The sequence below is a fragment of the Acinonyx jubatus genome, chromosome B1 (assembly GCF_027475565.1).
Source record: "Acinonyx jubatus isolate Ajub_Pintada_27869175 chromosome B1, VMU_Ajub_asm_v1.0, whole genome shotgun sequence".
Taxonomy (NCBI): domain Eukaryota; kingdom Metazoa; phylum Chordata; class Mammalia; order Carnivora; family Felidae; genus Acinonyx; species Acinonyx jubatus.
The window spans coordinates 67,818,297-68,106,654 of NC_069382.1; the positions used below are offsets into that span (position 1 = coordinate 67,818,297).

The window sequence follows — 288,358 nt, forward strand, 5'->3', positions numbered from 1 at the left end:
TGAACACCCAAAAAATCGAAGTAGAGAACAAAGATGCAGGTCTACAAAAAATGACCCATGGAAGTTAGGAACTGTAGAGAATTGATCTGTGGGAGAAAAGAGCTGTAGGTGCTTCAGTGAGGAGGGAGCCTGACTTCAGAGAGATGAGCTAGAGAGAAAGAGAGAGAAAGAGTGGGGGGAAAATGAAAACATGTGCAAAGGATTGCCCAAGAAAACTTTTCCTCAAAACCATTTACAGGGAAAAAGGAAAGGGTTTCAATATTGTCAGTTTTTTTTTTAATAAACAGAGGACAGAGTCTGAATTTTTTGAGATAAGCATCTGGCAGTGCTCTGGTGAGGAAGCAGGACAGGGTCCCAGAAAAGGACAGCTCAGTGTGAGGATTCCCTGAGTCACATGGGGAGAAATGTATTTTGTAGAGGCGATAGGGCCTCTCCACAGGTAAAGGACCCAGCAGGCACCATAGAGCTGCCCCATTCACTGGTATAGGAACAAAGATGCCAGCTGAGGGCAGTAAACCCTCACACCAGGTTGCAATTTACCATAAACCCTGAGTCTTTGCATGGTCACTCAACTGTTTTCTGGGACAATCCGGCACTAGCCACAGTTCAGCAACCCCTCAGTGTGGGTCCAAGCCGCAGGAATCTCTGAAGTATGGGGTTTTGAAACATAACCATACCTGGGATAAAACCCAGGAGGGTAGTGCTGCCTAGTCAGGTGAACAATTTGGTCAAGTACAGGGTGAAAGTGGGGATCCGATAGTAGTTGGGTCACAGGAGGGGTGATTGTTTTGTGCATCTGTGAGGGTGCAAACTTTTTGTTCTGGAGATTAGAAAGTGGGGCAAAACCACTTTCATCCCTAACCCACCAGCAAAAATCACCTCAGTGAGCTAAACAGTGCCACCAACTGGAGAATGGAGCCATTACACCGAGCCCTGCACTGCTGCGCCCTACAGGCACATCTCCATTAAGGCATATCCACCTGAGAATCAGAGCAGCAGGTTCTTCCCCCAGAGGATCAGCACAAACCCCTTTCATTCACTAAGTCTACTGATCATAGAGTGCTACAAAGCTTCAGCCCTAGGGAAAACAGGAACTAGCTTCCTTTGGGTTTTTTGTTTGTTTTATTTTGTTTCTTTCTGTTGTTGCTTTTGTTTTTTCTTAGATCCAGAAAAGGAAAACTTTAGTTTATTTTATTATGTTTTTAATTTTTTTCTTTTTTCTCTCGATCTTCTCTTAACAAGCATACCAAAACATACCTGAGATCTAAAATTTTTATTTTATTATTATTATTTTTCCTCCAAAATGGCAAGATGGAGGAATTCACCCCAAAAAAGAACAGGAAGAAATGATAGCCAGGGATTTAATCAATAAAAATATAAGTAAGATGTCTGAACTAGAATTTAAAACAATTATAAAAATTCTAGATAGGCTTGAAAAAAGCATAGAAGACACTAGAGAATCCCTTACTGCAGAGATAAAAGAGCTAAAATCTAATCAGGGCAAAATAAAAAATGCTGTAACTGAGATGCAAACCTGAATGGAGGCCATAACAGCAAGGATGGATGAATCAGTGATTTAAAGATAAATAATGGAGGCGTCCCTGGGTGGCTCAGTCAGTAAGTGTCTGACTTCAGCTCAGGTCATGATCTTGCAGTCTGTGAGTTCAAGCCCTGTGTTGGGCTCTGGGCTGACAGCTCAGAGCCTGGAGCTGCTTTGGATTCTTTGTCTCCCTCTCTCTCTGCCCCTCCCCAACTTGTGCTCTGTCTCTCTCAAAAATAAATAAACATTAAAAACATAAAAAAAGAGTTAAGATAATGGAAAATAATGAGGCTGAAGAGGGAAACAAAGGTAATGGATCGTGAAAGTAGGTTGGGGATCTCATCCACTTATTAAAATGGAAAAACATTTGTATCATAGGAATCCGAGAAGATAAAGAGAGAGAAAGAGGGGCAGAAGGCTTATTAAAAAAATTATAGCTGAAAACTTTGTTAATCTGGGGAAGGACAGACATCAAAACCCAAGAAGCACAGAGAACTCCCACTCAACAAATCCAACCATCTCCAAGGCATATCAAATCACAAAATACTCAGACAAGGAAAGAATTCACAAATTCACAAAATACTCAGATAAGGAAAGAATTCTGAAAGCTGCAAGAGAGAAAAAGTCCTTAACCTACAAGGGAAGACAGATCAGGTTTGCAGCAGATCTGTCCATAGAAACTTGGCAGGCTAGAAGAGAGTGGCAGGATATATTCAATGTGCTGAGTGGGAATATATGGAGCCAAGGTGATTTTATCCAGCAAGGCTGTTGTTCAGAATAGAAGGAGAGACAGAGTTTCCCAGGCAAAAACAAAAACAAAAACAAAAACAAAAAACTAAAGAAATTCATGACAACTAAATCAGGTCTATGAGAAATACTAAGGGGGACTCTTTGCATGGGGGGAGAAAAGACCAAAAGTCACAAAGACTGGAAAGGAACAGAGAACATCACCAGAAACACCAACTTTACAGATTAACATAATGGTATTAAACTCATATCTTTCAATAATCACCCTGATTGTAAATAGACTAAATCCTCCAATCAAAAGATATGTTATCAAAATAGATTAAAAAAAATAAGACCCATTTATATGCTGCACACAGGAAACTCATTTTAGACCTAAAGATATGGAGAGATTGAAAGTAAGGAGATGTAGAAGCATCTATCATGCTAATGGACATCAAAAGAAAGCCAGAGTAGCCATACTTATATCAGACAAACTAGATTTTAAACCAAAGACTGTAAAAAGAGATGAAAAGGGCACTGTATCATAATTAAGGGGTCTACCCATCAAGAAGATCTAACAATTATAAATACTTATGTATCTAACTTGAAAGCACCAAAAAACATAAATCAATTAATAACAAACATAAAGAAAGTCACTGATAATAATACAATAATAGTAGGGGGCTTTAACATCCCACTTATAGCAATGGACAGATCATCTAAGCAGAAAATCAACAAGAAAACAATGGCTTTGAAGGACACCATAGACCACATGGACTTAACAAATATATTCAGAACATTTCGTCCTAAAGCAGTAGAATTCCATGTGGACATTCTTTTCGAGTGCACATGGAACATTCTCCAGAATAGATCACATTCTGGGTCATAAACCAGACCTCAACAAGCACACAAAAAGATTGTGATCATACCATGCATATTTTCAGACCACAACACTTTAAAAGTTGAAGTCAACCACAAGAAATATGTTGAAAGACCACAAATACATGGAGGTTAAAGAACATCCTACTAAAGTATCCAGTGACATGCAGAAGAATGATCCTGGACCACTTTCTTACAACATACACAAATATAAGCTCAAAATGGTGAAAGACCTAAATGTAAGACAGGAAGCCATCAAAATCCTCGAGGAGAAAGCAGGCAACTACCTCTTTGACTTCAGTGGCAGCAATGTCTTACTTGATATGTCTCTGGAGGCAAGGGAAACAAAAGCACAAATAAACTATTGGGACTTCATCAAGATAAAAGCTTTTGCACTGTGAAGGAAACAATTAACAAAACTAAACGGTAACTGACAGAATGGCAGAAGATATTTGCAAATGACATATCTGATAAAGGGTTAGTATCCAAAAATCTATAAGGAGATTATCAAACTCAACATCCCCCCCCCCCCACACACACACAAACAAATAATTCAGTGATGAAATGGGCAGAAGACATGAATGGATATTTTTCCAAAGAATACATCCAGATAGCAAAGAAAGATATGAAAGGATGCTGAATGTCACACATCATCAGGGAATAAAAATCAAAACCACAATGAGATACTACCTCACGCCTGTCAGAATGGTTAAAATTAACAACTTGGGCAACAACAGATGTTTTCAGGGATTCAGAGAAATGAGAACCCTCTTGCACTGTTGGTAGAAATGCAAACTGGTACAGCCACTCTGGACAACAGAATGGAGGCTTCCTCAAAAAAAAAAAAAATAGAACTATCCTATGACCCAACAAATGCACTATTAGGTATTTATCCAAAGGATACAAAAAATACTGATTTGAAGGGCACATGCACCCCAATGTTTATAGCAGCACTATAAACAGTAGATAAAGTTTGGACAGAGCCCAAATGTCCATCAATTGATGAATGGACAAAGAAGATGTGGTATATGTATATACAATGGAATATCACTTTGCAATAAAAAAGAATGAACTATTACCATTTGCAACAATGTGGATGGAACCAGAGTGTACTATGCTAAGTGAAATAGGTCAGTCAGAGAAAGACAAATTTCATATGATTTCATTCATATGTGGAATTTAAGAAACCAAATAGATGAACACGGGGGAAGGGAAGCAACAATAAGATAAAAACAGAGAGGGAGAAAAACCATAATAGACTTTTAAATATAGAGAACAAACTGAGGGTTGCTGGTGAGGTGTTGAGTGGGGGGATGGGCTAACTGGGCAATGGGCATTAAGGAGGGCACTTGTTGGGATGAACACTCTATTTTATATGTAAGTGATGAATCACTAAATTCTATTCCTGAAATCATTATTACACTAGATGTTAATTAATTTGGATTTAAAGAAAAACATAACTAGAAAAAGAAGATCCTACTAAAGAATGAATGGGTTAACCAGGAATTAAAGATGAAATAAAAAAAAGTACATGGAAGCAAATGAAAATGAAAACACAGCAGTCCAAAACCTTTGGGATACAGCAAGGCAGTCCTAAGAGGGAAGTATATAGCAATACAGGCCTACTTCAAGAAGCAATAAATGTCAAATATGCGACTTAACCTTACACCTAAAGGATCTAGAAAAGAAACAGCAACTAAAGCCTAAAACCAGCAGAAGAAGGTAAATAATAAAGATTATAGCAGAAAGAAACAATACAGAAACAAAAAAACCCAATGGAACAGATCAACAAAACTAAGATCTGGTTCCTTGAAAGGATTAATAAAATTGATAAACCATTAGACAGACTTATCAAGAAGAAAAGAGGAAAGAAGCCAAATAAATAAAATCATGAATGAAAGGGGAGAGATCACAACCAATACCACAGAAATACAAAGAACTATGAGAGAATATTATGAAAAATTTTATGCCAACTAACTGGGAAATATGGAAGAAATGGCTAAGTTCCTAGAAATACACAAATTACCAAAACTGAAATAGAAAGAAGTAGAATATTTGAATAGACCCATAACCAGCAAAGAAATTGAATCAGTAAACAAAAGTCCAGGGTCAGATGGCTTCCCAGGGAAATTCAACCAGACATTTAAAGAAGAGTTAATAATTATTCTTCTCAAAGTGTTTAAAAAAAAAATGGAAGGAAACTTCCAAACTCATTCTATGAAGTGAGCCTTACTTTGATTCCAAAACCAGATGAGGACCCCACTGAAAAAGAGAATTAGAGGCCAATATCCCTGATGAACATGGGTGCAAAAATTCTCAACAAGATACTAGCAAATTGAATTCAAGAGTACACTAAAAGAATTATTCACCACAATCAAGTGGAATTTATTCCTGAGATGCAGGGATAGTTCAATATTTGCAAATCTATCAATGTGAAACACCACACTAATAAAAGAAAGGATAAGAACCAAATGATCATCTCAATAGAGGCAGAAAAAGCATTTGACAAAATAGAGCATCTGTTCTTGATAAAAACCCTCAACAAAGTAAGAATAGATTGAACATATCTCAATGTCATAAAGTCCAGATAGGAAAGACTCACAGGAACAAGATAAGGATGTCTACTTTTACCATTGCCATTTAACATAGTACTGGAAGTCTTAGCTTCAGCAATAAGACAACAAAAAGAGACAAAAGCATCCAAATTGGCAAGTAAGAAGTCAAATTTCACTATTTTCAGAGGACATAATAATCTATGTAGACAACCTGAAAGACTCCACCAAAAAAAAAATGCTAGAACTAATACATGAATTCAGCAAAGTCACAGGATATAAAATCAATATACAGAAATCTGTCCATTTCTATACACCAATAATGAAGCAGCAGAAAGAGAAATCAGAAATTGATCCCATTTTAAACTGTACTAAAAACAATTAGATGCTTAGGAATAAACCTAACCAAAGATCTAAAAGATCTGTACTCTGAAAACTATAGAGCACTTATGAAAGGAATTGAAGAGGACACAAAGAAATGGAAAAAAAAAACATTCCGTTTTTATGGATTGGAAGGACGAACATTGTTAAAATGTGTATGCTACCCAAAGCAACCTACACATTTAATGCAATCCTCATCAAACTACCACTAGAAGTTTTCACAGAGCTAGAACAAATGATCCTAAAATTTGTATGGAACCACAAAAGATGCCAAATAGCCAAACCAATCCTGAAAAAGAAAAACAAAACTAGAGGCATCACAGTTCTGGACTTCAAACTATGTTACAAAGCTATAGTCATCAATACAGTATGGTAACGGCACAAACACAGACACATAGACCAATGGACAGAATAGAAAACTGAGAAATAGAACCACAACTATATGGTCAACTCAACTTCAACAAACAGGAAAAAAATATCTATGGGAAAAAAGATAGTCTCTACAACAAATGGTGTTGGGAAAACTGGATGATGACATGCAGAACAATGAAACTGGATACCTTTCTTACACCTTACAACAAAATAAATTCAAAATGGATGAAAGACCTAAAAATGAGACAGGAAACCATAAAAATCCTAGAGGAGACCACAGGCAGCAACCTCTTTGCCCTCAGTCGTACCAACTTCTAACACTTCACCAGAGGCAAGGGAAACAAAAGCAAACATGAACTATTGGGACTTCATCAAGATAAAAAAGTTCTGCACAGTGAAGGAAACAATTAACAAAATCAAAAGGAAACTGACAGAATGAGAAAAGATATTTGTGAATGACATATCAAATAAAGAATTAATATCCAAAATCTATAAAGAACTTTTCAAACTCAACACCCAAAAACCAAATAATCCAGTTAAGAAATGGGCAGAAGAATAATTTTTCCAGAGAAGACATCCAGAGGCTAACAGACACATGAAAAGATGCTCAACACCACTCATCATCACAGAAATACAAATCAAAACTATAATTAGATAACATCTCATACCTGTCAGAATGACTAAAATTAACAACACAAGAAACAATTGTTCATGAAGATGTGGAGAAAAGGGAACAGTCTTACACTGTTGGTGGGAATGCAAACTGGTGCAGCCACTCTGGAAAACAGTATGGTATGGAGTTTCCTCAAAGTTAAAAATAGAACTACACTATAATCCAGCAATTTCAGTATTAGGTATTTATTGAAAGGATACAAAAAATGATTTGAACTGATTTGAAGGGGTATATGCACCCCATGTTTATAGCAGAATTATCGACAATAGCCAAACTATGGACAGATCCCAAATGTTCATTGACTGATGAACACATACAATGAACAGGTTCATGAATAAACAAGGTGGAATATTACTCAGGCATCAAAAAGAATGAAATATTGCCATTTGCAATGGCATGGATGGAGCTAGAGTGTATTATGCTAAGTGAAATCAGTCAGAGAAAGACAAATACCATATGATTTCACTCATATGTGGAATTTAAGTAACAAAACAGATGATCATATGGGAGGGGGAAAAAGAGGTGGAAACAAACCTTAAGAGACTCTTAAAGATAAGTTTGATGGAGGGATGTGGGAGGGGTATGGATGATGGGTACTAAGGAGGGCTCTTGTTATGATGAGCACCGGGTATTGTATGTAAGGGATGAGTCACTGAATTCTGCTCCCGAAACCAATATTGCACTGTATGTTAACTAACTAGAATTTAAATAAAAATTTGAAAATAAAAAAAACAAGAAACGAACAAAAAAAAAGTAAAAAACCATATCCTTCAGCCCTAAAATTGCCTACATACCATTGTAATTCCACCCTTCAATTGGACCCCTTCTTCAGACAACCACTGATCTATTTTCTAACGATCAATGGGCATTTTCTAGAATTTTATAAAAATGGCATCACACAACATGCATTCTGTTTGACTTGAGTTTTTACTCCATATAAATACTTTGTTATTCACCTATGTTGTGCATGTCAATAATTCTTCTTTTTTGTCTTAGTTCAGGGTGATATAACAAAATATGACAGACTAGGTAGGTTATAAGCAATATACATTTACTTCTCATAGCTCTGGAGGCTGTAAGTCTGAGATCAGGGTGCCAGAATGTTCAGGTTCTGGTGGGAGCCCTCTTCTAGGTTACAGGTTGCCAACTTCTTGTTGTATCTTTACATGGTTGTAGGCGTTAGGCAGCTCTGTAGGCTCTCTTTTCCAAGAGCACTATTCCCACTCATTCCCACTATTCCCACTCATGTGGGCTCCACACTCATGACCTAAGCACACCCAAGGGCCCCATCTCCTAATACCATCACACTGTGCATTAGGACTTTAACAAATGAATGGGTGGGGCCAAGCACTCAGACCATAGGATTTTTATTTCTGAATGGTATTCCATTATACAGATCAGGACTGGCTTTTACACTTCCATGTAAAATTTGGTATCAACTTGTGAATTTCTACCAAAAACGTCTAATAGGATTTTGATAGGGACCATGTTTATTATATAGATCAATTTGGGGATAACTGCAATCTTGACAATATTGAGACTTATGACCTATAAACATGAAATGTCTCTTCATTTATTTAGCTCTTTATTTTCTATCAATAGTGTTTATAGTTTTCAGTGTACAAGACTTGCTCTTCTTTAGTAACATTTACTCCTTTTTTGTTTTTGATGCTACTGAGAATGTAATTTTCTTAATTTCATTTTTGTTTCTTTCTCTCCGTTACATATAAATAAGTTGCTTTGGTATATTGATCTTATATCCACCAATCTTGCTAAACTTGTTTAATTTAGTTCTGTCTCCCTACCACCCCGCCTTCACACTTGGGATTGTCCATACATAGGATCATCTATAAATAAAGTTTTACTTTTCCTGTCCCATGTGGATGCTTAATTTCTTTCTTCCTCCCCCCCATTTTTTTTTCTTACCTTACTTGACAGGCTAGAACAACCAGAATGTTGAAGAGAAGTGAGGAAAGCAAACATCATTGCCTTGTTTCCAATCTTAGGGTGAAAACATGTAGTCTTTCACCAAGTGTGATGTTAGCTGTCATATTTATTTCCTTCATCATGTTCCCTTCTATTCCTACTTGGAGAGTTTTTTTTCTTCCTCACAAGGGTTGGATTGTGCCAAACACTTTTTCTGCACCTGCAAAATAGTCACTTTCTGATGGGAAAAGAGAATAACAGCTAATTTTGATGGAAGTTCTTTGACAGAAATTGGTACAATAAACAGACAGCCACCACTTGATAGAGCAACAAATATTTCCACAATGGAAGGATCCAAGGTAAGAGGTGAATCCAGAAGCAAAAACATTTTCTTGTGTAATTTCAAAAAGTACCTGGAAATGTTGAATGTTTCAAATTATACATTCACGAGGGACTCTGACAATCTTAGTTATCACTGCAGTGGCTGACGTATGGAGAACATAGGGCAAGCAATGCTTTGAACTGTTCTGACTTTTCTTCATTGCTGTTCTCAGAATTTGTGCTGTTTGCCATTTTTTTTTCTTGTTCATATTTCTGCTTTCTTTCATTTAGCATCAAGCCCACTTCAATGTTTTTCCAGTTAAGTCTGAAGAGTACAGGTCATTATGTTCTGCAAGCATATCATGTTCAGTAATGTTTCATAGGAAGATTTGTATTTATTAATTTGCCGTTTTTTTCAATGAGAATATAGCTTAGATTACATTTTTTCATAAGATGAGTTGATAATTCTGGTGGTGAGTCTGGACCAATAGGAACATACACAGCAGGGACTTGGAGAACGTATTCTTTTGTTTTTTTTTTGTCCTTGTATCATGGTATGATTACTAAACTGCATTCCAGACAACAGAGCCACAGCAGAAACAAACGCCTATAGCAATTGTTAGTAAACCTGTTAGCCCACTGGAATCATCTGGAAATCTTTAAAACATACCAATCCCTGGGCCTTGTACCTAGTTATTTGAATTTAACTTATCTGGGTTGAGGTCCTGGTATCAACATTTTGAAAAAGCCCTCTTTGAGATCTAATGTTAAGTCATGTCAGAGATCCACTGGTCTAAAGCCACAGAGATAATGAGAGGGAATCCAAGCCAGGAATGACAGCTGTATAGGCCAAGGCAAACAGGTAGGAGAAAACATGGATCAAAAACCAGGCAGATATCCTCAGAGGCAGATACTTCATCAACCCTGACCGGTATCCTTAAGCAGCTAGCCTCCTATGCTTGGTTATGAATCTGAGTCATGAAGGTCTGTGGATTTCTTACCACTTAGCAAGTAGATATCAAATTTTTTCTTCTAGCTTTTTTTTTTTAAAAGGAATGAAAGCACATTGATTTACTTAAAATGTACTTCTTTTTTTTAATATTAAATTTATTGTCAAATTGGTTTCCATACAACACCCAGTGCTCATCCCAACAGGTGCCCTCCTCAATACCCCTCACCCACCCTTCCCTCACTCCCACCCCCCATCAGCCCTCAGTTTGTTCTCAGTTTTTAAGAGTCTCTTATGTTTTGGATCTCTCCCTCTCTAACATTTTTTTTCTTCCCCTCCCCCATGGTCTTCTGTTAAGTTTCTCAGGATCCACAAAAGAGTGAAAACATATGGTATCTGTCTTTCTCTGTATGGCTTATTTCACTTAACATGACACTCTCCAGTTCCATCCATGTTCCTACATAAGGCCATTTCATTCTTTCTCATTGCCAGGTATTATTCTATTGTGTATATGAACCACAACTTCTTTATCCATTCATCAGTTGATGGACATTTAGGCTCTTTCCATAATTTGGATATTGTTGATAGTGCTGCTATAAACATTGGGGTACAAGTGCCCCTATGCATCAGTACTCCTGTATCCCTTGGGTAAATCCTAGTAGTGCTATTGCTGGGTCATAGGGTAGACCTATTTTTAATTTTTTGAGGAACCTCCACACAGTTTTCCAGAGCGGCTGCACCAGTTTGCATTCCCACCAATAGTTCAAGAGGGTTTCCATTTCTCCACATCCTCGCCAGTATCTATAGTCTCCTGATTTGTTCATTTTAGCCACTCTGACCGGAGTGAGGTGATATCTCAGTGTGGCTTTGATTTGTATTTACCTGATGAGGAGTGACGTTGAACATCTTTTCATGTGCCTGTTGGCCATCCGGATGTCTTCTTTAGAGCAGTGTCTATTCATGTTTTCTGCCCATTTCTTCACTGGATTATTTGTTTTTTGGGTGTGGAGTTTGGTGAGCTTTTTATAGATTTTGGATACTAACCGTTTGTCTGATGTGTTATTTGCAAATATCTTTTCCCATTCCATTGGTTGCCTTTTAGTTTTGTTGATTGTTTCCTTTGCTGTGCAGAAGCTTTTTATCTTCATGAGGTCCCAATAGTTCATTTTTGCTTTTAATTCCCTTGCCTTTGGGTAAATGTCAAGTAAGAAATTGCTGTGGCTGAGGTCAGAGAGGTTTTTACCTGCTTTCTCCTCTAGGGTTTTAATGGTTTCCTGTCTCACATTCAGGTCCTTTATCCATTTTGAGTTTATTTTTGTGAATGGTATGAGAAAGTGGTCTAGTTTCATTCTTCTGCATGTTGCCGTCCAGTTCTCCCAGCACCATTTGTTAAAGAGACTGTCTTTTTTCCATTGGATGTTCTTTCCTGCTTTGTCAAAGATTAGTTGGCCATACTTTTGCTGGTCTAATTCTGGGGTTTCATTTCTATTCCATTGGTCTATGTGTCTGTTTTTGTGCCAATACTGTGCTGTCTTGATGATGACCACTTTGTACTAGAGGCTAAAGTCTGGGATTGTGATGCCTCCTGCTTTGGTCTTCTTCTTCAAAATTACTTTGGCTATTCAGGGTCTTTTGTAGTTCCATACAAATTTTAGGATTGCTTGTTCTAGCTTTGAGAAGAACGCTGGTGCTATTTTGATTGGGATTGCATTGAATGTGTAGATAGCTTTGGGTAGTGTTGACATTTTAACAATAGTCATTCTTCCAATCCATGAGCATGGAATGTTTTTCCATTTGTTTATATCTTCTTCAATTTCCTTCATAAGCTTACTATACTTTTCAGCATATAGATCTTTTACATCTTTGGTTAGGTTCATTCCTAGGTATGTTATGGTTCTTGGTGCAATTGTGAATGGGATCAGTTTCTTTATTTGTCTTTCTGTTGCTTCATTATTAGTGTATAAGAATACAACTGATTACTGTATATTGATTTGTATCCTGCGACTTTGCTGAATTCATGTATCAGTTCTAGCAGAATTTTGGTGGAGTCTATTGGGTTTTTCATGTATAATATGTCATCTGCAAAAAGTGAAAACTTGACTTCATCTTTGCCACTTTTGATGCCTTTGATTTCTTTTGTTGTCTGATTGCTGATGCTAGCACTTCCAACACTATGTTAAATAACAGGGGTGCGAGTGGACATCTCTGTCATGTTCCTGATCTCAGGGGGAAAGCTCTCAGTTTTTCCCCACTGAGGATATTAGCTGTGGGCTTTTCATAAATGGCTTTTATGATGTTTAGGTATATTCCTTCTATCCCGACTTTCTCGAGAGTTTTTATTAAGAAAGGATGCTGAATTTTGTCAAATGCTTTTTCTGCATCAACCATATGACAGGATCATATGGTTCTTGTCTTTTCTTTTATTAATGTGATGTATCACATTGATTGATTGCGAATGTTGAACCAGCCCTGCAGCCCAGGAATGAATCCCACTTGATCATGGTGAATAATTCTTTTTATATGCTGTTGAATTCGATTTGCTAGTATCTTATTGAGAATTTTTGCACCCATATTCATCAGGGATATTGGCCTGTAGTTCTCTTTTTTTGCTGGATCTGTGTCTGGTTTAGGAATCAAAGTAATGCTGGGTTCATAGAATGAGTCTTAAAGTTTTCCTCCCCTTTCTATTTCTTGGAACAGCTTGAAGAGGATAGGTATTATCTTTGCTTTAAATGTCTGGTAGAATTCCCTAGGGAAGCCATCTGGTCTTGGACTCTTATTTGTTGGGAGATTTTTGATAACTGTTTCAATTTCTTTGCTGGTTATGGGTCTATTCAAGTTTTCTATTTCTTCCTGTTTGAGTTTTGGAAGTGTGTGGGTGCTTAGGAATTTTGTCCATTTCTTCCAGGTTGTTCAGTTGGTTGGCATATAATCTTTCATAGTATTCACTGATAATTGCTTGTATTTCTAAGGGATTAATTGTAATAATTCCATTTTCATTCATGATTTTATCTATTTGGGTCATCTTCCTTTTCTTTTTGAGAAGCCTGGCTAGAGGTTTATCAATTTTGTTTATTTTTCAAAAAACCAACTCTTGGTTTCATTGATCTGCTCTACACATTTTTTAGATTCTATATTGTTTATTTCTGCTCTGAACTTTATTATTTCTCTTCTTCTGCTGGGTTTGGGGTATCTTTGCTGTTCTGCTTCTATTTCCTTTAGGTATGCTGTTAGATTTTGTATTAGGATTTTTCTTGTTCCTTGAGATAGGCTTGGATTGCAATGTATTTTCCTCTCAGGACTGCCTTTGCTGCATCCCAAAGCATTTGGATTGTTGTATTTTTATTTTCATTTGTTTCCATATATTTTTAAATTTCTTCTCTAATTGCCTGGTTGGCCCATTCATTCTTTAGTAGGGTATTCTTTAACCTCCATGCTTTTGGAGGTTTTCCAGACTTTTTCCTGTGGTTGATTTCAAGCTTTATAGCATTGTGGTCTGAAAGTGTACACGGTATGATCTCAATTCTTGTATACTTATGAAGGGCTGTTTTGTGACCCAGTATGTGATCTATCTTGGAGAATGTTCCATGTGCACTTGAGAAGAAAGTATATTCTGTTGCTTTGGGATGCAGAGTTCTAAATATATCTGTCAAGTCCATCTGATCCAATGTATCATTCAGGGCCCTTGTTTCTTTATTGATCCTGTGTCTAGATGATCTATCCATTGTTGTAAGTGGAGTATTAAAGTCCCCTGCAATTACCACAGTCTTATCAATAAGGTTGCTTATGTTTGTGAGTAATTGTTTTATATATTTGGGGGCTCCCATATTTGACGCATAGACATTTATAATTGTTAGCTCTTCCTGATGGATAGACCCTGTGATTATTATATAATGCCCTTCTTCATCTATTGTTACAGCCTTTAATTTAAAGTCTAGTTTGTCTGATATAAGTATGGCTACTCCAGCTTTCTTTTGACTTCTAGTAGCATGATAGATAGTTCTCCATCCCCTCACTCTCAATCTGAAGGTGTCCTCAGGTCTAAAATGAGTCTCTTGTAGACAGCAAATAGATGGGTCTTGTTCTTTCATCCATTCTGATACCTGTGTCTTTTGGTTGGAGCATTTAGTCCATTTATGTTCAGTGTTATTATGGAAACATATGGGTTTAGAGTCATTGTGATGTCTGTAGGTTTCATGCTTGTAGTGATGTCTCTGGTACTTTGTGGTCCTTGCAATATTTCACTCACAGAATCCCCCTTAGGACCTCTTGTAGGGCTGGTTTAGTGGTGATGAATTCCTTCAGTTTTTGTTTGTTTGGGAAGACCTTTATCTCTCCTTCTATTCTAAATGACAGATTTGCTGGATAGAGGATTCTCAGCTGCATATTTTTTCTGTGCATCACATTGAAGATTTCCTGCCATTCCTTTCTGGCCTGCCAAGTTTCAGTAGATAGGTCTGCCACTAGTCTTATGGGTCTCCCTTTATAAGTTAGAGCGTGTTTATCCCTAGCTGCTTTCAGAATTTTCTCTTTATCCTCGTATTTTGTCAGTTTCACTATGATATGTTGTGGAGAAGATCGATTCAAGTTACCTCTAAAGGGAGTCCTCGCCTCTTGGATTTCAATTTTTTCCTTTTTCCTTCCCCAGATGAGGGAAGTTCTCAACTATGATTTGTTCAAGTACACCTTCAGCCCCTCTCTCTCTCTCTTCCTCTTCTGGAATTCCTATTATACAGATATTGTTCCGTTTGATTGCATCACTTAGTTCTCTAATTCTCCCCTCATACTCCTGGATTTTTTTTATCTCTCTTTTTCTCAGCTTCCTCTTTTTCCATAATTTTATCTTCGAATTCACCTAGTCTCTCCTCTGCCTCTTCAATCTGAGCTGTGGTCGCCTCTATTTTATTTTGCACCTCATTTATAGCATTTTTTTTTAGCTCCTCGTGACTGTTTCTTAGTCCCTTGATCTCCATAGCAATAGATTCTCTGCTGTCCTCTATACTTTTTTCAAGTCCAGCAATTAATTTTATTACTATTATTCTAAATTCTTGTTCTGTTATATTGCTTAAATTGTTTTTGATCAATTCATTGTCTGTCACTACTTCCTGTAGTTTCTTTTTAGGACAGTTCTTCCGTTTTGTCATTTTGGGTAGTCCCTGTGGTGGCGCAGAACTGCAGGGCACTTCTCCTGTGCTGTCTGGAGTAACTTGTGTTCATGGGTGGGGCCGCAGTCAGACCCAATGTCTGTCTCCAGCCCACTGCTGGGGCCACAATCAGACTGGTATGTACCTTATCTTCCCCTCTCCCAGGGTCAGGACTCACTGTGGAGTGGTGTGGCCCCTGTCTGGGCTACTTTCACACTGCCAGCCTTGTGGTGCTGCTTGGATGGGATCTGGTGTATTAGCTGGGGTAGATCCTCTTCTGTGGGCCTCTTGTCCACACTTGGCTCTGGAGAGTCCATTCTGCTAGTCTTCTGGCTGTTTTCTGGGTTATTTAGGCAGGTATGGGTAGAATCTAAGTGATCAGATGGACGAGGTGAGCCCAGCACCCTCCTATGCTGCCATCTTCCCGTGAATCTCTTAAAATGTACTTCAAATGGGTAATGGGCATTAAGGAGAGCACTTGTCAGGATGAATCTTGGGGGTTATATGTAAGTGATGAATCACTAAATTCTACTTACTCCTGAAATCATTATTACACTATATGTTAACTTGGATTTAAATAAAAAGAAAAAAAGAAAAAAAGGGGGGGAAAAGTACCTAATTATCATTAGTTAAATCAAACTTAAGTTCTGGGTTTTTAAAAAGATAATACAGTATTTTTTTCCTTTGGGTTCCTTAAACTTAAACATTAAAAAAATAATGCATGTTCATTACTTATAATAAAAGTTTATATTAAAAAAGAAAGGGATGGCCCTTGGCCTAACACTCTCTGTCCTCAGTCCTGGTCTCCCAAGGCAGCAATTGTCAACTCTTCTAGCTGTTTCTTCTGGTGTTTACTTTCATATTTCTCAATGACATGTTCCTACAGTTACTTTTATTGATGAACATTAGACCATCTCTTCAACTTCCTGTTTTTGTAGATGAAGATTCAGCTCTTCCTGATATAGTTATATCAGTACATCTTTGTCTCCATTTCCAGGAACTCTGCTCTTTCACCACTGCAATCCCAGGATCCCAGATGCTTTGGGTACTGGTCAGAGCTGACATAAGTATCTGCGCCTCAGGAATCCAGCAACAAGCTCCCTTTCTTACATCCACAGGGATCATTAGGAACAAGAAGCTTTTTCTCATAAACACTTCAAATGAACAAATAAAAAGTTTGAATAACCTCCCTTTTACTGCACAATGGGACTATTAAACATTTTCTTAAAAGATACTCTCCTCAACCTTTCATTTTTGGACACACCGCCCATTCAGAACGGGGTTACCTTTTATGTCTCAGAAGTGACTTCCTGTTCTTGGCATTAGCCTCCAATTACTCTAAGTTGCCCACTACCCTTTGGGTTGGGGCTACCTCCAGTGATTCCCAAGAGAATATCTGACATGTGTCAAGCCTGAGAAGAGAACAAGACAAAAATAGAACCCCAAATTTTATTTGTAGCAGGGAATCTCACCATAATGATAAATGATTTTCCTGGGTGATTATTAAAAGAGAATCCTTCATTACAACTGCAGTTTCAGACAGGTATGTCTAAAAACGAATTTCATTGCTTTATAGAAATGCCTGTATATACTCTAGACACAGGCATGTGGGAGTGCAGAGCTGAGCAATAGTTAATGAAGGTGATCAAACAAGAAAAGATTTAACATGTTTAACTTTAAGAAATGTGAATGTTGGGGCGCCTGGGTGGCTCAGTCAGTTGAGCATCCGACTTTAGCTCAGGTTATGATCTAGAAGTTGGTGAGTTTGAGCTCTGCATTGGGCTCTGTGCTGACAGCTCAGAGTCTGGAGCCTGCTTTAGATTCTGTGTCTCCCTCTCTCTCTGCCCTTTCCCCGCTCATGCTCTCTCTCTCTCAAAAATAAACATTAAAAAAAAGAAATGTGAATGTTTTAATTTTAAATTTCTCTCTCTAGTGAAGAGCTTGATTTTTTTCTCTGCTTGGACTACAGCTGCCTCCTCTTCCAGAACTTTTTCTTCTTCAATAGTATAAATCTATATGTCATATTCTGGGTGTGTGACCCCTGGCTTTCCTTAGGAGTATAGCCAACAGCACTCAGGGACTCTACAGGGTTGCCACCTGGACCAGGAGGGAGATCGGTGGTTTCTTGGACATGGCTGTTTCTGGTTTGTTTTACTCCCTTTTGGTATTGTCAATTCAAATAGCTTTCTTAATCTTCACCATGATAAGTATGTGAGTTGTAATTAATTTGAGTAAGGCTAATTCTCCCTTTTATGCCAGACAACACACATTCCTCTTTTGCAAGGTGTGTGAGAATCCTGGATAATGTCGTACTCTCTGGCCTTTGTCCTCATACTCCCCTCTGCCTTCTTCATTTTTCACATGGCAACAGCTTCCTCGTTGGCCCCTCCTGGAGGGCTGGTATGGTGGTGTCTTTCTAAGTCCTTCCAAGCAGAGTTACTTTTCCATTCTTTTTTGTGTTCATAACATTTTGTCCATATCTCTGTAGTAGTTCTTTTTAATAACACACTGTAATTTACTTCCTTTTCTGCAATTCCTCTATCTGTTTGAGGGAAAGGCCCATCTTACATGATTTGGTGTCATCATACCTAACTCAGTGCCAGAGTCAAAAAGAGGTGAAGTAAGTGTTTATTGAACAAGTTAATGAAAGAATTCTAAGATGGAGGCATCAGGAATATCTTATGATTTATGCTTCTTTTTTCCACAAGAATATACTGCCAGACTTATATTATACTTAAGGAGAAAGTGACACTTGTGACCCCAAATTGGCATAGACTGTGAGAGAACTCAACTAAAACTATTCAGGTAAAATTTTGAGGGTTATTGTTCTTCCAAGGGCCCAAGGTCTTTCTTCTGCAATTCAGAGACAGAGAACAGAATAGTTGTCTAGGTATCTGCTCCTCTTTTGCACTGGGTAACACAAGAAACATCCTTTTTTTTGAGTTGCCAATGACATTCATCAGAGATCTGCAGGAAATATGCTTTCCAAATTTGCCCTTGGCAATTAACTTAGTGGAACTATTTTTTTTTTTTTGAGATAAAGCAAAAGGGAACAATCTGGTAGATAAGGCATGCTATAATAAGAAGATAAGAGGATATTTTCCAAGGAGTTTTTAAAATTTAGGAGATCATGCCAGCCATCTAGCTTGAAAATTGAATACTATTGAAAGTATTGATGTACAAATTTGTATAAGTGAAACTGCAGGTAGAAACGAGAAAATGCGGTACTTTTTAAAATTAGTTTTCAGATCCTTTGCAGCCAATATTTGTCTATTACTTAACTATTTTTATTAGTTTCCTAGGGCTGCTCTAACAAATTACCACAAATTTAGTGGCTTAAACAACAAAAAAAAGTTATTCTCTCACAATTCTGGAGGCCAGAACTCCAAAATCAAGGTATGGGCAGGACTAGTTTATCTGGAGGCTCTGAAGTAGAATCTGTTCTCTGCCTCTCTCTTAGCTTCTGGTGGCTGTTGGGAACACTTGGTATCTTTTGGTGTGTAGACTTATCATAGTCATTTCTGTTCCATCTTCAACTTACCTTCCTTGTGTGTCAGTGTCTCAAATCTAACTCTTCTTTTTCCTGTAAGGACACCAGTCATTATATATAGGGCTCACTCGAATCTACAATGATCTCATGTCAAAATCCTTAATTTTAGGAGTGCCTGGATGGCTCAGTCAGTTGAGCACTTGACTCTTGATTTTGGCTCAGGTCATGATCCCAGGGTCATGGGATTGAGCCCTGCATCTGGTTCTGTGCTGGGCATGGGAGCTGCTTGGGATTCACTCTCTCTCTCCCTTTGCTCCTTTCCCCCACTTCCACTCTCTCTCTTAAAAAAAAAATCCTTAATTTTATTAAATCTGCAAAGACTGTATTTCCAAATAAGGTCACGTTCATAGATACCAGGATTAATATCTGGACACGTCTTCTGGGGGGATAACATTCAACCCACTAAACCATCTATGGTTTTCAAAAATTTCTGCACTATGTAAAAAACATGAGTACAATTTTGTATACATTAAGGATATGATGACAGAAGCAAAGTAAAGTGAAAAGTTGAGGTAATTGTGTGGAAAATTCCAGGAAACCTATCAACTTAGATTGATATGGCTGAATATTTTAGGCCAAGCATACTTGAAAATTTGTATGATACTCTGGTGAGATTCTCTTAGCCTTAAGAGATATGGAGTTGAGAAAAAGATAAGGCAATAGCTGGGGGGGGGGGGAGGCATCAGTAGAGAACAGAAATGCAAGTTTTTTCAGGCTCAAAAACATTCTGAAAGTCTGGTGACTTGTAAAAATGACTTGCAACACTGCAAAATTGCTTGACCATGGGTGTTTTTTTTTATTAAAAACATTTTTTTTATTTCTTACAGTCTAGAATTTATGCTTTGGTCTGTAATTCTGCAACTTAAGAAATTAATTGGAGAAAGTAAGTTGGTTAATGTTTATTGAACTCTAGATGTTCAATTATGAGAGAATCGATAGACATATTTAGTTCTTCTTTTCTAGCTTCCATTGGTCAGTGATGTGTACATGATTGGATAAGGTTTTGATTGCTTTAATCTCAATTCCTCTTAACAGTTTATTTGGCCTGTGACAGATCAGTGTAGTGAATTTTCGATAGCAATGGAGAAGTGGATTTACATTTTCTTTTCTTTTTTCAATGTTTGTTTATTTTTGAGAGAGAAAGAGACAGAGCACCAGCAGGGGAGGGGCAGAGAAAGAGGGAGACACAGAACCCGAAGCAGGCTCCAGGCTATGAACTGTCAGCACAGAGCCTGATGTGGGGCTCAAACTCATAAACTGTGAGATCATGACCTGAGCCTAAGGTGGATGCTTAACTGACTGAGCCACCCAGGCACCCCTGGATTTACATTTTCTTAAACTTAGCACTCTAATTTATAAAACTTCTTCCATACATTGAATGCTTTGATGAATTCTTCTAAAACATGCTTTGCTTGGTTATAGAATAAATAAAACATGTTTAACATAATGCATAGTTGAGTTCTTATGAATAAAAAAAGAATAAATCATAATTGTTAGTTAATGAAATTGTACTACAATGAGTCATTGTTTGAATAATTTGTTTTTATGAAAGTGGTGAATGAGAAACCTTTTAAAATATTAAAGACCAAGGCAGTAAAAAAGATCATGTTAGCCACATTGGGCTCGTTTCATTAACCAGAACACATGGAATATTTACTGCACTGTAAAGGAATTCTTGGTGCGTTTAATATTGTGGGTTTCTTGACGCATCTGGTTAATGTTGAATCAGAAAATATGAGAAAGGGTGAAATCAGAGTAAGTGGAGTTGGAACAAATTTGGTAGAGAAAGAAAATAGAATCATTGGGGTGAGTGTAAACAGTCATCAGAAAGATGGGTGTGGGAAATGGATCATTTAATTGATTGTTGACTAGAGGAAAAATAGAAATATCCTACCTTCTTACTGCTTCATTTTTCTCCTCTCCAGCTTTTTAACACATTCTAAAAAGTGTTCATATTAATTATTGAAAGCAAGATGTATGTGATTGGACTGAATTAAGAGTTGTAATCATATGGTCAGACAATATAGTATGTTTCAACTTTAGTAGAAGAAAAGAAACCTCTCTCATTACTTTTACATATCCAGCTTAGAGATGGAGACACTGGGAAAACACAGTCTACCCTATCAGGTGGGCTGGAGTAAGGGATGTGGAAAATGTTATCTGCCTAGTAGTTCTTTACTGCATGTGGGAAAGGGATGTGTACCGAAGGGAATGCACTTGTCATCTTTGTGCTCTCACCTGTGCTTTTTCTCCAGTAAGCAAGAAAAAGTCCAAATAACTCCTGGTTAGGTTTCCAAACAAGAGGCAAGACATAAAAATAAAGGTTTGTTAAGAAGTAGAATAAAAAGAACATAATCCTTTATCATTAGCATGGTGATTTATGAATATAGAAACCAATGAACCCTAGGTTAAACCAGTGTGAGAAAGTGGAAAGGATTAGGAGGTTGGGCTCCAGCCCAAGAACCACTTCCCCTAATTATATGGGTGGATGCTAGTAAACCAGCACCCTTTTCTCATCCTCAATTACAGACTCAGTAAAATGAGGGTATGGTGTAGAATGAGAATATCATGGTGTGTGGCTGAACAAAAAAGCACTAATGAAGTCAAAGCCGCACACGTAATTTGATCTTTGGGTAGAACAGTGATATTATGGTCACTAAAGTCATTAGCTTTTTTTTGAGATATTATTCATTATTTATAATAATGCCTGGGCAAGAGATGATGAGTTATCCAAAATGCATCACCATTATTAGGAAAACAGCTAAAACTTCATGGCTCTCTCATTTAAGAAAGGATTGATATATTTGACTATGTAAAAACAATTGCATGGTAAATCACCATAAACAAATCAAAAGAAAAATCACACACTGTGAAGAAAATATTTGCATTTTATATTTCTAAGAAACAAAGAAGTTACTAAAAATAGGCAAAGGAAAACTAATAGAGATAGAAAATGGGTGAAAGATATGACATACAGGAAGTGAAAATTGAGTTTATGATCTTTAAAAATATTTAAAGCAAATCAATCTCACTCATAATAGAAGAAAGGCAAATTAAAACTGTATTGAGGTACTATTTATCACCTATCAGACTGGTAACAATCCATATGTTTAGCAGCATATTCTGTTGGTAGGGTTGTTATGAAACAGGTACTCATATAGTATGGGCAGGAATGCAAAATTGTTAAATCCCTATCAAAAGAAATTGGCATTATTTTTCCAAGGTATATTTTCATTTACTCTTTGATCCAACATTCCAGCTCCTAGGAATATAATCTAAGAACACACTGGTATAAATGGAAATGACATCAGCAAAAGATTATTCATTGTGTTATTTTCTGTATGAAATAGGTGTTAAGTATGTATCATATAAAGAATTACATATATAATTATATATAAATGTACAAAAGTGTAATTACATATGTATGTAGTAATAGTAAAGAAAAATAAAACACAAGCCAGATGGCATGGTATATCTCACACATTTTACGTATATGTACATATGTATTATTATTATATTGTATACTATATTATATATTATATATCATAAATAATATTATGTAGTTTCACTGCTTTAATAATTCTCTGTGCTCCATCTATTTATCCTTCACTTCCCACACACTAACCCTTCTCAACTAACAATCTTTTTTACTGTCATTATAGTTTTGTCTTTTCCAGAATGTCGTATAGTTGGAATCATACAGTATGCATATATGTATGTTTAAAGACTTGTGTCTAGATTGAACATAATAGGTTGCACATAATACATGAAGAGAAAATAAATAAATAGAGAACTATAACATTAATGAAGAAAAAGGACCATTGTGAATTTTTGGAAGTACATGTTACAAATACAAAGCAGAGACATGTATATGCAACATCAGAGATATAGTACATGAGGCAGAGAAAGACATTCTTTTTTTAAGTTTATTTATTTTGACAGAGAGAGAGTGAGAGAGAGGGAGAGAGAGAATCTCAAGCAGGCTTCATGCTGTTGATGTGGGCCGCTTCTTGGCTTGAGCCCCAAACATGGGCCTGACCTCATGAACTATGAGATCATGACCCGAGCCAAAATCAAGAGTTCTTTGCTTAACTGACTGAGCCACCCAGGAGCCCCATAGAAAGATATTCTTTATTAAAAAATATTTATTTATCTTTGAGAGAAGGAGAGCAAGCAGACTAGAGGCAGGGAAAGGGGGGGAGGATCCAAAGCAAGTTCTGTGCTGATGGCAGCAAGCCCAATGTGGGGCTCAAACTCATGAACTGTGAGATCATGACCTGAGCTGAAGTTTGAGGCTCAACTGACTGAGCCACCAAGGTATACCCCAGAGAAAGATATTGTTTTTAATATTATTTTTTATTTTTAAAAATTTACATCCAAATTAGTTAGCATATAGTGAAACAATGATTTCAGGAGTAGATTCCTTAGTGCCCCTTACCCATTTAGCCCATCCTCCCTCCCACAACTCCTCCAGCAACCTTCGGTTTGTTCTCCATATTTATGAATCTCTTATGTTTTGTCCCCCTCCCTGTTTTTATATTATTTTTGTTTCCCTTCCCTTATGTTCATCTGTTTTGTCTCTTAAAGTCCTCATATGAGTGAAGTCATAGGATTTTTGTCGTTCTCTGACTGACTAATTTCCGGCTTTCTTTTGTTGACCATTAGCGTGATAAATGGCTCTCCATCCCCTTATTTTCAATCTGAAGCTGTCTTTAGGTCTAAAGTGGGTCTCTTGTAAACAGCATATAGATGGATCTTGTTTTCCTATCCATTCTGTTACCCTATGTCTTTTGATCGGAGCATTGAGTCTGTTGACGTTTAAAGTGAGTACTTAAAGATATCAATTTATTGCCATTATGATGCTTGTAGAGTTGGAGTTTCTGGTGGTGTTCTGGTCCTTTCTAATCTTTTGTTCCTTTTGATATATATATATATATATATATATATATATATATATATATATATTCATCTTTTCTCCCCTCAGAGAGTCCCCCTTAAAATTTCTTGCAGGCTGGTTAAGTGGTCACAAACTCCTTTAATTTTTGTTTGTCTGGGAAACTCTTTGTCTCTCCTTCTATTTTGAATGACAGCCTTGCTGGATAAAGAATTCTTGGCTGCATATTTTTTCTGATTCAGCACGTTGAATATATCCTGCCACTCCCTTCTGGCCTGCCAAGTTTCTGTGGATAGGTCCGTTGCAAACCTGATCTGTCTTCCCTTGTAGGTTAGGGACTTTTTTTCCCTTGCTGCTTTCATGATTCTCTCCTTGCCTGAGTATTTTGTGAATTTGACTATGATATGCCTTGTTGATGGTCGACTTTTGTTGAATCTAATGGGGGTCCTCTGTGCTTCCTGGATTTTGATGTCTGTGTCTTTCCCCAGGTTAGGAAAGTTTTCTGCTATGATTTGCTCACATACCCTTCTACCCCTATTTCTCTCTCTTCCTCTTCTGGGACCCCATGATTCTGATATTTTTTCTTTTCAATGAGTCACTGATTTCTCTAATTCTTAAATCATGCTCTTTTGCCTTCATCTACCTCTTTTTTTCTGCTTCGTTATTCTCTATAATTTGTCCTCTATATCGCTGATTCTCTGTTCTGCCTCATCCATTCTTTCCACAGCTGCATCCATCCGTGATTGCAGCTCAGTTATAGCATTTTTAATTTCATTGTGGCTTTTTTTTAACTTTTTTTTTATGTCTGCAGAAAGGGATTCTAATCTATTTTCAACTCCAGCTAGTATTCTTATTATTGTGATTATAAATTCTTGTTCAGACATCTTGCTTTATCTGTGTTGGTTAAATTCCTGGCTGTCATTTCTTTGTGCTCTTTCTTTTGGGGTGAATTCCTTTGTTTTGTCATTTTGAAGGGAGAAAAGGAATTAATGAGGTAGAAAAATTGAAATAAAAATTAAAATTAAAAAATATTGAAATTAAAAATTAAAAACTCTCTCACACACACACAGACAAATCAAATAGATGATGCTAGATCCTAGACGTATTTTGGTCTGGGTGTTGAAAGTGGTTTAAGAGATGAGAGAAAAAAAGGGGGGGATTAAAAAAAAGGAAATCATTTGAGAATTTGAAAAAATGAATACACTGAAGTAGAGTAAAATGAGATGATGGGGGTAAAATGGAATTTGAAAAAATACACACAGAGTAAAGAATATAAAAAAAATTATACGAAAATATTTTTAATAAAAATGAAAAATAAATGAATTTTTTCATTTTCTGTATTTAAGATAAAAGAAATGAAAAAGAGAAAAAAGATAAAAAAAGAAAAAAAAGAAAAAAATCATTTGAAAATTTGAAAAAGGAATACACTATAGTAGACTAAAATAAAATGATGGAAGTAAAATACAATTTGAAAAAATTTACATAAAAGCAAAAAATATAGTAATGAAAATTAAATAAGAATATTTTTAATAGAGATTGAAAATAAAAATCAAGTTGTTCTCTTTCTGAATTCAAGAAAAAGAAAAGAAATGAAAAAGAGAAAAAAGAATAAAAAAGGAAATTGTTTGAAAACGTGAAAGGATGAATACCCTGAATTAGACTAAAATAAAATGATGGAAGTAAAGTAGACTTTGACAAAATTTACACAAAAGTAAAAAAAATATAGTAATAAAAATTAAGAAAGATATTTTTAATAAAAATTGAAAAAAACGATTTTTTTCTCTTTCTGTATTCAAGAAAAAGAATTGTAAAAGAGAAAAAGAAAAAAAAAAGAAAATTGAATAGATGAACCTGCTAACAGATTGAAGTAAGACTGAAATTGCTTCGTTTTCCCCTAGAAGTCAGTCTATGTAGCTCTTTATAGTCCATTAATTAAGCTGGTGGTGAGACTTGTGTTCTTTAAGAGTGAAGTTGGTCCAGTTGGGCGGTGCTCAGCATAACATCTCTGCTCTTCACTAGATGGCGCTGCTAGCCAACTGAGGTGGAGTGTTGCGGTGCTCGTAGGTGCCTATGTGCATGCGCAGAGTGGTGAAAATGGTGCACCCAGATACCCAGTTTGTTCTCCCAGATCAGCAATCGTGCACCCATCCTCTGTCTTCAGCTTTCATCTGCTCCCTGCTTTTTCACTCTTTGTGACCAGGCCCCAGGCAGTACCTCTCTCCCGAGTTTTGTCTCAGATGTGGCTCTTTTCCCTGTCCCCTTAGTTCCAAAGGACTGCGGCTTTGACCCACTCCGCCCATCTGCGGGAGGGTCTCACCGAGCAATGGCCGAATGAGCAATGGCCGAGTATCGTCTGCACACAGGAATCCCACTGGACCCTGTTGTTGCCGGTGCCCTGAGACTGTGGCCAGGTGCCAGCCTGGCCCAGAAAATGTTTGCGAGACAGTGTAGCAGCAGCGTTTCAAAGATTATGGAAAATCACAACACACATCTGGCACCAAGCTTCACCCTTAACGACCTTGCCCTAGCACCAACGAATGTGGCCATTTTCTGGGGTCTGCTAGGACCAGGTGGCTTCAACAGTCTCTACTAAATGTCCTTCCAGCAGTGGAACTGCTTTTCCCCGTGTGGCCCGAGAACCTCCCAGACCCCACTCTGTTCCTGGGGATTCGCCCTTCCCACCAGAGTACCACCAGGTATCGAGCTGCGGAGTTGGAGACTTTGCGCTCCCCTTGTTTACAGTCTTAATGGAATTTAAACCCTCTCCTTCCTCCTTTCTGCCTTTTTAGTTTAGTCCCTGTGGCTGTTTCCAATTTTCCACTTTCTCTCCAGCTGCTTTTGGGGAGGGGTGTTTTTCCCATATTCTTCCCCATTCTCCAGTCTCCATCCTCTCTCTGCCCACAAAAGCAGTTCCCTACCTTCCGCAGCTTCTCACTCCCCAAGTTCACCTCTCTGTGCCACATACCTGCTGAATTCTGTGGTTCAGGTTGTGCATATTGTTGTGTTATTCCTCCAATCAGTTTTCTAGGTGTGTAAGATGGTTTAGTGTTGATCTGGCTGTATTCATGGACGCGAGACACACAAAAAACTTTCATGCTGTTCCTCCTCTTGGCTTCTTTCCCAGAGAAAGATATTCTTAAGAGCACCTACATTGAAAGACATGAGAAAAAGTAAGAAATACCATATTCCTTAAAAAGTACTTAAATATTTACTTTTGTGACAAGTGTCTAAAATTCCTATATGTAAAATGCATCTTTTTTGGCTTAGTTTTCAAAGAGCTCTTTATAATTTCCCCAAACAGTAATAATCTGACAGCATTTGCACCTAACTTGACTAGATTACTTGCTGACAACTATGTGGGAATAATTGTTCCTATTGAATCTTTGGAGATTAAATTTATGCAGGTGGACCATTTTAATTATTTTGATTTGAAATTTGGACGGAAAGGTTAAAACCTTTAGATAGTCAAATATCAGAGCCCCACTATATTTTAAGATACGAAATCAAGGGAAGAGAGCCCTGAAAACAAATAAGGAAAAGTCATATACTTTTCTTCTTACATAAAACAGCAAGTAATTTAACATAAAATCAGTGTCGAATATACTTCTATAGTTATAGAATTGCCTTCAGTCTACTTATCAGAATTTCTTGCAATTGAGCCTTCTGCTTTCACTCATGTAGCATGGGCTTTTCTTCCAGAATACACCAGTGAAATCAAATGCACCAACTCATTGTTTTGAGTGGAATCACACAAGAGAAAAATCTATACCTAAACTCCTGGTCTACAGGGCCCTTCATTACCTGTCCCTTATGTATCTCTCGAGTCTCATTCCCTTTCAACTCTTCAAATACATGAAAATCTCTTCTGCCAGTAGGTACTTGGATGTTTTCTCTGTGTGGAGTACTTCCCACCTCTCCTAGCTAACTCCTACATAGCACTTTGGCTCCCGGCTCAATTGTCAACTTGCTCAGAAAAGTATTCTTTGCCCCTTTGGACTAAATCAGGGCTCCTTGTTATATGTTCTCAAAATTTCTATTAAGTGTTCTTTCAAAACACTTGTCACAATTTTTAATTACATATTTTATGATTTTTTTTCTACCTCCTCTTTTAGACCGCATGGTCCATGAAGGCAAGGACCTTTATATTTTCTGCACTTAATATAGTACCTGGGACATGTCTGTGTAGTTATATCCTTGATTTCACTTACCTTGCTGCCTTGATTCTGTATTTCTGTATTCCTTGCTGCTTTGGACTCACAGATACATCCACAAACTAAATAAGGCAGGTCTCACACCATAATCTAAGTAGGTTTTATGAATGAGTCTCACCTCAGATCAATCAAAATCAGAATCTCTAGGGTAGTGGTTCTGCAAGTGTGTGATGCTGTTGACCAGCACATCAGCATCACCTGGGAATTTATTAGAAATGCAAAATCCTGTTCCCTCCCTGTACCCGCTGAACCAGAAGTTGTGGATAGAGACTGACAATCTGTATCTAACAAGCACTCCAACTCATTCTGGTACATGCTAAAGTTTGAGAATGAAACCACAGTTCTAGCAAACATTAGAGTCATCTAGAGAGCTAAATAAAATACAGAATGCCAGGTCCTGCCTCCAGAGTTTCTGAGTCAGTAGGTCTGGGTAGACCTAAGAATTTACATACTTAACAAGTGTCCAGGTAATGCCGATGCTACTGGTCACATTTTGAGAACCACTGCTCTAGGGCTGGGGTCAATACAGTCAATGTATTTGTGTGTGTGTGTGTGTGCGCACACATACGATGGCAAGATGGCAAATATTTTAGGCTTTGTGAGTCACATGGTTTCGTGACAGCTCCTCAACTCTGCCACTGTGGTGGGGAAAGAAGCTATAGACAACATGTAAACAAATGGGTTTCTGGGCCCTGAGCATTTGGCCTAATGGGTTGCAGTGTGCCAGCTCTTGTTCTACAGGTTGGGACCCAGGTATTTTCTCAGATGGTGGTTCTGAACTTTGTATGTACCATGTTAAAATCACTGGATGAGATTTTAAATAATCTCAACTCTCCAGACCATCATCAGTATCTCCAAAGATAGGGCCCAGGCATTAGTGTTTTTAAAGCTCCAAATTATTTCTGGCATGCAGCCAGGTTTGGGAATTACTGGTTTGAAACCTTAGCTAATCCTCTCTCTGATTTCTGATTCTGGCTTGTTCTTGAACTGGATTCATTGGAATCTCTGATCCTTGACTTTTTGTTAACCTTGACTCTCTTAGGGGATATTAACCAAATATAAACCATGTTAGGCAGGAAGATTGTAAAAAGACATAGAAACAACATGAAGCATGTAACCTTGAACCTTTAGAATGAGCTTCATTGGCAAAAATATGTAGTTCATCAACAAAGATATAAATCATGAAGGAGTAAGATTTGGTGGTTTGGAGACTGTCCAGCTGATCCCTATTATCTCAGGGTAGAATTACTATGGGTCAGTTCTCCAAAGGCTCATCTCACTTCTTAAAGTATGTCAAATAGTTTGGAACCAAAGGAAACTAAAGTAGTTTTTGGAGAGTAAAAAATGATTGGAACAATGAAGACATGGGACACAGTATAGTTCTAATTATCATGATTCCTTTGGAAATCAGTCTGTTCTTTTATATTTGGAAAAAGGGATTTTGTGTATGTGTGTTTGCATATATGTGCATGTGCACATGTGTGCCCTTGTAGTTTATAATTGTTTTGGGAGGCAAGAATATCTGGAAATGGTGATGGTGGATATTTTCTTTTACCTGCATTCTTGGTTCTAGAATCACTTAACTGAAGCCTGTTAGAGGTGGGAATGCTGCAGAGGTGTGGATTTCCTTATGAGATGCTTCAGGCTTCTGAGATTTAGTGGGCTTCCTCCAGAAGGAAGGTGTCTATGTGCCTGTGTGTGCATGTGGTGTAACATTAGTCCAGTGCTGTTCAATAGAACTATCTATGACGATCCAGTGCAGTAGCTCCTGGCCACATGTGGCAAGTGAACACTTGACATATGGCTGGTGTGAAAAAAGAATAATTTTTAAATTAAATTAAAATTGCCTCATATAAGAAGTGACTATTGTTTCGGACACTATGGCTTTCATCAGTTAGAGTGCACATCTTGGCGTATGACTTTCACATTGCTCCTACTTAACATATAGCCCCTCAGGCTGGGCATCACCAGAGATGGTCGTGGAATACAAATGCATCTGTGCGTGGGATGGGAAGAGTACTTACCCTTGGCAGAGTGATGCCTATCTTATTTTAATGCCCATTGTAAAAAAAAGGAGGGATAACTATGATGCCCCACCAGCCACATGATGATTAGGTAGGAAAAAGGTAACAAACACCTTTCTGAGATGTACTAATTACTTTTTTTGAGGTAACTAGTTGGTGACCTGATCCAACAGATTGGAAATCTCAGAGGTAAGAAAAAACAATGTGTGCAGATGCAAGGACCCCAGAATAAACTTCAGTTTGTTGAACCCAGAGTTTCTCAAACTTAACTGCCCCCAGAGCTCATCTGTGCAAGTGCACGTGTACTATCTACTAGCAACCACAGAGCTGGTGCTCCAGGTAGCACACTTTGGGAAAGAATGCTCTATAAAATGGTTGGTTGTTGTTCCTGCTATAAATCGTATTTCCAATAGTTCCATTCGTGCATTTTTCTGCTCCTTTATTTTTTGCCTTCTGCCTTCTTATGTGGCTGGGACTCTTTCAAGAGCATCCTAGGGCCTTGGCAAGAGGGATTGTGCCATAGGAATCAGAGCCATGATTCATACCACTGACTTGTGCCTTCAGTTCCCATTAGAGCCCCTTCTAACACATGCAGTCCCCACTTGGTGATGGTTGGTGCTAGGCACACCCAGTTTATGGCTCAGCGGGTCATATAGCACTTGGTTCATGATGGGCATCTCATGATGGGCAGAACTTGGTGTCTTAATAGAAATTTTGAAGTTCGAGGATTTCTAATGATAATTCATTTCCCTTAAAAAGCTAAATGGAGAAAGAGCAAATATGCTTTTTGAATGTACAACTCCAAAGATGCCTGCAAAGTCTATTTCTCTAGTTTGTAATCATTTTATTGTTTCAGAGCATATTTAACTAAATGGAAAATAGTTTTTCATATGTAGCTTTTCTATTAATATCTACCATACCGTCCTATTAGTCTATGCACTTAGTTTATCTGCATACGTGCAGAGTGGTTTCTTTTTCACAGTTGCTCAGCCAAGCAAGAGAAAGGACTATAATTATAGAGAAATGTAACCTTTTTTAGAGTCAAAACATTCCTTGCATAATTTTTTTTTTTGGTTCAGAAAATAGATAACTGCAAAGCAAGCCACATTTACTTTCATCTTTGTCAAATTATTTACAAATTTCAAAGGCTATGCTGGCCCAAAGAAATGTGAAAATGAACTTGATTTCTTGTTAAATATTTTGCTTATGCCTAAAATAGACAGATACAATTTATTGAATTGGATAAGATATTAGTACAAGTAAAATATGTTTTTAAAAGCTGAGATTAGAGCTGAATACTCATATATTTTTATATCTCATTATACTTATTGCCAGGACTCCCAGAACAGATTAGGCAATTGTGTTTGCTTATTTATTACTTTTTTACTGAGCACCAGTATCTCAAACAAAGGACATCCTTGGCAGAGCCAGCAGTAAGAGTTCCAGTTCTACCTATGTGCAGATTATCCAGTTGTTTTTATTCTTCTAACTTTATTTTGTTTCTTACATGATAAGATGGTAAGGTAATAGGTCAGAATTCATGTTTTCTTGCCATAAGAGTCATAAGAGATTTTGGATCACCTTATTATTAGAGAGCTGAGTTTTTGTTTACCACCAGTCTTGAACATGGACACATTGTGTGAGTTAGAATTTTTCTGAAAAGTTAATCTAAATATACCATGTCTGCCTTATTTTATGGGAATTTGAATGATGTAAATAGACAACTAAATAACATAAAATATTAATGGAATCTTTTTTTATGAAAAATGTGAAATGATGTGTGTTGTCCATAGCATATAAAAAATAAAATAGATGAACATAAGGGAAGGGAAATAAGAATAATATAAAAATAGGGAGGGGACAAAACAGAAGAGACTCATAAATATGGAGAACAAACTGAGGGTTACTGGAGGGGTTGTGGGAGGGAGGATGGGCTAAATGGGTAAGGGGCATTAAGGAATCTACTCCTGAAATCATTGTTTCACTATATGCTAACTAATTTGGATGTAAATTAAAAAAATAAATAAATAAAGACGATATAACAAAAAAATAAAAATAAAATAATGAATAATGTTGAGTGATACCTGGGTGGCTCAGTCGGTTGAGTGTCAGATTCTTGATTTTGGCTCAGGTCATGATCTCATGGGCCTGAGATCAAGCACAGCCCTGGACTTGGCGATGGATGTAGAGCCTGCTGTAGAGCGGCTCTTGGCAATGGATGTAGAGCCTGTAGAGAGAGATTCCCTCTCTCTCTCTGCCCACCCACCACCTTGGGTGTGCTCTCTCTCCTTTCTCCACCGCCACCCCCTCCCCTCCCCCCTCCCATAATAATTTCAAGTTTGATCTAGTAAGTGACTTGCAAACTGTTTACACTACTGCCACATGGTGGTGCCCCTTCCAGCCAATAGATAAAAATGTTCATCATTACTGCAGCATACTGGGAACCCAGCTATTGCTTATGGGAATTGGGTCTTTTTCTGGAGGAATGCGGTGATTGCTAAGCTGTTATTTCACCATTCACTATTATTATGATTTAAAATATTTTTAGATCACATAAAAAGGCATCCGAATATTATTTAAGTGATGGTACTTCTTTTAGTGCTGAAAAACAAGCTTTAAAATCTGTAATTTTGGAATGCAAGTTAGAGGTGATGAAACGTGATGAAGAATTTCTCATAATTGTCATTATATATTATACATATTTTTGGAGAACGCTGCAAAACATCAGACATGATATTGCAAAAATTAAAATGAGACATTAGAGCAAAAAAAAATGCATGTTTTTGTAAATTACTCATTCTAGGCAGGCATTTCCCATCATATACTCAACTTGGGAAAATGAGGCTTGAATTATCAAGGTTTTGAAATGTGCTGTGTTCAGCAACCCAGTGCTTTGCTACATTCTGCTTCTCCAATTCCAGAAGAGCTTCATATTTTTATTCAAGAGTAAGGAAGTTAGTTCCCTTAAAGGTGGAGGTTGGGGGATAGGAAAGTGAGAAGGGAAAGATAGATGATGGTTTGAGCAAACCTGTTCTAATAGCCTCCTGTCTTCACAACTATCCTGTTTATTTTTCCATTTCTAATATTTGCTGTCATAAAAAAATGGACTCAGGGAATAGGTTAGTGGACAAGAAAAGAGAGAGAAACCGAGGACAGCAAATAAGAAGTCTACCAGTTGCTGTTTGCCACTGGGGTTTAATTTTGGGCGGAACACTTTGAGAAACTATACGGAACACTCCTGTCCCTCTGGAAGGCAGGAAGTTTGGGGCATTTATCCACCAGCTCTCATCCCCTGTTGTTTCAAGATGGCCCTGTGGTCTTAATTCTTCACCCTTCAGTACCTGCTGGTCTTAAAGGGTTGAAAACAACCTCAAGCATAGAAGAGAAACAGACCCTTGACATGGGAAGTTAGCTTGCCAGGTACTTTGTACCTCAGTTTCACGTGCACTCAGGTGGGCAGGGGAAAGGGGAAAGAATCAACATGACCTGCTGCAGGCATACTGAGTGAAGAAATACTGAGTGGAGTATAAACTCCGCGATAAGTGGAGTTTATTCACATTTACATTACTGAAAACAGTCTCATCCATTTGGCTTGCATAGATTTTCTTTTCAACTGATTGTTCCCCCTGCCAGCTCTGCCTCAAGTGCATATAATGACTTCTCAAGGCATTTCTCAATATTTTTAAAGTGCTTTAGGCTAAGAATTTTTCTTTAGGGAGTTTCCAAAACATATGCAGCAATAGGTCCTAAAAATATAAAATAGCAAGTGTTATTACTACAATACAATAGAGTGAATTTCTAAAGAATCTTTATTTTGTTAAAGTTTATTCATTTTTGAAAGAGAGAGAGAGAGAGTGAGAGAGAGCGAGCGAGAGAGGCAGGCAGAGAGACAGGGAGAGAGAGAATCCCAAGTAGGTTCTGCACTATTAGCATGGAGCCCGTCATGACCTGAGCCAAAATCATGAGTCAGAGGCTTAACTGACTGAGCCACCCAGGTGCCACTGTAAAGAATCCTTAAAAGAAAAGATAGGTGACAAAGTCAATTTTATGAAGCTAACAACTCCTTTAGACATGCATATAATATAAAAGAGAAAATATTTCAGAATATATTTATTTTTGACAGCTGGATTACTAAAGTTTGGCTTAATCTTATTTAATGTGTGATGTGCCAATTTGATGAATCAAAATGTACATTGTTAAGGAAAGAGCAGAATATGAAAGTGAATGGAAAATTGGTACTTTATTATCTTTTTTTTTAATGTTTATTTTTGAGAGAGACAGAGACAGAATGAGAGTGGGTTGGGGCAGAGAGAGAGGGAGACACAGAATCGGAAGCAGGCTCCAGGCTCTGAGCTGTCAGCACAGAGCCTGATGCGGGGCTTGAACTCACGAGCTGTGAGATCATGACTTGAGCCGAAGCCGGACGCTCAACTGACTGAGCCACCCAGATGCCCCGGTACTTTATTATCTTAATGCAATACCATCTTTATACAGCAAAGACTTTTCTTGAGTCTGATTCGTTTAACAGAAAGGTAACCTTTGTGAAATGACTTAGCTACTAAAGATTTGGAGTTACTTATTATGGATAATAACACAAATTAACATTTTAGATTTTGTTTTGCTTTTATGTTCCTTTCCATAAAAATGGAAAAAAAAAGTGCATTCTTGATTGTCTTCTCTGGTATAATGAATAATTAGTGGACAGTGTCAAAAGATTTCCTCTCACATTTATTCCATCTCTACAACAAAATACTAAAAGTACTTGTTACACACAGAGCCTAGATATCCCTCTTCCCACAGTGCACTATTTCTGAAGCTATTACTTGGCTGAACAGCCTATTTTTTCCATTCCTATTCATATGTATTATATAAATAGCAATATATGATATGTGAATATTAATATATGATGTATATGATTAATTATCAATTGCTAGATTACATTTCTTAAACTGGTTTATATCATGTTATCACAAAATTTAAGAAAATGAATAATACATCAACACTAAACTCCTTTGCCAGGCTCTACATGATCTATATCATTTAAATATGTTTTTTAAAATGTTTATTTATTTTTGAGAGACAGAGAGACATAAGTGGGGGAGGAGTAGAGAGAGAGAGAGAGAGAGAGAGAGAGAGAGAAAGAGACAGGATCTGAAGCAGCCTTTGGCTGTCAGCGTGCAGAGCCCAATGCAGGGCTCAAACTCATGAACTGTGAGATCATGATCTGAACTGAAATTGGTTGCTTAACCAACTGAGCCACTGAGGCACCCCATGACCTATATCATTTTAGCTTGCTTATCCAATATTAACCACTACAATCACCCACTCTATGTCCTATATAAGATTCTGGCCACTATCTTTTCAAACTTTTCTCGTAAAAGATTTATTATATCTTCTCTTTGCTTGCTATTATTGTGCTTCTAAAATCTACAGGGAGAATTTTCTTCTTTTGTCCTTAAGTTTCAGCTTTGTTGATAACTTCTGATAGCAGCCCATGCATATTTTTCCTCCTTTAATTCCCTTCTTGTTTATTGTGAACTGTGTATATACTATAAGAAGTATCTTGTATTTTTCATATTTGCTAAAAGTTGAAATCAAAAACATCAGAAAAATTGTCTCAAATTATAATATACATGAGAATTACTTGGGAAACTTGTTAAAAATGCTTATTCTAGAGTCCCTTCTGATGATTCTGATGAAGACAAGCGTGGACTATACCCTTACAAATACTGTTTTAATTTCTTTTACACGTAAAACTACAATTTACTAATTCTTTACAGGCTACATAAAATATTACATTAGCTTCCCATTTTCCCTGAGTTGATTAGTTGATAAAGACCTATCCTGACCACTGCTGGGCCAATAGCTAAGCTTTGACACTGAGGTGGTTTTAGAATGTCATAGACAATGATAAGGAGTGAAAACTGCTAGTTGCCAGATAAATTAGATGTCACTCTGGATTATAGGCAATGATGCCATTTTTGAGTTAACTAGATCCACTGCCAAATAGCTTTCAACAGATTTGTTGAAATGTTTCATACTTTCCTGTAATATGTTATCACCCTCTCTAGATGACAGTAGAATTTTCCAGTCCTAGATGGGAGTAAATGCTTCTGAGGCAAGATGGTGCCCATCTTGTTGGCTCATGATTCCATTTCATAAAAATAGCCCTCCAGCGAGATAGCCATAAGTAGTTTTGAAGGAAAATAATAAAATTTAAGAATAAATCTTTAAAATTCAAAGAGCAGTAAGGTAAAATAAAAGCTTTTATAAAACTAGGCTTATTTCCCACTTAATCGACTCCAAGTAAACCTTGAATTTTTGCCTAACTTCTTGTCTATTTGTTTCTGATTTCTATTATAAAAACTTGGTTAAAATATGCTACAGAATATTTCTTTAAAATAGCTATTTCAGATGATCTGTTCTTCAGGTTTGTCTATATATGCTAATCCTTCATGTCAGCAAATCAGGAAATGCATAGAACCATCCTTTAGTCTTTTTTCTTCTGATTCTCAATTCAGAATTCACAATTTAAGGTTTTCATGCTGAAAGTTAAAAAATTTTATATAAAAATTTCCAATTTCCTTTGTTCTCTGCTATTAAAAAATAGTGCCATTGCTTAATGACTCGTTTTACTTTTTTTCATTTCTAATGTTACATGTATTATATAGATTACATTGGTCTCCCTAACTAAGTCGTTTAAAAAATTTTAACTTATAAAGAGGTATCATTTCTATCCAAATGAGAGAAAGGAGCCAGTGATCCACTTTAAGATGGAATTTGTTTAAGGAAAGCAAAACACTAACGTTCTAATCACTTAAAATATGAGTAAACCTGCTACACATATAAGTTTGGAGTGAGGGAAAGGAAAAAATTTTATGATGTTTGTTTTAGGTATTGAATGCATATGTGGGAGAAATGGGTTCAGTTCTAAGTTCTTGAATATTGGGGTATGCTGAATAGGACAGTCTGATAATAAACAGTTATTAAGTCACCTATTCATGATATAGGAACTATTTGGGGGTGGAAGAAAAGGAACGAGTGAGAATGTGACTATTAGTGTCAGACTACACGAAAGGACAGTTGACAATAAGATTCGTATAAAGAAACTCTATATCAGGTCCTTAAGGGAAAGAGAAGTTAAGATGAGAAATAGAATAAGATCAAAAGGGAATTAAAAATATAAACCCATTTAGCAAGTATACCAAAGATCAAAGGAATGTTGATTTGGGAGTTTGCTAAGAGTGTCTAAACAGATGTTATTTAATCATTGTGAAGTAATATAAAATTTTAAATGACATTATTGTTAACATTTATTAATATTGGCATGACTTTAGCAGGGCTATCGTACATTGCATGCTTTTATTAAAAGTTAAAGATAATGCTTGATTTTTCTCATTATAGGTTTATATCAGTTCAGTTCAACAAAAATGACAGAATTACTGTTGGGTTCCAGGTACAGCAATGGCATTAGAAATACAAAACATTGTTGAGAAAAATTACGGAAGACCTCAATAAATGGAGCGATATACTATGTTTATGGATCAGAGATTTACTATTGTTAAGATGTCACTCCTCCCTTTCTCTCACAATGGTCAATAGGTTCAAAGTAATTTCAATCAAAATCCCAGGGGCACCTGGGTGGCTCAGTTGGTTAAGCGTCCGACTTCAGCTCAGGTCATGATCTCGCGGTCAGTGAGTTCGAGCCTGGCGTCGGGCTCTGGGCTGACAGCTCAGAGCCTGGAGCTTGCTTCCCATTCTGTGTCTCCCTCTCTCTCTGCCCCTCCCCCATTCATGCTCTGTCTCTCTCTGTCTCAAAAATAAATAAATGTTAATTTTTTTTTTTTAAATCCCAGCAGACATTTTTGTAGAATTTGCAAGCTAATTCTAAAATTTGTATTGAAATGCAAAAGGCTAGACTAGGTCAAACAATGTTGGAAAGAATAATAAAATTGGAAGACACACAGTACATGACTTCAGGACTTGTTGTAAATCTATAGTAATCAATACACTGTACTAATTGTGTAAATACAGATATATTATGGGACATAATAAAGAGTCCAGAAATATGGATAGTTGAGTTTTAAGAAAAGTGTCATGGCAATTTTGGTGTAGAAAAAAAATAGTCTTCTGAACAAATAGTATTGGAACAATTGAATATCTACATACAAATAAATGAAATTTGATTCACACTGGTATGGTGTACAAAAATTAACTCAACATGAATTATAAACTTAAACATAAAACTTAAATATACAAAATTTCTAGGAGAAAATTTTGTGATCTTGGATTTATTGGATATGACATCAAAGACAATGACCAAAATTTCTTAGGTACAACAACAGAAGTACCATTCATAAAAGAACAAATTGATAAATTGGATGTAATCAAAAGTAAGACTTCTGTTTTCCAAAATATACCATTAGTGGAATGAAAATAATTCATACACTAGGAAAAATATTTGCAATACACATATCTAATAAAGTGCTTCTCAGAATATTAAAAAATGTCCAACACAATAACAAGAAAACAACCCAAGAGATATCGTCATAACATTTAACAGACTTCACCAAAGATTTATGGATGGCAAGTAAACACAGAAAAGATGCTTACTATCATGTAAATTAAAACCACATTGAGATACAATTCTACATCCACTAGACTTGCTATTATTAAAGACTGCCCCTATCATCTGTGTGCAACAATTTGGAACTTTCATAAACTCCTTGTGGGAATGGAAAATAGTACAAATGTATAGGAGAATGGTTAGGCAATTTTTTAAGAAGTTAAACATACACTTACCTTACAATCAAGCCATTCCATTCCTAGGTATTTATGTTAGAGTGATGAAAGCTTATGTTCATATAAATATGTGAACACAGACATTCATAGCAGCTTTATTTCTCATAGCTGAAAACTGGAAGCAGCTCAAATGTTCATCAACAGAAGACTGTATAAATAAATGTTGCATATCTGTACAATAGGATAATACTCAGCAATAAGAAGGTAAGAACAACTGGTACATGCAACAAATGGATGAATCTGGAGGTCATTATTCCGAATGAAGGAATCCATACAAAAAAGATAACCTATTTCATGATTGTATTTATATAAAATTATAGTAAATACAAACTAATTTAAGTCAGAAAGTGGATCACTATTTAAGGATAGAGGAGAAACCCATGGAGTGACACAAGAGGGTGGGGTTACCAATGGCACACTGGAAACCTTTTGGGAGTGATGGGTATATTCTTATGTGTTTATAGCGGTGATGCTAAGACATATGAACTGTACACTTTACCTTCATAAAGCTGATTTAAAACAAAGAATATTAGAATTCTCTTTGATGTAAACCTATTGTTTCTCAAATTATAAATAAGTAAATTATAGTCATCTATGTTATTTAATAAAAAACCTGTTAAAGGAACCTCCCTCTCTCTTTTATGTAAATGTTAGTATAGTCACCAAAATTATTATTTTTTAATTTTTTTAATGTTTATTTATTTTTGAGAGAGAGAGAGAGAGAGACAGAGTACAAGCAGGGGAGGGGCAGAGGAAGAGGAGACACAGAATCCGAAGCAGGCTCCAGGCTCTGACCTGTCAGCATGGATCCCGATGTGGGGCTCAAACTCACGAACCGTGAGATCATGACCTGAGCTGGAGTCAGATGCTTAACCGACTGAGCCACCCAGGCGCCCCAGTATAGTCACCAGATTTAATTTCTTGTTAAGGAAATATCTAGTTCTAGTTTTAAAGTTCTTTACCCAGATATGTTTCACAAGGAAAAAAAAACTTCCCTTTGCTTTTTGGAGAACGACAAATGATTTCATAGGGGCAAAGAGGCCTGGGTAGTGCTTTTATTCTGGGTGCTCACCAAAACTGGCCAAATCTAGCAGAAGAAATTTAAAGATGTTTTCTATTGTGACATTCAGAATCTAGTCAATATGTAGCTCTGACTCTTTTTGAGTCTCTGAGTAACTTAAAGGAACATACAGACCATTTAGTGGAAGACTCTAAAAGACTTTATTTGTCTTGTGAGAGCCTCATAGCATGGGAACCTGGCCAAGTCCTAGTCCAATTCTGACTCAGAGAGAGCGAGACAGAGAGAGAGAGAATCTTTCTCAATCATCTTAAAAACTTCAAAAATAAAAAAGTCCCCCCATTGCACATCTAAACACAAACATCTGGGGTAGGAGTGGGGTGGGGAATAGTTCTTAAAAGAGAACTGCAAAGCTAAGTCCTAGTGTCACAATCAGGTTTGCTGTGGCAACTTAACCTGCAAATCCCATGTTATTCAATTTTAACATAATGGAGCAAAGAGATTCTGCAGACAAAAACGTGGGGTGCCAGCAAGGATACTCGAAAATAATTAGCTTGAAAAATTGAAGAAACAGAGGAGATCAAATGCAAAGAGGTTTGGCATTCTAGCCAAGGGGAACAGGAACAAGGGTGCCCGTCTTAAGCTTATAGATGATTAATATCAGTAAATGATGGCAAGATCCCTAAATAAATACAAATACAGCATCACTCAATGTTTGAACAGATCTCCTGTGGAAACAAGCTGGTTTATCTGTTATATTACACTCATCGTGAAATATTTTCCTTACTTTTAATGCCCTATGATGCATGCTCTGATTGGCAGGTTGCTGTTGTCATACATTGGGATGATTTGAACCATCCCTTAGCCTTCTGGCAAGTTATGATCTAGGGTGAGGTGCATTAAGAGTATGTACAGAATACTTAGAGAAGAGGCAAAGGAAAAAGATGCAGAGGAGAGAGAAATTAACACACAAATAATGACTATAATGCATCAGTTAGAACAGCATTGGTCTGTGTGATAGGCTAAGCAGGTGTGGAAAGCATTTTGCGAAGGGTCCTCAACAGAATGATCTGGTAATCTAGAAAGAAGCTGTGTGTGTGTGTGTGTGTGTGTGTGTGTGTGAATTTCTTCATACATGTGTTTCATTTAATTTTTGAAATAATTTTTTTCTTAGTGTTATTTTTATTTTGAGCTGCATATGGTAAAACATTGTCCTTCAAGTGTTTATGTTTTCTAAAGTTCTTAAACTTTCTTGTTAGAAGCTTATCCTTGTAGGAGCTAATGGAATAGGAACAAAGAAAGAAAAATTGATTGAACTTAAAGTAATAAAGTTAAAGTTGTTTTGCAGGGACTATAGGAAGGGGTGGGGGGGAGAAAAATTTATATGGTTGATAGAACCAACAGCAATAAAGTTGATGGTTGTAGAAGTCATTGGGACTTTTTGGCTCTGTAGTAGCTAATGACCTCAGTATTTCCAGCACCATTAAGATCTTATGCTTGGCTTAAATTTAATTAACTGAACTTGATTTATATTTTATCAAATAGTGTATTTTGTTTAAAAAGGAATATGCATAATGAGCACAAAGAGAATAGAGTGAAAAGTTAATACTCCATTCTTTCTAGGCTCTCAGTTCCCTGCCCCTCAGACAAACACTGGAAGCTCTTTCTTTGTGTAGCTTGGAAACTTTTACCTTTTTTTTTTTTTTTGCTTGAATCTAAATATTTTGACTATTAGCAGATTTCTTTGTGATTGTTTTCACAAAGAGTGTAAATCAAATCATTGGTCATGGCGACCCTGCATATGTGACATTTATGCACACTTTATTTTCTGTTTCATAGCAACAGGTGATGGAGGCAATAAAAATTAAGTTGGGTAAAATGTTTTGTGGTGAATAACAGTTCATTTTTATGTGGACCGTATCCTGCCATGGATGTAAGCATTTTAGAATGAAGCCTGTGTTTTTTTTCCTTTGAAACAAATTGAGAAACAGTATTTTCCAAGATCTTTGTCTAGCTTGGAGAAGTGCATTTTTGGAGTTGTCTTCTTAGTAGCACACATGCAAAGAATACTGTTTGTGTACTTCACACATATTTTTAATAGAGCCCTTTGTGCCATGCCACTTTGTTAAAAAATCATGACATTTTTAAGAAGAATTAAACCTGAAGAATTTGTAAATCCACCAAAATTTTTATGCTCAATTAAACCAAACAATTGCCAAGTTACCAATTCTTGGACTTCTTCCTAGGCTCCAAATATCATCCACACCACGATGAATCTGAAATTTATACCTCTATTCTCAAACTTTCCAGAATTTTTATATATAACTGTCTACACACCATCTCTAGTTAGATGTCTAATGAGCACTTAAAAACAAACATGCCTCCAAATGACTCAAGTTTCCCCCCTAAAATTTTCCCCATTTCAATTTGTGGCAACTTGTCCACCCAGATGCTTAAATCACAAACATCAGAATCAACCTTGGCTCCTTTTTCTTTTTCCTCATATTAAAAAGTCAACCCAGAAACAAAACCGAGCCTTTTGAACATATCTTGAGTCTGCCCACTTTTCACTACTTGCAGTGCAGTGTTCTAGTTGTGTCCCCCTCAACCCTTGTCTTCCGTTCAGACTCTTGCAATAGCTTAATGGGCTTCCCCACTTCCACCCTTGGTCTCACAGTCTGCTCTTCATACAGCATCCCAGTCATAGCCAATGATCACAATCTCAGGTTTCCCATTTATCTCAGATTGCTTCCAGGTCCTGTAAGATCTGCCTTTCACAGCTTTACGGCCTCATGTCTACATCTCTTTGCTATTTCATGTCAGTCTCTTTGCTGTCTCTTGAATGTGCTCAACATATTTCTGTAAGGGACCATTGCACTCACTGTTTCTTTTGCCTAGAAAGTTCTCCTGCACACAGCTGCATGGATTGCTGCCACCTTTCTTTATACTCAAATGTCACTTTGTCAGAGCCTCCCTGAACACTCTATAAAATGTTAACTTCTCCTCACTGTTCTTCTCTATCTCACACACACTGCTTGATGTTCAACAGAGCATTACCACCTGACATGATTTTAAATCCCTATGTTGTTTGTCTCTCCCTTCTAGGTTGTAAGATGACTGAGACAAAGGAGGGTCTTTCCTTTTTGTACACAACATGTTGGAGCCTAAGTCACTCACTCTGCTTGACCAACAGCTACCAGTTGGATTCAGCTACCCACTTATGCTTATGGGACCAGATAAGCCATCATGGCACAGACTCAGTCAGCTTTGCAAGACACACATAGGAGATGTTGGGAAGACAGTGTGTCATCAGTAGGAGTTTCCACAGTGGCCCAGTTTTTCAAGTGGAAACTCAGGTTTAAGGAGACCGCATTGGTGGGTGCAGGTACCACCACCCTTGCTTAGACGGCCCATGTCCCATAACATTTGTTTTATTTAATCCATGAGAGTATTTTCTAGTGACCCACAAGAAAAAGATCACCCATTATAAGAGAAATAATGTCAGGGAAGCCCTAAAGCCATTTCTTTCCATTAGATATTTTTTGTTTGCTCTTGTCCTCCCAGGCATCATTTTGGCCATAAGTAATGGTTACTAGTGACATAGTTAGCATTTTCTATTTCCAGGAAACAGTGTTAACCCAAGGTGATTTACCTTGAAGAAAGGTTTATTTTTTATTGTACTGTGACTCATAATAGGCATTCAACACATATTTGCTGAATGAATGAATGAACGAATGATCAATCAGTCCATCAATGAAATAATGAATTAGAGAGCATTATACCAGAGGGGAAAATTTCAAGATGTGGTTAAGAAAATTGAAGGTCAAACTACAGCCTGGGAAAATTTTTTTGCAAAACATATATTTGAAAAAGGATTTATATTCAGAATATATAAACAGCTTTTACAACTCAGTAATAATAAGCCCCCAAACCCAATTTAAAAAATGGCTAAGGATTTGAACAGATACTTTATCAAAGAAGATAAACAAATGGCAAATAATCACATGAAAAGATGTTCAATATCATTAGCCATGCAAATTTAAACCACACTGAGATAATTCCACACATTCACTAAAATGGTAAAATTTTAAAAGCCTGGCAATTCTAAAAATTTTAGCAAGTATGTGAAGAAATTTACTCCTATACATAGGAATTCAAAACAGCACAGCCATTTTGCATTACATTTTGGCAGTTCCTTATAAAGGTAAGATACATTTACCATATGACCCAAAAAGCTCACTCTTTGATGTTTACTTAAACATGAAAATATTTGTCTTTGCAAACATTTATATGCAAATGTTCATAGCAACTTTATTCATAATATTCATTATAATAGCTCCAAGTTGGAAACTTTCCAAATGTCTATTTGCTGGTGACTGAATAAACAAATGTGTTAAATTCCTATAATGGAATACTACTCGGCAATAAAAAGGAACCAACTATTGATACATTTAACAACTTGCACAAATCTCAAAGATATTATGCTAAGTGAAAAAGTCAGACACAGGAGACTATATACTCTGTGATTTTGTTGATAAGATTTTGGGAAAGGCACCACTGTAGTGATAGAAAGCAGACCAGTAGTTACTGGGTTTAGGGTAGTGGAAGGGAATTGACTATAAAGAGGCTCAAGAGAATTCTTTGTGGTGAATAAAATTCATGGTATGTTCACTTACCACTGCAAAACAGACATTAAAAAGGAATAGAGGGTAAGATAAGAAAGCGTGCTCCTTTAGAAAGGTCTTAATTTGTGTAGCAGATAATATTAAAAGGTAAATAATAATAAACTTTATATAAAAATTTTAATACTCTGGTCATAAGAATTTTGTCACAATTAATAATTTTGTTAAACAACTGCTTTCACGGCTTACTGTCCAACTGTTCATCATAGATATGAACTTTTGCATAGTGTAAAGAAATAAGAGGATTTAGATTCTTTGCACTTCAGTTTTGTGATGATCAAATAATCACTTAATTACTTCAAAGAGAAAACACTTATTTTTTTCCTATGAATTAAGAACTTAGGAATATACTCTCCCACAATTCCCTTTAATTTTAAAATATTTTTGAGTACAGTTTATGTCATTTGTGGGTCCTAAATTTATACAGTATAAGGAGTTTTAATTTAATGATATATATTTTCAAAAGGAAGGCATTCAAATATATATTCAATAATCACAGTGGAATTAAGATTTTCCCTCTCCATAAATTTAATTTTAGTTTTATTTAATTTATTCTGACTGACTTCTGGTTTCTCACAAAGGAGATGCAATAAAAAAAATTTATCCCTTCCATCTTGAGCATATGGTTTTCATACTCAAAAGCAAAAATTTACTGTACAATAATATAGTAAAGAAAGGAAATGAAAGATGGGGGAAGCTTTGTTAGGCATAAGCATTTGCATTGATAACTATACTATACCAAATATGTTAGTTTGCCTAGTAAACGTACACTTAAACTTTTCCATCTAAATAATCATATTATTTCTTAATTATTAAATGTAGAAGTGTATTCTTAATCAAAGTAAATGTCCATAAAATTTTAAAAAATCATTGAAGGATACCATAATAGAAGAAAGCACACCAATCACAAGTGTATGGGTGGATAAATTTTCAGAAACAAAATGTGCTTGTAACCAGCACTAAGATCAAGAAATATTACACTACTGGTACCCAGAAACTCCCTCCTCCAAAGCCCTCCAGTCACTACACACCTCCAGAGGGAAATTATGTTTCTAGCTTCTTGCAGCATAGATTAGTTTTCCTGATTTTGAACTTTACATGAATGGAATATACACTCTTTTTTTAAATATGTATTCTTTCACTCAATATTGTATTTTTAAGATTCATTTTTTGTGTTCAGCTATAGTTTTCTCCTTCTCATTGTGTTTGTATTCTACTATGGAAAAATGGCACAACTTATTTGTTCATTATGCTATTAATGGTCATTTGAGTAGTTTTTAGTCTCATTGTAATTATGAATAGCTCTATGAAGAATATTCTTATCCATGTCTTTTGGTGAATAGGCGCATGAAGTTTTGTTGGGTATGTGTAGAATTGCTAGATCATAAGGTAGGCATACATTCGGTTTTAGTAAATACTGCGAAAGAGTTCTCAAAGTGATTTATATTACTACCAGCAGTGTATAGAAATTCTGGTTGCTCCATAGCCTTATTAATACTTTGTTATTTTCTGCCTCCAAAAGTTTAGACATTCTAGGAGAAGGGCTTTATGGAATTGTGGTTATAATGTGTAATTTCCTATGTTTAATAAAGTTGAGTACATGTTTATATGCTAACCGATCATTTGGATATCCTTATTCAGGAGATATATGTTCAAATTTTTTGTTCATTTTATTTTGGGGTTTGTTTCCTAATCTCCCTTTTCTAAATTGATTTTAGGAGTTCTGAATATGAGACATTTGTTGTATACAGGTACTACAAATATCCTACTTTCTATAAGATTTTATGTAGCAAAGAATTTTCAGAAAACTTTCTCATGTATTAGAGATGAGATTAGAGATGTATATAGAGATTATTAGAATACCACAAGTTAAACAGCTCATTACTTAGTTTATAGTTTAGCTCTGATATTGCAATACAAAAGCAGCTGAAAACAATATGTAAACAAATGAGTATAGCCAGAGTTGGCCTAGAGCTGGCCAGACTTAGCCAACAGGCCAAGGCAAGATAGGACAAAAAGAGGAGTAAGAGGGTAGATATAATCTCAAGTATTTTAGTATTACATTAAATGTAAATGGAATAAATGTTCTAATTAAAATTCTTTATTCTAGGGAAAACACACTAGAAGTAAGATTGTCAGATTGTATAAAAATGAAACTAACAAGAATTACCAGGAAACGTAAAAGCAAAAGGATAAAAAAGGATAAAAAGTCATTCTATGCAAATACCAACAAAGAGAAGGCTTGCAGGACTATACTAGTAACAGACAAAGTAGACTTTGTAGCAAAAATTATTGCTAAAAATAATTACACTCCTAATTTGTATAAATAGTCTCCAAACATGGAAAACAAACTGACAGAATAAAAAAAGTAGACTAAACCAGGATCATAGAAGAGTTAAAATAACTGTATCAGTAACTCATACAATAAACAGAATAATCAGTAGATAACAAAATTTAGAACATGATTAATTTTACTATGTGTGTGTGTATGTGTGCATGTGTGATCTAACATACTGCTAGATCATAGCACTTAACATCTATATTATACATATTCTATTCAAGTTCACATGGAGCACTTACCAAAATTATATACCCATATTTGGACTGCAGAGGAAGTCACAACTTTTCCAAGTATGTTCTTTGATCATAGTAGAGTTAGGTTACAAATGAATAACACAAATACAGTGAGGAAATCCCTAAGTGATTAGAAAATGAGCAATGCATTTCTTTCTTTTTTCTTAGAAACTTCTTTTTCCTCCATGACCCTTATTTCCATTTTCTGTTTAAGAATTTGTAAAGATAGAAATACCATATGATCCAATAATTCCACTACTAGTTATTTACAAAAATGAAAACATTAATTCAAAAATATATATGCATGCATATTTATTGCAACATTATTTACAATAGCCAAGATATGGAAGCAATCTAAGTGTTCATCAATAGACAAATGAATAAGGAACATGTGGTATATACACACAATGGAATATTATGCAGCATAAAAAGAATGAAATCTTGCTATTTTCAACAACATGAAGGACCTAGAAGGTATTGTGCTAAGTGAAGTAAGTCAGACTGAGAAAGGCAAATACTATATGATTTCACTCATATATGGACTCTAAAAAAACAAGACAAATGAATAAACAAACAAAAAGCAGAATCAGAGGAAAAACATAGATTCTAGAGGGAAGAGAGGATGAAGAGATGGACAAAATGGGTGAGAGGAGCAGGAAATACAGGCTTCCAGTTATGGATGAATAAATCCTGGGGATAAAAGGTCCAGTGTAAGAGATATAGTCAATGATATTGTACTAGTATTGTATGGTGACAGATGGTACCTCCACTTGTGGTGAGCATAGCATAATGTATAGACTTGATGAGTCACTATGTTGTACACCTGAAACTAATGTAACATATCAACTATACTTCAATATAAAAAAAAGACAAAAAAAAAGAATTTGTAAAAGAACAGCTCAAGACCACTCAATGGTTGCTCCTACCCATCAGCCTCAGACCAGTCTTCAGTGGCAGGCTGAGTGTTCAGTCTTTACTAGGGAACTGCTGAATAGGCACACCAGACATCTGCAGACATTTAGACTAGGCTGCACCTTTGGGTTGTATAGCAGTAAATTTGGGAGCTGGAGCAGTCTGTTCATCCCAAAGTTCTTCCATGGTCACGGGCTTTCCAGCAGCAGCCTGCTGGAAAAAGCAGCAATGCATTTCTAAATTACCCGTGTGTCAAAGGTGAAATCACAATAAAAACTTAAAAAATATTTAAAAAATAAGAGATAATAAAAATATGACATCAAAATATAGGATTCAGCTGATGCAGTGCTAAGAGGGAAATTTATTGTCTTAAGTGTATATATTAGAAGAAAAGAAAGTCTGAAATTTTATTATATAGGCATCCATATAAATTAGATTAAAACAAGCACATTTAAGTCAACATAGAAGAAAGGAAATATATTACAAAAAAATAGAGATTAATGAAATTGAGAACAAATGCCAGAGAAAATCAATACTACTAATATTGATAAATATCTATTTAGCAATACTGATCAAGAAAAAAAAACTAAGGGAGATAAAAATCATCAATATCAAGATCCCACAGACATTAAAAAATTATATCGTGTACAACTGTATGCCAATAAATTTTAAAATTTACGTGAAATATATAGACTGAAACAGGAGAAAATAAGAAACCTGAATAGTCTATTTTCTGTTAAAGAAATTTAAACTGTAATGAAACAGGAACAACAAAAGCCTCTCTACAAAGAAAATTGCATGCCCAGAAGGACTCACTAAAAAAATATACCAAGCATTGAGGTAAGACTCATTAATATCTTAAACAAAATCTTTCCTAGAATAGGGAAACAAAGAAAACATCTAACTCCTTTTACAAGGCCAGCGTTAACTCTGATACCAAACCCTGTCCAGGGCATTTCAAAAAAGAAAACTTCAAGTCCACTTTGTCACATATGCATAGATGCAGAAATCCTCAAGGAAATAACCCAACACATTTAGAGTTATTTTGGAAAGGAGTGCAGTGTTGCTTTAACATATAGAAAATAATTCATCACATTGTTAGCAAAAAGAGGAAAAAATACAGTAATTTTGATAGATGCGGAAAAACCGTTGGACAAGATCCAATACCTATTTTTGACTTAAAAATAAATCCCTTGGGAAACTAGGGAAAAATTAAGGGAATGATAAACACAAAGTTTAGGATAGTGACTAGAGTTGATCTGGACAGGAGGTAGGGAAAGAGAATGAGGGGAAGTACATGAGTACAGACAAATATTTTATTTCTTGGTCACAGTGTTTATTATATTATTGTTTCATAACGTGTATACTTTATACATATATCCTCTTTCTGTATACCAAGTCTGCATACCAAACAACAAAGTTCTTTATTACAAATGATAGTAAGTCGGGGAAAAAAGACTTGCTGTGGTGAGGATTCCCTTACTGTGGAGTGCAGAGGCCCCTACTTTCCCTGGATACTCAGATGCTATGTCTTATTTTACTTAATAGATGAGAGTCATCTAAAATGCTTCAAACTTACCAGTGGCTGCTTCTGACTTTTGCAGGTAATACAAAGGCACGTCCCAAAAGAAAAACTTTCAAGACTTGGTTGAGCCCTTGGCAGACTTATCATCAGATTACCTCATAGACTACTGGCTACCCTATGGATGGACTTCTTTTGGGTAAGACATCCAGTGAGCTATGCTTGGGTCACATGCGATGAGCTGAAGTCTGTGGATGTGGCAGGCATTCTGTGGCTTCTCTAAAAGAGAGAACACAATCGGCTAACAGCTTGTTTGGTCCATCCAGAACTTGGAATGAGCTCATCTAACAAATATTAAGGCACAAAGTTCTAAACAGAGTGCCCTTTTCACCAGAGGGCAATTTGAAACTCAAAATGATGTTTCTTGAATTTTAGAGCTTCCACTTACTTTCAAAACATTTCTTGTAAATATAAAAGTTTTCTGGCCTTAAAATTTTATAGTATTCTGAAAGCTAGGGTTCGCTGATGTAATCTTTGTGTTTTTCCTCAGACTGTTCTGGATAGTTTAATTCACAGCTGCAACTGGTACCTTGCCTTAGTCAAGATTCTAAAACGTTGTCTTTAGGATAAAATTGCTCAGATGTGACTAAATACCCTTGAGTCTAAACAGTCATTTATTTAAAATTTAAGAGAATTTACTTTTTTGTAGAAAAAGCAATTTAGGAGATTGATTTGGCGTTGCTTTTGCTTAGCAAATTATCTATTGTGCTCTGATTTTGCAAGGGCGGGAGAAAAACCTTCAAAACGGATAAAGGAAGAAAAGATTATTTTTATTATATTTTAATTTTCTTCTTTATTATATGTTCTACATATTCTAGGGTTTGCAGGTTAGTAAAAGCATTGTAGCTATTCAAAGAAAAAGCAGGTGGCTCAAATAAATCACTTGTTTCTGAGAGTCTATATGTTCCATTATTACAGTGTGCCTAAGAATAAATAAAAAGTCACACAATGGTTAAAAATGTCCTGGATAGAATTGAAAGTTTGGGAATTTAAAATATCAAGCTTCAGGGCACCTGAGTGGCTCAATCAGTTAGGCATCCGACTTTGGCTCAGGTCATGATCCTACAATCCGTGAGTTCAAGCCGCGCATCAAGCTCTGTGCTGACAGCTCAGAGCCTGGAGCCTGCTTCGAATTCTGTGTCTCCCTCTTTCTCTGTTCTTCCCTGCTCACACTGTTTCTCAAAAAAGGAATAGATGTCAATAAATAAATAAATAAATAAATAAATAAACAAACAAATAAAATATCAAGCTTCTAGTTCACTGGTGATTAGAATTAGTTTATACCTATCACTTGGCAAAATATTTAATCTCAACTGGCTTTACCCAATGATATTACACAATATTGCAGATGACTTGAAATCTGTAGTACAGATCACTGCTGAAAGTTGTAATTGTTTGAAAACTTTATTGATGATGTGACTTTTGGCTTTTACCTGTAAAAGCGTTATAGTCTCCCTTAGAAGAAACACATGGTTTATAAATATAATGTTAAACCATGACCAGCGATGCAAACAGTTAAACTTTTCACCTCGGGCATGTAGTATAGCTTCGGTTTAGAATAAAGCAAATTATTGGCCATGTAATACAAACTCTGAAGTGTGAAACATGACTCGGGATGGGGGTAATAGAACCATGGATCTTAACAAGGGTCTCCTCAAGGATGCTTTAGGCTATTCTGTAGTGTTTGTAAGGGAAAAGAGGAAACTGACTTCTGTACGTAACCGCACTGTGTTCAGGACCAAGGCAGGGTTATGGCCTCAAGATACATTAGGACAGAATAAAAACAATTGTCTTGATCCTGTGAAATTTTTGTGTGAAAGTTCAGGTCTTTTGAGTTCTTTTTTGGTTTCAATTTGTGACTTTGTGAAATTAGCCAGGGCATAAAGATCTTTGACTTTTAGACTGGATCAGCATTGACAATAACATCTGCTTCATTAAAATTTATACAAATTTAGGTGACAGGATTGGCCTGAGTTTTTGTCTCAACTGCTAAGGAGATCTGTTAGTGACATTATGACCAGTCCAGATACATTTATCTATATTGCCCTTTATGACCACAAACAGAAGTCAGGTTCGTCCCAGGGATCCCTGTGTATCTCCCAGCAATGAAGCCTGGCGATAAGCCTGAGATGTTGCTATGTATTGTGCAATCTGAACACACACGCATGTGAATGGACTCATACTTACTAGAACCAGACTGAAGCAATGTGCCAGGAATTATTTACCAGGTTTTAAAAATCCCAATAAAGCACAGTAAATAATAGATCAAAGGCATTCAAAAATCTGGTAGCTGTTGATAAATTGGACCAAGTTGCTTAGGGACTTCTTAACTAAAATGTTTATGTATTACAAAAAAGGTTATTTAATGATGTCCTCATCAAGGTATAAGGAAAATGACAAGAGCTGCAAAAATTAATAAAGTCACCTTGAATGAAATCTCTGGCAGAGCAAACCCATTCATCTCTAATGAGGTATGATGGAATAGCAGATTAATAGCAGATAATCCTGGGGGTATATTTAATAGTAAGAAAAAAAAAGCAGTAAGAATTATCTTCTGTTAGCTTACATTTAAATGGAATTATAGTGAAAGACCCAATGAGGAAGTTGAGCCTGTGCTTCCTTTTAGAACTTATCCAACAACACCATGAAAAGCCATCTTCCTGTTTGTAGGATGATGCTATTTGATAAGTACAAAAGGGCAAGAATAAGCTTGACTTTCTCACCATTCATATTCCCACCCTTGTCAGTTCCCTGTTGCTTTTGAATGCGAGAAAGCTGGTGTCCTTTGAGAGCAGGGAACAAGACAAAAGCTAACTGGCTCCTGTGGGTTCTAATTCATGAAATAAACTCCAAATGATACCCCAAATAAGTGACTGCTGCCTTGGTAAAGCAAGGTTGAATTTCTATTGAATTGCTTCCCTAGGCAGTTGAGTGGAGTGGAGCAAAGTAGTATGAACATGTTCTATGTGAGTATTTGGTAATTATAAGGAGTGAAGGAGAACAAATCTAATATGTGCTGAGAACCTTGGCATTTTTTTTCCTCCATCCTATAATGTAGCTAATAATACTCTCATTTTTATTAATGAGGAAATTAAAACATAGAGAGTCAAAGTCATTTGCCAAAGGTTATCTTGTGACCAATGACAAAGCTGCGATTTGACCTTGCATCTGTCTGTCTCCAAATATTTACATTATTCTAGACTAAGACCACCCACTAGAATCTCCTTTGGAGATTAAAAAAAAAAAAAAACATCCATATCCTTTATGGGTTTGAAAAGAGAGGGAGGAAACAATTGATAAAATTTAAATGTGGACTATGGATTAGATAACAGTGATCTATCAATATTAAATTTTCTAATTTTGGTAATTGTACTGTGGCTGTATAAAATAATGCCCTTGGTTTTAGGAAATACACACTTATATATATGTCTCTCTAGATAGATAGATACATAGATAGATAGATACATAGATAGATAGATAGATAGATATTCTATACCTATATCTATGTGGAGATACATGAATAAATCAATAGGTAGAGATAATGATAAAGCAAATGGTGCAAAATATAAACAATTGGTGGTTATGGGTGGGAAACACTGTATTTTGCAAAAATACAATAGTACCTTTTATCCCATAGTTCTTTCACTAATATGAGTGGTTTATTTTCCCCCTTTGAATTTGGGTGGGCATGTTTGTGGAAGAAGTGATGCGAGTGGTACCTGGGTGACTCAGTTGGTTGGGCATCCGACTTGGGCTCAGGTCATGATCTCACAGTTCATGGGTTTGAGCCCTGCATCACACTCTGCACTGACAGCTCAGAGCCTGGAGCCTGCTTCACATTCTGTGGCTCCCTCTCTCTCTGTCCCCCCTCCGCTCATGATCTGTGTCTCTTTTTCTCAAAAATAAACATATATAAAAAAAGGAAGTGATGCTATATGACTTTCCAGGCTAGATAATAAAAGGCAATATCGCTGCTGCCTGCTTCTCTTGCACGCCCACTCCTGGAACCCAGCTGCCATGCTCAGGAGAAGCTCATGCAGCCCAGATGGAAGCCTATGTGGAGAGGCCCACATGGAAAGGAAGTGAGTCTAGATCATATTCAAGAGATGTTTCAAATTTTGAAATTTATATGGCTTCGTGCCAATATCCAAGTGGTTGGACTTCTTGAGTATACCACGATTGTCCTAAACAAGTCATAAGGAGAAGCAAAGTTTGTATCATTTTGCATCAACGCAGGACTTTCACACAATGACTGAGATAGAGAAATGAAGTCCTTTGCCCAAGAAACATGTCAAGACCTCAGACAAGCAGACTGAAGCAGGCATCTAGGGTTGACCTGGAACTAGAGGAAAAACCTGAAGCAGGTGTAGGAGCCCTTTCATATTGACCAGGAAAACACATGAGAGTTGGGCCAGGTGGCCATGGCCTTAGTGGGTATGTTCACGCCAAGCACTATGCATTTCACACTCCACTCATCAGTAGAGAATGGGATCTTAATATACTGTCAGATTTGTTTATCTTTGGTGTAGGGGCCTCTACTATTTCGTCTCTTTATGAATGGCATCAACCCAGTACTTCAAGCCAAAATTGGAGAGAAAAACCTAGATTTCTCTTCTATCCTTAACTTCTAGATCAAATTTCCAAGTCGTTTGGTCTCACCTCAAAACACTTATTGTTTACCTCTGCTAATCTTCATTCCCACCCCCTGATGCTCTAGTTCAGGCCCTCATGGTCTATCACAAGTACTGCAGTAGTTCCTAATTGGTCTCCTGACCGAAAGTATTGATACCTTCTAATTCACCCATCTCTCTTTCCTGCCTGTGACATGTGATACATATAAACCATTACATATTACTTTTGGTCAAAGCTTTTTACTGTTTTCCATCATGTGCAGATTCAATTTCAAGTCTTTTTTAAGAATTATGGTGCCCTTCCCAATGTGGCTCTTGCCTATCTTTCTAATTTCATCTCTCACCACTCTTTCTTTTGAATGTAATGCTTTATGCCTACAAACCTACCTATATTCCTGCATATACTATGCTCTCTCATACTCTTGTGCCCTTGGGCAAACTCTTCTCTGCCAAGAATATCCTTTCTGTATTTGCATCCTGCTTATCTGGCAATTTCTTACTAATGCTTCAAGTCTCAATCCAAATGCCATCTTCTGGGTGCAGTTATTAGTATTACCTCCATTATAGCAATGATCAAATTCAGTCAACATCCAACACACATTTATTGAGCAGATACTGAATGCCTGTCCATTTTTAGCCATTGGGGATAGAGAATGAAATAAAAATATAAAAAGTTTCTGCACTTGAGGAAATAAGTTATATGACAATGATTAATTTATACTCTGTCTCCTCACTAGTTAATATACAACTTGAGAGCAGGCATTCATTTTAATTATCCGTGTATCTTCTGCACCAAGCATAGCATCTGCCCCATAGCAGGAGTTGAAAACCATTTTATGATTATTTAATGAATAACCTCATACTAGTTTCCAAAAGACAAGTTGAATCAAGAAGAAAAGTAGTAGATGTCAGAGGACAGACTCCTTTTCAAAGTCCTTGTTTCAAAATTTCCTTTTAATATGAAAGGAATGAAATAGTCTAGTGATCTTGTGACCCAAATCTATCTCTATATGATGTTTTATTCTTTCTTTCTTTGCATCTATATTGCTTTATCTCCTGAGCAGCCCAGGTATCATGCTGTTGCTATTTCTAGGAAGAGTAAATGCTTTATTTTTAAAATTTTATTTATTTTGAGAGAGAGAGAGAGAGAGAGAGAGAGAGTAAGCGTGACTGGGGGAGGGGCAGAGAAAGAGGGAGAGAGAGAATCCCAAGCAGGCTCCATGCTGTCAGTGCAGAGCCGGAATCAGGGCTCAGTCTCACAAACCATGAGATCATGACCTGAGCCGAAACCTAGAGTCCAATGCTCAACTGACTGAGCCACCCAGGCACCCTTAGGAAGGGTAACTCCTAAGCAGAGATGATCCCAGGAAAGTCATGAAGGAATGAAGATTCTGTCTCCCCTCTCCTCAAACTTTCCTTTATCGCAGGCAGATGCTCCTTTAGGGACTCAGTATACCCACTTCCTCCATAGCTAAACTTCTTTTCAGGGAAGGCTCTGATGTTGTGATATCAGGTAATTATTAACCATTCAGGGAGACTATGTGAATATAGGAAAGTATATCACCTCTTCCACTGAATTTTTCTTGATTCTAGTGGATAAATAGGAAGTTGTGATTCTAAGAGAGTTTCAAATAATAAGATATGTTTTGATGATAAGAATTCTCCCTGCCCCCCTGAAGCCACAAAAGATAAATTATTATGTACATATTCTTATGACCTTCCTGTTACTTGTTTTTGGGTGGTCACCCTTGGCAAATTCAAAAAGAGCTGGTGGTACTTATAGAGTAAGGGACTGAAAAAGCATGTCATCCCAACCCTGAAACACACACACACACACACACACACACACACACACACACGTAAATTGTAGGTCTGGCTGGAGTCAGCAGGTAGCCCCTGGAGGAGGGAGGCCAGGCAGTGGCCCTGGAAATGGTTATGATAATGCTCTCTTTCTAGGGAGGCATACACAGGTTTGATTCATTGGAACAATTTTTAAATATCTTTAGAGCAGAAAGATTCTCTCCTTGAATAGAACTACTGTGGGTTTATTGTCTCAGTTTTAGGCTGTAATGGTTCTATCCAGGGCAGAATTACTTGAAAGAAACAGCCGTAAAAACCTTTTAGTTCTGCCCTTTGCTAATGCAGTTTGAGACCGTTCAATCCATCAAACTGCAGCTTACAACAGAAACCATTACAGAACTCCTACTATATAAAACAATAGCTATTGAAATTTGACATATGGAGCTCCTGATGCTGTTTTCTTTCTGTATTGAGAATATTTTTTATTCTTTGGGATCTCTATGCTTTATTAGAAACAAGTACACTGACTTCAGTTATTAAAAAACATATTTGGCTCAGTGGATACAATCGTGCTAAGAAAAGTTGGGATAATGCCTGGAACTGATTCACCTGGTGCAACAATCTTATTAGTTACTACATGGAGAGGATTATCTCAGTAGTCTATAACTTAAAAGGCATTGTAATAAATATTAAAAAAATTTTTTGATGTTTATTTATATTTTGAGGGGGGGAGGGGCAGAGAGATGGAGACAAAATCAGAAGCAGGTTCCAGGCTCTAAACTGTCAGCAGAGAGCCCGATGCAGGGCTTGAACTCATGAGCCGTGAGATGATGACCTGAGCCGAAGTTGGACACTTAACTGACGGAGCCACCCAGGCGCCCCTGTAATAAACATTTAATATTCAGTAATTCATTCAACCAGCATATATTGTCTGTTAGCATCTACATATTCAATGGTAAACAAAGTAATGTCTTCCCTCAGAGTTTGCAAAGAGAAGGCAGAATAAAACAAAAAAAAAAGATGACAAACACAAACAGATAAACACAAGTTGTAATAATTGCTAGGAAGTAGACATAAGCCAAAAGATTACAGTTGATTCTAATTTATATTGGAGTCATAAAAATACAATCAAAGTATTTTACTTAAAATCCCCAAACGACTTCCTGTCACATTTAAAATCAAGTTCAAGGGGCTGACTGACACATGTAAGGCCCTGCATGGTTTTGTTATAGCCCGCCTACCTAATTTCCATTTGTAACCACCTTCTCCCTTGTTCACATAATTTACTCACATTGGTCTTCTTTCTATTGCTCGCTATTTTGAGCTTGATTCTGCTTCAGGGCCTATGCTCCTGTGCTTCTCTTTCCTTGGAATTCTTTCCCTTGGATTTTCTCATGGCTGGCCTTTTCCTGATAGGCTTTAGCACAATAGCACCTCTTCAGAAAGTCTTTCCCTGATTATCCAATTCAGATAGCCCCTTACTTCCACCTACCTTTCACCATCACATTAGCTTAGACTATTGATCTTAAAGTTATTTGACATTCTTCTGTGTGTGTGTGTGTGTGTGTGTGTGTGTTCATTTGTTTACTTGTATATTTTTCTGTCTCACTGGATGGTAAGCTTGGTGAGAGCAGTGAGACCAGTAAGACCACAACACTAATCCCAGAACTTAGAATTTGGCATGTGGAAGTTTTTATTACTCTATCTAAAACCACCTCTGAGTCATCCATGTTAAATGAAGCCAAATCCAGTCCAGTGTTTTCTAGATGTTTGCTGTCCAGCTTAAATCAATAATAAGGTAGGAGATTCAGCTTCTCATTGGTATCTATTTAGAAAATCTTGGCCAATCACATACACACATTTTAAGGAGGTGAAATTTATTATAGAGTCACAGGACAGTTAAATCCACTTGCAAGTAAAAAATCTCCAAAACAATCAGCAGATTTATAGCTTGGTTGAGACATATTTTCAAATTGCATTTTTCAAAGAGTACATATATTCACTCTAAAATACCTGCAAATGGCCCACTTTCAAGTTCTAGTGTGTTTTACCCAGAAGAAAGAAAGCAGTTACTTCAAAGTTCAATCTTAAGATACAGAAAAATATTTTATAGAAAAAAACTGTGGGAGAAGCCAAGATGGCAGAACAGCATGGAAGTTTTTTTGTGTCTCACGTCCATGAAATATAGCCAGATCAACAGTAAACCATCCTGCAGACCTAGAAAACTGATTTGAGGATTAACAAAACAATCTGCACAACCTGAACTACAGAACTCACTGGTACATGATGTGAAGAGGTGAACTGGGGGAGAGAGAAGCTGAGGAAGGCAGGGAGCTGTTTCTGCATGTGGAGAGAGGACAGAAATGGGGGGGGCGAATATGGGAAAAGCACCCTCCCCCCCAAAAGCAGCTGGAGAGGAAGTGGAAAAGTGGAAATAGCCACAGGGACTGAACTAAAAAGGTAGAAAGGAGAAAGGAGAGAGTTTAAATTCCATTGAGACTCTATAAACAGGGGGAGCACAGAGTCTGAAACTCCACAGCTCGATACCTGCTGGTGCTCTGGTGAGAAGGTTGAATCCTCAGGAGCAGAGTGAAGTCCGGAGGTCTTTGGGCCACATGGGGAGAGTCAGTTCCCCTGCTGGGAGGACACCTGGTAGAGTCTGTAGGACTCCCCCACAGGCAAAGGCCCCAGTGGACCCAGGAGAACAACCACATTCGCTGGTGCTGGAACAAGGTCATTGGGGATGAAGCCTGGTGCCAGACGTGTATTGTGATTTTCCATAATCCCTGAAATGGTGCTGCTACACGATTGCGTGTATTTTTTCTGGGGCAGGCTGGCACCCAGCTGCAGTCTCTGGGCATCAGCAGCAGCACTGTCCCGTGAATGTTCCTGGGTGCAGTCAGCACCTGGCAATTGCTCGGTGACTCCCCTCCCACAGAGGGGCAGAATGGGTCAAAGCCACAGTCCTTCAAGAGTAAGGGGTTGGGAAGAAGAGCTGCATCTGAGATAAAACTCAGGAAGGAGGTGCTGCCTGGGGCTTGGTCACAGACAGTGTAAAAGTGGGGAGTGGACAGAAGCTGAAGACAAAGGACAGGTGCAAGGTTGCTGATCAGGGAGAACCGAGTTCCAATACTAGAGACTGGATAGCTGGGTGACTGCCATTTTCACCCCTCCCGCACATGCGCATAATACACCTACAAGCATCACAGAAATCCTCCCCAGTAAGCTAAGAAGAACCATCTAGTGGAAAATGGAGCCATTATACTAAGCCCCGCCCAACTGGGCCAACCTCACTCTGTAGGAACACAAATCTCACCGCCTGCTTAGTTTATGGATGATAAAGCACTTCATAGTTTGACTTCTAGGGAAAGCAATGTCAATTGTATTTCAGTCTGTTCACTGGTACATCTATGCAATTTTTTTTTCTCTTTTTTGTTTCTTTTCTTTTTCTTGAATACAGAAAGAGAACAATTTATTTTTATTTTCAATTTTTATTAAAAATATTTTTCTTTAAAATATTTTACTACATTTTTTACTTTTGTATAATTTTTTTCAAATTCTATTTTTATTCCATCATTTCATTTTATTCTTTTTCAGTGTATTCATTTTTTTCAAATTTTCAAATGATTTCCTTTTTTCTTTCTTACTCCTTTTTTCTCTAATCTATCAAACACCCAGACCAAAACACACCTAGGATCTAGCATCATTTATTTGATTTGTGTGTGTGTGTGTGTGTTGTTTTTAAGTTGTTCATTTTAATTTTTTTAACTTTAATTTTTTTAATTTTATTTTTTTACTTCATTAATTCCTTTTTTCCCTTTAAAATGATGAAATGAAGGAATTCACCCCAAAAGAAAGAGCAGGAAGAAACGACAGCCAGGGATTTAACCAACACAGATACAAGCAAGATGTCTGAACCAGAATTTAGAATCATGATAATAAGAATACTAGCTGGAGTTGAAAATAGATTAGAATCCCTTTCTGTGGATAAAAGAAGTAAAAGCTAGTCAGGATGAAAAAAGTGCTATAACTGAGCTGCAATCTCAAATGGATGCCACAGCAGCAAAGATGGATGAGGCAGAGCAGAGAATCAACGAGATAGAGGACAAACTTATGGAGACTAATAAGGCAGAAAAAAAGAGGCAGACTAAGGCAAAAGAGCATGATTTAAGAATTAGAGAAATCAGTGACTCATTAAAAACGAACAATATCAGATTCATAGGGGTCCCAGAAGAGGACGAGAGAGAACAAGGGGTAAAAGGGTAATGTGAGCAAATCATAGCAGAAAACTTTCCTAACCTGGGGTAAGACATAACATCAAAACCCAGGAAGCACAGAGGACTCCCTTTAGATTCAACAAAAACAGATTATCAACCAGGCATATCATAGTCAAATTCACAAAATATTCAGGCAAGGAGAGAATCATGAAAGCCACAAGGGAAAAAAAGTCCTTAACCTACAAGGGAAGACAGATCAGGTTTACAACAGACCTATCCACATAAACTTGGAAGGCCAGAAAGGAGAGGCAGGATATATTCAACGTGCTGAATCAGAAAAGAAATATGCAGCCAAGAATTCTTTATCCAGCAAGGCTGTCATTCAAAATAGAAGGAGAGATAAAAAGTTTCCCAGACAAACAAAAATTAAAAGAGTTTGTGACCACTAAACCAGCCCTGTAAGAAATTTTAAGGGGGGGGCTCTCTGAAAGAAGAAAAGAGGAAAATAAATAAATAAAGACCCAAAGCAACAACTAGAAAGGACCAGAGAAACCACCAGAAGCTCCAACTCTATGAGGAACATAATGACTATAAATTCCAATAAATTCCATTAGAGTACTCACTCTAAACGACAATGGACTAAATGCTCCAATCAAAAGACATAGGTTAACATAATGGATAAGAAAACAAGATCCATCTATATGCTGTTTACAAGACACCCACTTTAGACCTAAAGACATTTTTAGATTGAAAATAAGAGGATGGAGAACAATCTATCATGCTAATGGTCAACAAAAGAAAACTGGCATACTTATAACAGACAATCTAGACTTTAAAATAAAGACTAACAAGAGATGAAGAAGTGCATTATATCATAATTAAGGGGTCTATCCACCAAGAAGACCTAACAATTATAAACATTTATGATCCAAATGTGTAAGCACCCAAATACATAAATCAATTAATCACAAAAATAAAGAAACTCATTGATAATAATACCATAATAGTAAGGGACTTCAACACCTCACTCACAGCAATGGGCAGATCATGTAATCAGAAAATCAACAAGGAAACAATGGCTTTGAATGACACACTGGACCAGATGGACTTAACAGATATATTCAGAACATTTTATCCTAAAGCAGTGGAATATACATTCTTCTCCAGTGCATATGGAATGTTCTCCAGAATAGACCACATACTGGAACACAAATCAGCCCTCAAGAAGTACAAAAAGATTGAGATCATACCATGCATATTTTCAGACCACAATGCTATGAAACTCAAATCAACCACAAGAAAAAAATTTGGAAAGGTAACAAACACTTGGAGACTAAAGAGCATCCTACTAAAGAATGAATGGGCTAACCAAGAAGTTAAGAGCAAGTTAAAAAGTACATGGAAGCCAATGAAAATGAGAACACCACAGCCCAAAACCTCTGGGATACAGTAAAGGCGGTCATAACAGGAAAGTATATAACAATCCAGGTCTTCCTAAAGAAGGAAGAAATGTCTCAGATACACGACATAACCTTACACCTTAAAGAGCTGGAAAAAGAACAGGTCATAAAACCCAAACCAGCAGAAGACAGGAAATAATAAAGATTAGAGCAGAAATTAATGCTATCAAAACCAAAAAAAAAAAAAAAAAAAAACCAACAACAACAAAAAAACCCAGTGGAACAGATCAATGAATCCAGAAGCTGGTTCTTTGAAAGAATTAACAAAATTGATAAACCACTAGCCAGTGATCAAGAAGAAAAAGGAAAGGACCCAAATAAATAAAATGAAGAATGAAAGAGGAGAGATTACAATCAACACAGCAGAAATAAAAGCAATAATAAGAGAATATTATGAGCAATTATACGGCAATAAAATGGGCAATCTGGGAGAAATGGACAAATTCCTAGAAACATATACACTACCAAAACTGAAACAGGAAGAAATAGAAAATTTGAACAGACCCATAACCAGTAAGGAAATTGAATTAGTAATAAAAAATCTGCCAAAAAACCAGAGTCCAGCGCCAGATGGTTTTCCAGGGAATTCTACCAAACATTTAAGGAAGAGTTAACACCTATTCTCTTGAAGCTGTTCCAAAAAATAGAAACAGAAGGAAAACTTCCAAACTCTTTCTATGAAGCCAGCCTTACCTTGATTCCAAAACCAAACAGAGACCCCACTAAAAAGGACAACTATAGACCAATTTCCCTGATAAACATTAATGCAAAAATCCTCAACAAGATATTAGCCAGCCAGATCGAACAATACATTAAAAAAATTATTCATCACGACCAGGTGGGATTTATACCTGGTATGCAGGGCTGGTTCAATATCCGCAAAACAATGTGATTCATCACATCAGTAAAAGAAAGGACAAGAACCATAAGATCCTCTTGATAGTGCAGAGAAAGCATTTGACAAAATATGGCAACCTTTCTTGATAAAAACCCTCAGGAAAGTAGGGATAGAAGGATCATACCTCGAGATCCTAAAAGCCATATATGAAAGACCCAACACTAATATCATCCTCAATGGGGAAAAACTGAGAGCTTTCCCCCTAAAGTCAGGAACAACACAGGGATGCCCACTCTCACCACTGTTATTCAATATAGTATTGGAAGTCTTAGCCTCTGCAATCAGACAACACAAAGAAATAAAAGGCATCCAAATTGGCCAGGAGGAGGTCAAACTTTCACTCTTCACAGATAACATGGTACTCTATATGGAAAACCCAAAAGATTCCACCAAAAAACTGCTAGAACTGATTCATGGATTCAACAAAGTCGCAGGATATAAAGTCAAGGTACAGAAATTAGTTGCATTCCTATACACCAACAATGAAGCAACAGAAAGAGAAATCAAAGAATCGATCCCATTTACAGTTGCACAAAAAAACATAAAATACCTAGGAATAAATCTAACCAAAGAGGTGAAAAATCTATACACTGAAAACTATAGAAAGCTTATGAAAGAAATTGAAGAAGACACAAAAAAAAAAATGGAAAAAGATTCCATGCTCCTGGATAGGAAGAACAAATATTGTTAAAATATCAATACTACCCCAAACAATCTACATATTCAATGCAATCCCTATCAAAGTAACACCAGCATTCTTCACAGAGCTAGAGCAAACAATCCTACAATTTGTATGGAACCAGAAAAGACCCTGAATAGCCAAAGCAATCTTAAAAAAGAAAACCAAAGCAGGAGGCATCACAATCCTGGACTTCAAGCTATACTATAAAGCTGTAATCATCTGGACAGTATGGTACTGGCACAAAAACAGACACTCAGATCAATGGAACAGAATAGAGAACCCCAGAAATGGACCCACAAACATATGGCCAACTAATCTTTGACAAAGCAGGAAAGAATATCCAATGGAATAAAGACAGTCTCTTCAGCATGTGATGCTGGGAAAACTGGACGGCGACATGCAGAAGAATGAACCTGGGCCACTTTCTTACACCACACCCAAAAATAAACTCAAAATGGATGAAAGACCTCAATGTAAGACAGGAAGCCATCAAAATCCTTGAGGAGAAAGCAGGCAAAAACCTCTTTGATCTTGGCTGCAGCAACTCTTTATTCAATACGTCTCTGGAGGCAAGGGAAACAAAAGCAAAAATGAACTATTGGGGCCTCATCAAAATAAAAGCTTCTGTACAGCAAAAGAAACAATCAACAAAACTAAAAGGCAATCGTTGGAATGGGAGAAGATATTTGCAACCGACAGATAAAGGGTTAGTATCCAAAATCTATAAAGAACTTCTCAAACTCAACACCCAAAAACCAAATAATCCAGTGAAGAAATGGGCATAAGACATGAATAGACACTTCTCTAAAGAAGACATCTAGATGACCAACTGACACATGAAAAATGCTCAACATGACTCATCATCAGGGAAATACAAATCAAAACCACACTGAGATACCAACTCACACCTGTCAGAATGGCTAACATTAATGACTCAGGCATCAACAGATGTTGGTGAGGATTCAGAGAAAGAGGATCTCTTTTGCACTGCTGGTGGGAATGCAAACTGGTGCAGCCACTCTGGAAAACAGTATGGAGGTTCCTCAAAAAATTGAAAAAGAACTAGCCTATGACCCAGCAATTTCACTATGAGGTATTCATCCAAGGGACACAAGGTATGCTTTTCGAAGGGACACATGCACCCCCATGTTTATAGCAGCACTATCAACAATAGCCAAAGTATGGAAAGAGCCCAAATGTCCATTGCCATTCACAACTATGTGGGTATTATATGACAAATATCATATGACTTCACTCATATGAAGACTTTAATATACAAAACAGATGAACAGAAGGCAAGGGAAGCAAAAAATAATATAAAAACAGCAAGCAGGACAAAACATAAGAGACTCTTAGATACAGAGACAAATGGAGGATTACTGGAGGGGTTGTGGGAGGGGGAATGGGTTAAATGGGTAAGGGGCATTAAGGAATCTACCCGTGAAATCATTGTTGCACTATATGCTAACTAACCTGAATGTAAATTAAAAAAATAAAAAATAAAATTAATAGTGAAATTAAAAAATGGTTTTTAAAAATCAAAATAATAATATATTATGGCATGGTAGAAAAATCTATAAATTCACATTTACTATTCATAAATAAAGTTTTTTTGGAACACAGCCATGCTTATTCATTTACCTGTTGAGTATAGCTACTTTTGTACTACAACAGCAAAATTGATTAGTTGTGATTCAAGTTTTCCAGTCAAAAAGCTTTAATTTTTATGTAATCAAATTTATCAATAATTTTATAATTTTGAGTCATGGTGAAAAAGGTTTTTCTCTGGTAAGAAAGGAATTTAACCCCTGGAAGCGGGGGGGGGGGCGGCAAACTGTGGTGTTCCATTCTCAATCAGGACAATTTCATCTAAAAGAACTCCTTAATTCTTTATGTAGTGGCTGATATTGACAACAACAATAACAACAACAGCAACAACAACAAATGTTTTATTTTAACTGCAAAGGCATTTGTGTTAATGGTGGCTTCCTTAATTTAGTATTATGTAAAGGTAGCTAAACTATACTTGCTAACATTTTTCTGCAATGTCAGCACATCTGTAGTGAATCTATAATTGATTGAAGTCAAAACAAAGAAACTGATTTAAAAACTGTTTAAAGTTTGAGTACAGCTGACACACAATATTACGTTAGTTCTCAGGTGTACAAACATAGTGATTCAACTTCTCCATATGTTATACCTTGCTCACCACAAGTGTACCTACCATCTATCACCATACAACACAATTACAATACCATTAGCTAAATTCCCTGTGCTGTGTTTTTTATTTCCATGACTTATTCATTCCATAACTGGAAGTCTATATCTCACTCTCCCCTACACCCCTTTTGCCCATCCCCCTATGCCCTTCCCCTCTGGCAACCATCAGTTTGTTCTCTGTATTTATAGGTCTGATTCTGCTCTTTGTTTGCTTGAAGAAAGTAATTTTGGAAGCATAATCTCCAGTTTCCTTGTGTACCCTTACTGTTTTATTTGATCCTAGCATTTTTAGAAGACGAAAGGAGAGCTAGTGAGTTAACTTCTACCAAGAATGAAAACAACAGCATTAAAACCAAATCAGAATAGAAAATGAAGGAGAAAAAAACCCTTTAGAGTTCAAAGGTTTTTTTTTTTTTTTTTTTTTTTTTTTTTTTGCTGTACACATAGATGATTAGCTGGTAGAAGGGACTCTTGGGTCCATGGGAATCTTAACTTATTGACTCTTCCCTCTTAAAAAAATTTTTTTTTACATTTATTTATTTTTGAGAAACAAGTGAGACAAAGCGTGAGTGGGGGAGGGGCAGAGAGAGAAGGAGACACAGAATTTGAAGCAGGCTCCAGGCTCTGAGCAAGCGGTCAGCACAGAGCCTGATGCAGGGCTCAAACCCACGAGCTGTGAGATCATGACCTGAGCTAAAGTCTGATGCTCAACCAACTGAGCCACCCAGGCACCCCTGACTCTTCCCTCTTTTTAAAGCGGAAACAATAATGCCCACTTGATGTCATGTGGAGGGAGAGCTCCCATTGATCCTTTTCGTTAGTTTTGGATACCACAGAGAAGTCTATGCTCAGCAGATATGGCTGTATGTCTCAGCTTCAGACAAGTTTTAAGTTGTCCACTGCCAGAGGAGCATCTCAATGCAGTTGTATGAGGCAAGCCAGCGGCCCCTGCAATTAGCACCCTGAGTCATTATGCACTATGGGTGCCTGCTTTGTCCTGATCAGCTGTCATTCTGGGGCAGGGTTGACTAGGCTCTGTGAAGATGAAGCAGCTTTATGGTGTCTTTTGTCTTGACTGGGGAGGGCGGAAGAAGCACAGGTGAAATGATGAAGTGTGACAGGATGCCGAAAGGATTCTTCCTGTGAGAAATATATTTTCAATTTATTAGAAAATTCCAGCAACTGGGCTTATTCTTATTAATTTTTGTTTATCAAAGACCTTGGTTATATAATAAAAAGAAATTAGTTTCTTTACCATAAGATAGTATATAACATCTGCATTTTAACTGCAAGTGTGTTTGGCATAAACAGACTTTTTATTTCTACCCCTCAAATAAGATTTGAAATAAGATTTTACCAGTAACAGCTGAGGGTGTGGTAAGGGAAAATAAGCTAATAATAGGTATCCTTTTATTTCCCCAGGTACTATCCATCTCCTACCTACAAATAGACAAATTATTATCAACGAAAGAATGTGTCTTATTGCTTGCTAGTTAAATAAGTTAGCATATTGCTTGTTAATTCTGCTTCGCCAAGTTGCCAGAGGGTTGCCAACGCTGCCCTTTTATTTTCTTCCTAGGTATTGGGAGACAAACAAGTCATTGGCCGGATAATTTAGATTGCTATGACATCCTAAGCAGTTATGGGAAATCCTTCTCAAGTTTCGATATATAAAAATTACAAATAAAATATAAAAACAGCAAAAACTAAAAACCCTTAAATATATGCTTGAGCTCCAAAGAAAGGGGACTTCTCAGGTAAATGAATGAAGAGGGAATTGAAACTCAGGTCGGTGGGTTAGCTGTCACATGAGGGCCTGACAAAGGAATCGGGACTAGAAGTGGGATCTGTGGAGCTGAACTCCCCACTGGACTCAGGCAAGAGAAAAAAATGCACACAGAGTTGGTCCTAAACATGTAAGACCCACAGGGTTCAAAATTCAAAATTGCCTAGTAGGATTCTTCCATAACCCAGGGAACATTGGCTAATAAATTTCTCCTCCCATCTAGCTAAAAATGATAAGCAACGAGCAGAAATAAATGCCATGAAGAGTCAGAGAAGGCAGTAAATGGGAGAGTTTGCTTGCACAAATACTGTAGACATAAAATATCTGAGAGACCGTAGGGGCAATAGGTAGGCAATATATAAAATAGGTATCTTTGGAAACAGGCCAGAAAAGAATATGGAGGAAAAGTAAAATTTACAGAAACTGAGGTTTGAAATGTACAGCTAATTAAGTGAACAGTGCAATCATTGAATGGAAATAGTTAATGGAAAGACTGATTAAAAAATGGAGAAAAATTAAGCATAGAGAGATAAAGAGATGAAAAAATGTGAAAGCGATGCTAAGATCTGTAGAGGATAAAATAAAAAGATCCATCAATGTATGCTGATAAAATTCCAGGAAAAAAAAAGAATAAGAGAACAGGGCAGAAGGTGGTATTAAAAGAGATAATGGCTCAGAGTTTCTTAGAATTGAAGACAGTTCTCAGGTTGAAGAAGTACACCAAGATCCAACAGGGAAGGGAAAAATAAATTACACTCAGAAAAACCACAGCAAACTGCAGAATATCAAGAAGAGAAAAACTTCGTTTATCAGGGAGAAAAGCCAGCCAACTTATAAAGGAACAATGATTAAATTGGCAACTGATTTCTCAGCAGCTGCAATTAGAGCTACAAAACAGTGAAATAATAGTTTCAGTGTTCTGACGTAAAATCATTGTCAACCTAGACTTTATACAGCGAAATGATGACCTGAGAGTAAAGGCAAAATTAAGATATTTTAAGCCATGTAAAGAGGGAGAAGACATGTTTCCCAGGGACAGGCGCCAGCCTGTTGTTGGTACTGAAGCTCTTCTTTAAAAGTTTAGGTATGTTGAGATAGATGCTGAGTCATAAGCATGGATGGTCATGGATTTGGTGGGTTGGTAGGCTGGTGGGCTAACCACCCATTACTCTCCCCTTTTAGGGTGTCTTCCAGGATGAGGAAGCTAAAGTGGCATTCTTATACATAATTCTCTATGTTCCCCAGGCTCCTTGCAATTAGATTCCAGTAGTGATTTATGCTGAGTCCAATGTACTCACACGGGATTTGCATTTGCTCTTGGTGCTGCTTCTGTTGGCAAGCAGAGTTATGACGCTTTCATCCCTGTGCCGGAGAGCCAGCAGAGGCCCCAGGGACCACGAGGTACCTTTCTGACCACAGAGAGGAAGTGTGGAGAAGATCCGTTTCTTCTGGATGTTGTTGGAGAAGTTTGGCCAGGATCTTGAGACCTATAGGGATTTTGTGAGTTGCAGGGATTTTTGTGTTTGTGGTGGCTGCTTATGTGTAGTCTTTTCCTCACTGAAGTGAAAGACTGTGGTTGGGAAAGGACAGTTCTGAATGAAGCGATTGTATGTGGAAGAGGTAGCAAGTCTTAGTAACCCCATTCTGAAGTGTGGCCATGGTGTATGCTGTGCCTTGCACCGTGTCCTCTTTACTCACTAACACACCCATGCCCTGGCAGCTGTGAGTGTTGGCTACTAACACTCATAGCTGTCCTTCTCTAAAGAAATGCCCGAGATGATGATATCCAGATTACCTGAAAATTTATGCATCATCCTCCAGGGGAAGTCCTCAGCCAATCCCTGAATGGCAACAGGGTACAAAAGGCCAGTCTTCTTATTGCAGGGGTGACCAGCTCTATGGTGATTTGTGCTCTGGAGCTTTCCCGTGAGTTCAGGCTAAAATGAGCCTCCCCCTGAAGCTACATTTTCTCTTAGCCTTCCCACCCTTCCCTAGCCTACCTTTTGTCCTCTTCTGAGAATTCACTCGGTAAATCTTGAACAAGAATCCTTATTAGGGTCTGCTTCTAGGGAAACACATCCAAGGCAGTTGGTGCTAGGAGTGGGCCTTCGAAACAGACCTTGAGGATAGGATTTGCTTAGTCTCAAATGGGATGCAAAAAGGATCTTGTTATTGGTGGTGAGTGGAATGCTGATAGCTTCTAGAATGCAGAGACTTTCCCCTGTGGTGAATTGGGATCAGATACAGAGGAAAGAGGGTACACTAGGTAGTGTAGTTTCTTGAGCATTTGAAAGGGCTGGGGGGATTAGATACTGTAAGGACTGTGGAATTGGAGGTCTGCTGCTAACTGCAAATCATTTATTGCCAGGAAGAAATGGGAGGTTTAGATATGTTAATTAATAACTTCAAGTTCAGTGTGATGCTCAAAGAACCTTTTTTTTGACAATATTTCAAGAGACTTTCATCTTCTGCAACCAGAGGGCCACATAAACCATGATTTGGACATAGGACTGAATTGTCCAGCTGGAGAAGACTTTAGAGGGGGGTGAATTTTCAGCTCAGGTAAGTCTCCTATGTCAAAGTCAGGGCTGTGCTATGGGAGCCGTGGGACCCCAGGAGTTGAGATGGGTATACCTGTACTTGAGAACTTTGAATCCACAGGTTCCCTTGAGCCCTTTGCAGGAGTGGCCCATTTCCTCATATGTGAGGAAAAAGATCACAAACACAGAGCTTGCTCTGAGCATTGGCCCTTATTTCTGGTCCTGACCTCCAAAACCACTAGAGTCAAATCCCAGCATAGCTTGGAGAGAGAAGTGTTGGGCCTGCCTGAGAGGCAAAGAATATGGACCACATGAACTGCAGAACTTGTTTAGCTTATATTGGCAGGAACCAGGAGAATATGAAGCATGTCTTGGAGACCCCTGATAGACAAGCAAGAGTTTGTCAATATGGGGCATTCTTCTCTGGCACAGGTTTCAACACTTGACATGAGCAGTTGTAATACCTTATAGATTGGCACCAGAAGCCTGGAAAGCTATGACCTGCGCTAAAAGAAGTAAAAGGGCAGAGCTGCTGTGGCAGACTGGGAGTGGTTGTGGCGGACAGGTTCAGAGAATTAGGAATGCTAATATTTATCCTCAGGAAGACCTGGAGAATACTGTGCTCACTAAGTTAATAGGAAGTTCCCTGATGAAGGGGACACCAGCTTCACTGGGATCAGTGGTGCTTGTTTTCTCCAGGTTAGTGCTTATGGTAGTAGCATTATAGACTAGGCTTCTTAGTTTCAATGGGAATAGTAGAATCTCAGAATAGCTGAGGTAAGGCATAGCATTAAATCATCAGACGTGACACGGAGCACCTGAAATATATTTGGCCATTCCCTTGGTAACTTCTAAGTACAGTATAAAAACGGAAAATCACAAGTCAGACTTTCCTATCAATTAAGATACAAAAATTTAAACATATTAGTGAAGTGAATCTAGCAATGTATGAGACATTGGTATGTGTCTATATAAATATATATTTATATTTAGAACCAAATTAAGTTTATCTCCCAAATAAAAGAAATTACCACACTACAAGAATAAAGGAGTAAGATCACATTATTGTTTTTGCTAAAGAAAAAAGAATTGGTAAAATACAAAAACTATTCATGATTAAAAAGCAAACAGAAAACCTCAAACAAATTATGTATAAAGTAACATTCCTTTATCTGATCAGGGTAGTTGCAAAAAAGAAAAATAATGGTGACATACAGAAATCATTCCTTTCAGTAGAAGGAACAAGACAACATGTACCTACCATCAGCACTTCATTCAGCATTGCATTGGAATTCCTACTGGATAAAATAAATAAAAAAGAATAATAACAAAAATAAGGACTGGAAAGAAAGAATGCAAATTGCCATTATTTACTTATGATATGACTGTGTAGTTAGAAAATCAGAAGAATTTATAGCTATATTTTAGAATGAATAAGAGAGTTAATACATTTTCCTGGGTGTGAAATAAATGTACTAAGAGCGATTGCATTTCTGTATAGCAGCAACACACAGATGATAAGATAAAAGATTTGGCTCCACAGTAGGAAGAAAGTGCAGGCAATCACAGAGAGGTCTGAAAATTCTGCATACGGTCCTCAGGGGCCTTTCTCAGTGTAATCCATTTCATCTTCAGATTATGGGTCACCAAAGTACATATGGGTCCCCTTAGTTCTTGGGGAGTCCAGGAATAAGATTACAGAGACACCTGTACATAGCCCTGGGCACAGCTAAAGCTGGCTAAAGCCAGGCTGTGTATTGGTTAAACCAGGGGCAAACCATCTCTACATAGCCTTAAACAAATGAGGAAAGTTCGTACCTCCAGGAGAGTTTCAGATCATTGGGATAGATGGAATACATCTCACCATCATAAAGGCAATATACAAAAGACCTGCAGCTAATATCATCTTCAATGGGAAAAAACTCAGAGCTTGTCCTCAATGGTCAGGAACAAGATGACTCTCACCATTACTATTTAACATAGTAGTCCTAGCCTCAGCAATCAGACAATAAAAATAAATAAAAGGCCCCCAAGTCAGAAAGGAAGAAGTAAAATTTTCGCTATTTGCAAATGACTTGATACTCTATGTAGATTTTAACCAGCACAATGTAAATCACCAGCTAGAAAACCTGGTCATGTTTGGGCCAAAAGTCAAGCCAGACTTCCATGTTGCCCCAGGCCAGCTGCAAGATAAACTTATTGTTATACAAGTATATAAAAATATCTGAATCAAAAGTCTTATACAGTATTAATCTTTGCTAATTCTGTGTATTAGGTAGATGACTATGCATTACAATATTCTCCAACCTTGTCTGTATTTTTTAAACTTTTCAAAGTAAAGAAGTGATTGGCAGGAGTTAATTGTGGTTGCTATTTGTGTGTGTTGAGGTTTATCTTTTTTATAGAAACAAATGTTTGTCTATTTTATATTTATAAAATGTGATCACTATAAATAAATTATAAACTTGGTCATTTTTTGACCTTTTAATTATAGGCCAAGTACAATTAAGTTGATAGCCTCCTCAAAGATTCCCTAGCTTGTATTTATTCCTCTTAATACATCTATTTTTCAATATATAATATCTTAGCAGGGGTCAGAGTTACTGCCAAGATTTTTGTTATAATTTAGACTGGCCAGTTACCTGAAAAGGTAAAAATATCTTGATAAGGCTGTTGAGATTGGCAATAGTTTCTTTTTCCAGGAATATTTAAACTTCTTTCAAATAAATTAAAATTTTTCTCAAAAGTTGTTGTATTTTCATCATTTTAAGAAATTACAATAATAATTACTATTGTTTATTCTCATTCATTGCTTTATAAAAATGTAACTGAATAGTCTTTGGCTTAGATATTTGACTTTGTATCTCAAGAGAAATAAATTACGTAATTCTTAACAAAATTTTACAGATGGTCTCAAACTTAAGACATCACCTCAGTTTAGTCAAATCTATATTTTCAAATATACTGAATGTCCTGTTTTTTAAAACTATCAATGAAGTGTCTTTGGAAAGAAAATTTTCCATAAAGTTTCAAATAAATCCTTTTCAAGGCATGTTCCTAGTGGTCCCTAAGGAAATTACCTTTCATAATACTAGATTAGGAGAATTCTGTTAGTGGAACAATTCAAAGAGAACTTGTATCTTTCCTCAGGAAATTAGAGTTATATTTGGGGCACTTGCTGCAGTAATGTACTACTATTATTTTTTTAAGGTAATGAAAAAAGTAAGTGAAGCAAAGTGATCTGACCTGGTCCACTGGGAGGCAGCGAGACACTGCCTGGGCTCACAGTACCACTTAGGCCCTGGGACACACTGTTGCTTGTCTCCCAAGTACAGGGTGGGGATGTTGTATCCCATAACCAGCGACACAGTGCCTTTTACGGGGTGAATAATCAACACTTGTGCTTTCCATTTAATACAGAGAAATGTTCAGGAGTGACATTGATCTCCAGGTCAATGTAGCTGACCATTTATGTCTGGGACTTCATTTCATTTTATGCCAAGAATGCAGTAACATTGTGAAAATAAAGTATTGTTTGCAATGTCTGGTTTGATTTGTGTATTTTAATCAGTTTTTAAAGCCATTGCCTTTTCTCTGTGTGGACAAGGTTTCAGAGTTTGCCATGCACGAAGTTTCCTCTAAAAGCTGAACATAATTTTAGACTTTAATAATTTCAACATATGGAAATAAATTATGTATCTTTAATACATTTGTGAAACCTAACTAAATTCACATCTAAATTGGTACAGTGTTTTGACATCTTTCTCCTTCTTGATTGAATCAGAACTATTTATTATTAAGCCTAAAAAACCTGGGAGACTGGAAGTAGTGAATATGTGCAATGGCTCCATAGGTCCCGATTATAACGTGTTTATTACCTAATAATTACCTTAAAATACAATAATGTGGAAATCTGAGTATGTGATAGAATATGAGGAACTTCACCAAAATGTTTACATTTACTATTAGTACATCACAGTAAGTGCTGCTCTGAAAGTCAGCAAGAGCCCTCCTTCTCTGAAAACCATACCACCACCACCACTGCCAAGGTGACAGAAAGCAAACCATTTACCCTTGCTCCTCTCACTATACCAGAGGAACCTGGAAGCATGATATACTTTAAACTACCTTTCTAATGTTTTTGTTCCCTGAAAATTATCAGGATGGTTTTTGTAAGTTGTGTTCCAGAAATTTTGGGAATCTGTGAGACAAGAACTGACTTCCTTGTTTGAAAAAAAAAAAAAACACAAACAAAAACTAAAACAAGAACATTCTTTTCTGAAAGGATTATTTCATGCAGAATCTTCAACATATAGTATATTTCTTTAAATCCGACTCTAGATTGAAAACAAAACTCATATACTCCCCTTTTTGAAAAGGCCACAAACACCATTCCAGAAGGAAGACCTTAAAATGTTTCTACTTTATGAAACTTAGGACGCTTGAACTTTTTAAATTAAAATGTTTAATTTCCATGATATCTATCAAAGCTACAAAAAGTAGAAACTTAGAGTAGCTGCAATACATTCACTCCACTGGTTTTACCATGAAAACTAAAAACCAACTTGGCCTTCCTTTACCAAACCATTTCTATTTATCATAGGATTATTCCACTTAAGAATTTACTATTAAGTATAAAAGCAATCGATATAGAGCAAACATATCTATTGATTCACACACACCCACCCACCTCCCTCCCCCACCACACATACATTTCTTTAGAGGTAGAGATAAAAGGCCACACCATACCTCAACTACTTGGCCAGTGGCTGCAGGTGTCCAGCGTACAAATGTTTTCTTCCTCAGCAGCGAAGTATGCTATCACCATGGTTGGATCTGGAAGGGGGCTGAGAAACTGTAGGCAGAAGTGTATCAGGGTCTAATCCCACAGTTCCAGCCCTCGGCACAGAGGAGTGGAGGGACATGCTGTGCCTCTTTATTGGGATAAAATACCTTATGCAAATTTTATAGATTTGCAAACTAGGCAAAGCTAATGAGTTGAAGCTAATGAGATGCCCAGGCCAATATATCCCTGGAAACTGCAGTGTTTTTGTAAAGACTGTACCGTCTTGTTATCTTAAGAAAATTTGGACACTGGTCCCAGGTAGTTTTAACTATCAGGCTTCAATAACAGTTTTGTGCATACTGGTCTTCCATTAGGGAATTTGGCTCAAACTCCAGCTCCGCCATTAACAGTTCATTACGAGTTAGATACCAAATTTCTCTGAACCTCTGTTTCCTATCTGCAAAATGAGGGGTTTAGAGTAGACTAGATGATTTCTAAAGCTGCTTCTGGCTCCATTTCACATTTTCTCACTGCATATCAGCAGCCCACCGTGATCCATGATTTTGCCTGAACCACACCGAACACATATCATCTTCCTTCCTACTTTACTCTTTCCTCCCCATGAACTCCATGGTCCCAAACTTTACTTGTTTTCCTTGATGCCTCTTTTCCTTCTCTATCTCATTCACTCCTTTTTCTTTTCTAACCCTTCAGATTTTGGCATTTTTCTACAATTCATGCTCTTATCCTTCTTTCTTACTCTATAGCTACTCTCCCTGTGTGGTCTCATAAACATTAGGTGATCACAAGCTATGTGCTGTGGACGCTTCTGATTTTGGAGTCTTTACCTAACTGCTTTCTGTGCATTTTCTTACTTCATGTCTCAGATCAGCACGTCCAAAACAAATTCAATGTCACCCTTGTTCACCTAAGTCATTCCTGTATTGAGTTTTGATTCTTCCCTTTCCTTCACCATTTCCAACGAATCAGTTAACTCTTGAGCATTTCACTTTCTCACTGTCCTCCTGCAGGATCTCTCAAGTGAGGAGACACCACACCCACCTTCCCCTCTCCTTGTCTAGGGTCTTGCTCTACCAGGCCATTCTTCTGGCCAGCTCTCTCTTGGGTTTGAAAGCCTTCATTGACTTTTCATGAGCTGTAGTGTGGTACTTGGTTTGTGGCCTCAGGAATATTTTGAAATTTTGGTTAATGTTTGCAAATCTATACTGGCAGCAGTCTTTGATTATAGGCCAAACAAATCATATTTCGTAACATATACGTGACAATTTTTCGAAAGCATATAGGTATAGGTTATGATTACTAATATAAATAATAAATTCCTAAATTTTAGTGAATTTGTAACTTACTGATACTGTGTATTTTTAAATGTATGTGAATAATAAAAGTGAAGTGATGATCATGTGGAAGCCCTAAATTCATCCATGTGGAAAAGGGGTACTGACATTTGAAAAAGTTGGTAACCTTTGACTAAGCGCCAAGCTTCTCAAAAGTGACTCACAGCAACATGACCAGACCTCTATGGCTCTTAGCTGCCTCTCCTGCTCATTTTATAACTACCTACCTAGTATTTTACAATCCAGGCACATTTAACTCTTTGTGGTCCCCATTACACAACATGCTATTTTTCTTTTATGTGCCTTTGCCGCTGTAAACCTTTACTGCTTGACTTTTCACTGGTAAATCTTATTTTTTCTTGAAGACCCAAATAGAAGGTTACTTTATCCAGGAAGTTTTCCTTTATTCTACGAACCTTCTTACTCCCAGTTCTATATGCATATCTCTGTCTTTATACCCATCAAGTTGTATTGTACTTAAATACTTAAGCATTTATTTCCCCCACTGGACCATAGTTCCTTCACATCTCTACCTTTTCAGGTTCTACTTGGTATGCCCAGGTCTCTTGCACTTTATGTGCCATCAATAAGCATTCAGTGCCGAGCCCTTTTAGACTTTCTTGAAACATTATTAGTTGTCTCCAAATACCATGATGTTTACAGGGCTATTGAAAAAAATGACTTTAGAGGGAAATCCTGTATTACAAACTGATTTAAGCCAATTTGGCCATTCAAAATTGTGACAATATTTTGGTAGATATCAGTAACCTCCAGAAATCAATGGTCACTGAGGCTTATAGCTGCTGCTTACAGGTGAGGTTAACCCCTGTTGTCTCAACCAAATTCTGTCACATGCATAAATATTTATTAACAAAAAGGTATTTATTAACAAAAAAGCAAAGAGTCTGTAAGCTTGAAGTTCCAGCTTGCGGTCATTCTAGGCATTCTGTCAAGCACCATGAATAAAAGGTTCATAAGGCAGTTGAAACAATATGCCGGAAGCTTCATTGAGCTAAACTTCAAGTCATATCAAGTGACAAGATCTTTCAGAAAAGTGTATACAAAAGACTCAGAAAAGTCCTTAGGCCTAGGGAATGACTCTTGAAGATATTGGCTGTTAGCCTTGCTAAATACTTTGCTTCTTTCTCAAGAGTTGAGGTACTGGTATTATTTCTAGTTGACTTACATCTTGAACACCACTTATTTCACCAATGGGGGAAAAAGTCCTATATTTCTTTTGTTAAATAATAAATCCTTCAGTATTGGAGAAAATGAGAGCTGAAACACTTGAAGTATCTATCTCTGCAGTGTGGGCTTCTGATTACAGTTTTTCAAATGCTAACAAACTACCCTGAGTCAAAATTAAAACATACATGAGGCGCCTGGGTGGCTCAGTTGTTAGGCATCTGACTTCTGCTCTGGTCATGATCTCATGGTTTGTGAGTTCGATCCCTGCATCGGGCTCTGTGCTGACAATGCAGAGCCTGCTTGGGATTCTCTCTTTTCTCTTTCTCTGCCCCTCTCCCACTAGTGCACACACACACTCTCTCCCAAAATGAATAAATAAGCTTAAAAATAAATTAAAACATACTTGCTCACATATTTATATCACACTGTCTATGCGTAGATATTTTTAAAGTTTCACCCAATAAAAATCCTTCCAATAGATTATGAATGGCAACTACCAAAATCAGAAGTCATTTTACCTTTTAGTAAGCAAGGTAGAAAGTAATTTAATGAAACACTATCCTTGTAGTTAATGTTATTTTAATACAGAGTAGAAGTGCATGTGTTGGTTTGGTTTATAAAATAGACTGAAATGTCATTTTTAAAAATTTTGATGTCAACAGTTATTTTTAATGCCAGACATAATTTCCAGGTTCATAATAAAATTCACTTTGTATTATAACAATGAAAACCAGAGTTCAATCTTTGTGATCTCAAGATTGTGTCTGATGACTCTGAACCTACGTTCGATAGTTGGTCTTATGAAATAAACTGACAACAGGTAGATTAACAGGAGAAAATGTATAGAAATGTATTAATTTTTAATATTACATGCTTGGGATATCAAAGGAAAACAAAAGTGAATTAGCAAAAATCAGTGAGATTTCGGAGCTTACCTATATCTTAATGGGGACGGGGGGAGGGGAGAGTGTAGGCCACTGAGGGAGAGTAAATGAATTTTAGGAAAGATGTAGGGCCCTTCATGGAATAGATGTATGAAATATTATCAGCTCAGTTTATTTTTTTATTAAGCTTTTTATTTTAATTCCAGTATAGTTAACATACGGTGTTATAGTAGTTTCAGGTGTACACATAGTGATTCAATAATTTTATACATTACTCAGTGCTTGTCATGATAAATGATAAGTGTACTCCTCATCCCCTTCACCTATTTCACCCTTTCCCCCATCCACCTCCCCTCTGATAGCCACTAGTTTGTTCTCTATAGCTAAGAGTGTGTTGGTGAAATTCCCAGGGAGGGGTTTATGACAATAGAATTCCTAGGGAGGGTCTGTCTTTAGGCAGTTAGAAGGAGTTCAGAGAAATCTCTCTGCATTCTCTGGAGTGCAGAGAAATTGAGCCTTCAGCTCAAAGTAATCAGTATATCAAAGTGGCATATTTCGGGCTGGCATGTCCTGAACATCTTCACATGCTGTGGATATACATGAAAAAAAGTCTATCAATAAATGGTATGTTTTGTCAGGAGGGATTTAGATACAGTATAGTCCAGTTTCCTCACATTGTAGATATAGTGAAGGGGCAGCTTTGTTATGCAACTCACCAACTCTTAATTTCTTTTTGGTAAAGTGTAAAGTAACCCCTAACTTCAAAATCAAGGTGTTACTGCCTTCTCTGAAACCTGTTGATTTATGGTGTAACATTTCATCACGTAAGTTAACATTTTCTTCTCTTCCATTGTTCCTCTCTGTTCGCTTCTCTTTTAATCAATTTCAATGACATTAATCTCAATGGCATTCTTACTAATTGCTTGCCAATAATTTCAGTTTTTTTCTGCATTTTGGAATTTTGCTTTATTCTATTATTCTTTATTATAATTTTTTATGCTACTTCAATCTTTTAAACTTTTTGGAACTTAAGAAGCATTGTGGGGAGGAGAGTTTAAGCTTCACTTTCTTGCTTTCTTGATTGGTTGCAAATGAAACAATGTATAGGTTAATTAACAAGTTTTAATTAGAGTAATTGCAATTCAACACATAAAATCTCTGAAGACAATGTGCCCACCTTTAAAAAAACTAAACTGATACCAACACCATTCTTCACAGAACTAGAACAATAATCCTAAAATTTGTATGGAACCACAAAAGACCCTGAATAGCCAAAACAAACTTGAAAAAGAAAAACAAAGCTGGAGGTATTACAATCCCAGATTTCAAGTTATACTAAAAGGTGTAGTAGTCAAAACAATATTGTACTAGCACAAGAATAGATATAGAGAACAGTAGAACAGGATATGCAGTGGGGAAAAGACATTCTCTTCAACATATGGTGTTGGGAAAACTGGACAGCTAAATGCAAAAGAGTGAAACTGGACCACTTTCTTACAACACACACAAACATAAACTGAAAATGGATTAAGGACCTAAATGTGAGACATGAAACTGTAGAAATTCTAGAAGAGAGCTGAGACAGTTATTTCTTTGACATCAGCTGTAGCAACATTTTTCTAGATATATCTACTGAGGTAAGAAAAATAAAAGCAAAAATAGACTGCTGGGACTACATCAAAATAAAAATCTTCTGCACAGTAAAGGAAACAGTCAACCAAAGTAAAAAAAAACCTACTGAATGGGAAAAGATATTTGCAAATGGCATATCTGATAAAGGGCTAGTATCCAAAATCTATAAAGAACTTATCAAACTCAATACCCAAAAAACAAATAATCCAGTTAATAAATGGATAGAAGACATGGGTACACATTTTCCCAAAGAAAACATACAGATGGACGGCAGATACATTAAAAGATGCTCAACATCATTCATCATCAGGGAAATGTAAGTCAAAGCCACAATGAGATATCACTCACATCTGTCAGAATGGCAAAAATAAAAAAGAACAACAAGTGTTGGTGAGGATGTGGAGATAAAGGAACCCTGGTGCACTATTGTGGGAATGCAAACTGGTGCAGCCACTCTGGAAAGCAGTATGGGGGTTCCTCAAAAGATTAAAAATGGAACTATCCTATAATCCAGTAATTGCTCTACTGGGTAAACCCAAAGAGTACAAAAAGACTAATTCAAAAGGATATATGCACCCTTATGTTTATAGCAGCATTATTATAATAGCCAAATTATGGAAGCAGTTCAAGTGTCTGTTGATAGATGAATGGAAAAAGGAGATGTGGGATTTATAGTAGTTATAAATATATCCATATATATACGGATAGTCTATTAGTCTATATATCCATATATATATATATATGGATAGTCTATTAGTCTCTCTCTCTCTCTATATATATATATATTCAAAACCAATAGACTATATATATAATGGAATATTACTATGCCATAAAAACGAGATCTTACCATTTGCAACAACATGGATGTAGAGAGTATAATGCTGAATGAAATAAGTCAGAAAAACAAATACCAAGTGATTTCACTCATATGTGGAATTTAAGAAACAAAGCAAAGGAACAAAGGGAAAAAAAGAAATAAATCAAAAAACACACTCTTAGCTATAGAGAACAAACTAGTGGCTATCAGAGGGGAGGTACATGGGGAAGGGTGAAATAGGTGAAGGGGATGAGGAGTACATTTATCATTTATCATGACGAGCACTGAGTAATGTATAAAATTATTGAATCATTATAGTGTACACCTGAAACTACTATAACACCGTATGTTAACTATACTGGAATTAAAATAAAAAGCTTAATAAAAGAAAAAACTGAGCTGAACAGAACATTCTGGTAGCTGTCAACTACTGTTTTTGAAAATCTGGTGGAAACTAAAATAAATCACATATGTTTTGTTCTTTCAAATACCTCTTTTAATCTCAGTAACTCAGATCATACTGAATAAATCAAAATTGATGGAAATAAAACAATTGGTGAAAATGTTTAAAATGAAAATGTAGCAGTTATACATACCATTATTGACAAAACATTTTAAAATGTCACGTTGTTACTGAGGCAATGCAAAGGATTTTTCATAAATTTGGTCTTAGAATAATGAAAAGGAGTGACATACGTTATTCTCATATCCAAACCTTCAGCAGGATTTTAAAGGAAATTTTTTTGGCATTAAAGTTTAAAATGTAGTCTTCCTTTTAGCCTTATTTATATTCATTATGAATATAATGGTGCACAACTAATTATCTATAATGTATTCCATTTTGGGGGAAGTGGTCCTACACTGTGGACTGACAGCTCTGAAGCCCGTCTAAATGTTGACGTACAACTTGCTTTTTTTTCAAACTACTGAGAACATTTTTTTACAACTATCAGACGTCATTCCACATAATGATGTCTTTTCCAACATTCCGCAACCATTAGAGCTACTTCCGTGAACGGTTTAGTATTTATCATCAGAGATGTTTTGCAGAAACTAACTTACTTGGGTTGGTTATAAGCATACAAAGTTAAAAGGAAAATAACCTTTCACACCATGCTAAAAGAATCATATGTTCTGCTGCCATGAGCACTACATATCATGATGAATTATAGATTAGTAGGCCATATCTCCTGAAAAATACAGAGAAGTACAGGAACATATTCTACAAGGAGTATTGGGTAATAGCCTCATCAATGTCTAAGTCACCCCTAATGAGAATTATATTAATTTTTTCAGGCCAATGCAGTGGTCTGAATCAGGATTCAGCAATTGGTGGCTCTGAACTTCAGAGGAAAGATGTTTTCTATTATCAACCGTCAAGACTCAGGGAAAGAGAGAAAAAAAGACGACACACGGGGCTATAATCATGAAGTATGTGGTGGAGGTAAGAAAAAAAAGAGTATAGAACCTAGAGGAGGTGGTTAGAGTGATCCTGAAATTGCCTAAGTTGCTACAGAGTGCACAAATGGTATTGACTTCTTGTCTGTAAATTAATTTGTACTTTTCTTATTTGCAAAGATTAACGTGTTTTCCTATGTGTTCAACAGTGTCTCAGAGTATGTTTGCCAAAGGTAAACATACAAATGCTAAAAAAATCTTCATTTACACTTTTAAATGTTTATTTTATTATGATTATTATTTTGAAAGAGAGAACATGAGTAGGGGAGGGGCAGAGAGAGTGGGGGTACAGAGGATCTGAAGCAGTGAGCTGGATGTAGAAGGGGGGGTAGGACTCAAACTCGATTGCTCAAACGACTGAGCTACCCAGGCGCTCCTCTTTTACACTTTCCAAAAATCAACAAATGTTTATTAAATATCTGTTATATTCTGGTGATTTAAAAAAAAAAAAAACCTAAGAAAGATGGCCCCTATCCTGAAAGGCTTCTAAATGTCTAGAAGGCTATCATCTTTGCATGTAACTAGTCTGTACTGTGAGGTAAGTATTAGATTAGTGGGTGAATCAAATATTACTGAGACAGAAATGAATTCCTCTGTAGTGTCTGGGGAAAGTTTTCTTCAGGAAAAATATTTCCACTCGAAATTATCCTTGAAGACTGAATTGAGTTATGCTAAATTCAAATCATTTAAAAATTTAATTCAGGGCACCTGAGTGGCTCAGTTGGATGAGCATCTCACTTTGGCTCAGGTCGTGATCTCGTGGTTTGTGAGTTCAAGCCCCATGTCAGGTTCTCTGCTGTCAGTGTGGGGCCCACTTTAGATCCTCTAACCCCTTTCTCTTCCCCTCCCCCACTTATACTCTTTCTCTCAAAAATAAATAAATATGTTAAAAAATTTAATTCAATTATACATTGGGGAAAAAAATTATAGCCCTATCATAAATGGAAAACCACATCACCTGTTATAAGTAGTAACAGTAAAAATAAACATAATGAAACAAAAGCAACTTAAGTATATTTTATATTTAAATAAAATAGACTATAAGTAATGCTAAATCTAATCAATTCATAAAATACATATTAGAATTAAAATGGACTTATTTAAACTGTCGCTAATAAGATGACATTCAGGTTAATGTTTCTTTTTCAAAAAATTTTTTTCAATGTTTATTTTTTGAGAGAGTGTGTGCATTTTTTGAGAGAGAGACAGAGACAGAGACAGAGCATGAGTGCAGGAGGGGCAGAGAGAAAGGGAGACAGAACCTGAAGCAGGGTCCAGGCTCTGAGCTGTCAGCACAGAGCCTGATGTGGGGCTGGAACTCATGAACTGTGAGATCATGATCTGAGCTCAAGTTAGCTGCTTAACCTACTGAGCCACCCAGGCCCCCGGGTACTGTTTTCTATATCATATGCTACCTTTGAAGAGTCATGGCAAGTTCAGTTACCGAAAATTGCACATGTTCACATAACATGAATAAGGATATATTACCATTTTATATATTTATATCTAGGTCTATATTATCTGGCTGTCTCTTCAACTGGATTAACATGATATGCTTTTAATTTCTATATTTATCTATGTTGTGCATTTCTGGATCAAGCTAGATTATTATCACTTAGAACAGTAACTACCCACTTCCCTTTGCATCAGTTCTTTCCCTTTCTGTAGCAACATGAGGAGGACCCCATGAACAGACCTGTGTGTGCAAAGAGGTGTTTGTTATTACAGGAAGGGAACCTCAAATTAGGAATCTAGGAGCTTAGATATGAGAAGTACAGTCTCTGGAGAGACCAAAAGAAGCCCAATTTCTCTAATGTAAAACAAATTCTACTTGGAAAGAAAAAGAAAGGAGTTTGGGTTCTTGCCCAAAGAAATCTAAATAAATGTCTCCAGAGGGGAGATGAGCATTTCAGAGTTTATACTCCAGGGCTTTAGATTTATAAATAACCAAATGAAAATTCGACCTCTTTTTATTTTTCCAGAGAATCGTGAAATGTTAAATGAGGTGTTTAGAAATTACCCTTGCTTACAAGCAGCCTCAAAGGTGTTGCCCTCATAGGGAGAGCGATGTCTAGTCATGCTTCGTAATGAGTATCTCTAGTGACTGCACGAGGAAGGACTTCATACTTCTGTAGGTGGGAGATAGTTTCCTCTCTGCTGATTCCCATTTGTTTGGGTCCACTAAAGTCACCTATTTTGTCACCCACCACTAGTGTCGTTGATTCAAACCGTGCAGATTTGGACAGAATTCATCTGTCCTCTGCACCCTGGCCTGATGTCGTCTGGCAACTGCCTGAGCCATTTGCACCTTAAGTATTTGCATGGGAGGCTGAAGCCCTACTCAGTCGTGAATTCTCCCAGCTACTCTTAAAGGTCTTGCTTCTTTTTTTGAGGCTTATTCCTCTGTTGATAAGTCAGGTGTCCTCTGTTCAAGGAGTTTCTTACCTCTATACCAGCCATTGGATTTCTACTTAGTTAATTAATACATCACAGGCTAAAAAAAGAAAATGTTCTCACTTAGAAGACTGAAAAAGTTGAAAGGCATGGTTTGTGTGTAGGAGCAAGTGGCAAAGGTGGTAGAGAAGCTGTACAAGTGGGTGGAAATTGTGATGGAGACCATTATTAGTCACCATGAGGGAGAATGTTTCCAGAGGAAAATAGTAAGTATTTTTCACCTGTGACTTTGAAAGTTTAAAAATGCCTTTCTCTTTGTGCCTCATCTTTTTCACGCTCCACTTTCCTTTTCTCTTTTTAATATAAGTGATGAAGGAGAAGAAACAAACTATTAAACAAATGCTGTAAGTATGGGTGCTCTTGATTTCTTTCCTGCTTTTCCTCTAAAACAAAACTCCTTTGAAAATACTCTTCTCCACATTCCTAATCCTATCATCAGTGAAACTACAGGTATCCCTGCTTTAAAAAAAATTAAATCCAACTTAGTTAACATATAGTGCAGTATTGGTTTCAGTGCTAGAATTTAGTGATTCGTCACTTACATACAACAGCCAGTGCCCATCCCAACAAGTGCCCTCCTTAATGCCCATCACCCATTTACTCCAGCCCCCCACCCAACACCCCTCCAGCAACCCTCAGTTTGTTCTCTCTACTTAAGAGTCTCTTATGGTTTGTCTTCCTCCCTGTTTTTATATTATTTTTGCTTCCCTTCCCCCATGTCCATTTGTTTTGTTTCTTAAATTCCACATACGAGTGAAATCATATTTGTCTTTCTCTGCCTGACTTATTTCACTTAGCATAATACATTCTAGTTCCATCCACATTGTTACAAATGACAAGATTTCATTATTTTCTGAAAGTAGTATTCCACTGTATATATATACCACGTCTTCTTTATCCATTTGTCAATTGATAGACATTTGGGCTCTTTCCATAATTTGACTATTGTTGATAGCGCTGCTATAAACATTGGGGTGCATGTGCTTCTCGGAATCAGCATTTTTGTATCCTTGGGTAAAAACCTAATAGTGCATTTGCTGGGTCGTAGGGTAGCTCTATTTTTGATTTTTTGAGGAACCTCCATACTGTTTTCCAGAGTGGCTACACCAGTTTATTCCTGCCTGTTTGGAATGTCATGTTTCACCACTTCCTTTTTACAAAGGGCTTATATTACTAACCTGCTTTTGCTAACTAAAAGAAATCTGAAGAGGATTTTCAGATTATACAGAGGAATGACAAAAAGGGAAATTAAGTTCAGTGTTGGTTTTGCAGCAAGCTGTATAGAGGCAGCACACACTTGGGGCAGCAAGAACAGCCCCGCCAAGCTCCTTCCTCGGGATCTACACTCAGCATCTCAGCATCAAGCCACCAGAGCTTTGAAATGTGTCTGTGGGCATGTGTTTGTGTATTTCTTGGCGAGACATGTCCTAAGGTATCAGAAAAGCCAAAGAAAGTTTATTTTTTGGGTCTAAGAATGCTCAAAAAATTTTCATACACATTAATGGTAATTTCTTCTTCACCTTATGCCATTTTGGCTTATGGAAGTTTGCATAGGAACATTCTATATTCAAATAGTAGGAGAGACCTGCATTTTACTATGCTTGCAGCCCTGAGGAGGTTTGTCTGATAGGTTGACTGAGTAGCAGCTGTGAAGCACTTCAGGTAGTTTTGGTTTTAACTAACAGCATTCAAGAGAATATAATGAGATGATAGACAAATAAGATTGCAGACAAAATCTGACTTTATTTCTTGGACATAGAGTGTGGTTATAAATGAAGATAAGCACATGAGGAGGAAAAAAAAAAACCCTAGCATTTATCAAATACTTACTAGATACCAGGTAATATGATGTAGATATTTGAGTCAATGCTTGACCCTGAACTAAGGAATGTACAAAAAACTATGAAGGGAGAGAAATACGACTGCCTTTTGAGGCCTTATCTACAAAATCAGAAAAATTATCCTAAAAGGAAAGAAGAATTATAGGCCCAGAAGATTCAATTATAAAATAACTGAAGGTTAATATCCCTTTCTTCATTTACTGTGCCAATCAAAAGGGAAGCTGATTATTAATGGACACTTAGAGAAAAAACAAAAAATAGAGGCAAATACTGACAATTCCCAGCTATGTATGAATCAGGAGACCTCCACACTGGAATATTATGACATGGCAAATATAGCTGTCGAGGAGGAAAGACTTTTCCTAGACCCTCTTATGTTCTGCGTCTGAGCCTGATAATTAAACTGACAAAAGACAGATTAGTAGGAGAAAAGCATACACATTTTATTTGATATCAATATTTGTACATGTACACAGAGCTTTCACGTATAAGAAACGAAGACTCAACAAAATGGATGGGTCTGAGAGCGTACATACCATTTTAATAAGGAACAATAGCTTTTGGAGATGCTACAGGTAAAAGCTATGTGTGCTAGGGCGGTAAACTGTAGGAAAGTGACTGGCAAATATAAGAGGGAAACTAATGGAAGGTAAGGGTTATTTTGGTAGGTTTGGTCATACTGATGTTCATCTTGGTGTCAGCTCTCCATCTCCAGTGATAAAAACTGATAAGAATATTCTCTTCTGGGAAAGGGAATATTTCCCACAGGAAATTTATGCCCCACTTTTAGGTAGAAAGGGGAGATTGGAGACCCTTTTTGCATCTGCTTTTCTTCAATTGCCTTAGGCTCAAAATAATCAATTTACCAAAGTGGCATTTTGGGGGGGGGGAGGTATGTTTGATCCCTTTTGTGGACATATGGTGGGGAAAGATAAACTGGTTATATATATGCCCAAATTGAATAACCCACTTTCCTCATTCTGATTCCTCATTCTGCAAGAACATTTCTATTCAGTTGGCTTTCCATGTAGCTCACTTCTGGGGACAGGATGCCACAGGGAGGTACACATGGCAGAGAGCTCTCATTAAAAATAAAGTACTAACGTACAACAACGTATACTTGTCTCTTCTGTCTTTTGATAGGTTAACAGAATTACTGAGGCCAGTCTCTCTAGGGTCCCTATGACTTTAAGTTTTTGTACTTTCAGGACTGAAATACAGAATCTAACTGTTGTAGAATCACTGAGACCAATGTCATTTCTGGACACCTACAAAGTGGGGACGCTAGTGAGCATTGATCGGGTGATCATCTCTTTCTTTTATTTCATTCATTCTTTGAACTTCTATAGGGATTATTTTCTCCATTTTACAAATGAAGAAGAAACTGAATCTTAAAAGGTATAATATACCAAAATTTACCCAGAAGACAGGGGGCAGTGTTGGAGTTTAACCTAGGTCTACAACGTGTTAGAGCCTACCCTTACCGGTCACTACATTTACACCTTTCCAGAAACAGTACTGAGGTATGTAGAAACAATAAGCAGCTAAAAGTCACTATAAATTATTAGTCTATATTCAACTTTGTCATACATTATTGTTGACCTTTGATCTCATATAAGGAAGGCTCGGTTGCTATATACTATAAAAATAAACAAATAGAAGTAAATGTCCATCTGAGAAAATAGAATATGTAAATATCCTAAACAACATACACATAAGTGCATGATTTCACGTCTTAATCCTGTTTCACTTATGCAGCAGAGATACTCTTAGAGTAACTATTAATTTGATGACTACTTACATTTATATTTTCTAAGATAATGATGTCAGTGAAGCCTTTCTCTTAAGTATACTTGATTAGAGCAATGAGAACCATAATAATGAGCTCTTAATCTTACAGCATGGTAGTTTACATAATAATGCTTTCATTTGCATTATTTCCCTTTTCTCCAAATAACCATGTGCTAGGCAGGGCTGATACTTAAAATTTTTATTTTGTATGATGAAAACTGAGTTTTATGTTGTCAGAAATGTTTCTCAGACCCTCTAAAAAGTCCTGGATGTGGAATGTGGCACAAGGCAATCAGTAAAAAATTGTTTTGAGTTCTGACAGGTACACTATCTTTCTTCTATTGTGACTTTGACGTGCATCTGACATTACCACATCATCCTAGCTGTTTATGCTTTTTGCTTTGTCCCTTGCAACCTACTAAACCAATTTGGGATTTGGACTTTTTCCAAATTCATCTTTGTTCTAGTGACTGCTGATACCACCTTGTCTTCCAGGCTTAAGTGTTCATTTCACTACCTCTTTGTGTGACAAATGTCTGGAACTTTGCTGTTCCCACTTCTGTGCTCTTCAGCAGTCTGACAAGTAGAGTGTCTTCATAACAGATAAAGAAACCAGGGCTTGGAGCAGTTAGCTGAATTTTCTAGAACCACCCCTACTAGTAGATAGCAGGATTGGGATTTTAACATCTGTCTCTCTGATGTCAAGCTGTATGTTCTTCCTGTTAGTTATTAATTTTAATGCAAATTCTAACATAAAATTCCAATACAAAGTTCTGTTTCCAGAGTTCAAGCACAACCTCCACTGTAACTTGTCCACGTCTTTGAGAACCGTGGAGTTTAGCAAATCTTCGGAGCAATGTTATAAATCTGGTCTGAAGATCATTTGCATTCTCATTAGCTGTCCCTCATCAACTAGTCATTCCATCAACTAGAAGCTGGGGCATCATCACAGCATGGGCTATTTTCAAGTTCTGCCTGGCACAGTTGTTTGCACAGGCGTATGGCATGGGCACTCCTGCCACTGAAGGAATATCTGATCACAGTGAAACAAGCTGCTTGCAAATCAGTGATATTAATTTCCTCTGACACTATAATTTTTTCTTCTTTTTGCAAATCTTTTAAATTTTTAAAACATTGGCAGTACCACTTTTGGAATTATGTATTAAAGAAAAGTAGACATCTCTTCAAATAATTGCTCCACTCAAAGAAGTGTGGTCTCCATTTGAAAACGTTGATTCCCTTTGTGGTTGGGTTCATGTTGAGCCAATTTAAGGTAGATTAATTTTGTGCTTTGGAAAGCTGCAGATAAAGAGTCAGTTGATACATTATTCTAATCACTAAACACACATTTCACATGAGAAAGGACATAACCTTAATAAAACAATTCCCTGAGAGCAAAGCTTTTAAATGAGTAACAAATACAGCTTTCATAAATCATGCAGAGCAAAATTCTTGAGCAGGACAAATAATACAAAACACTGCTTCTACTTGGCTCACCTAGTCGCAGCAAAACAAGGCCATTCTTTGCCCAAGCTGTGAAGTCTTTTAGATTTGTCTCCTGTGAAGACAAATACTTTAGGAAATGATTTGACAGCCAGTTTGGTTCTCATATGGGCTTACTGCCTTTCTTGTAGTGAGTTTTTTCAACCCCAAACGGTTCTTGCTTTTAGTCAGGGATTTGATCATAAGCGTGTTAACTCTAAGTTGTGAAATAAAAGGTTCACCTCTCATTAGAGGCATTTCAGGCAATAGCATACTTGATTTCATTAAGTACAATACATACTATGTAGCCCTGGTGATTCTCTACCAACAGACAATATAAGACAGTGGGCGGATTAAAAGCATAGATTCTTGAGTCAGACTAGCTGAGCTTGAACTCTGGCTCTGGCACTTAATTAGCTCTATGTTTCTAGAGCTTGTGCTTCAGTTTGTGCTTCAGTTATGTAGTCTGTAACATGGAGAAAGATTGATAGTAGCTATATTATAGACTTAGTGTGAGGATTACGTATTAAGATGTGAAAGACTGGTCCAAGGCAAGCACCATAAGATGACTACGCTAGGCTAAAAAGGTCATTTTAATTGAAAAACCCAGGGAAATGCATGAGTATTAACTATATATACTGAGCTTACCTCATACTGTGCAGTTTGCCCCTCGATCTTGTTTTTTCCCCTCTTCCTTTTGGACTTAGTAGGCTAAGTATGAAGCTGAGGCTGACCCATTCCCTGAGATGGGTAAATAATTTAGGACTGTGGTGTCAAATATGACATCATTAGCCACACGAGGCTATTAAAATTAAAATTATATTAATCTAAATAGAACAAAATTAACAAATTCAGTTCCTTAGTCATGCTAACCACATTTTAAGGGCTCAATAGTCATGTGTGGCTAGTGGCTGCCATGCTGGATAGGGCAGATACGGAACATTTCCAACTCTGCAAAAAGTTCTGTCGGATAGTGCTGACAGAAGGTTTGATCGTGTGTTATCTTTCTTGTTCCATTCTAACATAAAGCTAAAATAAATAGCTTCTTACTTACAAATGAGACGTATTCCATAAGCTAATTTGCAAGTTGGTTGGAACTTTGAATACAACTGCCTATGGACCAATTACATTAAGATTATGGCAAAAGAAAGCATCTGAAGAGAAAACGGCTAACAAATATAAGAAAATGTTCAAGCTTATTAGGAAAGGAAATTGCAACAATGAGTTTAGTTTTGATTATACGACTGGAAAGATTAAAATAGTGGTCAGGTAAAATGCTGGTAAGTGTGTAGTGAGGCTGTTTTGGTAAAACTTATCTTTAAAATAATTTAGCAATACATATTAAAAGTCTTAGAATTGTTTATTAAATTTGGCCCTGTACTTCATCTTCTAAGGCTTTAACATAAGAAAATAGAGATGCTTACAAGATTCAGTACAAAGGTGCTCATAACAGCATTAATTATAGTAATAATTGAGAACAACCAATCGGGAGAGGGTTAGGTCAGTTATGGCTTTCACATATTAGAATGTTGTATATTAATCAAAATGTTTTTATAGCTTATTTTACAATGTAGGGAATGCTCATGTATAAATAAATGAGAAAATGATATTTAATACTGCATAATATGATCAAATAACTAAAATATCCTTGGGAAGCACTGAAACATAATTAAAATATCAACAGTGATGACCCAAGTTTTATGGGATGGTGTGTGATTTCTTCTTTATACTCTATATTTTCAAGTTGTCTACAGGGTGCATGTATTTCTTCTTTCAGAAAAAAATACAAGAGTATATCAAAACTATTTAGTGTAGATTATTGATAGTGAGTCTAATAGCGCTATAAACACAACTAATCAGGGCACCTGGGTGGCTCAGTCGGTTGAGCGACTGACTTCGGCTCAGGTCATGATCTCATGGTTTGTGAGTTCGAGCCCTGCGTTGGGCTCTGTGCTGACCACTCAGAGCCTGGAGCTTGCTTCTGATTCTGTGTCTCCCTCTCTCTCTGCCCCTCCCCCACTCATGCTCGCTTTCTGTCTTAGAAATAAATAAACATTTAAAAAAATTTAAACACAACTAACCACACAAAAACAGTCAATAACTACTAGACACATCATCTGTACTATGTCCTGTGTGAGATGCTTAGGTTAACACATAGAGCCAAACAATGAATAAAATTGATGAAGCATGAATAATGAATCTGATTAGGGTTTTCACACGAGATACAGACATATCCTACTAGGTTACGCTGTGGAAACAAATTCACCCCAAATCACAGCTACTTACAACGAAGATTTATCTCTGTTCATGTTAAATATCCCTTTTAGGGTGGCTGTAGCTGTGACCCATGTCCTCTTTATTTGAGGACCAATGCTTAAGAAGCAGCCCCTGCTTGGAACGTTACTGATCTTCTTGGCCTAGGGAAAAAAAGAGAAGGTGGATGCACTAAGGGATCTTAAAACTTCTTTTATGAAAGAGCTTCACTCCATTTACATTTCTCACCTTTCTCTCTGCCATGAGAACAGAATGTTCCAGAAAGAAGCTGCTCCTTCAGCCTTGATTCTGGAACGAGGAGGATGTAGAACACCAGACCTCAAAGCAAGACAGGGACCCTGTTGAGTAAGCCACTGTGATGGGTTGGATTAGTGGATGCTGTAACATCTGAAATCGCTATGACAATCCCAAGATGTCCTGTCTGGGCCAGAGGTACTGCCATGGTAAGAGCTGACCTGTAGTGGATACATGCTATTTTTGCTTGATGTGCCCCTTCCCTCCTTTGTGATGGATGTGATCTTTCTTTCTCTTCATTCATTTTCTATTGGGGTGCCACTCGCAAATTCCTCCCTCCTCACGTGGGAGTCTACAGTCCACACATTCATGGTAGTCCATTACCCCAGGTTAGTGATTGCTCCAAGGGTAAGCATGTGGCTGAAGTTCTCTTCTAGCTGACGTAGGAGGTGCTTTTCTAAAGAGATGTTGGAGCTAGAACAGTAGGTGGCTAGAGCTGCTTGTAAAGTCTCACTACCATGTGGAGATAGCCTATATGAGAATAAGGAGAGTAAAAGCAAGCAAGGATATGTAGGGCTGAGAGCCAATCATGGAAAACTTAGGGGAACAGAGGTAGAAAGGAACAAGATGGCAGAAGGGAGAGAGACAGAGCACCCACCAATTCTAAATTGAGTCATGCCCGAATACCATTATACTTATTCACTTCCTATTTACATAAATGAATAATTTTCTATTTATCTCATGCTGGTTTGTGTTGGGTTTTTGTCCCTTGAAATGAAAAGAGACTTAACTAATACTTGAGCTGTGCTTAGGTGAAGCCATGCAGAAATTATCCCGTTGCTTCTAATAAAATCCTTTATTAGAAAGACTGAGAAATGGAGTGAAGGTAGCCACAGGGAAAGCTGGTAATGCCTGTGTGTGGGCCTCTTCTTTGCTACAGAAGAGCAAGGAAAAGTTAGAGGTGTCATCTTTATTTTGTCTGATACAGACTCTTAATCCAGACAAACAGGCTGCTAAACAAAGTTGGAAGAACAGAGATCAATAAACAGATGAAGACTTATGAACTAAATGCTTTCTCTTTGAGCCATGTCCATCTGTTGCTGGAAGCAGCTTCTTCCTCTGAAGAGGAAACAACAGAAATTGCAAGGAGATAACCCACTGACACAGGAACACAGCAGGCTTAAAAAATTCTCAAAGTGATTGCTGGAATTAAAGCTATAATTTACTAGCTCCAGCCCCTCCTGCACAATATTCTTGAGCAAATTGCATAACCAAATATAACAGCTTCATTAAAAAAACATGATATTCAAAAAGGCCTAACACATGACCTTTCTTCAGATATAACAAAACAGCAGAAAAGAAGTGTGGGAAGTAAATGACAAATGAAAAATTCACATAAGTAAAATGATTTCTTCAGTATGCAAGAGAATGGGACAATTCTTGGTTTCTAAACATCATTTCCCCGTAAAAGGAACTAATTTCTTTGAAGGAAGTATTGCTAATGGTCTGCATAGGAGAAGGTACAATGTGACTTAATGCACCAGAAAGCAAAAAAGTGCACAAAGACTGATGAAGGAGGCACTGAGGGGTCCTTCCCACTGGCCAACTTTGAGGAATTGAAGTTTTAAAAACAATGGTGTTTACAATAGATATTGATATATTGAACATAAACAACAAATTTCCAAGTCCATAGGAAAGGAAAGGAAGGAGGGAACAGTGAAAGTTTATTTTCACAGAAGAATACCAGGTAAAAAATACACAATTAATGACAGAATTACAAAATCACTTTTTTGCAATCACTGATATAATTTATTCAGGCAGAGATCATCACTGGGTTCTATGCCAATGGATGAACAGGATATCAACAAACTCTCAAAGTATTTTTTAATAATGTATGAACATGACAGGAGACATCTTAACCAAATTATCAAACTTAGCATCTCTCTGGATATGATACAATGTGATGTTAACAACATTACCTATTGTATTCTGATGAAAATATCTAAACGGAAGCTATTCACAAGTAAATAATCAGAAAAATCAAAATTACAGACTAATTTATAAGACAACAGGCCTGGATTCTTTAATTAAAAAGTCAATGTCATTAACGATAAAAACAGGTAGGACAGGGGACAGGTATAAATAAAAAGGCAATAAAGAAACTTGATAACCAAATTCAATGTGTAAGTCTTGAATGGATGTGAATCAAAAAAGTGGTAAGAAACTATAGAGGGACATTATTTTGACAACTGGGACAGTTTAAATACAGACTAAATGTCAGATAGCTATTGTTGTACAACAAATCCAAATTCAGTGGCTTAAAAAATAATTTATTGTTTCTCAGGGTTCTGTGGGTTGGTTGGGAGGTTCTTCCATTGATATGGTTAGCACTCACTCATGCAGCTAGAGGGAACGACTCGATGGCTGGAATCCTCTCTTCTTAGGCTCTTCATTTTCAAGGCGCCGGATCAGCTTCCTCGGTGGTACCAGCAGCCCTCCTGGAGGATGGCCCCAATAGGCACATGCTCATCCAGTCTCTGCTTGCGGCAGATTCCTTTGTTGATGTCTCAGAGGTACATAGTGGCCTTTAGTGTAACAGTCAACTACAGATATCATATTAGATAATAGTTTTGGATCAATGTTAAATTTTGTGGCTGTGTTAATAATATTGTGATCATAAAGCACAATATTCTAGTCTTAAGCAATAAGAGCTGAAGTCATTAACAATAACGTGACAGGATTTGTTTCAAGATTGGTGGAATTTATCTTCAGAAACTCTAGGGAGGGAGGGCAGGAGAGAGAGACAGAAAGAGAGACAATGAGAGAGAGTGAAAGTGAGAGAGAGCAAGTAAAGGGAGCAAAATGTTAGCAATCATTAGAGTTAGGTGGGGGTGTAACAGGGGTTTCTATTACTATTCTTTCAAATTTTCAAACCTGGGTTTGTTGCACAAATTTTCAATATGTTTGAAACTTTGCAAAACAAGATTTGGTGGAATTCAAAAGATCCCTGGCAAGCTTGTGAAAAGCATCCCTTTTCCACGTCTCAGGTCCTGGATTCAGGAGGCCTGGGATCTGCCTGTGTGACAAGAATCAAGGTGACTCTATTACCTCTGTGGTTCATACTTGTAGAAACACTACACCACACTATAAAAGCAAAAAGGGGCCCATAGACTTGAAGACAGAAGGTCAGAAAATACAAATTATATGGAAAAAGATAGAAAAAGAGAAGTTATAAAAAATGAAAAGGTAACAAAATAAGATGGAAGAATTGAAACCAAACATAGTGTTTATAGGGATAACTATAAATAGAATAAACTCATTGGTAGATGAAAGGCCTCACACTGGATCACAAACAAAAAGTCAGCTATATGCTGCTCACCAGCAGTCACCTAAAGATAAGTCAAAAATGCATTCAAAAGACAGAACTTTATAAAGACAAATTTTACCTTTTGCAAAGAAGATCTAACTGGAATTCATTCTTCTGAACTAAATAGTATAACATCACAGAATTCAAGAAGCAAACCTACAAGAAATAGAAAAGGAAATGAATAGAAAAACAATATTTTCAGGAAACGTTAACTCACAGATTAAATTTTAAAAATAAATGCTTGGTTTAAAGGATGTGAAAAAGGTAATAAATAAAGTTGATTTAATTTGTACATGCAACATTTAAACACCTGAGAATGGTCATGACATCTTATTTTCAAGCTTCCATCATGCAGTTATAGAAATTGATCCTATCTTGGTGAATAAAAACTAATTCAATAAGGGGTGGGTGGGTGGCTCGGTTAAGCATCTGACTCATGGTTTCAGATTAGGTCATGATCTCATGGTTTCTGGGTTCAAGCCCCATGTCAGGCTCTGTGCTGACAGTGCAGAGCCTGCATGGGATTCTCTCTCTCCCTCTCTCTCTGTGCCTCCCCTGCCTGCTCTCTATCCCTCTTGCTCTTTCTCTCTCAAAATAAATAAATAAAAACATTGGAAAAACCTAATTCGATAAAATTTCGTAAGTAGAAAGAATATAGATTACATTAATTTTATGAAAAATAAAAATTATAGAAATTAAAATTTAAAACTTTAACCATCTGGAAATTTTAAACTGCTATCTCAGTTATTCTTGTGTAAAATGGAATATTGAAACTGGTGGTGCAGAATATATCTAGAAAATGAAAATAAAAACTCTAGATATAGAAATTTAGGTGGCTTGTCTAAAACTGTATTCATAGAAAAATTAATAGATGTTAAGAATTTTTACTTACTAAAAGAGAATAAAATATTAAATTAAACACTTAACTCAGATTTAAAATAAGGAGGATTAAAATGATTAAAACAGAAATAAAAGTTAGATAAATAGGACTGATAAATAAAACCAAGAACTGTTTTTTCCCCCAAGAACTGGTATTTAAAACTGGTGACAATCAAATATAAAACGATGCAGTAGCACAACTAAAATACTAAAATATTTGAAAGATGTTAATTGTCCCTGAATTAAATTTACAAACTTATATGCTATCCAATCAAAATATCAACAAATGTATTGTTGCTGTTGTGTTTGTTTGCCTGGAACATGCTAGACTTATTCTAAGGTTATCTTGAAAAGTAAATATATATATATATATATAAAGAATAACTAGAAATAACATGAAAGGGACAAACAATAAGAGTGAATATGCTGAACAATTTTAAGATGTATTATTAAGACATAGAAAGTATAACTCTTTGGTCCTAGCACAAAAAAATGACTTCTTGTTCCAGAGATTTACTCAAGTACCTATAGGAATTTGACATACATTAAAAACATTTCAGAACATTGAAGGAAAGCAGAATTATTCAACAAATGGGGTTGAAATAACCCATGAGGTTTTTGGAAAAACACTATAGGTAAATCTTTACCCCTTGCTCTATAATTAACTCCATATGAATTAACATTTTAAATATAAAACATGAAAATAAAAGTGTTAGGAAAAAATCATAGAGATTTAAAATAATTATTTTGATGGTGTGACCAAAATCTATCATTAAACGGGAACACTCGATACATTTTACCTCGTAAGACTTAAATGTATGGGTGGTAATCATCAAAAAAAACAAAATAAAAAATAAACTAAGAAAAGTATTTACCAAAAAATACACTGCAGGCAAAGGGATTAAATCCCTTAATACACAAAAGGATCCTACAAATTTTAATTTTAGGCCCCCAAACTCCCTAGAAAAAATTGTCAAGAGATATAAACAAGAAGAAAGGTCACAAAAAGGCAATACGAAGAGCTGGTATATGTAGGAAGAGTTGATTAATTCTGCTCACAAACTAATACACACTTAGACACACTTGGATGTTTAGATGCCATTTTAATCTAATCACACTGGGAAATAATTAAGAAAGTGATAAAAATCATTTGGGCAGTGTGTAGAGAATCTGTTAGCAGAGTTAAACTATAGTTACAACTTTTGCTGAGCATTATGGGAATATCTATCAAGATTTAAAATAAGATAGATATCTTACGATACAATAATTCTAGTAGGAATAAACATACACAAAAAAGCACAAAATATATATGTATAAACATTAATAGCAGCATTTAATTAGATTTTTTAGTAACAAATATAAGAGATGATGTCTAAGACCGTGTGTGTGTGTGTATGAAAGATAAAAATTGAGAGATAGGGAGAGAATGAGAGAATCAAGCAGGTGCAATTTAATTTTCAGTTTTATACTTTTGTTTTTAAATTTTTTTTAAAAGAAACTTGTTTTATTGGTAAGCCAATTTAAACTACATCTTTGTCCAGTTCAGGGAGAATGTACATGGGCATCATAATGTTAAAAAAACAACAAATTCTCGTTCTATAAAGAGTTTTATTTTTTAATTAATTTTTTTTTGTTTGTAAAGTTTATTTATTCTGAGACAGAGAGAGAGAAGCGGGGGGCGGGGGGAAAGATTGAGAGAGAGAGAGAGAGAGAGAGAGAGAGAGGGAATCCCAAGTAGGCTCCCTGCTGCCAGTGCAGAGTCCGACATGGGGCTCGAATCCATTAACGGTGAGGTCATGACCTGAGCTGAAATCAAGAGTTGGACGCACAACCAACTGAGCCACCCAGGCACCCCTAAAGAATTTTCTTTTAGTGTAGTTTAAACTTCAACCAATATGAATAACAATTTATGTTGATGAGTTTCTCGCTTTCTCTTCTTTTTTTCTCTTTCACACACACACACACACACACACACACACACACAACTAAACTTCATAGGAATGGGGCCATTTTGGCCCTTTGGATTTCTGAGAGACTTTTCTGAAAAGTTTGCCTGAATGAATAGTAGGTCAAACAGCTGGGGCTGCAGAACTCAGTAAAACCACACAAAAGCTGAGGGAAATTATGTTTTCTTCCTTTGATTTATGATCTTGAAACATCTTTTCAGGAGGAGAAATCAATCCCACAAAGCACTGAAGTTAAGAAATAATTAGGCATTTTGAATTTTTCAACAGCCACAGAAAAGAGATCCACATTTACATAAAATAGTGTAGCATGTAGAGAGAGCCTGGTTTCTGCAGAAAATCCCTCCTATATGGAAGTGTTCAATTCCATATTGCCTTCCAATTGCTCCCCCACCTCCCAAATAAAATGCACAAAAATCTATTGGAATATATTGTGAGATTTAGATTTTCATATATTTTCTTACTACTTATTGAAGAATATGTCACATTCCCATATTAAAGTTGATGATTTTATTACCAAGACAATACATATATGTGATTTTGAATTTCAGACCTGAGGTCCTCAATAAAAAGCATCACAATTAAGATGATGCAACTGAAGAGACAGGATTCTAAATGACTTTGTTGTGTAAATGAAGAGAAATGAAGAAGGTTCTGGAAAATATCTCAGCTTATGATCTGAGTATTTTAGACATGTCCAACTTTCCTATCTCCATGGAATTTGCTTCTTGGTAATTTTCCACTAAGAATTTTAGTGCTGAAACAAACAGGATCATTTGGTACCCCACTTTACATCAGACATTTTCCTTAGTAAAACATCATTCTGAACCCAGGAAATAGGAACTGAGGACACACATTTCTTTAGCCAGTCCACCCAGTGATGGTAAGAACCCATAAGAATCCATATCCAGAATCTATCCAATTACAGCAAATGATTACTTAATAGCCTATTGGGAAAACATTTCCGCCTCTGGGTTGCAAAAAGGTCTTCAAAAATAGCAGGGCAGATAGTCCCAGGTCTCTGTGACCTAAAATATCTAATGAAGCTGAAGAATTATTAGAGCATCTTAGAGAAACCTGAAGCCATTCAGCCTAATGATTTAGTAATGATGTCTCTGTCATCTGGTCAGAGAATAATGTGGCTTCTAGCTTAGTATTTATTCAGCCACATTTACCAGTGCCAGTAGCACTGGCTTTGAGAAATTTTCTATGCCCTGGATATTCTCAGGCAACACACTCTTCTGGTTAAATAACTCTAAAAATGGATTTATTTTGTGATGTGTTCCACCTCTAGGAAATTAAATGATAAAGTCTAACTAATAAAGTCAAATGTAATAAAGAACCAAGACTGAAAAGCAGACATCATGCTGAAAATTCGACTTGTGTGTATGAGGTATAAGAAAAGTTTTTTCTTAGTTCAAATTTAAAAAATCCATATATGGCAAAGTACGATCATTTCAGAGGAGAGATGCAGGGAAGGGGGAGAAAGAAAGGAAGCCCAAACTTAAAAAAAAAAAAATCTACATTTTTTTTTTTTTTTAAACATAAAGACTATCACAATTAAACCTGCACTGGCCTCTGGTGGTCAAAATGGAAAATGTATTTGTACAGATGAATTACATGAATGACTGTTTAATATATATTAACAACTAAAGGTAGACAACCAGACATTTCACTTTGAGTAAATACTTCATTTTAACCAACTCACTTGGCTACAACATTTCTCCTAATTATTAAAATTGAATGTTTCCTCTTAGGAGAGGTTTCAGTTCTAAAGTTTTCGACTTTAATGCAGGTGCTATAAGCAGTAAGTTGATTGGCTGACACCACTCATAAACTTGGGATTTAAGTATTCACATGTGTTACAATTTATGTATAGGAAAGAACATTTTCCTGGATTTCTTAGGCTACTTCATTTTAGGAAAGTAGCCTATGAAATATTTAATGCCTTATTTTATCATGCACACTAAAAGAACACTATTAGGAACATAGAAACATACGTGATTGTCGAAGAATATCAGGATATAGAATCTTAACCCAGCAACTAAACTTAATGCTTTTTTAGTGGTTACTGTATGTAATATTAGAGACATCTTAGTGTACTGATCCTTAAGAAAAACAAAACAAAACAAAACAAAACAAAAGATGTATAATTCATTACAGCTCTAAGAAATATAAGATTTTTAATTCCAAGCTTACTTAGAATATTAATTTTTCTATTTCAAGAAAATTAAAGCCTGCATTTTCCTGGCTGTTTACTTTAACATCTTCTTGGATAATTTCATGTGGAAGCCAACAGATTTTTTTACTAATATGTTCCTTGAGCTTAAAAAAACCCACCAAAATGTATAGATAATTTTATCTGGCTCCTCTTCTTATTTTAATAGCAAGGCATGTTTTTTACAAAGGAAGATATGACAGAAACTGTGTTTTACTTTTGTTCTTTCCAATAATTAGAACATTTAAAATGATTTCCTGTTAAACTGTGTAAATTTTATCTACTGTATTAATTGGATATGAGCTATTATTAAAAGACAGCAGCAACACAGTGAAATTATAAATGGTCTTGAATTTTAACATCTTAATTTTTCTCAAATAAACTTCTCTCAATATAAAACCTAAATATGTGATAGAAGATAATTTTAGCACCAAACAAGGCCTTTGGGATTTAGCTTATTTCAATTCATTCAATAAACATTCATTGTGCACCTATTTTATAAAAATATTGTGTTGGCTACTTAATCAGTGAAGGAAAACTACAAAGATAAAAATGTATCTTGAGATTAAGATGCTTGTAGTTTTTTAAGTTTATTTATTTATTTTTGGGAGGGAGAGAGAGAGAGAGAGAGAGAGAGAGAGAGAGAGAGAGCCAGCGGGGTAGGGCAGAGAGGGAGAGGGAGAGAATCCACTGCTCTTAGCATGGAGCCCTACATAGGGCTCATTCTCACAAACCGTGAGATCATGACCTGACCTGAAAGCAAGAGACGGACACTTACCAACTGAGCCACCCAGACACCCCTGATGCTTATAGCTTTGAGGAAAGACAAGAGGGTTTAAAGAAAGTGAGATTATGAAATGGAATGTGAAGACATGCATTGTATCAAAGAAATGACACATAGCACACTTAAGCTGAAATAAAGGCTCCTTTGAGGAGAAGGGCAGATGATAAACTAGAAAGAGGAGCATTATTTACAATTTTTAAAGAGAGAGAGAGAGAGACAGCAGCATTAAAAAAATATATGGAATGGGACACCTGGGTGGCTCCGTTGGTTAAGCATCTGACTTCAGCTCAGATCATGATCTCCCAGTTCATGGGTTTGAGCCTGGTTGTTGGGCTCTGTGCTGACAGCTCAGAGCCCGGAGCCTGCTTTGGATTCTGTGTCTCCTTATCTCTCTCTCTGCCCCTCCTCTCTACTTGTGCTGTCTCTCTCTTTCTCTCTTAAACATAAATAATAAAAAAAATTTAAAAAATATGGAATACATTTAAACCGGAAGAAAAAATTAACAATTTAATAGTGATATGGGTGATAGAAGCAAGGCTTTAAAACTTGATTTGTGTGATGGCAGGTCAAATGTACAACTTTGTAAAAATTTGTCAGCATGTGCATTTATTGCATATAAATTGTGCCTCAAAAAAGTAAGGGTCGTATTCAATTAAATTTTTTCTATTAGTTGGGCTCTTACTGTCTCTTCAACTCCTCTTATCCATGTTCTATCAACTTGCAAATTTCATAAATTGCTTCAAATAAGTGTAATCCTCAAAGTTCCCTCAAAACTTCTCTGTCTTACTAAATCATAGTCTTAACATGTTTTCCCCTCAAAATTTATGGAAGTTTATCACATAATAAAACATTTTATGTATTTTTAAAATTTATCATGAGTGAATTGACCACCAACCTCATAATGCTGTGCCCAGTCAAGTAAATGACAACTTACTTTACTTCTTCTATTAAAAAAATTCTTTTTTGTGTTTATTCATTTTTTTTTTGAGAGAGAGAGAGAGAAAGGGAGATGGAGAGAGAGAGAGAATGACAGAGTGTGAGTGGGGAAGGGGCAGAGAGAGAGAGAGGGAGACATAGAATCTGAAGCAGGCTCCAGGCTCTGAGCTGTCAGCACAGAGCCTGATGTGGGACTTGAACCCATGAACAGTGAGATCATGACCTGAGCCAAAGTCAGATACTCAACCGAGTTACCCAATGACCCCTACTGCTTTGATTTTTAAGAGGTATATGTTGGGTTTCAATTTAGAGATACATTATATATGTGGAAAGAATACATTGAGTTTCCTTCCTCAGAGTGTATATAATGATTTATTTATTTATTTATTTATTTATTTATTTATGGGAGAGTACAAATGGGGGAAGGGCAGAGAGAAGGGGACAGAGGATCTGAAGTGGGCTCTGCACTGAGAGGCTGACAGCAGCAGCTTGATGTGGAGCTTGAACTCACAACCCCGAGATCATGACCTGACCCAAAGTCCAATGCTCAACTGACTGAGCCACCCAGATGCCCCCATGCATAATGTTTTTAAGAGTTGGAACCATATTTTTATTAGGCTCCTTATCGCTACACTGCCCCCGACCCATGTTTTTACTTCATTTGACTAGAGCTTAATTTGATTTCAATAGAAGTGAGTGAAATTCTGTCAGACTAGGTACGACCCAGAGGAAAACTTCCTAAGAATTGCATGTTCTTTTCTGTGTTTATAATAAACAAGGTTTTACTATAGTCTCAGACACATTCTAAAACAATTTCCACAAATAATACCAAGCAGTGTATTTAAGGGTTTAAACTCAAATTCTTTTTATGGTTGAAGAGCTAATTACCACAAAATGGCCTACCATACATGTGATGGTTGATTTTATGTGTCACTTGAATGGGTCACAAGGTGCCCTGATATTTGGTTAAACATTATTCCTAGTGCGTGTATGAGAGTGTTTTGGGAAGAGATTAACAATTGAATTGGTAGACTGAGTCCAACAGATTGCCATCTGCAATGTCAGAGGCCTCATCCAATTCATTAAAGGCTGAGTAAGAGGGGATTCACTCACAGTCAGCCTGACCGGTTTTGAGCTGAAATGTGGGTTTTCTCCTACCTTTGGGGGACCTGGACTCAGAGTAGAACTTAGAGCATTGGTTCTCCTGGTTCTCCTGGTTCTCAGGCCTTCAAACTCAGACAGGAATTTAGGAATTTACACCATCAAGCTCTCCTTCTCAGGTTTGTGACTCGGATTATAACTATATCATGAGCTCTCCCAGGGCTGCAGACTGCCAACTGCAGATCTCAAGACTTCTCAACCTCCATAATGATGTGAGCCAATTACTTATAATAATTTTCTTCATATATATATATATATATATATATACACACATTTATATATATAGGTTCATATATATATATATACACATATATGTATACATATGGTTCATATACATATATATAGGTTCATATATGTATAGGTTCCTATACATATATATGTGTGTATATATATGTATATATATATGTATATATGTATATATATGTGTATATGTACATATGTATACATATATGTATATATGTATATACATATATGTATATGTATATATGTATATATATACACACACATATATAAAGGTTACTCTAGCGTCAGTGTAAACAAGTGATAAGTAAGTCACAGCACACATTGAAATTCTCTGTTCAATTTTATTTTTCACTTTCCTCAGGATGCTTAAAAGATAGGAGTTTAACTGTCGTCCAGAGAGTTTGTCTTCAACAGGAGAAAAGTGAGATGACTTCCACATAAGGAGCCCAGTAGCTAAAAAAAACAATTGAGTTAACTCTGATATCCTTGGTGTGCTAGAAGAATCTTACTGTAAATATCAAGAAACTTAAAAAAAAAATCCTACTCTTTTTCTTATCTAATTCCTGTCACAGCTTTTTCTACACAGAGATGTGTGCCTAAAATGCTTTATACAACATTCCAGGTCATATGATTTATTTCTTTCTTAAAAATAAAAAAAAAAACAAATGAATATTACTTGACATATTCTACTTTACTTCATGGAGGAAGAGAGTATGCCCCATCCTATACTATCTAAAGATGAAATGCTGAACTTTGTTGAGGCAAAAAAAGCCACTTTTTGAGATCTTCACAACATGTAATTGTTCTACTTATTCTATGTTTGCTTTGTAACTTAGCCAATATCTTTATCTGAGCAATAGTACTGCTAGGACTAAAGGTTTTGGGTTGCATTTGTGCATCTTATTTTGTGCAATGTCTTGTATGCTCATTGGATTAGTTTTCTAGGGATGGGACAACAAATTACCACAAACTTGGTAGCTTAAAACAACAGAAATTTATTCTCTCACTGTTATAGTGGCTAAAAAGTCTGGCAAGAGGGTCTGAGGGAGAACTCCTTTCTATGACTGTCTCCCAGCTTCTAGTGGCTTCCTGAAATCCTTGGCATTCCTTGGCTTGTAGTTCCATCACTCCAATCTCTTCCTTCATCTTCATGTGGCCCTCTTCTCTGTGTCTCTGTGACAAATATCTCTTTCCTTTCTCTTATAAGGTCATTGGATTTAGAGTCCTTCCAAGATGATATAGAGATCCTTAATTTAATTATATCTGTAAAGACCCTATTTCCAAATAAGGTCATATTCACAGGTACTGGAAATTAGGACTTAGACATATTTCTTGAGGAACTATATTCATGCAAGGATAATGTTTAATTATTCTTTGGTGTTGCTGTTCATGAAAATGTGACAAAAGAGAAATTGAAATTAAAATGTAACAAAATGTTAATCAGAGGCTTTATGCTTCTTGCAAAGTTGGAATAATAAGAATCAAGCTAATCCTTCTACATTAAAGAAACTGCAAAATGGGTAAAATATATGAAACACTGGACCATAGGCAGGACAGGACTATGATCCCTGTTAGAAGGAGAAACAAGTTGAGCCCTATTATTTTTCAATTTTACTGCCTAGGTAGAGTTTACAGGCTGCAGTGCAGTAAGGGAAACACAAATAGAGCCCAGAAGCCTTCCTGAGTTGAGTAGATAGTAATAAGAATTTGGGAAGATCAAGGCAGGTAGAATGTATGTATATATAGTTGGAGATTTAGAAAAAGAGTGAGGGGATGGAGAATCAAAGCAAGTTAAAAACTTATAAGAAATAGAATAAATAATAGAGAAGAACACAAATCAATGAAATAGGAAAGAAAAACATAATAGAGAAAACTCAACTAAATCTAGAGCTAATTTGTTGAACAGATTAATAAAACTGATGAACTTTTAGCTAGAATGTTCATAAATAGAAAAGAAGAAAAAAATTACCAATATTAGGAATGAGAAAGGAACATCACTACAGATCCTACAGATATGAAAAGGAGAATAAAGAAATATTACAGGGGCACCTGGGTGGCTCAGTCAGGTAAGCATCCAACTCTTGATTTCACCTCAGGTCATGATCTCGTGGTTTGTGAGATTGAACCCCACATGGGGCTCTGTGCTGACAGCGTGGAGGCTGCTTGGGATTCTTTCTCTACCACTCTCTCTGCTCCTCCCCTCCTCATGCTCTCTCTCTCTCTCTCAAAATAAGTAAACATTAAAAAATATTATAAACAATATTGTGCCAATAACGTCTCCATGTTCACGAAATGAGTAAATTCATTGGAAGACATAAATTAAGAAAATTCACTCAAGAGGAAATAGATGACCTGAATCACCCTATATATGTTAAAGAAAGCAAGGCCTAGATAGCTTTACTTTTGAATTCTACCAAACATTCAAGGAAAAATAGTATCAATTCTTAGTAAATGTTTCAAAGCTACTACCCTGATATTACATATCCCTCATGAACACAAAGACAAATTAAATCCAGCAATATATAGAAAGGCTAATAAACAGATCATGACCTAGTAGTGTCTACCACAGGAATGCAAAATTAGTTTAATATTTGAAAATCAATCAGTGTAATTCACCATGTTAACAGAACAAAAAGAAAAAGCATGATCATCTCAAAAGATGCAATTCCCCCCCCCCCACAAAATATAGTATCATTCCTTGATAAAAAAAACTCTCAAGAAACTTCAAACAGAAGGTAATTTCCACAACCTGATAAAGAGCATCTGGGAAAAAAACATACAGCTTATATTATATTTAATGGTGAAAGATTGAATGCTTTTCCCCTAAGATTGGAAGTGAGATCAGGGTGTCCCATTTTACCACTTCTTTTCAAAATACGGCAGAGGTCATAGCTAGGCCCACAAAGCAATGAAAAGAGATGAATGGCACCTGGATTGAAAAATAAGAAGTAAAACTCTTTATTTGCTGACATCCTGACTGTCCACATAGCAAATCCTAAGAAATCCATAAGAAACCTATTAGAGCTAAGAGCTGAGTTCAGCAAAGATGCAAGATACAATCTGTACTCTTTATTTATTTTTTAAATTTTTTTAAATTTAATGTTTTTATTTATTTTTGAGAGAGCGATAGAGTACGAGCAGGGGTGGGGCAGGGAGAGGGAGACACAGAATTTGAAGCAGGCTTCAGGCTTTGAGCTGTCAGCACAGAGCCAGATGTGAGGCTTGAACTTGTGAACAGCAAGATCATGACCTGAGCCAGGATGGATGCTTAACTGACTGAGCCACCCAGGTGCCCCTAATCTGTGCTCTTTAAAAAAAAATATCAAAATAAAAAAGCTTTCTTATAATTCTCTTGGTTTCACCATGAGCAATTAATTTGGTTAAGGGCTCATTTTAAGGATTATCTTTCATGATCGGTTCCCTTTACTGTATTCCCTCAAAGTACCCCCAAATTTTCCTTCACAGCCCTCGAAGATTTTTACCTGATTTCTTAGGATTTTCTGATTAAGTTCCATGGCTGCTTTATTGATGTGTTTCAATGCCTAGCCTGTGCCTCAGCTGCAAGGAAACCACTCACTACATATTTAAGGTATGATTCAGTAAATTTACTAAGAATGTGTTTTAGAAGAATCATTGGCTAATAAATTTTGGACTGTAAATTAAAGATATTCTTCAGGGTACAATGCAAAAAAGTTATTTTTTTTTTCTTGTGTGCCATGCATTGTGCTAGGTCCTTGAGGTATAAAGATAGAACAACTGCTCTCAAGGAGTTCACAGTAATTTTAGCCATCACATGCATATAAAGCCAATATAATTCTCAAATATTTTTGGAGGAAAGGGAGACAATATAGCCTTCTCTGTTGGAAAGAATTACTTGAGTAGAGTTTTATAAATCAAAACCTTATGGTGTGTATGAAAGATTTATAGACTTTTATTAATGTGAGGTATAAATGAATTAGAAACAGTGCTTATAAGACCCTGTTGGTAAGAGAAAAAATACAGTCAGTGTCTTAGAAGGTTCTTCAGAAGATCATATGAATGCTTTAAGTTAGGCTCTAGTTTACAGCCTACTGTTTCTATCCTAGAAACTATTCTCATCCACCTCTCCTCTTCATTTCAGTGATTTATTTCATTAGGACTTGTTGGAAATTCTCCATGTTGAAATTGGGATTTTTGAGTGTGTGTGTTTGTTTTCATGGGATTTTGTCAACATGAATTATGTCAGAGATTTTGTTACTGGAGAAAGATATTATTAACCTGAAGAATCTGAGTGAAAACAGACTTGACCACCAACCTCAGAGATAATTTATGTGGAAGGTAAGTGGTTTGACCCAAAAAAGAAAAATAATATAATGCTCATTTATTATTACCATTTTTTGCCAAATAATTCCATTTAAACAGATTGGTTTTATGCATTTTATTTTTTTCTCCTAAAAGTCTGCACAAAATTAAATGGATACTTATCTTTAAATTTTCTCTCTCTTTTTAGGAAGGAAAGACAGAATTTTGTTTTACTTTTTAATAACCTAGTTCTTTGAAATCTTTTAAAGAGTAAAGTATAAGTCACAAATTCAAAAATTTTGGAGTACAAGTATGATAAGAATCACCAGGAGTATTTGTAAAAATGCAAATTCACACTTTCCAGCCCTGGAGATTATAATCCATTTAGTAGTTGTAGGAAATCCAAGATACACTTTTTTTCAACATGTAGAAAAGGTAGGTGATCTAGTTTAAGCAGCTTAATATTTTACATCCCCTCAAAAATAAACATTATACACTGAAGATGGATTCAAAGAGTAATTGAGTATTTTTCTTAACTATACTATTAATTTAAAACTGAATTTCTGGAACAAGACACATCACATACTTAAATATAACAATTCCAAATGTTAATCATTTTTGTTTTAGTTGTTATTTTGAATACACATGTATGCTTTTTTCCACTAGGGAAAATAATTGAGAATGAATTATAATTGTTTTAGATCATAAAAGTAGATTAAAAATGGCTGTAAGATAAAAGAAATCAGACACAAAAGTGTACATACTATATAATCCCATTTATATGAAATTTTAGAACAGGTAAAAGTAATTCAGAATGACAGAAAATAAATTGGTAGCCGGGGTATGGGGATTAACTACAAAGGGGCATAAGGGAACTTTATGGGTTGCTGGCAATGTTCTGTATCTAGGTTGTAGTGGTTATTACGTGAGTGTATATATTTGCTCATAACACTTCCACTTAAGCATTTTATTGGATGCAAACTATACCTCGTTAAAGTTGATTAAAATAGGCTATATTTGTGAGATTTTTTTTTAATGAGGGTAAATTTCTGAATCAAGTGTTTTAGGTAGCTCACATAATCTCCAGCAGGACCATAAAATTGACCTTGGAGGCTACATAATCAGGAATGTCACATCCTACTGCAAGGAATTCTAGAAAAGTGAGTTTCTGGATTCGACCTTTAGAAGGTGGGATTTTTTAAGTTGGGTAATTTTCCAACTTTGTCTTGAACCCTGTCTTCTTTATTTGTGTGCATGTGTGTGTGCATGCTTTCTTTGAAATTTAAAAACATTAAAAAAAATAAAGAGGAACATAACATTCATCCATATTCTCTTTATCTAGACTTAATTACTTTAACATTTAGACACATGCTCTGAGCTCTTTTGCTGTTGATTCTTTAACACATATTAAAGAACCAATGTATGAATTCATTGCCATAAAAATTAGAGAATTACAGATAATGCTCAAGCTGACATTAACCCCAGAGTTGCCATTTTGATCTCATTTACCCTCACTAGAAGCAAACATTAGTATGAGTTTTGTGTATTTTTTCTAACTTTTTGCATATATAGGCATGCATAGAAAAATATATATATTACTTTGATTTTTGAAAATGTACCTAAATGGTATCATGCTGTGCACATGGTTCTAGAACTTGCCTTTTTAACTCAATGTGTTTTTCAGTTCTACCAATATTGATACATATAGGTTTAGTGGTTAGCAACTCTAAGTGCAAATAAATGAGCACAACAGGAACAAATGTAGATTTGGTAGCTCAGGAGAAATACTGTACTATTAACTCCATAAAACTCATTAGGAATTTTTAGGAATTAGGAGTTTTTATTCTGCTAAGAAAAAATTTTAATAATCTGGATGCCAGCCTCACTGGTCTCCTACTTCCCTACTTCAGGTAGTACCTTCTCTCTACACAGAGACAGCCAAGCAATAAAGAGTTAAAACACAACAATCTGACCATACTAGATAAGAAAAAATAAAGCTGCAAAACTTGGAGAGAGACATTAACATCCTAAGTTGAGCGAAGAAAGTGTAGAATTGGCAATTGCCTGTTTATTTATTATTATTTTTAATGGTTATATATTTATTATTTAATGTTTATTATTATTTTCATTATTTATTATTTAATGTTTATTATTTATTTATTTTAATGTTTATTTTATTATTTTTAAATGTTTATTTATTAAGTAATTTAATGTTTATTTATTTTTAAATGTTTATTGATTATTTTGGGTGCAAGCATAGGAGGGGCAGAGAAAAAGGGACAGAGAGAATCCCAAGCAGACTCTACACTCAGCACGGAGCCCCACAGCAGGGGCTGATCTCACCACCATGAGATCATAATCTGAGCCTAAATCAAGAGTTGAACGCTTAACCAACTGAGCCACCCAGGTTCCCCAGTAGTTGCCTATTTAGACTAACCTGTATACAATGAGTTTTTGTATGGTAATTATTTTGAAAAGCTTATTTTTCCCCACACTACTCTAACACTAAAGGCATTGTATGGTAGCAGAAACTATATAGTGGTAATAAGATTAAAAAAATATTTTTCTTCTGCAATTGTTTAATTTCACATTTAAAACTCTGCATATAAATTGGCAATCTCAACTAAAGAATAATTATGTTAATTTATATTTAAAGTTATCAACATAATTAATGGTATTTCAGGTTAAAGTTAAAATGAGTTTTGGTAAGGTGTGACAATTAAATAATTCAATGAAATCGAGACTCCAGTATCATTTTTAAAAGTGCACTCATAAAGAAGAATAAGTAGTTGTTTGGATGGGCTGGCGGTGAGGGCAATAGCTCTTACAAAATATTCCCCAATCTACAGACACATTTGCTTTCTCAAACAGCACATAATAATAATAACTAAGGATTATATAACGTTTGCCAAGTGCCAGACACTCATGAACACATGGTACAGATTTTAATTCACTTGAACCTTGCAACAATCATCATTATCACTATTTTCCATTTTACAGATGAGGAATCTGATACAGGAAGCTCAGGAACTTGTTCAAAGTCATACAATTAAGATGAAGAACAAGTGAGATTTAAACCCATTTGGGTTAGCTCTAGAGTGCATACACTTAAGTAGAATGCTATTCTGTCTCTTCTGAATACACACACACACACACACACACACATATGTATAAATAACATGTCCATTATTTTCTTTAACCTAATGGAAACCACCAGTTAAAACAGGAAGAAAGTCTCCAGTTTAAAGAGAATTTTACAGAAGTATATTTCAGAAAAAAATAATAAATTATACATACAAAGAAGATTTTGGTCCCTCTAAATTCTCATTCTGATAAGCTAGACCCTCACTACAGCAACTCTAGAATTCCCCCTACATACATACATATGTGTGTGCATTTATGTATGTGCACTTTTTGTTTGTATATGTATTATACATATAATCCCAACGGTGGGAAATTTTTCTTCTCTGAAGAGGATTTTATCTGGAGATAATCAAGAGCATTTTGAGCTAAGACCAGTGGGTGATGTAGAGTTGCGCAATATTAATTTGAAGTAAAAATAAGGTTGGGCTAAAAATAATGAAATGGCCTTTTTAACATTCAGTGACCAACCATGACATTTACTTTTTCTAGCAAAGGATCTAAATATCTTTGGAATTCCATTATAAGGTGGGTCTTCTATTTCTCTCCCCAACATTTTTCTTCCTCTCTTCATTAATGAGGGTAACATGTTGGAAACTTGGACATATACAAAATTCTTTGTGTATATGAACTCCACAGTTTTGTAGCTTATGCAACAAGCAGAAGTTGCCTTGCCCATTGAGTCCATATTGTGGTAAAAGGAGCACTCTAGTGCTGTGAGAATGCAGACATTGTAGTCACCCAGGAAAGTCTTCCCTTCATAAATAGTTCATTAGCAGATTTTTTCATTTTTACACTTGACTGAAACTTAGTTTTCTTTATTTTCACATTTGTGGGGAAAAAAATCATTTACCCAGTCCAAGACAAGTGGAGATCCATTTGCTGTATGAAAATGAACTCTGTCCTTGGCATATTTGTGGAGTTCCGTAGTGGTGTTCTCTTACCCACTGCTGCCATCTGCTGGTCTTATGCCTGTTAGATTTTAGAGTAAGCCGTGCATAATGCTCCAGTCAAGATGATGCAAAATGCAAATATCATCAATAGGTAGTTTTGTAGACCCTGAATAATAAAAAAATGTAACTGTAATTAAGAAAATTTGAATCAAACATGCAGAAAGCACAGACTCTTAAGATTGCTAGGGACCTTGCTAACTCTCTGCTCCAGCCACCTGCATGCTTTTTGCTCTTCCTCCAAGCAATCATTCAGATTCTCTTGAAAACCCACAAGAGCCTTGCTAATTCACCCACTCAGTAAATACATGTGGGCATCCACTTTGCATCAACATGTGCTGGAGTTAAAATGGTGAGAAAAATGTGCCCTTATGCAGATAATTATACAATATGGGAGGCAGAAGTTAATCACAGAAAAGAATGTTACAAAGTGAGAGGAATGTTAATAAGTAAACAAGCATGATTGTTTCTGAGGTGTGTTACAAAGGAATCTCAATGAGGCTGGTTTGGATGGTGGAGAAATTAAGCTTCTAACTGTAAGTATCAATTAATTGGGCAGGGAAACAGGTAGGGACTCCAGGTAGAAGGAATTTTATGTGCAAAGCTCTGTTGTATGAAAAAGTATGATACTTGCCAGGGAAAGAAAGTCAATGTGACCCATGCAATGAGTTAAGTGGATAAAAACCAGGTTGGAGGGCTATGGCCCAAACATACACGGGGCTCATAGGTCATGTACAGTTTGAGGTTTTATTTTTCCAAGTAATGGGAAGGCAAAGACATAGGCAGCTGGACATGGTGAAAAGATGGGATTCACATTTTATAAAGCCCACACTTATTTGCGGATGGTGAACAGATTGGAGGGGTCCAGAACGGATGCAAGGAGATCGTTAAGGAGGCAACTAGAGTCTGCTTGGGGACAGATGACGAGGTACAGATGGAGAGATAGAGCTCGATCTGAAGGGTGAGAAAGGAACAGAGAGACTAAGTTTGCCTTGCCCAGCTATGGGTAGGTCCACTGATCTTAAAGATGGGAAACACTGAGAACCACTTCCCAATGTGGCCAGTCCATCTCTGATTAACAAATATCTTTCTGTGTTAAGTAGAAATATTTTATTTACCATAAGTTCTATCTATATCCAGGGTTACAGATAGATTGATTCTAATCTCTCTCCCACAAGATAAACCCTGAAACATTAAAAAATAATTGTCTTATATTCCTGAAGCAATTTTTTTTCCTGATCAGTATTTTAGCTCCTTTGACCATTTTTCATATGAAATAGTTTCAAGCTTCCAGGCTATTCCCATCTGAATACTGGCCAGGCTGTCTGTATCCCACATTAAATATAAACCCTGGTGCTCTAAGGTAAGGTTTGAACATCACGAAGTAAAACAGGACCAGCACCTCCCTAACTGTAGATTTTCTGTCTATGTTTAGACACTTTATGTCTAAAGTGCACTAAAAGTGCACTAAAAGTGCATCTAAAAGTGCACTGAGATCTCCTGACAGTCAAATAATATAATATCATTATTAGCTCTTATTAGGATTAATGCTAATTAATACATAGCCAAAATTCCAAAAAGCGTATAGTCTCTTTCTTCAACCTAATAAAGAATTGGGAGAGAATGGATTAATTGACCTGTATTTGATGATGAGAGAAGTCTTTGTAAGTTGAGTTGGGGACAGCTGAATTTTCTGATTCACTGTGAGTAGGAATATTACCCAAAGTTCCTCTAATACAAGTTCCACGAATGAAAACAGCACCACAAAGCCTTGCTAAGTACAGAGGAGCTTATTAACACACACACACACACACACACACACACACACACACACGCACTCCTACTAAGACTTTAAGGTTCCCTGATATCTTGTCAGTGTTGAAGACTGCAACCTTTACCTAGATACCTGTACTGGTGGAGAGCAAGCACTCAATACCTATTCGTTCAAAGAATGAATACACTCAGGTGATTTCCAAATGTCATTTGTGAATTAAACAGTTGATAGAATTACTTAAGTAAGAAAAAACAACATACGGGGCCCTCACTTATTACCATTTTATAACCTGATTATGGGACTAAGCTCTCTGATTATTTGCTAAGCTCTCTCCTTTATTGTCTATGTAGACAGAAGAATAATGTTCTCAGAGAGTAAAATATTTTTCCCTTTAAGGTGAAGAATCTGCTCAAACTTCCCAGTCTCCTAGAGAAAAAGACCAATTATATTTGGACAACAGCAATTGTTTCCCTTCATCAAAGGTGAATATTAGCACTTAAAAGATCATGCTAACATTCTCCCCAAAGCAAAAAGGTTTTAACTTGGATTTCTGAAACAGTTACTAAGGTCACAAATCATCTCATCCTCTATCTGAGATTAGCTACTGACCTATAAATTGTTGTAGTGATAATCTCCTGTATTTCTGTAGACATTGTGGCTAATGTGTGTTTCTAAAAATAATAATTTATATCTGGCTTAAAATAGCTAAATATAAAATTCAAACAAATTTCAAACAAAACAAACTTCCCAAAGAGGAACAGATAGCAGATATAAAAGAACACTGGAAGTGGAAAATACCCAACTGGTGCCCTATGGCATTAAGATTAAATGAAATCATTAAACCCTTTAGCACAAAAAGTACTTGGATCTCAGATTAAGTTCTTACTCCTGCAGGTTGTAGACTTTCCAACATGTGTCTTTGAGTACTGCTTCGAGACATAATTGTGTTGATTTTGTTTTCCTCCAGGGTTTTATCTTGTTTCTAAGAAGAATAATGTTTAAAAATTCTGATAGGATTTTGGTGTCAGTGTTCAGTTGACAGCTCTTTCTTAAACTCGGTGGCATGTAAAGTATTTAAAACTTGCCTTTAAGCCACCCATTAAGAAGCAGTTAGGCACCTGCATTGAATGATAAGCCTCACTGGATACTTCTTAAATTTTGTTTGTAGACAGATTTATAAGTTCTTCTTCTGCTTTTTTTTTTTTTTAAATTCCCAGAAGGTCAATAAAAGTCACTCTCTGCTTTCATCTTGGCCCTCTCTCTCTTTATTTTTACATACATACTTGGCCAAACTCACTCTCAAAATTCCAGAGACAATTGCGTTGGAATTTTGTAGAAATCACACTGAATGTGAATTGGAAATAACTGTCTACTGACAGCAGTGAGCTGCTCCCTCAGGAATACGGTGAGCTTCCCCATTTGTTCTGATATTATGTTTTGTAGGAAGTTTTTGTGGGAAATTGAGTGGTTTTATAAATCTAGCATGTTTCTTGCTTATTATTTTCTTATCTTTTAATAATTTCTATAGTTTTCAATAATATTCATTTTCCACTTTTTAATCAGTTATTGGTATTAGAAAGCTATTGATTTTATATTTATCCTATATTTCAGCACATTACCAAATAATCTTATTGGATCTCAAGATTTTCAGCTGACTGGCTTGAATTTTTAACGAAGATAATGTTACATGCAAATGACAATTTTCTCATTTTCTTTCCTACATCTATGTTGCCTCTTTCTTAATTTTATTTTATCACACTGGCTAGGATCTTCAGAAAATATTGAATAACAACAATAATGGAGAAATCTTTTGACTTCCAACTTAAAGAGAAGACCTTTTGTTTTCAGCTTGATTGCGGTGTAATTGAGAGAGAACTTTTGTTTCACCTTAGCTATTTGTTTGCTATTGTTTTTTGACAGACAGCTTTCTCCTATTTGAACATTTTGAAGAGTTTTTTTTTCTTAATTAAAACCTGATTTTTAATTCTAGCACATGCCTTTTGAAAAAATATTATCACATAGCTTTTCTCTGTTTATCTAACATTATATTACAGTGATTAATTTACACATTATAAACTATCCTTGCACTCCAAAGTTAAGCCCTACTTGGCCATGGCTTTTCACTAAAAATTTGGTCTGAGCTGTCGTTTTAAAGGTGTCCATAAGCAACAAAAAAAGCTTTCTTTGAATGTCTTTTAGTTCTTTTTAGAGGACTAAGGAATTAACAGTAGGCTCAATGGTTAGGGTTTCTCTCTCCCAAGAGGTTCTTGTAACTCGAAAAGAAGATTTTTGATTCAGTTACATTATTACTGCAGTAGTAACTAAGGTAATTTCCAAATCCTTTATTTTAAATTTATTTTTGGTTTGTGCTTCTTTTTAACTATAACTGCAAATAAGCTATTCTCACTTGTGATTTTCTAAGGCTTCAGTATGTTATACTAGATAATAAACACCCAATTTTTAATAGAAATCATGGGGTACCTGGGTGGTTCAGTCGGTTGAGTGTCCGACTTCGGCTCAGGTCATGACCTCATAGTTCGTGAGTTTGAGCCCCGCGTCTGGCTCTGTGCTGACAGCTCAGAGCCTGGAGTCTGTCTTCAGATTCTGTGTCTCCCTCTCTCTGCCCCTTCCCCGCTCATGCTCTGTCTCTATCTCTCAAAAATGAATAAAAATGTTTTACAAAATTAAAAAAAATTAAAAATAAATAAATAGAAATCATTACCCTGATTGGGGCAGAGGAAATACTTGCAAAGAGATTACGACATGTTTTGGACATAGAACTACTTTTTGTGGAAATCAACCCTAACTAAAATAAATAAGAAATGTGTATGAAAGTAATTTATGGCTCTATAAATGTTTTAAGTTGTCTTATGCATTAAAAAAATAAGATATTGGTGCATATATTCCAAACAAATTTATTATTTTTTAAATTTGAGAATCTTGTACTGTCAAATTATGGTTTTCTAAATCAAAACATTTCATTTAAAATACAGGAAATGATATTTTATATCTAATATTGAATAATCAATCATTTTAAGGATCATCCAGGTAGATGGGTTGCCTTTTGGTTCCCAGATATTAGTGACATAAGATTGTCTTAGAACCAGAAATTATTTGTTATTATAGCTGCAGATTAAGATAGAAAATATTACGTCTATGATGCCTTGACAGAGTGTCTCTAATTTGTATAAATATTTTTTAGTAAAAGCTATTACAAAAATACTATTCACATATGTTCCTCAAATTAAGGTAAATGGGAAAAATTCTGAAAACAATTAAAAAGTATTTTTTTAAGATTTTATTTTTAAGGATTCTCTACACCCAACATGGGGCTTGAATTCATAAGTACAAAATCAAGAGTCACATGCTCCACTGACTAAGTCAACCAGGTGCTCCTACAACAATTTTTAATGCAAACAACACACACACACACACACACACACACACACACACACATCCTAGAAGTATTTAATAAATGCAATTTTAAATCACCATCATTTACACTTGAAAGAGAAGTGGTAATAGTCCCTTGCTACCCCACCATTTTCTTATAAAGTTGCTGGTTTGCTATGGAGCCTTTGAGAGACATGAGAACCAACAGAAAAATCTATTCCCAAGGTCCATTTGCCTCAGGGATATTTTAATCTTAGGATAAAAAAATCTTTCATCTTGTTTATCTGCCAGATTTTACATTAAGTAAAATTTCCTTCTCATCATATTTTATTGGTTATTTAACCAAAATCTCTTAAAGGAAAATAAAGTCAACTAAGGCATTTTTGGACTGGGGGTTGGGGTGGAGAGAAATATGTTTCATAATAATTATCACAGCTTTAGTATTTTCTTTCCTTGTTAGGGATGATAACATTTTGAACATCTTCACTTGTTAAATCCTTTCATGTGTTTTCTGCCCTGGGCTTAGGAGTCACATACAGTTTTCAGAAAAATAACAGAAACATAGTATTAAACATAGTATTAAATACCTTTCTTACCTGGACCTACCCCTGTTTTCTAAATCTGCCCTTTCTTGTACATACCTGTATTTCCTTAAACTTGAAGACACCCCACATTGCAGCTATAAATCCTGGACCCTTAAATAAAAAGAAAAGTTCTAATTAGATTAGTTATTTTTCTGTGACGTACTCTACACACAGTAAATTGGAGAGATGACCTTATGCTTTGAGTAACTTTTTGCCATGAAAACAACAATATTGTCAGCTTAAACTATTCATAATCTCAGCTCTAATTCAACATTAACCAAGGTAGCATTAGGTAAAAAATAAAGATTTTTTTGTTTCTTTATGATTTTCATATTTATTGTATTGATGCTGTAATATTTTGTGCCATGTAATACTTTTCTTTAATGTTATCTACTTATAATATTTTAATAAACTAATAGTTTATGTTTTTCTAACAAACTTAGGACAATAGAAATAGGATTAATAGAAGTAAGTGTAGGAACAACTGATAACTTTTTTGGGAATGAGGCAATCTCATAATTGAAGAAACTGTAGTATGTTCTCTGAGACCCAGCCAATAATGTACTTTAAAAAATTTCTTGTGGCGCCTGGGTGGCTCAGTCGGTTGAGCATCCGACTTCAGCTCAGGTCATGGTCTCACGGTTCGTGAGTTCAAGCCCTGCGTTGGGCTCTGTGCTGACAGCTCAGAGCCTGGAGCCTGCTTCCAATTCTGTGTCTCCCTTTCTCTCTGTCCCTCTCCACCCCACGCTCTCTTTCTCTCAAAAATAAATAAACGTTAAAAAAATTTTTTTTAAAAATTCTTAAACTGATACTATTGCACGGTGATGAACTAGGTCTAACATTAAATCCCAACGAATGCTAATGACAGTATTATGGAAAGATACAAAAGCCACGTGAAGATAAATAGCAATAGGTTTATTCAGACAGGAATAAAATAATATAGGAAAAGGAAATGAGAAGAAGTAAGGTAGAAAGGATGATACTGCAGTTTGAAACTTTTAGCTATTAAAGTTTGTTAACTTTTTATAGCTGAGAAGGAAAAAAAAATTGGAATTTGGTCTTTGTGGAAAAGGTGTATTGTATCAGCATTTTTAGGATTCCTTTTCAAGCTCTGCACAAACTCTGGAAGAGTTTCACATAAACAATTCCAACATGTTTTTCCCCTTCCACTACTCCAACCATCTACACGGCTGGGTCAGCAAAGTTGGACTCTACTCCCGGTATGTAAGCGAAGCAATAAAAATACTTTACTCTGTTTATCAGCATCTGGAAGGTTCAACATCAAAAGAGCCAGAGAACTAGGTCAAAGGAACTGTCTTTTATCAGTGACGTAAGGTCCTAAGCCTCAAAATCCAAATCAAACAAGAAGCATCTGCGTCCTTCAGGCAATTCCACACTGACTTGGGACAGGATAAGAGGAAACAATAGAATGGGGGATATAATATTAATGTTATCATGCCAATCGCTCAAGAATTTTATCCTCTCTAATCTGAAAATTTATATCCATTCAGAGAACATAATAGAAGACAATGCCAAAAGGTATCATTGCCCTTTGAGGCTTTTTGGGTGATGATTTCCTAAATATTAATTTAGACGTGGTCTAAGGGTTATTGTAGGGAGTGATGTGGTTATAGGAATGGTGCTTTGCTAAACGTAATGCAAGCACAGTTCAAAGTGTGGACATCTTCTTTGATTCAGGCAGAGGAGAGCCAGGTAGGAAGGAGTTTTGGATAAGAAATATAGCTGATTTTTTGGCAATTGGGATTGCATATTTTCCTTCCATAAAATGAATATAAATTGCACATTTGTAAATCAGCCTTTGAAAATGAGGTGAGCTTGAGCTATCTTCAGAAGCTGAGCTTCTGAATAAACTGATTCAGCTTTTAGATTTATCAGAGAAAATTTAGACCAGAGGGAACAAGCTTGCTCCTGCTACATGGGTTTTTTTCTTCTGTTTTCTTCCCTCCCACCTCCCTCTCTCTTTTCCTTTCTCCCTCCCTCCTTTCCTTCTTTCCTCCCTCCCTCCCTTCCTCCCTCTCTCCTTCCTTCCTCCTTCCTTCCTTCCTTCCTTCCTTCCTTCCTTCCTTCCTTCCCTCTTTCCTTTTTAATTATCATTTGCTAATAAATAACATAGAGGCTGCTTTCAAGAAACTCACAATCTAGTTACCAGTGAGTACATAACAGTGGAAATATACATACCTGGGAAGAACAGTGCTTCCGGAATTAAAAAAAAAGTGCTCTTTTGATAAAATAAAATTGATCATATTTATTATTGTTGAAGCTGGGTAATGGGTATGTTTGAAATTTTCCACTAAAAAAAGTTAACGTAAAAAAAATCTAGTTCTCCCAAGAAATGAAATAAAGAAAAATATGAGATCCTTGAGGAAAAGACTGAATCTTGTCTGCATGTGGAAAAGGTTGTTTTTGGCTAGAGTAATGAAAGTGAAACAAAACAAGAACCTAGTAGTAATGTTGCTCAATTCCCTCAACTCCCAGGAACACCTGTTTTCCCCAGGTAACAAACCCCAGGCACCAGAGGAAGCTCCACCTGGTGGGTGAGAAGACTTTGCTTATATCACGGTGATTCGAGAACAGTCCTTCAGACAGGTAAGTCTCCAAAAGCCACAGTGATTACTCCCACCGACCATCTGCCCATACCTCACCTACCTCAGCAATTTATTTCCACTGAATTAGGCTTTAATGTTTTGTCCTAAGTCTTTACCATAATTTAATACAAGAAAGAGTGATGGAAAAACCAAATCTCTGTCTACTGTAAATTTGTTTGAGGAATATTATTTATTGTTACTCAGTGTCCTCTGTAAAAGGCCCCATGTGATACATTCTATTAAGAATTTAGTGCCAGAAAATAAATGGTCTCTTCTGAGGAAATAATATGTTAAAAAGAATTAGCTACCCCATTAACTCCCTTTCGTAAGCACAGCGCAAAACTTGATGTTTAATCATATAACTCATCCAGAGACCGTAGTTTGCTTTAGCACTTCCTGAAAGCCTTCTTTAAAAAGTACCAGATGAAGTTCCACATGAGGAGTCTGAAGTACTTTCTGTCTCACAAGGTTTTCATGAGCTTCAAGTGCCAGAATATATGCAAGAGCATTTTTAATTTATAAACTGTCATCTAGAGATAAATATTGTTATAAACAGCAAATTACAATGTATCCAAAATAGCATTAGGTAAAATGACCGGACAAAAACTGCAAGGATATCAACGATTAATAAACCTACTAAAATGAGGTTAGCAATGTTCCCTTAGTGGTCAAGGACGTGAGACCAGAGGCTGCTGGTGAATCCACATGAAACTATTATACACATTGTACTCTTAAAAAAATCAAACTCCATGACAGTCCTCAGTGATTCACTAGGGTTGCTTCAGAAAAATCAGATTTACCTTTAAAAAACAAAACTGGGGAAAGACGAGTTAGCTACTTACAGCAGTGATTATTGGAAAACTGACCACAGCACTGAGAGAGTGGTTAGCTATGAACCAACAGCAGGTAGCTATTGCCCAAAGAGCTCCTGACAGGAAACCTGAAACACACACAAACAGTGCACACTTACAAGCCACGTTCCTCTCCTGAAAAATCCATGCTCTAGATACAGCAGGAATATTAAGTTGCTCATATCAACGCATTCCCATTGACATTGTCGGCCAACATGGATTTTTGAGCTGTGTTTTACGATAATTTTGGAAACCAAGTCATTTTTTTTTTTTGCTCTTGATGGCTGTGGGTATAATTATCAATTTTTTCACTTTCTTGACATTAAATAAAATACCCAATGTTGTGGTTGAGGTAAAGATTGGGTAGTGGAGAAGGACCAAGGGACGATACTGGATCTGAGCATGCTCTGTGAACACCATTTATGCTAAACTATAAACATAAAGATGCTTAGAGCTAAGGGTGAAAAAAAAAGCCTCCTAGAATTTGAAAGAAAATACCAGATATAAATTTCAGGATAGTTTAGCTAAGTGTTCAGTACATATCATATCATTTTTTATAATGGTATAGCAGCACACATTGACTTTACTGAATCAGGTATTCAAAATGAATCTCTGACATACGTTTTATTTTGTTCTTAAAAAAATTTTGCTTGTGGGCTTATGTCCCAAATTGCATTATGGCAAACTCTGAAATAAGTGAGAAATTATATGTATTTTTTACCACCAATGCCGAATGGATTAAGCCCAAAGCATGCGCATTCAACATATGCTTTTTTCAAACTCTAAAACGGCTTCTTATTATTTTTCAGAGAAAATGTTTGTTGACCTAAGTGACTACAAATTTCTATTTGTTGACACTTTAAAAAAATAGTCATAGGACTCTGACTTTTAATAAACATCCTGAGGTAATGAAGAAGAAATAATAAAGTCTGATGGTCAATTTACAAGATATTCTGGTGTAGGAAACCCTTAGATTCACTGCTCAAGTTTCAGGTTCTGTGATGACTAGTATTTCATATCCAGTTTCATGGCTTTTAAATCCTTCATATTTAGTTGTGAGTTGGGTCAAAGCAATTAGGGAATGAACATATACACAGACACACACAGGATGGCTTGGTTTCCAGACGACAATTAATCAAACTAAGTGAGTATACTCTCACAGAGTAAGATTTTTTATAGTAAATATTCTTACCTGGCAAGACTGCTTCAGGATATAGCTTAGGGTTATTTTTCATGGCTATACAGTAGGCGAAAAAGTAGACTGTACTTGTAAGAAAGATGCCGCTGAAGTGTGCAAAAACATAGTCTAAATCTGAAAATACATATTATAAAACTCTCAAATGTGTCATTCATTTCAAATATATTTAAGGTTCTAATAATAACACAAATCCACCAAAATTAACCTTAAAAGTAAACAGTCATTAATTATATTTTATTATCCTAGTTTTCTACATGCTGTTTATATGGAATTAAATTAACATATTTAAAACTTAGAAATATGAAGTGGTCAATTAGTTATTATAATCAAGTCTAAAAGACTTTTTTATGATTATCTTGGAAAGATAAATAAGAAACTATAAACATTATGTGAATACGATCTTCTTTTTAAGAATTGTATTCAGACTGGGGTGCCTAGGTGGCTCAGTCTGTTAAGCATCTGACTCTTGATTTTGGCTCCCATCATGACCTCATGGTACATGAGACTGAGCCCTGCCTTGGGCTCTATGTTGAGAGTGTGGAGCCTGCTTGGGATTCTCTCTCTCCCTGTCTCTCTGGCCCTCCCCTGCTCACACACGTGCTCTCTTTCTGTCTCTTTTAAAATAAATAAACATTAAAAAAAGAATAGTATTCAGACTTAATTTTTATCAATGGCTATAACAAATCTCCAGGTAGACTGTATTTGGGGGGTGTGTGTGAAAAAATTACGGGAGTGCTAATTTTATATGGTGACCAATTTGGAGACAAGCATCTCTCTTGCAGATGACGTTATATGGAAGGATATTCAGGAAGTTATCCCAAAGAGAGTTTTATTCAATTGTTTATTATAAATCTCATTACATTATGGTGGCCCAATATCTGAGAAACTGCAGTTCCACTGATTGTTTGATTAGGTTGTACTCTAGTCATACAGACGGGTGTACTATAATTTATTGGCTGGGAAGCACACATTGGATGTTCCTCTCAACTAAAATCTTGACAAAGATGAGCGGCCATGTTTTTTTTTTTTTTTTTTTTTCAACGTTTATTTATTTTTGGGACAGAGAGAGACAGGGCATGAACGGGGGAGGGGCAGAGAGAGAGGGAGACACAGAATCGGAAACAGGCTCCAGGCTCTGAGCCATCAGCGCAGAGCCTGACACGGGGCTCGAACCCACGGACCGCGAGATCGTGACCTGGCTGAAGTCGGACGCTTAACCGACTGCGCCACCCAGGCGCCCCTGAGAGGCCATGTTTAAGGAGAAAAGCTTGAACATCAAAGAGTTTGTCTATTCTTCTAAAATCTTAGACCCTAGTTCTGCATCAACACATCTATGGACCACCACAAGAGGCAACATAACACAGTTTTTAAAAGCACAGACCACCTGGGTGGGATCTTCAATCCACTACTTGCTAACTTTGAGACTCAGACAAATTACCTAATCTCTCTCTTAGTTTTCTTAACTGTAAAACAAGGATAATAATGGCATCTAACCCAAAGGTCACTATGAGGGTCAACTGAGTTATTATTGTAATGTGCTTGGAACAGTGTCTAGCACAGTTCACGTACTACTTATGTGTTCGTTAAATAAATGAAATAAAAAATTATACCTCCCTAGGATTATTTTTGAATAAATTGGAATAAGGTGTATTCCTACCAGACTACATTCAAATTGTCATAGGATAGATCCCTAAGAATTGATTGTACTATTTACATAAAGAGATTGTTGAGTACATTGTTTATTATGTCCCAGGACCAAGAACAACTGTACTCCTGGGTAATTAGTTCTTTTTATCTTGCATTCACTGATTTGTGGGACTGATCTGATTTCCCTTGTGTCTGTAAGAAACCTTAGAGCCAAATTTATGGTTCATTTCTAGCCAGTGTACAGATGTGTCACAGAGTTTAGACTCATTCCTGGTTCCGTTTTATTTTTTCACTCTTTTTTCTCCTTCTCTTTTAATTTATCCTATGTTACTCTATTTTTATTTTTTTTCCTTTACAAATGAAAAGAATAAAAACACCAAAAGTATGTATACACTCTTATAAAAAAGACAGAAGTTAGTAAAAGATCTGAGTGGTGTTCATGGGGCTGAATATAAAAAAGGAAGGAAGAAACAATGGTCTTCCTTCCTCACTCTATCCACTCAATTAACATTGTTCAAATACCAGCTTTTTTTATCAGTCTTTCCCTCATGACTTTTGCCCTTCAAATTTTCCCTTATCTGAACATAGATCACATTCATTTTCAGTACCATCTAATTTAGAACTTGATTACCCACAATCTCATTCTTTTATGATTTCATTGATGGAAACGATGCTGTAGCATAATGATAGGACTGCTGCAGTAGACACCCTTTCATCTCCTGATGAGTCTGTACAAGGTTATTTCATATAGTGTTAAGTTTATACCAGAGAGACTAATTCTATCACTAGAAACTGAGATAACTTGGGAGCCTATGTTGGGCTTTTCAATGCACTACTTTATGCTTTAAAAACAATATCCTCTAACGAGGCTATACTTTGACCTTTATTTCATTTTAAAGTGATATGTACCGCACTTCAGTTTTTTTCTTTTTAAGAGGAGAAGAGTACATATTTTCCCAGAGATTAACTAACTGGAAAATAATCTCCAAATCTTACTATAAAGCCAGGAACCATGTGTTAACATCCAAGTAGCTGATATAAATCTTGACTAAAGTTGATTATATTTATATTTGATGATCATGTGAAAATAATCAAACAGTCCTTTATTACTTTTAATCTATAGTGACCATTTACAATGCAAAATATCAAATCTATGTGCCAGGATTTACTATGTAATCACATTCTTTTTATATTCTTAAGTAGAAAAACAGGTATGGAGTTTATTTATAAAGTAAAATGTTTTACTCTTACCATACTGGCTTGCCCCTGTGTATATGCTATCATTTCTTTTGCTGTGGTCCTTTATATAAATGATTGGCACAAACGTAGACCCGTAGAGTATTCCAGATATCACTGCAAGACTGCAGCCCCTTAAAAAACAAATACATCACTGCTAATCTTGGCCCACAGCAGTATTTCTGACAAACACACAAATGGAATCATAATGAAAGCATGCTTCAGAGTATAAATCACAAGCAGTTAAGCAGAAATCACTCATCTATCTCAAGCTCTATGACTGTCAAAAGTCAAAGAAATACCCTGCAGGGTCAGAGCAGCATCAGGGCACAGACTGAAACTTTGGTCCCCCACTGTTTAATAGTGGACGTACACAATTTACAGAAGTTATAATGGATTATCATTGTAAATTGTCATTACATAGATAGGACGATTGCCATCATAATAAACTTGGCTCTCTAAATATGAACGATTTGTGAACTGATGCTGTGCCCTCTGCTTCTTTTTTAACCAATAACACCCAACACAGGGCTAGGATAGACAAAATACTAAATGCATGCTTGTTCAAAACAATGATGGAAATCCACAGACTTGCCTATGTCAACTATGCCTTAGTCAACTATGGCACGGTCAAGAAATGCTGATTTAATAAAATAATTTGGATATTTGCAATAAGACATTACTTTTTGTAAAAAGAGAATATTTCATCTTAGCACGGGGTTCATGTTGACTCCTCAGACTTGGGCCTTATTCACATGAAGCAAGTATTCCCAATAATCTTAAGGAGAGATGATTAATATTTTGGAACAATCCCTTTAAGTTAATACAAAGGATAATGGCATGAAACAGGAAAGTTTTACGCAAAAAAAAACACCCCAAAACCAAACAAACAACAAAGCCAAACAAACAAAAACCAAACCCATTTCTTTCCAAGCTTAGAAACATATTCTTAAAGTTTATTTTAATAGGAGCTCACAGGGCCAATCAGCTCTATCCACACTGGAAATCCCTGTGTCCTGGTGAAGCCTGGAGCACATAGTCCTGAAAGGGGTATCCCAGGCACAGACTGGACTAATAGATCAGGTCTAGCCAATAATGAGACAATCAAAAATGGTCAGAGAAAGACAGGTATCACATGATTTCACTCATATGTAGAATTTGGGAAACTTAGCAGATGATCATAGGGGAAGGGAAGGAAAAACAGAGAGAGAGGCAAACCATGAGAGATTCTTAAATATAGAGAACAAACTGAGGGTTGATGGGGGTGGGGGGCTAAATGGTGACGGGCATTAAGGAGGGCACTTATTGGAAGGAGCACTGGGTGTCATATGTATGTGGTGAATCACTGGGTTCAACTCCTTAAGCCAAGACTACACTGTATGTTAACTAACTTGAGAATTAAAAAATAAATATACATTAAAAATGGTTTTCTTAATCCCTTAAGAAGGGAGAAACTTTGTGAAAAAATGTGGTTTTTTTGAGAGACCAGTTTTACTTTGAAGCAAAAACAGCAACATGTTCATCTTCCAAAGCTTATTTGTGAGCTCATTCTTTCATTCACTCAATTGATTTAAACATTCATCAAGCATTTGTTATGCACCAGGCACTGCCTCTTTCCCACTGTGAGAATAGTGTACATACTAACAGAGGAAATGCTTTATATTCTTCAAGTGCTTATGTGTGTCACCAGAGAAGGTCCAAAACAGTCATTGACTGTAAATCGCAAGCTATATGCTTACACATTTTCACATTTCTCTGCAAATCCAAACACGTCCCACAAGAAACTCTAAAACACAGGGGCTGATGGTAAGCCAAACTCTCTCAGTCTTTATGATAGTGGGGGGTAGAAATACATGGACCCAGAGCATACTACTATATTTGAAAATGAATATCTTGAGATTATAAAATCATCTAGCACATGAGTGTAGGGACTTCCAGCGGACGGCAGGCCTCCTGGGCAGTGCAGTATTAGAGAAGTGATTGCCTAATTCGACTGTGATTGCTGAGAGCATATCGGTCACTCTGTGCTGTGGCCTATATTACCTCTTTTACTTTAGGCACAAAATTGTTGCAAAATGAGATTGCTTTAGTCAGCTTCTTATTGGCCAGAGATACTGCACTAGCTTAAGAATTCCATGAAACACTGAGATCAAGGACCTCTGTACCTAAAAACTCAGCAGAGGACAAGAAGGTCTCTCCACCATCAAACTACAGGAGTCAGAGCTTATGTTACCATTTTCTTCTTGAACTCAGATGAGTATCACTTCACTCCAGTAACCCTTGCTTTACCCAAATATGAAAGAGAATAACGGAACCTCTTCTTACACTATGCGCTGTTGCAGTGTAGAGAGTTTATCCACCCAGGAATAGTCACGACAGGGATCTTGAATTTTGTTGATCACCTATTGAAAATATTGGCATGAACCAAAACAAAAACAGCACTCCTTGATAATCACATTGGTGACAAAAAGATTTTCAGTGTTTTTCTCTTCTTTCCCAAACATACTTTAAAATATGAACAATTGACATTATGCATTCTGAGTCTGTGGATATCTCCAGACTCAAATGTTTCTGATTCTGTTCCTCTTTCATTCAGAATGGTTTGACAGTTGGCAACTTCTCTGTTTAAATTTTTTCAGTTTAATACATGGCTACTTTGATACACCTATCAAAAGCAACAGAAGTTAACAATGCTTGTGTTTCTTTTGCATATTTTAGTAATCTGTTAAAAAAATTAGAACCAAGGAAAACTCAGACTCTTCTACGGAATACCTAAGATTGATAGGCAGTTTTTGTTTTCGTTTTTGTTTTTGTTTTTTTAACTGAATTACTTAATAAAACATGTCCAGCCATGTTTCATGATTAGGTTAATATTCTGAGTCAATAAAAATTATAGGCAAATTTATAATATTTATAATATTGAATATGATCATCTTTGCCTTTCGGCTAAAGTTTACTTGATGTAATACTCTTACTGCTCTTGTAAGAGATAAGAAGTAAGATTTGAATTCTTTGTCATGTGTTAAGTCAAGTTTTCCTTTGGCAATACTGCTTTCTTTTGTGATGAGGAGTTCATAATGTATGGCTGTGTAATACCCAATCATGCTGCTTATGTATCTTTACACTTGGTTTGCTCATATCCCTCCATCTTGCTTAGGAAAATCTAAGGCAGTTAGCCTACAATTTATCTTGTACCAGGTGGCATTTCTTTTCTCGTTCTCTCCCTTGGCTTGAAGAGTGGTTTGAAGATTCAGGAGGTATCCGAATCCATAGGGTAGGCAAGGAACATGGGAATGCTCCTTCACTCAGTCCCAATTTGTCCCTTGTCTCTGTGACATTTTCCAGAATAGAGATGACTATGGGTTAGCAAATCTCTTTCCCTTATACTTCAGCTAATTATTAGTTAACTTTTCCAACCTAACTAAGGGTTCAGTCACCTTATTTGATGAGGGTTTTGATAGGGGAAGAGGGAAGAGAGAAGAAAATGTTAATTTTCAAGTAAGGAGTACAGGGAGCACCCTCAGGGAGGCAGTACGTCAGTGGGGGCGTGGGATTCCAGTTTCAGAGGGCATCTGGATAGCAATGGAGCCATGGCAGCTAGGAGAGATACTTGAAATAGAAAGGACTAGAGTCTGGGCTCATGGCAATGGGGGTTCGCCCTGAAGTCATTTCTGTGTATGTGGTCACTGGCACCTGTCTTCTGTCAGATCTCTTATAAATGTTGCCCCTATTTAATCTAGATTTGCTACTCCAGACTCATTTATGTTCTTCAAACTCAACCAGTGATTTGTTACATATTTATTGTCTTTATCTTTGAGTGGAAAAGGATGTGGCGAAAAGAGAAAAAGGAAGAAAATCAAGTCCTACTCCAACTTCCCTATGACTTGATTTATCCTTTCACTGGCTGCCTTTGATCTATTTCCCACTACTCTCTCAGGGCCTTACTTTCAGACCTCCTTCCTCTCTCTTACTAAAGTAACTTTCACATTCTTCTTCAGCCTTTAGGGTCTTCTTATTACAGAAATCCTTAAGCCATTCCAAAATATGGGCTTGTTTATACATCTCTCAGTTGGGATCTACCAATAATAGATAGAAGTAGGTCTCTGTGATTGGTGAAAAGCTTTCCTGTGGCAATCTTGATGGGTTGCTACCTAGACCTAACTATAATAAATATGTAATATGAAAACATATTTTAGACAGCCCGGATGAAGGAAAAAAAGAACTACTTTCCCATCTGTGTTTCAAATCTATGCACTTTCCTTTTACCTTAATTTTATGTTTCAAATCATATGGTTTTTCATATTCTACTCACATGCTCTGTCATTAACGGTGTGGTGTCCACAGAACTCGTGCTACTTGGTATTTCGCTTTTAATGAACAAAAATATGAAAGCACTGTAACAAAAGTAAATTTTAGTGATGGTTATCATAAGCCTGGTTCATATCAAACTGCCTGCATTTTATGAGAAAACAGCTTAAATCTAGTCCCGACGATATGATTACTTCCAAACTGCCTCTTCAGTGGCCCTGTCATTTCTCTAGAACCACCATTCTCTTTGACATCTCTCATTGTCCTTAATTGCAACAAGTTAGAGGCTTAACTTATAAGATTTCCCCTCAAATCAGATTTTTCTCTTGATTCTATTGTTTCAGCCAATAGCTGCATCTTTCTTTTAATTCTTACTTAACTCTGGAATCACATGGTAAAAAATTACCTTGAATGAAAACCACCTTGAATGACTATTTTGCACCTATGATGCCAACAAAACCCTAAAAGTTTAAGAGCATCCTCAGGTGGACAGACAATAGAAGACAACCACTGATGTGAGTGCAGAACTATACAACCCCCACTGAGGAGACTCTGGGGCCCTAGAACATGGTACATCCACACTCAGGTGAGGCCACCTTCATGGTTACACAATGGGATGCTACATGGCTACAAAAAAAGAAATGAGGCTGACCTCTGTGCTCTGATATGAAAAGATCTCCAGAGTATATTTTAAGAAATAAAACACACACACATAAGCCTGATGATTTTTTCCCGTTTAGCATTCTCTCATAATGCATTGTCTATTCACGTCCAGTATCTTTGTAACAAATGTTTCACTTAACATTGACTTTTGAACCATGCAAATAGGTTAAAATGTGTTAAAATACTGAATGAACTTCAGAAAATTGACACCTTTGGTATACTTTTGGCATTCCTTTAAGATTTTTTTATGTTTTTATTATTTTATTTATTTATTTATTTACTTTTGAGTGAGAGACAGAGTGCAAGTAGGGGAGGGGCAGACAGAGAGGGAGGCACAGAATTCGAAGCAGGCTCCAGGCTCTGAGCTGTCAGCACAGTGCCTGATGTGGGGCTTGAACTCATGGACTGTGAGATCATGACTTGAGCTGAAGTCCGACGTTTAACCGACTGAGCCACCCAGATGCCCCTTGGCATTCCTTTTAAAAACATGCTTGCATTGTTCAAAAGTTAAGACAAGATAAGCTTTCAAAGTACATATGATGCTGAAATAGTGTAGGTAGCTAAGTGCACAATAGTGCATATAATGTGTTATTTTTTAAATACAAATTAAAATTTCTTAGTTTCCTTAGTTCAGTCTCTCACATGCTTTAAAATCTTGAATGGTTCCATATTCTTTTCTATTGCAAATTTAACTTTCCTTTTTGAATTTTATTACTCTCTGCATTATGTTCCTTACAACCTACTTGACATAGTTCTCCACATGGACTTTCATCCCTGACTGGTCCCTGTTTCAGCTTCTCTTTCACCCTCTCCAACCACCTGCTCCTGCTTGTGTTTCTTCCTTAGCTAGACACACCATGAACTCCCCTTTTCTTATCCAAACTAAAGAAGAATTGAAGTGCTGAACTTGAGAAGAACCCTCCTCCCTCCCAGCTCAGTCCTCACAGAATCTTCCTTTTCTCTGAATCCCCACAACACTAAGGATAGTCATCACATAATCCAGACCATTTACCACAAGTTCTTGTAAACTTTTTTCTCTACAGGTTTTCTAATTCAATGGAAGATATGATATCCTTCAAAGTTCTCAAAGTACTTAACACTCAGTAAAAATGAATGCATAAAACCTAATTAAATGTGTATTTCTTAGTTAAACATGTGCTTACATACATGTTAATTTGCAAAGCTATCATTAGACATTTCAACTGCATTTTCCTCACAAAGTTACAGTAAAAACCCTCTACTTTGTATCGACCAGTGTGTCTTCGTAATAACAATACAGGATGGTAGAAATACTTGAAGGGTACCAATGAAAGTCTTCGAGTGTTTCTTCAAACAACTGTACGACTCGGCAACAAATCCGTTAGCCTCTCTGACCCTCAGCTTTTTTTAATCTAAGGAAATGGGGATGTACCCATTTTTTCATCTAAGGAAATGGGGGTATACCCACTTAATTCTTTATAGAAAAGAATTCATAAAATTTTCAGTGTACTTTTTGGAACATGGTAAAATCTCAAAACAGGTTAGTAAATAAAGAGTCTATTGGATGGAAGAGGGAGTTTTGATCATGAGAAAAAGAAATCAAGACTAAGCAATCAGTGGTTCTTAGATTGTGTGAGCAGTGTTTGTCATAAAATAGGTAAGTCATCTCGATTAGATCAAGAGGGGGTACAGGGCACTAAATTAAGACAAGGTAATGACATTTAATTTATGTATGTGAACATAAAACCAAATAGATCACAAGGTCTTTTGGGCTACAGACTTACAGAACTTGGTACAGTGTGTCAGACACAAAGTTTCACGATAAAGTCTATGAATATTGTCAAAAGCATGGGAAAAAAATCAATATGTTTTACCTAAGGGTGCTTCTCTAAATTTTCAACCTTTCCAGTCTCCCTAGATTTGTGACCCTATACATCTTACTATTAGTAAAACTGGTGTATTTGTTTTTACACTCACAACTGAATTCAACAAACCTTTATTGAGCAGCTATTAAGTGTCAAGCGCTGTGGCAAAGTCTAATGGTGATGGTGGGAGAGATGGTATAACAGAAAATAACAGACTTTGCCCTTCAGGATCTCGAAGTTAAAGGATAAAGGAACTGTATGAATATAAAACAGACCCTGAGAATTTCTGTAATAGAAGAAATACAAAATGCAGTGGAAATTTAGGAATGACTCATTTGAATTAGGAAGAAATCAAGAAAACACATAAGATGGAAAATCTCCATTGATGTGTAAAGGTGGCCACAGAGGCTGAGGAAAGGGTCTTAGGGCTGAGGGAAATGTCTGCAGCATGTTGTGCTAAATAATCCTGACTCAATGACTTGACAATACAGGGACAAGGCTGATCTAAGAAGAAGGGTTGAATCTGTAACTGTGGAGGACATGCCAGATTAAGGAGACAGATTTATTCTGAATCCAATGGGGAGTCTTCCAAGGTTCTTAACCAGAAGAATGATGACTGATTTGATAGCAGATACGAGCAAGTTAATCCGGCAATAGGAAAAACTGGAGTTAGGGAAAGTAGATGTGAGAGATTTTTATAATCATATATAGGTGGATATATCATAGGGAATTGGTGGAATGGAGAAGAAGAGCCTGTGAAACATTAAGAAAAAATTTTGCAGCAGGATTAGATACAGGATGGGGTATGAAAGGAAAAAAACTCAAGATGACTAAGGTTTTGAATTTGAATAACTGTGGCTAATACATTCTGCAAGAGGGGAAACACAGGAAGAGGAAAGAGTCTGCAGGGAAGGGTAGAAAAAGAAAAGCAATTCTGACTGCGAAATACTGAAGGCAGAGAGAAAAGAACTAAAAGTGTAGTGTTTGTGGAAGGCTGACCATGTGCCTGACCCACCAGGGTCCTCTTCCGTGCCTTATCTCACTTCAGATTGGGTGCGAGGTGCCTGGGGGGCATCTATGTAGAGATAGAGATGTATAGCTTGGTCCGTAGTTAGATATAAGGACTGTGGCTCTGAAGAAAAGTAATGGCCAGAAACAAAAATTGGATTTCCTCACAACACGACTCTCCAGGATAAGCAAGTTAAGTGAGAAAAAAACGGGGAACAGACTCAAGGATAATCCAAAGCATTTTTTAATTGGAAAGGAAATCTGCTTTTTTATGAACTCTGACTTCTGGATCTTCATTAAAGTTTAAGAGAACATTGTTTCTTAGTTTCAGCTCTACTCCCATCACCCACCCTTATATATTCTCTCCTGAACCATGGATACTAGAAGGCTGAAAACTGTATCTTCCCAAACTGTATTAGCAGTTAGGTTTGCCAGGGGGAGGCATACAGATAGGCTTAAAGGTTGGGGGAAGCCATTTTGTTTTGATGGTGGCTCTGGTGGTTTCAGGAGCAGTGGTAACTCAGGGCAGAGGTAACCGTATTGATTGGAGAGTGAGCCCCAGGGCTTTGGGAAGAGCCCCTTCTCCTTCTGCTTCACTGGGCCTTATCACAATTTTGTAAAAAAATTCCCTGTGTGAAATCCTCTGCTGTTTAAAATACACAGAGTGGTTTTGGTTGTAGAACCTGACTGATACTTACCTTACATATAGGAAAAATGTAAGGTTGGAAATCATCTAACCAATCCTTTAAAAACTGGACTGTATAGACAATAGGAGCAATGGCTTCAGTTTTAAAAAGAAAAGCAATATCCCAGACAAATGTGACTGCATTCCAAATTTCCTTATACTGGCCATGAAACTCCAAGATTTTTCAGTGGGTGCCCTTTGAACAAACTGATTTAACTGAGTTAAAATGATGAAATGAAAGTTTCCAGAAGGGCTGCTTGGTAAAGAAACATAGAAGGGAGCTGGAATGCACTGCAGGAAGAGAGCATTACATTTCTGTACCACAGACCAAGCTTCAAACCAAGCTGCGTGATTCCCCAGGTGCACTGACTAGTTTACCACAGAGCTGAACAACACATGCCCACGGGGAAAACAGTAATTGAACATGAACTAGTTATTAATAAAAGTGTGATTATTATAATAAAAATTACCCAATTTATAGAGGATTAGCCATGTGCCTAGCAATATACAAAGCACGTAACATATTTCTATTCATTTCCTCTTCAACATATCTGACAAAGCTGGCACAATTATTATCCCCACTTTAACACCAGATGAAGAAACCAAGGCTTGGAGAAATTAAGAGATTTGCCCAAGGTCATACGTGTAGAAGTGGTAGAACATGAATAATTTGCAATTTTAGAGAATGTGCACTTTCTAAAGAAAGAAGAAACATGGAGAGAAACAATGCCTGACGGACTGAGTAAATTGGCCTGAAATTACCATTAAGTCAAACCTAAGGCCCGCTGCATTACAATTTGGGGGTGTAAAGAAATTGTTTTTGAGAGAGATATTCAAAGCTAGTATGCTGTATGAATTGTGCAAAATGCATAAAATCACCTCTAGCCAAAAATGTCAGGAATCTGCTATTTTAGAATAATCTATGTTATTTCTTCTCCAATTGGCCTGGAACCACTCTCTTAGGCAACATTTCAATGACAAAGAGATTGTTCCTGAATGTGGCTGGGGAAAAGCCATCATTGCAGGAGGAAGACAAATATAGTGTTCTGTCCCTGAAGAATAAAAAAGTACTAAAATCTTTCCAGGCAGTGCCATCCATTACGTGAAGCACTGACAGGGTATATAAATGGAGTCGAGAAAGGAAAGGGGACTGAATTTAAGGTGACCTAATTCCTGTTGGAGTTTTATTGATTGACCACTGCCATATAGAGATTTAAAGTCATTTTCATCCTCATTCATATAGTGCATACCACTAGATACAGATACATCCAAAAATACATATTTATATGAGTATGTGTTTTCATACATGAGACAGTAGTTATCTAACTGGGGTAAGAAGAAATTAGGTGGCAGGAATGTGGAAACTCTGTGGCAAAGAGTAAGTAAGTAATGCTAAGAGGAGAGAATCAATGACTATTCCAGGGGCATCATAACATTTATTAATATAGTATTTAAAAAAAATTTTAATGTTTGTTTATTTTTGAGAGAGAGAGCAACAGAGTGTGAGTGGGGGAGGGGCAGAGAGAGAGGGAGACACAGAATCTGAAAGAGGCTCCAGGCTCTGAGCTGTCAGCACAGAGCGTGACGCGGGGCTCGAACCGAACCCATGAACCGTGAGATCATGACCTGAGCTGAAGTCGGACGCTTAACTGACTGAGCCACCCAGGCACACCTATATAGTATTTTTTAGTTTGCAAAATAATGTGCCATTTGATTCTAATTCATGAGCTATGTACTGTGATTTTTCTAAAAAGTCACAGATAATGAAAATGAGCTTCAAAGCAGCTGATTTTCCTGAAGTCTCAGAGCTTTTGAGAACTAAAACGGGGCCTGTGACCCCAGACCTGACCCTTTTTGTCCTCAAAATATGTGAACGTAGATAAAGAATCTGAGGACAAATCATGTCACTTTTATGAAACACAGGCTTAAAAAAATGTAAACACACTGAGATCTCTGAAAGATATTCTAGATGTCTGGAAGAACAGTTAAATTAGAAATGACTGTATACCTTACTACCGATAATCCAGCTCCAATGTAATTTAGCACTGGTTTTGACACTTCTTCTGCATCCATTCCAAACCAGCCAAACCTAGAATTGAGAAAGTTACATCACATTTTTTTGAAAATGTGTTCATCATAGTGTTTAAGAGCATGGACTCAGGGTCAGATTCCTGGATTCAAATCCTAAATCCCTCTCTTACTAACTGTGACTTGAGTAAGTTAACTATGTTTACTGTGCTCAATTCCCCATGTTTAAAATGGGGTACCCATATGGTCGGTATAATTATTATACATATACCTTCCTTCATATGAAGATTCAGTGAGTTAGTATATGTAAATTTGGATGTTCTTTTCTTATTAAGACTAAGGAAGAAGGAAGACAAAATAAATGATTGAGTAATTGAATGCCGATTCATTGGCTGCAATTTTGTATAGGGTTTATTGAAACAGACTTTTTTTTTCAATATATGAAAATTGTTTTCCATACAACACCCAGTGCTCATCCCAAAAGGTGCCCTCCTCAATACCCATCACCCACCCTCCCCTCCCTCCTACCCCCCATCAACCCTCAATTTGTTCTCAGTTTTTATGAAACAGACTTTTAAATAACTGCTTGGTTAAAGATCACTCCTTTTTGGCATCACCTTAATTTTTTTTTTTTTTTTCATGGCTTGACTTTATAGCGATGATTACCAACAATCACTGTGAACCATTCAGGGCAAGAGTGAAAGAGGCAATAACAAAAAGCAAAAGAAAATAGCACTTGTAAGGTTGGAGGTCAGTTTGTTTTGTTATTACTGAGGTTGTTATAATGCTTTGAGAGGGAGGAAGAGAACAAAAAATAAGGTAAAGGTGACATCCTCCCTGCTTCTTCTTTTTTTTAAGTTTATTTATTTATTTTGAGAGAGAGAGAGAGAGAGAGAGAGAGAGAGAGAGAGAATTCCAAGCAGGCTCTGCACTGTCAGCACACAGCCCGATGTGGGGCTTGAACTCACAAACCGTGAGATTATAACCTGAGCTGAAACCAAGAGTCGGACGCTTAACCGACTGAGTCACCCAGGCACCCTGACATCTTCCCTTCTACTTGTCTTCCCAAACTCCACTTAAGTGTTCATTTTAATGCTTAACAAGGGCAGCACAAATAGAACTTTCTATGATGATGGGGCACTTCTACTGGTGCACTGTATACCAGGGTAATTTCTAGCCATATATGGCTATTGAGCTCTTGGTATATGGGTAGTGTGGCTGTGAAACTGAATGTTTAATTTTATCAAATTTTAATTAATTTAACTTTGAATATAAATGGACACATATGGCTTCTGGTGACCCTGTTGGACCCCTCTGGAGCTGAGGTTGGCATACTTTTTGCTAAAGGGCCAGAGAGTAAACACTTTAGGCTTTGGGAGCCAGATTGTCTCTCGTGAGCCAGACCGTCTACTCAACTCTACCACTATAGTGTAAAAGCAGTCATAGACAAAACATAAATGGATGGGTTTGTTTGTGTTACAAGAAAACTTTATTTATAAAAATGGCTGGTTTGGTGACCCTGACCCAGGCTCTAGAAAGAAGATGTGCTTTAAGACTAGAAGGCCTGGATTTGAAGCATATCTTATTCATTCTGTGATATTCAGCAGGTTATTCAACCTGTTTGGTAGCTCTCTAATAAGGTAGTGCTTACCTCATCTTTGTAAAAATGAGAGGAGAATGATGCATATAATGTGTCCAGCAAATTGTCACACAACAAAAAGGGAAAATAAACACCAGTTCCTCTCTTCCTTTTTCTGTTCTAAGGAGATAATTCTTTACTATATCTTAACCAATATCTAGACCAGATATTAGAACTTAGAGCAAAGAATAATTATAAGTAGCATATTTTATGTGTATGTCTTACCAGCTATAATCTCTGTGAGGTTAATAACCATTATTCCTCTCAGCTAGCCCAATCCCTAGGACTTGTCTTACATGAGTGTAGAGAATCTTACAGAAATTGTTTTCTGTTACCTTGAGCTTGCCCAGCCAGTTAAGGCATTAAAAGATCCCCAGATTAATATTCCAAGGCCTAAACCAATGGTTTTGATAATTGGGACAACAGCAATATTCCCTGTAGATGTAACATACAGAAAAAAATATGTTATTTCTAATAGAAAAAAATACATTTACAAATTGAATTAGTTTTTAACTTCAACTGAAGCTTATGAGATTTTGACAAATTTAGTAAAGTACAATTCCTTACTTTTTAAATAAAATAACTACATTTTTGGCATTGAACTCATGGTTATGATTGCTAAAAGAAATAAACATAAGACAAAAGCTTACAAAGAAAAATATTAAATTAGCTCTTTGCCTAGTAGCACCAATGCTTTTTATCCTTCACAAAGGTCTCTATTCTGTAACTTTTTGCAGAAGCTGTAATGATAAAATTAGTGTCAACAGTAAAATTAGTCTTAGACTTGAACCAGGGCCACCACTGGTAGAAGTTTCTGGCCCAATATGGCCCCAGACTTTGCTCTTCCATGCTCATTGACTTGTCTTTTGGAATCCTGCATTCATTGCTTTGTGCTCTGGAAGGTCACTCAAGGCCAAATGCATGATTGTTTTTTTTTGTTTTTTTGTTTTTTGTTTTTTGTTTTTACAATTCTTAACCTTTCAGCAGTCTGGCTTCAGTCCTGCAATCGCCTTTTAAAAGGTTTCCTCTCGTAGCTTCCAAGATGCCTTCATTTCCTGATTCCCTCCTCTCTCTCTTTAGCTCTTTCACTGTTTGCTCTCTCTCGGCATATTTTCTGGATTTAGATGCCCCTTAAGTATTTTCCCCTGAACACATTCTTCTTCTTGCTATATTCTTCTTTGGGTACTTGACCTAATTTCAGGATTTCAGCTGTCAGTTAGAGACACATAGTCCCAGTGGTATTGTTCTAGCCTGGACTTTCTCCAGAGTTTTAGTGCTATGCTCCCACCACTATGAGAGGCCTCCAACCAGAGGTCCTCCACTGTGGGAATGTCAGGAACTTCAGACTCAAATGGTCCTAAGCTGAACTATCCTTTTTCTTTTTGGACACATACCTCTCTGTATTTTCAGCACTCATGTCAATGGTACCACCACCCTCCTCATCACCTATAATAAAATCCCTACATCATCACTCGTTGCTCCCTTTCCTCAACTCCCCATATCCATTCAGTTACTATGACCTATTTCATCCACATCTGCAACATTTCTCAAATTATAGCCCTCTCCACTGAATCCCAAAGGAAACTGCTGGGTGATTATAAATACTTTAGTTGTGATAAAGATCTGGAGGATAGATGGATGCTTTCTTTCTTGCCCTCTCCCCATTAAACATAATAAACATGATCATGTGAATGGAAATTTAAAAGTGAACTCTTTTGTCCTCCAACTCATGAACTTCACTAAATCATTTAATTCTGCAGAGACTCAAAATAAGTGGGTACCCAATACATTGTTAACATTTTAGAATTTATTTGCTTTTAATCAAATTAACCCCTGAAGAGCCTTGATACTTTGAATTCGTTTTGCCAAATGGAATAGAAATCTCCTGGAATGTATTTATATTAATGGAAGAAAACCATCCTGACTGTCCAAGCAAAGGTACACATTCTTATATAGTTTCAGGAATTGATAAAGCAACAAAAGGAATATTTTTGCTTTTATTTTTTTGCCAGTACTTTTGAAATGATAATGTGTGCCTGTTTGCCTACATTTAAGGACAAATCTTAAAAATATATATTAGTAGAGGCTACTATTAAAAAATATTTTATGATAAACATAGAGAAAAAAAGGCTGGAGCACTTGAACTAATATATGAGTTATGCTTGAATAGATAGGGAACAACTGAAATATATTTGCTATAATTGTCTACCAAGAACTAAGAAAGAAATCATTAAGAGGAAAAAAGAAATGCACTCAAAATATTTATGCAGCATCTGAATGAAAGAAACAAAATTAATTTCTAGTATCTATGACTAAGGATTGCTCAGAATTGCTGTTGATGCTATTTTCTTTTACTGTGAATCAGAGTCATTTTGATCGGTATTAAATGATTAAAGAATAAATTCTATCATACATTACCTGTTGCCCAAATGCAGCCCCCAACCATTGCAAAAGGCCAAAATTTAGGGCAATGTAGTATCAGATTGACCGCCAGGGCAATCATCCATATGGCAGCACAAAGTACCCACTGGAGAAACATTCCTGGAAATAAGAGAAATTGGTTTCTGTTGTCAAACTGATTTGAATAAATTTAATGGTTGGAAATATCAAAGAGATATTATTATAGGAATAGCTGCAACTTATCGAATGCCTGTACGTGGGTACTTCGTACACTGAACTTTTACAACTGTTAAGCATCATAATTAACCCTAGTTTGACGATGGAGAAGATGAATGTGAGATGAAGCAACTTGGCTAAACAGCTAATGGTTTGTAGACCTTGAACTTAAACCTAAGCTGTTGACTCCGAAGCTTACCAAATACAGTGCATTCCTGCCTAAGATTCTTTTGTTTGTTTGTTTGTTTGACCTGTTAGATACATCAAGAATTTTCTACCAAAGAGTATTGGCAAGACCAAGTCTATATACCTTTATTCAGATGCTGCACTTATTGCCACCTCTCACCAAAACACAGCATTAAGAATTACAGAACAGCATAACAGTAATTTAAACCTTCAGGGATCATTTGTGCCACCCTTGGGATAAAAATAAAGCCATTTATGGCCACACATAGACCTCCTACAGTTAGCGTTGAATGCCTGTGATGAGCCAGACATTACAAACCTGAGAATAAGCGTTCTGGGTCAGGGAATTCTCTTTCTGGGCTCTGGGTTGCCATTTGCTGCCAGTTATCCGAAGATGACATGGAGATATGAGGCATATCTCTACCTGACGCCTCTGTACCACCAAGGGTTTAGGGATTAAAAGGTTAAAGAAAAAGTCTACACTGGAAGAAAGACTAGGGCAGTTATAACTCAGTGTAGCTCCTCTGACTCTAACTGGGGAATATTTTTGCCTATTTCCATTCAATTTCATGTTGGGGGAGAGAAAAAAAAATGGCTGTTAACCTCTAAGACAAAAAAGGAAGATCGCAGAGATGAGAGGGAACTTCATTTGACAAGTTCTTCATTTCACAAATGAGAAATTGAGAACAAAAGAGCTGATGAGACTTGCCCAGGATCACACAGCTGTTGAGAGACACCTAAAAGCCAGTTCCTCTACCCCTTCAAATATATTTTGTTCTTCTTTTAGTAGTTGCCATTTCCATCCTAACTCCAAAGAAAAAGAGAAGAAAAGCTCTGGAAAAAAAAGATTTGTAATTCTATTGTTTAATTAAGTAACAAGGTCTAAGGAACTGAGGGGATAACACAACTGTTTCCCACCCAGGCGTTCAGTGTAACATCTCCAGTTCTTTCTCCTGGCTACAATACGGGGCATGTGGCAAATATGGGGCGTCTGGGTGGCTCTGTCAGTTAAGCCACCGACTTTGGCTCAGGTCATGACCTCGTGGTTCGGTTGGTAGGTTTGAGCCCCACGGAGGGCTCTGTGCTGACAGCTTGGAGCCTAGAGCCTGCTTCGGATTCTGTCTCCCTCTCGCTCTCTGCCCCTCCCCCACTTGTGCTCTCTCATTCTCAAAAATAAGTAACTAAATATTAAACAAATAATAAAGGCAAGTAGATTTTTAAAAAAGGAAAAAAAAAACAACCCTCTTTCTTCTCTTTCCCTGAAGTTCACATTACTGTCAAGTCGACTGTAGTGTGCCATGTCTAGAAACACTGAACTATGCAAAGTCATATAATAAACACTACAGAGTTTCTATGGGGAAAAGGGTACAAAACTCAAAAGTTTCATCAACGCATATGAAAAGCAAAGACAAGAACCTAATAAAAATGGTAGTACAGTTTTACACTGGCTAAGTGGTGAAGAAATTCACAAGTATTAAAATAAACATGGCACTTTAACTTGAAAAAGACTTGAGGTTTGCTTATAGAAGTGGGCATTGCAAGTGTGGCAGCTTGTGAGCTTTTGTGAAGTTGGTGGATGGGGGGTCCTAACACCAGACGTGAATGGGTGTGGTGCTGATGGAGCTGGGGGATGTTGAGGAGTGCGTGCGCAAGTGCGTCTTGTGCCTTACCGTGCATCTTTATTCATCTGGGTGCAGTTTTCTGTGTTCACCTAGTGTTGTAGCAGAGTCGAAATCATACCTAAGCACAAAATTCATTTCGTGCTCAAACTGTTCTCTATCATACGAAGCTTGTTTGAAATTCGTGTTTTCGAAACAAGTGTATATTAGTAGCACTGACTAACTTCCTTTTTTTGTAAACATAAGAGATACGGCTAAAAAGCCTTCCTGATGGTCTCTCTCCTAGCTTTACCGTGACACACAATTTTAAGATTATCCTATACTGACTAAATCTCAGATAAACTGGCATGAGCATTATTAAATGATGTATCTTAAGCTGTATTCATTTGGCACCAGGTACAAGAAAATTGGTAGCCATCATTAAAACAAAAGACCGAAAAAGGGAACTTCACGTTTGAAAAGAATATAAAGTTAGCGTACTAAGGAAAAATAATTACCATCACCAGTATCATATTTTTTGAGTGGTACAAAGTTTGAGCCAAACAAAAGGACAGCCACAGAAGAGGAGATGAAACCAGTGGTTAAGTCTGTTCCATTATTGCTCATGGTTCCAGTACTGCCCAAGAGTGAGCCAGTTCACTTTAGACTTGATGCACTTTTCAAGAGCTTCTGAAATAAAATAAAAATAAGACAACTAAGAAGTTGTGAATCTGTTAGCAAGTTGTGACTTATATGTGATATTTATTGAGATTCTCCAAAGCATGCTAAGATTCCTTCCTCCAAATAAAAAGTTAGGACGTTACGAAATTATGTATTCTGTTTACACTCCATGTTCATTCATCTGTTGTTTTGTTTACTTTACCAACAGATACTTTTTGATCACTAATCTACAATTAAAAAAAAAAACTTTGGGGGCACCTGAGCGGCCCTTAGGTTAAGCGTCTGAATCCTGATTTCAGATCAGTCATGATCTTACGGTTGTGAGATCGAGCCCTAAGTCAGCCTCTGAGATGGGCATGGAGCCTGCTTAAGATTCTCTCTCTCTCCCTCTGCCCCTTCCCTGTTCACGTTCTGTCTCTCTCTTTCTCTCAAAAACAAAACCCAGGGGCGCCTGGGTGCCTCAGTCGGTTGAGCAGCCGACTTCGGCTCAGGTCATGATTTCGCGGTCCGCGAGTTCGAGCCCCACGTCGGGCTCTGTGCTAATAGCTCAGAGCCTGGAGCCTGTTTCAGATTCTGTGTCTCCCTCTCTCTGACCCTCCCCCGTTCATGCTGTGTCTCTCTCTCTGTCTCAAAAATAAATAAACGTTAAAAAAATTAAACAAAACAAAACAAAACCCAAAAGAAAAACTTTTTTTCAGAGCTCGAAAACCTTATTTCTTCCAAACTCTGGAGACTATTCTTATTATATTATAAAAAAATTTCTCTTGTGTAGGCTGACTAGTAAAATGAAAAGATTTGTGGGCCAGGGCTCAGTTTACTTCAGTTGTGTGACAATCAAATGAAAGAGCACATGTGAAGACTTTCATAACTCTCAGTGCCTCAAAAGCAAATCGGAGCCTGAGGACACATTTAGGTTCTATTGCTGCTACACACTCAGGATCACCTAGAGGCAAAGGCACTTATCAGTAGTACCCTCAGGGTCTGTATTTGTTTAAGCGACTCATGAAACTTTGTATCTTTCTGACTTAAAAAAAAATGAACAGATAGAAGAATCCTTTAAAGATCTCTTCAAGAATTTCTTAAGTCTCTTCAAGATTTCCATCCTTGAAGAATCCCTTCAGGAATCTCCTACAGTATAAGATCAACAGTGGTATGATGCGAAATAGCTTCACCTGGTCAGCAGAACTATGTGAGGCAGCTATTCGGCTACCTGTGAAAACTGGTGGCCACTAGCCACATATAGATAGCTAAATTTTCATTAAAAGGAAGAAAAGAACATTCAGTTCCTTAGCCAAGCTAACTAAATATCAAGTGCTTGATAGCCACAGATAGCCAGTAGTTACCATTCTGGGCAAGGCAGATTATAGAACATTTCCACCATTGCAGAAAGTTCTATTGGACTGCACTGATAAGCTTATTAAAAAGTTCTGGTTCCCTATGATGAAAAGGACCAAAGCCACAAATACCCAAGAATCAGATATTTTTCATAACATTTGGAAAAGGCTATTGAACGTAATTCACCCTTTTAGTTGTCGAGGTTATGTGAGAAAAAAATAACACAAAAAAGTCATTTTATCACAGGAGGTAATCAGTCTTTCCACAATACCATTTTGAAATCACATTTTGCACCTTGACGTTTTGGTTCACCTCACCTCTTTAAGCCCTTTGGAATAGAATTTAAGATAATCCAGCCTTTCTTTTCCTCCAAACTTAATGCTGTGATGACTTCTTATGGATATGTATGGAATAAAGTATATCTGAAATCGACCTTCCTTGTTATTTTTTTATAGCGATAATATTTACTTTAAAGGTGTTTCATTTTTCCATCTATTGTTCCTTATGTGTTCTTGCAGAGAATATTAAAAAAAAACCCTACCAACAATATATATATATATATATTCTTTGGCATCATTACGGATAATTTCACTGAAAACAGGGATAGCTTCAAAACTGCTCAATGAATCTTAGCAAGAAAAACATCTATTTGAAATTGTATGTGCTTTCTTAAAACAAACCCAAACAAATGCTGGTAAGACAATCTCTCCCATGGGGAGGTAGTTGAGGAAGAGATGTTGAGACATACAGAAACACGGACATAGTAACACTACTTCAATAAAAATAATAGTCTTACTGTGAAGCACAAAGAAAGTTTTGGCCCTGCAATGGCTTACACGGGCTATTGTTCAAGAGTCAAGCAGGTGGATTGCTGCTAAGATGTCAGCACAGCAATAGGTCAGAGGAACTGGATATCAGGGGGCTGAGAAGACACATGGTTTGGTGTTATCTAAGAAATTAGGTTTTTTTCCCCATTTAAATTGAAACAAAAACAAGACAACACCTTTACAAGCACACTGATAAGAAAATGCCTAACTTTCAAAAGTGGAAAATTATTTCAGTGAAAAGATGTCTTTATGAAAGCCTATAGACAGCCCTAAACCTCTTAGGTTTCACTCCAATTGAAATAATTTGAGGAGCTAATCAGAGTGCATGAACTGCATTTTGAGTGCTGAACGAACATTATCAATGTTAATTTATTTAAAGTTATTACCTGCTGATAAATGAAATTTATTGCATACAGCTCTGGTATGTTTCAGAAAGCAAGTGATCTAATTTCAAAGAGGATTGGCAATATGCACTATCTTTATCTAAATCAATGAAATTTATGTGAAAAGGTAAAGCCACATCACGTTTAGCACATTATTCCCAATTCTTTTTTAATGCCGACATGTTGAGTTAACAAGTCTCAAACCACTTTTAAACAAAAGTAGTTTTTAAATGTTTATTTTTCAGGTGTCCTCTGATATTTTATTAAACTACATTCATTCATTTGTATTTTTAGTACCTTTGTTTCATTTATTAGTGAATACTTTTTTTCTGTTCATTTCGCTTGTCAATTTAAACTTCTTTTGTTAGTATTTGGCACGTTCTGATCAATAATTCTTCAACCAAGAGTTCAGTTTTAGTTTCATGTTAATTTCCTCAACTCCCCTGGCAAGCTTTGCCGGCATCGTGGCTAACATTCGCAGCACCGGAAAGGACATATCAGAGATCTGATCTTTTCTTTTGAATCATCAGCGCATTCTGAAAAACCACGAGACACTCCACTGCAAAGCTACTGGGTTTCCTTTGATTGCGTGTACTCACTGCGCTCAGGGCTGGCGCTGAAACTCCCTCCAGCACAGCCCCCGCTGAAGCCTCCACCGCGCGGCTGCGCCCGCCTGCTCTCTCTGCTGCCGGGCCAGCGCGGCCAGCCTTTACTTCCTGCTGGGACAGTTACCTGTGACTGGGCGGGAGAAGGGAGGGTTCTAGCACCTGTGACTCAGAAGTCTGTTGCCTCGGCTCGACCTGACTGCCCCGCCAGCCACTACTTCCTGTGGGGACAATTACAGACAGACCGACGAGTGGAGGAGGAAGCGCTCTAATAAAAGAGACCCGGAGGCAGCCGAGGGCAGCAGGTTAGGAAACACCTTCCTCCAGCACCGGAGTGCAAGGTCTTGTGACTCACGTGGCTCTGAGAAGGCGTCCTCAGACCATCTGTCAATCAACCAGCAAACTAGAAAGACTTTTGTGTATTTTAGGAGGTGATTGCTCAGGGAGCTCTTTGTGTGTCACCCTTTAAATGTCACGGGGCTTGGTAGTATCTTGTACTGTTCGTGGATGAAACAAAAGGCCAAGGAATTTCACACAATCGTAAAAGGCTATGTGAAAACTGAATTTGCTTTCACTATCAAGAAATTCATCTGAACCACTAAGGTCACTAACATCTCGTGACATCACAAGATATCACTTGTAATCAGTATAATCAGTAATCCTTTGTAAATGCACCCAGACCATTTATCTGTAACTCTATAAGTCTATAAATGTTAGATATTTAATATCTATAAATATATAATATCTATTTATCTATAAATCTATATATCTATATAATATCTATTTATCTATAATATCTATATATCTATATACATAATATCTATTTATAAATCTATAAATATTAGATATTTGTCTAATAGGTACTGAGTACCTTGTGAGAATGTATGTTCTGTATCTCTTAAACTTGATTGTGTGTTACAATCACTGAGGAGGTTTTCTGTTTTATTTAGTTTTTAAAATACTAATACCTGGACCCCACGGCCGGCCAGCTGAAATAGAATCTCTGGGGATGTGGATTAAGGATCATTTTCTCCTCCAGGTGATCCTGTTGTGAAGCCAGCCTCGAGAATCATATTCTAGATCAATAGTTGTCAAATTTTTATTGCTGGTAACAATTACCTGGAGAATGAGTTAAGATACAGATTCCTGACATCTCGATTTAGATTTTGAGAAAGACTTCTCTAGTCCTCCACCGTCTGATATGTAGCCTTTAATTGCATATGGCTATTCTAATTTAAATTAAAAATTCAGTAGTTCACTTGGACACTTCTTAAGTGTTCAGTAGCCACATGTGCAGATTATAGAACATTTCTATCATTGCAGAAAGTTCTGTCGGACAGCACTGTTCTAGACTCAAGAGCCCTGGGAGTGCAGCAGTGGCCTAGGGAGACTCTTTCCTTCATGTAGATTCCAGAATATCAAGTGGCACAGATATGAACAAATAAGTTCAGAAAAGGGAAAGGGGAAGTGCTGGGTTCTGTCCCAGTCGAAGAGATCAAGGAAGTCCTGTCTGAGGAAGTGACATTTAACTGAGACAATTCAGTGGTTGGTAATGATTGTAGAGTTACAAGTGGGAGAAAGCATAAGGCCTGCCCAAAGAGGCCTTATCCTGGAAGGAAATTCTGCTTTAACATTATTCACTTTTATAAGTGATAGTGTAAGAAGCACATGGGAAGGAAAAGCATCATGTCACTGAAAGAATTAAGAAAGCTAAGGCTTCTTACCTGAGGGAAAGGATTAATTTAGTGGTTCAGAAAATTTTTGAGGAAATGAGTTCCCCTTTCCTCACAAACGCTCTCCCCCACAAAACATAGGGCCGAAAGCCAACCTAGAATTGTTTCACTTCATGATTGCAAGAGACCTCAATGATCGTGTGCTTTATCCTTGCTTCGGATTTGCATTGAGAAACTGAGACTCACATTGTTGTGAATTCCCTAAAATCTTTTTTTTTTTAATTTTTTCATTATTATTTTTGAGAGAGACAGAGAGACAGAGAGCAAGCAGGGAAGGGGCAGAGAGAGAGAGAGACACACACACACAGAATCAGAAGCAGGCTCCAGGCTCTGAGCTCTCAGGACAGAGCCTGATGCGGGGCTTGAACTCACAGACCCTGAGATCATGACCTGAGCTGTAGTCAGCTGCCCAACCGACTGAGCCACCCAGGCACCCCCGAATTCCCTAAAATCTTAAAGTGAGTTGGGGGCTGAGTCAGGCTTGAGGACATTTGTTAGGGGATGTTCCCAGGGCCAATGCTTTTCACATCATGCCACAGATCCAACCCAAACATGGATGATCCTCTATTTAAACTCAAATTGTCCTTTGAGGTTGTTTCCTATGCACTAATGTCTAAACATAAAGGTCTGTGTTGAGGAGCACTAGGAAGTCCAGGTTAGCTTCATCTACTAGCTTTTTACCTCTGGAAAAGTCACTTAATCTCTCTAAACCTGTTTCCTTTTATATATTATTACTGACATAACGAGATCTGTGTACCTCATCCTTTTATGTGGTCAAAGATAAAATGCATAAAAAATACTATTAGGACTTCTGGTTTCTGCCATGGCATTTAAAGATCTTGGGCGTTATCACTTCTGTCATCAAGACAAGAAGAAGGCTAAACACACTGAAAATCAAGAACTCTTCTTAGATCTACCAGATCATTGAGATCACAAGGTAAACACCTCCCTGAAAAAACGGTAGAGGTAGGTGAATGCAGAGCATTGCACCTTATGAGCCACTAGAGCCAGTAATGGGTAAGGGCTCTTCAACAGTAATGCTGAGGACCCAGGGTCAGGGGAGCACGCACACTGTAACGAGTTTACCTTCAGGAGTCCTGCCAGGTTCTCTCCATGAAGATCAGAGAAAAATTCCCTCTTGATTCTGGCAACGGGAGGGAAAAAGGAGCTGTTATGAAACATGCCCAGAGCCTTCTGCTCTCTGAAATAAAAACTAGCCTTCTAGGTAAGCTTCTTTATCAGAACTTTACCTGACTTGGAAGAGGAGCAATTGGGTGACTTAAGCCCCTTTTAGTCTTCCTGTGTCTCACTGGGGGAGAAAGAAAAAAGGGTCCAGGGATTCCGGCTCACTAAAATTAAGGAGTACATAAGATTAGAGTGCTTCCACTCCCCAATATCTTATCACCATGTTAAAATTGTTCCGGTTCAGTAACAGTGGATTACAAGTGAGAGAGCTGGAAGACACAGACACTGTTTAAGAAGGAGTTTCTGGGGCGCCTGGGTGGCTCGGTTAAGCATTGGACTTCTGCTCAGGTCATGATCTCATGGTTCCTGAGTTCGAGCCCTGCGTTGGGCTCTGCGCTGACAGCTCAGAGCCTGGAGCCTGCTTTGGATTCTGTGTCTCCCTCTCTTTCTGCCCCTCCCCCACTCACACTCTGTCTGTCTCTCTCTCTCTCTTAAAAATAATAAACATTAAAAAAAAGAAAAAAACGGGAGTTTCTAAGAAAACACAAAGGCAAAAGAAGAGACAAAGGAAGGACATTAGGGGAAATTGAAACCCATGACAACTACAGCTGTAGCAAATATAAACACAGCCTAACCCCTGGTTATGTAAAAAGAAAACCTCACACTAAAGGCCTGTTTACAACAGTGTCTATTATTTGATACATCATATCTAGCTTATAAAAAAATTGCAAGAAATAGTAAAAGGCAAGAAAAAAACACAGACTAAAGAGATAAATCAAACCTGAGAACGAGACTCAGATATGGTAGACATTTTGGAATTTTCAGACTTCAGATTTAAAATACCTATTATTAGTATACCAAGAGCTCTACTGGAAAAAGTTAACATACAAGAAAAGATGTGTAATATGAGAGATGAAAACTTTACGAATCAAAAGAAAATGCTAGAAAACAGACACACTGCAACTGAACCAAAGAATGCTTTTTTACAGCTGAGAACGTCAGTGAGCTTAAAGATATATCAGCAGAAAGTTTGCAAACTTAAATGTAGAGAGAACATAGCATTAAAGTAAAACACAACAGAATATCCAAAAACTACGGGAAAATTACAAAAATGTGTCAAATATGGGTAATGAGAGTACCCATAGTAAAAAGAGAAAGGAACGGAAGTATTTGAAGTAATATTGGCTGAGAATTTTCCAAAATTAATGATATATGATACCAAGTCACAGATCCAAGAAACTCAAACACCAACTAGGATAATAGCAGAAAATATCTGCATGTAGGCAGGTCACATTCAAATTGCAAAAAAAAAAAAAAAAAAAAAAAAAAAAAAAATCAGGCAAAGAAAAAAGAGAAGGAAAAGAATATAGTTCAGAAACTTGGATTCAGATAAAGAAAGGAAGGACATGAGGAAAAAAATAAATGAAGACAAAATAAGACCTTTTACTTTTCATTCTTTTTTTTTTTTTTTTTAGTGTTTATTTATTTTTGAGACAGAGAGAAACAAAGCATGAACGGGGGAGGGTCAGAGAGAGGGAGACACAGAATCGGAAACAGGCTCCAGGCTCTGAGCTGTCAGCACAGAGCCCGACGCGGGGCTCGAACTCACGGACTGCGAGATCATGACCTAGGCCGAAGTCGGCCACTCAACCAACTGAGCCACCCAGGTGCCCCTCATTCTTAATTGATCTAATAGATAACTACAAAACAATAAGAGCAACAGTGTATTAGGTGGTTACAGATTATGGTTATAGCTTATATGGTCATATAGATTATAGCACAAGTGAAACGAATGACAGCGATTTCAGAAGTGACAGGAGGGAAGAATTAGGAATAGTCTTTCATAAAGTACTTACACTATCTGTGAAGAGGTAAGGTGTTATTTGAAAGTGAATTTAGATAGGTAGTAAATGTATACGGCAAGATCTAAGGCAATTCCTAAGAAACTGGTAAAAAGAAGTATAGTTGATATGCCAAGAGAGAAGAGAAAGTGGAATCATATAAAATGCTTAAATGAAACCAGAGAAAGTAGAAAAAAAAAGGGGGGAGGGGGAGAAGACAAAGGAAACAAAGAACAGGTCAACAAATAGAAAATAGTGTAGGGTAGGTATTATTCCACCTTAAATGTGAATAGTCTGAATACAACAATTAAAAGATAGGGCAAATAAAAACAGAACCCAACTACATGATGTTTACCGGAAACCCATTTTAATTATAAAGACACAGATTATATGGGGTGGAGAAAGCTATACCATGCTAACACTAATCAAAAGGAAGCTGGACTAGGTATTTTAATTTCAGATAAAGAAGACTTCAGAGCAAGGAAATTATCAGGGACAAAAAGAGGCGTGACATAATGATAAAGGGGTTAACTCTCCAGGAAGACATGACATTCTTATGTATGCACATCACTGCAGAGTATCGAATAGATGAGGCAAAAACAGTTAAAATTGCAAGAAGAAATTGACACAAATTCACTGCTCTAGTTGGAGTCTTCAACACCCCTCCATAGTAATTGACAGACCAAGCAGATAAAAAAAATCAGTAAAGATATAGTTGAACTGAATAGCAGTATCATCTTCTGTATCTAATTGACAGTTATATAATATTTCATCCAACCACAATAGACTACACATTCTCCTGAAGCTCACATAGAGCACGGACTAAGAGAGACTACATTCTAGACTATTTAATATATCTTAACGAATTTAAAAGAATAAATATCACAGAAAGTATGCTCTCGGACCACACTGAAGTTATACTAGGAATAAATAATGGAAAGAGAGCTGGAAAATCCCAAAATATTGGAATATAAAAAACACATATAAGTAAGTCATGAATCAAAGAAGAGCTCTAAAAATAAAATATACTTCAAACTAAATGAAAGTGAAAATATTATGTATGAAATGTATGACATGCAGTGAAATCAGTGCTTAGAGGGATAGAATTCATATATTAAAGAAGAAAGCTTTGAAATTAATAATCTAAGTGTATACAGTAGGAAACCAGAAACAGAAAAACAAATTAAATCCAAAGTAAGGAAAAGAAAAAAGAAAGGCTAGAGTATAAATCAATAAAATTGAAAAACAGAAATCAATAAAGAGAATCTATGAGACAAAAAGCTGGTTATGTGAAAAGAGAAATAAAATTAAGAAATCTCTAGCCAGGCTAATTAAAAAAAGGAAAAAGAAGACACAAATTACTATTACTAGAAATGAAAAAGATGCCATCACTACTGATATTCTGGATGCTAAAAGATAAGGAATATTAAGAACAACTTTATACCCACATATTTGATAACCTAGATGAAACAGACCAATTGCTTGAAAGACACAATCTGCCAAAACTCACTCAAAGAGAAATAGATAATCTGAATAAGCCTGTATCTATTAAAGAAATTGTATCAATAATTAGTAGCCTTGTAAACAGAAAACATCAGTCCTAGAAAAGTGCACCAGTGAATCAAACATTTAAAGAAGAACTTATACCAATTATCTACAATGCCTTCCAGAAAACAGCAACAGAAACACCTCCTAACTTATTCTGAGACCATCATTATCTTAATACTAAAACCAGATAGGGAAGTTACAAGAAAAGAAAATAACCGACCAATGTCTCTCATGAACATGGATGCAAAAATCTTCAACGAAATATTAGCAAATATAAGCCAACAACGTATAAAAAAGTATTGTATGCCATGATCAAATGGGACTTATCCCAGCTATGTAAAACTGATTGAACAATCAAAAATCAGTTTCTGTAATTTATCATATCAATAGCTTAGCAAGAAAAGTCACATGATCCTATCAATAGGTACAGCAAAAGCATTTCACAAAATCTAATACCCATTCATAATAAAAAAATACTGAGCAAACTAGGAATAGAGAGGGAACTTCCTCAACTTGATAAAGAATATCTACAAGAAAACTACAGTAAACATATTTAATGGCAAGAAACTAGAACTTTCCCACTAAAGTCAGGAGCAAGAGATGGGTGACCCTTCTCACCACTGCTTTTTAACATTATACTGAAAGTCCTAACTAATATAATAAGACAAGAAAAAGAAATAAAAGGCAACAGATTGGGAAGGAGAAACAAAACTGTCTTTGTTCAGAAATGATATGTTTGTACATATAGAAAATTCCTAACAATTGCCAAAAAGAACTGAAACTAATAAGCAAGTATAGAAATGATGCATGATACAAGATTAATATAGAAAAGTCAATTGTTTTCCTGTATACCAACAATGAACAATAAAATTTATAATTAAAAACACAATTCCATTTACATTAGCACTCACCAAAATAATTTGGTATAAATCTGACAAAATATGTACAAGATCTATATGGGGAAAACTACAAAATTCTGGTGAATGAAATCACAGAAAGACTAAATAAATGGAGAGATATCATTTTCACGAGTAGAAGACTTAGTAATGTTAAGATGTCACTTCTTCCCAAGTTGGGCTTGATTCAATGCAATCCCAATCAAAATCCTAGCAAGTTATTTTGTGAATGTTGGCAGACTGATTCTAAAGTTTATATGGAAAGTCAAAACACCCAGAGTCACCAACACAACACTGAAGAAGAACCAAGTTGGAGAAATGACACTACCCAACTTCAAGGCTTATTATCCAGTACTGCAATGAAGACCATGTGGTACTGGTGAAAAAATAGACACATAGATCAGTGGGATAGAATAGATAGCCCAGAAACAGATTCAAACATATATAATCATCTGTTCTTTGGCAAAGAAGCAAAGGCAATTCAGTGGAGAAAGTATCGGTTTTTCAACAAATGGTGCTGAAAGAATTGGACATCCATGTGCAAAACAATGCTAGAGGCAGACCTTACACTTCTCACAACTGAATATCTACCATACACCTAAATGTAAAGCACAAAACTTAAAAGCTTGGAGAAGATGACATAGTACAAAATCTAGGTGAACTCTGGTTTGGTGATGAGCTTTCATAAACAACCCTAAAAGCACAATCAGTGAAATACACAATTGATGAATTGGACTTATTAAAATGAAAAAAAATGTATGCTCTCCAAGACATTATTAAAAAATGAAAAGACAACCCTCATACAGGAGAACATACTTGCAAAACACATATCTGATAATAACTTCCATCTAAAAATATTTAAAACTCTTAAAAGTCAACAACGCAAGTTGAAAAGTGGACTAACGGTCTGAACAGATCTCACGAAAGAAGATATAAAAATGGCAGATAATCGTACGAAAAGATGCTCAAAGTAATATATCATTAGTCAATTGAAAATTGAAATCGCAATTGCGAATTAAATTGCAGTTTGAACCCATGTACACCTACTAAAATAGCTAAAATCCAAAAATCTGACAATATAAACAGACAGGCTGTGGAGCAATTAGAACCCTCATTCTTTGTTGGTAGAAATGGATATGGTATATAGTTCCTTTCGAAGACAGTTTAGCAGTTTCTTATAAAACTAAACATAGCCTTACCATATTATCTAGCTATCGTGCTTCTAGGTATTTATCCAAATGAATTAAAACTTAGGTCTACACAAATGTTTATGGCAGCTTTATTCATAATTGCTAAACACTAGAAGTGCCCAAGATGTCTCTTAATAGGTGAATGGATAGACAAACCATAGTACATCGTACGGTGGAATATTATTTAGAAATAAAGAGAAATGAACTATTAAATTACAAAAAGACATGGATGAATTTTAAATGTGTACTGCTAAGTGAAAAAAGCTAATGGGAAAAAGCTGCATACTGTATGATTCCAACTCTATGACATTCTGGGAAAAGCAAGACTAGGGAGACAGTAAAAAGGCCTGTGTTTCAAAGAGTTCAAGGAGAGGAGGGGATGGATGAATATGTGAAGCACAGGGATTGTAAGGACAACAAAACTATTCTTTATGACACTCTCGTGGTGGGTATATGACATTCGACATTTGTCAGAATCCACAGAACTGTGCAACCTAAAGAGTAAACCCTAATATAAGCTCTGGGCTTTAGTTCATAGTAATGTATCAATATTGGCTCATCAATTGTAATGAGGCAACGCATCATTAATATGCAAAGATGCACACTAATGAACCCGTTCATAATAGGGGAAATGTGAGAGGGGAGAGATGGGCCGTATATGGATACTCTGTCCTATCGGCTCATTTTTTCTGTAATCTGAAACTGTTCCAAAAAATAAATCTACAAAAATATTATTTTGAGTTTGTGATTATTTTATAGCAGCCACACTCTTTTCCCCAGTCAGGTGAAGCACACCAACTACATTAAATTTAAAATACAGTGATATATATGTGTATACACACACACGCGTGCACTATTTATCTTTTACAACCATTCACTAAATATGAGAAATACTTCTAAAGTGAGAGTTCTGTCAAGTACTATTTTATTCTTCCCTAAAGAATCAAAACCACTGTTTCCCGTGTGTAATCTCAGAACTCATGTTTATCATTTTACGACCCTTTGGGGTATGTATGGATGTAAGAGCTTTAAAAAATCTGTTATTTTCTCTGCTTCTCCTAGTTGCTAAGTGATCCTAGAGGCTCCTATAAGGTACATTTTGAGGATCTCTATAATGAGAAATTACAAATGGTGTGAAGGCAGAAAAAAACCTGCTGATTCATCAGATAATGTAGTAATGTACTTTAAAAATATTTTTAATGTTTATTTATTTTTGAGAGAGAGACAGAGAGTGAGCAGGGGAGGGGCAGAGAGAGAGGGAGACACAGAATCCAAAGCAGGCTCCAGGCTCTGAGCTGTCAGCACGGAGCCTGACATGGGACTTGAAACCACGATCTGCAAGGTGGTGACCCGAGCTGAAGTCGGATGCTTAACTGAGTCACCCAGGCACCCCTGTAATCATACGCTTTAGTGTTTAAAAGAGCTCTTACTGGTTCTTTGGAAAAGATGGAATCAATTTAACGCGAATAATTTTCAAGAAGAGTTTTACTGCATAATGAAACAAACAAAAGTTTCTAAGAATAATTTGAAATTATTAGGTAATATTAGATAAAATACATTATGGTACTGAGTGTTGTTGACTTAATGTTGAGATAGATATTCCTATCTTGATCCAGAGCATATTTTTCATGTTAAATATTTTATAATAAAGTTTATCTTGTTGAATAATAAAACTATTACCTTATGTTGACTTTTTAGAAAGGTTCACAAAAATTAAAGCTTTGTTCCTTAAAAGGTTCACAATTCTGTAAGTATGCTAAACCAGTGATAGTTTTAATCTCCTGAGTTTAAGAAAACACAAACACTATTTGCTTGTTTGTTTTTCATTTATATTAATTTTATAGTGTCTTTAAAGCAGTGTAGAATGAGAACATAAAATGAAATAGTTAAGAATAAAGGATAAAAAACAGGGAACTTATGGCTTGCCTGGGTGGGTCAGTGGGTTAAGCCTCTGACTCTTGGTTTTGGCTCAGGTCATGGTCTTATGGTTGGGTTCATGGGATCCAGCCCCCATCAGGCTCAGTGCTGACAGTGCAAAGCCTGCTTGGGATCCTCTCTCTCCTTCTCTCTCTGCCTCTCCTCCACTTGTATGTGTGCACTCTCTCTCTCTCTCTCAAAACAAATAAATGAACTTGAAAAAAAGAACAGGGAACTTAGGAAAAAATCAAGATAAAACAAAATAAAAGGTACAGATCCTAAGGACTCATATAACTACTATAATTTAATTTCAATTTTGGTCTGAGTTTCACAAAGAAAAAGGCAAACAATTGGTTAGGATAGTTTGCCATTTAACTGCTATTTTTGAATTTTTTTTTAACGTTTATTTATTTTTGAGACAGAGAGAGACAGAGCATGAACAGGGGAGGGTCAGAGAGAGAGGGAGACACAGAATCTGAAACAGGCCCCAGGATCTGAGCGGTCAGCACAGAGCCCGATGCGGGGCTCGAACTCATGGACCTCGAGATCACTGCCTGAGCCGAAGTCCGACGCTTAACTGACTGAGCCACCCAGGCACCCCTTAACTGCTATTTTTGTAAAACAATTATTCAGGAAAGAAAGGTACTAACAGCACATTTTAGAAACAGCTTTATAAACTTGGAGTGGGTCACAAAAGGTCTGTGTTTGAAGCATTTTTAATGTTACTATTAATTGAATTTTCTTACATCTTTACCATTCATATGCTCATTGGATAAATCTTTATGAAGTATGTATTATAATAAATCAGGCACTGCTCTAGAGATTGGAAGTAGACAAAAATCTCTGCATCAAGTAAGCTTTCACCTTAGTAAGGAGAGCCAGATAATAAGTGATATATACAGTGTATTAAATAGTAATATATGGAAGGGGAAAAAAGAAAAAGAAAGGAGGAAGGAAATGCAGAATGTATGTGGGTGTGGGTGTGTGTAGGGAAGCTGCATTTTTAGAAGGGTAGTCAGGAAAGGCCTCACTCAGAGAGAGACATTTGAGTAAAGGCATGAATGAGGTGGGGGAAGGGTGAGGGACTGGTGAGCACAGGCCCTGAGGCATATTTGAGGAATGGCAAAGAGGTCACTATGGCTGGGACTAAGGCGGAGAGAAGGGAGAGTGCTAGGAGATGAAGTTAGAGAGGTAATAGTGGTGAACAGGATGGAAGTCATCGAGAGGACTGGCTTTCTTTGGGGAAAATTGGGAACCACTGAAGTATTTTGATCACAGTGGATGTATTAGTTATCCATTGTTGCATAACAGATTATCCCAAATGTAGTAGCTTACATAACACTTATCTCTCACAGCTTCTGTGAGTCACGAATTCAGGAGTATCTTCGGGTAGACTCTCACTGAATGTCTCATAAAGTTGCTGTCAGATGTTGGATGAGGTTTCAGTCATCTGATGATGTAGTTGGGCCTAGAAGGTCTACATTCAAGTTGCTTTACTCACATGACTGTCAAGTTGGGGCCAGCTAATGGTTGAAGACCTCAGTTCCGCTATACATGGGCTTCACCGTGGGACTGCTTGAATGTTCTCATGACATGGTGCATTTTTCCCTAGTGTGAGAAATTAGAAAAGGTGGAAGTGTCATTGTCCTCTATGACCTAGCTTCTGAGATCACACACCATTGCTTCTGCAGTATTCTATGGGTCACACAGTTCGTCCCTGCTCCAGTGAGAGAGGAGACTACGTAAATGGCATATGGATACCAGGAGCTGAGGATCACCGGGGGCTGACTTAGATGCTGATTGCCAGGGAAAACGGGAAGAGAATTACTGAAATAATGCCCTTGCATGGGCACAAGCACATGGGATCTAGCACAGAAGCAGAGGGAATAGCCCTTGTTAGGTGCAGAGAAGTCACTGATAGGAACAGTGTATCGGTGCAATTGCAAAAGGGTGAGAAGTGGGAATTTGACCACACTCTTTTCTGGCTTTTCGTTTTTTCCTGCTTCTCAATGAGATAGAAAACAAGGTCATAGGCCAAGAATGAGGACTGGGAAGAGGTTTTTGAGGTTCATATTTCAAAGTTTTCAGTATCACTCAAGTGATACGGTGGTCGTTGTCATATTACTTGTTTCATTATATTAGTAAGAAGAAAAACCCCTCTTTTTGACCATTGTTGTACTCTAAGAGGCACAGACCACATTTTAGTAGAGTGAAAGGAAACCAACTCTGTTTTTTTTGTTTTTCATTTTAAAGTCTGATTTTTTCCTCTTTGGTCTCAAGACCTTTCTATGTTTATAATATGGAAACTTTTATCTATAAACATACTTTGTTTTGCAATTAGGTTATTTTCTTTACTTCCACTTATGGAATAGGATAAAATACAGACAGATCAATGTGCTTAAAGGAGACTCTAAAATGTGGGACATGTTTTTTTCCTAGCCCAATCAGCCTGAGACCATATGGGACAAACCTTACACTAAATAAGCCAGATGTACAGACTCATTGAGATGTGGGAGACAGCACAACAAAGGAATTGTGGGATGTTTCAGCAAAGGAAGGAAAAGAGTTAAGGATTTTACCAAAGATTGGAGTTTGGGTGCAGTGTAAATGCAGCAGTGTTTTGATGGGCAGTATGTAAAGGGACCAATATCAGTTCTGGACTGTGAAATGTACCTTTTTTTTTTCTTTTCCTTTTTAAGTAGGCTTCATGCCCAGTGAGGAGCCCAAGTTGGGGCTTGAACTCACAACCCTGAGATCAAGACCTGAGCTGAGATCAAGAGTTGGACACTTAACCAACTGAGCCATCCAGGTGCCTCTAAAGTGGACCTTTCTTGGAAAGAAAGTTAAAATAGATGTCAAGTGTTATTCGCAGAGACCTGCTATCTGAAGCTCTGCACGTGGCCTGTAAATCAAGGCTGCTTCGCTGTGTCACAGCTGAACTCTTCCAGACAAGAGTGGGATGTTTTATTACTACTGAATCATTTCAAACAAAAGTGTTTCTGATAGTCTATGATTTTAGAGAAAAAGATTTCTCAGTAAGAAATCAGTAGATGCTCCAATATTTGCGCTCTTATGACACTTTATGGCTGCAGCATATATTTGGGAGAAAGGTTGTTTTCTGATAAATTTTCACTTGGCTTTATCTACAGTTCTGATTCTGGACTGATGAATGGTAGAGAAGATTTTTGCTTTGTTTTGCGTTGTTTGTTGCTATTATTACAACTTCCTATAGTTTAAAATATTGGGGCCTAAGTCGCTGTCTCTTCCTGGGTAATCTTGTTCAAGACACTTGAAGAGATTGTATCTAATAAAAAAATGTAGTGTAAGGATGTTGGGAGAAATCCTCATCAGTCTTTGTATGTAAGATTAAGCCTCTTTTATTTTTAATGACCAAATTACAATGCCTCCCACAGTATGTTGACAAGACCTCAGCATCCAAGAGTCTTGCAATTATGTCTGGCAATCTCCAAAGGGAGCCTCCCAAGTGCTCACACTCCCAGTGTGACATCTTTGTATTCTTCCTTTCTTGTGTTAGCTTCCCCAGGCTAACAATCACTACCATCCAAGTCGTCTGAGAAAGACCTCCTCTTGCTGTGACTGATGAGCAGGTGGCACCCTAGCCATGTTCTCATAGCTGTTGCTCACCAAGGGAGCAGAGCATTGAATGGTTCTATATGGACCTCAGGGGATGCCTCTTCTCACTATGATATCTTCGGGGTCTTAGAGCATTCTGTTCATGCTAAGTCTTTCAGGAAAGCTGCTTCTCTCTTCTGTGCCTCATCTCTTGCAAACAATCCTCAAAAACAGAACAAGCAAAAAGGAAACAAAAAATCAGAGAAATAAGTCAACCAGTAGTAGTAGTAGTAGTAATAATAATAATAATAATAATAATAGAAATGAAGTCCGTATTCTCACAGATCTAACTCTGATCCTACCTTGCATAATGACGGATCAAACTACAACACTTGACTTCAGCTACAGAGTGCCACAATTTTGTCAAGAACAAAGAACTTGCCTTACATTTATATAGCTAAAGGGATCACCTGTTGATTTTCTAAAAACAAAGGAACGGTTTGTCTAGGTAATTTGAAGTCTACATCTTTAGAAGACCAAAACTTATTATAGTGCTACATTCAAAGTTTTTGCTTAATTTTACTCTTCAGAAATTTAAAATCTCTTGACTCAAATCTTAGCTAAAAGGAAATCCTTTTGCATAAATAATCTTTAACATGCCCTCCAATGAACATATATGGCCTCTCATACCTTGCTGGTTGGTCTGACCATGTGATATTTCTTTAACAGTGTTCTACAAGGTGAAAGTCAGCATAATACTTATGGTGGAATGACAAAGGAGAAAGATCATCGGGGGTGCTGATGAGCATATCATTGATGAAATCTAGCAAGAGCTCTAAGTGAGGTAGAGAATTAAGTCAGGAAAGAAAGGCACTGATGGGGCTCTAAAAGAAAGCCTTCTGGATGGAGTATAAAAACAACACAAATAATAATTATTGAACATTTACTTTGGGCAGGCACGGCACATAAGACCCTTATCTTCATTATCTTGTTCCAGACTTAGAACACCTTGAGGAGGCACATGCTAGTCTTATCTCCATTTTATGGATGAGGACACCCAAATTCAAAGAGTAACTTGCTCAGAATCACTTAGCTGTTATAAGTGACAGTGGCAGTTGTAAGCCAAAATGTCTGTGATTTCAGTACTTGGAGTTATTAGTTCTCAATATAATTTTCAAAATATCGTGAGATTTGTGCCTTTTTCTGACTAAATAGACCTGAAATGCACATGCAAGTCAGTATCTGACACAGGCAAAGAACTAATACATCTATGTGTCTTGACACGCATACTCGAAAATTCTCTAAGCTTGCTTCCTTCACTGATATAATCAGCTACATCTTGACTTTTTTGGTTTCTGACTTATGAGTCCTCCTATTTTTACTATGTTACCACTATCCTTGTATTTTTCGGGTAGATGTCTCATTTTCAAGCTTATCATATTGATTTCTCCCTTTAGGATGAAAATTGGATGTAATTCAATTTCATGGGCCAGAACCACTAGTAAGAGATAGCTTTACGGTTGCTAAATAATCACAAGGAAAATATTAGATATATTTGAAAAAAATTGTAAACCATTAGCTATGCATCTGATGTGCAAAGTGTATTAATGAAAATTTATGATGGATCCAGCAACCCCATTTCTGGGTATATATCCAAATTAAATTAAATCAGTATCTCAAAGAGATATGTATTCCTATGTTCACTGCAGCATAGCCAACATAGGGAAACAACGAAACAACCTAAGTGTCTGTCAAGAGATGGATGGATAAAGAAATGTGATATATAATGGAATATTGTGTGTGTGTGTGTGTGCGTGTGTGCATATATACATATACATACATATATATATATATATATATATATATATATATATATATATATAGTGATGGAAGAGAATTCAACCGTAAAAAAAGAAGGAAATCCTGCCACTTGAGACAACATGGATAAGTCTAGAGGATGTTATGCTAAGTGAAATAAACCAGTCACAGAAAGGGAAAAAAAAAAAAACCCTGCATGATCTCACTTGTATGTGGAATCTAAAAAACTCAAACTCAGAGAAGCACAGTACAGAATGATGGTTGCCAGGGCTGGGGTGAGAGGGTGGCAAGGAAAATGGGGAAATGTTGGTCAAAGGGTACAAACTTTCAGTTATAAGATGAATAACTTCTGGAAATGTCATGTATAGTTGGTGACTAGTTAAAATATTGTTTTATATATTTCAAATTTGCTGAGAGAGACCTTAAGTCTTTTCACCACACACACGCACAGAAAGGTAACTGGATGTAAGGTGATGGATATGCTAATTAGCTTGATTGTGGTAATCATTTCACAATGTATATGTACGTCAGATCATCACATTGTACACCTTAAATACACACCATTTTTATTTGTTAATTATACTTCAATAAAACTGGAAAAACCATACTAAAAAGGACCCATGAAGGTGAAACACTTAGCACAGGCAAAAAATCCAATATGAATATAAATGTAGTTCCTTTAGTTTAATCTTTAGTAGATTTGATTTTTCTCTCCACTGCTCATGAGAAGGAATAAAAAATTAAAAGCCGAGTCCAATCTATTCATTTAAGCAGAAGCTTTATCTAATCCTTGGTCTCTCTTAGCAAAATAAAAGCCACACAAATAGTGCCCAGTTTATCAAATGGCCTCTCAGTTCCCCGATTTCTCTCTCTCATGGTGTCGCTGGCTATAGGGGAAGGGTGTGGCTTATGGAACAACATGAGCATGAAGAGTCAAGAGTCCTGAGATGTCTTATGCATCTTCTAGTTTCCAGAACTGCATCCAATTTAATGTTGGTATTTTCTGCTGGCATTCATGGTCAAAGTGTAACTTTTGTCTTTTGCTTCTATCACTTAATGGAGACTGTCAACATCCTTGGCGGCAGCCACATTGCTAAATCCAACAATTATGTCTCTGTCATTATTTACGTGACCCTTCAGCAGGATCTGTCATGGTTGATTTTTCCTTTCTTTTTGCTATTTTTCATTGATATGGCTTCCAGAACACCACATTCTCCTGGTTTGTCTCCTATCTTCCGAAGGAGATAGGGTGGTTTCTTATTTCATCCCTGTCTTCTTAATGTTGGAGGGCCCAGATCGCTCTTCTGAAATCCAGTCCCATATTTTGAATAGCTTACCTGAAAACTCCACTTAAAGGTCTGAGAGAAAACTCAAACTTACCCCCACTCTGCCCTTCTTGTAATCTTCCCTTTCTTAGCCAGTGGCAACCTTATTCCAGTTGTTCAGACCAAAAATCTTGGAGTCCTGAGATTCTGCCAGTCCATGACCTTGTCTCATGCCCAATACGAGGGAGATCAAAATTAGGATATTTTGTTCCTAAGGTCCTGCCTTTGTGATTCCCAACACTTTCTCTTCTCTTACCTCACAATGTCACTCTACTATAGCACATAACCACATGATTGTTTTGAAAACTGGAGTTTTGAGTAATCTTAGGGTAAAATTATATATAGTTTATAGTTTACATTTGCAGTTTATAGTCTGGGGTGATCTGTTTCGTCAGAATCAATTATATCCATAAATTGTCCTCTGTAGACTTGACTGATAATTTTAACTGGCCACATTTCCTTGGCTTTCTTTTGGCCCTGAATTGGGCCTCAAATTCAACAATGTCTAAAACATCATCTTTCCAGGAAGGGACACTGACAGCTATGTTTCTGCTTCTTCTAGAACTAGTACTGCAATTTTTTTCAGAATTACTCCTCTGTCTCCTCCTTGAGCTTCCTTGAGCATTGCTATTTTCTTACGTGAGTCTGCCCCGCTGGCCTCATTTGGTTGGTTCAGGGATGTCAACCTGGCCTAAATTAAGCCAATCATAGTCTTTAAAAACCCTAGTTACTATGAACTGATCTATTATTATATGACACTAGGTGGGTCAATTAGAATCCTTTCTTAGAATTTTTGAACTTGGACGCACAGAGAGTAAAAGGCAGAGAGTAAAACTGCCATTTACTCTCTGTGCGTCCAAGTTCAAAAATAGAGATAAAAACCTAGTTTAAAAATAGAGATAGAACCAAGTTCAAAAATAGGGATGGAACCTATGAAAAGTGAAACTAGGGAGCTGTTGTGGCCACATTTCCAACTCTGTAAAAGTAGTCTGTAGTGAGAGAGAATGAAACCAATATCCAGAGAGAGGCACTGATGAAAGGGGGGAGGACTAGTGATATTTCAGTCCCTGAATCTAGTTTCCCTGAGGCCCAATTGTATCTCTGGCCTTTCGGAGGTATTAACGGAGAATAGTATACTTTGTATTACAGAGTCCCATTGCTAACTAGCTTAGGGGAGAAAAAAGGAATTTATTTTCTTATATGGTTGGGAAGGAGCTTACAGTAGCTAATATGATCAGTGAAATAACTGCATTAACCAGGCCTCTTTATTTCTGGAACTGACACTTCAGAACTGCCAGATCTCTTTTTATCCATCTTGCATCTCTGCTTGCCTCAGCTTTTGACTTGGTCTCAGTTGAACCCCCGCCATTAGGCTTTTTCTAGGCTGCTGAGGAAGACAGTTGTAAGCTGCTCCAGTCTTTCATCTATCCTAAACTGTGACCCCAAAGACAAAAGCTCTAGGGAGAAAATCTCTGTTAGTTTTAATGAAAAGTCTCCTGAGGTCCCCTGATTGATTGGCTTAGCTCAGGTCTTAGGACCACCTCTGAGCTAATCACTCTGGCCAAAAGCATGGGTGCTATGATTGGCCAGATCCAGTTCCTATGCTATTTCTATGTGCGTGGGTAGGTCAGACATAGCTGTAATCAAAACATAAAAGTCTTATTAGAATGGATATCAAAATATCTTCTAGGAAGACAGCACCATAGCTCTCACTGTTCACTACCCTATTGTTGGTTTAATCCTTTCTTAGATTCCATGCAGCAAGAAAAGTCATTTTTTTCCCTAAGCCAAATGAGTTATTTTCTTTCATTTGCAATCAAGAGTCTTGATGCATATACACTTTTTCATCTCTCTTTTCCTTAGGTGCTTGTCTTCCAGAATGGAAGTGTTTGCTGAATCACCCGTTTTGGATATGTGGGAATCCTCTTCTGTTTCTGCCTATTCCTCATTCTCCATACCCAATCAAATATCCTATGTGAGTTCTAACTAAAATATTTCTACAACCAACCTCACTGTTCCATCCATATTGTCACCACTGTTCTTCATGCCTTTATCATCATATGCTTGATTTGCTGCCTTCATTAGTCTTCTTACTTTCAGTCTTGTTTTTTGCATTCCGTCCTCCACTCTATTGTGCAGGTAAAATGGTAGTGTCGTTTCTCTGAATAAAATTTTCTCTTGGCACTCCCTGCTAAGAAGCTAAAAACTTCTTGGTGATGTGTACAGGAGCTTTTGTGTACTTTTGCTAAGGATGCCTCATGTGTCCCTCAGTGTTCAGGTCTTCGCATCCGTTCTCACCTGTGTGTCACATTAATTGGCTTTGTATTATCTTTGTCCTATTCCTTGCAAGCATTGCTGCAAAGCTTGTGCTAAACGCCAATATCAAATCAGATGTCTTTTATTTGCTCTTGGGATGCCTTGATAACCTGACTCTTTCTGCCTTTATTATTTACCAGGTTCTCAAACATACTGTTACACATAAATCACTTACGGAGCTTGGTCCTTACCCAACCCAGACACATTGCATCAGAAATATTTTTTTATTTATTTAAAAAAAATTAATGTTTATTTTTCAGAGAGAGAGAGAGCGAGCAAGCGGGGTTGGGGCAGAGAGAGAAGGACACACAGAATCTGAAGCAGGCTCCAGACTGCATCAGAAATATTTTTTTAAATGCCTTTCAGAGACTCAGAAACAGATGGTTTGTAGAGCATTCATTTGGCTGACACTGTGTTTGAGTATCTCTTGCTACTGCCTGCTTTTGAAGTTCTGATTCCTCTACCTATTTCTGAGACTTCTGATTGGCTGAACTGTCTTTGAAGTCTCTTCAGGTTTACATCCTAGTCATCCCTGCTCTAGACCTTTGTGCTGTCAATTGGGAATCAGCTATTTCAACCATTGACCTCTCCTATAGTTATATAGCCCCTTCATTATTCCCCATTCTTGGATTTATTCTATTCTTGCTTTATCATCTCAACTTCAACTCCTAGTTCAAGTATAAATTATTTTTCTCAACTAGTTTGACTATATCTCCAATCACAAATTCTCCCTCTCATTTGAGAGCCCCGATTTATGATTGCTAGATAGTTGCTTGTGCTTTAAAATTATTGTCAAGGCTCCAATTAGTGGTATGTTATAGCTGAGGGCAAATTGTGTGCATCTCTTCCAAATTCCACATTCAAAAAAATCCTATTGTTTGAAATTGGCTATGGTGAGAATATTTACATCACAGAAATCAGCAAATACTCAGAAAATGTTACTTCCCCCTTCCCCCTGAAGGACTGGTAAATGTTACCAGCCAACCCTATTTCCAGTAGAAGACCCAGATGTGGGAATCCTGGTGCCAACCTAGAGAATCTGGTGTAATCCTAGTAGGTGAAAAACAGATACCATGGATTAATAGCAGCTGAAAGCAAAGGTGGACTGCGCCTGGACAGTTAATGGTCTCTAGCCCTTAAAAAAGTAGAAAAGTAGGATTCTAAACCTGTTCAACTCCCACATTGATCCATCTCAGTTAATGGCAACAACGGTCACAAGGACTTTACACAAGTCATTTAAGCAACCTGTGTATCAAGTTCCTCATCTATAAAATGGGAATACTAATAACATCTGTCTCATAGGGTTATGAGGATTAAATGAGTTATGATTGGCAAAAGGCATAGGATAATGCCTGGCACAATCATGATTTCCTGACGTAGTATATAGACGTTTAAATAATTTCAGATATAAACCCATAGAATTAACCTTGCTTTTATCCTTTTTTTCATACCCTATGTCCACTCTGTCAAGAAATCCTTTTACCTTGAATATATATGTATATATCTGGATCTGACTTCATCTTATCACCTCTACTGTGGCCATCTTGGGTCAAGCCTCCATCATCTCAATCTAAATTGTTTTGATGATGGTCAGCAGATAGTTTTTCTGGCTTTCACTCTTGTGGCCCCTCCTACCCACCCCCCAACTCCCCGTTATTTTAGTCTGTTCCTAAAATAACAACCAGAGTGATCCTTTTCCATCATTTTTACACAATGTTAACTCCTTAGCTGAAAAACCTTCCAATGGCTCCCCATTTCCTTAGGGGTAAAAGACAAAGTCTTCACAATGGCCTACAAGGTCTTGGACCCACTCCAAGCTGTCCTCTGACTCTTTTTCTACGACATTCCCTCATTCAATCCTCACTCAATGGCCCGTCTAGCCATTCTATAATGGACTAAGAGAGGAAAATATAGTAGGATTGTGAAAATAAGAATGGGTGTGACAGTAAGAACGGACATAGTGAATGAAGTGGGGGCAGGTGTGGAGGGTTGGGTTTAAGTAGGTACAGAGCAGCCAAGAAAGAGTCAGAATAGGAGAAGGTCAGAAATTTTTCCAAAGCAAATCAAGTAAGAACAAGATCTATACCCAGCCACTTGGAAATGGGCCTAGTATGAAGGAGCCAAAAAAGCAGCCCTAACTAATACCTTGCAGAGAACCTGGCAAGCTTGAATGCTCCTGAGTCCTAGGTAGAACTGGGCCAAGTGTAGGCTGGCTTTGTTGTGGAGGTAGGTATTCAGTGTGAGAAAGCCTATGCATGTCTTGACAAAAAATATTTCCAAACCTGGTGGTATGCAGAATACACTCCACTAATAATATTGACCTCCTTCTCTCCTAGAAAAATGATGAGAACTGAATGTTCCTTGGGAGCAGCTGGGATGAGGCTAGGATGAGGGCAAGGGTTAACACAGCAAAGAGCAAAACTGGCAAACGGAATTTGGAGAATTAGGCTTGATCTAGCTCATGGATAAACTTCCTTTTTTTCAGAGAAGAGAAGGCATAGCACAAAAGTAGATTATACCGTTTCATCATTAAAATGTCATCTTGATAGGGCCAGGGTTGTAAACCAAACAAGCAGATAGTCAAAAACAAAGCAAATCCAAAAAACAAGTCTTTTGCTTCTCCAACTGAAAAATATTGCACTAAGGAAAAGATCCTGTAACAGAATCTTTTGGAATCCTACAACAAAATCAGGGTGGGATCCTGACTATTGTCTTCTAGCCTAGCCTCATCCCTTGGCTCCTCTCTTTTCTGGTGCTGGTTTCAGTCTTTAATGCTGTTCCAGTCTGCACATGTACCTTTTTTGCTGTGTTTCTCATCCACGTGCTCACTGTTATCTCTTTGTTGCTAAGATTCAATATCCCTTACAATTAAATGTGTGCCTTGTGTACTCACTACTCACTTTGCTTAGGTCTCTATGCTTTAGTTTCCTGTTGATACAGTTGAACCTAATATTTTAATGTTTCTCTTGCTTGCCTTGTTCTCACCTGCATCTACCTCATCCTGGTTTCTTCCATTCCATGTCCTTGGGATGGCAACTCAGATTACCCTCAGATATATACCTACAGAGATAGACTATGTAAATATCTCACTGCAGGATAGAAAATTCCATCATAACATATCCGGTCACAAAATAAAAGATTATGGCGTGCCAACAAAGTCAAAGCTTGGTTTTACACTACAAAAATTTGCTTTATCTGAGAGTTTAGGACATGGTGATGAACCATTTCTACACATATGCAGTCAAGCTGTTGGTTCCCTATGTAGTCTTCCACACAGCTAGTGTATCCTTCCCCCAGCTGCTGAGAGCACCGAAGCTAAGGCTTAGATCTACAACTTTTTGAGAGATTGCCCTTGGCTGATGGGAGCTGGCTCAGCTGAGATACTTGGGAAATTACTCCTCTCTTCTCCTACCAGTCAACCTGGATTCAATTTCAAACCTCACTTTTTGTGTAGGATCAGGTTGAAGCCGGGGGTTGGGGGAGAGCCCATGTAATCACTATACATGGCTCTTTGAGAAAGGTTATGTGTCTGTGACTTTGTGCTGACTGAGTGGTGCCAATTAAAATGATCCTTCCTCCCGTCTTTAAATAAAATTTACCTGGAGACTTAGAATTTTTAGGTGATTCAAGCATGAAAACCTTTCTCCAACTCTGATTAGGGTATTATTTCCAGATGAGGGCTCTGATACATCTTTTGGACAAGCTGTCAAACCCATACTCCATCGAGTATGCCTTAACCCAGTAATGACTTGCGTCTTTTGAGGTAATATATCTTCAGACTTATAAAATACAGGTAGGAGGTAGTATGTTAGTCCCCCACATCAAATTGCATTGATGTGAGGCTCTAGAGAGAGATATTGGATTCTGTTTCCATGGCAACTGCTTCACTGCTCAAGGGGAAAACAGGACAGCAATTGAAGTCTGTGTTAATAGCAGCTCTAAAAATAATCAGTAATGTGTTGAAACAAAGTGAAACACCCAGGAAGCAATAGGTAAAAATTATAACCACGAAGGGTGGGATTGAACAATAAGGTGTTGTGCAAATATTATTACAAATACAATATACTTTAAGAATTACAGGATGGCTGATGACAAATAGATTTCTGAGGAGAATCAGTTATTTTATTTGTTCATTCAGGTGACTATTGAATACTGATTCTATGGCAGCTACGAGGTAGGGCCTGAAGACACAGAGATGTCTCTATCTTCCAGGTTGCCATGGCTTTCTAGAGACGATAGAATAAAAGTCCACCATAGTTATAACGGATGTTTCGTTTGTCTATCTAACACCATTCTGTTTCCCACTGTGTTGCAGCCAGGAGATTAAGGATTTGTGTTGGATGGATATCACATCCAGCTCCAGGGGCAATTCAAAATCATTTACAGCAGCTATTGTTTTAGCAATAAGCATGTAACCAAGGTATAAACCTCTATGACACTCTTATCTATAGTGATTGTCCTTTGTACAAAGCTCAGAAATCTTGTTTGATGGTTGTGAGATGCTTCTAATCTTTTTTACCTAGATGCGAAAGAGGGATCATGCAGTCTGCTGTTTCTTCAAGAAGCCACCTTGTGATCAGGAGGAAAGTCAGCCAAGGATACAGCCAAAAAGACCACAAAGAAACTTTGCCAGACATGGCTGAACTGAGCTTAAAGCCTACTCTACCTCTGGATATTTGAGGGAAACTAGCCAATAAAATTCTTTTTGTGGAAGCTTGACTAGGGTCTCTGGGTTTTCTGTTGCCTGAAACCGAAAAGAGTATCCACTAATGTCAAATGACAATACCAGGAGATGGGTGAAATAATGGAAATAAGCAGAGGGAATTATTGGATGTACAGAGAAAGAATAAATAAAGGGAGAAAGAGTAGGTAAAAACTAACTTAATCTTGGAGAAAGGAGTGCAGGAAAATCCTATTTCCTGTATTGTGAGGTACAGAATCCAACTTTTCTGTCAGCATAGTGCCTGATTGTCTAACTCTCCAGGATTTCTGGCTACTGGCAAAATGGGTCTCTCTCAACCCAAGCTTCATGACATAGATGTAGCATGAACCTAAAGAGGCTTCAGCTCCAGTGCCCTTCACTTATACTGCCCTTCTGGGTCTGGGGTCAAAGTAGCAGGCCCAGCTACACATTGGCAGATTGTCCTAACTTAAAGGTCACTGTCTAAAATCTGGTAGTGTTTCTGGGCTGTGGGCAGGGTGGAGGTGGGCTGATGGCACCATTGAACTATTTCTATATTTTTCTGGCTTCTATTAAGCCCTGGTAAGCCCCATCAAGTACCTGGACCTTATATTTGACCCCAATGAACTACTCCCTGCTCTTATCTCTTCCTTGGACACTAAGAACTAGGCTTCCTGGCTGTTTAGCACGGCACATCCCCAGACTGGAAGAGTGAAGAAAAAAGGTGAAATCCGGCTGAGTTAGACCAGCTCCTATGGACAGAAGCTGTGTGTGTGTGTGTGTGTGTGTGTGTGTGTGTGCATGTGCACACATGTGCAAGTGCCTGCATGTGTAAATTATTTCACAATGTATACATATATCTAATGATCACATTGTACACTTTAAGCACATACAATTTTATTTGTCAATTATACCCCAATATATCTGGGGAAAAAAAGCACTAAAGAAACAGAAATTGATTGAGTCACAAGATAATAATTGCTAAGGTGAAGGTAAAAGAACAGGAGTTTCATGGTGTTACATGCAGTGCGTAAGTGCTATTAAAAGACACCACCACTTGGGGCGCCTGGGTGGCTCCTTCGGTGAAGCATCTGACTTCAGCTCAGGTCATGATCTCGCAGTTTGTGAGTTTGAGCCCCGTGTTGGGCTCTGTGCTGACAGCTCAGAGCCTGGAGCCTGCTTCGGATTCTGTGTCTCCCCCTCTCTCTGCCCGTCCCTGCTCAAGCTCGGTGTCTTTCTGTCTCTCAATTGTAAATAAATGTTAAAAAAAAAAAAAGAAAACAAAACAAAAAACCAAAAACCAAACACCACCACCACCAAGCTGGAGATGAAAAGTACTCTGCAATAGAAAGTTCAATAATCTGAATTTCTGTTCCTGCTCTACTTCTAACATTAAGCAACCTGAGTAAGTGATTGACCTAGAATTACTTTTTTATACTATCAATCTGTTTGGTAATATGGAAGTCAGCAAGAAAGATTTAAAAAGAGCTTAATTAAGAAAACATAATTTAAAAATGATAGAATGATCTATATCTTTGGATAGTGCTGCTGAACATATAAAGTTAAATGAGAGAGAAGGTCTTGTATAGTGAAAATATTGCCTAATTTGAATTCAAGAATTCCGATTCTGGCTGTGCCTTATCTGTGCCTTTCCTTAGGTCATTTGCTTATGCAGGTCTCGATCTGCTTCCTCTCTAAGATCAGTGTGTCATATCAGCTTATCTCTCAGGCCTCTTCTGGTTCTAAGATTCCACTGTAAAATACAAGTACGTTTCAGTTATCCAAACTTGGTATTGTTTCCTTTATATAAAAATGTTTGTTTGAAACAATCCTTTCTGGAGTTTGTAGCATTTCTTGAATCTGAACTCTCATGGCCATTTTTTTTTTCTTCAAATACTGCTTTTGTCAGATTCTCTCCTTTCTTTCTATACCTCAAATTATTCTTGTCTTAAATCTTTCTCATAACCATGTCTAAGAAGTCTCTTATACTCCTTTATGTATTTTCTAACCTAGTAACTGTGTTTCAGTTTATATATCGTTTTCTGACCCACCTTTCAGTTTACAAATTCTCAACTCTATTTTGTTTTTAAAAGCTTTAATGTTTATTTATTTTTGACATAGAGAGAGAGAGAGAGAGAGAGAGAGAGAGAGAGGGAGACACAGATTCCGAAGCAGGCTCCAGGCTCCGAGCTGTCAGCACAGAGCCCGATGCGGGGCTCGAACTCACAGACTGTGACATCATGACCTGAGCCGAAGTTAGACAGACGCTCAAACGACTGAGCCACCCAGGCACCCCTCTATTTTGTTTTTTAGTAAACTGACCAAGAGGTGGTTATTGGTTTTCTTTGACATATCTTTCCTTGAGTTCAGTGAGTTTTTTGGAACTTTGAACTGATGTCTTTTGCCAGTTTGAAAATTCTCTGTCATTATCTCTTTCAATATTGTTTCTGCCACATTGCCTTTCTCTTTTTTTCTGGGCATCCAGTTACGTATTAGATCTTTTAATTGTGTCCAATGTATCTCTTAAACACTCAGTTCTTATTTTTTTCCAACTTCTTCTCTGATAGTTTTTATATTTCTTAGGGACCTGTTTCTGATTTTACAAACCTTGCATTTTTACCTTGTCTAATCTGCCTTTTAAACCCAAATAAATACTTTTCATTGTAGATATTTTTTTTTTCAGATTAAGAATGTTCATTTGATTCTTTTTAATGGTCCCAATTTTCTGTTGAAATTTTCTCATTCTTCATCTTTTTTGTTCATTTTTTGCTTTTTTAACTTTCTAATCTTAGTATTTTAAAGTCTGAATCACCAGTGGATTCTTTATCTCTTTCTCTCTTTTTTTAAAAGTTTATTTATTTAAAAAATTTTTTTTAATGTTTATTTATTTTTGAGACAGAGACAGAGCGTGAACAGAGGGGCAGAGAGAGACACACACAGAATCTGAAACAGGCTCCAGGCTCTGAGCTGTCAGCACAGAGCCCGATGCAGGGCTCGAACCCACACATGGTGAGATCATGACCTGAGCTGAAGTCGGACTCTTAACCGACTGAGCCACCCAGGCACCCCTAAAAGTTTATTTTTGAGAAAGAGAGAGAGAGAGAGAGCACATGCACACACACATGCACAAGCAAGGGAGGGGCAGAGACAGAGGGAGAGAGAGGATCCCACTATCAGCGTAGAGCTCAATGTGGGTTTGGGCTGTAACTCACAAACCGTGCAATTGTCACGTGACCAAAATCAAAGAGTAGGATGCTTAACCAACTGAGCCACCCAGGCATCCCCCTGTCACTCTTTTTAAAATCATTGTCTCTATTTTATAGCTCAGAAAAATAAGACATTGCATGAAAAATGAACTCCACCGTATAACGTGTAATACAGTCACAGGTCGTAAGTAGAATTTGGTGTAATGACTATCATTTCCCACGTTTAATCAATAAGCATTGTTCCTCTTTTAGAGGACCTGCAGAAATTACCCATATTAAACACACTGAAAATAAACATTAAATACCATTAAATGATGAGTAGCTCTAAATTTCTCTAACCTCTTTGCATTCATTAACTAGCTCTCCAGAGTGAAAATAATTATGGCTTTCTATTCCTTTAAAATATTGACTGAAAAGGATTTCCAGTTTCAGAAACATAAAAACTAATGTCATTTGGTTCTAAACAAAAATATACCTTAATTATCAAGCTAAAACCATAGCCAAAAAAAAATGACATTATCACCTGAGGTTTTCCTCAGCCTATTTGTTCACCATGTAATCAGACTCTCTTAGATTAATTTCAGCAGAAAGTCTGCCAATTCATGGACTTGCCCCCAAAGCACATCAGGGGATCGTTAATACATTGGGCCGTTAGAAGAACAGTGGTAGTAGAACATCTTATTTTATACAGAAGTGGGAATCGTTATGAATTTTTTTTTCTTGTTTCAGTAACAAGATAATAGTACTTTATAGTATGGCATACTTTAATGTTTAAAGAATAAAAAATGCAAGCGAGCACCATAATACACTTGAAAGAAGTGTATTTATTTCACGGGCCCAAATGTATAACTTTCACAGGCACAAAGTTCCCTGTTTTAAGCAAATCTAGCTAACCCTCATTGTCCATTAGGACTATTTCATATATGCCATCTTACAAATAAGCAACACTTTACAAAAGGCTCTTATCTACTACCTAGTTCTTAGAATAAATGTGTTTATACTTTGAACAGTCATGTGGATACTATAAAGACTATAGCATGCTATAGTCATGTGGATACTATAAAGATTACTATACTTGATGCAATTTATTGCCTTCTGTCATGATTTCTTTAATCTCTTTTTACAGTGAACAAGTGACTTTCTAAAAAGTCTGAATCTTCTAAGTACAGGTCACCTCCTGGTTAAAGCTGGAGTACTTCTCAGCAGCTAAAAATGTGATGGGCAGCCATTTTTCCTGGCCTTCTAACGTATGATCCAAACAAAGTTTACGCAAGTCAGAGAGAAGGACAAAGTTTTCAAGTCTTATTTTATGGAATTGTGGGGATTCCAGCCAAATTTCTTCTGACAAGAAATATTCAGTTGCCTTTGGGGGAGATGACCACTGGCAGCTTACTGTTGGAGACATTTGGTGCAGGAAGCCATTGACTTGCACAGGTGTATGGGAAGAAGACTGGTCAAGCAGTAGCCTGGGCTAGAGGAAGTCCAGTGTGAAGTGAGGTGTGCTCCCAGGTGCAAAAAGTGACCAAATAGCATTGGACTGGGCTTCTCCAGGTGATCAGGGCCAGTAGTGGTGACTCTGTGGTGGCCCTGTGGATGGCACCTATATCTCTTTATTTCTTGTCTTTTCTCTTCATATTGGTCATTTTATTTTTAGCATGCGTATAATTTTCAGTTGCTTTTCAGATTATGAATGATAAACTGTAGAGGCTTTATAGAATATTCTTCCAAAAAGTATTAAGGTTTTTAGTCAAAGAGTTACAGTGAATGACCTTGATCCAGTCAAGACTTGTTTTTCAGCTTTGTTATGCTTATTTCCATTTTGCTTTTATTCATAGGGGTGGTCATTAGCCCTAGGGAATGCCTAGGTCTCTTCCATCTTGAATAACAATCTTTTAACACCCTGGTGCTGTCTGGTTGCTGAAATCTACCTCAGTTCTTGAGCTTTCTGTCTGCTGTTTACTGATTTATTCAGGATTGTCTTGCACATTCACAATTCAGAAGCTGACCAGCCATTTGAGGGAAATTTGAATGCAGATTTTTGGGCACTCCCTCCGAAGTTCCTTTCTCTCCAGTATTTTGCTCCTCAAATCCCATCTCCTTGGGCATCCCCAAACTCACTCTCTGACTCCTCAGACCTAGCAGCATGCTTCTTTCTTCTTGAGCTCTTTTCACTCTTGCCAACACTGGGAAAGTGCCCTCAGAAAAATTCTGAGGAGTGCACCTCGTGTGCTTTCTTTTCTCAAGGATTCTTGCTGCTCAATGTTACTTGAGCTAGTTCTCCAATGCTTTCAAAGAATTTTTTTATGTTTTCCCAACTTTTAAAGTTATTTTTGGTATAAGATTTAGTTCAACATAAGCTACATTATTGGGTCCAGGGCCAAAAATTTTATCCATTAAATTTTAATTTCAACAATTTGTTTTATCACCTCTGAATGGTATTTTATTTTTATTTTTTGAGAGAGAGAGCATGCATGTGAGTAGGGGAGAGACAGAGAGACAGACAGAAAGAGAGAGAGAGAGAGAGAGAGAGAAGAAGAATCTTAAGCAGGCTCTATGCCCATCATGGAGCCTGACTTTGGTCTCAGTCTCACGACTGAGAGCATGACCTGAGCCAAAATCAAGAGTCAGATCCTTAACTGATTGAGTCACCCAGGCACCCCACCCGTGAATGATATTAAAAAAACTTTTTAAAAATATGTCCTCATTATTTTTAATCCCTTTTTATTGCATGCTCACTTTGTCTTCCTTTAAACATTTTATATATATATATATATACATACATAATAAATTTATATGTGGATTCTGACAATTCTAAAATTTCTGTTTTTTTTTCTTCTTTGCATGCTTAGTGATTTTTTATATTCACCTCATATAAACTGATAATAATTTGTGGAAGTTTTAAATTTGAGAATCCTTCCTTTTTAGAAAACTTGTAAACAGTGGATTATATATGTCTTTCCTTATTTATTACGGGTCTAGGCTTAAAGTAAGAAGGCCTTTGAGTATCTAGCCTTACACACTGCTGAGGCAGAAGTTATATATTTTAATCTTAAATTATGCTTTCCATGGAAAATTTAGAAAAGTAATACAAATGTTTAGTGATATACTTAGATTCACCAAGCTTCTTAGACATTTGAAAGCCTTAGCTACAGAAATTCCAAACCCATCTATTAAACATTTATTTTAAAAAAATTACGTATTTGAGAGGGACAGTTACCTACTTGCTAGCAGAAATTCAACCAATTTTAAAGGATTTTTTTTCTTACTTAAGGAAAAGAAAAATGCCTTTTCCAGGATCCAATAAGGGAATAGGTGAAAATAAGCTTTGGTTCAGTTTGAAATTTATGATGGATTGGTAGGTAAATTATTCATTAAATGAAAATGAAAAATCTGTGAAACTAATCAAGCCGGTCTAGTACCATTACTTGGCAGATGACAAATTTGGCCAGATTAGAATTGCCATATTTGATGCTAGGTATAGGCATGATCTAGAAAACAATGGGAAGACTTGAAATCTGAACGTAGAAGATGTGTCTATTAGATGTGGGCAGATCCTAAGGGTGGTACATGGGCGAGAAGGTGGAGAACTGAAAGAACTGAAAGTTTTTAAAAGCAATCCAGTCTGGAAGGTCGGGTCCTACATGCTGCCCGACTTGCTAGACCACCGAGTATCTTTTTGGAACCCGAAGTAGCATGACTAATTTTAGCAGAATATACTCCTGCTTAATTTTGAAGTCTTTTGTTACGTACAGAGGGAGATAGTGAGCAAATCCTGGATACCATGCTGCATTGGTAACTTGGTAAGACTGACCACTATTTCTTGAACCTGCAATTATGTATTCATCAGTGCTTTATTCCATCAATGTTTTCTTTCCCTGGTCTCTTTAGAGAGTGCTTAGTCATTAGCATCATCCTTCCAAGAGAAAAAGAGCAAGTACATGGTTTACAGATGGCTACCTTCTTTCTGGGTCGTCACATGACAGACCAGAGAAAGGAGGCAAGCTCTCCTTTGTCTCTCCTTACAAGGGCAAAAATTCCATCATGAGGGCTCTACCTTCGTGACCTAGTTACTTCCTGGAGTTCCCATCTCCATTTATATCATACAGGTAATTAGAGTCTCAACATATGAATTTTGAGGGGGCACAAACATTCAGTTAATAGCCTTTACCAAAAGCACCTAGCTAAGAATATTTTGTTTACAAATTCCTCAACTCAGTGGAATTAAATGTAGATCTATTGTCATAAACTGTATTTCTGGCTGTTTCTATATTATGAGCAATTAGTACAGAGATAAAAAAAAGGAGTGTTGCCTTTGAGCTGATGATTACTTCAATCAAGTTTGCTTTATTGCCCAAAAAACTGCAAAATAATGTGCCTTCTTAAACCAAAGCATTGGTAATTTCTTGTGGAAAAAGAATTGGGCGTGTTATATTTAGGGAAATGACATGTTCATTCTTATACAAATATTTAGTTTTCTTCTGTGTGTCACACTACTTTGTATCTGCTCATTTTTTGTTTCAGAAACCCATTCCAGGCTTCTCACCAAAGCTTTTTGGCTTATAATTTTTGTCTATGCTACACATTATGTGGCCATGGGAACCCTAGGACCGCCTTTGGAAAACAGTGTGATTTTCCTATAAAAAGTGTCTTTATGGGTACAGATCTGGCGATGGCCTGCAGAGGATTTGATTTCTTCCTGTAATTTTCCTTAGACAGTCCTCCACACCCAGGAGTGTTCCTGGTTTTCATTCTATGGTTTGTGAATTTTTGTCACTCTCAAATTTCTTCTTTTCCCAGTATCTACATGCTATGACCTTGCTTTGGGAAAGGGCTAGAATCAGTTCGGCTGGGTAGGTGCAGGTGCCTGATTGGGCAGAACATATGATATTAGCACAGTCTGTCTCTTCCAAACCAAGGAATGAAGTGTCAAAGAGGAAATGAACTCTCATAAAGAGGAAAAAAGTACAGAATAACTTTACATAAATTACAAATGCTGTTTTGACACTTACGACAACTTTTTGCTCTTTTCTATTCTTCCTTTTTTGGCATTTTCCTATCTTCTTGCTGGCCTGCCCTGTTCTTTTTGGGGTTCCTCAACTAGAGCCATGGTTCTCAAACTTTAGCATACATCAGATTATCTGGAGGGCTTGTTACAATACAGATTGCAGACCCTCTCCTCCAGAGTTTCTAGTCCAGTAGGTTTTGGGGGGTTCAAGGATTCACATGTCTAATAAATTCCCAGGTGCAGTTGATGCTGATGGTCCAGGGCCACATTTTGAGAGACGATAGTCTGGAGATTGTGTTTTATCATCTTAACATTTTCATTCATTTATTCATTATTTCATTCACTCACTCATTCAGTCAACATTTATTGGGATATCACTGGCCTTTAGTGGGTCTTTAATAAATGGTAAGTTGTTGTGCATTTCCCTGAGTCTCAGCAGCCTAGGGGTACCAAGCACTCTTTAGTGGGAGGACTTAAACTGCACGGACTCTTACCCTCTCCTGCATAAAACAAGACCTCCAGCACCTCTCAAACAAGCATGCAACTGTGTCACAGAATGCCAGGGTTTGTCACTCAAATGCTTATCGCCTAGTCGTTTCCAGTTACCACATTCCAGCTTCTCATGGATGTTTTCTGTCTGTGCAGCTAGTAAGGGTGACTGACTCACTGCTGAGACTGCTGTTGCTGCTGCTGCCTTCCACGTGAAGCATGAGGGTCTGTGCCAGGGGTGCCGCCTGCCAGGGCTTCCCAAAAAAGCGGTCAGGAAAATGGGGTCATCCCTGATCTGCTTCACATTTCCTTGCCTGGAAACCACAGTGGGCTGCTGATGCCTCGACATATCACAGAACAAGATGTGAAAATATATCCGTCTGTGTTTGTCTGTGGTTATTTCCTGGGGCTTGAATCTACAGGACTGGGAAGGTGGGAATGGGTGGCTGGGCAGAGAATGTGATATTAACACTTTCTGTCTTTTCTAACCCGGCTTCTCTATCAGTTCATGAAACGTGCGTGTGCAGTTTTCACACCCCAACGACTTCTCAGATATGCAACACATGTCTGAATCGCAGTGGGGGGACACAGCTGAGTCTCAGAACGGCTAGATGCAAATGAAAAAAGGACCCCAAATTTCTGTCTAGCTTCTTCCCCTGTACTTTTAAGGTGTTTGTTTATAATCCCGTTGCATTTTTAGAATGCCAAATTTAATCTAGTCTAGTAGGGGGACTTCCTTCCACTGAATGTACTTTGCAGCTTCTTTCTTTTATACAAACTCTGCCTTAGGTGAGGAGAAAAGAGATAATTTGTAGTTCTGCATAATTTTCTGCAAAGAGCCCAAGGATTCAGATGGCTTTATCCAATCTTCACTCCTCGACATAGGCTCAAATGGTTTTGGTTTTCCTATCCCACGCCACAAATTACCTAGGGCTGGCGTGTCTGTCCTCATTTCTGTCTGTGGCCTGGGAGTGGAGGTGGGAGGTAGGGAATTGAGGCCTTCAGCACCCATGGCTGAAAAAGAGGAGCTTAATTGTCTAGACTGTCCAGGGGCTTTTAGAGGGACCTCAGGGAGTTTCTGATTTACCTAATTCTTCTCTGACTCCATGATGACTCTGCATTCTTGGGGTTTAGAACTATAGAAAAAAAATGCTGGCTATTATAGCATGTGTAAATCATCTAATTATCCAGAAGGGAAATAAGAACCATATAATGTGCTCTTTCAAATTTATGTCAGGTTGGCTGTCATACGTTTGATTTGTTCCTTGTATTATGCTCTGTCCATACAAACATTGCTTGGTTTCTGGTCATGTGGCAGGGGCATCCTGATGCAGACACAAGTTTATGTAAATAGAACAAATCCTCCCAGGGAAATGAGGCTAGAGGGATGATTATGGTAGATTTCCACAGCAGGAAAAGGCAAGGAGGCTCATGTTCCTCTTTGCCAGGTATAACAGTAGACAGAGGGGAGAATACCCAATGCAATGAAATGTCAGGCCCTTCATCCCTTGGAAATGTGCCTATGTGGTGCCCTCCTGGTCACACGCGAGAGATCAAGTTATGACACTCAGCGTCACTTCACAGATTTGTAAGGCGGGCTCTGAGAAGACAGGCAGTTTTCTTTTCGAGTGTTTCTTCTACCTACAGCAAGTGGATGTGGGTCGACAGGAAAGATGTCCTTAGGAGTGACTAAATAATCTAACATCAGATGAAAGTGCACATGTTTTTAAATCAAATATAACACAATAACTGTAACTTCTTTTGCATATAGTTTTAAAGACAGATATAGTATAGAGCACAATTTAAGGAACTACAAACTTCTTGGTAGCAATCAAATACCTTTATGACAACATTTCAAAGACTGTAAGCCTAAGGGTTTTTTCAGGGTCAGGACAGGCCAGCTTGGGGATGCCCAGGCCTGGTGTTAGAATGGATAGCAAAAGTATTAGCAAATTCTGTATGACAAGCAAGACAGAGTGGGTACCCAAGAACCTAGGCTAAAGCCAGGATTATAGTTCTAGAAGGCTATAGGTCCTAGAGAGTCAGGAAAGTTGTGAGCAAGGGTTAGGAACCCAGTGGAAGGATCTGGTCAGCACAGATCCAGGAACGAAGTGTCCATTTGTAGTAGGTGTATAATCTATGTAACAAGCACGGGCCAACAAGGAAAAGCTTTAATACTTAGGTTTTCAGTGACTGGAGTCCTCATATATTCCTTTTCACTTTCTGAATGGCTCTGAGGAGGTACATGAGCCTGAGCCCACAGTAGCAGCAAAAGGTACACGTGACAGGAGTGGGGAAATGAGAAATGTGAGTGAGAAATCTGGAGCCCTACGCACTGCCCAATCTGGTCCTGGAATTTTCCCAGCTTCAAGGAGAACCAGCCTTTATTGCGTTTGGTTCTTACAACTGGAAGCCTTGAAGGATTTAAAGATTATTTTACTGCTGATGAAACCTAAGACTTATCACTTAACTGCATAAAGGTGTTAATTTGCTTCTGAACCCAGCCATTTCCCTTTTAGAAGAGTGAATTATAAATCCGCACATTGGAAGTTTTTCAAACTATGGATTGCTGGGCTCTACCTCAGACCAATTAAATTAGAATCTCTGGGGAGGTGGATGGGGCCTAGGTGTCTATATATTCTAAAAGTTCTCAATGATATTTTTCTTTAACTTTTTAAATTTAATTTTAAATGCTGAAAGTATCATAGACTCTTTATTGTAAATAAAAATATGTAAAAATTATTACTTCTCCTTTTCTAGACAGAGGCAGAGCATATGCAAGATATAAAGAATATTAAAAGACTATTTGTCTACCTACCACCTCTTTCATAAATCATAAATGGATAGCCAATAGATTGTCCCAAGATAAACATCCTTTCACAAATATCATACAGGTCAAGAAATCAAATGCTACGACAGGCTCCAGTTCCTGCTCATGTTGCTTTTCCTCACTACCTTCTCTTGCCTCCAGAAAGGTATAAAAAGTTTCCCAGGGAATTAAAAAAAATTTTTTTTAATGCTTATTTTTGAGAGGGTAGGGAGGGGCAGAGAGAGAGAGGGAGACAGAGGATCTGAAGCAGGCTCTGTGCTGACAACTGCGGGGCTTGAACTCATGAACTGTGAGATCATAACCTGAGCCGAAGTTGCACACTTAACTGACTGAGCTACCCAGGCACCCCAGAGTTTCCCAGGTAATTTTAGTGAGCCTTATAATTGTCTTTTGGGGTGCCTGGGTGGCTCAGTTGGTTAAGCGACCGATTTCGGCTCAGGTCACGATCTCACGGTTTGTGAGTTCGAGCCCTGCGTCAGGCTCTACGCTGACAGCTCAGAGCCTGGAGCCTGCTTCCGATTCTGTGTCTCCCTCTCTCTCTGCCCCTCCCCTGCTTGTACTCTGTCTCTCTCTCTCTCAAAAATAAACATTAAGAAATAATGAAATAAAATTAAAAAAATAAAAAAAAATTGTCTTTTCACTTTGTTTTCCTCATGGATTTTTTATTTATTTATTTTTTTTTAATTTATTTTTTCAACGTTTATTTATTTTTGGGACAGAAAGAGACAGAGCATGAACGGGGAAGGGGCAGAGAGAGAGGGAGACACAGAATCGGAAACAGGCTCCAGGCTCTGAGCCATCAGCCCAGAGCCTGACGCGGGGCTCGAACTCACGGACAGCGAGATCGTGACCTGGCTGAAGTCGGACGCTTAACCGACTGCGTCACCCAGGCGCCCCGCATTTTTTTTTTTTTAATGGAGAGAAAGTACTTTACGTATGAGGATTTGATCAGTCTCTCTGATCACATAATATTAATACCAGTAATAAGTATTTTGAGTGTTATATGTATATGCACATGTTATAGGTATATGTGACTGTTATATCGTGGTAACAAATTTTCATGCCAGTACTCATTCAAGGAGTTGAGGTTTATTTTTCCAAAACAAAATTAAACTTCTCTCTTGAGCCACATAACACCCGATGGTAGAATATACCTTTCTGTTCAGTGTCAACAGTGACCATGAGCAATAGATTGCCACTGCTTCCCCCTTCTAGAATGAGGCTCCACCACGCCAAGGGAAATAGGTTGTTGCCTTGGGAAGCCAGGGGTTGCTGAGGCCAAAGATCGTGGTTGTGTGTATCGGGCCACTTGTGGGCGATATATACAGGCCCAAATGAGAAAGCCACCGTGTTGGCCATTTTAAATGCTGAGAAACAGCCTGAAAAGAGATGACCTCAACAGAACAGAGGGCTACCAGGTCCCAAGGGACTGAAGAGACATCAACAGCCAGCGGGAGAGACAGTAATAGGGGTGTTTTTGAAGCAACTACAGATGCCCACCAGATGATCAGCTTTATATACCTGCACTAAAGTCCAGAGACCTTATAAATCAATTCACGACAATGTAATGGAGTAGCAACACATTTCTACTGTTACTACTTTTCTGTTCCCACTACCCTTCAACTCGGGAATAGCCAGAGAGACTCGAGTGGGGTGAGTGGGCATGTGGGTGAGGAATTGAAGGTCTTAACAGGAAAAAAAAAAAAGCAATCCAGGATGAATTTTCCCTCCCCCTTTTCAGTAGGTTTTGGCTATGCTTTTTGAGGGACAGATGATTTCTGGAAAAGGAAAAGTTAAACAAAATTTGAAAATTTTGACCCTGTTTGGATCAAACATTTTGATCAGGTTAGGTGCAGATTATGTGTGTGTGTGTGTGTGTGTGTGTGTGTGTGTGTGTGTGTGACTAAAATGAGTGGAGACATTTTAAAAAATCTAAGTATGACTAGAAAAGTCATATCTGGGTTTTTTACCCAAGGGAGTAGGAAAGCACTACTAAGCCACAGAGCAAGTTTGAATAGGCAATGGGGAGAATGATGAAAACTGTTTTCTGATTACATCTGACGGACATTCATGTCCACTGTGTTGGTTATATCCACGTATTGACTATACCAACAATTCAATGAGTGTGTTCCTAAATCTACCATGATACCTCCCTCGACCCCCTGCCTCCTTGGTGCAATGGTGATTCTTGTTAAGATGCCTGGGCTAGGAGAAGGGCCTCTGAGAAGTTCAAAAAAGTGCTAGAGGAATAAAGAATATTAAAACTAGCATTTCAAATTGTCATTCCATCACTGCTATCTCCTTTAACCATTACAAGAAACCAATGGGGTACATGCTGTCATTAGTCTTCTCTTAAAGACGGAAAATGAGGCTAGAGAGGTAAGGCTACCTGTCACAAGGACCACAGCTAGGAAGAGAAGAAGGGCTAGAAGCCAGGCTTTCACTCTCTGGAGCCCACTCTCTAAATATCCTACACTTTAGCCTCTACTAATCTCTCTTGTGGCTGTAAGGGGAAGCAATGCACTGGTCTTCTTCTAGTAAAAAGACCTTTTTTGGGGAGAGTGGCAGCCAAGCAAATTTACTAACTCATGCACCTCTCGTCTAACTCTGAAATGTTTCTTCACTAAAAATTAAATTGCTTTAGAAACAGCCAGCAGAGGCTTCTGTTTGTTACAACCTGGCGTCTGCTTTTAATTTGAGGTGCACTTTTAATTTTGAGAGGTCAGTTGTTCTTCTCGATGTGTGAAAATAATAATATGGTTATAATAAAGCAACGCTGTCATGGCTTCCTTTCAAGAACTTAACATTTAGCACCGAGAAAATAATCTTGTGCTCATGGAAGTGAGCTTTAAGAGTTTTGGAACACAAAGAAAAATGCTTTTGGAAAAATGCTTGAATTCTCATGAAGGTTAGCCAAAATCCACAGGTACTTCTAGGCCATTGTCAACAGTGGAATTGTTCCTCTCCTTTCTCTATGTGGCAGAACTTTTAAAAAAACAGAGAGGTCTGAGTTCGAGTGCTAAAGTAACAGTTGTATTAGAATTTTTTTGGCATTTTATCACTTAGAAGATTGTTCTTTCCTTTTCTCTATATTTTAATTCCCTGATCTTTTATTTTTTATTGCATTTTAAAATGTAGTAGTTTTAGGATTATATATCGTACGCTAATCTCTTACCCACTCCCCACCCCAGGATCTCAAACTTCTTTTCCAGTGGGGAAAATGTTCCCTGTAGCCTTCCTGCCTTCTGACTCTATTTGCCATAGAAGAAAAAAAAAAAAAAAAAAGGAGCTTAAATGACACCCAGAGGTCATCAACCCTACCTTTGTGCCAGGACATGCAATCTCCCCAAGCCAATTACTAACCTGTTTTTAAAACAACCTCCAATCAGAGAGAATCCTTGACTTCTTTTTGTGAGCTGTTGCACTGTGCAAGACCACACTATAAATGTCTTCGCCTATCTGTACGTACTCTTATCTCACTGTTCTATTTTTTTCCTCTTGGAAATTAACCCTTTCTTACCTTTTTATAAACCTGTAGGCCCCTTCTTCTCAGAAGAGTTGGCAGACACATGTTACTCTGTAAACAGTCAAGATGGTAAGGTGAGTCGTAGTTCCGGGAACCTGGGTGCTCTAAATCCCCAGCTACGTGGGAGGGACAGCAGGGCAACGGGATTCCTCATTTTATAAAGTATTTATCCGGCTGCTGCCAAGCAAACACTCCCAATCCCGTTTTAACTTAGGAGACTGACATTTCTGAGTCTGTTTCCAAACAGGACACTAGAGGGCTCCCAGAGGTTAAGAATAAGTGGAAAATTATTTGAATGAAAACTGCTTCTGTACGGCTTTTGTTGTTCCAGAATTTAAAATCAAAGTTTATTTTTTAAACTATTTAAAAAAAAAAACTTAGGCATCTGAAAACTGGGATAGCAGCAGCCAGTTCACAAGTAACTGTTTTGCTTTGCAATCAGTAGTTTTCAAGGGAGCTTTTAAAGCTGAGCTGAAATATTTGAAATGTGGAACACTCTTGACCATGAAATATGTTCTACTTACATGCTTCAGCCTTTAAAAGTTCTTTGCATTACAGTCAGGGATTACATTCTTCCTGGAGCCAAGCATGGGGCCAGCTGTGTAAGTAAGGTTGCTTGTGAGTTCTTCTTTTTCATAATGTGAAAAAATAGAGCTTAAGATCCCTTTATTTTCTTTCAGCTGACTTTTGTGGGAAGAAAAGGAATGAAAAGCAGTCGGATTTGTGTTGTGTGTGTGTGTGTGTGTGTGTGTGTGTGTGTGACTGAATCAATGTAACTTCTGTTAAGATATATGGATGTTTATGGTTTCATATTACAATAATTCCTAATGCAGGATGTTGAAACATACTCTGAAGAAAAAACTGTACCATCAGATTAAGATAATATGTTTCTGAAACTGAATGTTAGTACTTGATGCTTCTGCCCAATTTGTAATGCAGGACTTTAAAAAGTAAACACGGGATGTTGGCAATAGATTGTTTTTAAAAACTACCTATCACTTGTCTTAAATTATTTCTAAATGTCAAAAAGGAAAAGGCTGAGTTGGTCAAATGTCAATACATTTCTTTCAGAATCAAATTAAATGACTCCAGCTACAAGTTATAAAATATTCTTGGATTTTAGGGCTTTGTTTTCATTACTCTAAACTGAGCATCAAATCTATACATCTATCTTGTGTCTATTTGTTAAACTCTCTTTAAAAAAAAAACATTTCATGGTGGTGATATTTATGAAAGGAAAGAGTTACTTTTTTTTTTCCCTTTACTCTTGAAGAGGAACTGAACTCGTCTGAGATTGTGACTCAGTTAACTCTGTTTCCATTCATTCTCAGACACAAGCCACACTTCTCCTCGGGGAAGCTGATAGGAGTTTAAAAGGTTTGTCGTGGCGAGCGTCGGAAACATTCCCAACTTCATCACCAACCCTTTACACTTCCACCTTTACTCTACCCACTGGAGACCACTTATATACCTAAGCAGAGGCGACAGCTGAATTCAGGAAACCATGCATCATGTCAGCAGGAACCAACTGCAGACTTTAAAGTCTGCTCAACATGTGGATGCAGCAGAGAAATGACCTGTCCAGACAAGCCAGGGCAACTCATAAACTGGTTCATCTGCTCCCTGTGCGTCCCGCGGGTACGTAAACTCTGGAGCAGCCGGCGCCCAAGGACCCGGAGGAACCTCCTGCTGGGCACTGCCTGCGCCATCTACTTGGGCTTTCTGGTGAGCCAGGTGGGACGTGCCTCTCTCCAGCAAGCAAGGGCAGCAGAAAAGGGGCCGCACCAGGGTCGTGACACCGTCGAGGCGCCCTTCCCTGAGATACCCTTGGATGGTACCCTGGCCCCTCCAGAGTCCCAGGGCAATGGGACCACGCTGCCGCTCAACGTGGTGTACATTACCCTACGCTCCAAGCGCAGCAAGCCTGCCAATATCCGTGGCACAGTGAAACCCAAGCGCAGAAAGAAGTATGCAGTGGCATCTCCGGCCCTGGGGCAGGAGGCTTTGGTTGGGCCATCCCTTCAGCCACAGGAAGCTGCAAGGGCAGCTGATGCTGAAGTGCAGGGAGGAAACCTGGGCAAGGTTGGGGAACGACCCTGGAGGTTGATACGGGGTTCAGGGGTGCAGGTTGGTGGCTCAGATTTTCAGCGACCCGAGACCAGGGAGAGCAACATCAGGATCTACAGCGAGAGCGCCCCCTCGTGGCTGAGCAAAGAAGACATCCTCAGAATGCGCCTGTTGGCGGATGGTGCCGTGGCCGGTCTTCACCCAATTTCCTCGAAGAGCGGAGCCCGCTTGCTGGTGCTGGAGGGGAGCGCCGCTGGCTCTGTGCCCGGCTGCAGCCCCAGCCCCTGTGGACTGCTCAAGCAGCCCTTGGACATGAGTGAGGTGTTCGCCTTCCACCTGGACAGGATCCTTGGGCTCAACAGGACCCTGCCGTCTGTGAGCAGGAAATCAGAGTTCATCCAAGGTAACAGCTTCACTTGCTTCGTTATTTGCAGCTGTTGGGGATTCGGGTTGATTTTTCTCTTTTCCCTCACTCTCCTTTTCGAAATGATTTTCTCCACCCACGTTTCACATTTGGACAGCAGCAGCATGTCTTTCCATACGTTTGGCATTCTTTACTTTCCCAGCTTTGGGAGGATATGAGAGTTCCAGGGAAATGCTGTACTCAACATGCAAGAGTAAGCCCACACTGTGTAATCTTTGCTCTCCATTTCCCTCCCTGCACTTCCCGGTGGCTTATTAAATCTAATTAAAGCCAGTGGCAATTTGCATGATGAGAAGAGGAAGCGGGGTGGAGGCAAAGAACTTGCTGACAGTCAGGCATATTATTAGAGAGGTTACTATGGAAGTAAGTAGAATTTCATTCGTTAGGAGTTTTTGAAAGGAAAGGGGAAATGGGTTATCTTTCTTCAGCAGATGGAATCTTCTTAAAAGGCCCAGAGCCAGACCATGTTAGCTTCGACCCTTTGATTCTTTTACAGTGGATTTAACCTCCTTATTTTGCAGAGAAAATGAAGCAAAAATAGGTAATTTGTTCAGTATATATGCTAACTAGCCCTACTGTTTCTTCAAGCCTGTGACTGCAATTTATTGAGCCCGATTTCTAAGACTCTCTTCAGGTGACGGACGATTTGGCAGGTTCTGGGGATATGTAGCTAGTCACTTTAGTTGCAGGCAAAGGGGCTGATCTGTGGCCATGCTTATGCCATATAAAGGATATTCTCTGAATCCTGAGGCTGTTCCAGGCTTTGAATACCAAGTAGCGTGGGTCAGTGGCTCGTGTTTGCAAGCAGAATAATGCCAGAAATTGCCAGTATGAATCTAGGTTGGCCCAACAGGCTAAAAAGGACCACAAAGGGATCATAGACTCAAAGAGTATTTTCTTGCTTTGTGTCATAAAATTTAGCATTTTATGGAGCCTGGACTGGAGTGGATTAAGATTCTTGGGAGTGGCCAAGAACTAAACTGCATTTCCAATGACTTTAGGATTATAATTTAGTCTTAAAACCAGTACTTCTTGAAGTACCAGTGATATACTTGGTATTCCTTACTTATCCTGGTTCATGTCTAAGTGCTTCAGATTCACAGGTATGTTTCGATGTCTCCAGTTCACAAAATAGTCCATCATGATTGTGCTGATACAACTCAAACATTTAACAAAAGGTTGGTAAAAGCTAATTTTTATTGGGTGCTCGCTGTTGGCCATGCACGATAATAATTGATTCATACAATTCATACATGCCTTGACTGTATGTTTCTCACAACAGTGCTGTAAGGTAGATACCACTATTATTTACATTTAGTGGATATGAAAATTGAGACTTATTTAGCCAAAATAATCGGCCTCAACTTCCACAGCTAGTAAATGGCTAAGCTGAGTTTCAAACATAGACCCGGCAAGCTGCAGAACATAAGCTCTAAACCACTGGGCTTAGGTGACTGTGTTACTTATTATCCAAAGTGGAACACCCTGGAGTAAAAGAAGATATTAGTGGGCATTGAGATAATGGGTATATACCAAGTCTGTCTTGGGCAAAGCAACACATAGCATAGAGTGACTCTTATTATCCTATACTGTCATTGCCTATCCTGTCATAAAAGCCCCTGTGTAGAGAAGGTGAATTCTTGAATAGATCCTAAGGCATAGTACCCCAATATGGCACTCCCCTGGGATGCTCTTGGATGAAAGTCCAAAGAATAAGATAGTGGGTAGGAACTTGGAGCTGTTACCAACCATGGGACCCAGAAATGTTACAGTATCTCTGTATGGCTCAGTTTCCTCCACTGTAAAGTGACAATAATACCTGCCTCATGAGGTTATTGTTAGTGAATCCATGAAAAATACGTGGAATGAGTGCTTGTCACACAGTAAACCTTCGATAAATATTGTCTATTTTTGTTACTACGCTATACACATGAGGTACCAAGCTCACTGAGTCACTCACATAGCCTCCAGTCCTCACATAGATATCATTTCTTTATGTGACATGAACAGGTCTAAAACCCTGGTTTCTTGATTGCTCAGTTAAACTTTTTCAAAACCAGGATTCCTTGAATATATTTCATTCTGTGCTCTGAATATCCAGCATTTTTGGGAATAAAGAGTGCAGTTGCATTCGATTTGAAGGAGAGGTTTATAATCCCAATATATCCTAGCATTCTTCTCTTGTTTCGAAAGTAAGTAGTGATGGAAAGAAACCAATGAGGTTGTATTGATATGACTCTCCATGTGATGAGTTAAATACCTAAGATTATATCTCAAACAATACTATATCTTTCTTTGTTTTTTCACTTCTCCTATGTAGTTATTTAAAGACGTAAAATCAAGCCAATTTCCTCGGGAGTCTATGAGATGATTTAAATATAGTTATGAACACTCTACACAATATAATTCTATTTATGTAGGCTATTACATTGATATAAAGTACATAAATAGTTCAGTTCTGCTCATGGTAGGAGATGTATGTGGACAGTCTTAGCTTCTTGGTATCTCTCTCTCCATCCACCAATTTCTAGGCTTTTCCTGACATGTCTTCCCTTTCTTGATTTCCACAGAAGTGTGTACTTTCCTCTGGGAGCCTCTTATTCTTCTTTTGGTCCAAGCTTAGATTTGTTTCAGCCTCCCTGTCTACATAAGGAGGTGATAGATTTTATCTAGTTACCCACGACCTATTTCTGCTTCATTCTGTATCATCTCTTTGTATTTTGGTTGTTCATTCAATCATCTTTTTTTCCCACTAGGTCTGTAGATGTGTGAAGGCAGAGATATTTCCTGTCTTGTTTTATCATTTCTAGATTCTAGTGGGGAGTCTGGCCCATAGTAGGTGTTCACTAAATATTTTTGAATGAATGCAGGAATATAGTCTGAGCCTGTTCCACTGACTCCTAACAGTAAATCTGTATTTGCTTCCATCTTCCCATACTGAGGACAAGTACTAACATTTTTAGCCCTAAACATTTGTTTTAGTACTAACAATTTTAGGCCTAGATTTCTCCTGGAGGATCTTACAAAGAGCTCATCCTAGAGGTAGTGGGAAATGTCCTTGGCAGTCTCTGTATTATGCAAATAATAAGGTTGATAGAGCTTATTCTTATGAGGACCATCAATATAGTCTGCTGGCCTCACACTATAGTTATTCAATAATGTGTTTTCTGTAGGAGGAAGTGCTGGATTTAGTTTAGGTATGTATTTCTCTGATGATCTGGCTTGGTCTAAAAGTAGATATTTTAATATCTGGGAGAGTGAGTAGTCAGAAAGTCCTGCAAGTAATCCTGTCCTAAGCGTTGTTTCTGTTCTGACTTTTGATTAATGTTTGTGAAAATAAATTCATGCTCAGAACCGTTGTAAACTCTGGGTCTAGAGTTCTTTCTTGTCTAGCAAGAAAGCGGGACACAGGATTAAAATGCGAGAGATGGCTAATGTCCGGGAAAAGACAAGAGCCCCAATTGAGGGTCCTTGTTCCATTTTCATTAGGATCAGAAGGCTTACAAACATGGTGATGCACGTGCACAAAGAGACAATGAAACTGTGAACAGTAACTCATGGACGTGAAGGAAGGGGGGGTTTGAAGATATGTGGGGTTAGGGGTTTGCGTTAATATGAAACAAAATCCTGGTTCCAGGGGAAGGTTGTTTACAGCAGACTTAGGCACTATGTCTGTTAACCTAAACTGGTCTAGGGGACAAGAAAGACAGAGCATGCAACCTCAAGGTCAACAAGGCACCTTTCTTTTGCTAATTATCTCTGCTCTGGGCAACCTTGCCCCACAGCCTGTCTATAGCCCTATTTACCTGTTTACCTAATTTGGTTCTTCCTTCCTGTGAAAGCAGCTTTCTGCCTTTGTACTAAGCTGGGGGGCATTTCCGCCCTGAATACCTAATCTTGTTTACCTCATATACCTTCATATTGGGGCCTTTGCCCTGCCCTCTCTATACGTATTTACCTAATCTTATTTACCCACACTTGGGTGTGAGCATACTGTAGCTTTCTGATTCTTTATGCCTTGTTAATAATCCATCAGTGCAGGCCCAGGGAATTCCTAACCTTATGGGAATAAAAACCAAGAACATACCACAGTACCAAGAACACAGCTAGTATGTATTGTGAATCAAATATAGATATTTGGCTTATCTAAGTAAATCTTTCCAAAAAACCTGTGCAGTAGAAGTTTTTTAACCTTCACTTTAAGTTGATAAAAGATAGGGACGCCTGGGTGGCTCAGTCAGTTGAGCGTCCAACTTCGGCTCAGGTCATGATCTCACGGTTTGTGAGTTCAAGCCCCATGTCAGGCTCTGTGCTGACAGCTCGAAGCCTGGAGCCTGCTTCGCATTCTGGTCTCCCTCTCTCTCTGCCCCTCCCCTGTTCACACTCTGTCTCTCTCTGTCTCTCTCAAAAATAAACATTAAAAAAAAAATTAAAAAAAAAAGATAGAAGAAGATTGCTCTCGGTCATACAATAAGTTGGATATCCAGAAAGAACTTCCTTGTCTTTCCTATTTTCATCAATCTGCTTCCTTCAACAAATCCATTAAGGGCCGTTAAGGAGGTCTTCTCCCTCCATCACCACAACATATTAGTGTATCTGGTTATTTAATATAGTGAAATAGATGGCTTACACAGTGATGCACGAGTACAGGCTACGAGAGCCTCTTTTTCTCTCAAGGAGTCAACTACCCTAACCACAGCAAAAGTAATGTTGAGGTTAGGATATACTAGGCACCGTTTTAGGTACTGTTCATGAGTTATCTCATTAAATCCTCATAAAAATTTTACAAGGCGAGTACTCCATGAAAAACGTTTTGTAGACACGGTGGTGGAGGCCCAGAGTAATTACGAACTTTGCTCGAAGTCATGTAAATTGCCTGTATGTAAAAAGGATACGTGAGATGCAAGAAGAGATGTAAAAGAGAATCAAATGCTATGATTAAATGATCTACCTGCCCCCAGCCTCTCAGATTGATCTTTCCGTTGATTCAGTCCAAAGACGAAAGGTCTCCGTTACAAAGCTTGTCTTCAGGTTTTGTTTGTTTCTTAATTACTAAAACTGTTGTGGGTGATCCTTTCAGCACAGAGCCATTAGCTCAGGCTAGCTTGGGACAGGTCCTTGATCGTATAATTTGATGACTTCTATGTGATTCTCCTTGAATACAAAAAATATGTATGTGAAATCAGTGGACTCGCTGACCTTGTACTGTATACCAACCAGTTTTTGACAGATGCTACTCCAAAGATAACCCAGAAAAGAGGACGGGTGTACTTGAGGAAAGGCAAGGTTGTAATTAGGTAGGCCGTGCCAGTGGTGTACCATACTACAAAATCTAGCAATTATCACTGGAGCAGATGCCTATCCTGGGCCTATCTGTGTGGGAAATGCACAGTTGAATCGGAATATACCATCAAAGGGCTGTCTTTAAAAAATCATTTTCTGAAATAATAACACCTTCTTCAATTGTGAGTTTATAATGAATCTAGTGTTATGCATCACAGCATTCCTGTACTGCATTTGGCGTCTTATGTCTATTGTATCACTTAACCATTATATAGAGCAGATACTACTGATACTTTAAATACGGGAATCCTGAAATTCGGCAAGATTTCTGAAACTTGTCCAAGGACACATAGCTAATGAGCAATGGAACTAGAATTTGTAACCATTCTGTCTGATACTAAAGCCTCCTCAACTTGATTCTCTTAACCCATATTGCCTCTCAGATATAACTTGGTATAATTATGGGATAGTGGCAAAAATGGGCACATTTTAGCATGGTGATTTCTAATTTGCCACTACACCAACATGTCTACTTAATTTCTTTTTTCAATTCAACAATTTAACATTGATGATATTTTTATGCAAGACAAGTAGGACATATCACTCTGAACATTGCTGCAAGCTTTTTGTTTTTTGTTTTTTTTAATGCAAACCAATGCTTACCAGATTTTCTTGTTTTACCATAAATGATCATGTAGATGCAAACATGACTGAACATAGTAGTGTATTTTCTGCCAAACTATTGCAAAAGTCTTAAATCATTTCAAAGGTCACCAGATACTATACGGTGCTGATACATTTAATTTTTTTTAACAAAATATTCTAAAATGTTTATCTAAGGTTAGAAAAGCAGACTGCATTCATATAAAAGTCAAGAGCATAAGAAGATCCAGCACCCCTCTGTGATCTTCGATTTAGCAGCTTTGCCCAAACTTCCCTAGCGGTCTTCACAGTAATGTGAATGAATCCCAAGGGACACCATTTTGGTAGCATTTAACCATTATGCTATTTTTCATGCCCAGCATGGAAGATGCATTATGTATGCTTTATTTTTAGAATGCTGTCTTACTGCCACAGAGCTGTCATACCGAATTAAGGTAGCCTGGTTCCAAGAATTCTGTATGTCAAGGCTGCTTAGATGACAAACTGTAGGCACCCCACCAACTTCCATATAAATTCATTGTAGATCCCTAGTTGCTCACTGTTTCCCAACTTGCATTGCCTCATTTTATTATAAAGTAGGAGAAATCCAGTGTGTATTTTCCACTCTCTTTTTGAGTCCATGTGCACAGCACTGTATGTGTTGAGTGATGGGGCAGTTGCCAGAGCGGGGGGACAGCACCTGCATATTTCATGTGGTTTTAGGGTCTCAGGTGAGGACAGAAGCATTGTGTAGGGAGTAATGAGCATAATATAGCTGTCCCTACAACCTGGAAACACATGGGCTCTAAATCCTAAAAATCTTGGACGTATGTACCAACTTTCTTAAAATATTTATTTGGGAATGTAGGAATCACGTTTTATTGTTAAAAATCTGGATGGAAAAGATTGTGTTCTTTATCAGAAAAGCCCTAAGGTTTTATCTTTAGCAATCAAACTGAACTGGTCAGCTTAATACTTTAATTCACTGGCGAACACAAGTTTGCTGGCATCCCCTCCAAGCAGCACTCTGTTCCAATGTCCTCTTGTTTGCTCACTACATACCTTCATAGACAAGCAAGGGGACCTGGTAACCTTGTCTGCCAGGCCTCTGCACCTTGTCCCTTGATCCCACACATGGCTGCGATAGAAAGGACATGACTAGTTACCACAGCATAAAACATGCATGTGCCTCAGTTCCATGCAATCTGCTCACATTCGTCTTTTCTCCTTTTAAGAAATACATTATTGAGCACCTACTCTGTGCCAGCTGCTCTTCTAGTCATTGGGGGCTACATCGGTGAACACAAAAGTCAAGAATCTTTGTGGGGCTGACACCAGTGGCCTGTGTGAGAATTCGGTGGCCCGAATCTTTTGCCACTGATTTCAGGATCCACTCAGAACCTTCGGGATCCGCTCAGAACCTTCCTGAGCTCAAGGTTATGATCTTTCCATTAGCACTAAATCTGTTTCCATCTTTAGATTGGTCTATGGACCACACGGGTGCAGAAGGACTAGACAGCCTCATTCTGATTTCAGTGAATGGACAAATATTGCAGTCATATTCAGTCGTAATTGATAGCATTTACTTTCTAGAAGCACTGTTCTAAACATGGGGAAGAAGCTGTGAGCTCTCTAATTCAAATAGCTTTGTAGTTAAGGGTGTGGGTTGTCATATTAGTTTTCTAGGGCTGCCGTCACAAAATACCACAGGCGGGGTGGCTTAAACAACATACATTTATTTTCTCACAGTTCTGGAGGCTGGTAATCTAAGATCAAGGTGTCCATAGGTTTGCTTTCTTCTGAGACTTCTCTCCTTGGCTTGCAGATGGCCACCTTATCTTGTTCCTCTCACATGGCTTTTCCTTTGTGTGTGCCCATCGCTGGTGTCTCTTTGAATTCTAATATTTTCTTATAACAATACCAGTCATTTTGGATGAGGGTCTACCATATGGCCTCACTTTAACTTAACTACCTCTTTTTAAAAATATTTTTAAAATGTTTTATTTACTTTTGAGAGAGAGAGGGTGAGGGCAAGGGGCAGAGAAAGAGGGAGACAGAATCTGAAGTAGGCTCTGCGCTGACAGCAGAGAGCCCAATGGGGGCTCAAACTCATGAACCACAAGATCATGACCTGAGCTAAAGTTGGATGCTTAACTGACTCAGCCACCCAGGCACTGTTTAAGTACCTCTGTAAAGGCCTTATCTCCAGATACAATCACATTTTGAGGTACTGAGAGCTTCAACATATAAATTTGGAGGAACACAATTCAGTTCATAATAACTAGCAATCTAGACTTCTAGTTTGAATCCTGATTCTATACCAGTTGTGAATCAAGTGGCTGTGTGACCTGGGATAAATGAACTTAATCGCTGTGAGCCTTGTTTCTTCATTAGTATAATAAGGATGATGAGAGTGAAAATAATGATGAGGACAGTGCTTAGCTCATGAAGTTGTGCAAATGAAGTGAGTTGACGTGTAAAAAAATATTTCTAAAAGTGCCTAACACATCATAAGGCTCAGTACATGTTACCTTTTATTTTCATCCAGGTTTAAAGCTGATTTAGCCCTTTGTGATAAGTTTGCTTAGATTTTCTAAATTTGTTTATCTGGATTAATGTTTACTTGAACTAAGTAAACAGGCACCTAACATGGTCATTTAAAGAAAGTGCTTGGAGTTGATAGTGGATTGTAACGATATCTACCATCTGGGGAACACTGAACACTTTACATTTATTATGTCACTGAATTTCCCAATGGCCCCATGCATCAGATATTATTAGACAGATTTTCTGTGGAAAAAAATGAAGCTCCGAATATAACACATGTCCTCCAAAGGTCGAGAGGTCATGTGTAGTGGGGTTGGAAGAACCCCATAACCTTGTTCTTCATCACTGTACTATACTATCTCCCATAAGCCCTTCATATCATGTGTTAGTCTCCAAGGTTGTAGCCTGGGGCTTTCCCAGTTAATCACATATTGGGATTGTAACCTGCTTTTTCCCACTGTCCCGCAGTCTGATTCCTGAATGTAGCCATGATGCCTTAACTATTCCCCTTCTCATGACAGTGATCTGGGGTCAGGAGGAGAGAGGCCGGTGGGTCTTTCCACCACCCCCATTTTCATTATTCCAGTGACTCACAGGATTATGGAAACATGGAGTGACTATTGAGCACAAGCTGGATAGAACCTGGTCATGGAAATCTCTGCATATCCTCACCTCCATTTCTCAAGTTTCTCTCTAATCTTTCTTAACTCATTTAGAGTGAGGACAATGAAATCACTGTTTACTGCAAGGGTATCACACCAACCAAACTTCGATTCTGAGACAATTGACTATTCCTTGGATCTTCAGAGCTATAGATAAAACTTAAGGGATTCTGAAAAATTCATTCATTCATTCACTAACATTTTTTGAATGCTTGCTTTCATGCAGACATCATGTCAAGAGATGGAGGTCCAAAAGTGATTAAGAAATATTCCCTGTTCTCACAGAGCTCTCTCAGCTTGGAGGGTAGCAACAGCTAAGCAGATGTATCATATAAAATGGGTATAATAAGACTGCAGTGGAGATATTTTTAGGAGAACTTGCAGGCATAGAGAGGGAAAATTTAGCCCAGAATGTGTGCATAGGGTGGTGGGTGGAGCATTGTAAAAACTTTCCAGAGAGCTAATGTCAGAACTGGATCTTAAGTCGCTGTGGGTGGAGTGAGAGATGAGGTGGGTGTTGGAAGGGTAGAGAGAATAGAGGTGTGGAAAACTTGTGAAGGCAGAGGTGCTTAGGAAACTGCAGAGTTCAGAAGGAGACTAGGGTTTGGGAGGGTTGTGGGTGGGGATGAAGTAAGATAAAGCTGTGGTCTGTGGAGAGTGGCTGGGTTTTATGTCATGTAAGGACATGGACTTTATCTTGCAGATAATGGGGAATCATTGAAGGGTTTGAAGAAGAGGAGTCATATGATGAGTTTTGCATTGTAGGAAGGTCACCCTGGGCAGGAATTCATGGCTCTTTTATCTACATTAATAAATACTACCTTATTATCTACATTAATAAATTTCCCAGGACTGGGTCACCCTAATGTGACCAGGACTTTGTTCACAAAATATGATTGTTGGTGGAGCCTGGCTCCATCATAACCCGCCCACCCCGGAAGTCACATTTGATTTCTGTTTTCTAAATGGAATATCAAGATAGGAATTTTCTGGGAGTTTTCATTTATACAGTGGCAGTCCAGAGCAGACCTAGAAAGCAGAAGTTCCTGTCCATTAGTCTGTTCAGAACAGAGAAGGACACTTTGTTTTTAAAGCAGAACTGATGATTTAGATTATTTAAGTAGTTTGTGATGGAGGAAGTCACAAGACATTCTCCTTTCCTGCTTCCTCAGCTTCACACTTAGCTAACTCTTGAGGAAATACGGAGATTATTTTAACTCAGTCCAACCTAGAGAAAACAACTTATAAAGTGAAAAACAGTTATATAAGTAAATAAATACTTTTTTGGTTGTTTGAATAAAAGTGTTACAAATCACCCAGAAATCTGTTTCTGGTACAAGTCCCTGTAATCAGGATTTGGTTGGCTATAGAGAACCTATACATAGGTTTTATACCTATGTATGTACCTATGCATAGGTTTTATGATTTAAAAAAAAAAAGAGAGAGACAGACGAATTCTGCCTTTCTTCTGCCTCTCTTTTTTTTAAATCATAAAAACCTAACCTCAGTTTGGTTCTTTTAAATATTTGACAGTGCTGTATTTTTCAGTATATCATTAGACTCTCACCCACCCCTGAGATAGATTTGGAAGGTACTCTTCTCAGACCTTGGGGAACTCGGTGCCTCAGTCAAGCTGACTGAAGGACCTGGCTCACATCCTGTGGAGACCAGTGATAAGTCAGGGATAGAATCAACATTTGTGATTTCCTTTTCTACCACACCTCATATTCTCAGCTCCTTTTCAGCTAAATCTCTTCCCCTATTAATTGTGACATTTCAGCACACAGCTATTCTAGGGTACAGCCTTTCTTCATTTCTTAACTTTGCACTGAAAGCTCAATCTTTATGTTAGTCCTTCACTCGTTCCCTTCAAACACTCATTCAACTGGCAGATATTTTTGTTTGGTTGTCATTTGTGTGCACACTTGTCTTTCTCCACTAAACTCTAAACTGTCTGAGGCCTGGGCCTTGCCTGACCTGGGGACCTTGCAAGTCCTCCGTGTTTGCTATGCCTCGCTGAATCCTTTCTGTCTGAAACCCATGAACTAATAGGTCTATTTGAGGACAATTGAGGGACCATTGTAAAAATTTGTGTTTTGAATAAGTAAATTAACAACATTTGAAACCCTGGGCAGAAGGACTCATCGAATCCTCCAAATTTCCTCCTTCCTCAAGGCTGTCCCAGAATCTTGTGTTCCTGTTTTATCCTCCCTCACATTCACTGACTTGTTCACATTGACCAACTCTAAGCCAAGAGATCTTACCTGCTTTTCCCTTCAGCCTAATATTTTTAATTGCCAAAACCCTACTGGGATAAAAAAATTAGAGCAACCAGTACTTAAGGGATCATTAACAACTAGACACCTGCTACATCATCATTGGCATTACACCAGCACCAACAGTTGCTTTTAGCAATTAGAGATCCAAGACATTGAGGTTTGTCTTCAATGCGTTGTGGATAGTTGTGGTGGAATCTGGCAGAATTCATTTCCTATAACAAAGATGAGTCTCAAGTTTTGATTGGCCTTTGTTTTCTTTGATAGGTTTTGTAGTCATTTTTAATGATGGACTCTGAACCTGAATTGCTACTTCCCTTTTTGTCTTGTTTGCGGGGAGCCTTGGAGCAGTCTTGAAACTTGGCCCATATGGTAGAAAGGGTTTTTGATTTCAGAACTCAGGACATCTTTACTAATTTTTGCCCGGGGAGAAATGCAGACAGATACTCACAACTTGACCCAGCGTGCTTAGCATTCACCTTTAGTTCAACAAAACTAGGCAGTCAATGTTCCAAGTGGAGGGCATTTCATAAATCCAGGCAAAGGAGATTGTATATGGCACATTCTTGGTGAATTTTCATGTTCATCTTTTCAGAAGAATGTCTTCTTTGTCTTTCGAATAAAGAATGACTTGGGAGAACACCAGCAGTAGAGGAGATATTCAGATTTTGGGGAAAAAAATAAGTTTTCTGGCAAGTCTCATTTTTAAGGCAGCTGTATAACCTTTAATTCACACGAACACCCACATATCTTTGAAAACCTGCTTTCTCACCACTCTGACAGTTAAAATTTTATCTCTTCACTGTTAAGATTTCTCTAGAGAGTACAGTACTGCATCATTTTGACAAACCTGAATGTGAAGAGATGAATGTCCCTCATCTCTGAAACACTTCAGGGTAAGTTGCTTTAACCAGTTTCCTGTTTTCAGAGGCTATTTTTCTGTCATCCCTTCAGATCTATCAAAGTTCATTTAATTCTTTTAACAGCCATATTTTATAAAAAGTGGAATTATTTTCACAGTAGTACTCATAGCCCTGAGATCTGGAGCCATACTGACTACTGTTATCTCAAGGGCCATATGCACAGAGACTCAGCAAGAAGACCAGTGTGTGGATGGGACCCACCCCACCCACGCTCAGCCTGAGAGGTACTACTCATCCTACTTTCTTCTTGCTTTCTAGAAATCCCCCTTGCCTGAGGTGCATGGATTTCCAGCAGAGCAGGATGGAATGTTTTTATGTTATAGTCAGTACTCAAAATATTTTGCTGAGGGGACATGAATGGATGTGGAGAAAAACACGGAATACTAATCGAAAATAAATTATTCCTATCAGCTTAAAGCTCCCTTTGGAAGATTGAGAACAGCTTTTAAAATAATAGTTTAGAAAATGTATCATTGAAATAATTCGATGTGCTAAAGTAGAGAAATGGTAAATGAAATACAGTATGCTCATAGACTAGATCAGGGGCTGATTCACTACAGTCTGTGGGCCAAAGCTGGCCCCTCGCCTGTTTTGAATGCCCTGTGAGCTACAAATGCTTTCTCCAGTTTTAAATGGCTGAAAAAAATCAAAAGAATAATAACATTTCTATGACACTTGAAAATTCTATGAAACGCAAATTTCAATGTCAATAATAAAGTTTTATTGGAACACAGTCACATCCATCTGCTGATATATTGTTTTTGACTGCTTTTGTGCTATAGCAGAGTTGAACACTTGCTGGGGGAATAGTTGTGATGGAGACTGGATGGCTGTCAAAGCCTAAAATACTTTACTATCTACCTTTGACAGTTTGTTGACCACTGGGCTAGATTATTGTATGGCAGTTAAAGTGATGCTACTTAAAAATATTTAATTATAAGAGAAACTCTTGTGGTAAAATATTTAGTAAAACAATTGTGACACACTGTATATACAAGACAGTCCCAAATGTTTATTTTCTTTGCCTGTTTGCCTCTTTCTCCTGGTGGAAATGTAAACCCTAAGAAAATAAATAGAAATGGGCATTTATTTATTAATTTTCTTATTTGGAGTTTCTGGAACAATGCTTGGCATACAGTAGATACTGAAAAAACAAATAAAGGCAGCCGAAGACTGATGAACTGTGCAATTGTATAATGTATATGTGTAATAACGTGTAATAATAATAATAGTTACAGCAAAAGCTTTCTGGGATGTGCATATATGTTAGGCATCAGGTTGAGGACTTTAAATGCATCCTAAAAGCCAGTTGTAGAAGGTGTGTTATCGCCACCCCCCAACCCCCCTTTTTTTCAGAGGATAAAAGCAAGGCTTAGAGAGGTTGCTTAACTTGTCTAATGTTACAAAGCTAAGAAGTAATGTGACCAGAATTCAAAAGATCTGTTGGATTCCAGAGTCTAGGCTCTGATCATAAGCTATACTTCTTAAATTTCTAAAAACAATTTCCATTTTTTTAGGTGAAAAGAAAGGGATGGGGAAAATACCAGAGGTCAGTATATAAATAATATAACCAATTACTGGGACAGAAGATTATAGATGATTTTTGTTTTCTTAGCCTTACATTTTGATGTTTTCCCACATTTCCTGAAATGAGTAGATTTGCTTTTAATTGCTTTAAAAATAAGAAACAAATGTTTCTAAGGGAAAGGAAAAGAGCCCAGAAGGTTAACTGTTCCAATTGTTTATGTAGATCATTTCCGTGTTTCTCTGAGGGCCTCCTGTGACTTGCTGAGGAACCTGCTGGCCTGTCTCCTGTATTGATTTGTGTTGTTGAGCTTCAGTATTAGGTTTCAACTCCCTTTTGAGTACTTCCTAGCCCTCAGAATCTAAAGTGCTATCTGTGTAACTTTTATCTAAAGATACTGATGGCTAGAACTTCTTGGTGTTTATCTTTAGAAATCTAAAGTACGTGTGTCTTTGAAAGCTATGTTGTGTCTTCCACTCATATTTGATTACACTGGTCTCTACATGTCTCCCACTGCACGATGGACTGCTTTTATGTGAATTTTATTACTATGATTTTTTACATTGGTGCAGTATTTGGGGTACACTCATTTAAAATTGTATTTATCTTCTATCTAAGAAGACAGTTGGTTCCCAGCAGCCCCCAAATCATTTAGGAAAGTCAAAGGAAATAAAAAGGGGAGATTGATGTTACAGATGAAGTTCCTTAGTTTGGATCTATGTTGTTTATTTATTTTTTTTTAAATTGTGTGTCAATGACTGTTACATAATTTCCAAAATCTAAAGGACTTCTTACATACCCAGGTCTAAACTAAATTGCCAGGCTAAATGGAGGAAGACTTTTTTTTGAGCTAAACTGGAATGCAGGTTATCAGAATGATTAAGTGAATGCCACTAACATTACTGAGGTCACTGTAATAGCAAATTCAAGAGAGGTTGTAGAAGATGATGGTTTCCTGTAGTAAAGACCACACAGACATAGGAACTCTACAAGAAGGCAAACAAGCTAGATAGTAAAACAAATGTATTTAACAAAAAGGAATACAGTTATAGATTGAGTATCTCTCAGGTTATGTGAAAGGGCTTTTAAAAATTCCTGTGATGTGTCTTAGACATTCCAGTCATAATTTCAGAGGCCTCTCTTGTCCAGGCCTGTTAAGAATGAGTTAAGTGGGCTTTTTTAGCACTTTGTGACTTATTTATTTTTTTTCCCAAGAGCATCATTCTGATTTTTAAGTGATAAGCAAAATCACTTAACATCATCTCTCAGTGACTTTACTTGGCAGAAACGGGGGCTTGAAAGCGATGTTATTGGTTTTAAGCTTGAAGTGTCATTTAATGGACCCTTCATGGTCTTTTCCATTTATGAGGACTTCACTTAGGCTCATCATTCTTTATATAGTTTAGCAGTGGAATTTCTAAACTATCAAGAGTGAGACAAAAGCAATTAGGGTGACAGATTTTTTTGAAAACATCATCTATACAGATGCAGTTGAAGAAATGACATTTGCTTAAAAGCACTTTGTGAGGTTATGTGTGAATAAACGTCCATTATGAAGAGTGCTGTTTCCATCAGAAAAGAAAAAAATTTCCATCTTGCTCCTTTTTTGTGTCTTTGGAGAATATAGTGACTGATGTGAACCAAACAATTTCACTTTTAAATTTGCGACTTCTAAAAATTCTTTTTCTGTGGCCTCAGAAAATCAGACAGTTGTTATTACAAATAGCAGCTCCACTCAGACATTGAATAGACAATTATAAATGCCTGGCTTCTTTCCTTTTTCGTGGTAGCTGGCTTTTAGATGTGGAGTAAAACCACATTAACCAGAGGACGTTGTTATTGGTGATTAGTGGCTTATTGCTGGGCCACATCTATAAAGCGTCCTGTTTCAAAAAGCTTTCCTTTCATTGTCCAGCAAGGACCATGAAATATCATCTACTCAAACTCCTGCATTTGGTAGGTGAGAGATTAAAGCTATGAGTGACTGTCTGAAGGCACATACTGAGTATATATCATGCTAAAGTATGTTTGTTTTTTGGATTCTGTAGATGGCCGCCCATGTCCTGTCATTCTCTGGGACTCATCTTTATCTCCAACAAGTAATGAGACTCACTCTTCTGTTAAGCTCACCTGGGGAACTTACCAACAGTCATTGAAACAGAAGTGCTGGCAGAATGGCCGAGTACCCAAACCTGAATGGGGTTGTACTGAAATACATCATCATGAGTGGTCTAAGCTGGCACTCTTTGATTTTTTGTTACAGGTAAGTTTATCAAATCACATTAGTGGTTATCTAAGACTGACACTGAGTTATAGAAGTCTGACACTAAGGAATTTTCTGTACCTTGAGTTTTTGTGAAGCCAGAGTTTAAGTTCTACAATGCTATATTTGGCAAGTATAATACCACATTACAAAATTTTGTGTTCTTTTGGGAAATATTCAGAAATGTCCCTCAGCTCTTTTATTAGTTTCCGAAGGAGTAATTTTTCAGTTCTTCAGTTCTGCAATAATCATAGAACTGATTTGTTGAGGAAACCCATGAAAAGCTCTTCAAGGTGAATGGTCTTCTCGTATTTGTGAGGTGGATAAACTGATGTTTGATGAGGCCAAGGAACTCATCCAAGTTCTTACAACTATTAAAACCTGGAGGCTGGAGCTGGGTTTCCCTGGGATCTGTTGATGGTAAAAATTTGTCTTCTTTCCACACTGAAGTTCCATCATTCCACATTGTGTTTCATTGGTCCCTTGGCCATGTAGCTTATGGCCACCATTTCTCTTGTGTTCTTTCCAGTAGTTTTTTGCAAATATTTAATTAAGATTGGGTATTGTAGAATAATAAATATTGGCCATCTACATAACTGAATGACTCAGAATCCTACAGGTTTCTTATAACTTATCTCCTTTTGATAAGGATCTCAATACTCTTGATCCCTTCATTCTGATTACTGCTTTTCCCTTTCTCCATTTTAGAAAAACTGATTGGCTGCTGTTGTTGCATTGTTAAGTAGTATTTTGTGGAAATTTAGGTCTGTCTTAGGACATTTTCAAAACATTCTCCTTTTGTTTTTAATTTTTTTTACTTAAATTTTTTTTTAAATTTTTCTTTATTTTTGAGAGAGAAACAGAATGCGAGTGGGGGAGGGCCAGAGAGAGAGGGAGACACAGAATCCAAAGCAGGTGCCGGGCTCCAAGCTGTCAGCACAGAGCCCACTGTAGGGCTCGAACCTATGAACCATGAGATCGTGACCTGAGTCAAAGTCAGATGCTTAACGGACTGAGCAAAGCAGGTGCCCCTCTCCTTTTGTTAATTCTGTGTGTGTGTGTGTGTGTGTGTGTGTGTGTGTGAAGGAACTAGAAGGGTTAAAATTGTAAGAAGGAAACCAGTTTAGTGCAGAGTCACAGTCTAAGGCATAGGAACTTTCAAGAGGAGGATGATATATGTTGTCAGTTCTGCAAAGCCATCAGAGAGCAGGCCATTTGGCAAGGAGGCAGTCAAGAGTCACCAAAAACTGTTATTGAGTCCAGCTATGAGGCTCAGACTGGTTTTAAGCATTGTATATATATCATCGTTCCATTTAATTAACATACTGACTCTGTGAGATAGGCATCTTTTCTCCATTTTATAGCTGAGTAAAAGGAAACTGAAGCATAAAGAGGTTATTATCAAGAACTGTGGAAAATCTGAGATCTTACCTTTCTTGAAAGCTAACAAATTAGCCAGCCACCTGTTCATAGATGCTAGCAGGTGACAAAAGATTCCTGGGTCAGAGACAGACAAATGACTTCATTACTCATGGTAGAGAAAGTGGCATGAGCTTCGTGTTCCTTTGCCCCTCAAGTCCCATTGGGTTGATACAGGGTGGCCCTGGTGAATGCTGCATAGAGTGGGTTTGGGTCACTACAGAGAAACCCTAAGCTTAGGAAACCCCAATCTTATAGAGGCTGCTAGCAAACCTGCCCAACCTTTCCCTGGAAGGAGACATTATTTTGGTCAGCAGACAAATCAAATCTGCTTTCCACATCAGAGGGAGATACTCTTTATATCTTCCAAGGCTATCTGCTATACTAACATCTTTGAAGAGACAGTGCAGAGCAAAATCTGATGTCAGATTGCATAAGGTTGCAACGGAGAATTGTTTCTCAACAGTTACCTAAAACTTGTTTGGTATTACATAGCTAGTAAGTTCCCAAAGATTGGGGTCAGCAGGTTCGGCTACATTCCATATTTTTAAACCATTACTGTGTGACAACTACCAGGTTATCCTTAGGTTAATGAAGGGAGTTGATGTGATAAAATGTATTAGCAATAAAATGAAGAATGAGTGAAGATTTCTAGGGCTAAGTAGGTAAAGATATTTACCATGAGGCCAAGTGTTTGGGAAGTGGTCAATATAGATGTTGAAGCTCCTGAGGGTGAGGACTAGGGGCAGGATGGAGAGGAAATTCATGAGCTTGGAAGTGAAGTCTATGAGAAAGAAATGACTTTGAGGTTTGTAACTGAGTCACATTAAGAGCTAACTTACACTGAATAAAGGGCAAACCCTTTAGAAGTTGGCTCTAGTGACATTTGTTTTAATTCTGGAATCTTCAACTAAATCTCAACCTACCTTCTGTTTTTGTCATTCTCCTTTCTCCTGAGGGAAACAACAACTATGGTTCAACCAATAATAATGTATTTATGCAATTCCTACCGTGCATTATACTGTAGAAATTGACACAGGGTAGCAAACTAGTAAAGATGGTTTATTCCTCCATCCCTATCCCTATTTTTTTTTTTAAAATCACTTAGGAAAGAATAGTGTATGAAATAAAGATAGATACCTATAAGAATGGCTGGATGAAATAATATAAAATTTCTTACTGCTATAAGGTTAGCAAGGGAGAGCATTTTGCCATAAAATAGTAAAGAGGGAAGAGTCTCACTAAGATTGCAGGCTGTAAATGATAAAGAGGATAGACACAAATGTGAGGAAGAATATGGGTTTGGTAATGTTCATAGGATATTTAGGGCATCCTAAATGTACCATTTGTCTGAAACAGCGTCATTTAGGGAAGTAGTGATACTCCCTGCCTATAAGAGATATCATAGATCACGGAGGAAGAGAGCTTTTTTTTCACAAAAGGTGTGTTCACATTGTCACACTCTCTTCATTACCTTGACTGAGTGAGAATAAATTCCAACTGAGCCATGGTCTCCTGAGTGTGTCAGCAGCTTCTATCATCATGTCCATTGTCTGTGGTCTTTAGGATGAATCTAGGCACATCACTAGTATAAGTTTTCAACAAAGATAAGTATTTTAAGTTCTTAAACTATTAATAATCTATTATATAACACTTTCTATGTGCTTGGTACTGTTCTAAGCATTCTATACTAAGCACTGAGATATTAACTTATTTAATCCTCATAACAATTCTATGAAGTAGATATTATTATTATTATTATTCATATTTTAGAATTGAGAAAATTAAGACAAAGAGAAAGTAAGTAATTTGGCTAGAGTCACATCTCTGGGATCCAATAGAATTTGGAGTCCAACTCATGAGTTCTGGCTTAAGAGACAAACTTCTAAGCAATGCTTTCTTCCATTCATTTTATAGGACAATGGCACTATTATCTTCCAATTTCCCAAGCCAAGATTTGGGAGTCATTTATATGCCTCGTGATACTTATCCTCACGTGCATACAGTGACCAAATCCTTGGTATCTACCCAATCCATCTTCTTTTAGGTATGGCTTATGCTCCTATCTTAGTTCAGGCTTTGCCAGTTATTACCTGGATGATTCCCTCCAGTACACTCAAACTGTGTGAGGCAAGATCACATTTGGCTTGAGATATTGGGCATCAAGCTGCTGCTACCTCTGCAGAAACTGATTCTATTGGCAGGTCAGTTCTATTTGTAGTCTATCTACTTTCTCCTTCTGCCTGGGGGAGGTGGTAAGGGTGTCTTTCACATTCTTGATAATCCATGAGGCTGTGATCTCTGCAAAACTTTACTGGAACCTGTTCAAGTCATGACACCAAGATTGGACTTTCCAATTTTGGCTCGGCTAAAGTACTGAATCTGAAAGTCAGAAGTTAATTCAACTGTTCAGAGTTAATTTGGTTAGTATCTAAAAGAGTATATCAAATTATGCATATGAGGATGTCATCTGTGAGAATAGACTTACTTTTTTTTTTTTTATTTATCCAATATTTAGTTACTTCCCAAAGTGCAACAGACAAAAGGCTAATTTCCTATAGGTGCTGTAGCATTTTATTATTTTACCAGTAAGGTGTGAGAGTGTCTATTTCCCTCTGTGTTGCCAACCTTGGGAAGTGGAAAACTGATTAATATTTTTAGTGATTTAATGGAGGGTAACAAGATCTTGTTTACATTTTTATTTCTTTCATTATAAGTGAGATTAAGAATATCATATTTTTAAATATTAATTATTTACAGTTCATTTTTTTTGTGAGTTGTCTGTTTAAATTATTGCCCTTTTCATTACATTCCATAGCTTTTCCTTATTGATTTGTAAAGACGTTTTGTATATCACGAAAATTAACCTTTATCAAGCTTTATGTCTCAGGTAATTTTTTTACTTTGTTGTTTTTCATTTGACTTTTCTCATAGTAGATATTACTCCAGAGAAATTTTACATTTTCATATAATATTATATCTTTAAAAATATCTTTTTATGTTTATTTTTGAGAGAGAGAGAAAGAGAGAGACAGAGTGTGAGCAGGGGAAGGGCAGATAGGGAGGAAGACACAGAATCCGAAGCAGGCTCCAGGCTCTGAACTCTGAGCTGTCAGCATAGAGCCAAACACAGGGCTTGAATCCATGAACTGCGAGATCATGACCTAAGCCAAAGTCCAACACTTAACCGACTGAGCCACCTAGGTACTCCTGATAATATATCTTAATTTATCTTTTTACTTCCTGTATTTAGCATTATACAGTGTTTACAGAGAGTTGTTTGTTGAAAATGTTTGCTAAAAATAAAAGAAAGGAAAATGTTTGCTGAACAAATAAATGAATAAATGGACATACATAGGCCATTTTTCATGAGTACTATAATAATTATCTTTACTACAACAATCCTTCTCATCAGTTACACTGTAGTGTTTACCTTAAAGTCAAATATATGCCTCATTTAAATGGTGGCTGGGAATGTGTTGGGAGTGCATTGGATGGATTTTGTTAACAATCTTAGGAAAGTTCTGCCTGAAGCAAATGAAAATCACTTGTTCTAGGATGCTACAGCAAGGCAAGAGAGTACAGAACCCAGTTGTTAATTTTCTGTACACAACATTCTTATTGTTTTACCCAATTAACAAATCTACATTCATAAAGGCCATGCCATTTTACTGGGTCTGTAAAATGTGATGGAGGCACAAGTAACCTTTTATTCTTGAAGCGTGGGGGTATGAACTACATAGACAAAAATTTACCTCTGTGAGGATGACAAAGGGCAGTATTCTAAAGAGCATTTGAATTTCTAAGATTGGGAAATTTCTATCAAAAGTTCATATAAAATAACAGGAAAAGATTTAGGAGATAGAAAACTTGCTTTTTGAGCTCAGAGATAGTCTGTATAATGGTTAGGAACTGAGATTCTGGAGCCAGCCTTCTACATTTCCACCCTGATTACCAATACTAATTTTTTAACATTGAAAAGTTACCTAATCTCTCTCTGCCTCGGTTTCCTCAGGAATAATTATATTGTTTATATAGAGGGCCATTGAGAGAATTCAATACTTTTATACACATGAAGGATTTAGAATAATGCCTATACATGATAGGTTCAGTGAGTATTACATATTAAGAAAGTGATCATCCAGAAATAATAGTAGAGGTCAATACCAATATAAGAATTAAAATATTTTATCATTATTTTTATTCATTAAATTTTAAGTAATTCCCAAATCATTAATTTTTTCTACTCTTATGGACTTCCATACTTATATTATAGATCTTATCCTATTAAGTTTTAATTATTTTTGACTAGTCTGTCTTTTTTAATAAGCTGTGAATTTCTCAAGGGCAAGTCCCTGTCTTATCCAGCTCTGTAACCTTCCAGTTAATAGCAGAGTATCTGAAAATGTCACACTCAGGGCGTTATATTTTTGGTCAAAGAAAACTACCTAGTTATATTAAAATATTAAATCAAAAGTGTCAAATTAAAGATGTCAGAAGTGAAAGAAATAAAAGTGTAATTGCAATAGAGAAATAAGGTTTGTTAAGAGAATTAGAAGTTTAGAAAATAAAAAATCAAATGAATAGAAAATATTAAGTATTTTTACTATTTAATGAAGTTCTTTCTGTACTTGTATTTTCTAAGAATAGCTATTTATTTGATGAGAAATTAAGGAGTGTTTAGACAGAGGAGGACTAGCAGAGATGTGTTTGGGGAGATGTTTGCTTCTACCTTCAACCAAATAAGTTATACATATTTCTTTGCACTTGCACTTGCAGACTTTTTTTGGTCCCTATTCTGTTCTAGACACTTGGCAGGTTTAGTGCTGGTGATAAGATGGGTGAGACAGTGTCCCCGACCTCAAGAGTTATACAGTCTAATAGCATTAATAGAAAATCATAATAAAATGTATCAGGCATCATAATTGAATGTTAAATTCTTTAGAAATAAGTAAGATGCTATTGGTTCTTATAGATTGGTAGAGAATGTGGATGAAAAACGTGGCATTTAATCTAGAAACAAAATCTTGCAGTATCAGGTGAGTATAGGAGATAGGAAGAGAGTTTCAGAGAGAGGGATTCTAACAAAGGGCTAAAAGTATGAAAAAGTTGAGTGGGAAAATTATGCTTATGGAAACCTCCTGTGCCAGTAGGTAATTTTCTCCCAGGTGGCTGTGAGTAGTAAACTTATGTTCACAAATTCAGCAAACAACAACAATATGACCTGGTAGGTCTTTTCCCCCTAGAGTTGTCTTTTGTTAGTCAACTCTTCTACCTTTTACCTGGCTTCTAATGATTTAGTTCCTGAATATAACACATTAGATTAATAGGTGTTAATCTTTGACATGTTGCCTTCCACTCTTTTTTCTATGCATCACTTTTTTTTTCACTTAATGATGTGATAATAGTAAAAGTAAAACTTCCAACCAACTCTCACCTAAACAAGAGAAATATAAGTTCTCACTAAAAGAATATTTTGTTCTGTAGGAGTATCCAAATGCTAGGCAAAGAAAGATTCCCATTGTAGCCTCCATGATAGATTATGAGAGTCTTCCAAGCATCCCCCACCTTTTATCCCTACTACTCAGTGATCAAAGATCTCACCTCTGACTTTCAGAGATCACTCATAGACAGGTGCTCTGACAACAAGAGACATACCAATCCAGGGTCTTGGACACTGGGATTTCTAAGAGTTTGGATCAGTTCTGTTGTTTTGCAGAAGTAGCATACTGCCAATGACACGGACAGTCAAGAAAATTTGATAGAAGAGGATCCCATGATCAGTGACATTGGTTATCAGGCACATTATTGGTTAGAGATGTTGGTGACTGAAGACAAGTGACCAAAGTCATTGTTAAGGAGACACTGGTGATGAAAATAGTGTGATCGGTGATATTGGAGACACATGGGAGTGCTCAGATCTATCAACTGTTAGAAAAACATTGATCAGTGACATTGCTGATCACGTTTCTTGATGAACTAGGACACTGGTGACTGGTAGCCTTGTATTTATTGGTAAGTCCAAGCAAGCAATTAATATAGTTTTTTGTTCATTTGCTAGCAAACAAAGAGATGATGTAAGTCAGATACTGTCTTGTCTTCAAGTAGTGAAGAAAGTCTGGGATTAGCTTTGGCAATACTGGTTGACATGCTGAATTGGCAGGGACCTAAGGAGCAAAGATGGCCAAGGCCCAAAGGTTTGGAAAATATATGTTACTGCTTTTTATTCTTTGTTGAAAAATCTTCACAATTTCTCTTTATGATGAGAATCACAGTTGTTCACCTGATTACAGAGAATATCTTGCTAAGGTAAAAGACATGGGAGTGTCTTATTCTAGGCATTAAAAATGACCAACTCTAAACTTTGAAGGTGTAAGCGTGCTAAGAACTGAAACATTATGGTTTCTAGAGAATTTTAATTGTATTAAGCTAAGTATGCCCGTTAAAATGAAATTCAAGTGTCCGTTCCTCAAAATCACTCCAATTATGGTTTTCTTTTTATCTCTATTAATACTTTCTAATCAGATTCTTACCAATATAGGTCCAGATGTTGTAAGGGACTTCTAGCTGATCTCCTTGTCTCTATCTTCCCCAACTGCGATTTGCTGTGCAAATTATTGCTGAGTTTATTTTTTCCTACTTTCCTTTTAATTGTACTAATTGCTTCTCACAAGAATGAATGAATGAATGAATGAATGAATGAATGAATAAATAAATAAATAAATAAAACTCAGAAGACTTCCATTGGATTGGAAAATAAATTTTAAATGCCTTCGTGCCTCACTGGAGAAATTTAAACATATACAAAAATAAATGAACCCTCAGGTACCTGTCATCCAAATTCAACCATTAATCAATTCATAACCAGGCTTGTTTTAGCTGTATCCCACGATACTTCCCAAGCCCACATTAATTTGGAGCAAATCCCAGACATCATATTCTTTCATCTGTAAATATTTCAGTCTGTATCACTAGAAAATAAAACACACCCAAAAGAAAAATTAACAATAATGCCAGTCACGTATCCAGTCAATGTTCAAGTTTTTGTCTTATAAATTATTTATTTATTTATTTGTTTGCTTGCTTGCTTATGTATTTATTATTTCAGGTTGTTTCTTTGAATCAGGAGTCAAAGAAAGCCTAGACTTTGTGATCAGTTGATATGTCTTTTAATCTATGGATTCCACCCCCCACCTCTTATTTTTCCCTCCCTATTAGCCTACTTATTGAAGAAAGCATATGTCTTGTTTTCTACAAGTTCTAGATTCTGGAGTTTGCCAATTACACTCCTCTGGTGTCCTTATTTGTCCTCCTGTCATGTGTATCCCATATACACTGGTATGGAGTTTATAGACTTGATCACATTTAGATTTCACTTATTTTCTTAAGACTTCTTCATAGATAGTCATGTATTCTTCTGCTGGGAGAGATAATGTCTTTTGGTCTTTCTTTTTTGCAATGGTAGCAGCTACTGATGCTCAATGTTGATCCATCAATTCAGTAGGCATTGAGAGACAGAGATATTTTAATTCCTCATCTCTTCTTCCTTTATTAGTTGGAGTACTTCTCTAAGGAGTAATTTCCCTTCATCTCTTATCTAGTTATAGTTGGTATGGCTGACATAATACCTGGTTGTCTAGTGGTACCATTTATCTAGAAAAATATTAACACCACTTTTAAGAAACACTATGACCTGGGGCACCTGGGTGTCTCTCTTGGTTGAGCGTCCAACTCTTAGTTTCGGCTCAGGTCATGATTCATGATTTGCGGTTTCGAGCCTCACATTGTGGTCTGTGCTGACAGTGCAGAGTTTGATTGAGATTCTCTCTCTCCCTCTCACTCTTTCTGCCTCTCTCTTTCTCTTTCTCTCTCAAAATCGATAAATAAACTTAAAAAGAATAATAATAATAATAAAAAAAGAAGCACCATGCTTTGACCTCCCAACTTCCTTTCCATTCTTATCTTCCATCTCTTATATGTACTTCTGCACTGTAGGCTGAAGGGTTAACTGCAGGGTTATGTGTGCGTGTGTCTGTGTTATAGTTTGGTTAATTTACTGTCTATTGGACCCCTCCCCAACCCTCCGCCATGCTTTACTCACCACTGTGCCACTGCTTCTGCTCTCTCAGCTAATATGCAGCCTGTCCGTCACACTCCAATCAAATCCCTTCTTTGCAAAGTCTTCTGGAACTAATTCAGTCGTATTAAGCTTCCTCTTTCCTCTGAATGTCCAATATCATTCTAAAAAATTTCCACAAGTTTTGAGTACATTAAATTCACAGGGCAGCAACATAGAATAGTAATGATGTAAAACAATAGTACTGATATAATGTTGGCTTCAAATCCCAGCTTCTTCAATAGTTAGCTCTGTAATCTTGGGCAAGTTCATAATCTTTGAGCTTTGCTTTCTTTATTACTTAAATGGAGAAAGGCGACTTTAGTTGGAGACTGATGTGAAATGAAATGCTTATCACATGAAATGCTTATCATGGTACCTGCCTCCCTATGGTCTGAATGTTTGTGTCTCACCAAAATTCATATGTTGAATCTCAGCCCCCATGGTGATGATATTAGGAGGTAGGGCCTTTGGGAGGTGACGAGGTCATGAGGGCAGAGCCCTATGAGTGGGATTAGTACTGTTGTAAAAGAGTCCTGACAGAACTCCCAAGTCTCTGGGACAGGATGAGATGTTGGCAGTTTGCAATTGGGAAGAGGACCTTGACCCAAAAGAGATGATGTTGGCACCCTGTTGTCACACTTCCAGCCTCCAGAACTGTGAGAAATGAATGTTTATGAACTACCCAGACTGTGGTATTTTGTTAAGGCAGTGTACATGGACTAAGGCACTGGCAGATAGCAAGTACTCGATCAGCTCAGATATCATCTAGAATCACCCTGTTTATAAGAATTTGAATGTATATATGTACACATAGCTATGATTTCTTGAATCTCCAAATACTGCAAGTCTTTAGTAGTAGGGCTCATGTAGGTTTTTCTGTGAATTGTCTGCAATAAAGAGCTGCTCACTATTTAGCATTTGATGCTGTAGGAAACCATGTGATCCTATGAGGTTGTTTCCATGGACCTGCTGCTCAGGTCAAGTTGGGGTAAAAGGCTTGTCATTTTTTGCACAGATGGGGGAACTTCAGGAAAACCTCCTTACATGTCTGTTAACTGAAAGGTTCTCAGGCTACAGAACCTGGGAAACTAGTTGGGATTATATTCTGAGATTCTGTTCCTCAATGTCTCCATTCCCTTTGTTGAGACAATGAAAACAAAACAAAACAAAACAAAACAAAACAAAAACACCTCAAAGAACAAAGGCTAACATAACAAACACAATGTTTCCACCTTTTAGGATTATCCTGTCAACTTTTTTTTTTTGCATATTTGCTTTTATAATTTACTTTAAAAATATAAACACATTAAAAATACTTCAAGTCCCCTTTGGCCATGTCTTCAAGTCCCCTTCCTGCACTTTCTCCAAACAGATGATCACAGTCATGAGATGAGTGTGCATGTTTTCAGCCAATTGAAAAATAATTTTATATGCATAGTAAGTGGATATTTGTGTGTTTTTAAAAACTTAGATACTTTAAATGCAGTTGACCACATATTACTCCTATACTTTTAAAAATTCGAGAGAGGCAGGGTTCTCTGTGGTTTTATGATGCCAATAAAAGGGGTGGTGTGGGAGGTGGATATTAGAAAGATTCTATTCCTGAGAACATCGATGTAGAGGTCAGAAGCCAAGAAATATTCCCTAGGTTGAAACAGCCTCTTAATGTAACAAATACCTTAAGGCATTTATTTGTTGCTTTTGGCCACTTCAACATCATGTGAAAGGCTTTCTTGGCTTCAGAGCAGTTTTATTTAAATAGTTTGCTTTATAACCATTTGTTCTGTTTCCTGTTTGCATAGTATAGTACTTTTTATTTTACTTTATAAACAAAACCCAGGAATTATAAGCATACAGGGTACTGCTTTTGAGGTTCAATTCAATTCAACACACTTGAATTGAGGAATTTCTGTGTTCTGTCTAGACAATTCCTAATCAATCTGTGAGGCTCAGTCATCATTTGAGATTTTGAGACTTGGCTTTGAATCTGACACAATGTCATTTCTATGCCTGGGAACTATTGTACTCTTGTTTCTCAGTGTAATTCCTCTCCAGATGTCCTCTTGGTTAATCCACACAGTCAATTCCCCTTTGACTATTCATGGAATACATCCCATTTACACATGCTCGCTCCTTCAGAATCCTGTCTTCCAAAGACAGTCTGATAAAAGTCTTTGGAAGTCTGTGAAATCTGTCCCCCTCACTGAAGAAACTGACCTGCTAGCTTGTACCTGTCCCCTTAGCAGTTAGGCCTCAAAACCTTGGAGAGATTATGAAACCGAAAGTAGAATTGTATTGGCCTGTACTTCAAAAGGCAAATAGTTTCACTTTTTCTGACCTTCAAGTGGAATGTACGTCTGCTGCTAAAAACTTTCTACAGCAATATGACAGGATTGAGAAAGTAAACACAAAGGCACTGGCCTGTGAATCTCTGTTTTGGGCTTTGACATCATTGTTCTAGTGAAGGCCTGACTTTTAGAAACTGTGTTCTCTTACTTCACAGCATTTAAGCTATTTTTTTTGATTTTTCATGGAGACAACTTTGAAGAGAAACAGTTGTCTAGCCATACTGACCCTGGTTTATCACAGAAGCATGGCTTATTAGCTACCTGGCCTTTACAACAAGAATGCATTTCTCTGGATCCTGGTCCACTTCCTACGTTAAGACTGCTCTGTGTTTCAAAGCATATCCCTCCTGTTAAGGATCATACGGGTTCCTCAGATGTCTGCTTCCAACTTAAAAGCTTTTAGAATTTTATATATTCTTTCCGCCTACTGTCTAGCATTTATTCTCAGAGATTTCTGGCATTGATTATACTTAAAGCCTAATTTGCATAAAACGTGGACTAGGAAATTGACTCACAGAGTCTGCTCTTTTATCAGTCTGAATCAAAGGGGAAAATGTCTGGTCAGGTAAGTTATATTCATAAGCTTCATATTGCTAAGTGACAACCAACTGAGCATTCCGGGGTCAATTCTAATTTAATTATTAATCAAAAGCACAGTATATGTTATTTAATGATATGCCATTTTTACTTATTTCAACCCTTGCCATGGAATTTATAGACTGGGCTGAAATTGATTAGTGCATAATTACTATGTCTCAATCCTAAATCTTGTATACATAGCTGGGCTGGAGAGATCAATGATTTGAGGCAGCCTGTGTGATTCCATAACAACCTTTCAATGTTCAAAGATTGTTTAATGCATCATTTGAGCTAGCTTTGGGATTGGCTTCCCCACTAATCCTATGCCACTGAACCACAGACAATTTGAAACCAACCTTAACTGCTGTGTTCCAGGAAAATAGGAGGTCTAAGCACCGGACCTGCATAAAGCCACCAGGAAGCAAATAAGAAAAGCATGGAAAACTCAATATAAATTGTATTTTCATAGGAACACTTGAGAGGACAGGCAGATGTTCATCTGGCTCAATGTTTTTTGATGTAATTATTTTTAAAAGATTTATTTTGAAAACAATTTTGCCCACGGGTGCCTGGGTGGTTTAGTCGGTTAAGTGATTTCAGCTCAGGTCTTGATCTCACGGTCCATGAGTTCGAGCCCCACATTGGGCTCTGCACTGTCGGTGCAGAGCCTGCTTGAGATTCTCTCTCCCTCTCTGTCTCTGTCTCTCTCTCTCTCGTCTCTCAAAATAAATAAGTAAACATGAAAAAAAAATAATTTTGCCCAATGAAGTAGATTCAGAGAGGGTTAAGTGAGAGCTGGTGCATAAAGATGCTGTTAGTTCCATGCCCTTGGCAACCATATTCAAGTGTTTGTTTATGGACATAAATAACTAAGAGATAAATGGAACTTAAAAAAATTATTACCAGATGGGATTGTTTAGGGCAATGGCTTTCTTGTGGCTATTTCAGGGGGTCCGTGAGGTCAACACTATTTCCATAATAATGTTGAGACTGTTTTTTGCTTTTTTCATTATGTGGATATTCTCAGTAGTGGGTGAATCTGTTGGTGCCTCAGCATGAATCAAAGCTGGCACCAAATTGTACCAACAGCTGTCCTACTCTTCATTGCCACTGTGCTCACATGAAAAAATACAGGAAAAAAATGCCTGATTCACTTAAGAATTTCCTTGATGAAGCAACGAAACTATTGATTTTCTTAAATCTCTACTGTAAATATGCATCTTTTAAAAATTCTGTGTGGTAACATGGGAAGAATGCCTAAGGCACTTGTAATGCCTCCCACAGTGCAATGTTTGTCTTGAGGAAAACTGCTTATGCAATTGTTTGAGTTGTGAGCTGAACTAGCTGCTTTTTTCATTAAACACCATTATAACTTGATAAAACAATTCCATTTCTCTTATTAATTTTGTTGGAAAGTGTAGCAATTTCTTTCAAACAGTTTAACATTTGGTGGATGTATCAGTGTTATTTTTAATTTTAATTTTTTTCAAAAATTATTTATTTGTTATTTTTAAAGCTTTTATTTAAATTCTAGTTAGTTAACATATAGTGTAATGTTGGTTTTAAGAGCAGAATTTAGTGATTCATCACTTACATATAATACCCAGTGCTCATCACAAGTGCCCCCCAGTGTTATTTTTAAATGAATTAATACATAGGTAGTTAATGTTTTTTATGTTTAAATTCTATATAGTAAGTAGCCCACATAAATTAATCCCTTTTGGTGTCTTCAATGACTGTATGTGTCAAAGGTTCTTAAAGAAACTTTGAGAAGCGTGGCCTAGGGTCATTGTTCTGAAATAAACTTCCCTTTTTATAGTAGCTTATAACTTCACAAGTATTACAGCTCTGTGATTCTAAGATTCTGTGATTTTGATTTTAAGATCCTGAGCTTTTTACAATAAAATGGATAGAGGAAAACATGAAGGTCTTGTCTAAGGAGAGGTCTTTTGGTAGTTAGCTATCTGCATTAGATAGGCTTCAATAGGTGAGCTGAGTGAAGCCGGCAATCATTCCTTCATTTTTTCAACAGTTATTGAGTATGTGCACGGTGCAAGATGTGATATTGATCGATGTGGAGGATACACAGTGAATCATACTTAGAAGCATCCAGATTGTAATCTCCATGAAAACAAGAAACTTGTCTTTTCTACCTCGGGTGGCAGTATGATGAGTCAGGCAGAAGTTGGTAGAAATTCACATCATACACTAGTTGTATCTCCTTGGACAAGTTACTTAGGATCTCAGCTTTTTTCTTACTTGTAATGTGGGGAAAAACTGATATGTATCCTTTTAGGTTATTTTGATAAAGACTTTATGATATAAACTTGGATTTTGTATCCAAGTTGCATAAAGGGCTTTATTTTATAGCTATTTGCTAACTCAAGGAGCATAAAAGCAAATCTATCTTCAAATAGGAACTTCTGTGTGTACATGTAGCAATAGTCTTTGAAAAAAGTTTAATTTAGGAAAGCAGAATTTATTTATTTACTTTTTTCCCAACTCTATTGAAGTATACTTGACAAACACAATTGTGTTTGTACAATTGTAAAGTGTACAATGTAATGATTTGATGTTTGCCTATATCGTGAAATATTTACCACAATCAAGGTAACTTAAACATTTATCACTTCACATAGTTACCTTTTGTGTGTGTATGAGAGAGAATGCTCAAAATCTACTTAGCAAATTTCAAGTATGTAATATAGTATTATTATCTATAGTCTGAACCTCAGAACTTATCCCTCTTGCAGCTCAAAGTTTGTACCCTTTGACCAACATCCTTTCATCTTCCCACTTTCCAGCCCTTGGCAACCACCACTCTACATTCAAGCAGTACTTATTTTTCAATAACCAGAGAATAATCCATCTGTCAGAATTAATTAGCTTTTTATAAAAAGAACCAATTTCCATTGAAAGATATGAGTTTAAATAGCTTTGGGATATGCTATATTAGCTTGTGTTAATCATGGTTAAAGAAAGAGTCAGTGACACTTGTTAAAGATAGTAAGGAAGACTATTCAAGATGATCCTTGTAGGGATAGGAACCATTGCAATGGGATTTTCTAGTGGGGGAGACAGATAAGGCTCCAATCTGAATACATCATAGTCAAGTGTGAATGTGTAGCCAAGGAGCAGGATAGGGGTCAGTGGATGGCAAATTATGAAGAGGAAACACCAGGGGTAAGAGGAGTTCTAGTTTAAATGGCCTAACCATATTCTTGCTGAAGACAGACCAGGGTGATCAGACATCGCCCTGGGGTCAGTGGAAGATGAGGAAGATGAGATATTGAGAGTTATCAGGTATCAGTGGTGGGGGGTTTCTGGTTAAACTGATTTACAGGGTTTTGCTAAAACTATATCAAAATATGGAAGGCCAGGGAGAAAGTTTCAGGAGCCTGACTAAAGTTACATCAAGCAAAGAATCTTTGTCACTGTAATCAGAATTGTGTTTTCGCGTAATCATTTAGATGATCTTGTTTTTGCCAATCTCCTTATAATAAAATACCACATTATTGGGGAAACTAAAATTGATAGAAATTCCATAAAAATACTAAAAGCTAGTACAGTCAAGTCAAGCAAAAAGTTTTCAGTAACAGTATTTCCTCAGATGTAAATGTTCGTAATCTTAAGCTTGTTTACAACTCTATTTAACGTTAAATTGTTAAAAATGGTGTTTCATTTCCTCAAAAGAAAGCACTTTTTAAACATTTTACTTATACCAAGGTTACTTTGTTTTTGGTTTACATTTCTTTGTTTAATATAAACTCATTCCATAAATCAGAACTTCATGAAACATAAAAATTATTGTTTTCCGTAGCCTGAATGTTCTTTATAAATCTTTATAGGAAAGTGGGTGTGTCTTTGGCAGAGGCTGCTTCCTTGCAGCCCTGCTTGTGCAGATTACAGAAAGGGAATTTTCTTTGTCTAAAAAGAGATAATCACTTGTTTGGTGACTCTCTCCAGAGTCTTAATGTGGCAGAATGATGTTTGACTTCAGGTACTTCTTCTGAGGTACAGTATATGGATTCTAAACATTGCATCCATAGAAATAGATCCAAGTATATTGCAGCCTTAAAAAATGCTTTTGTGTGTAAATACTGTTATTTCTTTACTTATGATTCAGTAACATGGAAGAAACTAGAGATTCTGCATTCACTTGGTTCATATTGATAGGTATCTTTATGGAATTCTAAGATTAGGTAGTATAGAGCAATGGCTGCTATTCACAGAGGCAGAGGCAAAAGAGAGCCTGTGGCCACTGTTAGATGTATGTATTGCAAACTCATTTTACTTTTCTCATTGTTCATCAAATGTTCTGCTAGTCACGTTTACATGCGTAGTAATTTAACAGGCACCTGTTGCCATGGCAGCACAGAACAAAAATGAAACCTATTATTTTATGAGGTGAGAGTTCCCAAGTGATACCGGTGTAGGTTGGTGAGACCACTTTTGATTTTGCTTGTGTGTAGTTCCCAAGGTAAGACACTAAGTCTGTATTAACAAGACTGTATTATCCTACCACGGGGACTGTAGGATTTGTTTGAAGTTCCTCTTTATGATCTGGTCTACCTTCACACATTCATTACACTACAGGGATCCATCTAGTTTTTCACTGATAGCATGGCAATCATACCCTGGTTCACATCAAGACAAATTCATATAGAAGGATTTTCCAATGTGAGTTAATAGCTTGTAAGTAAGTCTATATGTTTTTGTGTTTCTCTGTACCTAAGGTGGGGCTGTTAATGGTAGCAATTCTCACTGTCTTTTTGCATTTCAGGAGCACCTGGGTGGCTCAGTCGGTTAAGTGTTTGACTCTTGATCTCAGCTCAGGTCATGACTCATGGTTCTTGGCCCCACATTGGGCTCCATACTGACAGTGTGGAGACTGCTTGTGAGTCTATGTCTCCTTCTCTCTCTGCCCTTCCCCCGCCCATATATGCACACACTCTCTTTCTCTCTCTCTCTCTCTCAAAACAGATAAATAAACATAAAAAACAAAAACAAAGTGAATGCCAACTTTCAATAGTTCTTTTCATAATAGACATTTATCCAGTGCCTACTAGGTGCCAGGCCTTGGATGAGTTACTATGGTAAATTGTGAAATTCCATCTATTCCATGTCTTATTGTATTTCTTAAACTCTTTCTCTAAAAATGCAGTTTTCTTTATAAACTTTTCTGTTTTTAAGTGGTTAAAAAAGCAAACAGCTTGAAAAGAGATGGTGATATTGACTTCCCAATCAGAAACACACGTACATACACATGCATGCTCACTGAGACCCTTTAAGAGGTATGCGAAAACTGAGGTGGAAAAAATTTACAGGGTTATGTAATTTAACTAAAAAAGTTGAGTGAGGAAAATATCTGGATCAGAGGAATTTCTCATGTAGATTAGGAAGAACATCTTCATTTTATTCTCTCTTCAGCTTGCCTGGGTTCCATTTAGTTTTTGTTCTTTTAACATTTCCCTCGATGCCCTGTTCCTTGCCTTTTACCTTTCTTCCAGCTCTACATGAGAAAATGATAGTGAAACGTGAAGACAATCAGATTTTTTGGCTTCCCTTATAGGTACAGTCCTCTCCCTCAGCTTTTCCTCTGCTACCTGCCTTCACCTTCACCTTAGCGACAGTGTAGTCTTGCACTATGCCACTCAAAGTGTGATTCAAGGACCCTGCTGATTGACTAGTCTGTGACAAGTACAAAAATTGCAAGTCAACACTTAGAAACTTTGGTAGCAGTTTGGTAAAGTAATTTCATCTGTTGATTCTAACAAACTATTTGGCTGGTATTTTGTACTTTTAAAAATTTTATTTCTCTGAGGGTGCCTGGGTGGCACAGTCGGTTAAGCATCTGACTCTTGGCTTGAGCTCAGGACATGATCTTGCGTGGGATTGAGGCCCATCCAGCCCTGTGCCATGAGCATGGAGCCTGCTCGGGATTCTCTCTCACTCTCTCTCTCTCTCTCTGTTTCTCCATCTCTCTCTGCCCCTACCCCACTCACGCTCACTCTCTCTCAAAATAAATAAACTAAAATTTTCTCTAGTAATAAATTATTATTTTTAAGTTTATTTATTTATTTTGAGAGAGAGTGAGAGCACAAGCGCAAGCAGGGGAGGGGCAGAGAGAGAAGGAGAGAGAGAGAGAATCCCAGGCAGGCTTCATGCTGTCAGCGAGGTCCTGATGTGGGACTCAGAGCTCAATCCCACCAACCATGAGATCACGACCTGAGCCCAAACCCAGAATCAGATGTGCTTAACCAACTGAGCCACCCAGGTGCCCCTATTATTATTATTTAACAAACGACAACCCACATGAATTGTGGGGCTGAGGGAAAGAAAAATCAAAACCGCTTGGTCTTTCACTACAGACAGTCTGAGAAGCGCTGGTCTAATGTACTCTCAGTTTTTCTAAAGGTGTCTTGATTTCCTATTTTCACGCCTTTGCTTATTTTTTTAGCTAAGACTTCCTGTCTCTCAAAACACAACTGTAATATCTTCTCCTTCATGCATTTTTACCCAAACTCCTACACTGCAGTTCTTTGTACTTCTGCTGAAAGCTTATAACCAGCATTTGCTGAATGCAGTAACATTTACTATTCTATACAAAGGCACTTGGCTTTTTTGCAGTGCCTGCCACCTTGGCTACACCTGAGAGATACAACCAGGATGGGAAGGAGCATGGACTTTGAGATCATAGACATCTGGGTTAGAATCCTGAGTTCTGTCATTTATGAACACAGGAACCTTGGGTCAGTCAACCAGCCTCCTTGTGCCTCTCTGTCTTTGCTTATCAGATGAGACTGTGGGTAGCACCCATATCTTCAGGTTGCTCTGAGGATTAAATGAAGCAACACATGTAAAGCATTCAGCGCACAGTTCCTGGCTCAGAGTAAATACTCAGTAAATGACTGCTGTTATGTTTTTCATTAATATTAGGAGCACTTTTAGAATATTTTTTCTTGCTTTTGTTCAGGCATTGCCTGAAATTAGTCATTTAATCCCATTATTTTGAGGAAAAAGAAAATGTGAAGAAAGTACCTCAATTGCTTTGATAGACCCACATTTTGAAGGCACAGCTAGAATGGGTGGTGTGCAAAAGGGTGGAAAGTCATTGGATTTCTGTAGATTCCTAAGGGGCTCTGGAGAGCTAGTCAGTGCACTGCAGGCATCCTTGTTTAGGCTCTGTAAACATAACTGAGTCACTCAGGAGATGTTTTCATGCAGGCAAAAGTAACACCACCAAAAGGAAAATGGAATTAAAAAAAGAAACTTTAGGAGAAGGCAGTATATCTAAAAATATTGCCACGACCAACCAAAAAAAATTTGGCTGGAACACCTGGATTTTTCTGAGTATAATTTTAGTTAGGTAAACATTGAAAAGATATATTTTCCTAAAAGAGGACAGAGTAATTTTATGGAAAATGATGGTTGGCAGTAATCTTCTGATTCAGAAGTTCAATTTTGTAAAAGATTTTCCTTGCTTAAAGGGTGAGAGGTTGTGAATTTGAACAAGTTGCAGAGATGATGATCAATACTCATAGTCACTTACCTGATACAATTTACCCCCAGTGAGCCTTCTTTGTAGGATAATTATCTAAGGATGCAGACATGTTCATGTGAACTACAGTGCTTAATTATGCGATAGTTAAATGAAATGATTGTTTTAATGTGTGCACTAAAAAGTATATTAGCACCATATTATGGCTTCATAGCTATCTAGGATATGCTTTATCAGGCTTTAAAAATAGGTACACTCTCTTGGCAGTAAGCAGATATATATTCAATATATAACTAAATTAAATGCCAGGCACATGGCACTGAATTTAAGGGAGTGGATGACGGTTTTGTGGTCAAATTATTTGGGGTATATTGAATGTGAATTCAAAAGGAAGACTATAAACAAAATTCTGAGAAGAGCTAGGGAACAAGATTTAAGAGCTACGTAAGCCCTTGCTAGACAAGGGCAATAATACAAAGACATAATTTACTATAGTTAGAGGATAAGAAAGACAAAGTAAAACCCAGATTATTTAGGCCTTACAGACTGGTTCTGTATCTGTAGGTGTACACACAAACACATACACACATACACACACTCAACACGTGTTACTGTACCCACCGACTTCAAGTGTAAATCTGAATAAAAGGAGGGGTAAACATCTTATGGAAGAGGAGTTGAGTTGCACACACATACCCGTTTTTAATAATAAGGTCTGTTAGACTTGAATGGCACAACAGTCTGTCGGGGAAGCGGTGAAATCATCACAGACTGTTGAGTGATTCAAAATTAGATCAGATAAAGCACTTTAAAAATACACTGTAGGAAACAATCTCATGCTGGGAAGGCAATAAAAAAATGACCTAACTTGGTCTTTTCCACCTCTAACTTTTAATGCTTCCTTGTAGTTTAAAAATAGAAAAGTATAATATTTATAGAAGTACCGAAAGTTGGGGTCTAAACTCTAAAGTGCTTATCGTTTAACACTAATATATTTGATACTCATGGCTTTGTTGTAGAAATGACAGAAATGTAGCTATAGGTCTTAGTCCTTTCTTCACTGGTGTGAAATCAAAAACGAAGAGAGCTCAGGGTTCAGGACACCATTTGTGAAGAGTTTGATAGATTGGTCCTTATAACTTAAGTTCTAAACCATTTATCCAACGTAACAGACCTTGATGTTGTAGTCAAAAGTAAATAGGATTTATTTTTTTCCCATGTATTATATTTTTCCCCGTGTATGCCATTATAATCGCATATAAACATATGATGATGAGGGGACAATGGTATAGAGAGTTTTGGAGAATTAATAGTTAATGTAGCAAAAAAAAAAAAAGGGAGATTGGATGAGAAGCAGCTTCTAGAAAGCCTATTTTTCATGTTCCCCCTGATTCCCTGATCTTAGCTTAAATAATTGCCAATCAGATACAATCTCTTTATGTCACTTGGTTTCTCTTATATTCAAAGGCAGTCAAGTTACTACACAAAATTAATCAGACTGTGTGAAGAGAAAGGGCACAATATATTTTTCTAATAGTTTCTGATCTATGCTTTTTTCATCTAACCTATAGTGATTTGCTTGGGGCACTCTTGCTCACCTTTGGGGAACCCCTGTCCTCATGCCAGGCAAATACACTTTAACCAGAAGTGGGAACTTACTGTTCTCTGGAGTCAGCCTCTGTGACCTTTTGGAGAAATCATTGCTGAGACTTATAGCCCCATGGATCAGCTGCCTGGAGCCAATCCTGACAGAGGCCTCCCTTTATCTGTAGGTTGCTTGTGGATCAGCAGTATACCCCCTGAGCTATCCACATGCCTCTTGGCTCACTGACCACCCCTGTCCCATGTGACTGGTTTTATGCAAATGTCATAGAAAATTAGCTTAGGCTGACCTCTTTTTTAATCCTTGTTTCTCAAAATATTGCTATTTGATACAAAGTCCGCTTATGTGCGGAAAACAGAGGAAGGTCATTCGTCCAGTTCTTAAAGTTTGCTGTGGTGGTGAGACAAAATTAAATGACCACTTCATTTCCATCTGGGAGTAGTGGTGGTGGGGAGGTACTGACCATGGGCAACTCTTTTCCTTGGTGCCCAGCCCACTGATAGGTGGTAGAAGATGTTCAATAAACATTTGTTGGATGAATGAGTGAATGAGTGGGGACCATTTCAAAGTAGGCTAAATTTTGACACTACTGTCTCTGCATTCCTTCCTGAGCAATTGGCCTCCTGGAGTGGCTAGCCCCACAGGATCTGCAAAAACACAAGGGAAGAGAAAGGATGGGAATGACTGCCAAAGGAATAAAAGTGACAGCGTTCAGTCCAGCTGTTTTTTGAATCATGAGCATATGTACTTTCTTCGACTAGCCTTAAACTGTTCACCATGATGTGTTAGGGGGGAAATCATGGAATTTTGGAGACAAATATAGTTGTGTGTCAATCTTTGCTACTTACGTATATTCTACCAAGAGCAGATTATTTAACCTCTCTGAGGCTCAGTTTTTCTTCATTAGCGTGGAGAAATTGCCTTTTGTCTTCGAAGCTTGTTTTGAGGTAAATCACATCATATAGTGTGTGTGTGTGTGTGTGTGTGTGTGTGTGTGTGTGTGAACAATTATAACTGTTTTCAGGGTTTTTTTGAATATCTTTTGGGTGCCTGCGTCAGGGCTGGAGGGTGTATACATATTTTAATTAATCTTCTTACTGACTGTAAAAGGTATAGTACAATAGTATCATTCCCATTATACAGGTAATTAAGTTGAGAGTCAGTGATGTAAAGGAATCTACACAAGATTGCATAGCTAAGTGTGAGAACAGAGATTTGACTTGAAATTTATCTAATTCCTAAACTGAGGCTTTTTTTTTTTTTAAGTAGACTTCACTCCCAGTGCAGAGCCCAGTTTGGGGCTCAAACTCACAACCTGTGAGATCAAGACCTGAGCCAAGATCAAGAGTCAGACGCTTAACTGATTGAGCCACCCAGGGGCCCCTAAGCTGAGGCTTTAATTTACCCTGATTAATAAATATTATTTCTTTCCTGCCCCAAAGAAATGAAAATAACACAATTTTCCCTTTCTAATTAATCTATTTACCTCTTCTGTAGGGTAGAATCCCTATCCCTGTAATAAACCCCACTGGGCCCAATAGCTTTGTTCATTCTGCTCACTTATTTAGAATCTAACTGTGGGGTCCACGCAGGTAGTGTTTTTTTGTTATCATTATTGAATGTCACATCTTTTCCAAAGATTTGTTCTATATTATTTCAGGTTAGATAGTGTAATACTAAAGTCCAGAGAAACTAGGGGATGCAGTAAACTTTTAGAGCCACTGAGATAACTCAGGTTTTCTATAACCCAACCCAAGGAAGAAAACAAGATACAGCCTTTAGCTATGTGAAAGTGCAGTGGTTTCCATCTTTTGTCATGAATACAGTCAGAGATTCTTCTGGCCATGTGTCTACATATGATGTCAGTGGGAATGTTTAATACTAAGGGTGGAGATGTCTAACTTGGATGATCTGACTTTGGAACTGTTAGAAGCTGGAAATGCTTTTAACCATGGCTGAGTCAGAAGGATATGAACCCTGGACTTATTCTGACAGTTGCCTTTAATTAAGTGAGCCTGACCTTATTAGATTCTGGCAAGGCAGCTATTTAGAAAACACTAATTCTTTGGAAATCTAGCTTTTCCAAGTTTTGTTTTTGCTCAGCATCTTGGATATTGTTTTCGTTTTCCATTTTCAGATTTATAATCGCTTAGATATAAATTGCTGTGGATTCAGACCTCGAAAGGAAGATGCCTGTGTACAGAATGGACTGAGGCCAAAGTGTGACAACCAAGATTCTGTGGCTCTAGCACACGTTATCCAGCGAAAGCATGACCCAAGGCATTTGGTCTTTATAGACAACAAGGGTTTCTTTGACAGAAGCGAAGATAACTTAAACTTCAAATTGTTAGAAGGCATCAAAGAGTAAGTTTTATGCTATAGTAACATCTGCAGGACATCACATTTCTGTTACATAAGTAGTACAGTTTTAAGAAAACTTAAATCCTATTTAACCTATTTAATCCTGATTTAACCCTTGAATGGCATTGTGGATCTGGAATCTGGGAATGGAGGTCCCGTAATGGGAAACAGACCTAAGCCAAAACAAACAAGATCACAGTCATGGCGTCACTATCACCGACCCATGCAACCTAGAAAACTCTTGCTATATTTCACATCTATCGTGTTGCTTGTCCCTCAGTGGAAATCCATGTGGGTAAGGGTGGAAGCATGCAGGGACCTCTGTAATAGGAATTGACAGAGCATGGATGAGCATGTGGCAGAAGCTCCATTATCAGGCCATGGGGCAGGGAAACTAACAGGCATGCAGATATTGACACGGCGGGATGTCCAAAGGCACAATAAACTCAAGAGACTTCTGGATGCAGTAGGAAATTAGAGCTAATCTGCTGACTAGGACACAGTATTAAAGGACAGCGGCCATTTAATTCAGGTAGAAAGGTTTTGGAACATTTAGAAATCTTTCCAGTAGGCATAGACTATGGGGAAAAGTATCTTAAGCTTATCTATTTGGAAATAAAGGAAACTAACGGGAACCTTCCTATAGAGTCTGGGCTATTCAACCTTGGCTGCAGCCACTGAGGTTGAATTTCAGGCCCCAGCTTGTAGCCACTCTTCTTGGTCTTCCTACCTTAGTCAGAAATCAGAGTGTCCGGGACACTGGGGTATGTTTGAGACTTGAAAATAAGGGGGTGCATTGGTGAAAGACTGAGCCAGCTATGTGAAGCTAAGTGACTTCTAGAGAGCACATGGATGAGTCTAAAACTGAGGGTAGAACTCCAGTTTTCCAAATCCAAGTCCAATAATTTTCATGCAGTAACTTGTGTGGTTCATGCTGTTATTTTTATTCTTGTTAATAACACTGAGGCCTATTTCTTTAGTTCTTCCTAGCACTCCGAATCAGCTAACGTGTATTTTATGTACTTTCAAGACTAAAGGTAATACTGTTCCTATGAGAGTTTCATGAGCCCCAATTTCATGAGTTTTTGCCATGTCTTGCCCTGTTAATACTCGTTTTCACATCTCTTTGTGGATTTTAGGTGAATATATAGCAGATTCTTTCTTTAAAGTGTTAAACTAAGGAAATTTTATATGTAGAAAAATTTACAAAATGCATCACTTACTGAGTTGATGTCATGGAGTCTTCTTAAATCTCTAAATTTTCTTTAGGAATTAGGAGTGCTGGAGAATATGGTCCATCCATTCTATACATTCATATTAATGTGAATACTGTTTTATTTATGCTTTCAAAGAAGATTTAACATTAAATGCAATATGAGGAGTAATGAGTTTAAAGTTAAATTTTCTTTGAATAGGTAAATCACACTTTGCAAAGCAACAATGAGGACTTTGCTAGCCCAGATTTATGCATAGACTATTCCTATTAATCAATATAACGCACAGGCAGGTAATTTTTTTGATTTTCCTTTATGAAAAGGATTAGTCACTAACGAGATCCATGATTTTAACAGTTTCATCTCATACACTCTGACACAGCTAAATTAGTTGAGGGGTCATAGAACTTATATATCATGGATTATTAATATTTCATAGAGGAAAATGCTTAATTAATACTGTGGCCACTAAATTATATCGTACATGTCTCTAGGGAGCTGAGAGCATCTTATCAGCATTATTTAATTCCATTCTTACTCAGATTCATTAAGCACGTCCAGCATTGTGGCCTTTGGTCTTTCTGCAGCACTCATGCCCCTTGAATGCCACCCCTAGCTCACTCCATTGAAATTTGGAAAAGGTGTTCAGAGGCCTGAAACTTTGGGCTATTTGTACATCTCAAACAAGCATATATTCTTGTTTTCGTTTTTAAGGAGCAACTAAGTTTACTTGAAAATTACTATTAAACCCCCATGATTTTATTGTGCGTTCATCAGTATTTGAATGAAAGCTGGATGGGGCCAATGGGAGATTCAAACATTCCTTAAGATTTTGAACCAGAAACTTGACAAAAGTTCTTCCGATAATGTATGTGCTAGACCCTCTGTTTTTACTTTCTAAAAGAAGAGCAAGACATATTGCCCCTCTTAACATAGTTCAGCAAGGACCCTTCCGGATTGGCCTCAGGTTTTCCAGGGATGGTTCATTGTAGTATGCCTTGGCTCTAAAACTTGAGTTTTGCTAAATTTACTTGAAAACAATTTAATATTCCAGTTTAGTGACATGCTCCCAGATTCTCAGAATTCCTGAAGTATAATCTGAATCAGAAGCAATTCTTCATTTAATTGGGCATTATGTAATGATTTCTTTCTTTTTTTACTACCTACATTTTGGATTATTTCACATTAAATTCAGGCGTGCATTTGTCAGCATTTTGCTTCTCACATTTTCTTGCATAAAACCCCACACTGACACTTATGAGGATACTATTCTACTTGACAGATTGAAGAGGTTTCCATGGGTGAAATGGAGCTTAAGACGGAGGAAAGTATTTTTGCCCAGCTAACAGAACTCTTTAATTCTGTGCCTCTCTTTGCCTACAGATAATGACCTTAAGTAAGACATTAGTATGTCAAGTTCTCAATGGAAAATTCAGCATAGAAAATTCAGTTCCCTTGAAACATATTCTTCTAGTATATTATTATTAAGAGAAGTATGTCAGTTTGACAGTGACAAAAATGTTTTCATTCTCCAGGTACCATTTGATAGTGTGATTTATGCCAGATTAATGAAGGGCAAAGCAATTGGGTAAGGCATAATATTTCTAAGCAATTACTAAGAATGAAATATCATTTTATCTTCTCAGGTTTCCCGAATCTGCAGTTTCTGTTTTGAAGAGCCAGCACTTGCGGCAGAAACTCCTTCAGTCCCTGTTTCTTGATAAAGTTTATTGGGAAAGTCAAGGAGGTAGACAAGGAATTGAAAAGCTTATTGATGTAATAGAACAGAGAGCCAAAATCCTTCTCACCTACATCAACGCACATGGGGCCAAAGTATTACCTATGAATGAATAACGAAAGGATCTTCTGGCTAGAATACTAGATATATTTATGCATTTGGTTTTGTTTTGTTTTGTTTTGAAATCAGGTACACAAACCTCAAGTCCTTTTAGGAATGAGGCAGCATGGAGGAATACATAAAAGAAATGAATTTGACCAAGTGTATATGATGGATCTGAGCTCTATAAGCAGACTTAAAACCTTTTAAAAAACATACTGTTCAAAAAATATTTGTTTATATTTTTCTCTAACATCACATCATAGGAGTCTCAACATCTGGTTACAGGTGGCCGCAATTATTATTCCAGTTAGCTTTGTCATGCCATTTAATGGAACAGTGTAAACCAGAGGTGCGGACTCCTTTAACAAGGCATATTTTATGCCATATTGACTGCTCTGACTGAGTACTGATAGGAATGGCTCTTGATATTCTTTGGCTGCTGATTGTTAAAACAGGGCAGCCTCAATATGACCCAGAGGCGATTCTGCATTGGAAACCTGAGGCTGCGATCTGCAAAAACATCAGGGTATGCGATAATTCTACATAGAAATGGTGGGTTATTTGCAAAAGCACCAGTATATATTTTATTTTATTTTATCTATAAATGATCAGCCATCTCTGATTCTGAGCAGCAAGAATCACATTTTCCATTTTTTAAATAAATTTATTTTGTTTTCACTATAGAAATCATCCAAATCTGACAGTTTATATAGTAGGTAGTTTTGCTTTCTCAGTTTGAGTCCAGTTTATGTCTAGTGGCTTAGAAATTAAATAATTTTAAGGTACAAGTTACCTATTTGAAAATATAATTTTAGAATGCCTTTTTTAATGGATGCTCTTTTGAAAAATTTTGTCATTTTTACAGTGGATACACTATAGTTTTTGTATATTTTATTAATAATAGTGGATTTCTTCAGATTTGTTCTAATTACACTTAGACTGATTTAATTGATCTTGCTCAGATATTGACAATAGAACCAGATAGCGAATGTATTTAAATATATTGTTTGGCTTATTCTAATATGAGAAATATGAACAAAATAAATTAAAACCTGACTCTTTTCAATTCTCTTCAATGACTAGAACTAACAGTGAATTTGGATACAGGCTCAAATAATTCTCCCCAAACTCCCTCTGCCTTCATTTTAATTAGGCATAGGGACGTGGACATATAGTTTTCATGTGTTGGGTCTTTGTGTTTTGGTAAGATACCATTGCATTTTCTGTGTCCTAATCAAGGGCAAATTAATATCACCATAAATTAGAACTATTAAAGGCATTAAAATGAAGACTTTTTTTTTTAAATAACTATATATTCCAATTTATACAAATGTGTTGAGGCAAAATGTCAAAACAACATGGTAACTACAAGAGGTAGTTACCTTGGTAAGGCCAAGGAGAGAGGGGTCATTTGATTATCTAATTATAACTTTTCTAGGCTCACATTCATGTACTGTTTTCTAGCATCCTTATTTGCTGGGCTGACCTTTGGAGAAGTGGTCTTCAGACCATTCTTTTCTTCCATTATCCCTCTACAGCTCTGAGTTCCTCCCTCTGATTCTACACACTCAGCAAACTCTGACTCTCCTGAGTCTCCTCTTTTACCTGATGTATTTGGGCTTTTTAAGTCCCCCTTTCCCTCATTAATCAGTATATTACTAAAAAAATTGGCCTAACAAAAGTTTGACGACCCAGGTTTTATATTGAGCCATTGACTTGAAATAACTCTTTGTGAGGTTGCCTTATACCTTGCCTTATCAAGCTGGCATGTTTGCATTTTCATATGCTTTTTATGGAATATATCATCTTTATCTAAATTTGGGAAATTAATGGCGGGAATTCCCATCTCCTCAGAAAGGAGCTTTAATTTTGTGTCTCAAGCTACACTGCTTTTGGGCAGCCGGGTTCACTCTTACGTGGATCTAGCCTTCCTTATTTCCCTCCAGTTATTCTGACATGCTTAATAATAAATGAAAGGTCCGGGAACACATGTTTATTTTAGTCACCTTTGCTTTTTAACAATGCATTTTGTGTTATAATCAGTGAATAATTCATGATGCATTATTTTTGAATAATGGATAGCTGCAGCGCCAGGCTTTTAATTTTAAGTAATGCTCTTTTCTCTTACTGAAACAATGAGAGTACTCGGAGCCTTTCAAATGCACTCAGATTATGCCCCGGTTTGGTTCACGTAAGCATATTATGTGGTTTATTTATAACTTGATAAATTTAAAATGAAACAATTTACCTTGGCAGACATACAAAAGCTGATTGTTGTGTGATTTATTTTCTTTAAGCTGATAATATGCAAATAAATGCATATCTGAAAAATCTATAATAAAAATATTAGAAATTAAAGATGTGTGCCTTTTATTTTGTAAATGGGTTTTCTTTTGATAGATTACTCTTCTTCAGAAGTTAAATCTAGAAGACTGCTACCGTTGCCCATGGTGAAAGAAACAATTGAAACATTAAGAGTTTTATTGGATTGTGTTTATGTATGCATATTTGGTATTGTTACTAGTGATATCATGCTTTCTCTTGGCGCATATACAACATTGTTTTAGGTGGTATGCAAATTAGTTAACAGATGTCACAAACTGTGAGAGGTTAGTTTTTGTTTCTGTTTGCTGGGGGTGAGTCTTAGAATTAGAGTTAAGGTTTTCCATAGAGCATTCTTATTTATTAAGTTTATTAGGTACCCAGGGAATTTATTGAAATATAAAATGTCTTAGACTTATGTTCAAAACATTTATGATCTCTGAGCCTGTATAATAGCCTGTTTATTCTGACATGCTTGATATTAAAGGTCCAGGAACACATGTTTATTTTAGTCACCTTTGCTTTTTAACAATGTATACATTACATTATATCTAATGACTAAAATAACCTGGATATAGATTTATCTACAGTGTCTTATGACATTCTAATGTTTATCTCAGCGCAGAACAAGGTAGGGCACATTTAGAGCACTAGTCTGAAAGTAAGATATGGAAATTGCACATGGGTCAAATAAAGACGATAAAGACCCTCCTCTGAAAACTAGTATCATCAAGAATTAAGAACTTTTATTCATGAAAGACAATTTGACTTCTTAGAAAAGTTATCTGACACTTTGAAATAGCCAGAAGAGATTTTTGAGTGTTCTTTCAGTGCAATGCTGGGCTTGCTTTTGTATTGAATTGTCTATTTAACAATGTTGTAGGGCAGAGGTCAACTTGTAGATTTTTATCCCATAGAGATGCAAATAATTTCTGCCTGGTGGAAAAGACAACCCTAACGGTTTTGCAGTTTATTACCCTGTTGGACATTGACCAGTTTTATATCTAGTCCAACAATCTTATCCTAACATTGCCTGTAGATACTTGGCTTTTGAAATACTTTTGAAATGGTTTTTACCATCTTACTGGTTTTCTCATTAATTTAATTGTTTAAATAAAATCTTTGACGTATGTTCATTTTATATTTGCATAAGGATTGGAGTTTCATTCTTTTGAAAATTTTGCCTTTATAAACTTTTGACTACAGAGTCCTATTCTGTTTGCTTGACAGTCATGATTTTAAATTTTTGAAAATGTTATTTTAATAATCTTTCAAAACATTGTTATATACTTTAAGAACTGAAGGGTATCATGTGATTAGCGTTTTGAGCTTATTTTCCTTTAATCTTTTAATTTTTTAAAGATTATCAGCTGATTATCTAGTTCAAGGTCTGACTCAGAGGGGTTGCTGGCAGACTGTTTTGCAACCTAAAAATGCACATGGCAAGTGAATGAAGTCACAGAAGTCTTTTCTTACAACAACATTGCATACGGTTAACTTAGTTCAACCATTTTTTTTTCCATCTTAGAAAGTTACCTTTTTACCATTGTGATTCCAAAGTGCATTTAGTTTACTGATAAAAAAATGCACAATTATGTGCACATTAAGAAATCTCTATGCATCTCCTTTCTAAAAAAAGTAATCTGTATTTCTTAGCAGTACTTGTCAAGATTTCTAAAGCTTTTGAGACAAAGAGCTAAAAAATAAAACCTCCCTTGTCAGTGGCTTTAATCACATGCTGCAGAATAGCTAGCTGGGCTATATTTCAAAAGGCAAACTGGGCTGCAAAGAGTGGGACCAGTCACTAAATGAGACCAAAACAGCTGTGATTTTGCAAGATGTGCCAACATTTTCTTTAGCTCCAGGACACCAGACATTATTTGGCTCATAAAGTACCCTATTTTATTGGCTCAACTTCTGTTTAGAACAAGAGATCTTGTTCTGTATCCTTGTTTCAGGCCCTCAGGGGTGTTAAAATTGAGGTCAACATTTATTTTTTTTCCTCATAGTAACTTTGTATAAAACAAAAACTATGATTTAGATATCCTCTCCAACTTTGTGAAATACATTATCATTAAGCTTGCAAGATTCGGGCCTTTCTTAAGAGAATGATGAAATAATGTATAGCTTCTCGTAAGTGTGAGTTTTCCACTCTTAATCAGGTAATAAGTGTCAGTTACAATATAGGACGTGAGTTTTGGTGACTATTGTGACAATACTATTTGCTGCTCATATTGTATCATTTCCTTTGTCTTATTTATTATTGGTTGCAAGTGGAGATAGCATGTTGTGTTTAAAGACAAGTGACATGGCAGTGGCTGGTGTAGCAAATTCCTAATTAAAGACATAAATTGCTAATTAAATCTTCACATTAGCCTGGGCAGTAACGTCCTCCAAGTTGTGACAACCAAAAATATCTCCTGATATGGCAAAATGTCCCCTTAGGAGGCAACGCCATTCCGTGGTTGAGAACCATTTGTTCTTCGTGCTTTAGTACATTCGTTGACAGAAGGTCTTCCACAAATGGTAAACCTTTTAATTTTTTTGTCCTTTTGCATTCAGCTAATGAAGGTTTTCTCTGTCGAATTCCTTGTATTAGACTGTATTGCCACACTGCATGGCATCACTCAGAGACCTAAGAGGTCCTATGGTTTGGAGAAAGAGATCAATAAAAGAAGCCGTATAATAGGAGGAAGGGACATATTGGGCTCTGAAATAAAAATTTTAGGTGAAGAATAAATCTAGGAGAATATAATTAAGTATCGGGGTTTAATTTTTGGAATGGATGGTAGTTGAGGCAGAAGTGCTTGAAAATCTGCTCTACCTTCCTCTGTTCCAGAGGCCCATATCTATGGTCTTGGAGAAGTTGCCTGGAATATAAAGAAGCCATACTCTCATCAGTACCCAGACAGCTGTGTGGGAGCCTCCTCTGACAGTGTCAAAGGAAATGGAGGGTGTTTCCTTATTAGCAGGATGGGAAGAAGAGTAGCAAAGTGCATTGGAGTGGAATTGTTCCACTGTGATACAGTCAGTAGCCAATGGACGGTGAAGAATCACAGTGGGAAGTAGAAGAATGGAATATCAACAGGGTAGACTAAGTAATGCTGTAGTAACAAAATGCCATCAAATCCCAGTGGCTTAAAGCAGTAAGTGTGGATTTCTCACAGCCTATGTCCACCACAACTTGGCAGGAAACTTTGCTTTGCATAAACACCTAGAGACCCAACCTGATGAGGCAGCCTGGATGTTTCCACTTCTGTACCAGAGTGAAAGAAAGTTCTGAAGGGCTTTACACATTGCCACAGCTAACTGGACAAAAACAGTCTGGAGAGCAGGGAAATTTGAACTGTCTGATAAGTAACGTTGGTAACTACAGAGGATGGTGAAAACTTCCAGTGGTGGTTCTGATTATATTTGAGGCAAACATATCCTATATCTATTATTGTCTATCAAATAACCCTCTTCTTTGGGGATACTCCTGTTTCCTGCCCCCTCCAACTTCACCTCTGCTTGGGCTTTTAGGCCATAGTTGATAAGTTCAATGATGTACATGTGACTTAATGCTGGGCCAGTCACACTCCCTCTATTCAACTGTTTTCTGTCATGACTGGTTCAAAATTGAACACCTGACCTAAGTAGGTCAATCAGAAAACTTGCCTCAGAATTTTAGAATGGAAAAAGATAAAAAGAAACCAAGACCCAGGACTAAAGCAATTATGGGTCATGTTCTGGAGATCTTAGACTTTCCTCTATGTGAGTGGAGAAAATTAATTGTAGAGGAAAAGGACAGATCAAGTGAAACCCTCAGAAGGGCTGGTAGATGAGATGGGGAGGTCCGGTGCCTTTTTAATCCTTTGTGTTAGTTGCTCTGGAGGTCCCTTCCAATTTTTGGTTTCCTTGAAGTTCTTTCTTAATTCACCTTTTTGTTTCAACTTAATCTAGGTGGATAGCTTTTGTGATCATTGCAATGCATGGCAAATCTGTAATTAGTTTCTAAAGTAATTAGGTCTTTTTCTAACTTATCAATTTCAGAAATTATATCATGAGTTCTTCCTATGACAGATAAAGATGTTCATGCTCTTAATTTCGCTGACTCTCCCCTACCAACTTCTTTCCTTTGCAAAAAAACTTCTAAAATATTTATCATGCTTACATGTTAATTTTCTTAATATTTACTTTCTGGTTCTCACTTTGTCACAGCTGAATTAATTCTATTTTTGAATGGATTTCCTGCCCACCATCAATTACAGCTTCTTCATTCTTGAGGGTTTTGTTTGTTTTCTTCATTCATCTCTTTGCTGACTGGCTTTGTCATCAAATGATTTTTACAGACTTACCCCTGAGTTCCATATTCAGTGAGCCTTGCTTATTTGTGTATAGCATTCTGTTTTGTTTATGTAGGTAAACAACAGCCTGGTGATTTAAAATTTGGATTCCACACTTATTTTTTTTATTTTTTTCAAAACAAAATACCTTGGAAGTCTATAGACATTATAACACTGTCACTTGGCATTAAACATTGCAGATAAGATTTCAGAGCCCAGACTGTGTGTGTGTGTGTGTGTGTGTGTGTGTATGTTTTCCTCTAACTAGTAGGTGATTTGCTTTTCTGGCTTTGATGTATGTTGAATTCTTTTTTTTTTTTAACTTTAATTTTAATAAATTTTCAGAATGTGTCTTAAAGTTGGTCGTTCTTCATCACATTTTTCTGGAACATAACACAGAATCAACATATTTATATATTCTTTTAGGACGATTTTTACAATATATATTTGAATATTTTTTGGTTCTATTCTATTTGTTCTGTGTTCAGGTAAAGAGATTTATTATGTGTGTATGGACTCTGCCTCTGAATCAACTGTATTTTCCTTTTTTGCTTACCTCTGTATTTTTTTTAACAAAATGTACTATTTTCTCAAGTGTTTCCTTTCTATCTCTGACTTTATTTCAGCCCCATCTGTTCTACTTCTTCCTGCTTCCCATTAGTCTTAATTTCTCCTAATGATTTTATTATCTTCAAATTTCTTTTTGGAGAGCTCAGCTTTGATCTTTTGCTGCTTTATTAACTCTTTATTGACTTTTCATTTTTCATGTTTTTTATTTGAACTCGTTTTTCAAAGAACTTTTAAAAATATTCTTTGAGACTGTAGGGAATAGATTTTGAAACTATTAAAATTAAAATTAAATTAAACTAAAAAGTTCATTCCCTCAGTCATCCTAGCAACATGTCAGATGTTCAGGAACCATGTGTGCTTTGTGGATACCATATAATCAGATAGCACAGATATAGAACATTTCCAACTTTGTAGAAAAGTGTGTTGGCTGGTGTTGCTGTAGAACACAGGTCTCTGTATATTTTCTTGTGTGGTGGGGTTTGTTTTTTCTGTCTTCAGCAGGAGTTGCTTGGTCCCCCCATTCTTCTCCCTTACCTTATCTGCCAGGCAGCATATCTAGGTTAGGGTTTTGGTCTCTGTCTTAGTTATCTTGGGTTGCCTTAACAAAACACCACAGACTAGGTGGCTTTAATAACAGGAATATATTTTCACAATATTGGACGGTGGAAGTTCAAGATCCAGATGCCAGCAGGGCCAGTGTCTGGAAAGGGCTCTCTGCTTACGTTGTAGATGGCCACCTTTTTATAGTGTCTTCACATGGCCTTCCCTTGGTGTATAGTGGTAGAGAGAATGCAAATTCTTGGGTGTCTCTGCTTATATGAGTACTAAACCCACAATGAGTGTTCCACCTTCATGACCTCATCTGAACCTTCAAAAGGCCCCATTTCCAAATACCATCACACCAAGGGCTTCAATGTATGAATTTCAGGGTGACACATTTCAGTCCATAGGACTAGCCCTTCCAAATTCATGTCCTTCTCATACACAAAATACATTAATTCTATACCAAAGAGCCCAAAGTGTCTTAACTTTTTCCAGCATCAACTCTAAAATCTAAAGTCCAAAGTCTCTTCTCAATATCATCTAAATCACATAGAGGGGAGACTTGAGCTATGATTTGTCCTAAAGCAAAATTCTTCTCCAGCTGTGAACGTGTGAAACCAGACAAGTTATGTGCTTCCATAATACAGAGGTGGGACAGGCATGGGAGAAACATTCCCATTACAGAAGAGACAAATAGAAAAGAAGAAAGGGGTGACAGGTCCCAAGTAAGTCCAAAGGTAGAAAGGCAAATTTAGGGGCACCTGGATGGCTCAATTGGTTAAGCATCTGCCTCTTGATTTCAGCTCAGGTCATGACCTCGCTGTTCATGAAATCAAGCCTTGCATTGGGCTCTGAGCTGATAGCACAGAGTCTGCTTGGGGTTCTCTCTCTCCCTCTCTCTCTCTGCCCCTCTCCCTGCTTGTGCTCTGTCTCTCTTTCAAAATAAATAAATAAACATGAAAAAAATTAAAAAGCAAAGGCAAATTTCACTGGCCTTTAAGCATCAAGAACAATCCTCTTTGGTTTGATGTCCCACCTCCCAGGGCCATTGGGGTGGCAACATCACTCTCACAGTTCCATGGCTTGGTCTTGCTCCTTTAGTTTGCCATCACCCCAGGGCTCTCTGCAAGGGACCTGCCCTCCTGACTCTCTGGGAGGGCAGCCTTCCCCTGAGGCAGCTGAAACCAGCAGAAACCAGCTCTGCCCCCTGGGCCTGTGGTGAAAATAGCAGTGATCTCTGAATCACCTTCAGCACCATTGTTCCCTTTTCTTTCTGAGAATAGGACACATTTACAGCCCAACAGCTTTATAGTCTCATCTTGTTGGTCATGCAGTAATGGAGGTTGAGAAGTCTCATGATCTGCAGTCAGCCAGCCTGATAGCCTTCTCTCATCTGTCCTGCTTTCTCTTGTCCCTTTTAATCTAAACTGGCAATGTCATTGCTGGTATAATCCCATTTTCTTTTAATTAGGTCTTTGAGAACCCTATTGCTTATTTTCAAAGAAATCTACACAGTGCTTTCTGGTTTGGTGGTAGTTGTTTTACAGCTTTCTACAAGATATATCATTCTTTCCCATATTTTAATTTTCTGTATTAATTTCAGTGGTCCTAAGAATAACGTTATGCCATTTTTCTCCTGTCATGTTTTACTGAGAGACCATTATAAGTTCTTAGGCAAGGAAGCCATGTCATAAAAGTGTTTCTTAGAGTTGATTGGCATGTGTGTTGGGAGGACAAGGTGGGGAAGACATGGAGAAATAATTTAGGAAGTTTTAAAAATTACTTAGGCATAAGATAATCAAGGGATGAGGTAGGATGGGTCTAATTTTGAAGTATTTTTCACACGTAATTGTGGACCATTGCATATTTTAAGATTCAAAGTGAATTAACTAACAATTCTGAGAAAAAATGTCATTGCTGTTGGAGACAACTTGAAAAGATATTCTGGAAACACTACATAAAACAGGCTGCTTAGGGCTTTAGATGTATTTTCTTCAAATATAGTCACCACCCCAGTATTATCTAAAGAGGCCTATCTAAACTAGAGAAGGTCACTTGAGTTTGTATTATTCAGAAATATTCAGAAATTCAGAAGGATGCATGAAGCAACACACACACACACACACACACACACGAACATGTGGGCAAATACATGAAGCCATACAACTAGATAAGGAGCTAGATTGTTTCTTTTTCCATAATGAACAAGCTGATTTCTCTTCTCAGTTGCTTATAAACCAAACTACTTACTATTATCAGGATTGAGGCTCGTAACTCAGGTTGGGGTGCCCCAAATTACGAGATCAAATTTATATCTCAGGATGTTCTGGCCTAATTAGCTCTCAGTTGGTGATGATTACAGAGTTTATTTGCTAATTTGACTTCTCTAGGGCTTTATTTATTCATTCATGTAACAAATATTTGTTGAGTGCCAGGTAGGTGCCAAACACTGCCTTAAGTCTTAAGATACAGGAGAGAAAAATAAGTGAGCACCTGAATCTTTAACAGCCCTCTTTCTTCAAACCTTTGAAAATTAAACTGCATGGTTGATATTTGTGTATATGTGGTATAACAGAAATCAGAGGCAGCAGCCAAAGTTTTGCATACATAAGAACTAATTTTACAGGGTTTCCTTAACCTTTCCTTTCTGCTTTTGAATGTTCCTGTTAAAAACAGAAGCATGATTGTTCAGATATATTTGTGTACATAATCAGAATCTTTCGAGTAATATCTCCAATATCGTTCACAATACCTCCAGCCAATGTATTTTATCATCAGGAATTGTGTGTATTGCGCAGTTTACATTCTGCTCTTTTTCCATTTTGTCTTGGTAGGAAAAACTACCTGTATCAATCATGATAAAGACTACAGAAAGAGAGTTTGGATTTTTGCCAATCTTGGTAGTCTACTTTCAAATCAAGGAAATGTTCTACGATCAATATTTAAATAGTGTATTTGGCCAAATGTTCTCCTCTGAAAGAAATGGATGACATTTTTTGAAGAGTAGGAGTAATGGGAACCAGACAGCATAGTTCAAGAAGCTGTCCTCCTTAAGCCTGCTTTCCTTTGTTGCAACATAATCCTTTTCAAGAGCCTTCAGCATCTCAGATCATTGCTCTATTGTGAGCAGTATTCTTTTCTGTCTTCACATTTTGTTTTTAAGTTCATGGCAGAATTGCCACTTCTATCTTATCTTTTCTAAAAGCCTCTTCAATGTAATTTCTGGCCATTGGAATAATTTTGTGCAATATACAGCCATATCGTTTTTGCAAAATCTCCAGTGACTCTTTCTCTTTTTCAATAATGCTGATTCCCCCCCCCCCCCTTTCTCTAGGACACAGAGATGCAGAATTTGAATTCTTTCTGTTCTCATGGTTTCCTCACTCCTATCTACCTTTCCCCTCTATGTTTTTGTTCTCAAAAAATTCATAGCTTTGTTTCTGCTGCTTAGACAAATGGCAGCTAAATTAGCTTTGTTCTCACTGAATACTTTACAAAACTCTTGCTTTTCTTATCTTTTAACACTTTAAAATTTCTTATATAAGTATAGATGCCATTTAAATCAACTGAAAGAGCATGAGATAAAGCAAGAGGCAAATATTGGATTGTACAGACGCAGTTGGAGATCTGGTTGTTATTTAGGCTTATTTGGTACAAATTTTTCATTTATATTTTGAAAATGATTACATGTGAGTTCCAGAGAGTTGTGGCATGAAAGAAATAGGGTATTTCTTCTAATTTAATAACAACAGCCACCCATAACAGGTTCCTACTATGAAATTGGCATGGTTTGATGCACTTAAAAATATTATCCATCCAATTTAGTCCTCATGCCTCTATCTGACAAATGAGGAAATAGAAGAATGGAGTTAATAATTTGTCCAGGAACAAAGAGGACCAAACTGAAATTCATGTCCGAATCTACGTGACTTTACCACGTATGCTTGTTATGATTAGGCCACACTGCCTTCCCAATTCCATCCAGAGCCCTCTCCCCTCTGTCACAGTGACTGACCTCCCTGATAGAATTTGTCTTTCTTATACACACTGAGATGAACTGCAGAAACTATGGCCAGGTGTTTAAGTGGAAAAATGGACTAATAGACATCTGATAGAGATAAGCAGAAGCCACTCAAGTTTGCAATATTTCAGACATGTCTGGTCCTACTTATGTATGTGAGATGGTGATCCTTCATGTTTCCCACTATCAATAACTAATATTTAGAAGTGTTATGTTGGGCCATGTGTTGAGGCTTTATGATTCATAGGAGACAAAGAGAATTTCAACTCTCAGTTGCCATCTCAATTCATTTGTCATGATGTTGAGTTACACAGAACTAGGACACATGTAAAATAAATACCTCTTTCTGTTCCAAGCCTTGATGAGCATTTTTCTTGATGCATTTGGATTCCTCTGGTAAGAAAATCACAATGTAAAGCCATTCTTTACATTCGATGTTGGGTTTGAACAAAGAGCTGTGAGACTGCTGTGGTGTGAAAGCCAGTAAAGTTCACAGAACAAAGGAGGGCAAAGCCCCCTTAAAATCACAGCATTCCACTTCATTTTACTTTGTGTTGTTATGTTGAAAATTGAATTTGCTAGTTTGCAAGTAGATATAATAGCCATTAGAGCTTTGGTCAACTGATTAGTTAGTGTGTTTAAAGCAAGAGATTGAAAAAAAATAAAGAACACATTTAAACTCCTATAAAATCCTAAAAAACTCTGTGCTGGGAAAGAATTCTTACTTTCACTTAGAGTCATATAAAAAAGCTTATTTCCATGACCAAACAGTGATACTTGATAAACTCTTATACCATTACTGAAATTGAAACATTGTTTTGCATTCTTGTTTCCAGTTGTATGAGTGACAGCACTCTTAAAAATGGTGTAAGTCCTCAACATATATGGTCAACAATTAAATATCTATTTGGTTGGCTTAATAAAGTTTTGGAACTTTATATTGAGGATTGTGGAAGATTGAGAGGTCAAATATACACATGTCCTTTTATAAATAGGCATGCACGGTTTTTCAAGAACATTGGGACTCTCCATGCAGCTGTCTCATCGTGAGCATGAAGCAGCTTCAAAGTTTATAGTCAATAGAGTATCTGAGATTGTGACACACAAAACAATATGAAATTCATGGCTTCAGTCCAGTTTCTTGGGGGGGGCGGTTATGAGGTGCTTTTTAAGAATTCCATATTCTTTCTTTTTTAAAAAACATTTTTATTACATTTATTTATTTTTGAGAGACAGAGTGAGACAAAGTGAGAGTGGGGGAGGGACAGAGAGGGAGACACAGAACCCAAAGCAGGCTCCAGGTTCTGAGCTGTCAGCATAGAGCCCGAAGCGGGGCTCAAACCCACAAACTGTGAGATCATGACCTGGGCTGAAGTCGGACGCCTAACCAACTGAGCCACCCAGGCACCCCTAGAATACCATATTCTTTCTTATAAAGCCAAAAGAGTCTCTCAAATCTATTTCACTGCCATAACGTGGAAATGAGAGAGAGAAGCCATTACCAAAGAACTAGTTAATAAACCCATTATAAAATGCTATTGTTGGAAAACAAAGCTCTATATTTTATCTATCAAGACATTCATTTATATGGTAATTGACTTATTTTTATTAATGTATTTCTCTATGTCATTCTAAAAAGGATTTGGAGCACCTAGTTTCCAGGTAGGAGTAGCAAAATACCTAAAGCTGTAAAAATACAAATGACAATGAAAACCTGAATTTTGGAAAATAGAAAAGAAAGAGACTAGGAAATAAAGTGATTATTTTGAAGATGTTGGCATTGGATGTAGGACTTTATGAAACAGGAAAAAAGTGAGCAAGGCACTTAGGGACCAGGACAATCAAATTGTAAAAGATTTACGAAGATATGGGAAAGAAATGCCTCTGATGTCAAAGCCATATAAAAGTTTTATTAATTCCAGGATTGGTTTTGAAGATTAGAACCAAATTATAATATATAAAACATATTTACATTATAGAATACATATGAATATGAATTTAAGGCACTATATTAGAAATATTGTTATATATATTATGCATACTATATTATATATGTGCATGCATATATTTAATACACATATATACCCGTAAGATATATACATCTTATATACATAGATGCACATATGTATATATGTATGCATATAATATATAAAGACATTTATAATATATATATGTATATTGTATGCATATATGTATCTATATTATATAATGCATTAACGATTTAGCGGCTGTACATACCCTGTCCATACGTAGTCTGTATTCAGGCATACACCTAAAACTTGAAGTTCTTATACATTCAAGTCTCACAGAACCTCTACAGCTGGTGTTAGCAAAGTAATGATTCCTGTTAAATTTCTGGTATACATTAATTCCTTCAACAAACATTTTCTGAATGCCTGCCATACCTATTCCAGGCCCAATAAAAAAGAGTGAACTCAACAGACATGGTTCTAGATTATATGAGACTTACATTTAGGGGAAAATATGAACAATAACATTGAAAGTTGAATAAATGTTGTGAGAAATAATAGAGAAGATGTGTTACAGTTTGGGGCACAAGTTAAGGCCTTCGGGAGGAGAGGTATTTAAACAGATCTGTAGATTGAGCAGCATTTACCCTGAGAATTGGAGGAAAAGCATTCCAGGTAGAAGGAACAGTGCGCAGAATTGTGGAGGTGAGAAAAGCGTCATCCTCCAGGAAAAAAGAGAAAGCTAAGTTCTCTAAAGTGTGATGAATCAGGGAATAGTACAAAGGTGGTTAATGAGATCAGCAGGGCCCAGATCATGAACACCTGACTTGAGGGCCCTGCTAAAGATTTTGAATTTTGTTAGGAGTGCAATGAGATTACCCTGTGTGGAAAAGAACTAGAGATGGGCAAGTCTGGAAGGGATACAGATTAGAAGACCATTTAGCAGCTCTAGTGAGAGATGGTAGACTATGATGAGGCGAGTGGAGATGAAAATCTGGTGATGTCAGGTACATCTTAGAGGGCATAGTCAACAAGATTGGCAACAAAGGTTTCAAGAATGGCCACCGCATTTCTAACTTAAATAATTGGGTTCATTATGGTGCCCTTAACTGAAATGGAAAAGATCAGTGAGAAACAAATTTGTGGATAAAAAGAAAAAGAATACTTGGTTGGATACATGTCAATGTACATTCGAGTGGAGGTGTCAAGAACAAATGAGACGGATGGGCTCAGCAGGGGTCTCTCTACATTGGCACTACTGATATTTGGGCTGAGATAAGTCCTGGGAATTGCAGAACATTTAGCAGCATCTCTGGCCTCTACCCACCAGATGCCAATAGCACTGACCTCTTGCTATGGCAGTCAAAATATCTCAAGACATTGCCAAATGTCCTTTGGGGGTAAAAGCACCACTAATTCAGAATGACAAATTTAGCAATATACTTTGGGAATTAATGGAATATAGAGGAAATTTAAAATCCATTCAGTTCGAAGAAATCACCCAGGGAGTTTAAGTTCCACCTTTTGGTATAACAAATAGACGCAGAAACTCTCCCACCATGTTTGAAATGCTTGATAAAATAGAACAATATCACAAATTTAACACTGAGAACATAGAAAGAAAGAAAATATCCAAGCAATAGAATAATAATAAATAATAAAGAAGAATGAAACTTAAGTAAATAAACATAGAACTGATGCTGTGGTGGTCCTGATACTGGAGTTAGAGGGGTTCCATACTCCTTGTGAAATAGCACAGGCCTGGAGTTTTAGTTCTTCCATATGGACTGTGCAAGGCAAAGGCTCAGAACTCTTTGTGAAAAATACCCTTTCACAACGTATGAACCACGGAAGGCTGAAATTTCAGTGAAAGGTGGACATAAATATCTGCCCCATGACCCAGCATTTGATGAGGAAACTGATACTTGTCTAGTGTCTGGGAAAAAGGCTACTCCAAGCAATCAGAAGCCTAAAGTTATGTCCCATTTTGGTTGGAGTCTAACTTTGGAGTATCTGAGAAGGCCAGAATCATCCAGCCGAGAAAGTAACGTAAAAGGTGGTCTTTATGATACCTTTTGGATAAATGGAAGAAGTGAGGCAAAACTTCCTCAGAGGATCATTCCCACAACTGGTCAACAACAAGACTCCATCAAAAACCAAGCCCCTTTCCAGGAGTACTGAATTAAAAATTAAAATATAAAGAACCCATTTATCATGAAACAAAATTTATAGGCACAGTACACAGGAGAATTATTGCTCTAATCACTTGAAACAATAAATAACCTAAAGCTGACTATAAATCAGTAATGTGGAAAATAATTAAAAATATTAAAACAAATATAGAAGAAGGATGAGACACCAGGACAGAAAAAAGAGAAGATGGAATTCTCGAAAAGAAAATTATAACAAGTGAAATTACAAATGCAATGGAAATTAAATAGTAGCTTCTTGCTCTGCAGAAACTTAAGCTATGGAAGATAGAGCTGAGGAAATATCCCAGATTATAGATACTAGGTGGTGACAATCAAAGAGCTTAAAGATGACCTCTTTATGGAAGATAGCATGAAATGGACCAGCACATATCTGTTAGGAGTTCTGAAAGGCTAGGATAGGAAAAAGAGAAAAATGGCAAGAACTGAAAAAACAATGCTTATAAATTCAGCTTAAGTACTGGGTTGGAAACTGCAGATTGGTGAAATGAAATACAAAATATTTAAAAAGAGTGATCATAGAAGTAAAGGGGACAGAGACAGAAGAGAAGAGGATTTACCAACAATTCCTGAGGACCTTAAAAATTAGAGAAGGCAAATCAAGTTTAAGAGAATGTTTTGGAGATTAATCTGAGTAAGTTTTCTCCTGTGTGGTTTTGCTACTCACTATATACAAGCAAAAAGAGGGAAAAAAAAATCAATCTACCTATATATTTCTTTTTCCTCCTGGGCACATGGACAACATATATACCTCAAGGACTAAAACTATTCTGTTTCTTTATATATTAGTTTGATCTTGGGACCTTCTGCTTGTTTCAACACACACCTATCAAAGGTCCTCAACCACAGCCCCAAACTTTCACTTGGTGTTAACTTCAGTCTTTTTTTTTAAATGCTTATTTATGTATTTTTAAGAGCCAGAGTGAGAAAGAGAGAGAGAGAGAGAGAGAGAGAGAGAGAGAGAGAGAGAATTCGAAGCAGACCCTGCACTGTCAGCATAGAGCCCCATATGGGTCTCAATGTCATGAACTGTGAGATCATGACCTGAACCAAAATTAAGAGTCAGATGCTTAACCGACCTAGCCACCCAGGTGTCCCAGAACTATAAACAGTCTTAAATTTTAATTCCCCTTTTCTTTTATTAAAGTGGTAAGGAATCAACTCTGTTGTGTGAAAAAAAATAATTTTCTGGTTTTATTGAATTATGATAATCAAATATAGCCTTTATATTTATTTATTTTTTATTTGAGATGTTCTTTGTATCTTAATACATTTGGTAAATATTGCATGACTCATTGCAACGGATATATTCTCTGAATCATAGAAGATTTTGTAGATTCTGTTAATGTCATATTTAAAATTTAAAAAAATACCCAATGACTTTAAAAATTTTTGTTTTGATTCCCACTATAGGCTGACAGCATTTAGTTAGAATTTTCCTCTTTAATATTACTATTGAGTTTTTCTTTAATCTCACATAGACTTTATTTTATGTATTTTTCTATGCCCTTGTATTTGTAACATAAATATGTCATTTTTATATCCAATATATTCTTATTTTTTGTTTCTGTATTACCTGACTTTAGATGTATCTCTGTAAGTAACATCACACTAAATTTATACTTCAATTTGATAGACTGCTTTTAAACAAGTCAATTTTAGTCATATTATGTTATTGTCAAGATCATTACCCTTGGTATAACTTTAATTTTGCAATTTTTGGGTTTCTTTAGGTTCTGTTTTGTCATGTGCTAAGCACACTTGCCCTATTTACACATATTAATAATTAGTATTTGTAGTTGCCAGATCTTTTTATGTAATATGAATAATGGCTCAAGTTTATCTAGCACTTTCTATGTGACAAATACTTTGTGAGGATTTTCTCTTTTAGGTTTCCTAACAACCTGTGAAGAAGGTGTTATCATTATCTCTGACTTGCAGGTGAGAAGCCTAAGAGAAATTGGCAGGTCACCCAAGATCAGAACACATAAGGAACAGAATTGAATTTAAACCCAGAGTGCTGGACTCCAGAGCTAGTGCTCTTAACTGCGGGTTTCCCCCCCACATATTAACTCAACTAACTTTCATGTTATCGTGTTTTACAGATGAAGGGCACAGTACCCAGAGTGCTTCAGTATGGTGCGCACAGGAGCGTGAGCAGTAAACCAGAGATTCCAAAAGCTGAGGTCTGACTGGGAAGATTATGGAACAATGTTCCCTTGGGAAATGTTTGGGAACTTGGATGTTTTAATTGTGTAGTAATTTTGTAAGAGACATCAAGTGCAGCAGATAAGAGTCCAGTACCGGGGCTAGACAAAGCCTGACATTGAATTCCAGCTGGGCCACTTTCTTGCTCTGTGTCCTTGGACAAATTGCCAAGCTCCGCTGAAGCCCAGGTTCTCCATCTGTAAAGTGAGAATAGTAGTACCTGACTGAGGTGCTGTGAGCATTGAACGAGATACAGTATTTGATACGCCCACTAATACAGTGCCTGCTGTAGAGTAAGTGCCATAAATTGCTCTAGAATAAATTTTATGGCTTAAAATTTTGAACCATTCAAGTAATAGGAAGAATGGATGCTATTTTGCAAAAGAAGGAGAAACTTTGGAAGCAAAAGGAAAATATTTTTCTATTTAAATGCCTGAAGAGATTTCATGTGGAAGAGGAAAAATAATTAATCAGGGATTTCCTGAAAAACAAAAACAGAACCTGTGGTTGGAAGTTATAGGGAGCCCGATTTCATTCCAATTTAAGACATTTTTTTCACAATCAAAGCTATTCATAAATTTCTGCTTCTGAGGATGTTTGAGTAGAGACTGGTGACTGCTTTGTTGGGTGGGGTGGGTCTGACTCTAGATTTTTAGAACAGCAGTTTGCAACCTGCCGATGCAGGGCTTGTCAGCACTCACTGGGAAGGAGAAAAGGAGACAGTTGGGGAGGATGAAAGAAGAAATACATATAAAGAGATCAGGACCAGTATAGGGGACTATCTCTTAGTCTTTCATGAGAAAACAGTGTGTTATTGTTGCAAATTAATCATTTATTAATTGAGTATTTTTTGAGAGTCTAATTTATAAATAACAATTTACAAATCCCTGCCCTCCTAGAGCTTACATTCTGGAGGAAGAAGGCAGATGATAAAAGAATTAATGGTGCAGAATGTTGAAAGATTGTAAATGGGATGGAAAAAAAAATAGAGCAAGTTAAAGGAGATCAGGAGAGCCAAGGTGAGGGTTGTAATTTTAAACTGGGTGATTAGAAGACCTTCATAAGAGGTGACATTGTGAAAGCAGGGAGGGACTGAGGCACACATATATTTGCAGGAAAAGCATTTCAAACTGAGGGAACATTCATTCAAAGGTACTGAGGTAACAACTGCCTCATGTGTTCTGGAAAGAACAAGAGGGCTAGCATGACTGGAGCAAAGGGAGCCATGGGAAGACTTGCAAGGGATAGTATCAGAGAAGTAACAAAGGGTTGAGCCATGTAAGGACTTGTATGCCATTGTAAGTACTTTGGCTTTTATTCAGATTGAAGGATTTAAGGGATGACACCATCTAACTTTCCTTTTGATAGGCTCAGTTGATGTGTGAAGAATGTACTACATGGGTGAGAGTAGAAGCAGAGAGGCCAGTTAGGAGGTTGTTGTGATCCAGGTGGGTCATGATGATGGTTTGGTCCATGGTGAAAGCAGTGGCAGTGGAGGGAGGTGGTCAGATGCTGAATGCATTTTGATGGTGGAGCTAGCAGCCTGCATGTGGGTATGAGACATATAGAAGAATCAGTGACGACCAAGATGAGGAAGACTGTAGGTTGGATGGGTATTGGGTTGGAGAGAGGTTCACTTTTGTAAAATTTAAGATTGTGGTGTTTATCAGGCATGGAGAAGCCTGAAAGGGAGTGAACAGCAAGATAGATGGAAAACCAAGCTATTTTAGTGTCCTGGAACCAAGAAAAATAAAAACAAAACATAGCAAAGAGAAAGGAATGAGAAACTGAGTCTGAAGACTGAGAATTGACAGTTCATTAGTGCCCTTAAAAACAGTTTCATTGGAATAGTGGTGGTGAAAGTCCAAGTGGAGTGGTTTTAAAAAATGTAGGGAGAGAAATTGGAGATGGTGAGTATATAACTGAAATATAGTTTAAGGTAATAAGAAATTCATTTGAAATTCACAGTCCCTGGAAAATCTAATTTTCTTATATTATTCTTTGGAATTTTCAATACTCTATGACGTTTTTACTCTTCTCTATCAACCCAACCCTAGAGAAAGATCTCTATATGACCAGAAAGAATAACCCCCAAAGACTTATTTGCACACAATGTGACCAAACCAATAGGACATTAAGTCAAGTGTGCCTTAAACTCGTCTCTTAGCATACTCTATGGAATGATCTATTAGATAAGTTATACATTTTCAGATACTTATCATTATGGTATAGGCTTTTAATATTATGAGCAGTTACAATTAACAACTCAAATATAAACAAATAATTTTCCTATCCTGATGTTTGATTCTAAAGTTATTTTTTGTCACAAAGCTTAACATGCTGATCAGTCTGTTCTCTGGAAGAATATCCTTATTTGGGAGAGAGAAGAGTAAAAATTGAAAAGCAATCTTTTTTATTTTTGGTCTTAAAAACAGAAGCTCCTGGGACTTTAATGAGAAAGCTACGCCAGTGTCGGTGGGGATATTTTCATGAATGTCCCAGCAGAGAGTCAGGCTGCTCCTTCTCACTAACTAGTGTCTGTAAATAACACACATTTGACAGGTTCTGACTCTCAGAACATAAAGACCAAATTGTACAGTAAATTTTAGGTTATTGTGTTTTATATCAGAGATTCTTGTTCTATGTTTAGTGGATGATCAAACAGCCCTGAAGCACCACTTTGGTTTATGTTTTATGTACCTTTTTCTTCCTGCAATACCTTCTTTGACTTTACTTGTTCTGCCTTTTCTGATGACTTTCAATCAATCCAATGCCATGTATTTGTTGATGACCTTCCAGGCCTGCATCTTCTCCGTAGGATTGACAAAAAGCCAACAAAAGACAAAAAGCAAAACAACCCCCCCCCCCCCCCCCAGCCAAACAGATCTGGAGCAAATGGGTGGAGAGGGGAGTTAAAAGAAAATAAGTCTTGGGCATGGAACCTACTGGAATAAACTATGTACACTCGATGACTTTCCATATCATAAGAGGTAAGAAAATATCAGTGAAATATGGTGCTGATATCTGATTACAGTAACAGGCATTTGTTTATGTTGCTGTGCTGGATAAACAGGGAAGAGATTAAATACATGAATACAGTGAAGTCACCACCTTTAAAAAGTTTAGGAGTACTTTGTGGTATCTCTGAGAAAAAGAAACAGACATAAAATATCAAGTGGCTCCCTAGTAAAAGTAATTAGAGACTAGATATTACCTGAGTTAAATCATCGTATTGAACCAAATATTAATTAAATTTGGGTCAATATTTTTCTTTATGAAATGCTTCCTTATTAAAGATTTTATTTTCTTTAGTATTTTAGGAATATTTCCCATCATTTCTCAGCCATGTAATGGAGGGGAAAAAAGCTTCTCTGGATGAGCATTGCTTCAATAACCACCTCCCACCTCTGCCCCTGGGCCCAGGTGCTTCTAGCACTCTCCAGCCCCCATTTCCCTGGAGGAGAGGTAAAGGAACAAGGACAGCTGTAAAAACTGGAACGTTTTGCTTAGGGACCAATGGTAATAAGCACTTCCTGGAACTCAAATCTGGGTCAAGATATTTGCCTGCCTAAACTTACTATCAGAAGATAAAAATTGTGCTTCTTTCCTAGCTAATCGACATGTTCACTTGATCCTAATGTATGCTTTTCTCTACCCCATCTCTAAACACAGAGACTGTGTCTGAAACCTGGAAATTAACCTGGAAACTCATAACCAAGCAGACATAAGCAATATCAGACAAGCATAAGGGAGCATTAGTAAGTGCCGAAATCACAGTGAAATCATATGCAACAGTTGGTCAGGGAGCATTTATTTACCATTTTTACAGACCATTGGATTTCCAAATATTTCTGCAGAATTACTTTTAATTAGAGCAAATTAATCACTTGGTAGAATTTAGCTTTGATTCTCAAATAACCTTGAGATTATGTTTTTTTCCTTTGCTGAGGATTAACTCATTCCCTAAACCCAGGTACATAGAAGAAATGTCTAAACAAACTTGCAAATGAGCATCATTTGTGTGGCATTTCCATTGTGAAGCTATGAAAAAATTTCATAGTTTCCTTTCAAAGATATCTGTCCTAACAGCACAGGGATCCCATTTAATTCCAGCAATTCATGAATTTCTGTTGTTGACTGTTCCTCAGGGTACGTAGTCTGTTTTGCAGATTGGAGTTGATATTTAATAATATTTTAAAAAATTATCTTATTTCAGGGGCGCCTGGGTGGCTCAGTTGGTAGAGCGTCTGACTTCGGCTCAGGTCATGATCTCACAGTTCGTGGGCCCGACCGGGCTCTGTGCTGATAGCCCAGAGCCTGGAGCCTGCTTCAGATTCCGTGTCTCCTTCCTTTCTGTTCCTCCTCTGCTCACGTTCTGTCTCTCTCTCTCTCTCAAAAATAAACATTAAAAAAATTTTTTTTAATTATTTTATTTCAACAAAGAGTAGGGAAAATGACATTTTGCAAAGTTGGAATTGTGATCATTTGAACCTAATTACAAAGCTGTTAGCTATTATTTTATAATTCCAGGTGACGAGCTCATAGTAAGAATGAAGCATAATGAATGCTACGAGGCTGTCTGCTTTCCTTCTGTCATGAACGTGCACTACTGAATTCAGTGTAATTCAGTCATGGGATTACTGGTAGCTGCCATTCTTGTCTATCCCTCCTTTCCTGTAATTTTCTTCGTCTCTCATTTGCTGGATTTTTTCAGATAGCTCTGACCTTGTTTTTGTTATTATTTCTGGATAACAGTGTGGGCAAGCATCTGCTTCTGCAGTTGGCCAAGGTTATTCGCCAAGAACAGAACACAGGTTTTTTTTTTTTTTTTTTAACATATTGCAAATAAAAAATTCTCTTTTTCTAAAAATATTTATTTTATTTCAGTCATCTCTACACCCAATATGGGGCTTGAACTTACGACCCCGAGATCAAGGGTCACATGCTCTACTGACTGAGCCATCCAGGCACTCTGTGAGATAAAAAATTCTTCTTTTTTAATAAAAAAATTCTTTAAAAAATGATTTCATCAGAATGGGAATACTTTGCAGTTAAAAAACAATGGAAAATATGCTCACTATTTTCGGAGAAGAAAAATGTTTATAAATTATACATTTGCTTGTTGGATGGGCACAAAATCTATCTCACCTTCCCTACTCAGAGGTGTCTGCATTTGATCTTGTAAAAATTTCAGAGTGATAGCCTCAACAATGATATTTCAATAGTGCTTTCTCGCTTAGGTTGGTATTCACAAATCTCTGTAGGAAGTAAATAGCACTTCATTTAGCCAACTTCTTCTTTTTAATGTACCTCTCAAGCACATGTGCCTTCAGGGTTACTCATACTTTGTACTGGTGTGTGTACTATTGAGAAGAACGTGTTTCAGGGATAGAAATAAGGAGGTGGCCCCTGTCTGTAGGTGGAAAAAAAAAAAAAGATGTGTGCACAGCCAGGGCTTAGAACTCCACTTATCATCTTTAAGAGGCATCTATGGCTACTTCTTGGGTCTTTCACAAACTGTAAGAAGCTTGGGACAAGGGAAAAGAGTCCTGGCAGATTGTTAGATTTTATGTATGACTTATTTGTCACTTCATGATATCTTTGACACTTATTTTTACCTAATTTCTCCTGTACAAATTGTTGTTAGGGGTCACACTGTGTTTGTTAGTATCCTCCTGGATTATCTTCTCTACTCATGCATCTTCTCTACTTCTCTACTCATGCATCTCCAGAGAAGCTAAGTCCAACAATGTGATATTTCACACTTTTAAATTCCAGGGGAGGCAATGAGCCATTTTCTTAGACACACTACCAGGAAAAAAAAAAATGGAAATGAACTCAGATTAAATTTTATGGGTCATGGCCAAATTCTCATCTTTTGTAACCTTATTAAGAAATGTTATGAAAAACCTCTTGCCTATCTTTATGCATAACTTTTCTGTCCTTTTTATAAAATATTGCTCCAAAATTCATATAAGATAAGAAATCAAGTAACCAGCTTTAATATGGTCATTAGGAATGGCTTTTGAATACTTTTAAAGTGAGTTATTCATAAGTCCACTAGTTGTTTCCAGAGAAGTTTCTCTTGTGTGGATATAGTGTTTTGTTTCTTTGTTTGTTTTCTTACTAAATATATTTTTGTAAACTTCCTTAAATCACTTCTCCATTTCTTATTGTTAAGGAATAAGTGAGTAGACTTTATTCCCTTTCCTCCACCTAAAATCATGTATTCTTTTAGATTTCCAGATACTGAACTTTACATGATTAATCATGATATCAAAAAAGCCATTCCTGAAATTAACCGAATATCTATGTTCCCCACTTCCTTAACACAATAGTCAATCCATAGCAGTTAATTTTAGTAAGATCAAGTTTGGACAATATATTAAAGGAAATGTTTAATGCAAATTCAGCATTTGATATAAAACCAATCCATATCTTATACAAATAAGTCAGCTCTGTTTTTCTTGAATTTTTGCAAAACATGGGTTTTTAATTCTTGGGATGTTTTAAAACAGAACTTTTAACTGTGAAGTGTTGGTTGAATCTGTGCCAAGCAGTGATTCCCTGCATAGGCCCTGTGGGGTTTAGACTGTAGTAAAGCCTCATTTTGGGGTAAGAAGTATTTGTTTTGAGGGGAAGAGGCTTATTTATAGAAATTGGAAGATTCCATACAGAAAGAAACATTAACAATAACTTAAAGTTTTCCACTGTAATCCATTTGCTATAATGACTTTCATAAAATCATATTCTGTTTTAAACACAATATAACTGAATTTAATTTTTTTTGGAAAATGGAAAAAAAGAAAAATAATCAGTTATAGTTGCACTACTTGCAGTGGCATTACATTTACCCAAACATACCTTTGAGGCAAGCATTATTTATAATCTTTGTTTTATGCACAGGAAAATTGAGGAAGGCTTACAAAGGTCAATTCATTTGCCCAAGGTCATATGGCTAGTACTTTGTCATCTCTGGCCTTGAATCCAGGAAATCTAACTTCAGAGGTCTTGATTTGATTGTTATGCCACATTATGTCTCTGCAGAGTTATTTTTGTAGATTAAAATTAGTTGAATTTATGTAGATTGAAAATAAAATTATCTGGCTTTTTCCAGAAAGAATTTGACCATATTTTTCTGTTAAAGATGTGAGTTATGGGCTCCAAACTACTTTATGTAGAATAATTATTGACAATATGATCATATTGTTCAAATTATTGGTCTATCAAATAATTATTTTGATATAATAAAATTATTTTGGTATAATAAAAATAGTAATTATAAAAATTATGTTTAACAATATCCTTAATGAATATTTGGCTTAGGAACTAAGTTAAAATACGTTTAACTGGATTTCTTCCCCTTTATTTTTGACTAAATTTTCCCTTCTCTGGCATAGTTCTCAATCCTTCCCTTTTCTTTGACTGTGGACACCTAGATTAATAAATGAACATATTCAGCGCTGAAAAAGATACTCGCATACTGTGAAACGTTTCCTCTTTGATTTTAAAAAATGGATCAAGACAAAATTAATCATGCTCCCTTTTAAAATTCATTCCTGCAACTATAAAGACACAGTAGTGCTCAAGATTCCTGATTGTACAGAAAATGAAAATTGGAGAAAGGATGAGGGAATTGCAGTGAAGAAGGTGTAACTTGCAAAAAGTCAATCTGAATTTTTATTGTCCAGTTTGAAGGGCATAAATCATTGTTTGATTAAGAATGTGACTGTTCCATGTGTAACTATCTTCTTTATATGCAGAGCTAGACATTAGCAGCAGCCCAAGCAAACCCTTCAGTGCTTTCTTGGGCAAATTGAAATGCTGAGAACTAGAAGCCTGGCGTGCAGAAAACAGACTTTGAGAGAGGCAAGCAGCTGCATAGAATGTGAAAGACGCTTTGGTTTTTCCCAGATGCTTATTTATTAGAGTACAGAATGACAATAACACACGTTTGCCATATTGGCATATTATAGTGTACTTCTAGGTCCTCGGAGTGAAATGTGGAGGGGAGGATTCCTTTCCCAGAGATAACTTGGGAGCCCTCTCCTCCACATTGGCCATAATCAGGAATGGAGAGGAAAAATTGAAATGCCACTACCCCACATATATTTTTGTGAGTTATACTGACATTACAGTGTAGTGATCAACTGAGCAAAAAAACAGACGGTTCGACACAATTGAGGGATATCTGACTCTGCTACTCACTAAAAGGTTAGCTTAAGAAACAACTGACCTTTGTGGGGGCTTAGTTTCTCTGAGCACAATGGGAAGACTGGATTGCTCGATCTTCTGGTGTCACCTTTTTAGCATTTTCAGTACCTCAGTTCTTAGTATGGTGTTAAGCACATAGGAAGCCATTAAATAGCTGCTAATTAAGTGACTGTTAAATAAGATGCAGGGGAACCTGGCAGTAACCAGATAACGCAGACGGAAAAAGAATATAGGTTTTACATGATTGATAAATAATACATAAATGAGATTGAGGAAAGAAGGATTACAAAGTTATATTTTAATGGTCAGTGTCTGACTTGAACATTTTCCTTGATTTCTATCAGGGCTTTGATGCCTGAAGTGATAGTCTTCAGAGTGAAACCAAATCACTAACTTCTACAAAGTGTTCAGATAATCAGGCCTAAGTGGAATCTTGGCTTCAGTGATTCCTAACTTAACTTTTAAATTCTTCAATAGGTAGGGTAATGTTATGATTGTGTGTCTCTGCCCCCTCCAAAGATATGTTGGAATCCTCACTCCCAGTAGCTGTGAATTTGACCCTATTTTGAAATGCAGTCTTTTCAGGTTTCATCGGGTTAGGGTGAGATCATTCATCCAATGTGACTGATGTCCTTGCAAGAAGAGGGAGATTTGGACACAGATGCAGAAGATGGAAAAGGCCATGTGAAGATAGAAGCAGAGTTTAGAGTGATGCACCTGCAAGCTGAGGACCACCACGGACTGATGGCTGTGATCAGATGGTAGGACACAGGCGAGGAACAGATTCTCCTTCAGATCCCTGAAAAGAAGCCAACCCTGCTGATACCTTGATTGAGAACTTCTGGCCTCCAGAACTGTGAGAGAATCAATTTCTCTTGTTTTAATCTGCCCAGTTTATGACAATTTGTTACGGCAGCTCTAAGAAACTCCTATAGGTAGGCAACTTCTTCCAAGTCATTTTGTGTTGGATGATGGACCTAAAATACATCCAAGTAATAGAAATAAGCCCCTGAGGAAGAGTTGTGAGAAACCTGAGGATTGTAACCTTGAACTAAATGTTCTCACTGATGCCTCGAGAGGGGGTCCTTTGTTTCCTCCTGTGTTTAGAAGTTGTTCCCACCATGACCCACAATGTCAACAATTTGTGAATCTGCAAGACTCTCCTGCTTTCTTTTAGTAAAAATGATTTCAGACTTTAACTCTTTCAAGATTTAAAAATCATGCATAGTATTCAAGATTCAAGTATTCAGGTATACATATATGTGTGTGCATGAAGGCAAATAACAACAAATCTCACTGAGCTATAAAGAGGCTTCCCAGTATGGCTGACTAGCTTTTGTAGCAGTAATATGACACCATTTTTCTATTTACCAGTATGTAATGGTAGGTATATGTTATGTTCCCTGTCACCTCTTCCAAATTCACCTCGCCTCAAACAAAATATTAAGGCAGAGTTCCTGCCTCCCAGGAACTTGAAATGGAGTGAAAACAGGACCAAGAGTGCAGACCCTGGAGTGAGACTGCCCTAGCTTTGACTGACCTCTACTCATACTCTCTCTAAGACATTGAGCAAATTACCCTTCCTCTGCTTCATTTGTTCATTCATAAAATGAGGTTAATGATAGTAGCTACTAATTTTATTTTATTTTACTTTATTATCTCTACACCCAAAGTGGGACTCAAACTTACAACCCCAAGATCAAGGGTCACATGCTCTACTGACGAAGCCATCCAGGCACGCTTGATAGTAGCTACTTTATATGCCAAAGGAGTTATTTGTGTTAAATCAAGTGCTTGGTTTAGAGTAAATGCTTAATAAATGTTGCCTATTGTTATGTCATTAATATTATTTATGAAATTGGTTTTAGAAACTATATTGACTATATAATCTTGAATCATGTATCTATAATATATAAAAATTTTACATTTACTATATAAAACCCCATATATATAGAATAATTAGAAAAGACTATTGGCAATAAATGCTAAGAAACATAACTGAACTCTGAAACAAATAGAATTCATTGCATGTTAGACTTAACTATTTTACTCTTGGTATAGAGAACCAGTACCATAGACCAAGAAAGGAGGGCTTGCAAGTGAGTTGTGTAAAGAAGACCTCTGACCAATTAATTTTTTCGCCAACTGCATTACTTTTTTTATCAGGTTTTTCATCAACTCCAAGAAAAACTTGCACATTTCTTTTCTTAAAACTTTGTGTTTGATTGAATGTTTTCCAAAAGATTTCTGTGATTGCCATGCTCATTGCTTAAAAATAAATTAAAAAGTAAAATTTAAGACACCAAATGTCAGCTGTGACAGGCAGAATAATCATCCCCTAAAGATATCCATATGCTAATCTTTGGATCCTGTGAATGTTTTACCTTATGTGGCAGAAGTAACTCTGCAGGGGTGATTAAGTTAAGAATCTAGGCGGCCGACGGTATAGTGGATTATCTAAATGGACATAATATAATCACATGAGGTAGTCAGAGGAAGATATGACTACAGAAGAATAGTCAGATGGATGCAAAGTTCCTGGTTTTGAAGATGGGACAAGAAAGCCATAGCAGGGAAATATGGGTGGTCTTTAGAAGCTAGAAAATGTAAGAAAATGGATTGTTTCTTAAAGCCCCCAGAAAGAAATTCAGCCCCGCTGACTCCTTGATTTTAGACCACTGAAACCTGTGTCAGGCTTTTGACCTAAAAAACTATAAGTAATAAATTTGTATTGTTTTAAGTCATGAAGTTTGTGCTAATTTGTAACAGCAGCAATGGAAAGCTAATCCATCAACTGCTATACATAATCACAACAAGCTAGGAAGAGGAATTCTTCCATGATCTCTCTTTATCTACTGTTTTTGCCTTTGTTCCTTTAGTCATTTTTTTTTAATAAGAGGAAAAGATCGCCTTCTGCACAAGAAAAAGTAGCAGGTACAAAAATTTCCTCTTGTTTATGAAACAAAACACACACACACACACACACACACACACACACGAAAATAAAACCAGTATATAAAAACTGTTGTTAAAACAGTGGATATCAGGCATCACAACATAGTGATCCCTAGAGGACAGTAAGCCCCCAGGTTGTAGCACAAGGTGGGCCCCCCAGGCAGAACCAAATGGACTCCTTGAGTTGAGAAGTTGGATATGAGAGAGTTGAATCTGGAGACAACAAGGAGGCTAGATTCTTAGGACAGAGTATTGGAGATGAGAGAGCTGCACAGAATTAGATCCTTTGAGATGTTAAGATGGTCCCCATGAATATTCAACAAAGCACTAATCAGTGCATGCATGTGAAGAAGAAACTATCCAACACTGAGAAAACAACCAACCAAAAGGATTAAGTGAACAGTTTCTGGCATTCACACAAGCCTGGGAATGATTCCCATTTCTACTAGCCAGAATGGAAAAAGTCATAATTCAAGAAAGGTCTTGCCCGAGTACTAGGAAATTATTAGAATGAGCACCTCTCTGCTTCTGCCTAAAAAAAAGAAAGGTAAGATCCAAAAAGCTTAAATTATTTCCAAGTACCTTAATTGCATCTCAGAATAAAACAACAAACAAGGCAAAATTCATCATGTTTGTTATTAAACAAGATTACTAGTAATGCAAAGAAGTAGGAAAACCTAACGCATAATGAAAAGGATATTCAGAAAATCAAAATTGACCCAGAACTGCCACAGTGTTAGAATGAGCAAAAAAGGATGTTGAAGCCATTGTAACTGTATTCCATATGTTCAATGTGTTCAGTAGGGATAGAAAAATATTTAATTCAAGATTTTAGAGGTGAAAGCTACAATGTATGACATGAAAAATGTATGGAATTAAGAATAGATTAAACATTGCAGAGGAAAACATTAGTGAACTTGAAGATATAATGACAGAAACTATACAAAATGAAAAGCAGAGAGAAAAGAATTTTTAAATTGCAAAGCATCAGTGAGTTGTAGGGAAATTTCAAACAGTCTCATGTACTTGTAATTCAAGTTCCTGATGAAGAGAAGTGGAAGGGCAGAAAAAAAAATATTTGAAGAAACAATGGCCAACATTTTTCCAAACTTGATGAAAACCTTATTCCACAGATAGGAATCAGTTCCTCAAAAACATGTATGTCTCAAGTAACAGAACTTCAAAATACATGAAACTACACAGATATAATTGCAAGGAAAAATGGAAATATTCTCAGTGATAGAAACATCAATACTCCTCTCTCAGTAAATGATAGAAGTAGGGAGAAAATCAATACTCATATTATAGACTTAACACTATTAACCACCTTGATCTATTTGAAATTTATAGAATACCCAATGACAAAATACTATACTCTTTTTTCAATTGCATATGGAATATTTATCAAGGTAAATCATATTTCCAGCCAAAGGACAAATTCCATTCAAAATCCCAGCTGGTGTTTTGTAAAAATGGACAAGCTGGTTCTAAAATTCTTTCAGAAGTATAAAAAATTTAGAATAGACAAAACAACTTGGAAAAAGAACAGTTTAAAGGACTAGTACTACCTGGTTTCAAGACCATCAGTGAAACTACAGCAATCATATAGTGTGGTACTGCTATGAAGATAGACAAATAGATCAACGAAAAGAATAAAGCATTCAGAAATAGGCCCACACATACTTGGAAATGGATTTTTAACAAAGATGAAAGAGTAATTTCATGGAAAAGGGATAGTCTTTCCAACAACTTGTGCTGGAACAACTGAATGTGCAAAAATAATAAAATTAAAATACTTTGATCTATACTATCTCAGAGTACACAAAATTAACCCAAAATGTATTATAGACCTAAATGTCAAACCTAAAATGGTAATGGGAAAACCTTTGTGACCTTGTGTTAAGCAAAGATATCTTATATATATTTCCAAAAGCATAATCCATAGAAGACTAACTTGATAAATTGGATTTCATCAAAATTTTAAAAATCTGCTCTTCAAAAGACACTCTTATGAAAATGGAAAGACAAGCCATATACTAGAAGAAAATTCAAGGACTTGTGACTGGAAAGTATAAAGAACTCTCAAAATGAAATAATTTTAAAAAAGAATCAACCCATAAAAAATCAGCAAAAGATCTGAAGAGATGGCTCACAAAAGATTTGTGGATGACAGATAAGCATACAAAAAGATGTTTATTCATTAGTTACTAGGCAAATGCCAATGAGAACCATAATGCAATGCCACACTGTAGACAGTGTAAAAATGATTAAAATTAAGATTTAAAAATCCATGCCAGATGTGGGAAAGGATATAGAGGAACTGGAACCCTCACTTCTTCATGGCAGGAATGTAAAATGATACAACCATTCTGGAAAACCATTTGGCCATATCTTCAAAAGTTAAACATGCAATTGTCACATGATCTAGCCATTTCATTCCTAGGCTTTTACCCAAGAGAATCACCAAAAGGTCTTATATACAAATGTTCATAGCAGCTGGATTGGGAAGAACCACAAACTAGAAATAATCCAAATATGTATCAGCATGTGAATAAACAAGTGGTGCTGTATCCATGCACTAGAGCATTACTAAGCAATAAAGAGTAGTGAACAATTATTTATACATGCATCAAGATGGATGAATTTCAAAATAACTATTCTGAGGGAAAGGAGCCAGGCAGAAAAGGAGAATATATTTTATGATTCCATTTACATGTAAATCTAGTAATATTTGTAGTAACTAATGCTAATCTTAGTAATATAATCTATACTAGTCTACAGTAACATAAAACAGGTCAATGTTTACTTGACTAGGGCAAAGGGAAAAAGAAAGGACTAGTTTGGGGGTGATGGATGTATACATTATTTCGATTGTGGAGACGGGCTTCCCAATATGTACATAACATCACTATGAGCCGTGAGGATTAAATGCACTTATACAAGAAAAGCTCTAAAAAATGTAATAAGTAAATACTTGCAACTATTAAATATTTAATGAAGAATCTGAATTAAGTGATTTCCTGTATCAGACCTTTATGATTTTCTACTCAATTTTTCATACTTAGAACTGTTCTTCACACCTTCAATGAGTTTGTTTTTCATCCTTTTTTTTTTCTTTTTCATGAGTTTTTTTCATTTTACTTCTCCTTTTACTTTTATTCTAAAAATGCAGCCCTATTGCTGTGGAAGTCTACTTCTTGCTATCACTGGATTTCTTTGTCAGTGAAAATAATGGATAGTGTAATAGTCCCTGGATTAAAAAAATCAACCAATAGGGACACTTGGGTGGCTCAATTTGTTGAGCTTCCGACTTTGGCTCAGGTCATGATCTTGTGGTTCCTGAGTTCCAGCCTAGCGTCGGGCTCTGTGCTGACAGCTCAGAGCCTGGAGCCTGCTTCAGATTCTGTGTCTCCCTCTCTTCTCTAGCCCTTCTCCGTTTGTGCTCTGTCTCTCTCTCTCAAAAATAAGTAAACATTAAAAAAAAATCAACCCAATAAATATCTTTTGGATGGAGAAATTTGTCGCAAAACAGATTAAAAAAATGTACCTGCTTTCTATAAACTCTTGTTAAAGATGTTTTACATGATTGATCGCTTTTATATTAAGAAACCTAGCGTTTTAAGTGTACGAAGTAATAAAAGGACTGAACTCACTGTCTTTTTAAATTATAAAAATAATTAGGGATAAAGAGTTTCCTGATTATGTTTTGCACTATAGAATAAGGACAGGGGGAAAGGTAAGCTATTTCCTAATTCAAGTTTTTGGTTTTTATTCACTCTGGGTTAAGGCAAGAAGCAGTGAAATAAACTAGATCCTATCTGCTCATAGGTAGTGTAACTGGGATTCTTATGAGGAAATATAAAAAAGCATTTATTTCTCTTAATTTATACAGGGGAATTAGGAGTAGGAAGGGGAATAAAGAGAATTGCACAACGTGTCAACTCAAATAATCCATTCTTTATGTTCTGCCTTTTTTTCTTTGCAACATAGAAAGGGGATACAGACTGGAGAAATCAAAAGATGAAACAAAATAATTGTAGCAATTCCCTATGTAGGAAGGACTATGTTGGTGAAATGAAATAGCCCAACAATTTTCTTTCCACTAAATGAAAGAGGAGGGTACTCTCAAGAGCGGTAGTGATTATTTTTTTTACAGGTCAAGAGTAACTAGAGTCAAATAGCATTTCCTCAGTGCCCGGTAATAATACCTTAGATTCCTTGTGTATATAGCCAAACATGTAAATAAAAATGCCTTCATATACATTCAGTATCATAAACTATTTTGTGGGGAATGTGCACTGGATACATAAATACCATAGCAACAGTTTATGTTGGTCTTATTCAACCACAGAGGGTCATATTAAATATGTTGAAGGAAAGGAACAGACTCAACTATTTTATAGATACAGACTACACTTAAAGAAGCAAGGAAGTATTATTTTGTAGAGAAAAAAAATCATGAATGTTTCAGTATTTGTGGGCAGATGCTTTAGAATATTGTGATTTATCATTTCTTTATTGTTAATATAATTGCTTTTCTATGGACTTACTTGTTGCCGCTCTATCTTGAGCTGTAACCACTGTTCTAGACAATTTTGGCCATTATGTGGGTTGAGACCCTATACAATTTTTTTTTTCCATTTTGCACCTTCTGTGTCATCGCAGGACCTATCCATGACTTAAATGTTTGTGAATAATCTGTGGTCGTTGAATGAAGCAAACTTTGATGAAATAAGTCCCTTCGTGACCATTTTTTGAGTGTGAAAATTTCAGAACTTTTTCCCGTAACTGCACAATTTAGTTTTGTTAGTTTTAGGTTTCTTTAGTTTAGCTATCTGTGCTTCCAATTTTTGTTTTGACTGCTACATGTGCTTTTTGCAAATTCCTCTGCTTCATCTTTCAAAAAACATTCAATAAATATTAGCCATTATATTTATAAAAAAATAAAAATAAAAAGGAAAACCAACTACAACAAGAATAGACAAAGACAAGAACAGAACAAAAACTTCTTTCTCCTTTTTCTCTTCCTCTTCCTCCTCCTTTTTCTTCTTTTTAAATACTTACTTGTTGAATCTCTCCCTCTTGGGGAGAAATACAGTTACTCTAAAATGGCAATGAAAATGAAATCCATCAGATGTTGTAAACCAATTGTTTCCTACACACTCAAAACTCAAAGCTATACAGTTCTCCAAGTAATTGTGAATATTTTTCCTTATTAATTTTCCTCTAGTTTTTAAAAAATCATGAAAGTATGAAATAGGGACAAATGCGGGAAAACAGAAGGTGTTGAGTGAATATAGGGTAAAATGAAGTTATATGCAGGGATCCAGTGCCATCATGAAAACTCAAGACTTTCAGGAACTTTTGAAGGGGGACCAATAGCTTATAGATGCTGCTTAGTTAATTACATACTGTATTTCATTTGCTGTGAAGTACTACTATTGAATGTAAAATTATCTTTACCCTTACAAATGAAAATATCTTGTCTCTTGCAGATTAAAATATTTTAGCCCCCCCAACCTGCAAAAGAAAAAAGTTATGTGGTGGTAGTGTGTGGATGTTGTGGCCTGTCTCGGAAGGACCATTCTCAATCTGACATTTTATTCAGTGCAGAGTTGCATATAGACGAACATGCTTTCAACATCACATTTGGCTTAGATATTCCTCTATCTCTTAAATAATTTTAAAAAAAATTTTTTTTAACGTTTATTTATTTTTGAGACAGAGAGAGAACATGGGGAGGGGCAGAGAGAGAGGGAGACACAGAATCTGAAACAGGCTCCAGGCTCTGAGCTGTCAGCACAGACCCTGATGCGGGGCTCGAACTCACTGACCGTGAGATCATGACCTGAGCCAGAGTCGGACGCTTAACCGACTGAACCACCCAGGCGCCCCTTAGTTAATTTTATAACTATTTAATTATTCTGAGAAAAAATACAGATGAAAATTAATAGTATACAATCTCAACTTAGGAAATATTTGTTATTTAAGGATAAAATTACTTCATTTTTGGATTTTCAACAGAAAAAGCTTCTTTTCAATGAGTATGTTGGTTGTAAATGAATCTCAGACATTTTCAAGCAGCTCCAACGTCACTTATATTTAGTAACTCTATCCCACCTATTTTTTGAGATAACGTATGTACTGGGAAAAATGAAATTATAATTTTTGAGTGTTTTCTACAATTAAGATATTTTTGATAGGTTCATTGACATACAATTCACAAACCACAAAGTTCACCTATGTAAAGTGTGCAATGCAATGGCTTGTAGTATATTCACAATTGTGTAGCCATCACTATAATGATCTTGAAAATGTTTTAAGGTTTATTCATTTTCAGAGACAGAGCGCGAGCAGGGAAGGGTCAGAGAGAGAGGCAGACAGAATCTGAAACAGGCTCCAGGCTCTGAGCTGTCAGCACTGAGCCTGACGCAGGCCCGAACCCATGGACGGCGAGATCATGACCTGAGCTGAAGTCGACGCTTTACCTACTGAGCCACCCAGGCGCCCCACTATAATGATCTGTAGACCTTTTTCATTTCTCCAAAATGCCCATTAGCAATCACTCACTATTTTACCCTACTCAAGCTGCAGAGTTAAGCTGTTACTGATTTCTATTTGTAAAGATATACCTATTCTGGAACTTTCATACACAGTATATAATCTTTTTGACAGGCTTCTTTCATTTAGCATACCGTTTTCAAAGTTATCCATATTGTAGCATGTATAGAAACTTCACTCATTTTTATTGCTGAATAATATTCCATCATATGGTTGTACTTCACATATGTATCCATTTATCAATTGTTAGACATTTGAGTTCTTGCCACTTTTGGTTCTTATGAAGAATTCTATCACTATAAAAAAAATTAATGCATTAAGAGGTTTATTTGAGTAAATGGCCTGCAGTGGATTTTGCCCCAGAATGGAGGAAGGAACAAGCAGGTAGCCCTTTTTCTTTTGACAAAAGCTCAAAGTCATAAAATTTTGTGCGATGTCACTATGAGCACCCCCAGCAGTATTAGTGCCATTGGAATAATAAATTTGATATAGTAGTGAAAAAAAAACCAGAAAATTCCTGTATAAGTTTTTGTGTCGACATGTTTTCATTTCTTGTGGGTATATCCTAGGAGTTGAACTGCTGGTCCCATGGTAACTCTAAGAAACTCCTAGACTGTTTTCCAAAGCCGTTGCACCATTTTACATCCCCCAAAGATATGTGAGAGTGGCAATTTCTCCACGTCCTTGCCAATCCTTCCTGTAGTCTGTATGTTGGATTATAGTCATCCTAGTAAAGGCTGTGGAACAGATTATCCCAGTTTTGATTTGTATTTCCCTTCTGGCTAATGAGGTGGACATCTTTTCATGTGTTTATTGATCATTGTGTATCTCCTTTGGAGAAAGACCTATTCAGAAACGCCTATTTAATTGGGTTGTTAATTTATGGTTGGTTATTGACTTATTATTTTAATTAATGAGGGTAGACTCCCTAAAGCTGTTTTTTAATTGGTGAGCTTTAATTGACTGTATAAAAAATGACTTCCACCTTTAAGGTAGAGCCTGTTGTACTTAAGCCTATATATAACATTGGTTTTTATATGAAAGTATCAACACATTAAAATATCAATATAATTTTATACTTTATTTAAACATCAGTTATACCAAAACTATTTCATTAAGCAATACTTTTAAAATAATTTTATCTTTCCTTCAAAGACAACATTTCTTGGGAAGAAACACATCAAGAACATTTAAGAAAGCAAGAACTACTTATTGGCTTCTAAACAGTCGGGCTTGATATCATGAAAACATTTACAGTTCCAAGAGGACCTTGGCATCTAGACAATGACAATATTGTTTGAGTAGAAGTTATTTTTTTAATGACGCTAACTTTTCCCTATCCTGCTTTGGTAAGTTCTCCTGAATGTCTGTGTAGGAAGATTAACAATGTTGTCAACATGAGCTACATGTCTGAATCCTAAACGCTTGAAGGTGGCTGGATTTCATAGCAGCAAATAAAAATATTTTCTGCCGAACATCAACATTCTAGCATATTGATCCTGAAGATCCCTGGAAATGTACCTTTGGTTTTTAACATGCAAGCTCTTTGTAGAGTGGCAAGGTTAATTAAAATAAATATGAAAATACTAGGGACTCCTGGGTGGCTTAGTTGGTTAAGTGTCCGACTTTGGCACAGGTCATGATTTCAGGGTTTGTGAGTTTGAGCCCCGCATTGGGTTCTCTGCTGTCATCATGGAGCCCACCTTGGATCCTCTGTTGCCCTCTCCTCTGCCCCTTCCCTGCTCTCCTTCTCTCTCTCTCTCTCAAAAATAAATAAAATAAACATTAGAAAAAGAAAATACTAAAAAATGGTTCAGAAGAAAGCAGCATTAATATATTTCCTGAGACCATTCTCAAAGGGTCTCTAAGCATGAAGCATAATAATAACATTTATGTATAATTTTTTAATTATATACTTGGCATTTCATCATTTATACTCATCTGTCTTTCATAATAAAAACACTCATTCAAAAATTCAAACCACTACCGATTAATATATTTTTATCTTTTAAAGATTTATATTTGAAGGGCAAAACTTTTCTTAAGTTTTTTACCTATAAGTTTCTTGAGAACAGAGAACCTGGTCTTGTGGACCACAGAACCTGACATAAAGAAAGTAAGTGCTTAATGTATGTTTATTGGTGAGTGAATTAAAGCTATTTTTTAATTTGTGAGTTTTAACTGACTTAAAAAAAATGATTTCCACCATTAATGTAGATCCCGTTCAACTTTAGCCCCATATAAGATATTGATTTTATTTAGCATCAATATAATTTTATACTCAAAAAATATAGCTTCTCTCCCCCCTCCCCCCCTCTGCTGGGATGCCTGGGGGGTGGGAGGGGGGATTTGCTCTGCTTTAGCCCAAGAACATTCAGGAGGTTAAAAGCCGTTTGCTGGGCACCTGGGTGGCTTAGTTGATTAAGCATCTGACTCTTGATTTCAGCTCAGGTCATGATCTCAGGGTTCATGAGATCCAGCCCCTGCATGAGGCTCTGTGCTGACAGTGGGGAGCCTAGGATTTTCTCTCTCCCTTTGTCTCTGCCCCTCCCCTATGCATGCTCTCTCTCGTCTCTCTCTCTCTCAAAATAAATAAATAAACATTTAAAAACTTAAAAAATAAATAAATAAAAGCGGTTTGGAGAGACCAAAACCATCAGGGATTTCAGGAGGAGGAAAGTCCAGGGAGACGAGGGATGGTTTGGCAACTGGGGTGAAGGACTGCCTTCCTCCGTCTGGCATCCTCTCAGTCCCCCTGGCAGTCAGGTCAGCCTGCAACCTCTGTGGGCAGGTTGGGGCTGCCAGATGCTCCAGGCAGGTAGACTGGACAGAGACCCACGAAGGCTTGCTCTGCAGGGAGCAGGGCCCTGTCCCCACAGCTTCTCTACCAGTGGTCCTTGACCTATGCCTCTGAATTTGCTCGATCCGTTTCTTCTTGATGGTATCCTTGCAGGTGGCCTAGATCACTTTGCTCTTAAGGGGTGCAGACTTGGGCCCAGAAGATAAAGAGCAGATCCTCCTTCTGACTCTCCTTATTAAATTTTTACACATTAAATTTTTTCCTAAGGCAGACCCCCTATTATGGCAAAGGGTGTCTGTAAGGGTTATTGTTGAAAAGAGGACTCAGACGCTTATCTATGCATTTTTCAGCAGGTCTGCGGCTACTGGAGACGTGATCTGTAAGCCTTCGTCACCTAATCTCTCAGACCCTGAGAAGTCCATCTGGACCCACTGTCTGTTACAGGTCACAACCCCACTTCACACACAGCTTCTCAGTGGCATTTGTATTCGTTTCTTTTCAGATTCTCCTTGGGAAAAAAGGAAGAGGAAATCCATTTGCCTTTTACATTATTTAGCTGCTGATGATTTCCAAAACAAATAAACATTGATTACCATTGGAAAGATTGCAGACAACTACAAAGCCATTTGTCCTGCACACCATTGCTTCATGATTTTGAATATTTTTAGCAAATGCCAAATTAGCACCGCAGCAAAGCTGTGGAACAGTGACTGTACAAGCCAGTGCTGAGAAATAACAGAAATCGAAAGCATTTGACTGGCCACAAATCAATTATTTCAACAATTCTGTTTTACTTGTAAGAATGCAAGCGATCTTAGGCATGAGTTAGTATTTTTAGAGTCCTAGTTATCATCAACTTCTTTCGATTCTAGGCTCAATTAAGAAATTAGAATTGCGTAGAAAGGACCAAGCATGACAACAAACCTTACTTCACCTCAATCATGAGCACACATGCATTGGTTTTTCCTCCCTAGTGATATAGAGATACTATGGGTGAGATAATTAAATTTCTTCTGCATTAAAGAAAAACATGGAGGAAGTAAAACACAAAAGAGATTTTTTTTGAAGAGAGAGGACCTTAGAAATGTAATGTAGCGATTACTCAACTGTTCTTATTCTGCAGACAAGGACATTTAAGCCCAGAAATGCTCATTTCACAAGAACAAACTTGAGACACCAGGCAATAAACCTCAAAATAGATTACAGTAACAATTAACTATCTGCAACACAGCTACCAAAGGGAAAATGTACAAAAATAGCTATTTGCTATACATATGCCACAAACCCATGGTCAAAGATGAAGAACTTCAAATAAACCCTGCCAATCTTTTCTGCTACAGAATTATTAGCAAACTATCAGGGTTCCAAGTCCATTAGAGATTAGAAATAAATATTAGGACTGGGGAAAAGTCTCCTACTTGGTCCTCAGCAGCAAAAAATGATAGATGTTATGTCAGGGGAAAAATGACTTATTCACCTTGACTGAGCAATTTTAACATCTTGCAAAATTGGCTTTACCATTCTCTCTCTCTCTGTCTTGTCCTTCTCTCACACATACACACAATTATTATTTATTTATTTTTCTGAACTATTTGAGAGTAGGCTGCACATTTCAGATCCTTTAGCTGTTAATGTTACAGTATGTATTTCCTAGAAACAAGAATATTTTCTTATAAGCACAGTGCAGTTAACAGATTCAGGAAATTTAACATTTCAATCTAATCTACATTTTCTTCTTGTATACAGCTAATTACATTAGCATCTAATTTATTCTTCATTTGATTGTTTTTGGGAAAAAAAAAGCAGATTTGTATACATTTTCTCATTTACCTAAATAGAATTGTTTATATAATAAGTCCATTAAGCATAAACAAATAAAGTACAAAGCCAATTTTGAAGTAAAATTATTTGTATAGATTTTGGAATATTTTTATTCCTTCCTATGTCTTCTGCCCTTGCTTCTTTCCTACTTTCTTTCCCCCTTGTTTGGCACAAGCCAAAGCTAATTTTGCAACTAAATAAGGAATCAATGAGAGGCTCCAAACAGAGAATTAAAATGATCAAATCTAAGATTAAGGAATCCAATTGTGGCCATTGCATGAAGGAGATAGTAAAGTAGGCAGACAGTAGAGGTTGAGGAGGCTAAGTTAGGAGACTACTGAGATTTTCCAGGTAAGAGATGTTGAAAGTCTGAATTAGGGTCATGGCTGAGGGGGTAGAAAGTGGTGAGGATGACCGTCCTCTGAATTTGGAGAATGAACAATATGAAGAAGGCAGAGATTCTACTGAGTTTTATAGCCTTGGAAGATAGTGCCAGCATTGTCTGAATTGGGAAACAGAGAAGGCCTAGAGTTTAAGTGGGAGAAAAGATGAATGGTTTGGTTGTGAACCTTATGAGTTTGAGGTATTAGTATTCCATCCACTTGGAGAGATCCAGGACATGATGTGACAACATAAAACCACATAAGAAAAGCATGGGTGCTATATAGACTGGGTATAAGAGAATGGTTTGCTCTATAGTTTCATTTTATTGTTTTCATGCAAAGCCATCTTGTTTCCTTTGAGCCTATCCAGGTGGGCCTTCAGTGAATCAGTGGTGATGCTGATAGGCTTCTTCATGGTTACACTGGAAAGCGAGGCTGAAGCATCATGGTCTTGCTTTTATTCCACATAGTTGCATGAACTATTTGAATGCAGTCTTGATAAAGACAATGTTCTACCAAAGACATTTTGTAATAATGCAATTTGGTGTCTGTAAAGAGATCTATTGAATTCTTTTTCATATTCTCCTTGTAAGACCTGAGTGAGATTTGAGAATATTCGTGGAAGTGAGCACAATTCAATGTCCAACCCCACACCTGTTCATGAGAAAAACGCACACATGCATGGTTTTTTGGAAAGAAGTCAAACTTCTATTGTTGTTAAAATTCTTTCCATGGAGAATGGATGTTATTTTTCTCTACATATATTTTCCTGTTGTACATGGAGAGGAAATGTTTTCTCTTGTTTCTAGTAAACAGTCATGCATAGAAAATGGAAAATCTCATTTGAAAGAGAAACAAGTCTCTATTTTATCCTCTCTATAGCTGGGAGAGACAGCAGCTTTTCTAAGAATTCTCCATGCTCTGACTCTGCTCTCCCCTCTCTCCTCCACAAGTACAGTACCTGTCCTTTGTTAGGGCCTAAATAGGCCATGAATATATAAGAAGAATCCCAGCACAAGATGTGTCAAAGGGAAGAAGGATACTGCGGTAGGAATGGTAATGATAATCCCTCTTTTAGGTGTATTAATGAAGACAGGCACATTCCTGTGACAGTCCTGCTATGCTCCCGTTGGTCAACACGAGAAGTAAAGTTGCTAAGAATGCAGAGGCCCCAGGAGCCCTGTGCCCACTATGGAATTCTGACTCTTGTCCTGATCTTTTGTCTGCAACACCTCTTTGCCATTTTTAACTCCCATCTTACAGCTTGACTTGAGCTCAGTTGATGACATAAGGTGTGAGGCCACAGCACAGTTCATTATGACTATAATATTTGTTTTAATTCTTATACAATATGAAACTTCCACACTAGGCTGTACCTGTCAATTCTCTTTTTTGTTCTTGCCTAAGAAGGATTTGCTATTTTCTGGACTCTAACAGGAGAAACAAATGCTTCCTAAGTAGTAAGGCACAGCATCTTTTCTGTGGTACGGGAACTGTGATTATATTTGTTCATATAAATTTTGGTATTGTGTTTGTACAGTTTCATTACTTTATTTCCACCAGACATGCCTATTGTGTGTTCTTGAAAATGAGCATTTGAGCATTTCCTACCTCTTAGGTAGGTTTCATTTAATGTCTTTATGCCACCTCATTTCTTCCCACATTTCCCTCTGGTTAATGCCCCAACTCTCTCCACCTACTTGTATATTTCTTAACTTTCTAGATTTAACTTAGATAAATTTTGTCTTAACCCCTTGTCCTCCTTTTTATTTATTATTATTATTATTTTGTAAGTAGGCTTCATGCCCAGAGTGGAGTCCAATGTGGGGCTTGAACTCATGACCCTGAGATAAAGACCTGAGCCAATATCAAGGGTCAGACGCTTAACTGACTGAACCACCCAGGCGCCACTCTCTTCATTTTTAAAATCACACAGTCATCTTTTCCTCTTAAATACAGAGAACAAACTGAGGGTTGCTGGTGAGGTGTTGGGTTGGGGGATGGGCTAAACGGGCAATGGGCATTAAGGACGGCACTTGTTGGGATGAACAGTGGGTGTTATGTGTAAGTGATGAATCACTAAATTCTATTCCTGAAATCACTATTACACTATATATTAACTAACTTGAATTTAAATTTAAATAAGTAAATAATAAGATTTAAAAACATTAAAATAAATAAAATGAAACCACAATCATGTTTTCTTACTCAGAAATTGTATACTGCTTCCTGTCTGTGCTATTTATTTGACTACTGTACTCGTTTGCATGATTAGTTTCCTTTCTCTACGTCTAAATCTTGACTTTCTAAATAAATGCCATCAGTAGAATGAGGACCAAACCCTTGGGCTTTGGAGTCAACAGACTTGGGTTTGAATCCTTGCTCTTCTCCTTAATAGCTGGAAACCCTTGAAGGTTTTTAATCCCTATCAAGCTTTGGTTTTCTCATCTGTGAAATGAACATAATCTTGGTAACTCTAAGGTTGTCATGAGAATTAAATGAGATAATATATATATACGAAAGATTTAAAACAGTGATGAAGAATTGGACCAAAGGTTTGCTCAAAACTATTTGTTGACTGATCTTTTAAAAAAGTTGCTAAGTCCATAAGTTAATCAATCAAATGGGACTATCATGTTGGTGAGGAATGACCCTACACTAGGGTGATACCTTGGTTGAGAAGCACTGGGGTGTATGCTAGATAAGACTATTTAAAATGGAAACCCTTTTCATGGAAGGCTGATAATGACATTAATAAACAACACACTCTCTTTTGGCACTATCCCAGCTCTCTTCTAATTGTTAGTAATAAATTTCTGCACAAAGGCAAACTTTCCTGCCTTTTCTTGAGACTAAACAAGTACAGCCTGCATAGCATGTACATATCAGTGTCATTGCTCCTTTGTCCAAGAGGCAGTATGAGCTGAAAATAAAGTTTGACTTTTCTGTCACTGGAAAACAGAAGCATAATATTTTTCAGAAAGAATAGGTAAGACAGCCTCACTGAAGGCCTCTGTGGAGAAGTCACAATGCTGTCTCAACTCTCTCCAGGGTACATAGAAGCAGAGGAAACAGATCTCTTCTTGTCCCCAACCTACTGCCTGGCACCAGTCTCATTCTTGTCAGCCATTATTTTTAAAAACCATACCCTATTTCTTCTTTCCTTAAAAATGTTATTTGATAAATTGCCTTTAAAAGTTCTCCTTTGGCTATGTTTCTACTATTTCTGTTCCTGGTGTTTAAACTTGTGCCCCAATCCAGCTTTTCTGAATTGAGCCTCTTCCCCCATCCCTTGAAAGATACCTCAATTTTCTGTGTTTAGATCTACATTTACATTGTACATTATGGTGCGCACATCTCAAGACTATTAATTGCAGTAGAGTTTCATAGACTATACATCCAATAAGAAAGGAAGGACATTTGGGTTCTAATTTAGGTTCTATCATTAACTGATTTTCTCATTTTGTCTGCATCATTTAGCCCCTGGGAGCCCACCTCTGTATCTGCAAATTAATTAAGTAAGTAAGTAAGTAAATAAATAACTCTTAAGAAAGGTTGGGGGGGGGCAGAGAGAGAGAGATAGAGAGAGAGAGAGGGAGAAAGAGAGATAATCCCAAGCAGGCTATGCACTGTGAGTATAGACCCTGATGCAGGGTTCGAACCCACAAACCACGAGATCATGACCTGAGCCAAAGGTGGATGCTCAATCAACTAAATTACCCAAGAAGCTCTGCAAAATGAATATATTAGTACCTACTTTGACTGCTTCAGAGAATTTTAAAGAATAAAGCATGTTAATAATGGGAAAAGTATTTAGAAATATTATGTAAATACGACTGAACTTTCTACTGTTAATCAGTTATTATGCAGCAGTCTGGAATAGAGACTTAATACAATGTAAGTGGGCCATATAATTATTACTATATTTAAAATATCTTTTCTCACAAAATATTAATGTATATATGAATTTTCTATAATTCTCTCAATGTATCTCTTAACCGTCTAGATATGTTCATTAGCCACGCTGGGCATAGAGAAAATTTTTGTAACTGCATAATTATAACACAGAGATTTGTTATAGGGACTGAAAGTATAGGGTGAAGAAATAGGAGGAGAAGAATAAAACTAGCATGCATTCGTGTCTGTTACATATCACTCACAATCCTATTACTTAGACAGTTTCCATGTATTGCCCATAAGCTTAAAAGAGAGAACAGAATTAAAAGGCATTAAGAAGAAAATTCAAAATACGGAATGTGGACAGTGATCTTTTGTTCATTTGTTTGACTTTTTTTGTGACTGGTTATTTTTCTTGGGCAATGAAAAATAAAATAGGGATAGATTTAAGGTTCTTTTCCACTCATGACATTTCATGACTTTATTTTTCCCTAAAAAACTGAAACAGGGAAGTTGTAAGAGAGGAAAACAAAAAAAAAATGCGTTACATTGCCTACAGATATGATCAGTTCTTGTAATTTCAACATGCATGGCATCTTTAAGTACTCATTCATTTATTCACACAAACAGAGAGCAGCTAGGAATTTAATTTATTGAATTTTCTTGAGTCAAACTCAATTCAGTGATTTATTTAACACATATCCCTTTAATCATGTTGAAAGTTTTACCCTTCCCTCAAATTTCCTTCAACTCTTTTATCATGTATTTACTCCTCACATTATAGTATGCTGATAACAGAACTAGAACTCTATGAAATATTTGCTAAGACAATATAGTTTCCTTTGTGAAATATCCACAATAGGTCAAAACAAAATAAACTGTGAAATAAAAGAAATAAATTAATCCATAAATTCTACCAATTATAACCAATGTGTATCTGAGGGGAGGGGAAGTTTAATATGTGGATTAAAATGATGTCAGATTGTATCAGATGAGTACATTTATGGATTCATGGCACCTCAGCACACAGTTAATGAGATGTGGGGCCTTGGATTATTATTTGCTCCTTACCATACTTTTATAAATCATTTATCTTTAACAAATAGGCTAGATGGAAGCAAACAATCATAAACTTGCCCAAATCTGGCGTGCCTTCTGTTTTCATAAGTAAAATTTTACTGGAACGCAACAATGCCGATTTACTTGCCGTTTATAGCTGCTTCACTACAATGGCAGAGTTGGGTACTTGTGACAGAGCCCTACAAAGCCTAAAGTACTTACTACCCGGCCTTTTACAGAAAAAGCCTGCTGATACCTGAAATAAATTACAGGTAAAACTCAAACAATGCAACAACTCACGTTATCTCCCTTCTATGTTGAAGAAAAACCAATCCTGATTCCTTTCTGTTTCTCTGTGTTTTAATTTTTATTGTTTTTATTAAGTGCGAAAGTTGAGAATAACATTGTGTTTCCAATTTATCTACGTAAACATATGGGAGTATTTCCTTGACAGTATTTCCTTTTGAAAACATTACCAAAGTTAATGGTAATGAATACCTCCCTAAATTTTGTAAATTCCATACAAATCATATTACTAGTTATTATCCACGTTGGCAATTGCTTTCTGAATCATTAAGTAAGGAAATGTTGGAATATCTTTACTAACATTTTTAGATCAATTAAACTTAATTTCTTTTAGCTGAATATTTAATCTTTCTAATAATTTTAATCCTCTGGTAGCCAGAATCTGAAGTATAAATCTGCAGTAGAATTGTTCTCAAGTTTTCTTCTCTTATTCTCTCCTATTCCTGCACAGGAATAAACACAGTGGCCAAAATCATTGTTTTTGACAAGATCATGCTGTGATCAAAATAAGTCAATGCCCAATTCCTGAGTCAAGGTAGTCTTCTGCTCTAGAAATAATGACTGTACTGATGAAGTTTTGTAGGGTGGTTGAAAGATAGAATTGGCCCCTATCAGTTATGTGAGGTATATGGAGAGACTTAGAAAAGATATTGTCCCTACTTTAAGGAATCAGAGCTTTTTGAGTGCAAGTTGATGGACTTCTGAGAGTGTACCCGAGAGCATGATGAGTAAGCATGTCAAGGACAATTTAAGTGAATGGCTTTGAAATTGTGCTGAATATCTGAGTGAAAGTACTCCAGAAGAGACAGGAATTGGAATTAGTCCTCACACTGGTAAGATACTTTCATAGGAAAGCTTTGCAGCACATTTGCAGATCAATACGTTCGGCTTAGTCATGGATAATTCTTTAAGGCCCTTAGGATCTAGAGACCCTTGGCAGTTTAAAATAGAAAATACTGGTGCATGTCCTAAAGGGATTATTACCATCCTACTAATTATTCAGAATTCTAAATGATATTCTGACTTATCAGAAGTATAGCTTTACCTGTAAGAAATGTGATATAGTAAATACTACAAAAGCAGAGAGTTGCAGGTATGGATTAAAACTGTTGTGTTTGGATATAAAATACATTTTAAATAAAGCTTGGGCCCTTTAGACTTTCCGATCTCACAGCAGTCCTGTTTCTGTATTCCCATTTGTTACCTTAATCAAAATCGCACAAATATTTAGGGGTGCCTGGGTGGTTCAGTAGGTTAAGCGTCCAATTCGGCTTAGATCATGATCTTGCAGGTTCCTGACTTCAAGCCCTGTGTGGGGTTGTGTGGGGCTCTGTGTGGGGCTCTGTGCTGACAGTTCAAAGCCTGGAGGCTGCTTCAGATTCTGTATCTCCGTCTCTCTCTGCCCCTTCCACAGCTCATGCTTTGTCTCCCTCCCTCCCTCTCTCTCTCTCTCTCTCTCTCTCAAAAATAAATATTAAAAAAAATTTTAAATCTCACAAATATTTAAATTTTTAGTTCTTGCCAGTAATTTAGCCTATGATCATCTCATTGCTAATTTCAAAGTAGACAATTATTTTACTGGTGTGTAAGTTTTTGAAAGAGAGCAGAAGGAGAGGAGACTCTAAAATATGACACTTTGGCATGAGGATTATTTTGAGCTAAAGGTAATCAAAACCCAGCAGATTCAGGAAGAGCTCTTTACCTCCCCCTGACCTGCCTAAATTTACATTGGAAAGGCAGCCTGCACCAGGAAGACAGTTGTTATCGGATATACGTTTTTAGCTAAGAAACTTGTCTGTGTAACAGGGCAGGATTTGTTTTTCTTTTTTCTTTTCTAAATTACTATTTATTTATTTATTTATTTATTTATTTATTTATATTTCAGAGAGAGAGTGCGCTCAAGCAGGGCAGAGGGGCAAAGGGAGAGAGAGAGAGAGAGAGAGACAGAGACATAGAGAGAGAGAGGCAGATAGTCTCAAGTAGCGTCCGAGCTCAGCATGGAGCCGAACACAAGGTTTGAGCCCTGGGATCATGACCTTAACCAAAATCAGGAGTTAGATGCTCCACTACCCAGTCACCTAGGGGCCCCCAGGCTTTGTTTTTCAAACATCTCCTCTAACCTTTCTAAGCAGCCTTCCTTTCCTTTGTATCTCCAGCTACAGCAAATGCTGTATCTCCAGAACCCCCACCCCTTTCCACAACTCAGGCCTAGGATTTTATATAAGCCTCAGTTCCTGAGTCCCTTTGGGTCTCATATTTTAATGGGGCTTCCATTCATGCAAAATTAAAGCATTTCTTTCCTGTTCATCTGTTTTATATCAATTTAATTATTAGAATAGCCAAAGAGGGGCTCCTGGGTGGCTCAGTCAGTTGGGCCTCTGACTTCGGCTCAGGTCATGATCTCACAGTCTATGAGTTCGAACCCTGTGTGGGGCTCTGTGCTGACAGCTCAGAGCCTGGAGCCTGCTTCGGATTCTGTGTCTCCCTCTCTCTCTGTCCCTCCCCTGCTCACACTCTGTCTCTCTCTCTCCCTCTTAAAAATAAATCAACATTAAAAAAAGAAAAAAAAAAAAAAGAACCGCCAAAGAACCTAGAAAGGAAGAAAGGAAAACTCTTCCTCCCCTACATTTTCTGTAACAATGCATTTCAAACAAATAATGTTTGAAGTGGTCATGCAAATAAGAGTACACAATTGAAAAGAGATGATGTGCTGTAAAATGTAAATGTCTCTTCCTACTGCCATGTGTCAACTCTCTAGTTATCTTTCCTGGGAGCACTCACGGCTACCATTTTCTTCTGTGTCCTTCCAGAGTTAGTCTGTACATATGCAAGCATTTACTCATATGTATAATTTTTATGATGCAAATAGTACCGTGTTCTTCATACAGGCCAGGGCTCTGTTATTTTACCATGATATTATATGTTTGAGATGGTTTCCTATCAGCACTTCATTATTTTTAACAGCTTGAAAATATTCCATTGGATGAATGAAACATAATATTTTTGAGCAGCTCCCATACCACAGTTTTTTCTAATTTTCTGGCTTTCTGTTTTCCTTTTTGTGTGTCTGTGCCTGTGTAAGTGTGTGTGTGGTGTGTGTGTATCAGTGTGTGTTGTAGGGCTCAGACTCAGAAGCTCTATTGCTTAGCTCACTCCTACTATCCTGTTGGACTGTGTAAGTCTCCTCTGTCGCTCCATTTTACCCTTGCCTTTGCCCTTGATCACCAAATGCATTTGTTCACTTCTCCTGTACCACAGCCGTTGCTCTAAGGTGTGGTATTTTCTCAGATATGAATATATTTTTGTAAGCTACAAACTACTGGCTAGTGTGTGTGTATTTTGTATTTAAAAATTACACTAATGGCATTGTGTTATTGATACTTCATGGTCACTACTTCCGAACTGTTGCATGATATTTTTTAATATGCCTGTTTTTTTTTTTTAATTAATTTGCCAGCCATGGACACGTAGGATGCTTCCATCTTTCATGTTCACAAATCATGCTGTAGCAAACATATGTATACATACCCCCATAGGGATTTATACATGAATGTTTCTATATCCAACATTGCTGGGCATCATAGCATTGCTAGGTCATACTCATGTTTGTTGGGTACTTTGCCAGATCATGCTTCCTCCTGAGACATACGGGCTTCCTATGTTTTCACATCTTTCATCAGCATTCGGTATCATATAACTTTCTAGATATTTTAATCAGTTGGATATAAAGTGATAAATAATTATTTAACTTTGGATTTTTCCGATGATTAGGGAGATTTGAAATATCTTCGCGTGTTTTTCAATCTATGAAGCTTCCCTTCTTATTCTTATAGATTTCCCTTTGTTATAACTGGAGCATTAAGTGTTTTCCAATTTTGTAAGAGACTCTTCTATTCTAGATGACATTGTCTTGGTTGTTTTCTTTGCAGTTTTCACCCTGATGTTCTCTCGAAACTTTGAAAAGCAAAGATCCTTAATTTTGATGTACTTATCAATATTTCACCTTCTGATTGGTGCTTTCTGATATCCCTTTTACCATTAACTTTAGAGTGCTACATTTCCCATTTTGATACTTAACACATCAAAATTTCATTTGTGTAGATTTATTTTTCTCCATAAATATCTGGCTCTCTTTCCACCATTTCTTAAATAATCACTCCTTTGCTCACTACTTTGTGGTTCCACATGCAACCATCTTGATCTATGTAGCTCTGTCAGGTTTTGAGGGTCCGTTTTTTCTATTTCCCAATTTGACTGCTTTTCATATCGCAACTTTTGTGTTATGTCTCTGTTGTATCTCACAATCCAGTTACATAATTTCCCTTTTCACTTTAATATCAGCAAAATCTGCATATTGTTTTTACGTGTCATTGTCTTTTTCTTCATCAGTCTTGCCAGAGGTTTATCAGCTGTATTATTTCCTTTCTTAAGAGAACAAGCTTTCCTTGTTTCTGGCTTCACTGATTTTATTTTTTTTGGTCTATTTTCAATGTAATTGATTTTTGTTCTGCTCTTTATTATTTTCTCCCTTCTGCTTGCTTTAATTTGCTTTTCTTTTTCTAGTTTCTTAAGGTAGAAGCTTAGATTAATGATTTGGGACATTCTTCAGTCCTGACATAAACATTTAATGCTAATGAAGCTATTCTTTTTCTTTTTTCTTTTTTTTTCTTTTCTTTTAAGAAAGAGCAAGCATGTGCAAGCAGGGGAGAGGGCAGAGGGAGAGAGACAGAGACAGAGAGAGAGAAAATCTCAAGCAGGCTCCACGCTCAGCATGGAGACCAACCTGGGGCTCCAACCCATGACCCCGGGATCATGACCTGAGCCTAATCAAGAGTTGGACACTCAACCAACTGAGCCACCCAGGTGCCCTGAAGCTATTCTTCAGTGGATTCTTCAGGCAATCATTTGCGTGTCTGAGAAAGAATTTAACTTTCATTAAGAAATGTTTTCTCTAGATATAGGTATGGGATAACAGATTTTCATATTTGCTTCCAAAAATGACACTACTCATTATCTTCTTGCTTGTGTGGTTTCTGATGAAATGGCTGCTGTAATTTTTGTCTTTGCTCCTCTGTATGTGATAGGCTTTTTTTTCCCCCTTTGGCTGATTTCAAGCCTTCCTTTTTATATTTTTTAGCAGTTTGAATGTCATATATCTATGTGTAGTTTTTTTAACTACTGCTTTCCGTTCTCTTAACCTCTTGAGTTTCAGTTTTGATGTCTTTCATTATTTTGGGAACCTGTATGGACATTATCTTTTCAAATATTTCTTCTGTCTTGTGTTCTTTCTGTTCTCCTTCTGGGACTCCAGTTACAAATATTTAGATGATCTGATATTGTCGCACAGCTCTTTGATGCTCTGTTCTGTTTGGTTCATTCTTTTTTTTTTTTTCCCCTTGTGTTTAAGTGTTGGTGATTTCTACAGATGTATCTTCAAGTTCACTGATCCTTTCGTCTGCGAGGACAAGTCTACTGCTGAGCCTGCTGTAAGAGTTCCTCAATGGAATTTTACTTATTCCCCAGGTTTGACACATGTCAGTTTTTCTACCTAAGGCATTTGCTTCTTAGGAGATAGGGGAGCAGGCAGGGAAACGTGATTTTTGCCTTTGCAGCAGTGGCAGTGAACCCCCTCCTCTATGTCTTTACCGGCAGGAGAAGTTCTCTTCAGTCTTTTACGCTGCTGCTGTCCCCAGTCTTTCACTTACTACCCACTGGAAGTTTTGTAAAAATAGTTTGTGAGTAAATGCAAATTCCTTTTGTGTCTGTTAGCAGGTGTGTACTATTAGGCTATCCCATCCTCAGTCTTTAGGAATGTATTCAAATTTCAGATGATCCCTTCTTACCATCGTGTCTTATGATCCTGTCTTCATCTTATGTTCTATCATAGATGAGACAGTCCACACTTACGCTCTCTCTGATGGATGCTTGCCCCTTATTGGATTGGCAGGTTACTTGGTGTTGCTCTGTGACATCAGCTTTTTGAAAGGTTCAAGAAAATTGACGATTTTGCAGTTGATCTGGCTTTTTCTTGTTTTAGAGGGAGAAGCCTTCTTTTCAGCTCTCCACTGCCTAGGTTGAGAAAAACCCTCTTATTGATTTCTTTTTAGATTTTATTTTTTAAGAATAGTTTTAGATTTACAGCAAAGCTGAGGGGGGAAGACACAGAGATTTGCCATATACTGCTTACCCGTACACATGCATAGCCTTCCTCATTATCAACATCCCTTGCCAGAGTGGTGCATTTGTTATAATTATTGAACCTACATTGATAGGTTCATTGACATATCATTATAATTGATATAATTGTTTCATCATTATAATCCAGAATTCATAGTTTACATTATGATTCGCTCTTGTTCTTTTACACTCTGGATTTGAACGAATGTATAGTAAAATGTATTCATCGTTGTAATAGCATACAGATTATTTTTACTGCCCTAAAATCTCTGCTCCACTTATTCATCTATCCCTTTTGCCTCAATCCCTGGCAACCACTGACCTTTTTTGTTATCTCCACAGATTTGCCTTTCTAGAATAATATAATTGAAACCACACAGTATATTGCCTTTTCAGATTGGCTTTTTTCACTTAGGAATATGTATGTAAGTGTTCCTCCATATCTTTTCATAGTTTGATAGCTCATTCCTTTTTGGCACTGAATAATATTCCATTATCCAATGTACCACAATTTAATTATTCTTTCATCAGTTGAAGGGCAACTTGGTTGTTTCTATGTTTTGGCCATGATGAATAAAGCTGCTATAAACATCCATGTGTATGTGTTTGTGGATCTAAGTTTTCAACTCCTTTGGGTAAATACCAAGGAGCATGATTGTTAGGTCTTATGGAAAAAATTATGTTTAGTTTTCTAAAACACACACACACACACACACATCAAAAGCTGCCAAAACACCTTCCAAACTGGCAGTGTATTTTGCATTCCCACCAGCAATGAATGAAAATTCCTGTTGCTCCACATCCTTGCCAGCATGTGTTTTGTTCTTTTTCTAGCTTTTGCACACTCTAACAGGTGTGTAGTGGCATCTCATTGTTTTCATTTGCATTTCCAAAGGATATGGGACATCTTTTCATATCCTTATTTGCTATCAGCATATCTTTTTTGGTGAGGTGTCTATTAAGGTTTTTGGCTCAATTGTTTTTAAATAAACATCATTAAAAGTTGATTTATTTTGAGAGAGAGAGAGAGAGAAAGGGGCAATGGGAGAGGGAGAGAGAGAGAACTCCAAGCAGGTTTCTCACTGTAGGCACAAAGCCTGATGTGAGGTTCAAAATCACGAAGCGTGGGATCATGACCTGACTTCAACCGACTGAGCCACCTAGGGGCGCCTGGCTCAATTTTTAATGGGCTATTTGTTTTCTTATTGCTGTGTTCTTTGTTGTATATTTTAGATAACAGTCCTTTATCAGATGTATCTTTTGCAAACATTTTCTCCTATTTGTGGCTCATCATTCTTTTGACATTTCATTCACAGGGCAGAAGTTTTTAATTTTAATGGAGTTCAGCCTGTCAAATATTTCTTCATGGATTATGCCTTTTGCATTATATTCTTATTCAATTTTATTATGAAATTTAAAGTCAGTGTGTTTAGTGCCAAAAGTAAATCAACCTTGTGTTTTTTATTGTAATTAAAAAATTGGAAGTTAATTGAAGAGAACTACCATCTTATTATGTGAAGCCTTCCTGTTCAATAGTAAGTTGTGCCATACAATTTTTCAAACCTCTTTTTGCATCCTCTGGTAGGATTTAAATTGCTCTTCATGTACATTGTGTGCACTTCTCAAATTTATTTCTAGATATTTTAGTTATTCTTGTGTTATTTTAAGCGGATTATGTCTTCCAACTGGCAGTTATTTGTTGATGTGAAGATCATTGGTTTCTACATATTTAATTTTCCACTCAACTTCAATAAATCTTCTTACTGCATGTAATTTTTTTTCAGCTTATTCTTTTCCCCAGAAAACAAACATGCAATCTAAATATAATGATAATATAACTTTCCTTATTTTCAATTTTTATATTTTTTTCTGTGATCCAATTGCACAAATATATTCAGAACAATGTTAATTATCATGGTGCCAAAGAAGAATTTTTTTTTATTCTTGATTTTAATTAAACTGTTCTTAATGTTTCCCAATTAAGCATTATTTAACTAAGTGAAATGCCTTCTATTACTGAGAATACTCATAATTATGTTAGCTTTTACTTGTATGACTTTTCATTATGTACGGAAATTACTGTATGGTTTTTCTTCATTGGTACCTTAATTAATATGTAAATTTATAGAAATAGATCTATTTATCTAACCATAACTAAGATTTAACAATCCTTTCATTTTTAGAATAAATAAACTTCTTAAGATGTATTATTTTAATGTGCTCTTGGATTCTGTTCACTATTTTTTTTTTTGTTTTTACATTCATAATCATTCAATAAGGATGATTTTTACTTTGCTTTGCTTTCATGCTATTGTTTTTGGGTTCTAGCTCCATATTAGAATAACTTTCTAAAGAGTATTTGAGTTCTTTCCATTCTTTTCTTTGTGTTTTTGAGCAGTATAAATTGCATTGTAGTTATTTTTTCCTTACAAGTTCAGTGGAAATCCCTGTGAAACTAAACCTCTAATTTTTGGAAATAGCTTTATAGTGACATCCTCCAGAATAACTTGTTTGTTAATATTGTATACTGTTTGGGGGTTTCATTTTAATTTATGTGTTCCCAGAAAATAATTTATTTCATATAAGTTCTCACTGTCATTGCACAGGATGATGAGCAAAACATTCTCTTATGATTCTTTTTGTTTGTTTTCTATTCATAATTATTTCCACAAAAATTTTTATATTTTGTATTTGTGCTTTTACTCATTTGTCCTTGATGTGATTATTAATGGTTTATATTTTTTTTGTATTTTAAAGAAAACAATTCTTAGATTCATTTTTATTTTATTAATTTAATGATTTTTAATGTATTAAAGTCTGGTTGTATATTTAGTCCCTTCTATTTACTTTTCATAGGTTTATTTGTTTTTATAAGTTCTCAAGATAAATGTTTTAGTCATTCATTTTATTATTTTATTATTTTTATTATTTTATGAATTAATTTGATATTTGAAACTACAGGTTTTTCCTCTGAACAATGTTTTAGTTCTGTTATGCATGTTTGTTCAAAGTTTCCTATTCCAGTGTGAACTTGCATTTCTTTCAGAAGTTATTTCCTTATGCCAAATACACTTTTAATATTTGATTTTGCTGAGCCAAATGAACCTTAAAGTACTTTAGTTATTTTGGAGTGGCTCTGTATAATTGCTAAATAAAAATATATCTAAATAAAATGATAGGGTATCAAGTACATACGTGGGAAATATGTTTTTTTTTCCATCTGAAAGAATAAAGCATTTCTATTGTATGGGTTGGCAATAATAAAAAATGAATAAATGAAGGTTCTAAGGCTCAGTCATTAATGTTCTCTTTTGCTTAGCTGGTTTGCATATCCTAGACTGAGAATAATGACTTCTATTCTAACCAACGTCTTAGAAATTTGAAAAATACAACTGGCTTGCTCTTGTTCCAGTTTACTTGTAACCACAAGCTTGAGAATGACGTATCCTGCTGTGGTGTAACAAAGAGCTTTACAGTGCCCGAAGGCTGTGTATGTCTATGGATGGATTCACAAAGAGTAGTTGAGTTTTATGGGAATTCTTAGAATGAGCCCATTTTTCACGATACACAGTCACTTTATTTACCTTGGCGATGGCCTGAGGATCTGGAAATTAGATAGGATTTTAGATTTTCTATACCCCATAAAATTAGTTGGGTAACTTCTGTGATTTGGTTACGTGTAGGCTTGACATTAGCACAGAAAGCCAGAGGGATACAAGGCTGAATGATAACTGTTTGAGTGAAAGTTATTGAATTGGCATTTCCACATTCAGTTCCATTGCGAGTCGGCAGGATTGTGTTGATTTATGCTTTTCCCGCCTCTTTCCACACTCCCTATTTTCTCCATGCCTGAACCCTATATGAGAAGTTACATAGTAATAATGATTAATAGTGATAGAGCTAATGTACTGAGTATTTGTTCTTTCCTGGTATTAAGTGTTTTATATTTATAGCTCACTTAATCTTTACAACAAACTCATGAAGTACATACTATTATTGTGGTAAGCATCTGAAAGTTGTTCAGTTCCTAATCTCCAGAATCTGTAGATATGTTATATTGCATATTATATTATGTGACAAGAGAAATGGCTTCAGATGGAATGAAGGATATTTCTCAGCTCTTCAAATGGAGAGATTATGCTGGAATATCTAGGTGAGCCCAATGTAATCATAAGCATTCTTTAATGTGGAAGAGGGAGGCAGAAGGTCAGAGTCAGAGAGAGATTTAAAGATCTGGTGTATACTTTGAAGATAGAGGAAAGCAGGCAGCTTTCAGAAGCTGTGAAGGGCAAGTAAACATATTCTCCCATTTTCTCCCCTTGAACCTCAGGAAGGACATACCCTTCCTGACAGCTCAATTTAGCCCAGTGAAGTCCATGTTGGACTTCTGAACTCCAGAGCTGTCTGATAACACATTTGTGTTGTGATAAGCCACCAAGCTCCTGGTAATTTGTTCCAACAACAATGGGAAACTAATGCAATTATCATACTTATTGGCAATGATGGGATAAGAAACTGAGGTTAGCTAACTGTATTATTGTTTTTGTAAAGCCAGGTTTCTTATCAGTTGCCAATAGCAAAATTTACCCTTTTCTAGTGCACAATTTTATGAGTTTTGAGAAATAACATATAGTCCTAAAACCAAAACCAAAACGAAGATATCAAATATGTCCATCATCTTAACAGGTTCTTGTACCTCAGTCATTAGAACTTCTTTCCATCCTAAGTGCCTGGAAACCACTGACCTATGTTTTGTCTCTATGATTTCTGCCTTTTGCAGATTGGCATTAACAATGAAATAATAGTTGTGTGAATAGCTTAGCAACTCATGTCCACAAAAAGTGTATAAAACTGGACAAAGTTGTCAAAAACAATCATGAAGTGCACTGAAAATTAACCAAAAGCAGATAACAATTTGAGAATTATTAATTCCCAAAAACCTGTGAGAGCTTTGGGCTAGGATGGCAGGAATCTCTGGCCATTTCCCGGGGATTGCTCACATCCCTAGTCCCTGCCTGGAGACAAGAACTAGATTCACAGGTTGTGGCTGGGTGAAAAAACATGTGGCTTTGTTGCCAAAGGGGACAGACTAACTCAATTCAGGGTAGGGGTCAAAACCCCCCACTTTGCTGATTAACAATGGTGATGGAGTCAATTGGGAATAGGCAGGAAAATCCTCTAGCCAGACATTTCATGGGGAAATGAGAGAGCCATAAAAGTGCTGAGATAAGCTTTCCATGTGCCTACTGGCTGACTGGGAACCTATGCATGTGCATGAGAAGTCTAACAGGGCCCAGGGGGGAAAAACAAGAAGAATATGAAGAAAAAAGCCTAGGGCGACTTGAAAACAGGCTGCTACATTGTGTTTTTCTTTTTTCTTTTCTTTTTTTTTTTCCCAACGTTTTTTATTTATTTTTGGGACAGAGAGAGACAGAGCATGAACGGGGGAGGGGCAGAGAGAGAGGGAGACACAGAATCGGAAACAGGCTCCAGGCTCCGAGCCATCAGCCCAGAGCCTGACGCGGGGCTCAAACTCACGGACCGCGAGATCGTGACCTGGCTGAGGTCGGACGCTTAACC

The 288,358-nt window shown here is 37.1% G+C and overlaps 2 protein-coding genes and 1 long non-coding RNA gene across 31 annotated transcripts; 2 read left to right on the forward strand and 1 right to left on the reverse strand.

Annotated features, from left to right (window-relative positions):
* Positions 1 to 93,983: 93,983 nt before the first annotated feature.
* On the reverse strand, positions 93,984 to 157,712 carry TMEM144 (transmembrane protein 144). Of its 27 annotated transcripts, none has more exons than XR_008296060.1 (19): positions 157,573 to 157,696; positions 148,581 to 148,638; positions 146,730 to 146,880; positions 146,117 to 146,258; positions 145,756 to 145,894; positions 142,449 to 142,620; positions 139,949 to 140,071; positions 137,866 to 137,965; positions 135,872 to 135,952; positions 129,668 to 129,749; positions 127,681 to 127,757; positions 125,371 to 125,489; positions 122,467 to 122,586; positions 121,266 to 121,363; positions 117,875 to 117,928; positions 111,970 to 112,175; positions 95,589 to 95,665; positions 95,077 to 95,218; positions 93,988 to 94,919 (listed from the first exon to the last, which is right to left on the reverse strand). XR_008296060.1 is itself a non-coding variant. In XM_053216780.1 (17 exons), the coding sequence occupies exons 7-17, from the start codon at positions 142,555 to 142,557 to the stop codon at positions 112,092 to 112,094; spliced, it is 1,047 nt and encodes a 348-aa protein (XP_053072755.1). In that variant the 5' UTR covers positions 142,558 to 142,620; positions 145,756 to 145,894; positions 146,117 to 146,258; positions 146,730 to 146,880; positions 148,581 to 148,638; positions 148,745 to 148,843; positions 157,573 to 157,712; the 3' UTR covers positions 103,996 to 112,091. The 27 variants fall into 27 exon arrangements, 23 of the variants coding, with proteins under 23 accessions (XP_053072774.1, XP_053072775.1, XP_053072767.1 ...); XR_008296058.1 differs by having other exon boundaries at positions 93,994 to 94,745; XR_008296059.1 differs by having other exon boundaries at positions 93,984 to 95,218.
* A 70-nt stretch (positions 157,713 to 157,782) lies between these two features.
* On the forward strand, positions 157,783 to 169,812 carry LOC128314434 (uncharacterized). Of its 2 annotated transcripts, none has more exons than XR_008296062.1 (3): positions 157,783 to 158,021; positions 158,771 to 158,880; positions 169,627 to 169,812. It is a non-coding gene; the product is annotated as an uncharacterized LOC128314434 (long non-coding RNA). The 2 variants fall into 2 exon arrangements; XR_008296063.1 differs by having other exon boundaries at positions 158,774 to 158,880.
* Positions 169,813 to 184,774: 14,962 nt separating this feature from the next.
* On the forward strand, positions 184,775 to 232,794 carry GASK1B (golgi associated kinase 1B). 2 transcript variants are annotated; one of them, XM_015063681.3, is made up of 5 exons: positions 184,775 to 184,914; positions 186,172 to 187,310; positions 203,238 to 203,452; positions 227,159 to 227,385; positions 230,243 to 232,794. In XM_015063681.3, the coding sequence occupies exons 2-5, from the start codon at positions 186,413 to 186,415 to the stop codon at positions 230,448 to 230,450; spliced, it is 1,548 nt and encodes a 515-aa protein (XP_014919167.1). In that variant the 5' UTR covers positions 184,775 to 184,914; positions 186,172 to 186,412; the 3' UTR covers positions 230,451 to 232,794. The 2 variants fall into 2 exon arrangements, with proteins under 2 accessions (XP_014919167.1, XP_026923786.1); XM_027067985.2 differs by lacking the exon at positions 184,775 to 184,914 and adding an exon at positions 185,204 to 185,442.
* Positions 232,795 to 288,358: the final 55,564 nt, after the last annotated feature.

Bases quoted from the DNA above. Each gene is read 5' to 3' on its own strand.
- TMEM144 (XM_053216796.1), bottom strand. From the start codon at position 142,557: ATGAGCAATAATGGAACAGACTTAACCACTGGTTTCATCTCCTCTTCT. The intron at 135,953-137,865 runs GTAACAGAAAAC...TCTCAATTCTAG, and splicing joins ACTGGCTGGGCAAGCTCAAG to GTTTGGCTGGTTTGGAATGG. The intron at 127,758-129,667 runs GTGAGTAGAATA...TATTTTCAATAG, and splicing joins CACCGTTAATGACAGAGCAT to GTGATCAACAAAATTCAAGA.
- GASK1B (XM_015063681.3), top strand. From the start codon at position 186,413: ATGACCTGTCCAGACAAGCCAGGGCAACTCATAAACTGGTTCATCTGC. The intron at 203,453-227,158 runs GTAAGTTTATCA...TTCCATTTTCAG, and splicing joins TCTTTGATTTTTTGTTACAG to ATTTATAATCGCTTAGATAT. The intron at 227,386-230,242 runs GTAAGTTTTATG...TTATCTTCTCAG, and splicing joins TTGTTAGAAGGCATCAAAGA to GTTTCCCGAATCTGCAGTTT.